Source organism: Polypterus senegalus, chromosome 14, assembly GCF_016835505.1.
Source record: "Polypterus senegalus isolate Bchr_013 chromosome 14, ASM1683550v1, whole genome shotgun sequence".
NCBI lineage: Eukaryota > Metazoa > Chordata > Cladistia > Polypteriformes > Polypteridae > Polypterus > Polypterus senegalus.
In genome coordinates, this window is record NC_053167.1 from 12,590,560 (window position 1) to 12,878,917 (window position 288,358).

The 288,358-nt window shown below is 40.4% G+C and overlaps 3 protein-coding genes across 4 annotated transcripts; 1 reads left to right on the top strand and 2 right to left on the bottom strand.

Annotated features, from left to right (window-relative positions):
- Positions 1-23,927: 23,927 nt before the first annotated feature.
- LOC120515071 lies at positions 23,928-76,294 on the bottom strand. The gene is made up of 7 exons (XM_039735793.1): positions 76,213-76,294; positions 68,006-68,350; positions 55,472-55,798; positions 53,656-53,772; positions 42,327-42,674; positions 38,709-39,017; positions 23,928-25,028 (listed from the first exon to the last, which is right to left on the bottom strand). Exons 1-7 carry the CDS (start codon positions 76,286-76,288, stop codon positions 24,703-24,705), a joined length of 1,848 nt encoding a protein of 615 aa, XP_039591727.1. The 5' UTR covers positions 76,289-76,294; the 3' UTR covers positions 23,928-24,702.
- Positions 76,295-89,708: 13,414 nt separating this feature from the next.
- On the bottom strand, positions 89,709-107,198 carry tp53rk (TP53 regulating kinase). Its single transcript, XM_039735620.1, has 2 exons — positions 106,862-107,198; positions 89,709-90,387 (listed from the first exon to the last, which is right to left on the bottom strand). The coding sequence occupies exons 1-2, from the start codon at positions 107,085-107,087 to the stop codon at positions 89,903-89,905; spliced, it is 711 nt and encodes a 236-aa protein (XP_039591554.1). The 5' UTR covers positions 107,088-107,198; the 3' UTR covers positions 89,709-89,902.
- A 431-nt stretch (positions 107,199-107,629) lies between these two features.
- Positions 107,630-216,519, top strand: slc2a10 (solute carrier family 2 member 10). 2 transcript variants are annotated; one of them, XM_039735326.1, is made up of 7 exons: positions 107,630-107,732; positions 115,832-115,918; positions 152,498-153,814; positions 179,297-179,419; positions 198,333-198,468; positions 206,673-206,900; positions 216,253-216,519. In XM_039735326.1, the coding sequence occupies exons 2-6, from the start codon at positions 115,915-115,917 to the stop codon at positions 206,773-206,775; spliced, it is 1,683 nt and encodes a 560-aa protein (XP_039591260.1). In that variant the 5' UTR covers positions 107,630-107,732; positions 115,832-115,914; the 3' UTR covers positions 206,776-206,900; positions 216,253-216,519. The 2 variants fall into 2 exon arrangements, with proteins under 2 accessions (XP_039591260.1, XP_039591261.1); XM_039735327.1 differs by having other exon boundaries at positions 206,673-206,829.
- Positions 216,520-288,358: the final 71,839 nt, after the last annotated feature.

Here is a 288,358-nt window from a genome sequence, read left to right on the forward strand (position 1 = left end):
TTGAATTAACTACCTTGTCATTGTTCCTGTGAAAGTCACACCACCTTTGTGCATGTTTCCCTCTACATCCCATAGTTGTGTGCATTAGGTTAACGGTTTAAGGTAAATAATATAACATTATTTGGAACACATGCATTTCATGTGTGTTCTGTGTCTACAAAGATCTATGTAAGTGTAGGATGACAGGAAATGCAAGAAATGTTGAACACTTACCTAAAAGACAAACATTTTTCATGTTTTAGTACTAACTACAAAATTTTGACATGAAGTGTATATAGTGTGAAGATTGATGTCCAAATATCAAATAAACATTTTCACAAAAGGTACATGTATAATAAAACAAGTGCACTTTTATTCAAGAATATAACCGATGAAAAAGAAATCAGGTGAGGGTACAAAACTGACATGAGCACTTGGGTGGTGCAGCGCTAAGAACTACTGACTCATAAGCAAGAGGTTGAGGTGATTGAATCCAGGCGTTCTCCAGAATTACCATTTTGAGTAGTGAGCTCCTCTTATTGTGACTATTGTACAATAAAAACATACAGTACATTTGATTTGAGATCTTCTATGTGATCAGGTGAGGGTACATTAGTGAAAACTGACATGAGCACTAAAGGTGGCTAAGAACTACTGACTCATTTGAGGTGATTGAATGCTCTCGTAGTACAGAATTACCATTTTGAGTAGTGAGCTCCTCTTATTGTGACTATTGTACAATAAAAACATACAGTACATTTGATTTGAGTCTGTAATGGCTGGTGTAATTTTATAGTGCTTGTAAAGGTTAATGTTTTTCTTTTTTTATTCAATTTTATTCTCTCAATTGTTTTCACACTCCCCCCAATCCAACAATGCTGTTTTCAAATAAAGACATGCTATAACAGAGGCAGAACCGTAACATCCACAACGCCTGGTTCAGCTGCGTCGTTTTTTTATATGTGAGTGGACGTTTCTTGCTGGGAGGGCTTTCTCTTTCTCCCATGTAGAACCCTCATTCTCATCTGAGTTTACCTCTGTTATAGCACATCTTTATTTGAAAACAACAGTGTTGGATCAGGGGGAGCATGAATGTGACTATAGAGAATAAAACTAAATAAAAAAAAAAAAACGCTAACCTTTATAAGTACCACACATTTACTCTGGCTGTTACAGACTCAAGTCAAATGTATGTTTTTACTGTATAATACTAACAATATGAGTAGCTCACTACTCAAAATGTTAATTCTAGGAAGCAACCAGGATCAAACGCACGACCTGTTGATTATGAGTCAGCAGTTCTTACTGCTGTACTACTAAAGCAGTTGTGCCAACAATGTACACTAAGCCGGTTACTTTTTCTTCGGTTATGTTCTTGAATAAAAGCGCACTTGTTTTATTATACGTGTACCTTTTGTGAAAGTGTTTATTTGGTATTTGGACGTCAGTCTTCACACATTATACACTTCATGTCAAAATTTTGTTGTTAGTACTAAAACATGAAAACGTTTGCCCTTTAGGTATGTGTTTAACATTTCTTGTATTTCCTGTCTTCCTACACTTACATAGATATTTGTAGACATGGAACACACATGAAATGCATGTGTTCCAAACAATGACATATTTTTTAGCCTATACAGCTCCCGGTACCTCACTTCCAGATAAACAAGGCTTCAGCTGGAAGAGCTTTTTGCCCTTTCTGCGGCAGTTTTCAAGGGGGGATGGGATAGCAGGCTGCTTGCTGCTTGTGCTGATCAACACATTTATAACACAAAAGACGTTGAATGGAGAGGTGCGAAGGGATTTAAGGTGGGCCAGGACTATGAGATTTTTTGTAGTCTTCAGGAATTATAGTGACAGTTATGTTACTGAATTTGATGGGAACAGAATAAAACTCTTCAAGAATAGAGGATTCGGCCCTATTGCAATGCCAAGAGGTATGGCCATAAGCAAAGTCCAAAGAGTGACATTTCTGCAGCACTTAAGGGGACAAAAAGAAAGGGAACACAGAAAAACCAGAAGGAAGGCATACCTGTCTGTTTCTTCAGTAGCCCTGCCAACCATGAAGAAATTTAACTGTCTGATTTTACTCCCCACACTGGCACATCATTAAATGTAGTCTTTGTACTGACAACAGGGTGGGGGAAGGGAATCTTAAAGCATCTTAAAACCTTTTGACTGCCAGCAGTAGATGACACACTTTTTCAAAAATGTTAAATAAATGGAAATTCTCCCATCTGCAACCTCAACCCTTAATCTTAGTTTTGCATTAATATTTTTATTAAACCCATTTAAGTTTTTGACAGGCCCAACTAGAGCCCAGACTTGGTTCTAATCTAACATCTTTGGAAAAAGCAGGAGTCAGCTGGGGGGTCTTCATCCAAGACTTGAAAGGATCTCCTGAGAATAATGGCAGAAAATCTCCAAAACCAGGTGTGTAACTCTTGTCCTGTCAAACCCAAGAAGCCTTCAGGCTGTAATCTCTGGCAAAAAGTGCTTGAACTAAGTACTGAGGAAAGGATCAATGAGATATTTTGCTTTTTTTAAATACATTTGCAAAGATTTTTAAAATCCTGTTTTCGCATTGTCATTCTGTGTTATGGAATGTTTGCTTGATGATGAAAAAATGAATTGAAAATAATCTCACATAAGGCTGCAAAATAACAAAACGTGAATAAAGTAAAGGGGTCAAAGGCACTGGTAAGTAAAACATACTACTGCATAATACCAGATGTGCACTTCTGTTTTCCTACAGATGTTATAATAGTTAAATTATAGGCTCTATCCAAGAAAATATAATAACAGGCAGAGCAATACTGGAAGCCATCCTGGAGGCTCACAATGATTCTTCCTCTGAACCCCCGGCCTGTTATGTCCACTCATTGCAGCCTCTGTGCCATATTGTGTTCGGTGTTCAGAAACCATGCAAAAGTCAAAAGAGCACACAATTGCATCCATATAAAAACATTTTTACAAAGTACACATTGAAATATTAGCAATGTGACAATCATTAGCTAGTGCCTTCAAGAATATGACTTAAACGTTACAAGTGCATATTGCCAAACATCTGGACAAGGTGAGCATTTTATGGGTTTGAGCTGTGTGAAAACAGTAATTAAGAGTGTGATACTGCCACTAACTTTAGTTCATTCTGTTTCCTTAGAATGGAGAAGACAAAAAATCCAGAACACTGACATGTTTACTTACTTTTTCATAGAAATGAAAAAATCAAAAAGATCTCCCTACTATGTTTTTGGTTTCTCCTAGTCACCAATGAGATCAGAAAGAAATAAATAGGAGAAAATTTCTTTTGTCTCTTGCTCCTCAGATTTTTCTTCTGAATAAATTATCCAAGTGTTGTCACAAGTGTCTCCTGTTGAATTTCAGCAGAGATCTCAGCAAAGTCACTCAATGGGCTCAGATTTTCCAGGTAGCATCTTGACATTTTTTTTGCAGTTTTAAAGTATTTGCATTGTGTCTTCTTGTTCCTGTTCTTCTTCGTTCGGCTGCTCCTGTTAGGGGTTGCCACAGCGGATCATCTTCTTCCATATCTTTCTGTTCTCTGCATCTTGTTCTGTTACACCCATTGCCTGCATGTCGTCTCTCACCACATCCATAAACCTTCTCTTAGGCCTTCCTCTTTTTTTAGAGCTGCCTGGCAGCTCTATCCTTAATATCCTTTTCCTAATATACTCAGCATCTCTCCTCTGCACATGTCCAAACCAATGCAATCTCGCCTCTCTGACTTTGTCTCCCAACCATCCAACTTGAGCTGACCCTCTAATGTACTGTACTTACAGTATTTCTAATTCGATCCATCCTCATCACACCCAATCCAAATCTTAGCATCTTTAACTCTGCCACATCCAGCTCTGTTTCCTGCTTTCTGGTCAGTGCCACCATCTCCAACCCATATAACATAGCCGGTTTCACTACCATCCTGTAGACCTTCCCTTTCATTCTTGCTGATAACTGTCTGTCACAAATTATTCCTGACACTCTTCTCCACTCTTTCCACCCTGCCTGCACTCTCTTTTTCATGTCTTTTCCACCATCCCCATTACTCTGTACTGTTCATCGCAAGTATTTAAACTCATCCACCTTCGCCAACTCTATTCCTTGCATCCTCACCATTCCACTGACCTCCCTCTAATGTACACACATGTATTATTTCTTCTTCCTACTGACCTTCATTCCTTTCCTCTCTAGAGCATATCTCCACCTCTTTAGGGTCTCCTCAACCTGCTCCTTACTATTGCTACAGATCACAATGTCATCAGCAAACATCATAGTCCACGGGGACTCCTGTCTTATCTCATCTGTTAACCTGTCCATCACCATTGCAAATAAGAAAGGACTCAGAGACGATCCCTGATGTAATCCCACCTCCACGTTGAATGCATCCATCACTCCTACAGCAGACCACACCACTGTCATACTTCCCTCGTACATATCCTGTACAACTCTTGCGTACTTCTCTGCCACTCCCGACTTCCTCATACAATACCAGAGCTCACCCTCTCAAATGCTTTTTCCAGGTCCATAAATAGCCACTGCAACTCCTTCTGGCCTTATCTATACTTCTCCATCAACACTCTCAGGGCAAACATTGCATAGCTTCATGCTATGGCTCATTAATTTTATCCCTCTTTAATTGCTACAGCTCTGCATGTCCCTTTTATTCATAAAAATCAGTACCATTACACTTCTTCTCCATTCCTCAGGCATCCTCTCACTTTCCAAGATTGTCTTTTCAAAGCAGTCTGGTTAAAAACTCCACTGCCATCTCTCCTAAAAACCTCCATGCTTCCTTCATCTGGACCAACAGCCTTTTTATTCTTCATCCTCTTCATAGCTGTCCTTACTTTCTCCTTGCTAATCCATTGCACTTCCTGATTCACTATGTCCACATCATCCAACCTTCTCTTTTCCTCATTCTCTTCATTCATCAGCTTCTCAAAGTACTCTTTCCATCTTCTCAACACACTCTCCTAGCTTGTGAGTACATTTCCATCTTTATCCTTTATTACCTACCCATCACCCCCTCATCTTATCTGTTCCCTTCACCAACATGTCCATTGAAATTCACTCCTATCACCACTTTATGCCCTTTGGGTACACTGTCTATCACTTCATCCAACTCACTCCAGAAATCTTCTTTCTCATCCATCACACACCCAACTTGCGGTGCATATGCACTAACAACATTTTTAATCACACCTCCTATTTCCAGTTTCATAATCATTACTCTGTCTCGCACTCTTTTCACCTCCAAAACACTCTTGACATACTGTTCCTTCAGTATAACCCCTACCCCATTTCTCCTCCCATCCACACCATGATAAACTAATTTGAATCCACCTCTGATACACCTAGCCTTACTCTCCTACAATTTAGCCTTTTGTACGCACAACATATTAATCTTCCTTCACTCCATCATATCGCCTAACTCTCTCCCTTTACCAGTCATACTGCCATCATTGAAAGTTCCTACCCTCAGTTCCACTCTCTTTACCTTCTTTCTCTCCTCCTGCCTCCAGTAGTAGCCCAATTTCCGTCAGCAACCTGTTGGCTAACAGTACTGGTGGCAGTTGTTGTTAACCCGGGCCTCGACCGAGCCAGTATGGAAATTTGTATTGTTGTTAGCAGTGTGATATTTGCCCGGACACCACCAGTAGGAAACCACATCTTTATAAAAGTCACACGTTTATTTTCCATCAAATAATCACAGGAATAAAGTCCTGAACAACACACAATGCACACAGCTATTAAATCACCACAATAATCCTTCTCTTCCTAAGTCCTTGGCAGCCAATCTCCTCCTGGGAGCTTTGTCCTGCTCCCGACTCTAGCTCCCTGAGTGTAAGAGGGCGGCCCCTTTTATTCCTACCCGGATGTGCTCCAGGTGGCTGATGACGGCCTTCCGGCAGCACTTCCTGGTGTGGCGGAAGTGTTGCCCTTTGCCTCGGAAGCACTCCGGGCGTCCCTGACAGGTTCATCTGCCATCTTGTGTAGTGTGGCAGAAGTGACAGTTTTACAAGTCCCACAAGGCTTACATCGCCCCCTGCCGGTGGCCATGGGTGCCAACGGGTTAGAAGCTTTTCTTTCTTCTCCTGTGGTCCTCTCCTACTCCAGGGCGGTTGTCCCCTCATGACCTGGAAGCTATTAATGCCTCCATCCGGTCCTTTCAGGCATCCCAGCTGGGTAAGAACCCCAGACATCTGTGACAGCATATTGATCTGACAACATTTTTACCTGGATGCCATTCCTGATGTAACCCTCGCCATTTATCCGGACTTTGGACCAGTGCAAAGAAACACACTGGTTTGTGCATCCCCTGTGACTGGGTTTAAGTATTTGCATTGTTTGCTCAGTAATATATGCTGAAATGCAGACATAAAAAACTTTACTAGGATTATAATGCTGTAGCCCTTACTTCTGAATAATACTATTAGTTGCTCTAACTTTTATTGTTCACTAATTAAATTATTCTTATTGTAGAAGAAAAGGCAGGCAGTGTGTTGTAGTGGTTAAGAATTTGGATTTCAAAGCCTGAGGTTGTGGTTTCAAATCCCACAACTGCATGACCATGAGTAATCAGCTTGTTTGCCTGTTCTCCAATTGGAAAAACAACAGAAATGTAAATGGTTGTATTTCAAATTTTGTAATTCACCTTTGGTAATGGTGTAAGTCTAATAGTAAGTAAAAAATGTGAAGTCTTGAAAGAGAATAAAACAAGTCTAGAAAGAGGTCTCACTAAATATACTATGCTTTTCAAACCAATTTTAACTCCTTTTACCTCAATTGTATCTCGCATCTCCTTTTTGTCTAAAACTGTTTCTCAAGGAGAAATATCAGTGACAAAGCTGATTCTTAAATAAAACATACATGAGAATCTCTATGAAGTCTCATGAGCCATCAAAGATGAACCTTTTAGTGGTAAACTCTTCCTATGGGTTGTCCATGAATGAAGCCCTGCCCCTTCTGGTCTCAGCCCTGTAGAAATGAAACCCTCACCAGAAGTCAGTGTTCACTTACACTCCAGCTTCTGAGCTGAGCTGAGCCCAGAAACATAGGAGTTTCTTTGTATACTGTGAAACTCAATGCCCTGGAACCAGTGGCATGACCTTAACAATGGAGCTCCTAGTAGTTTATAGCCAAACTGAAACCAGAGTTATTTGAGAAAAAGTCACGTAGACTAACGTTCTTAATTACAGAAAGGTTGTTGTCAGTGCAAAACCATAAAAGTTGAAATTCATTAACAAAATCAAAATTTGTTTCCACACCCAATCTGTTGAGAACTGAAATAAATCTAATAAACACTTGAGGCAGAAAACTGTGATGCTATTTACAATGTATACAAGTTCTACACTAAGAATTCTGCAGCAGCATAAAACATAAAAAGGTTTAATATTTAATCTCAATAAAAGATTACCTTTTTCCCACAGGTGTAAGCAAACAAATAATAATAATAATATTTACAAAGTTTCTTGAAAACTTTGCAAGCATGAACTCCCTGGCTCTTGTCTCTCCACTCTGTATGCAATTGGAGGGTTCTCTCCATGCATCGTCTTGTTATCTGGATTGTCTCAATGCATCTTCGGCCTGAAGACAGTCAACCTGTAGTGTCCTCTTGTCCCTTTCATATGGCCATAGATTCCTAAGCGGCTAATCGTGGGTGACACTCCAGGGTATTACCCTATCCCAATTTACGTATGTATCGTTGGCCTCCCAGAAACTCCTTTAAAGCTTGTTACTTTCGCGCATGTGCTCATACCTATGATACTTTACAGTACTCCCATGTGCTCATAGCACGACGGCTTATTCCTCCAGTGGGTCCCTGCTGTTTTCTACACATCAGCTGGCTTCTCTTTTACACATGTCTTGGCTTCATGGTGGCTACCTTGCTGAGGTAACAGCAACGTGCTTGGCGTCTTGCCTTAAGGTTGGCCACCCTGAAATTCCAAGAGCAGCAGTCGGCAATGCATTTACCGCTGCCCTCAGATGCCGGTGATGCTTTTAGCGCATCTCATGCACTCACCCATGTGCTGCAACAAAAGAAAAAAAAAAAAGATCAGTGCACCATTTTAACTATTTACAAGCGAACATGCTAGATATAAAAAGTTATACTTTTATCGACTGCTTTCACTTTAGTGTAGCACTAAGGAACCATATCATATATACACAGTGCTATGCCATTCCTTTTGATAAGCATGATTGTGCTTTGTCTTAGTCAGCCTCTGGAGAACTGTATTAAACGGGGTATCCACTGGGACCTCAATTCTCATTTCTTTGTTTCCGTTTTCATTTTATAATGTCTAATAAAACCATGATTTAGTGTATCCATGCTATTTATACTATTCATCAGAGCTCACTGAAAACAACAGAAGCCGAGCTCAATACACGACTGGAGGAATTTATATAATCTCTCATAGCTTTCGTCTGCTCATATTAATATTTCTTTTCCATCCATTATATTATCTCTTGAAAAAGGAGTTGCACTAATTAATGACCATTTATTTTGCTTTATCCAGGATGTGTACAGTTGCATGGCATTAGTAGAGTGATTCTTATATGAACATCTGATGGTGGGGTGTAATGGCTGGAGATCTTTTTTTTTCTGTTTGATGTTTGTGACAATTCTCATTTGCCTTTTTCTGTTTTTCTGTAAAAATCAATAAAAATGGTTACCAAAAATGTAAACCTGTAGACTTTACCTGGGAACATCATGGAGAGGTGGAAGGAGGACAGTGAGGAACTCTTGTACACTTTAGACAAGCATCAAACATCAGGTAGAGCTTGTGTGCTTATTACTGACCAAGGACTAAGGCTGGGTTAAGACCCTCACAAGCCACTGGATGACGTGGCTCCTTAGCAGATAGTTGATTGTATATTTAACAATACAGCATGCAGACACTGGGCTGTTTAATGAAGTGTGGTATTTCTCACTTTTGGTTTCAGCATTTCACTTGGTTGTTTCATCACCGCCTTGATCATTTTGACTCATGGATACTCAAACGTTTCATTGAGTGTAGGGGGGCACCCTGATTATTTCGTCTTACAAATAATTAATCGTTTAATTGAGTCAGGGGGGCCCCTTCATCATTTTGGAATGTGGATACTCAATCGTTTCATAGAGCAGTAGGGGCTTAAGGTAAAGGTCCCTTGCTGTCATGGGTCCTTGAGTGTGCACCCAGAATGCCTTGACAATAGATCCTCCGTTGCCAAGTTCACTGCATTGAGAGAAATATTTCTCATCTTCATATGCTTTATGGCCATTACCAAGGCTTTTTCTACTACTTTCCATATCTCTGAACATCCTTTGGAAGACAGTCATACTTTTTTCATTTCAAACAACAACATCTCCCCAGCTTTTTACACATTCATCACCTGCCTTTTCACACCACTCGTCCAAACCACCTCAAGCTAGTGTGGACTATGGCCGGCCATTCATCCCGGCCAATACCTCCAGGCTGCCAGAGGGAGCCATCCCTGCGACATGGAGATGCCCCGAATTCCATCAGGGCATCATGGACTATGGAGTTTTCCTCTAAAGCCCTGCTGGATAACGTCGGGGCCACCAGGGGTCACTGCAGGGAGGCCCAGGGACTGTTATTTTCCCTATAACCCATAAGTACGTTTTAGTCACAGCGACAGGGGAAATGACGTACTTCCGGGATGAAGAAGAGGAGTTTTTACCTGACCCGGAAGTGCTGGAAAATCACGTGGACTGAGGGCTCAGAAGCAATTCCGGGTCATGGACTATAAAGGACTATCGGAAATCCCAGACAGACGAGCTGAGTCGGGAGGAAGGGTGGCAACGCATCTGGGAGAGTGGAGGATTGTTTATTGTAGTGATTATGGAGTATTGTATGAACATAGTGGAGTGGAGGGTGCTTTGTGCACTTTATTGTTCAAATAAATTTAAGATTTGGAGTTTTATCTGGTGTCTGGCGTCTGATCTGAGGGTTCAAGGGGATGACAGCGCCCACTATCTGTCACACTAGAAAGACTACAGCTGATAGTAAAACACTGGGGCCAGGAGGAGCAAAGCAGATTTGATCTTCATTGTGCAGACCTGAATAAATTCTTTGTTTTTGACTCCTATTCAAGGGGTTGTGGGAGTTTCTGAATATTGTCTTACATGAGTTTCATAGGTGAGGAAAAGGATTATGTCCAATTTTTCGTTGCTTTCTAGTGGAAGGAGGTGCATTGCATTCAGTCTCTGTGCTTATAGACTTGGGAAGTATACTGCATTCATACGCTATGGGAGATGAAGACATATGAGATTCAAAGGGAAACATTTCACATGAACTCTCTTCTGAGTGGTAGTTAGCGGTAGAATAGTTTTGGAATTATATCGGCACACAAATCTGCAGTCATGTGACACAGCACTAACATCTCAGTGGATTGTGTAGACGGTGCTTTTCACAGATGACTGATCGGAAGCTCACCGTATCAAACGCAAAGAAGTCTACAATCCTAAAAAATTGATGAAACACAGAATTAATTAATATGTAACCTACAAAACAAAGAATATTCAAGCATGACATCAAGGAAAGAAAACAACCTCCTAGGAACACGCTGTTCTTGTACAAAGACAACACCCTAGCCTTGAAACCCTTCTTTGAGTTTTAAAATAAAAAGCAGAAAAAACAGACAGGAGTGTGGTGTGAAGGAGATGGACCTCTAAGGAACACCCCACTTTTTCTTTCTATAAACTGGTACAAGAGGCTGCTTGGGAAAAGGATGTAGATGTGTCTCAAACTTCAGAGTAGCCAGAATAAAAGCAAGGTAAGCCCCTTCAACCCATAGCAAAAGTGCTTCTGAATGTCAGAAATGTGCTGGGGCTCCTTTATACCAAAAGCAACACATCTGCAAAATACCACACCGTGACTGTCAGTCAGAACTTTTCCTTCTTTTTGATTTTTTTTTTTTTTTTTGCTTTCTGTCATTCTGTGTGTGTTCATGCCAAAGTGTGAGTGTTTATCTATCTATCTATCTATCTATCTATCTATCTATCTATCTATCTATCTATCTATCTATCTATCTATCTATCTATCTAACATAGCATACTGCCCGTGTGGGGAAGCTGCACTGCTTTAGCTTTTAAGCCAGTCAAGTGCCCACTTGTCATTTCCGTCGATCTACAAATGGGCATTGTGATGAGAATGAGGTTCCTGGTGTTTACGTGACTATTCAAGAGGCAAAATTGACATGCAATTTAAACACTCCAAAGACCAACACTTTGCCCCAATCCACAAGCCATGTTATGCATCAAAATTTATTCTCTAAAAAAAGTGCCAACATTTGTGTAATGTGTGATGTTAATCAGCTTTCGTTGGCACCCAGTGCACTTTTTAAAAAAACAGCATAATGCATTAAGTGACCCATTTAATGACTTGACAGTTTTCAGTCCTTTTCAGCCTCTACATATCTTCTGTTGGGCAGCAAGGTGGTGCAGTGGCTAGCACTGCTGTCTTACAGAGTTAGCATTCTGGCTGTGAACCCAAGGCTTGGCTGTTGTCTGTGTGAATTTTGAACATTGTCCATGGTTGAGACATACAAGGTTATTAAAGAATGGAATAGGGTTAGCTCTGAGGGTGCATATAAGGCAAGAGATATCAAATATAAGATATTTATACATTTATTCTGTTACAGGTAACATAACTAATCAATAGGTAAATATGGCATGAGCAGTACATCTGTAAACACATCAACATTTTACAGTACAGTACAACAATGCCACTTTGGCATTTTATTTTCTCTTTTTCTGTTAACTATATAGAAACAGACACTAAGATTACAGACTTTTCTTCAAAAGTAAGGAAATGTGTTTTCATTGTGCAGTAATTCAAATTTCTGCAAACTTGAACCAGGTAGATGAGCTTTTTATTGCGTCATTCTCTTAACTATTGACCACTTCGTTTCTGTCGTCTCATTGCTTAATTAGATTTTCTCATTTAGACACGCTTGCTAGATGTGTTTTGATTTCCTGCGCTTTAGCCTGCAGTGACGGCATTCATTGTCTTCAGTTTTTTGCTGTCTGAAACAAAAGGAGGTCAGGTTTCTGATGCTATCATCCTACAGGGAAGAACAATTCTTATTATAATATTATCATTTCATTGGTTATCTTTTCTGCGTTAGAAGCTGAGTCAACACAGGAAAACAATGTCTTCAAAAAGAAAAGCTCCTCTTTCCTTTGTTCTTTTGAAAATAATTAAATTAGGGTCTAGTGTTGGAGCAATAGTGAAAATTGCTGTTTGGTTGTATGGTCAAGCAATTTAGACAATTGCAGAAAACTCAAATATTCTGTCAAAAACAGATTAGTAGATTTTATTTTTGTGCATGTACTGCATAACATTCACAAATCATCTCAACCTAAGGCTCATGAGTCACTGGGGCCTATGAAATCTGTACTGAGGACAAGGAAGTAACCAGTCCTGAACAGGACACCAGTCCCTCACTGGTCCCATATACACACACACACATACACTCATAAATACACAAGGCCACTCCAAAGTCACCAATGTCTTTGGAAATGTACAAGAAAAGTCTATGTAAATCCTGAAAACTCCACACAGACAACCATCGGGCACAGGATTAATTAAACTAATTAGGCAGCACTGTGCTACCATCTCTCTCAATCTGCTTTAGCACTTTAGAGTAATACCACCTTTTGTGTTCTGTTCCTGTTTTTTGGTGAATTTATGCATAGAAATAAGTAGGTGCTGGCCATTTCTTCTTGTATTGACTGACCACACCTAACAAAGTTGTGAATATATAAAAGTGTAAGAGTCAGCCTTAGGAGTCAGGAGGCCCATATGAACACCAGGCAACATGCCATGGAAGACAAAATTTCAATGCTAACTCAAAGAAAAAAAAAAAAAAAATATATATATATATATATATATATATATATATATATATATATATATACATATATATATTGACAGAGAGGGGGAGCTGTCATCCCCTTGAACCCTCAGATCAGACGCCAGACACCTGATAAAAGTGCAATAATTATTTTTATTTGGACAATAACATACACAAAGCACTCTCCACTCCACAATACTCATATAATAATAAACAAATCAATAATCAAATACATAAATCCTCCTCTCCCAGCCGTGTTGTCCCTCTGCCACCCGACTCAGCTCAACCCTGGGATCTCCCACAGTCCTTTTTATAGTCCTTGACCCGGAAGTGCTTCTGAACCCTCAGTCCATGTGACTTCCTAGCACTTCCAGGTCAGATCACAACTCTTCTTTTTCATCTTAGAAGTACATAATTTCCTCTGTCGCTGTGACTAAAACGTACTTCCGGGTTATAGGTAAAATGGAAGTCTCTGGGCCTCCCTGCAGCGGCCCCGACATTATCCAGCAGGGCTGTACAGGAAAACTCCACTGTTCATGATGCCCTGCTGGAATTCAAGGCATCTACATGTCACATGCATGGCTCCCTCTGGCTGCCTGGGGGTATTGGCCAGGATGAATGGCCGGCCAGAGTCCACTATATATATATATATATATATATATTTTTTTACATCTTCTTCCATCCTCCAATCTCAAATCAGTTTCTCAGACACATTGAATTTTGTTGCAGCAGCAAAGTTGCCCATTTCTTTTGTCATATCAATGACTTTTAATTTAAAGCCAGTTTCATATTTTCTTGTGATCAAGTATCGTTGATAAAGGATGCTTTTATGATAAACGTGTATCAAGGTGTGAGATACAAAAAAACACAAATCAGTGTAGACGTTGCTTCGGAATAGTTTAGGTATAACCGTGTACTGTATTAGGTGTCATCATCAAGTCCTTCCTTGAGAACCCAAAATACAAAGAGGACTGTTTCGTTTATGTGAGGTAGAATGCCCAGAGGGGACTGGGCGGTCTCATGGCCTGGAATCCCTGAAGAATTTATTTTTTTCTCCAGCCGTCTGGAGTTTTTTTTGTTTTTTCTGTTCTCCCTGGCCATTGGACCTTACTCTTATTCTATGTTAATTAATGTTGACTTATTTTATTTTCTTACTGTGTCTTTTATTTTTCTATTCTTCATTATGTAAAGTACTTTGAGCTACATTTTTTGTATGAAAATGTGCTATATAAATAAATGTTGTTGTTGTTGTTGTTGTTGTTGTGTGGTCACGTAGGCACAATAAATAGAAAAAAAGGTTATGTGCTCCAAGGTTACTCTCTCAGGTGGGACTTAGCATATCATAATCTCTTAGACCAATAGCATGAGTTTTCCGCAATCGACTTATATGACCAACATTATAAAATGCCAGAAATTATACTGTAAAACCAAGCCCTTACTTATCCATGGGAGAACATATCCACAAGTATATATGGTATGTTGTATTGCTGAGCACTGTCAGAGCCCTACAAAATGACCTCCAGCAGGCCACTAGTGTGAATGTCTCTGACCAAACAATCATAAACAGACTTCAGGAGGGTGGCCTGAGGGCCAGACTTGCTCTAGTGGGCCCTGTGCTCAATGCCCGGCACCATGGAGGTCGATTGGCATTTGCCATAGAATACCAGAATTGACAGGTCTACCACTGGCATCCTGTGCTTTTCACAGATGAGAGCAGGTTCATCCTGAGCAGATGTGACAGACGTGAAAGGGTCTGGAGAAGCCATGGAGAACGTTATGCTGCCTGTAACATCGTTCAGCATGACCAGTTTGGTGGTGGGTCAGTGATGGTCTTGGGAGGCATATCCATGGAGGGACGCACAGACCTCTGCAGGCTAGACAACAGCATCTTGACTGCCATTAGGTATCGGGATGAAATCCTTGGACCCATTGTCAGACCCTGTGATGGTGCTGTGGGTACTGGGTGTCTCCTGGTGCTCGACAATGCCCGGCCTCATGTGGCAAGACAATACAGGCAGTTCCTGGAGGATGAAGGAATTGATACCATTGACTGGCCCCCATGCTCACTTGCCTGAACTAAATCGAATACAACACCTCTGGGACATCATACAATACAATACAATTTATTTTTGTATAGCGCAAAATCACACAAGAAGTGCTGCAATGGGTTTTAACAGGCCCTGCCTCTTGACAGCCCCCCAGCCTTGACTCTTTAAGAAAACAAGAAAAAAACTCCCAAAAAATCCCTTGTAGGGAAAAAATGGAAGAAACCTCAGGAAAGGCAGTTCAAAGAGAGACCCCTTTCCAGGTAGTTTGGGCATGCAGTGGGTGTCAAAAAGAAGGGCATCAATACAATACAATACAATACACAAAACAGAACAAATCCTCAATACAGTATAAAAATAAAAATTTTAGAAGTACAGAGCAGACTTTAACAGTGGATGATATCACATAATTATCACCCCGATTCCAATGAAGTTGGGACGTTGTGTAAAATGTAAATAAAAACAGAATACAATGATTTGCAAATCCTTTTCAACCTATATTCAATTGAATACACTACGAAGACAAGATATCCAATGTTCAAACTGATAAACTTTATTGTTGTTTTGCAAATCTTCACTCATTTTGAATTTGATGCCTCTAACACGTTCCAAAAAGCTGGGACAGGGGCATGTTTACCACTGTGTTATATCACCTTTCCTTTTAACACTCAATAAGCGTTTGGGAACTAAAGGCATTAATTGTTGAAGCTGTGTAGGTGGAATTCTTTCCCATTCTTGCTTGATGTACAACTTTAGTTGCTCAACAGTACGGGGTCTCCGTTGTCGTATTTTGCACTTCATAATGCGCCACACATTTTCAGTGGGAGACAGGTCTGGATTGCAGGCAGGCCAGTCTAGTACCCGCACTCTTTTACTACGAAGCCACGCTGTTGTAACGCATGCAGAATGTGGCTTCTCATTGTCCTGCTGAAATAAGCAGGGACGTCCCTGAAAAAGACGTTGCTTGGATGGCAGCATATGTTGCTCCAAAAACTGTATTACCTTTCAGCATTAATGGTGCCTTCACAGATGTGCAAGTTACCCATGCCATGGGCACTAACACACCCCCATACCATCACAGATGCTGGCTTTTGAACTTTGTGCTGATAACAATCCGGATGGTCCTTTTCCTTTTTGGCCCGGAGGACATGACGTCCATGATTTCCAAAAACAATTTGAAATGTGGACTTGTCAGACCACAGCACACTTTTCCACTTTGCGTCAGTCCATCCCAGATGAACGGCGGCATTTCTGGGTGTTGTTGATATATGGCTTTCGCTTTGCATGGTAGAGTTTTAACTTGCACTTGTAGATGTAGCGACAAACTGTGTTAACTGACAATGGTTTTCTGAAGTATTCCTGAGCCCACATGGTAATATCCTTTACAGAATGAAGTCGGTTTTTAATGCAGTGCTGCCTTAAGGATCGAAGGTTATGGGCATCCAGTGTTGGTATTCAGCCTTACTGCTTACGTGCAGAGATTTCTCCATTTTCTCTGAATCTTTTGATGATATTATGGACAGAAGATGATGAAATCCCTAGATTCCTTGCAACTGTACGTTGAGAAACGTTGTTCTTAAACTACTGGACTATTTGTCCACGCGGTTGTTCACAAAGTGGTGAACCTCGCCCCATCCTTGCTTGCGAACGACTGAGCCTTTTGGGGATGCTCCTTTTATACCTAATCATGACAAGCACCTGCTTCCAATTAACCTGTTTACCTGTGGAATGTTGAAGACAGGTATTTTTTGAACATTCCTCAACTTTCCCAGTCTTTTGCTGCCCCTGTCCCAGCTTTTTTGGAATGTGCTGCAGGTATCAAATTCAAAATGAGTGATGATTTGCAAAACAACAATAAAGTTTATCAGTTTGAACATTGGATATCTTGTCTTCATAGTGTATTCAGTTGAATATAGGTTGAAAAGGATTTGCAAATCATTGTATTCTGTTTTTATTTACGTTTTACACAACGTCCCAACTTCATTGGAATTGGGGTTGTATGATTTGGATTTGTTTAGTGTCACAGAGACTTCATCCATCAAGCTGCCTCCCCCATTCGGCCATTCCCCAGCTGAAATAGCGCTAATCCAATGAAAGGACCCCTCTTTCTCATGATTCCTGCGATCCTCCATCAGGGATGACTTTAATTTAGGCAGGCAAAACAACTTGGCAGGTGGGCCGTGGCACCTTTGAGTACAGAGAAGAGAAACAGAATAGGTGAGGGTTAGTATCCAATTCTAACTATCATGTTACTTATGTTTTAGTGCTAATGACTAACAACAGACATGCTGTCTGTACAGTTAATCAGCAGCTCTAGTCAGGATATGCTAAACTGAAGTAGTGAGTCTTCAGCCGGGATTTAAAAGCTGAGACCGAAGGGGCATCTCTTGTAAGTCATGATAAGTTCAGACAAGTAAGCCGGATTTAAGAACTGGAGTTATGTATTCGTATTTTCAATTTGCAAGCTTTCGAAGGCAACTCAGGCCTCTTCTTCAAGCAAGATGTAATATTGTTCTTGTAATAATCCTTGCAGCAGCATTTTGGATTAACTGGAGGCTGTATAAAGAACAGTTTGAACATCCAGTGAACACCGCATTGCAGTAGTCAGTCCTACTAGAAATAAATGCATGAATTAATTTCTCAGAATTCTGTTTATTTAGAAAGCTCCTTAATTTCCCAACATTTTTAAGATGGAAGAAACATGATTTGGACAACTTTGTAATATGCGCTTTAAATGACATGCTAGAGTCAAAGATAACTCCTAGATTGCGGGCTGATTCGGTAAAATTTATTATTTGGGATTCCAACTGAGCTAAATGATGAAAAAATATTGTTGTGATCAGCGCCATTCCCTTGAACAATTAACATCTCTGTTTTATCTGTGTTTAAAAACAAGTAGTTCTCATCCATCCAGTCCTTTAATTCACTGACACAACTAATTAAAGAACATCGGAGAAACTTAATTTGATTTAAATGAAAGATATAACTGGATGTTATCTGCATACGAGTGAAAATTGTGAAAATTCCTAATGAGAGATCCCAGTGGAAGAAGGTAAAGTGAAAACAGTAAAGGTCCCAGTACTGAGCCCTGCGGGACACCATATCTCACTTCTGTGTATAATGATGGAGTCCTGTCAGCACATTTCTGTACATATTGGAATCGATTTGATAAATAAGAACTGAACCAAGCGAGCACGGGGCCTGTAAGCCCAACATTGTTTTCTAGCCTGTGCAGTAAAATCGAATGGTCAATGGTGTCAAATGCTTCACTTAAGTCTAACATAATTACAGTGGAGTTTCCTTCATCAGAGGATATCAGAATGTCATTTACAACCCGTGTTAGTCCTGTTTCTGTACTATGACCAGTGCGAAAACCAGACTGGAATTTCTCAAATAAATTGTAATGCGTAAGGTGTGACTGAAGCTGACTGGCGACTACTTTTTCTAGTATTTTAGAGAGAAAGGGTAAATTTGAAATAGGCCTATAAATATTTAGTATGTGTGGGTCTAGGTCTGACTTTTTAAGTAAAGGTTTAATGACTGACACGTTTAGTGCATCAGGTACGGTGCCAAGCAGTAATGAACTATTGATAATGGTTAGAATAGGCGCTGCAAGAACATCCATTGCATTTTTTACTAGTTTTGTTGGCACTGGATCTAGAGAGCAAGTAGTGGGCTTCATTTAGAAATTAAAATTAAGACTTCCTGCTCAGTTACAGGATTAAAATTACTAAAGTGCTGAACGCAATGTGAGACAGGGTCTGCTAAGCTAGTATTTGGTTTGTACAGTGATGCAGAGATCTGGAATCTTATATTTTTAATTTTCTCATTGAAGAAGTTCATAAAGTCTGTACTGCTAATATCTGTTGGTATTTTTCACTGTAGATCTGAATTTCCATTTGTTGATTAAGCCACTGTTCTAAACAGTGCCAGAGGATTTTTATTATTGCTATCTATTATTGTATAATAGTATTCTGACCGAGCTTTAAAGAAGGCTTTTTTATATTTTTTAACACTCTCTGTCCATGCAATTTAAAAGACATGTAGCATTGTTGTTCGTCTCATTAGGAGAATGCCCCCAACCCGACTTTGTCAGGCATGCATACAAGCAAGTGGGGGCCGAACAAACTACTGAGTATGATTTGGATTTGCTGCAATGAAATTTCGTCAAAGTGGATTAGCCTGCCTGCCTGCTGCATCATTTTTTCACTTTGATTTTCAGGGTGTCTTTGAATTCAGTCCTATGTAGGTTGATAATTTTCATTTCCATCAAATGTTGTGGCATCCTTTTGTTCCTAACAAATTACCCAGTCCATATCAGTAGAGATAGCCCATTGAGATGTGATGTGTTTTCAAAGTGTTCCTTTAATGTTTTTGAGCAGTTTATAATGAACAATTTGGAACATCTTGAAAACAAATAAAGCTCTGATACCAAAGACTGGGTCAACAAAGGAAACTGAAGTGGATGATGAAAACTTTATCAGAGCTGTCTCTGATCTTGCTGAAATCAGCCATAAACCATACAGTGCTAGAGTAATGGCATTAAAGTCTAATGTTTGTGGAAGACTTCAAGAGTAACATTTTCAAGATCACACAGCAGGAATTAAATCTCAGCAGCAAGAATAGAAACGCGGGATTAGATTCTGCTAAAAATGTAGAGGAGCCAGCAGAATATGCTTACACACCTTCTCTCCATTTGTTTGGAAGAAGCTGAGAAACATCCTAACAATCTGTGACTGTCTACATTGATCAGGTCATATCAAAAAAGTCTTCACAAAGATAGAGACAAAACGTAAAGGCATTCTTCACTGGTATGCCAAAAATAAGAGGTCAACCGTATGGAGGAGTTATGACAGACTCTGGGACAGGCAAGGAGCAGCCTGATGCACAAGACATTTTATATTGGGAGTTCACCATTTCATCAAGATGGAGGTGGTGTCATGACTTGGGCATGCTGAACCACCTTTAATCTGGCTAAAGCATCTTTAATGTTGATGTAACAAATTATTGAAGTAGTAGAGTGAACGACTTGACGTGTCCAGATAAAGCTTTTCTGCTCCTGCAGCAACATTGTCACACAACAAGACAATGAATCAAACAACCAAGACGCTGGTCAGAGGAGACTGAAAGTGGATGGTCTAATAGTGACATGATATCAATGGGTGACTGGCCTGGCACACTCGGAGCACACAAAGAAGCTGAAACCAAACAATAATTTTACTTGCACTTACCACAAAGACGGGAATGAAACCTACAAGGATTTGTGCTGTTATTCTACAACATCAAAAGCATACAGTATATGTGCAGCAATGCCTAAATATGAAGGTGGCATTTTGTACTTTTTGCCTCACTCAACTTTTCATTTGAAATCTCTACCGCTTCACTAGACAGCGACAACAGTAATTTAGACTTCAATACATTTGGAAGACACAGTAGAAAAACAGGTAATTTCATTCAGTAAGCGTGCTGGGAAGCACAACTTAAATGATTAAATAAAAGGTTGCTGTCAGTCAAAAGTTGTAGCTGCTTGGAGTCAGCCCAGGATAAAATTTTTACACTCTTACTTAGCACCCACTAATTTCATAAACTTAACATTCTCAAACTTCATCCAATTTGGCAAAGCAGAATGTGAGGCAGCAATCAGCCCTGGATGAAGCAGCAGTCCATCTTAAGGGCTATTCATTACAAACTAACCCAGCTACACATCAATGGGGATGGGGAAGAAAAAAAAGAGGGAATTCCACAAAGAAATGAAACTCCACACAGGCAGGATGATGGGATCTATGAGATGCAGTACTAACCACTGTGCCACCATGCTACCTTTCTTTTAGGAATTCAAATTACCACTACACGTTTCTGATTTATAATCAAAAGGTAGCATAGTTCTATCTTGCTGTACAGATCAACATCCATCAAAAGAAAAGTCACTGTAAAAAAATAAAAAAATGCTGCTACTCAAACGCCGAGGTTGATGTACAGTTTAACAGGAGCCACTGACACTGAGCTGCTGCAGGCACTTTAAATATAACTTTGTAACGGCCGCCCCTTACCCGGCCGGCAGCTACACCTCCAAGACCTGTGGCCTGGATTAATTGCTGAGGTTAAATCTTAATCAAGCCGTACCTTTAACAAATTAAACCTTTCCCCCACAATCGACGGTGTAAAAAAACACAAAAGAAAAGCAGATATGTAAACTTAAACTGATAAATTATTTTAAATGAAACAGACAAGCTAAACAAATTATAAATATCCCTCCACCAAAGCAACACCGTGACAGATCCTTAGATGAATATAACTACCCCTCCCTTGCCCTTGTAACATATAACAAACAACACAAATACCAAAAAAGAATGAATGAAATACGGAAATGAACGGTCGTGAACTTGAGTCTGAGTAACAATTGTCCTGAAATGCAGATGACTGGTTAACCAGTATATGAAGTGTTTGTAATTCCCGGAAAAATGGAACAGCCTCACCGTGTATCCTCGGCGGTGGTGGAAAATGATCCGACCCCGGGGGCTCTCGATGATGAGGGTGTTGGAGTGAGTCCGGCGGAATGAAAAACAAACTGGATGGAAATGTGCGATGTGAAATACAACAGGTACAGGTGGTTCATGGTCGTATATCGAAAAATCTCCTTCTCTCTCCCCTCTTCCTCTTCTCTTGATTGTTTTATAGTCCTGTGACGAATGTAATTGATTAATTGAAAACCGGTGTTTTCCAGGTTTGGGGCTGCGATCTCCTTCCATCAGGGGGACGGCATTCACTGACATACACAAACAGTAAACGGGACGATGGAAACAAGACGCACGTGGTACGAACACAAACACTATTACTACTATGTAGCCCCGCTACAACTTTCTTCATCAATGAACCATATTAGTATTAAAACTTTGCTGTATAATCCCTCTTTTTACATCAATTAAATCTACAGCTGATCAATAACAAGCCAATCTCTAAAAAGAATAATGTAAATATTAATCTAAAAGACAAGCTCTTCAAAATGCGCATAAACAAATGAAATATATTTGAACGATCGATATGTCATCGAGAAATGTCAGTGTGAACCATAATTGTAGCTGCCGGAGTGTAAGGTGAGTTCAAGCCCGGGTAAAACGTGTGCCGAAAGAAATCTCTCAGTCCAAAAGTTCATTTTAAATTATTTAGTGAAAATTCAAAGCAAATAATCCACACAAAAGAATAAAGAAAAAGTTGTTACACACATAGAATAAAATGCAAAACAAATAAAAAATGTATCTTCTCTAAACTTAGCTTTTCTTGTAAAACTTTAGTTATTTCTATATTTAAAGATTCTTAACTTCTTCTTCTGTACGCTTTAAACATACTGCGCAGCACTTTCAGTTAAGTACTTTGCCTTACATATTACTTGACACACAAAACACGTACACAAGGTACGCAAGGCTCAAAAAGCTTGTAAGGCACGAACGGCACAGTTTAAAACCATGTGCCCTCAACACCTTACACATGGCAAGGCTGATGACTAACTGAGAATAATGTTTAGTCAGAGCTGTTAGAAATGGCTAGAATATACCAATTCTATTCAACTGATGGGGGTTTTAGGAACCTCCCATAGATTATGTAGTATCATTTAGTAAAAGATTTATGATTTTTATGTAACTAGGAGGGCGGCACAGTGTCGCAGTGGGTAGCGCTGCTGCCTCACAGTTAGGAGACCTGGGTTCACTTCCCGGGTCCTTCCTGTGTGGCATTTGCATGCAGTCCCACCACCGGAGGGGACAAATGGGACTCTGGTCCGGAGCCCTAACGGAAGGAGGCCCTTCACGCTTGATTTTTTTGTTAATTTGGGGACCCGGGGGAAGGCAGAGGGGTCCAAATGTACCCAGTTGTCTGGGGCCCAAATATTTCTGGCGGCGGTCCTATTGCATGTTCTCCCCGTGTCTGCGTGGGTTTCCTCCAGGTGCTCTGGTTTCCTCCAGAAAAACTGCAGTCCAAAGACATGCAGGTTAGGTGCATTGGCGATCCTAAATTGTCTCTAGTGTGTGCTTGGTGTGTGGGTGTGAGTGTGTGCGTATGCCCTGCGGTGGGCTGGCGCCCTGCCCTGGGATTTATTCCTGCCTTGCACCCTGTATTGGCTGGGATTGGCTCCAGCAGACCCCTGTGACCCTGTAGTTAGGATATAGCGGGTTGGATAATGGATGGATGGATGGATCTAACTAGGAAATGGCTCATACAATTATCTATCTATAAAATGTTCATGCAAGAGAGGGGTTCCATAAGAAACCTTAGCCAATGCAGCCTTGAGGTTAAGGTGCTGGAGTATAAATCTCAGGGATCTCCTTTCAGCGGCCAGCTATGATCTGAGCTACACTACCAGGTCAGTTTTATTGTCACCTACATAGAGGACAGAAAAAATCTGACTAGCACCTCACGTCACTCTCCGGTGCCACGATCAGGTGTACAATTACTAGTCAAACGTACCTTGAAACTTCTGCGTATTTCTTTAAACTGTTCCTTTAGATTTCAAATTGATTATTACTAAAAAAAAGTAACTTTATCAAATGAATGAATGAACTGAAAATTTATTGAAGGACAAATTCAATATTTTTCAAGACAAGTTTTTTTTTTTCCAGAATTATGGTATATATTATTTTGCAACTTGAAAAAATGTGTTCTAAAGTGAAGTTTTCTTTTTTATAGATTTAAAAATACTTTCTCTGTTCTTGTAGTTTATAATAGGGCTGTAGTGTACTGGGGTCCAAAGCTAAAAGAAAAGGCCTATTAAAACCAAGCCATCTACTTGAAAGCAGCAAAGGTTTTGTGGTATTGCTTTCGATTAGGCATCCCTGTACTTCTCATGTAATTACCTGTACAGTGACAGATTTACTATGTGTTATTACCTTGTACTTCCTGTGAGATATACAGTGTAAAGCTATCATTAAGTACTCAGTTGTAATTGTTATTCCACAATTTATTTACATATGTACTAATGAATAATGTGGAATAACAATTTCAATTGAGAATTTAATGATAGCTTTACACTGTATATCACACAGGAAGTACAAGGTAATAACACTCTGTAACTATACAGTGTGGCAGCAGGCTTAGGGCCAGACCCAGCCGGGACACCTGGAAGGACCCGAAGGCAATCTATAAGTCCCCCGGGCCATGAGAGGGCAACCACCCTGGATTGTGAGGGGACCACGGGGAAGGAGCAGGGAGGCGCAAATGGCTACTGCAAGGGGGCACCCCAAGCCTCGTAAACCTGGGAGATCTACACTTCCGCCACACCAGGAAGTGCCGCCGGAATAACGTCAGTGAGCACCTAGAGCACGTCCGGGTGATTATAAAAGGGGCTGCTTTCAAAAAGTTGAGGAGCGAGAGTCAGGTGCTGGAGTAGGACGAAGCTCCAGAGACAGAGTGTTTGAGGGTGTTTGTTGCTTCTGCTGGATCGAATCCCAGCCAACACAGGGTGTAAGGCAGGAAACAAACCTCGGGCAGGGCACCAACCCACCGCAGCTTCCCGAGCTTACAATTCCAATTTAGAGGGCAGAACTTCAGATTTGCCATACTTGGAACCATCATTACTTATCAGACACCAAACCAAGCCCATCTCCTGGCTTTAAAGACTCCAGAAATGTAACTCCTTTTTCTCCATTCCATAAGGCGATTCACTCTAAGAGTCTTCAAAAGTCTATTGTGCCTCAAATGTAGAAGCACAGAAAAAAACGGTAATCTTCCCATAAAATAAGCAGCTTGCTTTGAATAAATAAAAAAAAAATATGTAAACACATTTAAGAGTAAATACATCTAATGCAAACATTTATACTGTATCATTCATCTCCAGTTTAAATGATCTTTCTTCAACTCCCTTTAAAGCACAATGCTCTACTACACATTTAAAAATGCTGCCCGAGTCTTTGACTGTAGGTGTGAATTTGTAGAAAGTCCAGAGTGAATAACGCCCATCAATGTTAAGAACAGGCAGGGAGCTGTAAACCCCACTGAGTGCTGGCTGGCCATTCTTAAACCATGTGACAGTTATAGTTTCAGGCAGAAAGTCAGTCACCCGACAGTTTAACGTGCACTCTTGGCCAAGCTTGGGTGGGGAAGGATCCGATGTGATCCATGACACCTCAGGTGCAGCTCCTGTAAGAAGGAAAAGAGGAAAAAATATATACATTAAAAAGGATAATGGCAAGGTGATGGTGCAAGGAAAGCAGTAAGTACTGAAGGAAACCCAGTGATTCTCACTCCAGGCTTTATCTACTCTTATGCCAAGTTGAGCTGCAGAGGTATAAGAACAGTCAGCAAGTTTTCCACCGACTTCTCAGTAAAGTTCAAAAAACAAGAAAAAAAAAGTAAACGAAAGAAGGAGCGGAGGAGCGTGAAGATTTGCAATCTTCGGGCAAAGCAGACATTTCTTTCAGTTTATAGGATAGGTTTGCCATTTATCGATTACCAGCTTTGAAAATTTCCTCAGGTACATGGGAGTTGTAATACTTGTGTCTTTACTTTTTGTTTTCTGTACATTTCCTTTACATGTGAGCCAAAAGCAATTCTCAGATCTTGTGCTTAGTAATTTCCAATTCACTAAACACACTCATGCTATCCTCTCCTCTGCTCTGCATCTCTATATTACACAGACAGCAGGTCAGCTTGTGATTAATCACTCAAAAGGAACACAACGTCAGCAACATGTGCCCATCTCCGGGCCCTTACCTATGTGTACTCTTAGTGCAAACACAACTACAGTGGTGTGAAAAACTATTTGCCCCTTCCTGATTTCTTATTCTTTTGCATGTTTGTCACACAAAATGTTTCTGATCATCAAACACATTTAACCATTAGTCAAATATAACACAAGTAAACACAAAATTCAGTTTTTAAAAGATGGTTTTTATTATTTTGGGAGAAAAAAAATCCAAACCTACATGGCCCTGTGTGAAAAAGTAATTGCCCCCTTGTTAAAAATAACCTAACTGTGGTGTATCACACCTGAGTTCAATTTCCGTAGCCACCCCCAGGCCTGATTACTGCCACACCTGTTTCAATCAAGAAATCACTTAAATATGAGCTGCCTGACACAGAGAAGAAGACCAAAAGCACCTCAAAAGCTAGACATCATGCCAAGATCCAAAGAAATTCAGGAACAAATGAGAACAGAAGTAATTGAGATCTATCAGTCTGGTAAAGGTTATAAAGCCATTTCTAAAGCTTTGGGACTCCAGCGAACCACAGTGAGAGCCATTATCTACAAATGGCAAAAACATGGAACAGTGGTGAACCTTCCCAGGAGTGGCTGGCCAACCAAAATTATCCCAAGAGCGCAGAGATGACTCATCCGAGAGGTCACAAAAGACCCCAGGATAACGTCTAAAGAACTGCAGGCCTCACTTGCCTCAATTAAGGTCAGTGTTCACGACTCCACCATAAGAAAGAGACTGGGCAAAACGGCCTGCATGGCAGATTTCCAAGACGCAAACCACTGTTAAGCAAAAGAACATTAGGGCTCGTCTCAATTTTGCTAAGAAACATCTCAATGATTGCCAAGACTTTTGGGAAAATACCTTGTGGACTGATGAGACAAAAGTTGAACTTTTGGAAGGCAAATGTCCGTTACATCTGTCGTAAAAGGAACACAGCATTTCAGAAAAACAACATCATACCAACAGTAAAATATGGTGGTGGTAGTGTGATGGTCTGGGGTTGTTTTTTCTGCTTCAGGACCTGGAAGGCTTGCTGTGATAGATGGAACCATGAATTCTACTGTCTACCAAAAAATCCTGAAGGAGAATGTCCGGCAACTGTTCATCAACTCAAGCTGAAGCGATCTTGGGTGCTGCAACAGGACAATGACCCAAAACACACCAACAAATCCACCTCTGAATGGCTGAAGAAAAACAAAATGAAGACTTTGGAGTGGCCTAGTCAAAGTCCTGACCTGAATCCAATTGAGATGCTATGGCATGACCTTTAAAAGGCGGTTCATGCTAGAAAACCCTCAAATAAAGCTGAATTACAACAATTCTGCAAAGATGAGTGGGCCAAAATTCCTCCAGAGCGCTGTAAAAGACTCATTGCAAGTTATCGCAAACGCTTGATTGCAGTTATTGCTGCTAAGGGTGGCCCAACCAGTTATTAGGTTCAGGGGGCAATTACTTTTTCACACAGGGCCATGTAGGTTTGGATTTTTTCTCCCTAAATAATAAAAACCATCATTTAAAAACTGCATTTTGTGTTTACTTGTGTTATATTTGACTAATGGTTAAATGTGTTTGATGATCAGAAACATTTTGTGTGACAAACATGCAAAAGAATAAGAAATCAGGAAGGGGGCAAATAGATTTTCACACCACTGTATCTCCATGTTTCATAGGGTACAGAACATGATCTGCCATTGGTGATCTCACCCTTCAGACCGCTTTGTTCATTTTAATGTTGTCTCCATCCATTCCAATCTTTTTCAGCCTTGACTGACTGAGCTGTATAGGTAGAAATTTGTATAATTGTGAGGACTGAGCATTTACATACTGCTAAAAGCCATTCTCGATAGTGGAATCTTGACCTAGTCACTCAGTTTGTATGTTCTTTCTGTGGGTTTTCCTCCAGGTAGTCCAGTTTCTATCCTCATACATGTTAAGTTAACTGGAATTCTAAACTGGTCCAGTGTGGGTGTCTGCATGAATGTGTCCTGTGATGGACTGGTGCTCTGTCTAGAGATGGTTCTTGCATTTTGTCTCATTGCTGCTTGCTTCTGCAACCATAAACTGAAAAAGGTGAATTAAAAAAAACAGATAGATGATAAGTAACCATTCAAAAGACAAAAAAGGCAGTTTTTGTTGGATTGTGTACTTTTGTTAAAACAAGAAAGCAGCCAAAGATTAAAAACTTGGTCTCTGACATCACATTTCTCCTGAAAGTCACAGTCCAAAACTGTAACGGCAATGATATATCACAAGGCTTTTTGCCTTGAACCATCTCACATTTGTCGATCGCAGTCACCAATTTCGTTGCTGCACCATGTCAAATTACATGACTGAAAATCACAGCTTGATGTTTTGATGTTCCAGCACCATGTTTTTTTCTGGCAGCCAATAGTGCGTGGCCTGATATAGCTGCTTTACAAAGTTTACAAAGTGTCAACAGCTGCAGTGGGTTCAGATGCAATCTCTGCCCTTTATTACTTTTTTCCATTCTGTTATGGTATGTAAAATACGAGACATCAGACAGACAAGCTACTCTTCTGTTTGTCAGGTTCACAGCCCTCGTGCCTGATGGAGCCAGTGCTGTACCAGCATGAAGGGTTAATAGATGTGGTGCATTCATCCTCCTCATTGCTGCATTCTACTGTAGTGCCGTCTGAATACTCAGTTGCTTCCAGCCCTTGCACACAAACAGCCCACCCTGTGACCAAAGAATAATCAAACCTGTTTAATTCTATCCTAGCCACTCACAGACTGGTTTAGCTCAATTGTTAGGTATGTCAGATTAGTTGCTTAGCATCACGGGAGCACACCGCCGACTACCTAAGATTATGTTAATGAAAGCTATGACTAAGAATCGCTGGAAAAGTCATCTAATGTGACATAGGCATAATAAATAAACAGCCTAGAAAGACTCCAGAGGCTGTATGCAATGTTTACAGCTAATCGGCTGATAAGAAACTGAGAATTAAGCCATTGCCTAACTGACTTTGCTGTTTACTGTGTTTTTTTTTGCCTTTCAAACACAGGTTTATTTATTCTTTGGAGGTCATTGGTTTGTTTTAAATTGTTTTGGCTGGGAACCAAGCCTGGGTCAAGTGGTTAGCTACAATCATGGCCAAAAGTTTTGAGAATGACACAAATATTCATTTTCACAAAGTTTGCTGCCTCAGTCTTTATGATGGCAATTTTCATATACTCCAGAGTGTTTTCTATTTCTATTGCATTTCGGCCCTGCCGCCAAAGGACCTGCTGACATATTTTCAGTGATCCTCTCGTTAACACAGGGGAGAGTGTTGATGAGGACAAGGCTGGAGATCACTCTGTAATGCTGACTGATTTAGAATAGAGAGATTCAATTGTTGTGAAGAAGGCTTCAGAGTGCTCAAGATAGTCCAGCAAGTGCCAGGACCACCTCCTAAAGTTCATTCAGCTGCAGGCACCACCAGTGCAGATGCTGTTCAGGAATGGCAGCAGACAGATGTGAGTGCATCTGCTCGCACAGTGAGGTGAAGACTTTTGGAGGATGGCCTGGTGTCAAGAAGGGCAGCAAAGAAGCCAAGAAAAACATCATTGACAGACTGATATTCTGCAAATGGTACAGGGATTGGACTGCTGAGGACTGGGGTAATGTCATTTTCGCTGATGAATCCCCTTTCCGATTATTTGGGGCATCTGAAAGAAAGATTGTCCAGAAAAGAAAAGGTGAGCGTTGCCATCAGTCCTGTGTCATGCCAACAGTAAAGCATCCCGAGACCATTCATGTGTGGAGTTACTTCACGGCCAGGAGAGTGGGCTCACTCACAATTTTGACACAGCCATGAATTTTTCACTCATGATTTTGAACACAGCCATGAATAAAGAATGGTAACAAAAAATCCTGCAAGGGCAACTTCTCCCAACCATCCAAGAACAGTTTGGTGATGATAAATGCCTTTACCAGCATGATGGAACACTGGGTCATAAGGAAAAAGTGATAACTAAGTGGGTCAGGGGAAAAAAACATTGAAAGTTTGGCTCCATGGCCAGGAAACTCCCCAGACCTTAATCCCATTGAGAACCTGGGGTCAACCCTCAAAAGGTCCATGGACAAACAAAAACACACACACATTCTGACAAACTCCAAGCATTGATTATGCAGGAATGGGATGCCATCAGTCAGGTATTGGCCCAGAAGTTGATTGACAGCATGCCAGGGTGAATTGCAAAGGTCTTGAAAAAGAAGGACCAACACTGAAAGTATTGATTGTTTGCATAAACTTAATGTAATTGTCAATAAAAGCCTTTGAAACTTATGAAATCCTTGTAATTATACTTCAGTATACCACAGAAACATCTGACAAAAAGATTTAACACTAGAATTACCACAGCCTATGAAAAAACCCATAAACCTGGTCCACCTTAAATCCGTTCGCACCTGTCCATTCAGAATCTTTTGTTTTGTAAATGTGTTGATAAGCGCAAGCAGCCTGCTATCCCATCCTCCCAGCACCGCACAAACGGCAAAAATCGCTCTCCCAGCTTAAGCCTTGTTTATCTGGGAGTGAGGTACCGGGAGCTGTATAGTGTAAATGACATATCGGTATTTGGAACACATGCATTTCATAAGTGTTCATAAGTGTTCCATGTCTACAAAGATCTACAGTATGTAAGTGTAGCATGATGGAAATGTTGAACACATACCTAAAAGAGAACTTTTTTCATGTTTTAGTACTAAGAACAAAATTTTGACATGAAGTGTATAATGTGTGAAGACTGACGTCCAAATACCAAATAAACACTTTCACAAAAGGTACTAGTATAACAAACAACTGTTATAACCAAAGAAAAAGAAATTGGGTTAGTGTAGTTCAGTGACACTACTGCTTTGGTAGTACAGTGGTAAGAGCTGCTAATTCATAATCAACAGGTCACGGGTCCAAGCCTTGCCGCATCACAAAACAAACATTTTGAGTAGTGAGCTGCTCTTATTGTTAATATTATACAATAAAAACATACATTTGACTTGAGTCTGTATCAGTCGGTGTAAATGTATGGTACCTGTAAAGGTTAGCATTTTTTTTTAAATTCAGTTTTATTCTCCCAGTCGTGTTCACGCTCCCCCCGACCTAACACTGCTGTTTTTAAATAAAGATATGCTATAACATGTGCTATACATGTTTAAAACAGAGGTAGCATGGTGACACATTGATTAATGCTGCTACCTCACAGATCTAGTATGCTGGGTTTTAAATCCATAAAGAGTTTACATGTTCTCCCTGTGTGTGTGCATGGGTTTTCCTTTAGGACATCCTATCTTCTGAAACATGCAGTTTTGGTTAACTGGAGATTCTAAACTGACCCCAGGAGTGTAAATTCATGAAATGACACAGTGATGGGCTGGCATCCTTCTCAATCCCTGTTTCCTGTTTCTCTGTCATGTTCTGCCAGAAAAGGCTCTGGTTCCTTATAACCCTGAACCATATTAAGTGTGTTTGAGAATGGAATGGCGTGGCCAGTTTTTGTTTGAATCTGATCACTTTTGTTTGTAAAAGGCTCTTAGTACTAGGGTGTTGTACCATGTTAGCCATTAGGAATATAGTGAGAAGTCAAGCAAAATGACACCTTTTACTGGATAGCTAAGATTACAATATGCAAGCTTTCAGAACTTTTCAAAACTTATCATTCATACTGGCCTCTGCTCATTATCAATTACCTGAATTTCAGAAAGTAAATGATCTAATCATAACTGAAAAGAATAAATACAGCCCCGTGATCTCAAAAGTAAAGCTAGTCAGGGCTGATATTCTGGAGGACTGAAATGATGGAGCTGCTTATCAAAAAGCACTGCTGGTCAAGATAACAACCACTGAATCAGTTTGCCCACCCTTACAGTACAATATGTGCATATTTGCAGTTTATAAAAAGTACACACATGTATGCTGTATATTTTTATGAATTCATTCTCAAACTTGCTTAATCTAATTCAGGGTCACAAGTGCTACAGCTTTCTCAACAGCCCTAGGCACAAGACAGGAAACAGCCATGGACAGGGCAACAGCTCATAACAGGGTCCATATATGCCGTACTCAGTGGCTACTTCATTAAGTCTGTTTATATAATAATTTTTGCCTGAAGAACAGCCTGAATTCTTTCAGGTAGTGTATCAGCAAGGAACTGGAAACATTCTTTTGAAATTTTGCTCCAAGCTAACTCAATAGCATCATGTAGATTCTGTACATTTTCTCCCATACATTCATGCTGTGACTCTGCAGTTCTACTGTAACGCATCCCAATGTACTCAACTGAATTGACATCTGGGGAATGTGCAGACCACTGGAATAAACTGAGATCACTTCTGTGTTTGTGGAATCATCTTGAGACGATAATGTGCTATGTAACATTGAACAATCTATGCCTTTCATTTGGATCAAATGGCAGATTGTGCATAGTTCGTTGTTAAGAATTTTCAGCTATATAAAGAACAGACAGAAATATTTCGAATGTTAAATGCTCAAAATATTTATTTCTTTGTACCTTTGCAGGCACTGGGCACTGTGCCTATAGGGCCTAGGCTATAATCCAGGGTTGTGCTTAAGCACAGACAACATTTGGAATTCTACTTAGCAAAGCTGCCAGTACAGACATTTTCAAAGGCCCATGATCGTAAACAACTGCCACTGACGTAAAAGGGATTTTTCTAGGAAAACAAATTCAAAACAAACCTCAGAGATAGTATCATGTGTGAAGTCAATAGAGAAGTCTATCCTTAAATATCTATCTATCTATTGCTTATAAAATAAACGTGTTTATCTTATAAAAATTAAGCATTGATATTCTTTGAAAAAGCAAAACACTTGAAACTGTTGGAAATACATTTCTGTGCAGAAATGTTTGTAGGAGATTACTGTAACATTTCATTGGTGAATACATGAGAGAGTGAAAGTTTTAGGATGCTATCAAGCCTTTCAAAGACATACAAATTGGTAACAAATTTTAATAGTTAACATGTTCTCTGTGAAAGTACAGTTTTCCTATTATCATACTTTTTTGTGTATTTGTCAGCTGTTACCTCATTCACCCAGGACCATCTTTACTCAGGGGCATGTTGGGCGGTTGCCTGGGGGCCCCACATGCATAAGAGCCCCATGCTAATCTACTATATGTATGATGTGACTTGCTGAGCGATTGTGCAGTAGGGGTCCCAGTGCCCTGCTTTGCCCAGGGGACTATAATGTTGTTAAGATGGCCCTGCAGTCACCTGGGGCCTCATGTATAACGCCGTGCGTAGAACTCGCACTATAACATGGCGTAAGCACAAAAGCCGAAATGTGCTTACGCACAAAAAAATCCAGATGCAGGAATCTGTGCGTACTCCAACTTCCACGTTCTTCCGCTACATAAATCCCGATCAGCGTGAAAACTAACGCCGTGCACGCAAGATTATGTAACGCCCAAATCCTCCCAGAATTACGCCTATTTGAATATGCAAATCAATATAAAACGCCCTTAAGCGCAGCCTTCTGTGAAAAGACAATGGGAAAAGCACGGAGGAAAATATAAGAATTTCAGCGAATACCAAGTGGAGGCAAAGGAAAAACATACTATTTGTTCAAATAAACCGTGGTATAATCAACAAAAGGAAGTTGATCGAGTGACATAGCGTGTTGGAGAAACTTGAAAGCTCACATTCACAAATCGCACAGTGCCGGAAATAAAAAAGAAGTCACATATCAAAGTCGCCGTGGAAAGCTGAGTTGTAGCCCACTGTCTGAGTGTTATATGAAAGCTTATTAGGGTACAAAAAAAAAAGCCACACGGTGGGGAAAAAGCATGAAATGTCCACTTCAATCTCGACATTTCCACTTTAATCACGTAGTTTATTTTGTCATTTAAGTAGAACATCATAAACTTCATCTTAAAATTGTTTAATTAACCAGTTTCTCAAATCACATCATAATTAAAGTAGCACGTTAAATACTTTGTTTTGTATTTGATCTTCTATGTGCTCTATGTGTGTGAATCACTACTTGCTTCTTAAACCGGCTCTCTTCCTCCAACTGGACACAGAATCCATCACATTCGTAATATTACAGCTCTCTGAATAACTAAAATACTGAGATGTATACGTGATGTCATTTTCATGATGATAGGAGTTAAAGCACATTATTAAACATGTGTTTCACTTCGATGAAATAATTTATTGCAGCAGTACAATCAGGGGCGGCTCTAGGCTTGTGGTGGCACTGGGCAGAGGAAGAATTGGTGGCTCCTTAGCCGCCAATGTCATGCACGGTGGATGGCCACGTATGTTGCAGACACTAGCCGCCTCGTGCTCTTCATACAAGCATTTAACTTTTGCCGAAATTTAATCGCTTAATTTTTAGCTGTGTTGTTGTTTTCTCTTTCTGTTTTATATTCAATATATATTGGCGGAGCCGTCACTGCAGTCAGTGCTTTTCTTTCCCCAAGTAACCGATCGCCATACAATCAGCTCTGTAATAGACGTTAAGCCATCTGTAAGCTTAGCGCCGATTCTTCAAAACGTTTAAAGAACATTGAAATATCTTCGTAGTACATGTTTAATTATTCTATCCTTAAAGACACTCCCAGTGAAGAATATAGATTATTTAAATGAAGTTAAAGTTTTATCTGTATAATTTAACAAACATATTTTGCTGCATTTCACCTTAAAAATGATATTGTCATCATATGTAAATACGCGCTTTATAAAGTGGCTCAGGTTGTGCGATATTATAACTGTAGTGCAAGTTTACAGTGGGGTGATTGTACTTATAAGTACAAACAGTTCTACAAGGAGCACTTGATTGGCTGCATTTAAAGTTCTTGGGATTAAACTGTTTTAAACCGCGAGGTCTGTACAGGAAAGGCTTTGAAACGTTTTGCCGTGGCAGAGACAGCGTGTGCTTAATGCCGTATACCGATAATTCTCTTTCCGATCAGCTACTGCTGTGATTCACACTCGGATACAGTGATATAAATACTCCGAGTGGTGCAGTGAGAGAAATATGGAAAAAGATGATCCGCTGTGGCAACTCCTAACGGGAGGAGCTGAAAAGAAGAAGAAGAAGAAGAAGAAGAAGAACATTACCCTGCTGGACATGTTCATTTGAAAAACAAAGTACACTGTGGTCATAAAGGGAAGCATCAGTCAGACACAATGCTTAGATACACTATGACATTCAAATGAAACTCTGTTGGCATTCAGAGGTCTAATGTGTTTCCCATTAAAAACAATCCTTACAGAATGACACAACCAACCACAGGCCTACTATTGACAAGGCAGGCTGGATCCATGGATTATGGTCTGTGCAATATATAGAACTTACGAGCTGCATGTCACAGTCAGAGAGTGAGAATTGTCAGACAGTGTGCCTGATTCTATTGTTTAGTCATAAAGCATTGGTGGTTAGATGCCCACTGCATCCTCGCCTTCATATACTTAGCTAGCAGGAGTTCAATCCACCATTGTCTTCTGCTACTGCAGCACATCCTTGGTAAGGTCAGGTGCACTGTGCATTTCAAGATGTCCTTCTACACTCAACTGTAGTAAAGAGCTGTCATTTAAGTGTTTGTGTCCTTTGTTACCATGAATGACTCAGACTATTCTCCTTTGCCACGTCCAGTTAACAATGCAGTTTCACAAAATGTCAATGCACTGAGAGTGTTTTGCTAATGCCAAAATTTCCTTTGAACCTTAGTGAAGGTAATGTGTGAAAAGGCATCTTCCATATTATCTCAAAAATATAATAACCGATCCCTTTTGAGAACAATCTCTCTGATTTTTTTTTATCAATATCCATCTTAAAAGCAATACTGGCAAGTTCAGATGAAGATATGGGGGATATTGCTAGGTGTTATCAACAAATTTTAAATAATTTAACCTTGTAGCTGCTAGGAAATGATATAAAAAGACCCCTTCTGTTACAAGTTTAGATAAGGAACAGAATTTAGCTATTCAGAAAATACGTTCCTCTTCAAATCATGAAATGCATACCATATTTGAGTTAGAATAAACTTAAAAGAAGTGGTGAGGTGGCCTTCTGCTGTTATGCACCTAAAATCTGGAATAGCTTGGCAATAGGAATTTGCCAGGCTAATACGACGGAGCACTTTAAAACACTGCTGAAAACACATTACTTTAACATGGCTTTCTCATAGCTTCATCTTAGTTTGATACTGATGCTCTGTATATTCAATTAATTATCATTATCATTCATGGTGGCTCCAAAATCCGTGCTAACCGCTACTTTCTCTTCTGTTCTTTTTCCGGTTTCCTATGGTGTCGATCTACGCCACCACCACCTGATCAAAGCACCGTGATGTCCCTACATTGACGAATTAAAGGCCAGACGTCCACATGACTGTCATCATCAAATTCTTCCATATGAACCCTGAATACAATGAGGACTGATTGAGGTCATTTATGTTAGGTAGAATGCCTAGAGGGGGCTGGGTGGTCTCGTGGCCTCAGAACCCCTGCTGATTTTATTTTTTTTTCTGTAGCCGTCTGGGTTTTTTTTTCTGCCCTCCCTGGCCATCGGACCTTACTTTTATTGAATAATTGTATGCTTTGTGCATACAAATACAATTCGAGTGAATTCTGTGCATTACTACCTTCCCCTCTTTTTCTGAGATGTTAAGTGACAGATCCTTTTCCCACTGTAATCTTGGATCTTTGAAAGGGAAGAACTGTAAAATGATTTTATATATTACAGAGATACTGTCTGAGTCCTCAAGACTGATCACAATTTTATTCCGGATTAGAGGTAGGTGGGAGGTGTGGGAATTTGGGCAGGTTCTGCTTAACAAACTTTCCAATATGAAGGTAGTGAAATAAAGTGTTGCTGAAAAGTTAACTTTGGAGTGTAAATGTTCGTAGAATGTGAAGATGTTGTCTATGTACAGATCTCTAATTGATTTAATCCCAAATGTTTTCTAGACATTAAAAACTGCATGCATTTGAGAGGGTGAAAGAAGGTGGTTCTCGTGCAGAGGTGCCACAGATAAAAGCTTTGCTCTCTTAAAATAGTTCCTACATTGGTTCCATATTCTGAGTGAGTGAAGCATAGATGGGTTATTAGTATATTGGGGATAACTTGTACTTATTGGGGAGCAAAGCAAGGAATATAAAGAGGAACTGCAGGATTTCATTTCTATTGCAGACCAAGCCTGTGTATGTTCATCTGTTTGTGTCCATGTCCAGGTTTTTATAGCTTAGTTGCATTTTTTGACAATGAATTCAATTCACTATTTTTGCTTTGACAATGTCATATGTAATTAGATAGATAGATAGATAGATAGATAGATAGATACTTTATTAATCCAAGGGGAAATTCACATAATCCAGCAGCAGTATACTGATACAAAGAATCAATATTAAATTAAATAGTAATAAAAATGAAAAGAATTAAAATAAAATTAATGTTAGCATTTACTCCCCCGGGTGGAATTGAAGAGTCGCATAGTGTGGGGGAGGAACGATCTCCTCAGTCTGTCAGTGGAGCAGGACGGTGACAAAAGTCTGTCACTGAAGCTACTCCTCTGTCTGGAGATGACACTGTTAAGTGGATGCAGTGGATTATTCATGATTGACAGGAGTTTGCTTAATGCCCGTCGCTCTGCCACAGATGATTGACACTCTGTTAGGTTTTTGTCTATTTTTTTTACTTATTTCATAAAGAAAGATATTAGACTGACTAATCAATCAATTTGAACCACTCTGTTCTTTCTAATATAAATACAAAGAAGGAAAACATCAGTATGCAAAAGATCATAAATCATGGAGCAATAAAAAGATACCAGTATGTCAAGATCTTTACTTTGTCATTTAATAGTCTAGATGATAACATTTATAACATAATATCCAGAGTTAAGTTCACAGGTAATAATGGTTGCATAAAGTTTTAATTTTATTAATATAATGACAGAGTTAAGCACAAATCAATAAAAAATATAATTATTCAGTGTGACAGTGAAGCATCAGATTAAAGAGAACAAGCTGTGATTTTTAAGAACTGCAGCCACTTGAGATTTCAATTTCATGCATTCAAAATCTAAACTACAAAGAAATGCCTGCTTTTGCTTACAGCAAATTGCTTTTCATTATTTCTTTTTTGGACTTAGAGTGTGGTGTCAAAGTGAATATGCATTGTGCCATATACCAAAAAAGTACTGCCATTGTGACTTTTCAGTCTTTAAAGGACCGATCATTCTCTTACTTACTTTTGATATGTTGATTCCTGAAAAACCTTCTAAAACCTGTCAATCATTCAATATCAGACATTTCTGAAGAAGGTGGCAAATAAGTAGGATGTAGTAGAGGCTGCTCATCAAATTATTTTTAAAATATGGACAATTGTCAGGAAAGAGGGTATTACTGACTACCTTGGCTCTTAACTGAAGCCAAAAGCAATCGTGATCTGCTTTAATTTGAATATACCATAGGTAAGAAAATATAAAAAACATTTCTTTCAAGAATACTGTAAATCTGGACTTATAAAGTAAAATGTAGCAGGAGCAGTTGCAACCACAACCACAAACTGATTACATAAGCACATACTGAAATATATGAGGGGCGTTCAAATATAAACAGGAATTTATGAGCTATGTTTTATTTATTGAATACAATGAAACGACTTAAACACTATGTTTCTATGTAGTCTCTGGCCACTGCAATACATTTGTTTCAGTGCGTAGTAAGCTTCTGAATCCCCGAGGAGTAAAAGTCTTTTGACTACATGTTGACCGGTTCTTGCACAGCGTCAATAACCTTATTCGGCTTGAATTTCCTCCCTCCTAAAAAGAGAGACACTCATCCCCAAACTGTTTTTTTAAGTCTCAAATAAATCTGAAATGAAATGACTCCTTCATTTGTCAAAAATTGAATAATAATGCACTGTGCAACACTACTGTGCACCTCCTGCTCCAACATGCTGATAACATCTTACAGGAAGGGGTGAAAGAGCAGCTACCACTACTAACGACAAGTTCATATATGTGTGTGTTTGTCCAATGAGTCAGGTCTGCCTTGTACTATTTATAAGAACAGAGCATGAAAATTCCTGCTTATAACTGAACACCTCTCATATATTAGCAGTAATCAAAAAGAGCTGGAACTTACCCTGCAAATTAATCTTGTAGGTAATTTCTCTGAAACCAGTTAAGCTCCCATGGTGTACACGGCAAGTGTATATAGCTCCTTGGTCGTTGCTTGAAACCAGAAACTCTGTCTGACTCCAAACACTATAAAGCTTTCCTCCATCAAGAAAAGGACCAAACTGAGTGACCCCCTTCACTGGAAGTTCATCTTTAAACCATTTGAGAGAAATGACCTTAGGGTAGAACCTCTCAGCCCTGCAGCTAAGGACTAAGTTCTGTTCTGGCATTGGGATCCTAGGCACACTTTCGATTTGAAAATGAGATGGTCGCACTAAGTGAAAATAGAAAACAAATGATTTAACACAATTTAGATTTTAAAACAAAAAAAAAATTCTCTGTACAGTTTTATTTACTTACAATTATATATGTTTTTCTTATTATCTCAGATAGATCCAAAATATCTGTCAGACAGATTAATTTGTTGGTTTCCCATTGAAGGTATTCTCTGCAAAAAAGGAAAGTCTGCACACAAGAATGCTGTAAAAATAAAATGAAATACAACCATTTGCAATTTCATTTTTTTAGCCTGAACAGCAATGAAGCTACAAAAATGAAGAGTAAAATGTAAATAAACACCGGTGCCACCTGCTGCTTATTGAATTATCATTTTTCATTTTGAACTTTAATTTTCCACTTCAAATTTTCATTTTCAAGTTCTCAACATAAAAATAGTGCATGTCAATGGGCTGGGCATTGCACCTTTATTTCCCACAATTCTTTGTCTTTCGTCGCTGTAGCCACTTTGACTGATACAATACCATATATATATATATATTGTGAAAGGTGCTATATAACGCCCGACCCGGCACAGACTACGCAGAGGCACGTGTAAAAGTCACACAGGCTTTTTATTTTTCTTCACCCGTGGGTGCACGTCTTCCCCGTGACCCACAGGCAATACACAGTCCCAAAAGCACTTTGTCATAAACAACAACACCTCTTCACCTTGCACCACCACTCCTCTCAGGCAACCTTGTCCCGCTCCACCTGACTCTGGCCCCTCAGTAGTGGAGGCTGGCTCATTTTATAGCCCACCCGGAAGTGATCCAGGTGCTTGACCACCTGGTCACAATTGCACCTCTGGGTGGGGCTGATGACTCATCTAGCCGGGTTCTCAAGTTTCTGCAGCACCTCCTAGTGGCCACCCCAGCTCCCACCCAGCTTGTGGAGGACTCCATGTCCCATGGAGCCATGCGGGAGACTGGAGAATGAACATCGGCCAGGGAGGCTGCCACCAAGCGTCCCGGGAGGTATTGAGCTGCCAATGGTGGCTTCCACGGAACATATGCAGCAGTGGCGTCCTGGCCGGGCATGGGACCCGGCTGTCCATCATAATATATATATATATATATATATATATATATATATATATATATATATATATATATATATAAACTATCTGTACCCTGTGGCTTCGCTCACATAGTAATGAAACCATACAAACTTTAAAAATCAATAGACGTTGGCACAATATCTGATCGTGTTCAGCTCTGATGGGGGAGTGTTCCCCGCATGGGGAGAAAAGTACAGTACATGGCAGTGATATCTCTGGCAATCAGCAGCTACCCTCTAAAACACATGGAGCTCTGATCTCTCTCAAGAACGTCAAACGTTACTCAACAGTCTGTAGATGGTAATGTCTATTGAACAAACAGGTATCGCTAGCTAAGCGGAGGCAAGGTGTAAGATGTAGACTAACTTGAAGAGAGGCTTGCGAGTGAATGAGGAAGGGCTCGCCCCCCTGTTCTTGGCCCACAGCCACTCTCTTGGATTTGCATAAATACATCGGTACCACAAGCGAACTATGGTACTTAGCGTGATGAGAGAAGTCGCAAAATCAATTGGGACGTTCAAGCAAATTATAGAAAACAACCAGATCTAAATCCATTAAGTAATTCTCTCGTGAAAAGTGGTTTAGACATACAGACAGAACACGCTGGGACCATAAAATTTTTAAAACTGTTTTTTAGCGAGCACCTATGGGCCAATGGTAATCTACATTCCAAATTTCAAGTCCACATGGTTTGGGAGATTTCGTGATGAGACAGATAGATAGATGTTACTCATATATTTCTTAAAGTTGGATTAAAAAAAAATCTTCTAAATGATGGAAAAAGAAACATGAATTAAACGAATATTACGGAATATGGAAGGTCTTCATAGTGAATAAAACTGTACCACCTTATTTTAGAAAGTTATAACAATAAAGAGTCCATCGATTCACTACAAGGGAATGGGACTGAGGAAAAGGTGGTGACAACTACATAGGGGTAAATTATATAATACTACAAAAATACAAAACATCCTGTTTCCACTGCAGTGTAAATAAATGTAAATCATAATGTAATAAAGGATCGTTATTGTTATGTTAAATATTGTAATTAAATAGCACATTAATTACTTTAGAACTACAGTTACGCCTGGTCTTCAGCTTTTTTGAGTCGGTTCCGCTGTGAAGCTTGCAGTACAAAGGTGAAAAGATCAAAATCACGTGAATTAAAGACAGTCGAAGTGAAAGATGTTCTGTCGATCAAAGTGGCTACAACTACGAAGGACAAAGAATAGCAGGAAATTGAGATGCAACTCCCCGCCCATTGACCTGTGCTAGTTGCATGTTGAGAACTTGAAAATGAAAATTCATTGAGCAGCAGGTGGTGCCTGTGCTTACTTCCATTTTAACTTTTCATTTTTACAGCTTCATTGCTGTACCGGCTGAAAATGAAATTGTGCAGCATTCTTGTGCATACACTTTGAAAATGACATTGCGAAAGACATTGCATTTCCTTTTTATAATTTTAATTCTCATTTCCTTTTTTGCCAACAATATCTCCCATAGACGTTTCCTTTTGATAATAATAAAACCTAAACAATCTGCTTATTTTCAGCTTTTGGATACCCCCTCAGCCAGTTCTAGTGTACTATTGAAATGTTTTGGCATAACATATTTCTGTTTAATCCACTACTTAGTTTTAATATCTATAATTTGAAGGGAAGTAGAATTACATATATACAAATTAAGGTTTAACACTATTTAAAACAACTTTTAGAGACAACCCTACCTGAAGTAGGGCTTACTAGGCTTTCAGATTTCTTTCAGGCACATTTCACTTGTTTATTACATAAAAATATGTAGGATTCCTGTTAAATAAACCACAAGTGACACTTTACATTTTGCCTAGGAGGACATATTCACCAAACAATGACCTTATCCAAATCATGATGGTTAAACTTCATGATGTTTATAGCAAGTGTGAATCCTTATGCAATATATGCAGTATTAGACAATGAAGCTGACAGCAAGAGGAAAATCATGCACATGCACGAAAGTCTGCGTGTTATACCAACATTCTGTAGACAGGGGCAGTAAGTGTAACTAACTTTAATATACTACCGTTTTTGAAATTGTGATGCATTAGGGAATTTGTTTCTTAAAAAGCATCTGTCATATGTTTTAATTTTAAAGATAAAACAATATCAGTGCTTTACTGTGAGACAGTTGGTAGTTTCAAGATGCACAGGAAGGAGTCAAAAGCTCTGGCTGAATGGACTTCAAGATTCTGTCAGATATGCTCTTACTTACCCAATATTTTCAGACAAGTCTTTTTAATAATTGGATGTATGTTGAGACAGCACACTTTGCACTGGTATTCCCGATCATCATCTTCAATAGATGGCACAATACTGAGGCAGGACATGAGGCTGTTCTTGAAAGGCTTATTTTCTGTAGAGCTACTCAAGTCTTCAAAGTGTTCCTGAAGTAGAGTGCTTTCTACCTTTGCAGAGGTGGAGACATGCTTGTGCCCGTGACATCGCAGCCACTGAACTTTCACTTGCTTTAGCTGGACGGAGGTGATGTTACATATTAAGGTCACTGCTTCACTTGCATAAATCATTTCAGGAACAATGATCTCCGATACCTTTGGAGGAACTAAAGATTTTATCTACATTAGTGACAAGCCTTTACAGGCCAAAATATAAATCATAATTAGACTATACACACAAAAGAAAACTAACAGTAGATTGGCGCAAGCTAGTCTAAAGAGCAAAAAAAGTGCTTTAGTCTGTATAAATATGAAAGCTAACAGAGGGACAGATTTTAAAAAGTATAACAAGTATCTATTCTTAACTTTCATTATCAGATATACCTTTTAATGCCGACTGCAATGTACTTCATTTCTCGACCCTTGTGAATGAGTTCCTCCAGTTTGCATCACCATATTAAAACATAGCCTAGAGTCAGAGTTGTCGCTGGATTTACATTTCATTCTCTTTTTATTTCATAATTATGTTCTTTTAGATTGTTGCAGAAGGGGGTGGGCTCTCCAGTTATGACTCATTCTTAAGTTCATTGTTACCCAATAACAAACCAAAAGAGAGAATCAGCCACAATTCTTTATGAGGCATTGCCTTGCAAACATTTTTAAAGCTCAAGTTTCTTGGTTGTGTAAGGCTGGCATAATTTGTTCTAGTTTTCCTGGTTTTTAGGGTAATTTAACCTTTGTTGTCTTCTTTTCTCCATTCAGTACTTAGCTTCTTTGTAATCTTTCATTTTCTATGTTATTTCTACAGTAGCTTGTGTGTGTGTGTGTGTGTGTGGGGTATTGTAAATGCATAAATTCAGAAAGGATTACTTCCAAGGTTGTTGTTCTTTTTTTATTAGGTTTTTGTTGCCAAATTTTGTGTTAATTAATTTTTTATTTTATAATTAATCCAAGCTATATTTAATTAGTGGATGTGCACTTTTGGAACTGGGTTTTATGCTCTTGCCCTCCTTATGCATGGTCCCTAGTAAAAATTGCTATTTTATAGAAATGTCTGAGCAAAGCACATACTCATTAGCCCTTGTATTCATGGGACTTTCAGCAAACACTATTACATTCCTAGGGTTTTTAGAGACCCTGCATATATTTAAATATAAAGTCAAGACACAAACAAATGTAACTGTCCAAACTTTTATTGAAGACTCTTCCCTGAACACTTTAACTTAGGGCTTGGTAAAAATATCAGTTTTCTGATTAATCGTTTCTTTTTGTTTAAATGATTCAATGTTGATTCTCATAGTCTCAAGATCGATCTTGTGAATCTCAGTCCTGCTCAATTACTATATGTAAATGTTTGCTTAACTTAGTTTTTGGCATCCGATCCAATATGTGTCACTAATGCGCCTGTTAAGATTTTCTATAGAAAAAGCACTTAACTCTGCAATTGCAATTGGAGCCTTCGACACTTAAATCAGATGTATGGATTTCCTACAGATTCGTATGGTGCATCGGTAAAGAACGACTGGATAAAAACAAAGCCATATATAAGCTATGCAGCTCAGAAGTTAAGCTTTGGTGTAACACAGCAAATATGAGAAATCTTTTATCCTGATGTCCTCCATAAACATAATCTCAGTCGACATCCAAATTAGTAGTGCATAAACAATTCACACTGTAGATGGCAGGTTGTTCCAATATTCCATTTAATTTTCCTCGTGCCCAAACAATAACACAATCTATAGCAGTTTTTATCTATAAAGATATGAGACCCTACACCATTGTTGAAAATGAGTGTTTTCCACAAATACATGTTTTTGAATTGCGGTATGCTATACCAACCAGAAAGCAAACAAGTGAAGTTATTGTTCCTAGGCTTTACAAAGGTCAGTGGAGAAAATATCCCTAAGTTGTGATAGCTGAACATCTAGGCCAGCGGATTCCTACATGATAATTACATATTAGTACATTAAAATGACTGCCTTACAAACAAGCACGCTGCACAGCCGGAGCAACCTCGCTGCCTATACAGTATGCAGAACTGCTCACTTGACTGGCTGTTGTTCCAAAAATGCTTCTAGCATTTTCAACGAATGGTACATTGCATGACTACATAAATTACAAGTTTGTGTTTTGCCAAGTATAATAAGCGTTGCTCCTCTTTAAGGATGTGACTAGCTGCACTGGTATGGTGAAAAAAGTTTGCAATGCACCTCACCTGGCTAAGAAAATGGTCAATTGGAATTTTCAAAGCAGCATGCAATACCAAAGTAAGCTTGTGCGCAAAGCAGCTGATGTGAATATCTCCATAAGCTGCACTGTACGAATCAGTTTAGTAGCGCTGTTAGTCATAATAGGCAGTTCTTTATCTTTAATGTTCCATTCATCCAATGCCGCTGTCAACAAGCATCAGCTCTAGATCCTCATTTTAAAATGCTTACTTTTTGTCAGAGAAGTGTAAAGATACATTTTTGAAAACTGATTAATATGACTGTTACACGTGAGCAAATGAAGATATATATAACTTATTATTACATTAATTTATTATTAAATTATAGAAAAATCTCACTGCATCTTTAATTTTGTGTCATTCAACATTTTAAATGTCCAACAGGGGATTAAATTTGGCTGAAAGTTTAGTTGAAGGGTGTCTACATAGAGAGTCATAACACACAAATAGGGTATTGCATAACATACTTTTTGATTTAAGAAGCAAACGTTTATTATTTGCAAGATGATATACATGTTTTATAAAGTAGATGTCATTGCATTTTGTATTAAAACAAGGAGCCCTCCATAATATGAGTGGACTCTGATGTGCCAAAACACATATTAGTTAAATTTTGGATGAATTTTGAATGAGTGCAGAGATATGAATTTTCTTTTTGTTTAAGAGCAATGATAGTTTGGTGCATATCTTTCAAATACTGATGTTAACTGTTCATTACTCATCAAATATTTCTTCTTAAATGTCACTCTATGCTTATGCATACATTATGAAGTCACTGAACACTGTCACATTATATTATTGTCATCTATGGTTGGTTAAGTAATCTCTAAAAAAAGCCACCACATTGAATATATCAGTGCATGCTAATTCAGTCAAAATAAAATCAATATTGAATTTAATTGAGACATCAATGCTAATACCAAGCCCTACTTTAATTCTTTTTAAAGTATTTGTAATACTTAATTACATTACATTTTTAATGTTCTATGTAATTACAGTACATACTGTAAGCATAGTCTGCTGCTCAGCACAATAATCTCAGATCACAGTTACATTTTTGTGATCACTGCAGTGTGTTTCTTGGCACATTCTGCAGTGATCATTTGTATAGTAGTTCAGTGGAACTGAACAAATGTGTCATCTAATGTGTTTTTGTCCCCATTTGCCTTTGTAAAACACTGCTGAAAACACATTATTTTAACATGGCTTTCTCATAGCTTCATCTTAGTTTGATACTGATGCTCTGTATATTCAATTAATTATCATTATCATTCATGGTGGCTCCAAAATCCGTGCTAACCGCTACTTTTCTGCTGTTCTTTTTCTGTTTTTCTATGGTGTCGATCTGCCACCACAACCATATCAAAGCACCGTGATGTCCCTACATTGACGGATTAAAGGCCAGAAGTCCACATGACCGTCATCATCAAATTCTTCCATGAGAACCCAGAATACAATGAGGACTGATTGAGGTCATTTATGTTAGGTAGAATGCCTAGAGGGGGCTGGGCGGTCTCATGGCCTGGAACCCCTGCAGATTTTATTTTTTTCTTCAGCTGTCTGGAGTTTTTTTTTTTTGTTTTGTTTTTTCTGTCCTCCCTGGCCATTGGACCTTACTTTTTTTCTATTTTAATTAGTGTTCCCTTATTCTAATTTCTATTTACAGTGGAACCTCGGTTCACGACCATAATTCGTTCCAAAACTCTGGTCATAAACTGATTTGGTTGTGAACCGAAGCAATTTCCCCCATAGGATTGTATGTAAATAAAATTAATCCATTCCAGACCATATGAACTGTATGTAAATATATATTTTTTTAAAGATTTTTAAGCACAAATATACAGTGGGATGCAAAAGTTTGGGCAACCTTGTTAATAGTCATTATTTTCCTGTATAAATCGTTGGTTGTTACGATACAAAATGTCAGTTAAATATATCATATAGGAGACACACACAGTGATATTTGAGAAGTGAAATGAAGTTTATTGGATTTACAGAAAGTGTGCAATAATTGTTCAAACAAAATCAGGCAGGTGCATAAATTTGGGCACCGTTGTCATTTTATTGATTCCAAAACTTTTAGAACTAATTATTGGAACTCAAATTGGCTTGGTAAGCTCAGTGACCCCTGACCTGCATACACAGGTGAATCCTATAATGAGAAAGAGTATTTAAGGGGGTCAATTGTAAGTTTCCCTACTCCTTTAATTTTCTCTGAAGAGTAGCAACATGGGGGTCACAAAACAACTCTCAAATGACCTGAAGACAAAGATTGTTCACCATCATGGTTTAAGGGGAGGATACAGAAAGCTGTCCCAGAGATTTAAGCTGTCTGTTTCCACAGTTAGGAACATATTGAAGAAATGGAAGACCACAGGCTCAGTTCAAGTTAAGGCTCAAAGTGGCAGACCAAGAAAGATTTCGGATAGACAGAAGCGACGAATGGTGAGAACAGTCAGAGTCAACCCACAGACCAGCACCAAAGACCTACAACATCATCTTGCAGCAGATGGAGTCACTGTGCATCGTTCAACCATTCGGCGCACTTTACACAAGGAGATGCTGTATGCGAGAGTGATGCGGAGGAAGCACAAACAGAGCCACTTGAGGTCTGCTCAAGCACATTTGGACAAGCCAGCTTCATTTTGGAATAAGGTGCTGTGGACTGATGAAACTAAAATTGAGTTATTTGGGCATAACAAGGGACATTATACATAGAGGAAAAAGAACACAGCATTCCAAGTAAAACACCTGCTACCTACAGTAAAATATGGTGGTGGTTCCATCATGCTGTGTGGGGCTGTGTGGCCAGTGCAGGGACTGGGAATCTTGTCAAAGTTGAGGGACGCATGGATTCCACTCAGTATCAGCAGATTCTGGAGACCAATGTCCAGGAATCAGGATCAGAATCTGGATCTTTCAACAAGACAACGACTCAAAACACTGCTCAAAATCCACTAAGGCAATTATGCAGAGGAACAAGTACAATGTTCTGGAATGGCCATCTCAGTCCCCAGACCTGAATATAATTGAAAATCTGTGGTGTGAGTTAAAGAGAGCTGTCCATGCTCGGAAGCCACCAAACCTGAATGAACTAGAGATGTTTTGTAAAGAGGAATGGTCCAAAATACCTTCAACCACAATCCAGACTCTCATTGGCACCTACAGGAAGCGTTTAGAGGCTGTAATTTCTGCAAAAGGCGGATCTACTAAATATTGATTTCATTTCTTTTTTGTGGTGCCCAAATTTATGCACCTGCCTGATTTTGTTTGAACAATTATTGCACACTTTCTGTAAATCCACTAAACTTCATCTCACTTCTCAAATATCACTGTGTGTGTCTCCTATATGATATACTAGCAAAATACCCGCGCTTCACAGCGGAGAAGTAGTGTGTTAAAGAAGCAATGAAAAGAAAAGGAAACATTTTGAAAATAACGTAACCTGATTGTCAATGTAATTGTTTTGTCACTGTTGTGAGTGATGAGTGTTGTTGTCATATATATATATATATATATATATATATATATATATATATATATATATACACACACATATATATACACACATACATACATACACACACATATATACACACAAATACATATATATATATACATACATACATACACACACACATATATAAACATATATATACATATACATACATATCTACATATATACACACACAGCTATTTCAGATCAGTGCAATACGCTGTTTGTTAAAACGGTTGACTCCGCTCTTACGTGCAATAACAAATCAAATCATTCAGTTGTCTTTGCTCATATGTCATTTTAGAGCTGGACGCCTGGCATCTTTTTGGCCACAAGTTCGTTTCTGTTTGGTGTGAGGTTCTGTGTTGTGGAGATTCTCAGGATGGATTGCAGGTGCTCATCAGTGAGGCGACTCCTGTGTGCTGTTTTGTTAGTCTTTATCACTGAGAAGAGCTTCTCACACAGATATGTGCTACCAAACATGCACAAGGTTCGAGCCGCATGTAGACAGACTTTTTTTGTTCTTCAAAGTCACCAAAGCGCCGTGCAAACTCAGTGCGCAATAACTCTAGCTTCGCAATAACTTGCAGCATCATAAGGTAGACTTGATTAACGCGTAAGTGTTCGCAAGGCAGCTGAAGCGCTGCATTATGGGATCTGTAGTTTATTGTGTTACCAGCGCTTCATATACCCGGCCATTAATAACAATAATACAGTATATAAAATGATCTCGGGGCGGATATAATTACACGCCGGGCGGATGTGGCCCGCGCCCTTGAGTTTGACACATATGGACTAAATAGAACTTGAAAAGATATATTTTTCAAATGTGATCACGCAATTCAGATAGAGTTGACGCGCAAGACTACAGCCTGCATGCCTCAATAAGTCATCCTCCCTTGCCCTTACTTTTTACCGCTCATCTAATGAATACACTGAGTATGGCTTTACCAAAACAATCATTGATGGCTAATAAAGTATCCATTATTCGAGTATGTAGAGCGGGATATATATATATATATATATATATATATACCCGCGATCGCAGGTATATAGTAGTGTGTTAAAAAGGTAGAAAAGAAAAGGGAACATTTTAAAAATAACGTAACATGACTGTCAATATACAGTATTTGTTTTGTGAGTGTTACTGAGTGTTGCTGTCATCAAGGATTTGATTATCATTATTTCTTTCAATCAGGTTCGTATTTGTAGGATGTGTTGTGTTCAAGTTACATTCCGTGTTTGTCAATCGCTGTAAAGATGACAGGTTTCATTCATCGATTCGTTTCTTACTGCATCAATAAACAGCTCGTCTTCTTCTTTATCTGAGACCTGACACACTGCATGCACGGGTTTTTTACACTGTCTTCCTTTAGCGGGACATTGACTTTTTCCACCGTGTGCTTTGTTTCCACAGTAGCTGGATTTATGAATATGCTTATCAGACGCTTCATATTTTTGCTGCCTTTTCAATTGTGTAATTCGGTTTTGTTCAGCTCTTTGGAACTGTTGCTTTTATCTGTGCACTGCATCAGTTCACGTGAGCCACTCGGTGTACTTGCATCGAAGGTTCCCAGCTGTGCTGGTGCCATCTCGTGCTATGTCCATAGCTTTATTTAATGTTACCTTAGTCCTGGCACTTAAAACTTTCTCTCGCAGTTTCGCTGAGTTTGTGTCAAACACCACCCTGACCATCTCATCTTCCTCTCCATAAGCACAGTCCTTCACCCGTGAATATTTACCCGTGGCAGTTTGCTATTGGATTGCCGCTGACGGACGGCCTTATATGGGCAGGCACTAAATTACAAACGCCAGCGGCAGCCTGTCAAGTGTAGGTTTACATCGTGCTTTGTTTCCGAAGTAGCAGAACTCATGAATATGGTTGTATATGTCACTCGCTCGCTTCTTATTGTTTCGCTGCCTTCTCAATTATATAATGCATGTTTTCTTGAGCACTTTTTTGAGGTCTTCCTGGTTTTCTATGTACTGCGTGATTACGTGGGAGGCGTGATGATGTCACACGAAATTCCGCCCCACGGCGTTGAAGCTCATCTCCATTACAGTAAATGGAGAAAAACTGCTTCCAGTTATGACCATTACGCGTAGAATTTCGATATAAAACCTGCCCAACTTTTGTAAGGAAGCTGTAAGGAATGAACCTGCCAAATTTCAGCCTTCCACCCACACGGGAAGTTGGAGAATTAGTGATGAGTCAGTGAGTGAGTGAGTGAGTGAGGGCTTTGCCTTTTATTAGTATAGATTTAACTGACATTTTTTATCGTAACAACCAATAATTTATACAGGCAAATAATGACTATTAACAAAGTTGCCCAAACTTTTGCATCCCACTGTAGTTAATCACAACACAGAATGCACATCGTAATAGTAAACTAAATGTAAAAACATTGAATAACACTGAGAAAACTTAGAACAACAAAGAAAACTAACATTGCAAGAGTTCCGCTATAGCCTTACAACCTAATTGCTGTAAACACTTTTTTAAAATGAGTTTTAAGCAAAGGGAATAAAAAATGAACATCTGAAAAATCCATAACTTAATAAACAACCAAGAAAAGTAACATTGCAACAATTCATGCTATGAACCGAAAAATGAACATCTGAAAAATCCGTAATACAAAAACTAATCATAACCCACCCAGAAAACTAACCTTGCATGAGTCGAGTTCTGGCATGAAGTGATTAGGAACAGGGTGGAGAGGAGGTTACAGTGCCTTGAAGCCATGGTTAACTGCAAAAGCACACGAAATACTGTAGAGCACAAAGAGTTCACAGGTAAAGCATGCATGTCTGACTGAGAACAATGAATAGGGAGAGGCTGAAGACATGCTTAAATACAGTAATCAGCGCGTATGAACCAGAAGGGAAATGAAATAGAGCACAAAGAGTTCACAGCGAAAGCACGCACGTCTGACCGAGAACAATGCAACACGTGCGGAAATCATCGGCGTGCACAAACCGAGAGGATAACTGACTTGTTCGTATACCGAGTGTGTGGTCGTGAACCGAGGCAAAAGTTTGGCAAACTTTTTGGTCATAAACCAGGTTGTACGTGTACCGTGACATTTGTGAACCGAGGTTTGACTGTATTTTGTCTTTTTTCTCTTTTTTCATCATGTAAAGCACTTTGAGCTGCATAATTTGTATGAAAATGTGCTATATAAATAAATGTTGTTGATGTTGTATGAAGCTATTTCAGGTGATGTGATGTGTGCTGTTTCACTCTGTGCACCTGCTACAACCACCTGGCCCCTTTACTTTAAACCTCCTCCTCCTCAACTGAGTTTGCAACTTTACAATTCCCTGTTAAGAACATTCAGGATCTGATGGCATCAGAAGAATCATTCTCCACTGTCTTATATTTTTGTTCATCGTTTGCCTATTGCATGCCTCAGTCCCTATCTGATCATCTGCCATCAATAACTGGGACTCTTTCAAGGGCTTTCTATGCTGATAAATATCAGCGGCACTTCTTTTCTTATTTCTTATCTCTCTAAACTCATAAATACATAAACAATAAGCAGTTAAACAGAAACACAGCTATAGTGACACTGTGTTTTTTGACCACTTTTGCTTCTAAAGGGAGCTGTTTCACTCTGTTCAGCTGCTGCAGCTTCTTGACCTCTTCACCTTCATTCTCCTCCTCCTTGTCTGAGCTCTGCCCCCCTATAATTCCTGGACCACAACTTTCACGACCTGATGGCATCAGAAATATCACTCTGCACTGTATCTCTTTCTGACACTTAATCTGCTATCAATGGCTGGGGCTCTTTCCAGGGCTTGCTGTGCTGATAAGCTTTACAACATTTCTTTTCTTATCTCCTACCTCTATAAACTCATAAATGCTTACATAAAAGGTAACAAGATAGAAACACAGCTTTAATGAACATACAGAATATAGATACAAAGAAATCCTGAAAAAAATATGTTTTAATCAAACATACAAATGCAGCACTTAAAAATGTGCATGTAAAAAAAAACACTTTACTGCATTCAGTGTTGCTAGGAACCCTATACATTTCAGGTAAAAAAATTACAATAAAATAATTATACACTATTTTGCCACATTTTTGATAGTAAACCGTTGCAGACAAAATGAATTAAACATATCTAGGGAACTGCATCCACAATGTATCATAAGACCCCATGAGAGCTATAAATGTTATGTCACAGGTCGCTAATGACCTGAGGTAAGCATACAAGATTAATCAGTAAATATCATTTAGACAACATTACATACCTTGAAGGAATGAATGCAAGCTAGAATGCAATAAAGTGACTATACATCTACAGAATAAGAAATTATAAATGTGTCCCCAGTGAATATCTTTTTTGTGTTTGTACAGAAACAGGAGTAAGAAGTACATGAGGCAACCTGATTTTTGTTTTTTTTTTAATTAAAATAAAGTTATGTATATTCGTACATTCTTGATTATCACCATTATTATTTATAAAAGAGTGGTGACATGTTGGTTGTTGGGCAGACAAGCAAAACGCCAAGCAAAAGTTTCATTGCACTCTACATAAATGACAATATTAATACCATTACTACAATTCTAAATGGCCGAATATCATCTTTGCTAATTTGTCTTTTAACATAGTAAAAAAGTTAGTAAAATTTTAGTAAAACCTAAAATCTGGATTACTTTGCCAACAGATACACACCAAGCTAATATGGACCTTTTATGAAAGTATTTATTTGATATTTGAACTTCAGGCTTCATACATTATATCGTTTATGCCTACATTTTGTCATCTACTACTAGAATATAAAAAAGTTTCTGTTTTAACAATGTGTTTACACAGATAACTGTAGAAACAGAACAGACATGAAATGCGTGTGTTCCAAACAACGATCTATTATTTCCACTCTAGAACTCCACTTCACTCCCAGAAAATCAATCAAGGCATGAGCTGGGAGAAGTTCGTGCACGTTCTAAGTCGGTGGGGGGATGGAATAGCCGGCTGCTTGCAGCCTGAGTTTATCAGCACATTTAGATGACAAAAGACGCTGGTAGAGAGCTGTGAACGATTTTAAGAAGCGATTTAAGGTGGGACGGATTTACGAGTTTTTTCGTAGGCTCTGGTAATTCTAGTGTTAAAGAACATATTGTTGGCCAAAAAAATCTAAGTATTCCATTTACCAGATCATAGTTTATTTTACCATAATGAGTTTTACATTCATTGTAGCAGCTGAAAATTTTTGATGAATACTTGACCATGATTACCTGTTACAAAATGTGAAAAAGTCTCAAAATTAACATTTCTCATAAGGAACATCATTTGCTCTTCCAGGACATATCAATGTTCTTGAGATCTACTGTATAAATCAGTGGTTACCAGTTTTTAGTCGTATTGGTACTGATTAGCTTTATCTAAGTAGATTTCTTAATTGATAGTGGCTTACCTTTCCTTATGTAGTGGACATGAATGAAGACTGCTCCTAGGACGGCTAATGTCAGAAACATGCTGGTCACTGCTGTGCCTGCAATCATACCTACACCATGAGAAGCTGACGTTGCTTCTGTAAAATTAAATTGAAATTCAGAGAAATACATTTTGTCTAGGAAACAATAGTAAGTACTACTGTTTTCAGACAATACAAAGGCTCATCTGAAATATATTCAATTGAGCATTTTCTTGTTTCAATGATTTGACTGGTGAATTGCCAGATAATCTAGACCTTAAGACACACTGACCCATCATGATAATATCCTAGACAGTAGTGTGTCTTTATTTAAAGTTGAAAAGACTAATAATCTGAAATATTAGGCTGAGCATATGCACCAAGATGATCAGAACAAATGTTAAGAGCTCAGGCATAACTGGAATGTAGAAAATCTGATGTGGGTACTCTAAGATCAGGCTTAAAGATGCATTACAAAAAAAAAATACAATATACTTCATACCGTGCAATTCATCCATAGCACTGCTCTTGAAATGAAGTAAAAAGACACTGTATATTATGTGTTCAACTCAGACTGATCTAAAGTCAACAACACCAGGCAAAACATACACTCTTTAGACATACAAATGTCAGTTTAGACTTTATGGTCATTTAAAATGATAAGTTCCACCTCAGTATGATAGTTTGTACAGTAAAAATTTAGATTTTTTTTTTTGGGGGATTTTAGTGTGGAACACATATTAATATGACCCAAAAACTGTGTATGCATACTCGACAAATGGATATCAGGTATCAAAAAATATTGCTCTGTAATTGGGCCTATTGTCATGTGAAAAATTTAAATTCAACGAATTTTAAAGAAATACTGCAAATTCCATTTTAAAAATATAAATGTAATGACTGGTGCAAGTTAAACTGTTTGTACATATTTGGAGACATCTGACTTATCATTTAATTTAATATACAATACCTAAAACTGGGTGCGAGCTAAAAGATAAGCAGACTGAGAAATATAAACACTGATGACTAAACAAAAAAAAAAGTGCATGATTTTTCGTATACCATATATACTCACGTTTAAGTTCTACCGTGGATACGTTTGGGTTTGATTTTACTGTATAATTTCCAGTATTTTATAATGTCGGCCATATAAGTTGAATGCGGAAAACTCACAGTATTGATCCAAGAGATAACGATATGGGAATGCCCACCTGAGAGAGTAACCACGAAGCACACGGCCTTGTTTTCTATGTATTGTGCCTATGTGACCACGCGGTAATACCCAAACTATTCTGAAGTGAATAGTTGTGTGTTTTTTATATCTCACACCCTCATACACCCTTATCGTAAGAGCATCCTTTATCTACGATGGAGCGTTTGATCAGAAGAAAATATGAAGCTAGTTTTGAATTAAAAGTCATTCAAGTGGTGAAAGAAATTGGTAACTGCACTGCTGCAACAAGAAGATGTAAAAGAAAAAAATCTAAGTGTCATATTTTTGAATGGGCATATTAGTCGGGGTCTGATTTTATGATCGATTTTTTGGGTTTCAAGACCCGACTTATAAGTGATTCTATACGGTAACTCAAATTATTATATGTGGAGTTGCCCACACCTACGCAGAGAGCTGTGTCGAGCTGTTTTTGCACTGATGATGCATGAGACCCACTAACCTCAAAACTTAAATTAATGTTTCATTGGCAAAGCATATTCATGATTCCCTACTAAATCTGTTGCACATAAGATAACCCTTTCCAATTCTCTCCAAAAAAAACAACAGTGCATCACTTACAGAAAAAAATAAAATAATTCTTACCTACAACAGTTAGGGTTGTATTTATTCTAAAAGGAGAGCTGTAAGATTGGTGCTTAATTTGACAAGTGTATATTGCCCCATTTGCTTCAGCGGTGGCCCTAATCAGAATTTGACTCTGGACACTTAAAGTCTGGTTCCCATAAGCAACTGGGATTCCAGTGCAGACCCCTTGCGAAACAGGCAGGCTTTCAGGCAAGGCTCCTTTTCGAATGAACCAGGCAATATCAATTTGCATTGGATAAAAGTTCTGAATGTCACAAACCAGCATCTTCTCCTCTCCAATAGTAACAAATGGAAATTCAGGCGACAGTGTTACTGATGGAAGAACTGCAAAAAAACAAAAAACAAAAAAAAAAAAACAGATACATAAATAAATAGGGTGCAATGTGTAAAGTAAGGGAACAATGATGGGAAAGGGAAAAAAGCAAAAGTACTTTTCTTCCTTTGGAACCCTCTGCTTTGGTCAGCTAAGACTCTTTGACTCACTGGATGATCCACCTTTGAATCTTATAACAATCTCATTCATTATGTGCAATACTATTAACTGTTTTTTAATTATATTTGCTCAATTCTTTTCTTGTTCCTTAACTAAATTATTGCATTGGCTTTATTCTTTATCTTGCTAACAGAAATATCCATGCCCATGATAGCCTATAAGGAAAAAGCATAATCATTTTGCTCAATTTACTGTGTCACAAGCTTTTTCTAGCTACGTCATCTGCACTAGAAAAAAATTCAGTTCTTTATTCCATCCGAGGCTGAGACAGGTGAGTACTGATACTGGTGCTGGATAAGGTAAGAAACATTGTTGTTTTACTTATGGACTAGTAAAACTGAGATCTTACAAAAATTCAAATCCTGACTTCCAACAGATACCTGCCTGGTTAAACTAAAGGTTCATCAACATTTTGACTCTGCCAAGCGCATATGAAATTGGTCTCTGGAAATTCCTAGTAGCTGAATGAACACCCTTAGGTTTTACCCAAAGTTGTTGATTATACAGTATCTGTGTGGATACTTCCAACGTTTGGCAATAAATCATGAACCACTGGCAGGCAGCTTAAAAGGCCTGGCTTTCCACAAAAATTATGCAGCATTTTCATAAAAATGAAAATTGTAAACTTGTTTTGCTGCTTGCTCCTTTTGTAGTTAATCCAGTTATTCTGATTAGTTTTCTGCTCAACTAATTGTGATTGTTTTTAGGTCTCTCATGGCTTTTACAGTAAATTGGAGTCTCATTATGACCTTAGCTTCAGGATGACAGGTATGTGTTGGGAGGACATTTGTGTACCTGCAATTCAGTGTTGGTTTCTGATATGATAAACCTGGGCTCTACAACAGCATGAAATAGACACAGAAAAGTCAGAAAATGTGTGAGAGGTACCATTTAAAATGATATACCCTGTGGAGGCCAAGATCAATCACTTTTAATTTTTATTGGCTGAAATGAGTATGTAGATGGTACCTTTCATCACAGCCAACATACCAAAACTGATGTCTCTCTACTGTAGACAACAAGACAATAATCACTCACATTGTTTCACTTCATAAAATGAAGATCATAGGCAGGTCTAAAATGATATCCAATATGGTGTTCCACAAGGCTCTATCCTGGGTCCGCTGCTCTTCTCAATCTACATGCTTCCGTTAGGTCAGATTATCTCAGAGCACAACGTGAGCTACCACAGCTATGCTGATGACACACAGCTGTACTTATCAATAGCACCTGATGACCCTGATTCTATTGATTTACTAACACAATGTCTGACTTGTATCTCAGAATGGATGAATAGTAACTTTCTCAAGTTAAATAAAGAGAAAACTGAAATCTTAGTGATTAGCAATAATGGATACAATAAGGCTATTAGAAATAAACTGGATACATTAGGATTAAAAGTCAAGACGGAGGTAAAAAGCTTAGGGGTAATTGTTGACTGTAATCTGAATTTTAAATCGCATATTCATCAGATCACTAGGACAGCATTTTTTCACTTAAGAAACATAGCTAAAGTTAGACCTCTTATATCACTGAAAGATGCTGAGAAATTAGTTCACGCTTTTGTTTTCAGTCGACTAGATTACTGCAACGCACTCCTCTCAGGACTACCCAAAAAAGACATAAATCACTTGCAATTAGTGCAGAATGCAGCTGCTAGAATCTTAACTAGGAAAAGAAAATCCGAACACATTTCTCCAGTTTTAATGTCACTACACTGGTTACCTGTGTCATTCAGGATTGACTTTAAAATTCTGCTTATGGTTTATAAAGCTGTAAATAATCTCGCCCCATCTTATATATCGGAATGTCTGACACCTTATATTCCAAATCGTAACCTCAGATCCTCAAATGAAGGTCTCCTTAGAATTCCAAGAACAAAACTTAAAAGAAGTGGTGAGGCGGCCTTCTGCTGCTATGCACCTAAAATCTGGAATAGCCTGCCAATAAGAATTCGCCAGGCTGATACAGTAGAGCAGTTTAAAACACTGCTAAAAACACATTACTTTAACATGGCCTTTCTATAACTTCAATTTAATCTTAATTTAACTTAATCCTGATACTCTGTATGTTCAATTTCCTCATAATAACTATTCATGGTGGCTCTAAAATCGGTACTGACCCCTACTCTCTTTTCTGTTTCTTTTTCCGGTTTCTTTGTGGTGGTGGCCTGCGCCACCTCCACCTACTCAAAGCTTCATGATGCTCCAACAATGATGGATGGATTAAAAGGCAGAAGTCTACGTGACCATCATCATCATCAGGCCCTTCCGTGAGAATCCTAAATCCAAAGAGGACTGTTTCATTTATGTTAGGTAGAATGCCCAGAGGGGACTGGGTGGTCTCATGGTCTGGAATCCCTACAGATTTTATTTTTTCTCCAGCCGTCTGGAGTTTTTGTTTTTTCTGCCCCCCCTGGCCATTGAACCTTACTCTTATTCGATGTTAATTAATGTTGATTTATTTTGTTTTCTTATTGTGTCTTTTTTCTATTCTTTATTATGTAAAGCACTTTGAGCTACTGTTTGTATGAAAATGTACTATATAAATAAATGTTGTTGTTGTTGTAAAAAAAACGTACTGACCTTCAAATTATTTCAGTTAAGTAGCATCTCACCAGAAATAGGATCCTAGTGTTTTTCAAACAGACTTGGAGTACAAAGGCAACATGAGAGCAAATCAAGGCAGCAGCCATCAAGAAAGAGCAAAGATGGGAAAAAAGAGACACATGCAACAAAACATAGGGGTGCTGCGTAATTGCCACAGTTTTGTGTACAGGAGTTGTTAATAAAGAACTTTAAAAATTTAAGGAACTGCTGATCCTGTCCATTTTGTATTCAGCCAAAAATGCTGCTTCTCATTAACAAACAAATATCGGAAAAAATGAGAGCATGACTTTACATTTTAAACAATTTACACAGAAAAAAACAATAGTTTCTATTTAATTTATTTTTTACGATCCTTGCAGAGGAAAACGTGTTGCTTTGCTTTTCATAATTACACATTAAAGTAGCCTTACAGGGCCAGGCATGAATCTCAAATAAGAATACATGTGTGGTGGGAACTCGTTAAAAATTTGTGGTAAATAGCGGAAAAGGATAAGGCCCCAGGGTTTGCTCCTAAAAACCCATCCCCGGTTTCTCCAGTCTATGCACTTTAAACAGCAAAATAAACTGAACAAAAGACTTGATGCTAAGAGAAAGTAACAAAGCTAAAATTGTTGTTATCAACTGAGAAGCTCAGTAGCACAAAGTAATTTGTAAATTTGTACATTTTATGAGTGCTGTGAGAGAAGAGACGGACGGATACACACTTAGACATGAACACACATATAGCATGACTACATGGCATAACAACAGTAAACAGAATTTAGATACGCATTGTGGTGTATACAGTATATATACTACATGTTGAAACTCTGCAGGTTTGCACTTCCTTTTAGAAGGTAATGTCAATTTACTTTATTCATTTAGATGTATAGTCAGAAGGTGGATGTTGTGTAGCCTCATCCATACTTTTTCTGCGATCATTAGGCAGATTTATTGATTTGGGTTTTTTAAGTACTGAAATCTGCATCTCCTCAAAAGTACAACAAACACCACTACTGCAATCATTATATCCTACCAGAATAAACTTCATTACTCCCATTAATGATTCCTGTATCTTTTCATTTCTGTCCTTTTTCTCAATGTAATACACATCTGCTCTCATTACATTCAGTACATCCACCACATCATCTGATATCACACTCATTCTGCCAATAGTCCATGTCTCAATCCTTACACTCTTTTTTTTAAACATTTTCTCTTCCTTACTACTTCCACATATCTTTCCATCAAGACAGCCTTTGGCTTTGGCTAGATCATATTTTATGATTTCAATTTGTAGAAAGCAGATATGGAGATAAAGTAGGCTACGTACAATTCATATGTAATCTTTCATTTTAGCAATACTCGAGCAGAGTGTAAGGCCAAATATTCTTCCTGACACCAGCTACAGTTTGCTTTTAATAAGCATCATTGATTATATTTTAAACTCCTATCACAAAATTTAGTTAACAGTTTTTAATGCAGGTGCTGCAGTGGTAGTGCTGCTGCCTCGCAGTTAGGAGACCCAGGTTTGCTTCCCGGGTCCTCCCTGCATGGAGTTTGCATGTTCTCCCCGTGTCTGTGTGGGTTTTCTCTGAGTGCTCCGGTTTCCTCCCACTGTCCAAAGACATGCAGATTAGGTGCACTGGTGATCTTAAATTGTCCCTAGTGTGTGCTTGGGGTGGGTGTGTGTGTGCCCTGCGGTGGGCTGGCGCCCTGCCTAGAGTTTGTTTCCTGCTTTGCGCCCTTTGTTGGCTGGGATTGGCTCCAGCAGACACCTGTGATCCTGTAGTTAGGATATAGCGAGTTGGATAATGGATGGATTTTAATGCATTATTGTATGCTTCAATTTCAACTAACGTCTTTGGAAGTTATTAATTATTTTTTTTTGTATATCATTTAAACTCCTGGGGCCTCATGTATAACGCCGTGCGTAGAACTCGCACTATAACATGGCGTAAGCACAAAAGCCGAAATGTGTTTACGCACAGAAAAATCCAGACGCAGGAATCTGTGCGTACTCCAACTTCCACGTTCTTCCGCTACATAAATCCCGATCAGCGTGAAAACTAACGCGCACGCACGCGCATTATGTAACGCCCCAAATCCTCCCAGAATTACGCCTATTTGAATATGCAAATCAATATAAATCGCCCTTAAGCGCAGCCTTCTGTGAAAAGACAATGAGAAAAGCCCGGGGGAAAATATAAGAATTTCAGCGAATACCAAGTGGAGGCAAATGAAAAACATACTATTTGTTCAAATAAACCGTGGTATAATCAACAAAAGGAAGTTGATCGAGTGACATAGCGTGTTGGAGAAACTTGAAAGCTCACATTCACAAATCGCACAGTGCCGGAAATAAAAAGAAGTCACATATTAAAGTCGCCGTGAAAAGCCGAGTTGTAAGCCCACTGTCTGAGTGTCATATGAAAGCTTATTAGGGTACAGAGAAAAAAGGCACACAGTGAGGAAAAAGCACGAAATGTCAACTTCAATCTCGACATTTCCACTTTAATCACGTAGTTTATTTTGTCATTAAAGTAGTACATCATAAACTTCATCTTAAAATCGTTTAATTAACCAGTTTCTCAAATCACATCGTAATTAAAGTAGCACTTTGCTTTGTTTTGTATTTGATCTTCTATGTGCTCTATGTGTGTGAATCACTACTTGCTTCTTAAACCGGCTCTCTTCCTCCGACTGTACACATAATCCATTACATTCGTGATATTACAGCTCTCTGAATAACTAAAATACTGAGATGTATACGTGATATCATTTTCATGATGATAGGAGTTAAAGCACGTTATTAAACATGTGTTTCACTTCGATGAAATAATTTATTGCAGCAGTACAATCAGGGGCGGCTCTAGGCTTGTGGTGGCACTGGGCAGAGGAAGAATCGGTGACTCCTTCGCACGCCCGTCAGTAAGGTAGCTTGTGCACGGTGGATGGCCATGTCCGTTGCGGACACTGCATAGCCGCCTCGTGCTCATGACAGAAGCATTTAACTTTTGCCGAAATTTGTCACTGCATTTTTAGCTGTGTTGTTATTTTCTCTTTCTGTTTTATATTCAACACCGTAACTGCAGTCAGTGCTTTTCTTTCCCCAAGTAACCGATCGCCATACAGTCAGCTCTGTAATAGAAGTTAAGCCATCTGTAAGCTTAGCGCCGATTCTTCAAAACGTTTAAAGAACATTGAAATATCTTCGTAGTACATGTTTAATTATTCTATCCTTAAAGACACTCCCAGTGAAGAATATAGATTATTTAAATGAAGTTAAAGTTTTATCTGTATAATTTAATAAACATATTTTGCTGAATTTCACCTTATAAATGATATCGTTTCTGTTTCTGAACCGCGAGGTCCGTACAGGAAAGGCTTTAAAACATTTTGCAGTGGCTGAGACAGCGTGTCCTTGAAGCTGTATACCGATAATTCTCTTTCCGATCAGCTGCTGCTGTGATTCACACTCAGATACAGTGATAGAAATACTCTGAGTGGTGCAGTGAGAGAAATATTGAAAAAGATGATCGCTGTGGCTACTCCTAACAAGAGGAGCTGAAAGAAGAAGAAGAAGAAGTGAGAGTAACAACGCTAAAGCAGTTATGGTATTTGGAATACTATGGCTGTTCCCTCTACCATTATATTGTTACAAGTTAATTACAATCAGATGCATTACACTAATAAACAATATGCGGTTAGTTTCGGTGTATTTATAAAGCCGCGTCAGGAAAATAAGGTGTAACCACACAGGAACAGTAGTGCTTTGGCGCTGGGTGCCGTCAGTGTGCAAAACCGAGCGGAGACCTTGCGTACGACAAGGTATGAGGTACCGTGGAAAAGTGCGTGGATTTACGCCAAGTGTAGGTTTTATACATCGCGATTTGAATGTGGAAAAGTTCTTACGCAACGTTTCTGTGCATACGCACCGTTTATACATGAGGCCCCTGATGTTTTTAGCCATTGATAAGCATGTGGTTTCTACATCCTATCTATCTATCTATCTATCTATCTATAAATACATTTTTCGCCCACAGGTGTCTGTGTCTAGCATCTAATACTGTAGCTTAAACATTCAGGGTTTATATAGTAAACAGGAATTTGCGTTTTCACCACCTCAATAGTATGGCAAAATACTAAATGTAATCCAGATGGCCCAGATTTTCAATGAATGAAGACATTGCTAAAAGTTAAAAAAAAGAGGCGGTACACCAGGGGCCTCATGTATGAACGGTGCGTATGCACAGAAATGTTGCGTAAGATCTTTTCCACATTCAAATCACGATGTATAAAACCTACACTTGGCGTAAAGCCACGTACTTTTCCACGGTACCTCATACCTTGTCGTACGCAACTTCTCCGCTCGGTTTTGCAGACTGGCGGCACCCAGCATCAAAGCAATGCTACTGTTCCTGTGTGGTTACTCTTTATTTTCCTGACGCGGCTTTATGAATACACTGAAACTAACCGCATATTGTTTACTAGTGTAATGCATCTGATTGTAATTAACTTGTAACAATATAATGGTCCAGGGAATAGCCATAGTATTCCAAATACCATAACTGCTTTAGCGTTGTTACTCTCACTGCACCTTCTTCTTTTTTCTTTCAGCTGCTCCCTTTAAGGGTTGCCACAGCAGATCATCTTTTTCCATATTACTCTCACTGCACCACTCAGATTATTTATATCACTGTATCTGAGTGGGGAATCACAGCAGCAGCTGATCGGAAAGAGAATTATCGGTATACAGCATCAAGGACACGCTGTCTCAGCCACTGCAAAACGTTTTAAAGCCTTTCCTGTACAGACCTCGCGGTTCAGAAACAGTTTCATCCCAAGAACTTTAAATGCACTCAATCAATTGCTCCTTGTAGAACTGTTTGTACTTATAAGTACAATTACCCCACTCTAAACTTGCAGTACAGTTATAATATTGCACAACCTGTGCCACTTTATAAAGCGCGTATTTACATATGATGACAATATCATTTGTAAGATAAAATGCAGCAAAACATGTTGATTATATTATACAGATAAAACTTTAACTTAATTTAAATAATCTATATTGTTAATAATTAAACATGTGAGGACACAGTGCTGCAGCACTTGCATGTTTCACGTATTAATCCTGCCTCGCGCTGTATATTTGCTGAGACTGGCATGACACTGGAAGGATAGATAGATCGAATAATTAAACACGTACTATGAAGATATTTCAATATTTCTTAAAAGGTTTGAAGAATTGTTGTTGTAAGCTTACAGATGACTTAACGTCTATTACAGAGCTGATTGTGTGGCAATTGGGTATTTGGGGAAAGAAAAGTAAGGACAAGAATTGAAGGTTAGTACGTTTGAAAGAGAGTACTGCTACAATAAATTATTTCATCGAAGGTCGCGCATGGTGCAGCAGCATCTTGTATGAGACATGAACAATCACTGCGCCATCGTTTTCTTAATAGCATGCTTTCATTCCAATCTTCATGAAAATGATATCACGTATACATCTCAGTATTTTAATTATTCAGTGAGCTGTAATATCACAAATGTAATGTAGTCTGTGTCCTGTTGGAGAAAGAGAAAGAACGGAAGCACGTAGTGATTCACACACATACAGCACATTGAAGATAAAATACAAAACAAAGCATTTAACGTGCTACTTTAGTTACGATGGGATTTGAGAAACTAGTAAATTAAACGATTTTAAGATGAAGTTTATGATGTTCTACTTTAATGATAAAATAAACAATGTGATTAAAGTTAATATTTCGAGATTGAAGTTAACATTTCGTGTTTTTTTCCTACTCTGTGCCTTTTTTCTCACTGTACTCTAATAAGCTTCCATATGACACTCAGATGGCGGGCTACGTCTCGCCTTTTCACGGTGACTTTGATATGTGACAACTTCTTTATTATGTCAGGCACTGTGCGACTTTGTGAACTTGAACTTGTTTCTCCAACACGCTATGTTACTCGATCAACTTTCTTTTGTTGATTATACCACTGTATAAACCAACAAATAGTAAGTTTTTGTTTGCCTCAACTTGGTATTTGCTGAAATTCTTATATTTCCCCTCTTGCTTTTGCCATTGCCTTTTCACAGAACGCTGAGCTTAAGGTCTATTTATATTGATTTGCATATTCAAAGAGGCGTAATTCTGGGAGGAGACGGGGCGAGACAGAAGGCGCATGCACGTGCATTAGTTTTCACTCTGATCGGGATTTATGGAGCGGAAGAATGCGTAAGTTGGAGTACGCACAGATTCCTGCATCTGGAATTTTCTGTGCATAAGCACATTTTGGATTTTGTGCTTACGTCATGTTATAGTGTGAATTCTACGCACGGCGTTATACATGAGGCCCCAGGTGTTTTTGCACTATTAACCTAAAGATTCCCTCTCGTGCATATACAAGCTTGATAGGTTTTATGCTTGAATACTTGGATGTGTGAAATTACCAAGAAATTGCCAGATAGCAGCTTTTTCAAAACTCCTTGTACATACTGGATGACTTCAAACACTGTACGGTACACATGGAAAATATAGAAGTGCTGGTATGGAGTTTCACTGAGTACCAGCCTACTTCAAGCCCTGCCTGAAGACACAGTAGTACAGCAGTGATCTTCAAAGAGTTCAACATTGTGAAGTGTGAGCAACCACTCCCACAACAGTGCTGCTCTCTAGTGGCAAACAGAGGAATAATTTTAGAAAATTTAAAATGAAATCTTAAGTTTCTCTCTGTTTAAGAGTGAACAGTCAGAAAAACAACTCTGGATTTTTCATCTAACCACAGACAAAACTCAACATAGTGGCATTTTTAGCATTTTCTTTCAAGATGGACAATGGTGAGCTACAAAGTGTCGTGGAAGAACTAGAATCCTTAGACATGCATATTCATGTTCCGCTCAAACCCTGAGCCAAACCACCTACACAAAAGCTCCTGCTGTAGATGACAATGACAAATTCTGGTAACATTTACAATGAAAGTAGGGGTCCAAGCCCAGGTCAACTCCACTTTCTCCGCTATCATCACCACTCACAACCACTTCATACCTCTTTGTCTTCCAAGACTGTAGATGGTGGTGATGTGGTTATTATGGAAGAATCGATAATGGGTAACCTGAACTTGTGGTTACTTAACTGTAAACGTTTCGTGTCTTGTTTTCCTTGTGCACCTTTTAACATAATTTTAAGCATTAGTGATACATTGTTATTACTTCTCCTAATTATGCAGTTATTTTATGTCTATCCATTTGACAAACTTCAAATACCTTTAGTTTTCTAGTGCCAATCCAACATGTTGAATATTCACAAAAACACAAGAAACTTTTTATTTGATACGAAACAATAGTGTCCCCAAAACACACTTATAGAGTGAACCAAAGAAAATACAAGAATAACTGGCAAACTGCATACACCAGATTAAGCTTAGAATTCTGTAAAGATCAAACGGAAATATTTCATTTCCTTTATCAGACATTAATAGGGATAGGTTGATGATCACATTGCCCAAAATAAAAAGTAAAAAATACAATACAGAAAATATAACACTTTGATTTCACAACAATAAACATTAATTCAATAGTAGAACATAATCTTTTTTATTTCCTATTTTTAAAAAACAACATCAAGAGTCATTAATAGCTATTAAAGTGTATGGGTTCATTAATAAAAAGAAATTGATTAACACTGACCATCAGTTCATCCTTTCCCCACAGTTCAGAAGAGGTTTTAGAGGTTTTAATGAATGTCCACATATAGAAAAAGAACAAATTAGCTCACTCAGGATATTTATGGTTATCTTGATTACTAGGCTAAATAAAAACACATTTTTACCTATTGGTTGAAGTTATACTCCTGCACCCTTAAGATAACAGGAAATCTACTTTATTATTATATTCATTTAAATGTAATTGGTAAGTTATATATATTTAGAATATGGCTGAGAAAAGTATGAACCTGCCATTAACTCCTGAAGGGATAAGCAGCAACACAAAGTAACCAAGGTGCGCTTTGAATTCAGTAACAGTTAAGACAGGTAAACTGAAAATAAGTCTTGGATTTCAAAATATCGTACCTGTTTATATACAGTATGCAGAAAATTTCTTAATTTGTTTTGGAATGAGCAGGAAGTCTCAAAATGTAATACAATTAGTGCAAACAGCAGAAAATGTAAACAAGTGACACAAATAAAACAATAGACGATGCATGCAAAATAGGAGTGGTGTCAGCATTAACATGTGGCATGTGCAAAACAAGTGGGGTGGCACCATTAACAGGTGGGTTGTGCAAAATCGGAGTGGAGTTCATTGAAAAGGTTCAAAGTGAAAAGAATTCTAGTTGGTGGAAAGAACTGTCAAAGTCATTTCTGAGTGAAATTTACATAAAGTATCTATCTATCTGACAGAAGTTGCATGAAGACTGGAAAAGTTCATTCTTTTTCATTTGAAATATGTAGGTATGCTCTCACAATTGAAGTATATTGTATATAGTGTCACACACGTGCGCTTGGGAGACAGTTTACGGGCTGAAATAGATGCAGTTACCCACTGAACTGGAGGTTGGCAGTGCCCTCTAACTCTTCTTTGCTCTCTCCCGGCAGAACTGAATAAACCGCCCAATAACATCACTTAGGGTTCCAACGCTCAAGATGAAGCCTCTTCCTACACATCACTTCCAGTTTCAAGCCTCAAGATTATGCCTCTTCATAACATCACTTCCCGCACACCCACCTATATATGATTACCCTCATTTGCTTTTGTGCCAGTTCCATTTTGAACTGAGTCTGTAAAGACATCATTTCCTTTTTTTCTGTGCGACAGTGTTTTGTGCTTGTTTTACAATAGCTATCAGAGCGTAGGTGAGCAAATAGACTACCTTTTCAAATCTGCTTTCAGCTCTGATGCAGTGGTTGTATTTAATAAAAGTAAAACTAGAAAATCAGTCCTTTTTTACACTGCAAGTAACAACCAATATAAATGAACATAAACATGGGAAAATGTGTGCATACTCATTTCTCTATCTTATGAAGGTGGGGATGAGTCAAAGTAAGGTATAAACTAGCCTTGTACTAAATGGCATCACACATAACACAATATGCACCAAAAATGTGCATTCCACGTATTAATGGTGCAACCTCTATGATTTTGTGTGCACCAATTTTTAATACCAGCACTCCTCAAATTCTGCATGTTTCCCCTCTTATTTTAAGTGTGCCACTTGTTTGAATTTTCTGCCATTTGCCCTTTAGTGCCAATGTAAAAACAACATTTTAAAATATTGAGAAACAATTGCTGATACGGGTAATCATCAGTCACAGTGGTCATTAAGAATTTTGTTATTTCAATATTATTTCAACATAATTAAGAATTATGTTATTTCAATAATTTACATGAGACTTTTTAATGCTGACTGAACCGAGACTGGCATAATGCTCTTAACTCACCAGAAACAGCCAAACGGAACGTAGAGGCCCCCATTTCTGGGGGGATAAACACTGTGCATGTGTAGTGTCCTGCATCTGAAAGGGTCACATTCTTCAGGTGCAGGGTTGCATCGCCTTGAATCAGACGAAGCCTATCCACCGTGCTGTGATTATAAAACTGCCACTCTGAAGTGCCATCAAAAGTATAAAGGGTCCTGTGGTCATTATCCACCGTGCTCACTGTCCACTTGAGTGCAATCCCATGCAGAGGAGTACCAAAAGGCACTGGAAAGGTGCAGCTGAGTGCAATGGCGGAGCCTGCTGTGCAGTGCTGTGGTGTAGGGCTGGTGTGCACAACCAAGGACCCTACAAAGAAAAAAAAATAAAAGAAACTACCTTTGCTTATCAAAAATTCTAATTTTATATAGCAGTAAACGCATTACACAGCGTCTTTTTGACACTTTGTAAGAATTAAAAGAAACAAAAGCAACCACAAAATAGAAAAGCAACAAGCAATAAAATAACAAATATATTTATACAGCTGCAATTTCAGTTTGCTACCTAAAAGTCTGAGGTTGCACAAGATACTCTGCATTAACCAATGTGATTATATGACATCTTTCATAACACAAATAATGAGTAAAATTCAGCCAATGAAAACTATGAGGCTGAATTAAAGTTAAAACAACTTGGAAAATTCTCCATTTTTTACCTTAAGAACCTTCAGTACATGTGAGTAAGACCACACTTAAAACCCCAATTAATTTTCTGAATACTTTCTAAATTGGGCATAACTGATTTAGAATATCACTAAATGCTCCTAGTAACATACTACAAACAGAAAGGTAGCATCCTCTGTATTATGTAGTACTGTAACATAAAACCCAATAAAAATTTGGAATACCAGAACTTACAATGTAAGTTTTGTAATTTTTCAGAATTTCACTAGATTTTGTGCACTATAATGTTTGAATTACTTGAGCCAGGACTTGTTAAGGGCATATGTCATCTGGATGAAATCTAACACAGTCATATTGGTATAGACTCAAACAATATGGCTAGGATAATACTTTAAACTTTCCATTATGCCTAACTCAGGTACCAAAATAAGAAAATGAAGGGCACAAGAAAATCCAGTAGATTTCCAGGCATGTGGCAACATATGACATAAATATTAACTAGTCGCTCTGGCAATGCAACCAGCTAAGATAGCTCCCTGAAAAAAAGCACACTTGTTTAATACGAGGTTTTCTCATAAGTAGTTTTCATAAAGGACAATTTTACTGATTATTTGAGCGCATTACTTATGAATGCATAGCAAACCGCTTCTTTCCATGTTCTCAAGACTAACTGTGGGAATGCCTACAACTTTAATTCTTCATTCACTTTACAAGTGCAGATACAGAGTACAAGTACTTATGTCTGTTTTTCACCCTTTAAAAGCTGGATCAAAGTACCTTGTAACCCTGTAGTTGAAGATTCAGTGCATTAACCACCACACCAAATGAAAATGACACTGAAACACAGAAGGATCCATCATGAGGGGCCACAGTACACTCCACCCAAGAAAATAAAGGAACTGGAGTAGTGGTTCAGTAGTATTTTCATACCAAGATATAAGTTGATGACAAAGCGAAGAATAAATAATAATAATATTCTAACTGTGCTGACAATTAACATCAGGCATGGATGAGTTGCCCATAGTAAAATCTGATGTAAAGAAGCAGTTTCAGAGCCAGCGGTAGGGGTGCCTATAAAAACAGCAAGTCTGCAATGTTATAAACAGAATTCCATGTAGTGTGGCACCAGTGATCAGTCATTTTAGAGATAGTGTGCCACCTAAAAAAAGCCATGTAAAGTGTGAAGGATCCATTCTGGTACTCAGTGTTACATTGTTGTCAGGTGTGGAACGAGGATAACAAATATTTCCCAATTTAGCAAAGCACTTAACGCCACAAAGACCACAGTGGACCTGCTTGACTCTTTGGATGAGCTGCTGAGATACTGAATTGGGAGTGCCGTTTGTTTCATTAGTACAGTAGGTAAAACAGCAGAGAGACTGCTACTTCTGCAGATCCACCAGTGCTTCTCCATCTGCTAAGGTCCATTGCCTTGGGTGTGTGGATGGTGACAGAGCTTCCAGTTCTTGGAGTTGGGAAACAGTGAGGCAGATCAAGTTGAAACTGAACTCAGGTGAGCTGTGTGAAGCAAGCCTGGTGGTAAAACTGTGCAGGCAACAGATGAGACAGACCGCAGACACATTACAGACGAGCAATGGAGGGAATCTCCATTCCATCTGTTGCAGCAACGATGAGCAGTCCTTTTATGTATAGGGCAAAGTATCCATTCTGGCACTCTGTGCTACATTATTATTATTAATAAATACAGTATTAATGAGAGGACCAAGAAATATATATTGTAACAACCCGGCAGCAAGCGCTGGCGGAGTGACGCCTCATGGGTAATTTATGTAAATAGTTTGCGGGAAATTATGGGTAATTTATAAAAAGCTTATTGTATGTCGGAATTTACGTATTGTCATTTGTGTTGTAAATAATGGTGTGTTTGTATTTAATTGGTTGGGTGGGTTTGGGTTATCGCCGTCCGGGGTTATTTATTTTGTAAAAGTACCAATTTATTGAAATGTGTCTTCGTGCTTGACCTTGGCAATGGGCGCAATAATGTTGAGCTTTTGTTTCTGACTATCTTCTGTAATAAAAGATACAACAGGACAGAGCTGTTTATTTGCTAAGATGTTATCTAAGCAAACTACCGAGACACTCGAGTCGTGCGGTGTATGGGGCACGAGTGTTCTCTTTCTTAAAGAGCTGGGTGCAGTGCATGACGCTGGCAAGCCGCTAGCCGACAGCGGAGAGGTGCACGGCAGAGTTCGGCTCGAAATCTTAAAAGACTCCTCCACGGGTCGCTACATTGGTGTCAGAAGTGGGAGACCAGGCTGTTAAGAAGACGCCGTCATGGAACAGAGTCTTGAAGAAATAGCGTGCCATCTCGGAAAATAGCGTTATGTTGGAGCGCCTGATCAGCAGAACTGCACGGAGAAAAAGGACAAACTGGCCTGAGGGTGCCAGTATTCCCCGGACAGTGTTGCGATCTTCTAGGCACGGCCGGAATGAACCTGTAGCTGCCGCGCGACACCCCAAATCACCAGTCGGCCGGTCCTCCCACACGGTCACCCGCTAAGCTGCCACGATACAGCGGGTTGGCGCCCTAGAGCCATACCTTGCACAAGTGGATCTGGCTGCTCTTCACAATGGTTGGAGCTGCGAGGAAGCTGCAACACACTTGGCCCTTGCCTTGGAGGGTCCCGCACTTCAGGTACTCATCGACCTGCCGCCTGAGGAGTGTCGTGATCTTCAGGCCCTCACCGATGCTCTCACCCGTCGTTTGGACAGAGAACCTCAGGAACACAACAGGGAGGAGCTGACAAACCGACATCGGCGTGAAGGTGAGAGTGTGGGAGCATTTGCAGCTGACATCAGGGTCTATACGGAAAGGTTACCCTACTTTCGACAGCAGCAAGGGAAGAACTCAGTGTTCATGCTTTCCTGCGGGCCTTACACCAGAGCGTCTCCGTCAGCACGTCTGTCTGCTGTCGCCCAGACATTTGAGTGAGGCACTACGGGAGGCTGAACGGGCTGAGCAGTTGGCGAGTGGTAGAAAGGGACCAACCTGAGGGTGTGGAGGTCAGTCGCCCAGCCATCATCATCCCTCCGCAATGACTGCCCTAAAGTGGGGCTGTGGGTTTTCAGGTGGACTGTACCTAGACTGCAGTGCCTTAGTGGACACGGGGTCCACTATTTGTCTATTACAGAGAGGAGTGTTGCCCGAAACAGCTGGTCCTCTTCCAAAAGACTGGACTCCTTCTAACATCGAACTGCGCGGTTACGGGTGAACGGACAAAAATGCCGGAAAGAAACTATTGACTGTAGTAGTAGGGACGAGCCAGACCAGCCACGAATTCTGGCTCATGGACATTAAAGACAAATGCATAATTGGGTTAGACTTGCTGGCCCACTGGGGAGCATGTGTTGATGTGTCCAGGGCCATCCTCGCGTAGGTAATGAGACTGTGTCGCTCCAATCGGGCTGGAATCATCCTGGAAGGGCTGTTAGCTTGGATTTGCCTGGACACCACGGCTCACCGGCTCCCCACCGTTGTTCGGAAGATGCAGGGACTGAAGAGACCCCCAGGAGAGTATTGCAGCTCAGACCAGTGCTCCCCAACGGTTTTCCTCACACGACCACCCATCCACTGAGACGGTTGCTGCTGTGGAAGAATTGGGCCATCGAAGTGGTGAACAGCTGAGCACGCCACAGCAGGAGCAACTCCAGAAAGTATTGAACGACTTTGTGGACATTTTGCGGCTCGAGAAGAGGACTGCACCAGAACCTCGTTAGTCAAACACCACATTGACACTGGCCACGCCGCCCCCATTCGGTTGCGCCCCCACAGATTGCCTCTTGCAAAACGCCAAGCTGCCGAAGAATTGATTCGCGAGATGGTAACCAACGACATCATTGAGCCTTCTGACAGTCCCTGGGCCGCACCCATGGTCATGGTGCGGAAGAAAACGGGGTTGGCGCCTTGTGTGGACTTTGTAAATTAAATGCAGTCACTCGAAAAGACTCTTACCCATTGCCTCGCATCGATGATGCATTGGACTATGTGGCTGGATCCCGTTGGTTCAGCACTTTGGACTTGCGCAGTGGATATTGGCAGGTAGAACTGGCAGCAGAGGACCGACCCAAAACTGCATTCACCATCGGACAAGGGCTGTGGCAGTTTAAGGTAATGCCGTTTGGACTTTGTAATGCGCCGCCACGCTTTGAAAGACTAATGGAGCGGGTCCTAAAGACATTCCCCGAACCCGTTGTGTGGTCTATTTAGATGACCTGCTGATTCATGCCAGAGACTTTGACCAGGCGGTGCACAATTTAAGGGAGGTCCTGACCGCCATTCGTAGCGCCGGGTTGCGGTTAAACCCTGAGAAATGCAATCTTCGCCCGACAGACTCAGTTTCTAGGGCACGTAATCAGCGAGTGGGGTGGCTACAGACCCGCGAAGGTGACTGCCGTGAGCAACTGGCCCCCACCAGCCAATATCACTGAACTGCGGAGCTTTTTGGGTTTAGCCTCCTACTACCGAAGATTCGTAAAAAACTTTGCGACCATTGCCAGCCCTTTGCACCGACTAACGAGTAAGGGCCAACAGTTTGGGTGGACGGAGGATTGCACAGCCGCCTTCCAACAGTTAAAGGCTGCCCTCGTCAGCAGCGCCGGTCCTGGCGTACCCTGACCCCAACCAACCTTTTGTGGTGGACACTGGCGCTAGCAATGTGGGGATTGGGGCCGTGCTCTCACAGAAGGGGAGGCTGGAGAAAGAGTGATAGCTTATTACAGCTGCAGCCTCAGTCGACGGAGAGGAATTACTGTGTCACTCGGCGGGAACTGTTGGCAGTGATCCTAGCGTTACGGCACTTTCGGCCCTACCTATTGGGCACTAGGTTCACACTGCGGACTGACCATGCTAGCCTCACCTGGATGTTGAATTTCAGGCAACCAGAGGGCCAGGTGGCAAGGTGGATGGAGATTCTACAAGAATATGACTTTGAGATACAGCACCGACCGGGACGGCAGCATGCCAACGCTGATGCCCTCTCCAGGCGTCCATGCCTCAGCAATGAATGTCGATATTGCCGCCGACAGGAAGAAAGGGGGCTGGGGCCATCGTCCGCATCCGCAAGGATAGATGACACTGTTGGAGTAGGGGAGCCGTACACTATTGACCAATTGAGGCAGTTACAGGCGACGATCAAGCACTAGAAAAGGTAAAGGGCTGGTTGGAGACACAAGAACGTCCCGACTGGCAAACCGTGTCGTCACAGGGGCCTGAACTCAAAATACTCCACTCTCAGTTGGGCAACTTGGAGTTGCACGATGGCGTAATCTACAGGCGGTGGCACGCACCCGGGGGAGGAATTGACCGGCTACAACTACTGGTTCCCCAGGCTTTGCGCGCGAGGTCCTCCGATGGGTCCACGGAGCGGCTGGATCCGGACATTACGGGAACGCTAAGACAGTGCGTCGACTACGGCAGCGGTTTTATTGGCCGGTGTCGGCAAGACGCAGAGCTACACGTCCACTGCTGTGACGTCTGCACTGCACAAAAAGGACCTGGTCAACGTTCTCACGCGCCATTGCAACGATACCTGGTCGGGCACCCATGGAGAGAATTGGCGTGGACATACTGGGTCCTTTTCCTGTAACGGAAGCGGAAATCGCTACGTTTTGGTAGCAATGGACTACTTTACCAAATGGCCAGAGGCGTATGCAGTTCCGGATCAGAGTGCCCCCACAGCTGCCCAAAAACTCGTGGATGAAATGTTCACTCGATTTGGAGTTCCGGACGAGCTCCACAGCGATCAGGGGCGGAACTTTGAGAGCCGTTTGTTCAGAGAGGTGTGTCAGCGACTGGGGTGAAAAGACCGGACCACCCCTTCACCCACAAAGTGATGGATTGGTCGGCGATTTAATCGCACCCTGGCCACTCAACTGGCAATTCTGACCAGTCAACACCAGCGGGACTGGGACCAACATCTGCCTTTGGTCCTATGGGCATATCGGGCGGTGGATTTAGTGTTTGGCTCACCCCCTGAGCCTGAGATTATTGGTGGGCCCGAAATGGATTATTTTAGACGGCTAAAAGAGCGGCTGGACACCGTTCATCGACTGGCCAGGGAGGCCCTGGAGGGAGCTGGAGCACGCCAAAAACGGGCTTATGACTCGCGGGCTCATGGCCCGGCGCTCAGCGGAAGCGGGATTGTCCCCAAAACTAGCCCACCATTGGCAAGGACCGGGAGAAATATTGGACAAAATATCGGAGGTAGTTTTCCGAGTCGAATGCCTGGGCGAGGCAGGCGGGTGGTGCTGCACAAGGACCGTTTAGCACCATACCACCCACTGGCCCCAGAGCAACAACAACTCGAAAATATAAGCGGTTCTCCAACCTCCACCCCGGCACCGAGTCAGACAGTGACAGGACTGAGCCCGACACCAGTGATGGCACCTCCGGCAGGACAAAGCGTGTCCGTCGGCGGCCAGGACATTTACGTGATTTTATCTGTGATGAGTAGGGTTGTGGGGACACTAACCCTCTTAGGAGGGGCTGTGTAACAACCCGGCAGCAGTGGCGCCTCATGGGTAATTTATGTAAATAGTTTGCGGGAAATTATGGGTAATTTATAAAAAGCTTATTGTATGTCGAATTTACGTATTGTCATTTGTGTTGTAAATAATGGTGTGTTTGTATTTAATTGGTTGGGTGGGTTTGGGTTATCGCCGTCCGGGGTTATTTATTTTGTAAAAGTACCAATTTATTGAAATGTGTCTTCGTGCTTGACCTTGGCAATGGCGCGCAATAATGTTGAGCTTTTGTTTCTGACTATCTTCTGTAATAAAAGATACAACAGGACAGAGCTGTTTATTTGCTAAGATGTTATCTAAGCAAACTACCGAGACACTCGGAGTCGTGCGGTGTATGGGGCACGAGTGTTCTCTTTCTTAAAGAGCTGGGTGCAGTTGCGTGCATGGCGCTGGCAAGCCGCTAGCCGACAGCCGGAGAGGTGCACGGCAGAGTTCGCTCGAAATCTTAAAAGACTCCTCCACGGTCGCTACAATATATATATATATATGTGATTAATAAATCTTAGCCTTAAGTCCATCCATTCATCCATGAACTTTCATTAATGGCTTATTCAAATTCTGGGTTGCAGGATGCCAAAGCACATTCCTTCAAGACAGAAGGAGATCCTACCAGGAATAGCAGCGTCCTGAACAGGCATACATACCTATCCTCCCACTCTCCTGGCCAATATAGAGTCACTATTTAAATTAACAAGCATGGCTGATGAAATAAGGAATGGCGTATGCATAACGGCCACATATGTACAATTGCATACAAGAAATATGAAATGAAAAAAGAAAAATCACTTTCTCTACAGACATGAACTTCAAAATCGGGTGTGATAAATCCATCCACCAGCAACTGTGTACAGTGCCTGATAAGAGAAAAGCTAAAGCAAGCCTAGGATCGCCAGGAAGGCCTGTGTTTGTGTCCACAGCAGCACGGCGACCCATTTTTACCTACCCTTATGGGGTTCATCAGGTACACCCTAAATAAACCTCTTTGGAAATGTTCACATAACTCACCTGTACTTAGTGAGAGCAGCGAGCAGACCAGCAAGAACCGAAACCCGTAACTGCGGTGCTGATCAATGGCGGTCATTCCTGAACTGAGAACAGACTGCACTGGATCAATGATTAACTTGCAGGTGTTTTGTCCTAAGCGCCGACACACCCCACAGCGTACGATTGAAAGTCACGTCTCTCGGCAGTAAGAACACTGACAGGCGGGTCGAGGCTGTGAATGGGAGGAGGTTTAGGGTTGCCATACGTCCCTTATATACGGGACATGTCCAATATTTGATCATTTTGGCCCCTGTCCCGTATTGACTTTTCAGGCACACCCAAATGTCCCGTATTTAGTTCATTTTCAAATTTCGTAATAAAATATATATTTTTACTACCTTCTTATGGTACTTAGTTGTAACTTTATAAGTAATTATACTTTCTTTTCTCGGATTCTCTTGATGAAAATAACCCAAATGTAACGAGAAAACTAGCGTTTGCTGCCTGTTTGCAACTTGTTCAGTTGCTATGGTTGGCCGAGGACAATGACACTCGTACCGTTTTGCTCTCCAGCCGCGCTGCTGTGCAGTTCTGGACCAGCATCGCAACATACAGGCTCAACAAAGGGTGTTGGTACTACTTGCCACGGCCCACTTTTTTCTAACTACCAGTATTAAATAATAATAATATTTCTCTTGTCTGTATTATATAAATATTTTCAAATGATTTCACTTTTACAGAATTTTTTTAGCTTGTATTAGATAATTTTCAAATGATTTTACTTTGTTTTCCTCGTAACCCATTAAATCCTTGCTTTATATTTTTAACTTATGTCTCTACTTTTATATAATATATTGGTCTGGGTGTGTAGGGGGCATGTATAAATTTATACAGATATGGTAATATAGAGAGAGATTTTAAGAGTTTCCCATCTTTCTAATTTTCTGGCAACCCTAAGGGGGTTACGTTATCTCGGGGAATGTAACAGCACGGACGTTTTACCGTTTATATATATAAAAAAGGGTTTAAGACTTTCGTCTTTCCAAATTAGACCAATATACAAAGCTTGGTTTAATTTCATTATTAATCAAGAATAACAACATCTACACACTGATGTTTACGAAGAGGAAAAAATGAATAATAATAAGTGGCAAGAGCCAGTGTTTCTGGACCGGTGGAACCGAACTCCTACGACATGAGAAGGGCGGCACTTGATCCATAGTTTCTCTTGCAAGCGTGTAAATACACCGCAGGCACCACGTAGCCTGAGTGTTTGGACAACTTGCTATCCTTAACCAGGATTCGAACCGCAGTACAACCAGGCACGTTTAACACAAGCTGCGCTTAAAACACCATTCATATCCACCAAACCAAACGATACGAACTACCACGCCCACCTCCACTAGACTCTCTATAGAGATTATGTAATGCCGTGATTGGCGCTGGAGAGGTCAAAGGAGAATTGGGCGGGGCCAGATCGCCTGGTAGCAACTGACGCTGCTGACGCTGCTGACGCTGCTGACGCTGCTGCTGCTGCTTAAATGTTAGGCGGTAGAGAAGGTCGTGTTACTTAGCTTTAAAACTTCAGTTCACGAGTACATTGGGCACAGTAGACTATACCCGACGGAAAAGCGAGGTCTGGTGGTTACACTTTCGATCCCAAATAATTTTTATGTTCTACCCGTTTTCGAATAGTTTTATTCCCACTTTTCAAAGTCTCAGATGTGGCCGCGGATTAATTGTTGACTCCAAATCGTCTCGCAGTCTGAGTCCCCAAAGTAAACGACTGATCATTGTGTGTTTGTGTTTTTTGTCAGCGTTATAAAGACATAACGGTTTAAAAAGTGAATGGAGGACTGGCAATATTTTTCAGTGCTATGAAAAAATAGTTATAAAAAATGAAAGGATTGATAATAGTAAATATAGCTAGTGTAAGCAGGAGTTCATATCAGGAAATTCCAATAAAATTAATTGATAGATTGTTTAAGGTAGGAGAAATTTGGTGGGTGGAGTTGGTAGATAGAAAAAAAAAGAGGTGTTATTTTGTGTAGCTCAGTGCGGTATCTCCACAGTTGTATTATTAAAGAAATAAATATAACTGGCAAATAGTCAACAAAACTGGGGTGGCCATCTCTTTGTGCCTTTCCACACATCGAAGACCGAGGTCACCCGCAAGCCAAGAACCACCGACGCCGACTTCTGGTAAGGAACATCAAACATCAAAACAATCCACCGTAAAAATCATAATAAAAAATGATAAGGATCCCGATTTTGTTACTTTGCACCAAATGCCACCGGTTTAGACATCGGGTGTCTGCAAAAGTCCAAAAAAAAAAAAACAGGTTAGAAAATGGACGGGTTATGCACAAACAAGCGGTTCTTGATTTTTTAAATTTGTTTTTCTTTTTAAGTAAACCAATATATGAATATGATTAAATATTTGCATTTGTAAACTTTAATCAGCAATGTCCTGATGTGAACTTGGTTCCCAGGTGGCTGTGGCTGCTGTGATAAACAACACAGTGTTCTCAACTCATCATTAGCTGCAATGTTCCTTTATTTGTAAGAATCTGACTTAATTTTATAGAGTATTATGTCTTTCTTAGTCTACACTAGGACAGTAATCCATAATAAATAAAATATAGTAAGAATCAATTCATACCTCGTAATTCACATACTGTACTGGAAATAACTGCATTTCTATCACTTTTCAAATACCCTGAAACATGTAAATTGTACTGTGTTTTCACATCCATCCATTTTCTAAACCTGCATTATCCTGGCCAGGATTGTGGAGAAACTGGAGATCATCCCAGCAAGCACTGGAAACAAGGCAGGAACAATTCCAGGACAGGGCACCAGTTGCAGGGTGAATTTAGCATCACCATTCCACCTGACTCTTTGGACTGTGGGAGGAAACCGGAGCACGTGGAAGAAATCCAGGCGGACACAGAGAGAACATGTACAGTAAGCTTCCCACAGGGAGGACCCGGGATGCAAGCCTGTCTCCGTACTGCAAGGCAGTAACCGTGCCAACTGTGCCATTCACTGCCTTTTCAGTAATTTAAGAATACTTAAAAAAGTTGTGTGCTACAGGTGCAGTGAGGACAAGTCAATACATTGAAAATATATTTATTTAAATGATCATTCTGTAAAATCACTGAGCTTTAAATATCAAATTGGGCAAGTAAACTTTCAATTTTTGCACAGTTAATGCACCATGTAGTAGTTAAGTGTCATGTCTGAATTTGTCAGAATTTCCAGAAATCTTTTTTTAATCACAATGTATAACAGAAAGTAGTGTTTTGTTAATACTACCAAACATGTAAGACTCATAAGGGCAAAAATTAAGCTTTTATGAACAGAGAAAATGGATGTGCACGGATCATGAATTTTTTCATTATTGTTTTAATTCAAGATAAAGTTGTAAGTTGTAAACGAGTGCCATATTAGTTAACAAGTTACATGGGTGTTTGGAATTATTTGTGCAAGTACAATTTTTTTTTGTTTTCCCAGACTGTGCATTTTACCCTAAAAAGCAAAAACGTTCACTGAAATGTGACCTGACTGTAAACTAAAAAAAGTTCTTTATATTATATATTCAGTCATACTTGGAAACAATGTATACATTGGTGTTAAAATTACAGAAGTTACTGCATTGCAAACACAAGTTCCTGCGCCTCTAGTTTTATAAAAGACATGGTACTTTTAACAGAAAAAAAGCATAACAAGGTCAGTGAAGACTCAAATTTTCCATTCCTTGTCATTTCACCAAACCTTGTAAAAAAATTCATTTCTTGTGATACATAAAATTTTCCATGATACAAAGTTATCTTTACGAAGCATACACTCACCTAAAGGATTATTAGGAACACCTGTTCAATTTCTCAACTAATGCAATTATCTAATCAACCAATCACATGTCAGTTGCTTCAATGCATTTAGGGGTGTGGTCCTGGACAAGACAATCTCCTGAACTCCAAACTGAATGTCAGAATGGGAAAGAAAGGTGATTTAAGCAATTTTGAGTGTGGCATGGTTGTTGGTGCCAGACGGGCCGGTCTGAGTATTTCACAATCTGCTCAGTTACTGGGATTTTCATGCACAACCATTTCTAGGGTTTACAAAGAATGGTGTGAAAAGGGAAAAACATCTAGTAAGCGTCAGTCCTGTGGGCGAAAATGCCTTGTTGATGCTAGAGGTCAGAGGAGAATGGGCCGACTGATTTAAGCTGATAGAAGAGCAACTTTGACTGAAATAACCACTCGTTACAACCGAGGTATGCAGCAAAGCATTTGTGAAGCCACAACACGCACAACCTTGAGGCGGATGGGCTACAACAGCAGAAGACCCCACCGGGTACCACTCATCTCCACTACAAATAGGAAAAAGAGGCTACAATTTGCACGAGCTCACCAAAATTGGACAGTTGAAGACTGGAAAAATGTTGCCTGGTCTGATGAGTCTCGATTTCTGTTGAGACATTCAAATGGTAGAGTCAGAATTTGGCGTAAACAGAATGAGAACATGGATCCATCATGCCTTGTTACCACTGTGCAGGCTGGTGGTGGTGGTGTAATGGTGTGGGGGATGTTTTCTTGGCACACTTTAGGCCCCTTAGTGCCAATTGGGCATCGTTTAAATGCCACGGGCTACCTGAGCATTGTTTCTGACCATGTCCATCCCTTCATGACCACCGTGTACCCATCCTCTGACGGCTACTTCCAGTAGGATAATGCATCATGTCACAAAGCTCGAATCATTTCAAACTGGTTTCTTGAACATGACAATGAGTTCACTGTACTAAAATGGCCCCCACAGCCACCAGATCTCAACCCAATAGAGCATCTTTGGGATGTGGTGGAACGGGAGCTTCGTGCCCTGGATGTGCAATCCCACAAATCTCCATCGACTGCAAGATGCTATCCTATCAATATGGGCCAACATTTCTAAAGAATGCTTTCAGCACCTTGTTGAATCAATGCCACATAGAATTAAGGCAGTTTTGAAGGCGAAAGGGGGTCAAACATCGTATTAGTATGGTGTTCCTAATAATCCTTTAGGTGAGTGTATATTGTGCTACTTCAGACAGATGCTTTTCTGAATCTGCTTTTTCTAGCAGAGGGTCTCAAGTACACTGTGTGTGCTAAGAAGGCACCACCAGCCCAAGACCACACAGCAGTTCATCGTGGGACGCGGTCACTCTCACCGTCTTACTTTAGAGTTACCAATTACAAACAAGCTCATTTTTGTCAGGAAGAATGAAGCCACATTACCTAAAGATAAACCATGCAGAAAACATGAGAAAATGTTTCTTGACAGTCAGTGAGGGGACTGAGAATTATATCTAGTTGCTTGAAGTGAGGAGTCAAAATGTTTACATAAATAGTAGTAATTAAATGAATGGTGAAATTAATTTATATGGTTCTATTCCCAAGCACAAAATAATTTTTGGTAAATGAAATTGCCTAAGCAGCATGGGGGGTTGGCATGTGGGGGTTTATACCTGAAAATAAAAGTCTTTTCTGTCTGTGAGAGTTTGGCCACCGATCACTGCTGTTTTCCATTGTTCAGTTTTCTGAACTTGCTTTTTAAATTAGAAAGAATGATTTGGCAAGGCCAGATTCAAGATGAGGACCAACCATAGCCATGGGTACAAGTTAAAGACCACCTGTAACACACACATTCAGTACAATTTAGAGACACCTGGAGCCTGGAAGCAACGAAGAAAGTCCACACAGACATAGGGAGTATGTGACCAGTTCGAGATATGGAGCAGCAAGGCATTCTATTTCCACCTGTCATCACTGTATTGCGGATTTGGCTTTGTTCTACATATTCAGTCATATGTAAAAGTTTGGGAACCCCTCTTAATTCTTTGGATTTTTGTTTATCATTGGCTGAGTTTTCAAAGTAGCAACTTCCTTTTAATATACGACATGCCTTATGGAAACAGTAGTATTTCAGCAGTGACATTAAGTTTATTGGATTAACAGAAAATATGCATCATAACAAAATTAGACAGGTACATAAATTTGGGCACCCCAACAGAGATATTACATCAACACTTAGTTGAGCCTCCTTCTGCAAATATAACAACCTCTAGACGCCTCCTATAGCCTTTGATGAGTGTCTGGATTCTGGATGGAGGTATTTTTGACCATCCTTCCATATAAAATCTCTCCAGTTCATTTAAATTTGATGGCTGCAGAGCATGGACAGCCTGCTTCAAATCATCCCATAGATTATTGATGATATTCAAGTCAGGGGACTGTGACAGCCATTCCAGAACATTGTACTTCTCCCTCTGCATGAATGCCTTTGTAGATTTCGAACTGTGTTTTGGGTCATTGTCTTGTTGGAATATCCAACTCGTGTAACTTCAACTGTGTGACCGATGCTTGAACATTATCCTGAAGAATTTGTTGATATTGGAAAAAAAAATATTCTGTTTTATTTGAAAATGTTGTTTGCTATAATTACAAATTTTACACCAGTTAAAAGAATGAAACAAAAATATTTTTGGTTTCCTTACTTATTGGTAAAACATTTATAAAGGTGGTCTAAAATACCATGTTCAGCCATTGTCCATCTGGACAAACATTATGAAGTTTTTCTTTACACAAAGAACGATAGACACTTGGATTAAGCTACCAGTAGTGTGGTAGACAGTAAGACTTTAGGGACTTTCCAAACTCGATTTGATGTTTTTTTTTGGGAGAAATATGTGAATAGGACTGGCAAACTTTGTTGGGCTGAATGGCCTGTTCTTGTCTATAGTGTTCTAATGGAGTTCTCCTGGCGTTGATGTGGGTTTTCCTCTGAGTACTCTGGTTTCCCTTCCAAATCCCCACACACTCACACTCAAGTTCATTTGTGATTCTAAATGGGCCACATATGAGTGTTAGTATGTGTGTTTCTGTGCATGGGCTTTGCAATTGGCTAATTTAGGCTAATCTGGCACCAGAGCTGCTTCCTACCTTGAGCTTGCGTTTTCTGAAATAGGTTCTAGTCTCCCACAATAGATTAAAAGGGTCTGAAAATAAATGAAGAATATTTGTATAGAGATGGTGATGCAGTGGTTAGTACTGCTTTCTGGTAGCTTCAGAATCCTTGTTTCAAGTCTCAGGCTGGTCACTGTGGAATATGCAGATTCTCCTTATGTCATTGTGGGGTTTTCTTTGGTATTCTGCTCCCTTCCCATAGCCCACTGAGGTACCTGGTAGGTTTATTACGGTCTCTAAATTGGTCCACTGTGAGTGTTCTCTGTAATCAAATGGCGCCCCGTCCAGAGCTGGCTCCTACTTTGTGCTTAAAACTGCCGAGATTTGCTCTAGCTGATTGTAGCCATAAGGCTAAATGGGATATTGTCATTACCTGGATGGACAGAAGTTTCTTCAATGTAACATTCTCAAATTCACTTAATACAATTCAGGTTTCTGCGGTGGTCTGGTGCCCTGCCCGGGGTTTGTTTCCTACCTTGTGCCCTGTGTTGGCTGGGATTGGCTCCAGCAGACCCCCGTGATCCTGTAGTTAGGATATAGCGGGCTGGATAATCGATGGATGAACAATTCAAGTTCTCTGAGGTTGGAGACTGGCTATAAGGCAGTAGGCACCAGTCAGTTTCAGGGTCCACTCACACGTTGGCCAGTCTGGGAGTTAACCTAAATGGTTTCTCTCTTGGGATATGTGGGAAAGAGCCACAGGGAGTCTATGCAAACTCCACACTGGCAACTTGTAAGTGTAGGATTCTAACCGAGGCTGTTAGATTCATGAGGCAGCATCACAGTCCACTGTGCCACCAAACTGCCCTAAATACGGACATGGAAAAGATAAGGATAACCGTATTATGTCATGGCCAATAGGACAAGGGTAAAAGAATAACTGACTCCAGAGAAATTATAGAGAAAAGGAACAAGAAGGGCAAAAACACAACCACAGGCGAACACCAAGACTGTTGAATGTCATACTTCAGACTTTTGAGTTATCAATAGATTTACAGATGTTTGAGATCCCTACACTCAATCTGACCCCTTTTAGAGTGGTGAGAGACTGTGGACAATATGAATCTCTCAATTCAAATGAATGTTGGGCATGGTTATTAGCATTACAAAATGCCGGAATATTGATTTTTGGGCAAAATTGCTCATATCAATTTTGTCCTTCGATTATAACAGCATAAAGTGCACTTCAGCTCAAATACAGAGAAACTCTTGTGACAGGATCAAAATTTCAAAATCACACCTGTCTATAACGAATAATTCATGTTCTGGCAAATGTTTAAATAACTAATGAATGTTCTAGGGCATTATTAAAACTGGCTAGGTAGAAAAAGAAGACTAGCAGGCTTTGTGTAAGATGGTAGCTGTCATGTCCCAGACACAGATCTATGTTTATCTCTCTTACCCCACCATGGAGAGGCTTTTCTATCAGCAGTGAGAGCAGGCCCAGAAGCATTTCTCAGTAATTCACTGCTATTTATTTTTGCTTATATTGAATTTCATAAATATACTCTTAGAGGTGGTTATTTTTAGTAGTATTTAAAAGTGCTATGACATGAGACCCATCTGAAAGGTGAGGCCGTCATAATGATTTATGTTTTTCTTAATCAATAATTCAGAGAAATTATTGTGTTCATAAGAGCGACTTATGAATGCTTTGAAATCTCTTGAACTATCGCATCCTGATTTGCCTGCACAAGCAAAACCCCACATATGACATCCTTTCGACACGTCCTGGGGGTTTACAAAATGTTAAGCTTTTTGTGCCCCCAAATTTTTGGCCTTCTAGACCCAAAAAAACGCTTTCATTTGTAGATCATTATTGGACCATATTTTGTGCAGAAAATTACAACCTTATGATAAGGGGCCAAAAGGTGTCTTCTGAGAAAATGATCAGGAGGACTTGAATTTCTGCATGCCACATCAACCGAACTCAGGGCTTCACCCCGGAGTGGGATACGTGGGTTCAAAGTTACTCCTTTTCACAAAACTTCAGAAAAAAGTGGGATCTGTAATATAGATATCTGGAGATATCATTTTATGCTATTCCGATGTTGCTGATCACAAATATGACAATATTTTTGATATTTTGATTCTTTACTGATGGTCACATACTATTAAAAATCCTGGTTCTTTACTGACACTTTATGGTCCTTTACAGGGTTGTTTGGTTCCTTGTTGTGAACTTTTGCTTTAAAAGCACCATTTGATTCTGGGTAGCATTGAAAAACTTCCTAATATGTGGAAAAAAATAAAGTCTTTAATGTATGGTAGGCCATCCAGCAGGACACGAACAGATTAAAAAAACCTGGACTTAGGCTGTGTTACTGTATGCAGCGAGAGTCCTTTGAAGGTATGTCACAAATCTGTTACCATCTATTCATGGTTAGTTATGAAGCCTGTTAAATTGAGGTTCTTTCTGGCTTCCTCACATGCCTGGGACTTTTGGGGACCAAAAATGGTTCCCCTATGGCATTGCTCTGAAGTACCACTCTGGCACCTTCATATTCAACACTGCATAACGGTTAGAAATTACAAAATTTCAAACATCAGCATGTGGGGTAACGTTTTAGATTATTTTAAGATCAGTAATCATGAATTTGATGTTATTTCTGATCTTTTACTAGGGACTACTATCAGAGGTTGAAAAATGGCAAACTTCTACTGGCATCAAGAACATTTAGACTTTAAATATTTCAATTTAAAATATCTGACAAAACTACAAGCACTCTTGTCTATTGTGCATTTTTACTTCATGAAGTAAATCATTGCATTCCTTATGTAAGCCATGAATTAGGGCTGCTTACTCTAATCCAGACTCTGTTATTGTTGCAGGGTACTTCAACATAACAAAACACAAGGACTTTTTACCCTAAATTTTATTTGCTTGTCACCTGTCCCACCAGAAATGTGGGTTACTCTCACCCAGCTACCATCAGCTGCTCTACTCTCACCTTGGACAATCAGGCCACCTCTCAGTACTCCTGCTCCCAGCTTGTAAGCAGAGACTGAAGAGAATATAAGAAAAATAGCTAAGTGACTGAGCAAATACTGCAGGATCATTTTGTTTCAGGAATTTGAGACATGTTTAGACTATTCATCAGATCTTGATCCAAAAAATGTGGGGATGACACTGTGCCTACATGAACAATCCACATGTCTTATGATCAGAAACCATGGATCATATGACAGCATTTATGAAGGATAGATGTAACAAATTTCAGCTTTGGCAGCATTAAAAACATACAAGAAATGCTGGTATAGACTCAGAAAAGCAGTAAATGATGCTACTGATGTTAAACATAAGCACCGGGAGAAGATGGAAACTATAAAGCAGCACATGTAAAAACTATAGTGGGGTTACATAAGCTTGCATACTACAATTAAAGCCTAATCCAGCTGCATCCGTTTTTTTCTACAAGATAAACTTAACATTTTCTGTGTTAATAAAGTATCTCCCACACAATTACCTGCAGCACAATGACCCGTCAAGTTTCCTGTCTCCATGTACACTCCATGTACATCACGTACTGTGAGGAAGGTTTTTAAATGAGTCCATTTGCACAAGGCATCTGACAGAGTGAGGTTTCAGGATAATTTTTAAAAACTTGCAGTGGCCATTTAGCTGCTGTTTTAATTCACAAATTTAATAATTCATTGAGGGAATCTGAAGTTCCGGTCTCTTTCAACTGCAAAACAATTATTCTTGTGCCAAAAAAATAAATAAATTGAAAAGTCGCACAGACTATAGTCGAGCAGCACATACTTCAGCTGCAATAGGAGACTTTAAATATTCATATTCCAGATAGACTAGACCAGGGGTGGGCAATGTCGGTCCTGGAGAACCGCAGTGGCTACAGGTTTTCATTCCAACCCAATTGCTTAATTAGAAACCAATCCTTGCCAATCTCAGGCCTTATTTAATTTTATGGCTTTTTAGTCTGAAATGCTAAGGTTCTTATATTGTAGATTTTTTCCTTTCTAAAGATATCATCCAAATGATTTGAAGCCTTAAACAGATCATTTTCAGTCTGTCACATTTTTCTGTTAAGTGTTTTATTAAATCAAACAGTGCAGGATGAACACACACAGAAAACCAGACTTGGTTTGGAAACAAGCTAGATGGAGGACTGCTGGCTGCTTTGTCATTTACATCTTATTGCTAATAAGGAGCCATTAAAATAGTGGATGCAGATTGACATAAGCAGGTAAGGTTAGGGACCCTTAACAAGCAAGACCACTAAAATGAAGCATCAAAATGTCACTTAAGCAATAAGTGCTTCATCAGCAATAATAAGACTTCTCATTAAGAAGGTGGATTGGAACAAAAACCTGCAGCCACTGCGGCTCTCCAGGACTGACATCGCCCACTCCTGGCCTAGACCAATAGTTTTCAAATTTGGGGGCTGTGGGCTACAGCAGTCCTGGCAATTCTTTTAAAAGAAAAAATAAAATCCAACTTTAAGAATTGTCTTTAAATTACCTCATGTAGTTTTTAAATAAAAATAACTTAAAATGTTGTTTATTTCTTCCTTAAAACTAGACCCATGTCTATGTAGTTATTGACAAGAGCTGTGTGGCAGTCGATACACAAGCAGCTGTCAGGTGATATGGAAGGAAGCATATAAAGTACATAATTTTGGAATAAGCATCCCTTAAATGGACTCTTTTTGACACAGCAGCCGAACCTGAGTCAATGTGCTTGGCTGCATTTCAATTCCACTGCTAAGTAACACAGTTCTCATGCTGCACGATCCCCCTATCGTCCATGCCAAGTGGAATTCTCCCACTGCTCACACTTGATCCGATATGGCAGCTCCCTCTCACTCCCAACCTCTTTGAACCAAGCCATGTCAGGATCAAGACCGAACGGGAACAACATGCCAAGACCAACAGATTCTTGCAAAACACAGCATCCTGACAGATGAGTGCTGTCGTTTCACTCACTCATTGACCTGTATTTCTCTCACTTAGCTTCGGCCCAATGATGTTACAGCATCATGTTAAGAGCAGTTTTAGTGTCAGCAAACACATACATACATTGAGGGTTAAAGATGATTAATATAAACAATTATTAATAATAAACATATCGAACATTTACTTTTGGCGTTCACTAATATTAATCAGCAGTGGTAAGTAACCTTTTTCATTCTTTAAAAAGGAAATATATGAACACACATAGAAGCAGAACAGTGCAGCAATGGAGCAGGCTCAGCATTAATGTTGATTCCGAGTTATTTTCCTCTTTCTTGACCTTAAGCTTAACAGTGAGGACAACTTCGATAAATGGTGGGCTTTGCCAGTGAGTATGTGTAGAAGGAAAAAAAGTAAAAGTCATTCCCATGCTGAAAAAAGCACAAGAGATGCAATGTTATGATGCAGACTGCACACCTGAAATGTTGTCTCCAAGCGTCCTAATTTTTATTCAGTGTAAGAATAACCTTTACCATTTCATTTTAAGCTGGGATTAGACTGTCAGCAAGATGAGCAGATACAATAAACTACATGGAAGCAGTGAAAATGAAGGAGTTTACAGAACAAGCCAACTGCCCAACACAGCTGGTGGACTGGAGAAACAAACTGTGCAACAAAGGCTGGCAAGAGTAAACCTCCAGAGTAGGTAGCAACATTTTAAAGACATGGAGTCTGATATATTCTCTACTATATTTGTTTTCAAAATTTTAATTGTTAAATTTGAATCATGGACCTGCAAATAACTTCTAAAACGTTTGTGGGTTTCAGCACACTTGGTGGAAAAACCAAAGTGTCATTTGGTTTCTGTGTCCTATCAGTACAAATGCAGCCAAATTTTTATTCCTTGCTGACAGGGATTATTATTATTTCTACAGCAGGCTTCATAGAGGTAACAAGGTAGTGCTGTCATTTTCTAAAATGATTTGTCTTGAACAGGGTTGCAGCAAGTGCTAGAGGCTATCCCAGCATGCAAGAGAAGAACAAACCCTGGACAGGGTGCCAGTCCATCACAGGTGGTTAATGTTGCTGGGTTCTAAATTCTGCACTTGGCTATGGTCTGTAAATAGTTTGCATACCCTCCTTTTATGTTGCCTGGGCTTCCAGGTTTTCCATTCTTAATCACAAAATGTGTATAATTAGCATAACTGGGGATATCAAATTGGCTCTGTGACAAAAAAGAAGCTAAAGCTGCTAGTTAATCATTTCTATTTCATGGGATGAAACAATATGCAGTTGGGATTTTCATAGCTCATTTAACATTTCTGTATAACTGGGATTCATTAAAAAAAAATAATACTACTGTCTAACAAAAGCCGGTCTTGATTAATTTGGACACTTCTAGCTTCCTCTGGCTTTTAAAGTAGTGGCCTAGCTACAGTCATATTATAATTATTTCCTTACAACTCAACTACTCAGCTATCTGTGCTCATCTCCATTTATTGTTTCAGTTTTCTACAGTATGTTGTTCTAGAAGCTAATGGTGTATGAGCTCAATGTTCTATCATATTTACTTACAAACAAAAATTCAAAAGGTACAATTTGGAAATTAGATATTTGCTTTGACAAATCATCGAATGATTTTTATTATTTTCAGGACAAAAGTTCAATACGATAGGAACATACATGTCCACATAATATGGTTTGACAGAAGATGCAAATGTGCCAGCTTGTTTCTTCTTTTGGTTATTTCCATGTTGAGGCAAAAAGTAATAAGTAGTTTGTCAATTTGTGTTACTTTATCCCACCATTGATCGCTTTCTTCCCCTCAATCTTACTTCATTTAGCTTTTTAATGACAGGTAAAGACTTCTTTGAGGATGTTGTGTAACTTTTAAGCAATGCCTCAAACACGTGTTCAGTGTTTGGATGAGTACTAAGAAAGGCTTTCTCAAGAACATAGAGGTCCACTCCTTTATCTTCTGGTAAAGCAGAAATGTAGCTCAGTCCAAAATCAATGAGTACTAAACTCTGGCACCCAGTTTTGGCAGAATCTCTAAGAAGCATGTTAGATGTTGTGAGATCTCCATGGATCACATCTTCATTATGCATCTTAGAAAGGATTTGTCCAATACAATTGGCCAAATCAATGAGCTTTTCAGCATTTTCTCCAGAACACAGAACACTGTTGATATAATCACGAACTGTAACTGAATCTTCAATTTCCTCAAGAAAGATGGAGTTTGAGGTATAATCAACAAAATATACAACTGGGGCAGAAATACCTGAATAGAGGAGAAAAGAAAGCAAAAGTAAGCATTTAAGTAACTCAGAACATATGAAAATACAGTAAACGTTTAAACTCTTACTACTGTACTTTTTTTTTTTTTTTTTTACTAGTCTTTAGAAGTGGAAATAATGCAAGAAAAACTACTCTAAAATGCATTATCAATATTTCATATTAATAATACAGGTTGAGCATTCCTAATCTGAGATTTCAAAATATGAAATGCGCCAAAATCCAAAACCTAAACTACTATTGGCGTCAATGTAAGGTTAAAAGCAGCTGGCAGCTATGTTTGAGAAAATATGAGTTATAAAATATACACTTAAGTAATCAATGTGTCACAACCCATCAAAATTAATTAAAAAGGACAGCTGTTAGAGAGATTTTAGAATTCAAAACAATGAATCAGTAGATGTGCATAACGGCACCAGTAGAACTAAAGAGGAGGTAGCACTGCATCAGCCTTCAGACTATACAATGAAATGAACTGAAGTTAACATTACTGTCCAATTGGAAATGCAAAAATGCCATTCAAGAATATAGTTGCAATATATTTTAGCCTGCAGTATATACTGTACATAGAACACAATGCTTATCGAAACTCTGCTCTCTGCTCTAACTTGCTGTTAAGTCGTAAAAGGATACAATAGCTAAAACGATAGAAAGATATCATAGCAGACAGAGGCACTTCACAAATGTGTGAAACCAAGCAGCTCCAGTGTTCTATGTATGTATGTCTGTCTGTCTGTTGATTACAATATACAAACTAATAATAAGCTTCAGTTATCTTGTGCTACCAAGATCCTGAAAGGGTAACAGCAACTTCAGCTTTTTAATCTCTCTGGGTCAAGTCTTTCATATAGTTCCTTTTGTTCTCTCCCAAGAAAGCTGGTGGTTTAAAGTATACAGACTGTAGGAAATGAAGGATGCGTTTTTGGAAGATACACACACAGTAATCCCTCGCTATATCGTGCTTCGACTTTCGCGGCTTCACTCTATCGCAGATTTTAAATGTAAGCATATCTAAATATATATCACAGATTTTTCGCTGGTTCGCGGATTTCTGCGGACAATGGGTCTTTAATTTATGGTACATGCTTCCTCAGTTTGTTTGCCCAGTTGATTTCATACAAGGGACGCTATTGGCGGATGGCTTAGAAGCTACCCAATCAGAGCATGTATTACATATTAACAAAAACTCCTCAATGCTATAAGATATGCTTCCCGCGCGGTGCTTGATTGTTTGCTTGTCTCTGCCTCTCTCTCACCCTCTCTGACATTCTCTGCGCCTGACGGAGGGGGTGTGAGCAGAGGTGCTGTTTGCACAGAGGCCGTTTGCCAAGTGGATACGGATGCTCCTCTAAGAAATGCCGCTTTATCGCTGTGCTTCCGCATACTTAAAAGCACAAAAGCACACTTATTGATTTTTTGATTGTTTGCTGTAATCTTGCGCTCGCTCTCTCTCTCTGACGTTCTCTGTGCCTGACGGAGGGGGTGTTTGCACAGAGGCTGTTTGCTTAGAAGATACTGACGCTCCTTTAAAAAATGCCGCTTTATTGCGGTGCTTCCGCAAACTTAAAAGCACGCGTATTGATTTTTTGATTGTTTGCTTTTCTCTGCGAGCGCGCTCTCTCTCTCTGAAATTCTCTGCTCCTAATGCAGACACTCCTTTAATGAGAACATATATTTGCATTCTTTTAATTGTGAGAAAGAACAGTCATCTCTGTCTTGTCATGGAGCACAGTTTAAACTTTTGACTAAAGGGTGTTATTTCATGTCTTGAGGGCTCTAATAATGTTAACAGTGTGGGAGAGTTTATAAGGGCTTAAAATATATAAAAATAACTATACAAACATATGGTTTCTACTTCGCGGATTTTCATTTATCGCGGGGTTCTGGAACGCAACCCCCGCGATCGAGGAGGGATTACTGTATTCCAAATCCAAAAATATCCAAAAATTTGAAATCCCAGGTATTTTGGATTAAGGATGCTCAACCTGCACTGGTTTATAGTCTGATGACTATAGTACTGAGAGTTTAAGTAATTGTGTTACTTCGGACTATTTATCAGTAAATAACAACAACAACAACAATAATAATAATGGTAATAATAATGGATTTTATTTCAAGGCGCCTTTCTAAACACCTAAGGACCCTGTACAAACAATAAAAATCATAAAACCACTAACAAAGCAAAAAATATATAAAACTGAATATAAAGCAAAATAAAAATGCAGTCTAAAGTCATGTAGTTTAAGCCAATTTAAATAAGTGAGTCTTAAGACAAGATTTGAAAATGGGTAGGGAATCTATGTCCTGAATGTTTTATGGTAAAGAGTTCCAGAGACAAGGAGCAGTATGACTAAATGCCCTGGAACCCATTGTGATCAGGTGTGTGGGGAGTGACAATGGGGAGACCAGAGGCCTCATGTATAATGCTGTGCGTAGAATTCACACTAAAACATGGCATACGGACCAAAACAGAAATGTGAGTACGTACAAAAAAATCCAGGTGCAGAAATCTGTGCGTAAACCAACTTCCACGTTCCACGTTGTGCACATGCCAGGCGCCCCACCCTGACTCCTCCCAGAATTATGCCTCTTTGAATATGCAAATCAATATAAATAGACCCTTAAGTTCAATGTTGTGTGAAAATAAAATGGCAAAAGCATGAGGAAAATAGAAGAATTTCAGTGGAGGCAAGGAAAAACGTACTATTAGTTTGTTTAAGCAGTGGTATAAATAACAAAAGGAAGTTGATCGAATGACATAAAAGTGATGGCCCACAGTCCGATTATTAGGGTACAGAGAAAAGTAGAAAAACTAGAGAAATAATGGGGGGGGGAGCGGGGGTTGAATGTCAACTTTAATCTTTAGTTTCTTTTATCATTAAAGTACAATGTCATAAATTTCACCTTCTAATTGTTTAATTTACTAGATTCTCAAATCCCATCGTAACTAAAGTAGCACGTTAAATGCTTTGAATTCTATGTACTCTATGTGTGAATTACGCTGACAAGATACAGAATACATTACATTAATGATATTACAGCTCTCTGAACAATTTAAATACTAAGATGTATACTTAATATCATTTTCATGATGATAGGAATTAAACATGTATTAAACATGGGGGCACAGTGGTGTAGTGGTAACAACATGCTGGTGCCCTGTCCAGAGATTGTTCCTGCCTCACGCAAGATACTTGCTGCGCAACCCTCGATGAAAATTTATTGCAGTAGTACTGTCTCTTTCAAACGTACAATTCCTGTCCTTCCTTTTCTTTCTCCAAGTAACCAATCGACACACAATAAGTTCTTTAATAAATGTAAAACCATCTCTAAATTTAGAATGCTGATTCTTCAAAACTTTTAAGGACCATTGAAATGTCTTTGTAGTACATGTTTAATTATTTCATCCATCTATCCATCCAGGGTCGCACCAGTCCCAACATGCATGCAGCACAAGGCAGGAACAATCCCCGAATGGGGCAGCAGCTCATCGCTACCACTCTGCCACCATGCCCACATGTTTAACATACGTTATTTAAATGAAGTTAAAATGCATGTGTATAACGTAACAAACATACTTTACTGCATTTCATCATAAAATTGATATAATGAGTTCCAAGAAGATAGCACCTGGAAATCTAAATTGACTTAGATGCCATTCATCATCATATGTAAAAAAGACAATGAAAAACATAATATGAAAGCATAAGTACAATATACTATACTTGTACATATACTGCAGATAGTGAAATGGTTCATAAAGTGGCTCAGGTTGTGTAATATTACAAATGTACTGCTAGTTTAAAGTGAGGTAATTGTACTTAAAAGTACAAACATTTCTACCAGAAGCACTTGGACTGATTGTGTGTGTTTAGAGCTCTTGGAATGAAACCGCTTCTGAATCGCAAGGTCCTGACAGGAAAGGCTCTGAAGCGTTTGTCATATGGCTGAGGCAGAGTGTGCTAAATGTTGTATCCTGATAATCCTCTTTCTGATCAACTGCTGTAGAACTGTGATCCCACACTCAAATACAGTGGGGTACAATATCCTTAGTGGTGCACTGACAGTAACAATGTTAAAGCAGTGATAGTATTTGGAATAGTTTGGCCATTCCATGCACCATTATATTGTTACAGGTTGATTACAATCAGGTGCCTTAAACTAATAAACAATATGCGGTTAACTTCAGTGTATTTGATAAAGCAGCGTCTGGGATGTGAATCTAAAAAAATAAAGGGAAACGCCACCAGTTTTTAAAAAAGAGCAGAAAACTTGTGTACGTAATGGTTTGAGCTGGCGTGAGAATGTGTGTGGCTTTACGCCAAGTTTAGTTTTTATACATTGCGATGTAAGCATGGAAATAGGCATACACAACATTTTTGTGCATACACACTATTTATACATGAGGCCCCAAATGTGGAGGACCGAAGAGTGCAGCTGGGGATACAAACATTTATGTGGTCAGAGAGGTATAAAGGAGCAAGGTTATGGAGTACTTTGAAGGTAAGTAAAAGATTTTTAAAATCAATGTGTAATTTTAAAAGGAGCCAATGAAGTTGTTTAAGAGATGGAGTAATGTGTTGTATGGATGGGGTCTGAGTTGCAATACAGGCAGCAGAGTTCTAAACAAGCTGGAACTTATGGGTAAGCTTGTTACTAAAGAAAACAAAATTACAATAATCAATGTGGAAACAACGTGCGAGTAAGGACAGTGGTGCTATTTAGTGTGAGGGAGGGTCACAAGCATGCAAGGCTACGGAGAGAAAAAAAAACATGACCTATAATATTATTGATATGGGATTGAAAAGACAGGGTACTATCACAGATAACCCCCAAACTCTTAACAAGAGGGGAGGGACAGACTGAGGCACCATCAATTTTAAGTGAGAAACTATCAGAGCCAAAGAGGAGAACCTTTGTCTTATGGCTATTAAGTTAGAGGAAAAAAAAGATTTTATTTCAAATAAACAGTCATTTTAGGCAAGAAGGAAGAAGGACAGAGTTGCGCTTTGCAGACATACAGAGCTGAGTATTGTCTGCATAGCAATGGAAATGGATTCCAAACATCTTAAAAATGTTACCTAGATATATTATAAACAGTAATGGGCCAAGCTTCGATCCCTGGGGAACACCACTAGTGATTGGGAGGGATCATGGTTGAGAGTATTTTAGCTGTATAAATTGTGTACAATTAGACATGTGTGAAATAAACCAAATTTTTGGGCGGGAGGGAATCAGTAATGCTGATGGTAGCTAACCAATTTAACAAAGTACTATGTGATACAGTATCAAAGGCTGTACTCTGATCATGTAGGTCAAGGGTTGTTAAAAGCCTATCGTCTGCAGCCATTAATAGGTCATTAGTGACCTTTACCAAGGCCGTTTCTGTACTACGTTTTGGACGGAAACCAGATTGAAACATTTCAAATAGGCTGTTATCAATGAGATGAGCATTGATTTGTGCTGCAACTAGTTTTTCAAGAATTTTTTAAATGAATGGTATATTTGATACAGAATGATAATTACTGGAAGTTATTGAGGTCAGCACTGGGTTTCTTTAAAATTGCAATTATTACAGCTGATTTGAGGAATTAAGGAACAAAACCAAATCTTAGAGAGGGCTGAATAATAGCAGTTGTAAGTGAAGAAAGTGAAGGCAAGCAGGCTTTTGCCAATAGAGTAGGCATGGGATCAAGCTGACAAGTGGCATATCTAGATTTATGAATAAGATAATAAATTTCAGTTTCAGTAGGCAATTCAAAAGTAGGTAAGTAAAAGGAGGCTCAGATTAAATATTTAGAAAAGAATCGTATGGCGTACATATTGAAGATGCTAGCTGTTGATTAATGTTATCAATTTTGGTTTTAAAAAGGTCAAGAATGCAACACATATAAGATGGGATTATATTAGGAGCTGTTAGAATTCTGTTAATATCAGAAAACAAAGCTCTTTAGTTACTTTTAGACAGGATTTGAATTATAAACAGATTTAGCCTCAAATGCATCTTTATACATAAAAAAAGTATTATTATAACATTCATATGTGCACAGCAAGTCCAGTTTCTTTTATAGAAGTGTTGTAAGTGACAGCTGTTTGCTTTAAGCAGTCAAAGCTCAGGAAAGAACCAAGGAGCGAAGTGTGTAAAGAAAACAGTCTAAGTGTTTAGACGTGCAAATATATCCAAAAGGCTATGGAGTCTACAATTGTAGTAAGAAACCAATTTATCTGAAGTAAATGTTCATCCTGGGCAAGATTATCAATTACTGAAGTCAAAGCAGAGATATTTGTTTTTTGTTATGATAACATGTAGAGTGTTGTTTAAATTTTAATAATGACAGACTAACATTAAATGAAACCAACTTATGGTCAGACAAGAAGAAATCAGACGCATTAGAATCAATCCGTGCAATACCAGAGTAGCATACAAGATCAAGAGTGTAGGCTCTGGAGTGAGTTGGAAATTCAACTGATTGTTGTATATTAAAACTATATGCAATACGTAAGCTGTGCAACTCACAAGTATTGTAGCAACACAACAAATTTTAGAAATTACTTATCCTGACATCACCTAGAAATGCTGTCGCAGTGGACATCCAAACGAGTAGAGATTACACATGAGACAGAGTTTGACTAATTTTAATGAATCTCGCACCCCAAAAAAAAACCAATATCAGTTTTTTTTTTATCTGTAAAGACCTTACACTGTTGACAATGGGGGTTTTCAACAAATGATACAAGTTTTAGAACTGGTTTTTACTATACCAACAGGAAAGCAACAGATTCCTACATGACAATCACATCATTATATCAAAAATGACTAGGGGCCTGTAAAAAATGCATTGCAGACAAGAACATTGCATGTCAGTCACACCAGGAGCAACCTCACTGCCTATACTAGTATGCAGAGTAGCTAAGATGCGGGACATTCCTCCAAAAACCTTTCTAGAATCTACAATGCACTGTTCCTTTGCGTGATCGTACAAGTCACAAGTTTGTGTGTTAGCAAGTGCAAAAAACATTGCTTGTCTGTTAGTACAGTAGCTAGTCTGCTAAAAGTGAAAAATGTTTGCAAAGTGTCGCAAGTGGGAAATTTTTGGAATTTTCAGAGCATCCGGTGATACTAAAGTGAGCCTGAGCGTAAAGTAAAAACTGCACAGATCATATAAGCAGATTTGTCTGTCACAGTGCCCGTTTGTCTTTTATATTCCATTCATCCAGTACCGCAGTCAACAAGCAACAGAGCACTAGATTCTCACTTTAGAACGCTTCCTTTTTTCATCTGGGAAATTAAGTGTGAGGGCACATTTTTGAGACTAATTAACACAACTGTTATATGTAAGTAACTGTATGTGTAACTTGTACAATTATAGAAAGGCACAAATCTTACCACTTAATGTTTAAGATTAGTTTAAAATATCCAGTACAGGAATAAATTTGGCTAATAGGTTACTGAATAAAATATTTAAGAAGCAAAATTTTAAAATCATTTGCTAGATGGTATAGGTATTTTATAAAGCAAATGCCACTGCAATGTATTAAAACAAGCAGCCCTGCATAGTAAGTGTGGAATCTGGTGTGGCAATAGATATGCTTGCTAAATTATAGTGAATTGTGAATGAATGCAGTGCTGTGAATTTTTTTTGTTTATTTTTTTTTGTTTGTTCCGCATCTTGCAAATACTGTTGTTAATGGTTCATTACTAATCAAGTATTGATTCAGAGGAGCCGCTTTAAAGTTCTCATTATACAGTATCACAAGATCATCCCCCTTTCCGGAAGGTCGGGGATGCAAGATGAAAACATATCCAGGAGGAGGCAGGCAACACTGATTAAGTTGTATAAAATTATTATATTGCTGCTAGGTCTCAACCAAGCAAAAGAAATCAAAATGTATGATCCTCCACAAGATCACAAATTAAAGGACCTTTGTTATACAGAGAACCGATGTTAAGTAGTCCAATAATTAACCTGTTCTTTCTTGGCCTACAGCTAATCAATCTGGGTAGATAAGCTAGTACACTGTGGTCAATAGTCTGACCAGACTTCGTAAACAGGCAAGAGTACTTGTTTGGTGTCACTGTATTTGAAGGTCTGAGAAGATCCTTGGTGTATGAATTTAGGACGACAATGATACATAATGCTTTGATGGAGTTGCTCAGTGGCTCAGCTGAGCAAGACCACAGTTGGAAAATTCAGCTGTCGTGTACTGAATCTGTGAAGTTAACATATCCATCCATCCGTCCATTATCCAACCCGCTATATCCTAACTGCAGGGTCACGGGGGTCTGCTAACATAGGGCACAAGACAGGAAACAAACCCAGGGCAGGGCGCCAGCCCACCGTAGGGCACACACACACACCAAGCACACACTACAGACAAATTAGGATCACCAATGCACCTATCCTGCATATCTTTGGACTGTGGGAGGAAACCGGAGCACCGGGAGGAAACCCATGCAGACACGGGAAGAACATGCAAACTCCATGCAGGGAGGATCCAAGAAGCGAACCCAGGTCTCCTAACTGCGAGGCAGCAGTGCTACCCACTGTGCCACCGTGCCACCCTAGTTAACATATCCTGACAAAAAAAAAACCCATTACAATAACAACAGAAGTGCTAGAGCTGACCTGCTCCACACTGAGATTTTCGAATTACAATCCACTACAACCTTCCACCCACAAAAAATCCAGCTGAATTAGTTAGGGCCCTATAATTTCTGCGATGCAGAAAACACTGATGGAATCATGGAATTAATGCTTAAAAATAGATTTTAGATTTAAAAAGGTGCAGAATTTAGAGACTGAAGGAGTGACTGTTACAAAACTTCTTAATAAATTAAATTATTAAATAATCTGTAGATCTATCATTCAGATATTATTTTCTAGTTGGATGTTTTTGAAGCAAATGCAATTCTTCGTAGAAATCCAGTGATGCCTCTATCTGTTTGTGTATGCGTTTTCTGTATGTTTTCTCGTTAAAAAGACACGCGAATTAGCTAGATGCACAAGATAGAAATGTAAAAGCGAGCATTATCAGATACCCTAACTACGTCAAAAAAACTAAGTAACACAAGCTTAACTGCAAAATTGAGGGCACAACAATATCCCAGCGACTTTTATGAATCTGGATGACTTTTCTGCAAGTTTTGCCAGCATACTATAGACTGGACATGAAAAGATACTTGCAATGACCACGTCAAATCTAAAACCCATCTCAAAAACAAGGAGAAATAAAGATTACAAAGTGTACCCCTTCAGGTAACAACAGTGGAAACAACTAAATCATCAGATGTAAGACGCCAGTTTGTGTCCATGTAAGCCAGATATACTGCTCAAAAATGCGTCCTCTTTATTAAGCATTGTAAACAAGGAAACACGCGGTCAGCAAATGAGAGAAGCCTTCGTCAAACTCATTTGAACAACATATGGACGCCGTTCTTCGGAAGATTCGTGGCAAGAAAATGTAGTTGATGAAACCACCAATAGGCAAGACTACATACAGTGCATCCGGAAAGTATTCAAAGTGCATCACTTTTTACACATTTTGTTCTGTTACAGCCTTATACCAAAATGGATTAAATTCATTTTTTTCCTCAGAATTCTACACACAACACCCCATAATGACAACGTGAAAAAAGTTTACTTGAGGTTTTTGCAAATTTATTAAAAAAAAAAAAAATTGAGAAAGCACATGTACATAAGTATTCACAGCTTTTGCCATGAAGCTCAAAATTGAGCTCAGGTGCATCCTGTTTCCCCTGATCATCCTTGAGATGTTTCTGCAGCTTAATTGGAGTCCACCTGTGGTAAATTCAGTTGATTGGACATGATTTGGAAAGGCACACACCTGTCTATATAAGGTCCCACAGTTGACAGTTCATGTCAGAGCACAAACCAAGCATGAAGTCAAAGGAATTGTCTGTAGACCTCCGAGACAGGATTGTCTCAAGGCACAAATCTGGGGAAGGTTACAGAAAAATTTCTGCTGCTTTGAAGATCCCAATGAGCACAGTGGCCTCCATCATCCATAAGTGGAAGAAGTTCGAAACCACCAGGACTCTTCCTAGAGCTGGCCGGCCATCTAAACTGAGCGATCGGGGGAGAAGCGCCTTAGTCAGTAAGGTGACCAAGAACTCGATGGTCACTCCGTCACAGCTCCAGAGGTCCTCTGTGGAGAGAGGAGAACCTTCCAGAAGGACAACCATCTCTGCAGCAATCCACCAATCAGGCCTGTATGGTAGAGTGGCCAGACGGAAGCCACTCCTTAGTAAAAGGCACATGGCAGCCCGCCTGGAGTTTGCCAAAAGGCACCTGAAGGACTCTCAGACAATGAGAAACAAAATGCTCTGGTCTGATGAAGCAAATATTGAACCCTATGGTGTGAATGCCAGGCGTCATGTTTGGAGGAAACCAGGCATCGCTCATCACCAGGCCAATACCATCCCTACAGTGAAGCATGGTGGTGGTAGCATCATGCTGTGGGGATGGTTTTCAGCAGCAGGAACTGGGAAGACTAGTCAGGATAAAGGGAAAGATGACTGCAGCAATGTACAGAGACATCCTGAATGAAAACCTGCTCCAGAGCGCTCTTGACCTCAGACTGGGGCGACGGTTCATCTTTCAGCAGGACAACGACCCTAAGCACACAGCCAAGATATCAATGGAGTGGCTTCAGGACAACTTTGTGAATATCCTTGAGTGGCCCGGCCAGAGCCCAGACTTGAATCCAATTGAACATCTCTGGAGAGATCTTAAAATGGCAGTGTACCGATGCTTCCCATCCAACCTGATGGAGCTTGAGAGGTGCTGCAAAGAGGAATGGGAGAAACTGGCCAAGAATAGGTGTGCCAAGCTTGTGGCATCATATTCAAAAAGACTTGAGACTGTAATTGCTGCCAAAGGTGCATCGACAAAGTATTGAGCAAAGGCTGTGAATACTTATGTACATGTGATTTCTCAGTTTTTTTATTTTTAATAAATTTGCAAAAATCTCAAGTAAACTTTTTTCACGATGTCATTATGGGGTGTTGTGTGTAGAATTCTGAGGAAAAAAAAATTCATTTAATCCATTTTGGAATAAGGCTGTAACATAACAAAATGTGGAAAAAGTGATGTGCTGTGAATACTTTCTGGATGTACTGTAGTTCTCAACATAGTGATAAGTGAGTAAACATTTGGCTGTATGGTAATTCTTTTATGTAGGCAGTTATATTTGTATGTGATGTATTTACTGTGAATCATTTAATTGATTAAATTTTACAGGTATTTAACCAGTATTAACAGTCTTTTCCTTAGAAAAATGTCATTAGTGAACAGCACTGATTGCTAATGGGTTCCCTTTTAAAAATTAACAACAATGTTTCAGGATTTAATAAATGTTTTGCCATGTAGTGATGAGGCAAGCATGGTCCACATTTGACTCTTCTGTCATAAACTCAGCACCTACAAACCTGGGCAGAAGAGCAGGCTTTTCCTCAAATGCAACAAACCCTTAAAAGCGGGTCACTCTTTCTTTTTTCTAAAAACTTTTTCTAAAAGTAAAGTTAACCTTCATCTCAGAAGGATGCATCAAACTAGTAACAGCTATTAAAATTCTGGAGGGTACTCACTGCCCTACTTCAGTCTCAGTATACAGCATCATGAAGGATCTGGGCTCCTACCTGATGAATGGAACTGCAAAATAAGGTTCAGTTGTGCTATTGTGCCGTTTCATTAAATGGAATGTAAAGTTTCCATTTCATTATTGGTTGTTTTGTTGTAGCTGTTACTACTTTCTTACAGAAAAAAAAAGTAAAAACCCAAAAATCTGAATCTGAACCGAAAATCAAAAAAAAAAAAAAAAAAAAAGATAACGTGGATTCCACAGGGCCCAGATTACATCTTTCAAATTCCAATGGAATATTCTCAGCAGAACCCAACATGGACTGTGTAGGAGCAATATATTGGATGTTATAAAAAATTCTGCAGACACTGGAAAGGTTTGAACACTGAGTAGGACACACCCAAGAATATCTGTTTTAAATGGTTCAATGAAATTCAAAGCAACAGTAGTTCACAAAAAAAAAAGAAAATGGAAAAAATGTTCAAATGACAACTTGTGTTCAAATGGAATAGGGTTTTTTCGATCTTCTCTGTATTCCACTCTGTCTGCATTTTTAGTATCATGCACCATAATTTCAGGCAAGATCTGGCATAAGTGTTTTCAAATAATGGAATGCAAGCACGAGAGAGGCAAAGGTGGATTTGATTTCATTAAAGTGGTTACTGGAATATAAAATAAACACTTGTGCAAAGGTATAACGAAACAAGTGTGCTTTTATTCAAGGATAAAGCTGAATAACAAAAAAATTCAAGTGACAACAAGATACTAAGAAGACAATTCACCAGCATTTCTGTGTCTGGTTCTACCACCGATATCTTTTACAGGTTGCAAAACTTTTACACCAGCTGTTACAGACTGAAATCAAAGGCTTCTTATTTTTGGGCGCATACAACGTCAGCATGGCGCTGTCAGATCTAAACACTAGTGGAGCAAATTGTTCCCGTACTGAAGTGACTTTAGCTGCAGGTGGAAGTCCCATTTTACTTATTGTACCAAGCAGTGTTGCGTTGTGGTTCAGAGCAGTCTATTAGCTGGCGAAAGCACCAGTCTGATAGCGGTCATGGGACATCATATCATTGATTGCTGGTAAAACAAGAATAGTTCTTAGCAGGCATCAGCCACAGTGTTGCTCTTGTGAAAAGAATGGAGATAAATGCCTTCAACTCAAAGATGGAGAGGCAAGTTTGATGTACCACATGAACACCACCGAGAGAATAAAACAGAATGAAAAAAAAAAAAACAAGTACTAACTTTTACAAGTAGCCAAAATTTATACCAGGTGTTATAGACTCAAATCAAATATATTTTTTTATTATATTGTAGAAAAAATAATAAATAAATAATAATAATAGCAGCTTACTACTCAAAACACGGAGTGGCCAGTCTCAAACCCGGGACCTCCAAGTTATAAGGCTGCAGCTCTTACCGCAGCACTATTTAAGAATACGTATGTGTGAGCTCCCTGTCAACTGACATTGGAGCTTCAGTTTTTAACTCATTGACAGCCACATGTAAATCTAATGTTTTTTTTCCGCTTTTGGTTATATTCTTGAATAAAAGTGCATGTATTTATTTGATATTTGGACTAACACTTCATGTATTTATTAGTATAGCATGGAAAATGTTTCTGCGTTTGGTATGTGTTCAGCATTTCTTGCATTTCCTTTCATCCTAAACTTACCCAGATCTTTGTAGACATTGAACACACATGAAATGCATGTATTCCAAATAACGATATACTTTATTATTTGACCTATACAAACATCGAAGCATGCAGACTGATGCTGTAGGATTTGCAAAGTGGCCTGCGGTCACATGTTGATAGTATACAGAGACTTTGATATCATGTTCCAACTTGAACACACTGCACTCCCCGATTTTTTGCTGGTACTGTAATTCATGCACACGTTGCGCAAATTTCTGAGGAAGTGCACAAGGGATGTGTCAAATGAATGCTGGGAATGCCTAGCAGCCATGATGTGTGCGTGTTCTGAGAGTAAAGTATAAACTGGCCATAAGAGCCGATACTAAATGTACCTGACTGACCATTATAGAAGACAGCTGATGAAACTGTTCAAATTAGGTTAGCACATTGCTGCTGTCTGTAATTTATAAATCTGCAGATATTATAATTTGCAAATAATGCTATTTTGTGTAGCTTGACAGCTTAGTTGGTACTTGGGAGTGTTAGGTTTAGAAAACACACATGTGGTTAGGATGGGGCCTGAAAATGAAACAGGAAAGTTTCTGAAAGGTTCACAAGTCAAGGAACATGAGCAGGTCCTTTATTTGTGGTATAGTAGGAGTAGTAGGCTTTCTGCTACTTGCTAATAAAGTATAAAACCAGTGTGTGGTGGGAGCATCATAAGGTCAGGGGCTAGCTATGCATACCTTGTTAAATTTCATACAGACATTTAAGAAACACCAATCTTCAACGGAATTGGCTGCATTTAATGTGAAATTGATGGTAAAAAGGTACTTTTTAAACCTCACTTATTTTAATGAAATTCAGAGTGATCCTTTATTTGAGGCCACATCTTTTCATAGTGTACAGGGCGAGCGTGGGACATATTGAAGAAGTACAACGTCAAGTGGCAAAGCATAATGAAATTATAAGAAAGAATGGGACTGTTGTCAGGTATCTAGTAGATGCAATATCCCCGCGTTCCTGCCTGCAGTTAGCTTCCTGGGGACATGATACGAGTGGAGAGTCTGTTATTAAGCGCAATTTCAAAGAATATACAAAACTTTTTTTAAAATATCTTGGCAGTTTACTTTGTCATTATTGGCATTTTCTGGAATTCAGGCATATCACACTTTACACCAAATGATGCTAATATTGATGCTACATTTCTATATAAGATCAAGGATGAGGTCAAATTGTCTTAATACTGTACATGTGATGCAAAAACGATAAAAGACTTTTTTTATAAAGAGCAGAGCTGCCAATTATAATAAATTAAATAAACATTGTTGGCTTAATTCAAAAATGCTTTACTTGTTACTTTGATGTAACAGGGTACAAGATTAAAAACTCTGCTAAAACAAGATTATAAAACGTACTTGTTCATATTAAGCAGTAGACTACGGACACTGATGAGGTTTGATGTAACTTGCTATATATTTTGTAGTGTTGTGGCCAGGTGATTTGAAAAGCAGCTGAGGATGTTGAACAGGAAAGATTCTAGTCATCTGACCTGAAATAACAGACGTTTATGTGCTACATTAAGGTTCAGCCCTGAAGACACTTACTCGTTTTATTAACCTACCACCCATGCTACCTGTTAAAAACAAGTAATAGGATAAATGAAAAAAATATTTGGTATCTCTTACCCCGTGTGTACCTTTAACACCCCTGAACCTCTCTTGACCTGTTCTCCATGGGAAGTGATCTCGTAAAGTCTGCTTCTCATACTCGGTCATTTAGAGGCTCCTTGCTTGCCTCCTGCCCACTTTTAAACCACATCTTTGAAATCTTTGAAGATGACCCTCAGTGTGGGTCCTATGCCTTTACCCCTCCTTGTGTACTTCACATTCATACTTCCTCTTTCATTTGTATTAACACCGGTCAGACTGCTCAGAGGAACTGGACAGACACACAGAGTTTAGAGTTTTATTATATAGCAGGCAGGTAGATTTTTATTTACTAGAGCAAGCATTAAGACCTCAAGAAGCCAGCTGACTAAAGATTCCAAGATTATGACAGTAACAGCGTAAGGTCGAGTCTTTAGTTACAGGCCTCTGAAGCTGTGGAATGGAAGAGGTGCCCCTTCAGTCTAGGCTTTTTAAGACTGACTACTTTGGTCTAGCATTCACAGACTAGAGGTGCCAATTAGCTGTGCATATTGCATCTCAGTTTGTTAGTGACTATTACAAAATTAGAATTATATTCATAAGCTGTTAATAAACCTCAACTATTGTTTCTCTTGATAAACTATTTATTTATATTTAAATTATTTATCTTGATAAACTATTGTTTATCTTGATGAGGCACTTAAAATCCTGTCCATGGAAAAGTCATCCGAGATACTGGGAACTTGGGAATCATAAGATGGCAAGGTTTTTCAAGAGGCTGGACTGCCCAGCACAGACTCCACTACAGAATGGCTAGGATAGGGTGAACAACGAGAACTGCCACTGTGTCTGATTTTGTTTTTGATTTTCTTTCTCACACAACAGATTGTGGACCATGTTTACTTTCCCCAGGGACACTGCTGACCGTTTTTACTTTCTTCGCCTCTGTTGTTAAATAGCCATAGTTTCAGCAATTAATTAATGGACAGATGTTGTTGGTTTCCATGAATGTTAATCAGTTTCTACCTTACTTTCCGTGTGTTTTAACAAATCTGTGTTTTTATGTATACTATTTCAATAATTAATAAGTTAATTTGTAAAATGTATACTCGTGTGTTTATCCGAGAACCTGTCAAAGTGCTCCGCGCCTATATTCTGTGAAGAGTATCTAATAATAAAATAAAGTATATCGAACTACATATAGTAAGTGTAAGCATTATGACACTTATTTACAATTATGTAACTCATGGTGCTTCTCTACCCTGCCAAAAAAAAACTTTAGCTACCACTGATTGCAAGTATGCTAAATGTGGTAATGCTGTCAGCACAACAGTACTATTCAATAGTTTTCTGACTTAATCTTTGGATGCACATACAAACACGCATTTCATTCTACCGTAGGACAGAGGTCTTAAACTAAGCTAATTACACTGCTTCAGTCCAAAAACTGAATGGTCGTTAATCTACTAAAAGTCAACAGACAAGTCCAATCACTATTATTCTTCACATATCTTTTTTCCCAGAATACGAAAACGAATTGATTACCGTAAACCTGTATAATGTACCTGCTTTCCTGCAGCGGAGTATGGAGCGAACCTCCTGAGCCGTCCTTCGGTGAGTCAACTTGTCATCAAGAGTCGGGTGTCTGTACCGTTTTGGAAACCTCTCCTTTATAATTGCTGCTTTCCCCAGGAATCTGCCACGATACACACGCGCTTCTGCCCCTTGCTTAATTAGCTGCAGATCTTTGAGAAAGAGTGGCGTATAACTCTTAATACCTTCTTCCGCCATGACACCCCAACTTTACGTGTTTCCTGGAATAGGGATAGTACGCAACCAGAGAACCTGTTAGCCAATCATAACACAGCTTGACTAGACGCTACGGCTTGTCACTTACGTATGCGCAGTAACAGTTGGCTTAGTGCGCTCGTGGTTTGACGACACTTATTTATAGCCATTGTTTAAGTGGAGCATAGTTGTTTGTGGTAAAGCGTTGGTTAGTAAACTCCTAATGGGAGAATTATTGTTACAGAAAGTGTGTGGTTATCCATATCGATTAACAAAATTATCGAAAACGTAAATATTTAGGGCACTTTTTGGAGCATAGGAGATAAGTCGTCGTTTTCGGTTTCAGTGTGCTGTGTGTTGTAGCGTTGCCAATGCTTCTCAAAATATTTAAAATAATGAACATTATGTATGTCACCCAACCGTACTGTTTTACCCTAGGGTGCTGCTATAAGGCATGCTGCTCTGCACATAGCCGCCACGTCACCTCCGATCGCGGCGGAGGGCGGAGCGGGGTTTTGCCCCTAGTGGTTAAGATGAGAGCCGAATCGCAAGTTCAATAGGCATCTTTCTGCACAAGTTAGTTTTGATACGTGATATTCGGAATCGGCTCGGCGTAATTTGGAGCTTTTCGTGTCTCATCAAGACCGGGTATGCCTTGCAATAAGAACAGAGCTTGCTTTTATTCCGTGATTAGGTGTGATTGAGTAAAGATAAACAGGGCGCAGATTTCTTTGGGAATGCTTTGGATATTTGGGATGGGTTTGTAAAAGTTTAGCTTAACTTTACTCTCCCAACTTCGTACACTGTATCTGGGTCCTGAGTCTTAACCAGCATCTAGTTTTAACCCTGTGCTTTTATTAATCTGCTCTCGGGACACACCGGAGGTGTAATCTTCTGTGTGTGTGTGTGGGTTGTTGAAAATTAGAAACAGACACGACTCCGTCTCGGTTTCTCTCATAACATGGCCTGTAGAGCAGGACTGTGGGCAGATACAATGGGTTCGTTTTAGGTTGCACGAGTATAACGCCGAGCACAGTTTTGGACTGTCCCTGGAACACACATTGCTTGCGGTCTTCCCAGATATTCAGAAAGGGTCTGCACTGTAGTAACACGTTTTTCTTTAAAGAACACATGTTAGTGATCCATCCGCTTATTTTTATTCCACCACGATCCATTTCAAGGTAGATGGATTCCCAAGCCTGACCCGAAGAGAATAAAACCTGGGCAGAGCAAAATATCACGGCACCAATTGTGTATGGCATCAATTGGACTGGCATCCCATCGAGGGCTGGTTTGTGTATTGCAGCCAATAGTTTGGGAAATGGCAGCAGCTCCTAATGAACCTTACTAAATAACCTGATTAGAAAATAAATGAAAGATTGAGGGATGGTGTTATAGTTACTGGATTTGTGTCTAGGGCGGCATGGTGGCGCAGTGGAAGCGCTGCTGCCTCGCAGTTAGGAGACCCAGGTTCACTTCCCGGGTCCTCCCTGCGTGGAGTTTGCATGTTCTCCCCGTGTGTGCGTGGGTTTCCTCCGGGTGCTCCGATTTCCTCCCACAGAGACATGCAGGTTAGGTGGATTGGCGATTCTAAATTGGCCCTAGTGTGTGCTTGGTGTGTTTGTGTGTGTCCTGCGGTGGGTTGGCACCTTGCCCAGGATTGGTTCCTGCCTTGTGCCCTGTGTTGGCTGGGATTGGCTCCAGCAGACCCCCCGTGACCCTGTGTTCGGATTCAGCGGGTTAGAAAATGGATGGATGGATGGATGGATTTGTGTCTTCATGCATTACATCATGGACCTAAAATTGTAAAGATCAATCTGTAAGTGTAAACTGTTTTCTTAAAAATAAAGACACTCATGAGAGGTGGCACAGTAATACAGTGGTTAGCATTGGTGCCTTGTTGATCTGACATCCTGGGTTCAGATATCATGACTGGTTGTTGTCCAAGTGAAGTTCAAACTTTTCTGCAATGTTTTTGTGGGGTTTCAGATTTTCCTTTCATACCCCTGAAGACGTTGCAGGTTAGCATTGGTGTGTCAGTGGTTCAGAAATGGCTCTGCACTCTCAGGGCCAGTTTCTGTGAGAACAGACTTCAGAACCCATAATACTGAACTGGATCATACAGGTTTAAGAATTTTATCTTGTGTTATGTTTGTTTTATTTATCTCATATGCAACATAATAGTGATTGGTTTTGGTTTTTTTTTCTTCTTTAAAATAACTAACAGGGGGCCAGGGGTAATATTACTATATGAATTAAAAAAATAGAGGTAATGGAAGCAGTGTCCAAATACTAATTCATGTGTCGCTGTTAGTAAAAAGCCATCCATTTTGCGACTCACTTTATTTTGGGGCTAGAGCCAGAAGGACCAACACTGGATGGTGTGCCAGTCCACTACAGGGCACAACCATGCATACATACATATTTTCTTATATTGGGTCAATTTAGAGTTAACATGCACATGGAATGAACATTAATTTACCATTGGAAGCTGCTTTTAGCAATGCAAGACAGTGTGATTAAGTAAATGTCAATGTCAATAGAAGGAAACAAAATTTCTCATAATTTCTGGTATTAATCAGTTAAAATAAGCATTAGCACATATGAATTCAAAGGGAGTGCAGATGTTCTGTGACAAATCACCAGCCTTTATTAAATAATCCTTACTTAGATATAGAACATAATAGCATTATTGCCCTTTGTCGTATTGCATATTTTTATCCTTTCATTATTAAAATTGATATTAGTATAAAATATTGATGCATAAGAACTGGTACACAGTTATTAAATTGTGCCAAATATTGCTTTAGTGGAACAGAATCAATCAGTTATAAAAATTCTTTCAAATCTGCAATGAAATTCTGATTTAGTAAAATTTGACTTGAAAGTTGCTGAACATAGGTTTTAGAATATGAGCTTATTAGCACAGTATTGGGTGTAAATGGTCACCAGTGGCAAGTGCCTTTCGAAATGTACCTTTTGGAACTGCTGTGTCTTCTCCAGAGGATTTCAAACCTTTGTGTTTTGCTAAGTCTTCACTGGAGCTCATTTAATTACAACATGAAAGTGTTGAACATTAGGGGTTTATAATATTACACCCTTCCTATTATACGCAATCAACTCCAGACTTTAAAAGATATATTTCTCTATGCTTCTTTATCAGTCATTGTAAAATACATACAGTATGTAGTTTCTGCCATTTCAGTCTTAAAATGCTGAGGGTCAAAATATTACTAGATATTTGTCATGAATCTTGGAATACAGTCTCCTTTATCTTTGAAATATTCATATACTATTTACTGTCACTGTGCGTGTTGCACATCATCATGCCCTATCTGTAAAAGATGTCAGTGCACAGCATCAGACATTTGTGCTCTCGGATACACAATAAAAACAAAAGCTTTGTTCACTGAAAGTTATAGTAGGGGCAATTAAAAGAAATTAGTATGATGACCTTCACAAGCATTTCTGCTCTTTCACTTTGATTTCAGCCTGCTCCTATTTAATAAATTCTGATAGTTTTTCTTTGGAGAGCATCCTGTATGCAAGGTGTTCAAAATAAGCATATCCAACCTTAAATGAATCACATACAGCTAAATCATTAAGCAGATGTACTTTTTAAGAGTTTCAATGAAATGAAATGCCAAATTTCTATTAGTTTTATTTTTTTATCTAGGGAGTACTTCTTCACCCAGAATGCTGTGGAAATCATAAACCAACTGCTGAGTCAAAAGTTCCATGTATGCGACAACTTAGCTATTAATTAACCAACAAGTCTAATTGAGTTTGTAATACTTTATTTAGGTATTTCTCATAATATCGCTTTAGTGAAAGAATAGTGAAGAATATTTACACTATTCATGTTTTAAAATATGCAGCATTTATATTCTTCATTTTTTTATAATAGTGGGTGCAGAAAAAGCAACTGGTCTTTCTTTTTGCTCAGTAGGGGTGCATTAAAGAAAGTTGCTTTTTTGACAAATAAGTTTGATATTATTCAAGTTGAAGTTATTTCTTCAAGATCATGATATGTGTTAGTTTGCCACACGAAATTGTGTTCTAAAGTGGAACATATTAAAAAAAAAAAAAAATTAACTAGCCCACTCATGCATTTTCAAATGTGGCCAATGGGTACCAGAGTTGCATTGTAAAGAAAAGAATGCTTTGGCTAATAATTAATCTTCTGAGGATGAAGCTCCTTAACGAACTCATTCCAAAACACACTGTGGCATATGTGAAAATTCAAGTACCAGTCTGCTAGAGTGCTATGTTAGTAACTGTCTGTTGTTGATACTGTGCTCTATGTTGAACACAATATTACTATATGTGAGTTCTTAGTTATTTCATGTGTACTGTAGTTATATTAATATTATTTAGAAAATATTACATTTACTTTTCCCAGTAGGTCATGAAAAATAAAATATAGGGTGAGTCAAAATTATGTTAACATTTGAATGTCAGAAACAATTTATTCGCAAAACATACTTCATAGGTGCAAGAGGATTTACAGGAATGTCTCAACCTGTTCACCATGATATTCAACACATGTACAATATGTGGCACATAAATTGTCTACAAAAACAGTACCATTAGTGTTAACATAATTTTGACTCGCCCTGTAATATCTTTAAAAGCTAAAATGCCCATTCTGAAGAGGATAGAAAAGAAATTCCATTCAGCAGAATCATTACGGGTAGCATGTAAGGAGCTGGTGTAGTGTGTGGAAGAGGAGGCACAAATAGTGAGTACTTATCTGTAAGCACTTAAGAGATGCTTCTCTGATGCTGAAGTCCAATAGTCTGGGTGCATGGTCACTGGCATGTCTCCTTGAGAATCATGGCTTGGATCATTTCACAGGGTATGGGAAAGTGAGGGAGATGGTGCTGTCTCTAAGCACAAGAGATGTGTGAGGTGAAGGCAGCAACATGAATGTGTAAGTATTGTTATAAATACGTGTCCATGTTCCTCCTGTGTTAAATCTACTGTCGATAAAGTTGTTTCTTAGAACGAAGTAAAATCCTGAAATGCATGTAGTTCGTTACCTGAGGTATTACTATTTTTATTTTTTTAATTTATTTCAGCCTGTTTCAAAAGATGAAAAATATCAGTGTCATTTCTGGTGTCAAATATGGCTTTCATTATTTGTTTGCCTAATTTAACTATTTCATACAAAGGTGCAATCCACTCTAAAAGCCAACATACACAAAGATACTTGAATTAGCCAACATACACAAAGATGCACTATTTGTGACATCATCCTTTCTTGGGCAGTACAGGGACATTGTGTCCCACACCCCACATCCATAACAGTGCATAACATGTGACTTTGGTTCTTCTCTCTGTAGGTTTTTTCAGTGGACCATCTTTAAATTTGCCCCAGTTTCATCACAACAGTAATTCTCGTACCTCATCAGTTTTTCATTTTGGGTATTGAGGTTGCATCATCGTAGTTGTGTTATCTATAATATAATAAAAACACCATGGTTTGTGTGTCCAGTGCCTCTAAGTTATCTGACTGGTCAGTTTGTCTCATTCAAAGACAAAGTATAAAACTGGATTGGAGGAGAGAAAGATTCCTAAAAAATAATGAGTCTGAGAAACAGGCTTTATGGGAACGTGCTTGAGAAAGGAAGCGCTGCTGAAGAGAAGTAAAGACACACACAAATACAGAGGCAATGCTCTGTAAGTACACGTAGGGCAAGAGATAGCAAGTATTTATAAATTATTCTATTGCCTGTCTTCTACAGGTACAGTGGCTAGTCTTCCAAAAAGTTATCTAGGTTTGTAAATAATCATTTGCTCCTCTTCTGTTGAACTGATGGTAGGCTTCTAGAAAGGACTACACAAAACAGTTAGAATACTACTATATTCCTCATCTGTCTAGCAGCCTTGCTTCCTGGAGCCAGCCATTGCATCAGATGGTTAATCTGTCACTGGCTTGTTTTAGTTTTGAATGAGTGAAAAATTGAGACTCTATCAAAGATATTTACTTTGAATTCTAAATGCACAGTGGAAAAGGGAATTGTGTAGTGTAGGATAGGGTAGTGTATTTTGAATTGTATTGATCTAATGGTTGCTGCTAGGTTGTTAATGCTGACTTAATAATTGAGATCTCCAATTCACCAGACCTTTGGGGATGTGGAAAGAAAGCCCACTCAAAACACAGGAGAATATGCAAATTCCACATGGACAACAACCAAGCATGAAATTTAAACCTCAGATCCACAATTCAGCAGGACTGACCCAGCAGTGCCCATGTATCCACCCCTTATTATGCCCTCTGATTATTAGTTTTCCTCCTTTAAATGTGCTTACAGCTGCAGCACTGAGAATGTGTTTTGCTTGTTTGTAGGCTTTCTTCATATTCATCCCTGTTGTAAGAAATGATTCAGCTCAACAGACCTAACAGTTGGTGTTCTGACTGAAATTAATTTCTGTGTGTTTGATCTTTTTTGCCTTAGAGGTGACAGCAACAGAGAATAATACCCACCCATTCCCTCTTTATTTACCCTGTGTGCTCTAGTTAGGTTATGTTTTGCTGTGTCTTGAAATTGTCTCATATGCTTGAGAAACAAGCTTACCGTCAGCTTTTGGATTAGGCCTGGAAGAGTTTATTTAAAACTGCTTTTAAGTGTTACTTAAAAAATACAATTTGGAAAAGTTAAATCAAGTAGCCTTGGGAAATTTGTAGAATTATGGCCTACTGTTTTGTGTGAGGTCTTAAAATGTAATTGCCTTTTCGTTGGTTATTAGTGTCTATTTACAAGGCTATGTGCCTGCAGACATGCATATTGAAGGAGAAAATTAAAGTATGCATCTCATGCAAATGTGAAGGCTTGTACCTTCTAGTCTCACTGAGTCATATGTACAATTTATACATATGGAGACAACCATAAGTGAATTTGAATTAAAAACTTTGTAGGGACAATTCAGTGGATTGTTCAATATTACTTTGGTAAACCAATCCAATGCATCATGACGGTGGAGCTCAAAGTGGGGGCAGTGATTTTTGAGCTTTAAAGAGCAATGGTGCCCTTGTTAACTTGGTGTGACAGAGAGCAAGCTTCTGAATATAATAATAACTGCCTACAGCCAAAATGTCTCCTTAAAAGGATCCCTATTAAACATATAAATGTTTGTTATGTGAGAAGAGAGCATACTGAATGTGTTAAAATAATAATAAAAAAAAAAATAGCCTGATGCAGGGGAAAACCTTTCTGTAACATAAAATTATATACTGTCATTCGACGATATCAATAGACTAATGTTAAAAGTGAATAATACATTGACGTAGATGCTGTGTTTCCCATCTGTTGTTCAGTTACAGTGATAGCATCGGAGTCAATGTCAGGTTGAAAGATTTGGCAGCCACGTTTGTTAAAATATGGATTTCAACAAATACACTCGAAGTAAACGGTTCATCATGCCACGTCTGAAGGAGGTGGCTGATATTAACAGAGTTGGAAATGAGCTACAGGAAGATGCAGATTACAGTTTTCAAAACATCCGATTCAGTAGATGTGCCTAATGACACCAGTAGAAGCATGAACAAGCTTGCATAGCTTCCACCTTCTGACTGCACGTCTAAACGAATAACTAAAGAAAATTAACAAAAACTAGCTGATTGGAAATGCAAGCATACTTATCCAGAATATAGCCAATGCGTTTTAACATGTAGTCTATACAGTACATAGACCACAATGCTTATCTAAGCTCTGTTTACTGTTGTTAAGCCATATAGGGATGCAATAGACAGAATCATGAAGATATTGCAGCACACAGAAGCACTTCTGAAAAATGTGGAGCCAAGTAGCTGCAGTAGTCTACATGTGTTTTTCTCTCTTCTGTCGCCATGCTCTTCACAATATACAAATTAATTATTAAGCTTCTGTTACCTTGTGCTACTAAGGTTCTGAGATGATAACAGCAATGTTAACCTTTTATTTTCTTTTTGTGTGAAATCTTTTGTTCAGTTCCTTCTGCTGTCTCCCTGTGTTTTAAGCAACACAGACTGGAGGATTTAAGGGTGGGTGTTCTAGGAAGGATCCCTGTGGGTGTAGCTTTTGCAGCAGTGGATTTCACTGCCATTCACTAAAAACTTTTGAACAAGTTGTCCCCAAGCACATATTCTTATTTGAGACGGTGTACCTTCAAATCTGTTAATGTGCTATTTTAACTTTCACACTTTTCATTTTTCAAACATTGTATTTGAACCATGTGACATGAGCTTAGATGATGTATTTCTATATTTAGGATTGATGTAGCACAGGGAGCTTTTAATTCTTAGCAAATACTGTTAGACCTGATACTGCAACAAATTAAATTTGTGACCATGGGATGGAAAGCTGACTATTTTTTAACAGAACTCAAGTATAAAATGTTGAAATGTATTGTATTTTTCTTATTGTATCAGAAGAAAAATGAAATGTTGAATGTTACACCTAATCAGTACAAGGACCCATAGCAGCTATTGGCAGTCTCTTGCCCCTTTACTGTGAAGTGGGTCCTCTGTCATGTGTGCTTCAGCCTGCAAGTAACCATGGTAACAGAATATACAATCTTCTCCAGTATTATCTGCATCTCTTTATTGAATTTTATTTGCATTCCTTTTAATAAGCAGTTTCTTTGATTTTTTTTTTTTTTTTGGTAATTCAGCATGCAAAAGGGTTTCATTTCACTGTTGCGTAGACTGTTTTTTGGTGTGATGTTAAGCTTTTTATTTTTATTTGTCCACTTCTGAAATTCAGGTAGACCATCTCTTATTTCTGAAGAGTCGTTTAGAATGCTGATATCAGAAGTCGCCTAAGTCCTTTTAGCATTTTGCAGCAGGATGGGTAAGTGTGCTACAGATGTTTAACTCTAGATGTCTAACCTTCTATCACTGCAGTATCACCTAGATCATGTGGACGAAGTGTCTTTATGAGACAGAGTCAATGAGTATAAGATGATCAAGAATGCTGTTTCAGCAAACATTGTGCTGAAAGGGGCCAAAGCACTGGACTGAAACACAAAAGTTGCAAGTCTAGTCATCATCTCCAGCTCACTGTGTGACTTTTAACAAGTAACTTAATCTGTGATCAAGGTGAAAAAAAGTAGATGTTAATCAATTTTACTAAACATCGGAATATGCACATTATAGAAAAGGTACTGTGTAATATAAAGTTGTCTGGTGTGTCATTTGGGATCTTTTTGTATTGAAAATAGTATTGAGTGATAATTTCTAAAGATGGTTGTTAGAGCTGCCTATATGAGTATTTTAAAGTATGCAAACGCACTCATTTATTGGCTTAAATCACTTTTAAACAAACTGCGTTTTATGGCATGAAAAGCACCTTTGTATCTGTGTAATTGCTTATAATGCATTCATTTGGATTGTATGCTTTAGTTTTTCATAGTCTGCTTTAACTCATCAACTGCTTTACATTCATAGCCTTGTTTTTAAACTTAAAGGTACAAAATTTTGGTCCCATATGACAATAGAAATGTGAGAATGCAATTATTTGTTTTAATCATAAATAAAAATGTCAGAATTAAGTTCTTTCTGTTTTAATTGTAAAAAGTCCCAACAGAAAGTTACCTAACTCTGCTTGGGCTACGGGGAGATGTCATAGTGACACTGACCTGGCAAGTATAAATAAATCCATGTGACTTTCCAGTGATTATCAGTCATAGACTTAATTTACATAATCAGTGGGTCAGGGTCAGTTGTGGCACACTCCTCATGTAATGTGAAATGCCCAGCAACTCAGTCCAACTAATCTGGAACAGGTTTGATTTTGTCTTAAGTCGCAGTCTCTGTGTCCATGAGAGCTGACAATCTTAACACTTACCAGAAGTGCAATTAAGAGAAGGTTTATGGATGTGGTGAGAGAGGACATGCAGATGATGGGTGTGACAGAGCAAGATGCAGAGGACAGTAAGGTATGGAAAAATATGATCTGCTGTCGCAACCCTTAATGAGAGTAGCTGAAAGAAGAAGAAGAAGGAGGTGTTAAATTTCATCTGCCACAAATCTGCCCAGGCCTGTTTACTGTTCAAGTCCGTTTGTAATGATTCAACAGATTCCAGATTATCTGCAAATTTAACTCTCTTGATATCACCTGTATACTTAACTAGCTTGTTACTTATATTCCTATCCAAATCACTTATATATGTTAAAAATAGCAGCGGCGCTAGCACTGACCCATGTGGAACGCCACTCTTAACATCAGCCAGGTCTGATAAGGTTCCACGCAACATCACAACTGTAGTTACTGTGTCTGAATCACTTCTGTACCCATTAACAAACATCACCCCGAACTCTCACTTCTTTTAGTTTGATGTCCAAACTCTCATGTGGCACCTTATCACATGCTTTCTGAAAATCAAGATAAATAATATCATATGCTGTGCATTGATCACACCCTTTTGTTGCTTCCTCCTAGAATTCCAACATGCTAGTAAAATATGACCTCCCTCTTCTGAAACCTTGCTAGCTGTTCAGTAAATCTCCTGTTCTTGCCATGTGTTGCTCAATCTTATCCTTAATAATTCCTTCCTTTAATTTTCCAGTGATGCATGTTAAGCTTTCTGGCCTATAGTTGCATGGATCTGCCCAGTCACCCTGTTTTTATAATGGGGTAATATTTGTGATTTTTTCAGTCCTTCTGAATTTCACCAGTGCACTGTGACTTCCTAAAAATATCCAGCAAGGCTTTATATATGTATTCGCTAACCTCCTTAAGAACTCAAGGGTAAATATTATCTTGTTCTGGAGATTTGTTCGGTTTCAGCCTATTTAATCTAAGCAGTACTTCTTCCTCCACAATTTCTAAATCCCTCAGTATCTTGTTGGCAGTCCCTTTTACTGATGGGAGGTTATCTACTTACGCACATAAGAAGACCTTAGAAAAATGCTAGTTTAGAGCATTCACTATTTCACTGTCTGCATTTTTTAATTCCCCTTTTCTATTCCTGATACACTTCACCTCCTCCTTAACTGTTCTTTTTCTGCTGAAATACTGAAAGAATCTCTTTGGGTCATCTTTCACATTATCTGCTATATTCCTTTCTAACTGTCTTTTAGTCTACCTAATATCCTTCTTTCCCTAATACTTTCCAGGTGAAGTCACATGTCCTCACTAAGATGACTTGCATTTAAATTATGCTTGACATAAATTACAATCCCACCTCCTTTTCTGTTTAGTCTACCCTAAATATCACTCTTATGTTATAATAATCCCTATCTTTGTTGTTTAGCCAAATTTCTGTTATTGCTATAATAGCATAATTATGCTATTCTACATCCAACTCCAACTCACATGTTTTATTTTTGATACTTCTAGCATTAAGGCAAGCTATTTTTAATGTGTTACTCGTTTTACTTTTACATTTAAATGTTGGATTAAATTTACATTACTATGCATTTTAATTTTTAAACTATAGTTTGGTCCTTCATGTAAAGTTCTAAACCTGGCCTTTCCTAAACTCCCTTTCCCACATTCCCTAGTTTAAGCAATCCTCGAATAACCTACTCATAAGCCTCCCAAACACACTGGTGCCCCTCTGGTTTAGATGTACCCCATTGACGCAGAACAGTTGCCATCTGTCCCAAAAGGAGTCCCATTGTCCGATAAACCGTTCTAACCTACACAAAGATTTGAGCCATGTGTTAAGCCTTCTAATCTCCTCCATCTTACCTGGTCTGACATGTGCATGATACATTTGACAAAGTATAAGACCTCATTTTGGTATGCATATGTGTGTCTGTAATTGTAGTTATAGCAGTAGCTTATTACGTTTGCACAGAGTACAATATTATTATTATTATTACAATCAAATTCTTAACTTGTATTTTCAAACAACATGCAACATGACACCACTCTCTGATGCCATAATAAATTTACATTTTATAAAGTACATAAGGCACGTATAGTATCTATAAGCTCTCAAACCATGTGTCATTTTATGTTTTCATCTAAACTGTTCAAGATTTTGTTCCTTATTTCTATGAAATAACTCCTAAAAGTTGCAGATTTAGAAGTTGATGATTTTCTGTCTGTTATGGCACACTTGTTGAAAGAATATTTGCGAGCACAAACATAACCAGGAGATAGCAGTGCTTGGCAAAATATTATAGTCAAAAGTGAAAACCAGGTCATGGCTAAAGGGTCATTTGCAGAAGTCAGGAAGATCCCTGTGCTGATCTGGTCTTAGTACATATTTACGGTAACTAGGCTAACAATCTGGTTTAGTGCTCATAGCAGTGTGCCACAGAGCTGCAAACTAACAGTGGGCCACGACTAAATGTGGTTGCAGTGTGCTTCTGAAAAACCGAGACGCAGGTTTAACAGACTTAGTATGGTGGATAATGTTAGAAAGTTAACTCTGCATGCTTCAGACATGAAAAAGCCCAAATATGTCATATTCCAAATATGGAAACCAGATTTTATTATTTTAAAGTTCAGAGGTTTTTACCGTAACATACACTGCAAGACTATAGTGAAATTTTTGTGGCACAGCTGTAGTGATGTATAAGTAAATGCAGTAAATAAATAAGAGTAGCAGAAGATAAATAAATGAATGGCATGAATGAATAAAAACAATAAATAAGGGAAGAGTTAAAAAAAAGTAACATATAGTGCAATTATATATAAACCAGTAGGTGGGTACAGTACAACAACAACATTTATTTATATAGCACATTTTCAGACAAAAAAATGTAGCTCAAAGTGCTTTGCAAAATGAAGAATAGAAAAATAAAAGACACAGTAAGAAAACAAAATAAGTCAACATTAATTAACATAGAATAAGTAAGGTCCGATGGCCAGGGTGGACAGAAAAAACAAAAAAAAAACTCCAGACGGCTGGAGTGCCAGTACACAGTGCAGGGCAGTTAGGATCAGGTTACAGGCAGCTCAGTGACTTTATGGCCTTGGGGAAGAAGCTGCTCTAGTAAGTGACAACAATGAATGGCGAGGCTCCGGTAGCACTCTCAGAAAGAATGATATTCCAGACAGTTGATTCTTTTAGAAGAACTGGTGCCCTGCTATCAGCCCAACACCGGACAACCATAGAAAGTGACCAGGTTTGACTGTGTCACTGTTTTCAAACCCATTTGTGGGCTAAGCTTCAGTCTCAAGAGACACTTACTAGGACTAAATAATTCTGATAGCTCTGGTCAGAGATGTGCTCTGTTGCAATAGGAGAAGAGGTTAACTTGTGTGCTCAAAATCCAAACCAATTATGTAATTATCAACTTAAGAGATTAAAGAAAAGACAAAATGTACCCTACCCAGTGGCAATGCCTTTTGGCATTTAATAAGTGAACTGAGTTGATTTATTAAAAACCAAATGATAACTTTAATTTAATCATCAAACACACATTGATCTGAGACTCTAATTTTGTGCTATTAACAATGAACTTCACCTTATATACACTAATGGAGGGCACTTCATTGTGCTACCCCAAGTCGAAACAAAAAAGTGCCAATACCTTTTGTTTCAAAAAATGATTTATTGAAACATTTAAAACATGAAAAAGGGATAATCAAGAACAGAATACCAAGAAACAACAGCATAAAAAGGAACAAAATCCTGTTGTACCTTGCTTCATTGCTGTACAGGTTTAAAGTTTTGTCCACAAAAGCACATAAAGCTTTGCCACTGCCCTCACAAGTGCCTCATAATTCACTCGCTCTCTGCCCTGTTCCACCCACACTTTCAAGATGTGTCTTTGCCCTAACTTAGTTCCCAACTCCAGATTCAACCAAGTAATGTAGTTGAGGCTGTCTTATACCTTAGCTGTTTCCAAAGCAATCTCCAGAATCACTTTCAGGGATGTGCACACTTCAAAAAGTCTTGAGGCTTTCCTCATGAAGCTCAGTTCTTTCAGTGTCCAAGTTTCTACCTCTATCTCCACATCGATGAACAACCATTTTCATAAAGTCATGCTGTTTGTTTTTAGTGTCTTATGAGTATTTTCAGCGTTTTCTCCAAAGATCTTTCTTTCAGTGCAGCTCTAGATACAGTATTGTCATCATCCTGCTCTGGATGACTCTTTTCTCTGCTGTATCTTCATTGCCCACTCAAGGCCTGCTGCTTTTATTTCTACACCAGTAACATGATCTGCTACACTAAAATGCTATTCAGACTCTTATTCCTTTGCAATCTCTGATGTCTCTCTGATTCTGCTACCTTACTAAAAACTCTATTAAAATCCCACTGCCCACTCAGTCTATCTTGTCACTAATCTACACAGCCCCTCTGGTGTATACTCTTCATCTGACTCCTGTTGAAACTTGGATCCATTAAAGAAGTCTTGTCCTGTCTTGCAGCTCTGTGAAAGGCACTGCCTCACACTACTTCCCATCTGTCTGTATCTCTTAATGCTTGTGTTTGTTATGGCTTGCATATCTGCTGCACCTGTTCTCTCCTGGCCCATTTAAATGGATTCTCAGTATTTTCCAAGTCTATAAACTTTCATGTGTCTGTTGAAGATTCAGAGTTTCACAGATATAGATAGACATGCTTAATCATACTTCTGGGTTTTTTTTTTTTTTGCACTTTTATGTATAAGTTATTATTCATTTCCAGGATGCCCTTGATTCTGTGTGCTCTTCATTGTTTACCTTCTAGCATTTCAATATCTGTTTTGTATGCCATCATGAAGTTGATGATGAAAACACACTTAACAAAACAGATTTCTATTAAAAATAACAAAATACCAAGATAAAGTCAAAATCATTCACTGTCTGAGTTCTTCCAAGGATGATGTAAATAAACATACTGTTACGTCAAACAAGTGTGACTCTGTGAATTGTTAGTACAGTAGAATAGAGACCAGTAGAGTAAATGCATCAATCAATCTCATCATTTCCTAAAAACACTTAAACCAGTTTAGGGTGAAGGAGGGCCATAGTACTAGACATAAGGGAGGATCATTCATAGACAGCAGTGTGCCAGTTGCAGGTCACAGTAAAGAATAAAGTGTAGTTGGTTTGAAAGTAACCAATGGAAGTTAATAGAGTGATCTAGGGAGAGAAAGATCCTAAGAGTATGAGATAGAAAGCTATTGAGTGCTCAGCACACTTTGATTGATAAAGCTTGTAATAACAAAAGTCCTACATTAAAGTTTTTGTCATATTTCACAAAAGTTTGTTGGTCTCTACTAGCTATCATTTGCACTAACTTACCTATGATGGACATTCTAATGTGATTTTTTGAAAGACTTCAGTAATGGGGGGGTTTTGGGGCATTCTTATGACATGTCCAAACCACCTCAACTGGCTCTTCTTGATCTGGAGAAGCAGCAACTGTATTCTGAGGTTTGCTTGAATTGCTGAGCTTCTCACTCTATCATGGAGTGTTAGCCCAGCAAAGGAACCTCATTTCTGCTTCTGTGGTAGTTACTCATGGCCAGTTGAGGACAGGGATGTAGATATAATTTGTCTTCTGATTCAGCTCCTGCTTCCAGGCAGAAAATAATTCACCTTGTTCCACCTATATCTTAGGCTCAATAATTGGAAGGAGTCTCCTGTCAAGCAACCTGGCATAAGCCTTACCAAGTAGGCTGAGGAGTGTGATTCTTCCATAGTTGGAACACACCCTCTGGTCCACTTTATTAAATTCTAGCAAAATGCCCAAGAAAACTTTAAATAAAGAGCTGGGAAGGTGAATAGAAAGAAGCAGCCAGCGGTAAAGCAAGGAAGACTCCGTAATAAGGACGGTTGGGTGCACGTAGAAGGTGTAACAATAGGATTGTTAAGCCTTATGATAATGTTCCCGCACAAAGGAACGTGCGTCACTCTAAACCCTCCGTGCGGGAACATTATCATAAGGCTTAACAATCCTATTGTTACAGAAGGTATTTGTCTTAGGTCAAATCACATCCTCCCAAGTAGCCTTATCACTATTCAGAACTCAGACCATCATAGCAAGTTGCTGGAGGAAGCAGAACAATAGAAAAAAACAGTCTAGATGTTTTTTTTGGATTTGGAAAAAGCTTATGATTTTGTCCCTGCAGGAATATAGTGTGGAGGGGCTGCTTTTACGTGTTGTTCATTCTCTGTATGAAGTTAGTGAGAGTTGTGCCTGAATTCTTGGCATTAAGCTGATGGTGTCCACATCTATCAAGGCTGTGTCATGTCATCATAACTATTTGTGGTTTTCACAGACAGGTTATCGAGGCATAGCTGCAGATGTAAGGGTGTCCAGTTTTGGGCTATTGTCAAGATTATTGCTTTTTACAAATAACGTTGCCTTCTTTGGCATGCACTTGAGCAATCTGCTGCCATGTGTGCAGTGGCAGTGATGTGGATCAGCATCTCCTAGTCTGAGGTTGTGGATAGTTCTCTGTAGGAAATGAAGTATTTTTTTAATAAAATATTTTTTAAAAATCCAACAGAAATGATATCTCTCTCTCTCTTTATATATCTATCATATATATATATATATTACTAGCAAAATACCCGTGCTTCGCAGCGGAGAAGTAGTGTGTTAAAGAAGTAATGAAAAAGAAAAGTAAACATTTTAATAATAACGTAACATGATTGTTAATATAATTGTTTTGTCATTGATATGAGTGTTGTTCTCATATCTATATATATATCTATATCTATATCTATATATATATATATATATATATATATATATATATATATATATATATATATATATATATATATATATATATATATATATATAGTGATAAGAATTAGTCGGAGACATAATAAAGATTTGGGGCAGCCACCCGTATAATTGAATCGGCTGCAAAAGTAGTTGTAAATAGCACGATGTGCTTAGTTCAGAGTCCAGAACAGAACTGCCTGTACTGAGGCAAGATGGCAGTTTTACAGGGCTGGAAGGGAAGTGACATCATCTATGCCGGAACTGGGAGTGGTATCCTTGTGCCCAGAAGTGACGTCATCCTTGGGGCTGGCAACAGGTGGGATTTCCCGGGAAAGGTCTGCAAGGGACTGAGAGAGATAGTCAGTACACTCCGCCACACCCTGGCCTGGCGTAGAATTACTAGTGTTTAGGCCCTTCAGTTGGTTCCCATGCGCACGTGTGTGACAAGGCCCCCCCTTAGCCCAGACCCACCAGGTCAGGTGGACCTGTCCGAAAGGTCGTGGACTCGAGAGAGGGCATCAGCATTGGCATGGAGAGTACCCCTACGATGAACGAGCGAAAACTTGTATGGTTGGAGGTCAAGAGACCACCTAGTGACCTGCGGATTAGACTCCCTGTGAAGGGCCATCCACTGGAGAAGTGCATGGTCCGTCACTAGAGTGAATTCATGGCCCAAGAGGTAGTACCTCAACTGTGTAATCGCCCATTTTATCGCAAGAGCCTTCCGTTCCACTGCCGTATACCTGGTTTCCCGATCCAGCAGTTTCCGGCTCAGGTACATGACGGGGTGTTCAACACCATCAACGCTTTGGCTTAGCACAGCTCCCAGGCCTGTGTCCGAAGCGTCCGTCTGGAGTATGAAAGGAAGTGAAAAGTTGGGTGCTTTCAACACGGGTGCTGACGTAAGGGCCTGTTTTAGGTCACAAAGTGCAGCAGCAGTCTTGTCAGTCCATACCACGTGGTTTGGAGCCCTTTTCTTTGTTAAGTCTGTCAAGGGTGCTGCTCTCTCAGAGAACCGGGGTACAAACCGGCGGTAGTACCCGGCCAAACCGAGGAAAGCCTGCACTTGCCGCTTGGTAATCGGACGGGGCCAGTTTAATATGGCATTAACTTTGGAACACTGTGGCTTCACGGCACCCCGACCCACTAGGTAGCCCAAATACTTAGCCTCTTTTAACCCAAAGAAACACTTCTTGGGATTAATTTGAAGCCCGGCTTCACCCAGCGTCCGCAATATCGTTTCCACCTGCCGCACATGGTTCTTCCATGTGCTGGAATAGATGACAACATCATCCAAATAGGCAGCACTGAACGTGTTATGAGGCCGGAGCACACTATCCACCAGACGCTGGAAGGTTGCTGGCGCCCCATGTAACCCGAATGGGAGGACCCGGTACTGCCAGTGCCCACTGGGAGTGCTAAACGCAGTCTTCTCCTTCGCGGAGTCCGTTAAAGGAACCTGCCAGTACCCCTTCGTCATGTCAAGTGTGGTCAAATATTCTGCCTGTCCCAGCCTCTCGAAGAGGTCGTCCACGCGAGGCATCGGATAGGCGTCAAACTGGGAGACTTGATTCAGCCGACGGAAGTCGTTGCAAAACCTCCAACTCCCGTCGGGCTTACTGACCAAGACAATTGGACTGGACCAGGCACTATAACTTTCCTCAATCACACCTATATCCAGCATGCGCTTGATCTCAAGCTCCACCACTGCCTTCTTTGCTTCGGGAAGCCGATATGGGCGTTCTCGCACAACAACCCCAGGTTCTGTCACTATGTCATGCGCAATCAGAGAGGTCCATCCAGGCTGCTCACTCACTACCTCCGGAACTGATGAGATTGCTAATTCTAGCTCTCGTCTTTGTTTAGCATTCAAGTCGGGTCCGAAGTTAAGGCAGAGCAAAGAAAGAGCGGGGCTGAGCAGAGGAGGGATCGGAATCCCTCTCCTTCCACGGCTTCAGCAAGTTGACATGATACACCCGCTCGCTTGGCCGACGATTGGGTTGTTTCACCAAATAATCGACAAGCCCTTTCCTCTCCTTAATTTCATAGGGGCCTTGCCAGTGGGCAAGCAACTTAGAATGCGAGGTAGGAACCAACACCATGACGCGATCCCCCGGTTGGAACTCCCGGAGAGTCGTGCCACGGTCATAATAGTGGGCCTGTGCTGCTTGCGCCTCTTCCATGTGACTTTTTAACAAAGGTCAGATTTTTCCGAATCGATCGCGTAACTGCGCGATATACTCCAATATATTGCTAGATGGGAGAGCCTCTCCTTCCCATCCCTCTTTTAAGACATCCAATAGCCCTCGGTGTTGTCGGCCATATAACAATTCAAAAGGGGAGAACCCCGTAGAGGCTTGTGGAACTTCCCGATAAGCAAAGAGCACGAGGGGGAGGAGCTGATCCCAGTTCCTCCCGTCCCCACTGACCACCTTGCGTAGCATCTGCTTGAGAGTTTGGTTAAACCTCTCGACAAGACCGTCAGTTTGAGGATGATATACTGCGGTTTTTAGGTGCTTTATTTTAAGTAACTTGGCCGTTTCCTTGAATGTCGCCGAGGTAAAGGGCGTCCCTTGATCCGTGAGGACTTCTTTGGGGATCCCTAGACGCGCGAAGACTCCCACTAGTTCCCGTGCGATCGCTTTACTAGTAGCAGAGCGCAATGGAACTGCCTCTGGATATCACGTAGCATAATCCACGAGGACTAATATATATTTGTGTCCTCGAGCTGAGGGCTCCAGAGTTCCTACTATATCGACCCCAATACGCTCAAAGGGAACATCAATCAGGAGGAGGGGAATGAGAAGAACACGGTCCCTCCTAGGAATTTGCCATAATTGACATTCTGGACAAGATATGCAAAAATGGCGAACCTCCTCATTAATTCCCGGCCAATAAAATCGGAGCTTAATGCGCTCTAATGTCTTTTTGGTGCCTAAATGGCCACCCATGAGGTGGGCGTGTGCCATCTCGCAAACCTGCTGCCGTTAGGTTCGTGGGATTAGCAACAACTTCCACACCCTGCCCTCATGCTCTGCTATTCGATATAACAGATCATTGTCTAATACAAAGTGGGGCACGCGTGGCATGGGCTGATGAGTGTGTTGGCCATTGACAAGCACAACTGCATTTTTTGCAAACTTCAGGGAGTCATCATTCCATTGTTCTCTCCTAAAAGATGCCGGCGTTTGGTTAAATTGAAAGTGCATTTCGGAGGGAGGGTCCAGTCTGACCTCAAGGGGTGGGGAGTCCTCCCGACTCGTCGAGGCCCGGGTTGATGACGTATCTACTGTAAGTGCGACAGCCCAGGAGCCTCCCCATCCTCCTCGCAGTCTTCTATACCCGTCACCGCCGGTTGTGTATATGGCGTGGAATCAGCTTGAGTCGAGTTATCCCCTTCCATGACTAGGCCTACAGGAATAAGGGGAGCAGTTATTCACACTCCGCATTTACTATTAGACCAGTCCCGCCCTAGGATCACAGGAGGTGGGTGTGGGTGGACCGCCATGGGGAACTTTTTTACTAAGCCTTCATAACTTATAATACAGAGGGCGGTTTTGTATGCCCTTGTTTCTCCGTGTATGCAGCGTATACTGGTCTTTTTCCTCATTCACTGTCGCGGTAGTACGTAACGGCAATCAACAACGGAGATGTTGCTGCCGGAGACTAGAAGGGTTTTAACTCGAAATCCATTTAGAATTACTACTCCCGTATGACCAGTAGCCAGGGGGTTCGTAATTGCACATAACCGTCCTCTCCCCTTCCACTCGCATTCCCCCGCGCTCCCGTGTGAGCGACCCACCCCGCGTCCCGGGGACATCGGAGCAGGCTTCGGTTTATGTGGAAGGGACTTATACGGTGGAACGTAATCCCTACGGAGTCCACTAGAGGATCGTTCTGCTCCCACAGATTGTGAGGCTGGCTTAGTTGTTAATTGAGTTATTAACTCATCCATGGAATTAAAGTCTCCCCAGACCGGCTGGGTAAAAGTAGCGGTAAGACCATTAATTAAGATGAAGCAGGCTACCTCCTGCACAATTTGCAGTGTAGTTGATTCGAATGGCTTCAACCATGAAACTACTGTTTCCCAGAGAGCATAAGCTTGCTCCCGGGTTGATCTCTCTGGATCATATTCCCAGCTTTGTAGGTGCTTTACCTGCTGGTCTGGGGACAGCCCGTATGTCTGTGGAACCATGGTCCCAACGGACGGCTCAGTCCTCTCCTCTGAGAGAACATAGTAAGCCCTTTTCGTTTTCCCCACAGGAACCAGTCCACGTCGGTGGGTCTCCTCCACATTCTTCTTGTGTAGGACTAGGGGCTCGTTTTCCCTTGCTGGAAGCGAAGCCTGCACCGTGTCGCTCCGGACCGCCGAGCTGGCCCCCCACCCGGAAAAACGGCCCCGGTACTCTCCTACTTGAGTAAATCCAAGGTTCCTTCCTGGTTTCTTCTGGGAAGGTTTCATCCTGCCGACTACGCCACTGTGATAAGAATGAGTCGGAGACATCATAAAGATTTAGAGCAGCCACCCGCATAATTGAATCGGCTGCAAAAGTAGTTGTAAATAGCACGATGTGCTTAGTTCAGAGTCCAGAACAGAACTGCCTGTACTGAGGCAAGATGGCAGTTTTAAAGGGCTGGAAGGGAAGTGACGTCATCTATGCCATCTATTGTTTCTTTTTCTCTAATAATCCGACTTTTTCGAATGATTGTCCCTGAGATTTGTTAATTGTCATAGCAAAAGCTGTTCTCACGAAAAACTGTAAACATTTTAATACGAATGGCATATCAAGGTCTCCTTTGGTATACAATGTTATTCGCGGAATATGTACTTCACTAGCAAAATACCAGCGCTTCACAGCGGAGAAGTAGTGTGTTAAAGAAGTTATGAAAAAGAAAAGGAAACATTTTAAAAACAATGTAACATGATTGTCAATGTAATTGTTTTGTCACTGTTATGAGTGTTGCTGTCATCAAGGATTTATCATTATTTCTTTCAATCAGGTTCTTATTTGGAGGACGTGTTGTGTTCAAGTTACATTCCGTGTTTGTCAACAATTGTAAAGATAACAGGTTTCATTCATCGAAGTGTTGACTACCCAAATCGCTACTCGTGAATCTAAGAAGTTTAACAGGCATTCCCTATAATAACTTGTGGATTTCCCTGCGAATATTTAGCGGCAGCGTGTCTATGAACTTGTGGAATTGCCTGCGAGTATTTAGCGACAGCGTCTCTATGAACTTGTGGATTTGTCTGCGAGTATTTAGCGGCAGCGTCTCTATTAAATTGTGGATTTTTCTGCGAGTATTTGGCGGCGGCGTCACAAAGTTGTTTCCATCTAGCTGCATCAGAAAATGTACCACGACGTCTGGCACATCTACTTTTTACTGTTTTCTCACAGCTTGGATTGCTGCTGTCATAATCGGTTTGAGTTTCATGGTTTGTTTCAATTACTTTAGTATTTGCAGGACTTGTGTTGAAGTGACATTCGGCATCTGTCAAGCCTTGTAAGCATACAACCGGCTTCATCGATAACTTTGCATCCAGCTTTTGAGAGTTGAAACATTCATAAACATCAAAGTGTCCACTACTGAAATCGTCACCTGTGAATCTAAGATGTTTAAGAGGCATTGGCGGTTGTCCAAAGGTGTAAAATATTTGGCCATTTTGGTACACTTGAAAGCGACAACCGAACAATTCAGCGGCAGCCATCAACTCACATGCAGATGCATAGGTGAAGGGCTTAAGCATTTCACTCTTATAGTGCTCCTGTGTAGTATATTTATCTCATGTACCATCATCAGTGCACACCTTGAACCTGTCCCAGTCATTCAATACATAAGACACAATGTTCCTCCGGATATCAAGAGTGAGACTGATATGGCCGTGCAATATGTAACAAAGAGAATGGAAAAGGCAGATGCCATCTCCGGGCATGGAAACCACTCGGTAAGTGACAGTTCTTTGATTGATGGTGATCGCCTCAATATACATGTTAATGAGGTTACGGTTGGAACGATAAAGGAAATGGGTACCTAAACAGTAAACTAAGTCTAAAATACCTACAAAATAACTATAATCATAATAAACAAACAATAAAACAGTGGAGAAGCTATGGATTAAATAAAAAGGCTGCAGTTATCAGCTGGGAGACGTGAATACCGTGGCGAACCAAGGAAGGGAATGAAGATGCCGGAGCGACTGACGGCCTTATATGGGCAGGCAGTCAATTACGTGGGAGGCGTGGTGATGGGGGATGCAATGCCGCCTCACACGGAGACCGAGCTGCAGACTATGGACATATTTATGTACGTAAGTAGGATTCAGTTATGACCGTTAAGTGTAGAATTTCAAAATGAAACCTGCTTAACTTTTGTAATTAACCTGTACGGAATGAGCCTGCCAAATTTTAGCCTTCTACCTACAAGTGAAGTTGGAGAATTTGTGATGAGTGAGTGAGTGAGTGAGTGAGTGAGTCAGTCAGTGAGGGCTTTGCCTTTTATTAGTATAGATAGCAAAATACCCATGCTTCGCAGCGGCAAAGTACTGCCTTAAAATTTTTATTAAGAAGAAAATTAAACCTTTTTAAACCGAGGGAAAATATACCAATAATTATTTGTTAAGGATCTCTTTGTATACCACATTGTCATTTTGGCCCTCCGGTTGTAATATGACCAAGCTGCGCACTGAGCTTACTCTTGAGCATGCAACGTACAGTTGGACATGTGAAAAGTTATTTTGTTTCAAATCTCACAGCTTGGATTGCTGCTGTCATAATCGGTTTGAGTTTCATGAGTTCATTTGCAGGACTTTGTTGAAATGACATTCGGCATCTGTCAAGCATTGTAAGCATATAACCGGTTTCATCGATAACTTCTCATCCAGCTTTTGAGAGTTTAAACATTCATAAACATCAAAGTGTCTACTACTGAAATCGTCACCTGTGAATCTAAGATGTTTAAGAGGCATTGGCGGTTGTCAAAAGGCGTAAAATAGTTGGCCATTTCGGTACACTTGAAAGCGACAACCGAACAATTCACCGGCAGCCATCAACTCACATGCAGATGTATAGGTGAAGGGCTTAAGCATTTCACTCTTATAGTGCTCCTGTGTAGTATATTTATCTCATGTACCATCATCAGTCCACACCTTGAACCTGTCCCAGTCATTCAATACATAAGACACAATGTTCCTCCGGATATCAAGAGTGAGCCTGATATGGCCGTGCAATATGTAACAAAGAGAATGGAAAAGGTAGGTGCCATCTCCGGGCATGGAAACCACTCGGTAAGTGACAGTTCTTTGATCGATGGTGATCACCTCGATAGACATGTTAATGAGGGTACGGTTGGAATGATAAAGGAAATGGGTACCTGAACAATGTAAAGTAAGTCTAAAATACCTACACAATAACTATAATCATAATTAATGAACAATAAAACAGCGGAGAAGCCGTGGATTAAATAAAAAGGCTGTAGTTATCAGCAGGGAGACGTGAATCCCGTGGCGAAGCAAGGAAGGGAATGTAGAGACTGGAGCGACGGATGGCCTTATATAGGCAGGCAGCCAACAACGTGGGAGGCGTTGGGAGGGGGGACCCAACGGCGCCTCACACAGTGACTGAGCTGCAAGCTATGGACGTATATATGTACGTAAATATGATTCAGTTAGCGTTGGGAACCCGCATACCAAATTTCTTGAAGATGGGCCCATCTTCAGTAACAAAGACCGTTTCTAAAGTTCAATATGGTGGCCGACAGTGGCATCATACCACCGAAATAAGTATCAAATTTCAGCCTTCTACCTACACGGGAAGTTGGAGAATTAGTAACGTTGGAAAGTTCAATATGGCGGCCGACAGTGGCGTCATACCACCGAAATAAGTACGTACATTGGTTTTGGTTAGCACAGGGAAGCCACCTACCAAATTTCGTGAAGATGGGGTCAGCCTTCTACTTACACGGGACTTTGGAAAATTAGTGACGTTGGAAAGTTCAATATGGCGGCCGACAGTGGCGTCATACCATCGAAATAAGTATGTACATCGGTTTCGTTTAGCGCAGGGAAGCCGCCTACCAAATTTCGTGAAGATGGGGACATAAATAAGAAAGTTCAACATGGAGGACGTTGTCGACCGTTATGACCGTTACATGTAGAATTTTGAAATAAAACCTGCTTAACTTTTGTAAGTAAGCTGTAAGAAATAAGCCTGCCAAATTTCAGCCTTCTACCTACACGGGAAGTTGGAGAATTAGTGATGAGTCAGTGAGTCAGTCAGTGAGTGGGTGAGTGAGTGAGTCAGTGAGGGCTTTGCCTTTTATTAGTATAGATTAGCTTTTTTTTTCGCCTATTAAAATTTACATCGCTTCTCCATGATCATAAATATACACCTGACCGAATTGTGGTTTCTTCAAAATTAAACTTGTCGTAGCTTTACTTGTTGCAGGACCACAGATTCTCATAGCATATAGTCTATTATTGTGTAAATCTACGTTTTGAGCACTGAATGATGCAAAGGTGAAAAGATTATTGTAGACACGTATATTGTGCCTGTAGTGTTTATAGATTCTGCAGTGGGATGGTGCCCTGCCCGGGGTTTGTTCCTTACTTACGCCCTGTGCTGGCTAGAATTGTCTCCAGCAGACGCCCGTGACCCTGTAATCGGATATAGCAGGTTGTGTAATGACTGACTGACTGTTTGTGGATTTCACTTTCCCCAAACATCAAATCTTTTAATTCTTGCGTATACGCCTCCTCATTGTGTAGAAACACTACTTTTCCCTGATGGCAACATGAATTAGACGATCTACAAGTCTCTGACTTAAACTTCAAAGCCTTACAATATTTCCATACTTCTGACATATCACCTATGTCCATATATTTGATCTCTATTCGCCTTCCCGTTATTTCACTGACTAATAATTTCTTTTTGTTAGCGCTAATGCAATCTTTACTATCTTTTTTTTTGATACTTTCGATTTTTTATGCTTTTGCATTCTGTAACTTGCTCTGCATGTGTATCACACCTACATTTTTTTTGTGCCTTTTGAATTCCACTGTTTTCATTATCTCTAACCAGCTCTGCATGTGTTTCATACCCTCGTTTTTGAACCTCTTTATGATGTTTTACTTTATTTTGTACTCTTGTTTTCTAATCTTTTATATCTGATCTCGCTTTGTCCTGCTATTTTTTTCAATTACACCTAGTCCTAAGGTATTTTACCTTCTTTCGAGTTTTAATTTCCATTTGTTTTTGCACTAATGCGCTTTTTACTATCATTTTTTTATGATACTTTCGAATTTTACTACTTTCATACAGTATTCTTTAGCTTTCTCTGCATGTGTTTCGAGCCATTGTTTTTTTTTTTTTTAGCCTTTCGAATTCCACTTTCATAATCTCTTATCTGCATTTTTTTCTCTCCAACGCTTTTGGGTCTCTTTTCTCCGTGCTGCTCTTTCTTCTTCACTTAGTCATTGACATTTCATCTAGAATGTATTGTCCTTATACACTTTATATGAGGTGAGAGCAGAGGATCTGTGTCTGCTAAAAACCATTACACGACTGAGAGTTTTGATGACCGTAGTCTTATTTGAAAATGGTTGAAAGTATTGCGTGACTTGCAAGAATCCCACGTTCCACATCCCTGCGAGACAGTCCTGGGACAATCTTTTGGCACCAAGTCCCATGTTTAAGGTTCCCATGAGACGCTCCGTGGCCAATCTCTTTCGTCTTGTGGGTCTTTTAAGTGTCTTCCGAGAAGATCATGTCTCATTTCCATAGTCTCCCCTTCCAATATTTTTTTTATAATAGATATATACAGTATATACAGTAATCCCTCCTCTATCGTGGGGGTTGCGTTCCAGAACCCCCCGCGATAGATGAAAATCCGCGAAGTAGAAACCATATGTTTGTATGTTTATTTTTATATATTTTAAGCCCTTCTAAACTCTCCTGTTAACATTATTAGAGCCCTCACGACATGAAATAACACCCTTTAGTCAAAAGTTTAAACTGTGCTCCATGACAAGACAGAGATGACAGTTCTTTCTCACAATTAAAAGAATGCAAACATATCTTCCTCTTCAAAGAATGTGTGTCAGAAGCAGAGAATGTCAGTGAGCGAGAGTAAAGCAAATAATCAAAAAAATCAATACGTGCATTTGGGCTTTTAAGTATGCCGAAGCACCGCATTAAAGCAGCATTTTTTTACAGGAGCATCTGTATCCTCTAGGCAAACAGCCGCTGTGCAAACAGCCCCTCTGCTCACACCTCCTCCATCAGGCACAGAGAATGTCAGAGACAGTGAGAGAGACAGAGAAAAGCAAACAATCAAGCACCGCGCAGGAAGCATATCTTGTATCATTGAGGTGTTTTATTTAATACGTAATACATGCTCTGATTGGGTAGCTTCTAAGCCATCTGCCAATAGCGTCCCTTCTATGAAATCAACTGGGCAAACAAACTGAGGAAGCATGTATTATAAATTAAAAGACCCATTGTCCACAGAAATCCACGAACCAGCGAAAAATCCGTGATATATATTTAGATATGCTTACATTTAAAATCCACAATGGACTGAAGCCGCGAAAGTCGAAGCGCGATATAGCGAGGGATCACTGTGTGTGTGTGTGTGTATATATATATATATATATATATATATATATATATTTATTGTGACACCAGGGCCTATGCCGGGGCGCCCCTTCACCACATCTGCCAGGGGGACAAGGGTGGGAAGCCCAGTAGCTCCCTTTGGACGGTAGGTGGAAGCCTCCCTGGATTGCAGCGGTGCCTCGGACTCCCCCAGGGCTTCATGGGGGTTGGAGTTCTATGCAGCTCTGTGGGGTTCCGCAACAGGAGCAGCTGGCCCATTTTGGGCACTGGTTTGGTCTTACCCGGAAGTGCAGCCGGATGTCAGCAATCAACCACCTGGAGCACTTCCAGGTGCCTAATAAAAGGGAGCCAGCGACCACCACTCAGTGGCCAGAGTCGGGAGGTGGAGGATGAAGCTAGACGGGAGGAGTGGTGGTGCCAGGAGAAAGAGTGTTGTTGCTTGTGTTTTGTGCTTGGGACTCTGATATGCCTGTGGGGTTCACGGGGAAGAGAAATAAAGTTTTTGTTGTGTTTTACACGTGCCTCAGTGTGAGTCTGTGTCAGGTCGGGTGCTATACTGCGTCCTATATCACTATATATATATATATATATATATATATATAGTGTCAGAGATGTACGGGGACACTGCCCGGCCGGGACGCCTGGACAGTCCCCAACGGGACAATACTTCTCCTCAGCCATGAGAGGGCAGCCGCCGGGTCTATTTGGGGCCACAGAGGCGGAGCTGGGATGCCCGTGTGAGGATGTGGCCACCGCCAGGGCGCCGGTCAGTTGGGGAGTCCTGGAGGGCAACATTTCCGCCATACCAGGAAGTGCTCCCGGAAGCGGTTCTAAGGCGACCGGAGTGCTTCCAGGGGCTTTCCTGACACTTCCGCCACACCAGGAAGTGGCGTCAAGGGAGCACCTGGGACTCATCCGGTCCTGATAAAGGAGCCGCCTCCTTCCAGGCGGAGAGCCAGAGTTGGGAGGAAGGAGGCGAAGCTTGTGAGGAGGAGGAGGAGGTCCAAGAGAAAGAGAGAGAAAGAAAGAGGGAAAGAAGAAAAGAAAGAAGAAGAAGAAAGGAAAGAGTTGGTGAAAGAAGAAGAAAGGAAAGAGTTGATGAGAGAAGGCATTGTGGTGCAGTATAGGAAAAATAAATAGCGTGTTTCATACATCCTGGTGTCGGTCTGTCTGTGTTGGGGGTACGGTTTCCACAATGGCGCCCGAACAGGGACCAACCCCCTGCTAAAAGGGGGACCCGTCTTTATAAATATTTTGTGGAGCCAACCCGCACAACAGGCGGCGACTACGCGCGACACGCAAGCCTGCGCTGACGCCTCTGGAAGCGCCGCTGTAAACCACGCCAGACGGACGCCTCTGTTATGGGGAAGAAAAAGGGCAACCGGGCCCTGAAGGTAGCGATGCCTCTACCGGCGCGTCGTTGCGGCTGCATCGGGCAGCGGGCGGCGGAAGAAGCCGCCGCGACAGCGGATTCGAAGACGGGATTGGGAGGTAAGTCTCACGCCGGAGGGTGATACGCTTGGCGGGACTTACCCTGCGGTCGCCTGGTCATGTTTTTAGCAGGGGACTGCCGAATCGCGTCTGTGGCGAAGCATGCCGACCCGTGGTCTGACAACGAGGCGGCGGAGACGCGAGGAGCCGCTCGACTGCAGAATGGCTGCGGGCGGAAGCTGCCGGAAGTCTCTTCCCAAGACGTCTGCTCATAGGGTGGAGGGCGTTGGAAGACCGGAAGTTCCTCCCCAAAACAAGTACGGATTGGACGGTGTGTGTTGTGTCCCGCCGGTGAGTACAAGAAGGCGGGACCAGCGAACGTCAATCCTGGGACACCAAGACCCAACGGAGCATGCGCAGGAGCTCCACGGCTCCCAGCCGGCAGGTGAGTCAGAGAAATGTACGACTTCAGTGCCGGCTGGCTTAAGTGACTTGTTATTGGCTGTACAGGAGTTAGAGAAAGTCTTTGTCCTGTACAGCCTCTCTTGCAGGTATTACAGAACCTGACGAGTGTGCTCAAGACGCTGGAGGAGACTACGGACGCCCCTGAGAGCCGTACTGGGGTGGTTAGCGCGCGCGACGTGGGATTCTCCAGTAAGTCTGATGCGTCGGTACAGGTAAGTGACACCGGTACCGAAAAGGATTATGGAATCCTTAGTGAAAAGAACCTGGATGTAACGGAAGGGATTCAAGTAGCAAGGGTTCCGACAGTAGATCGGGGGACGAGTACTGAGACCGCAGTACAAGCAGAGTCGGGGGGGCGGTGCCGGCTTGTATGTGTCGGCACCCAGACCACCCGCGCCAAGAAGCGGCGGTGCTCGGAGCCCGATCGAGAGGGTGCAAGCGGCAAGGGGTCCCGCTTTAATTCATAAGGGGATCCAAGCTGTTGCGGCACCCCAGAGCAACGGGAGGCCCGGAGAAAAATGGAGGGTCTCGGACAGGGCAAAAGAGTGAGCAAGAGCTCGTGTGCGGCGAGAGATCTCTCGAGGCAATGGAGAGCTGCCCGAGCCAAGCTGAGCGGATACAGGCACGGGCGTTCCGTCCTGTTTTCAGGCCGGAGAACACCTGAAATACAAGGTGCGCCCGGTGTTACAGGTGCCATGGAGCTGGGCATTTGTGGAGGCGTTGTCCGTATGCCCCGAGCAGAAATGCCATTAGGCGGCGTCGGGACGACGTCTCCGCACCTGTGTCTTCTTTTTCAGGTCCAGACCATGGAAGATGGTGCGCGGGACCCGAAATGGGAAACTGTTCACCCTCGCGGGGACGGGCGCTTTGCGGATGGGCTTCAGCTGGTGAGGGGCAGTGTCAGAGATGTACGGGGACACTGCCCGGCGGGGCGCCTGGACAGTCCCCAACGGGACAATACTTCTCCTCAGCCATGAGAGGGCAGCCGCCCGGGTCTATTTGGGGGCCACAGAGACGGAGCTGGGATGCCCGTGTGAGGATGTGGCCACCGCCAGGGGGTGCCCGGTCAGTTGGGGAGTCCTGGAGGGCAACATTTCCGCCATACCAGGAAGTGCTCCCGGAAACGGTTCTAAGACGACCCGGAGTGCTTCCAGGGGCTTTCCTGACACTTCCGCCACACCAGGAAGTGGCGTCAAGGGGAGCACCTGGGACTCATCCGGTCCTGATAAAGGAGCCTCCTTCCAGACGGAGAGCCAGAGTTGGGAGGAAGGAGACGAAGCTTGTGAGGAGGAGGAGGAGGTCCAAGAGAAAGAGAGAGAAAGAAAGAGGGAAAGAAGGAAAGAAAGAAGAAGAAGAAAGGAAAGAGTTGGTGAAAGAAGAAGAAAGGAAAGAGTTGATGAGAGAAGGCATTGTGGTGCAGTATAGGAAAAATAAATAGCGTGTTTCATACATCCTGGTGTCGGTCTGTCTGTGTTGGGGGTACGGTTTCCACTATATATATATATATATATATATATATATATATATATATATATATATATATATATATATATATATATATATATATATTGTGGAGGACTGCGGCCGTGCTCCAGCCCTCACCCCAGGCTGCCAGGAGGAGCTCTCCTGACAGCAGGATCGTGCCCCGAGTTCCAGATACCTTGGGGGCCTCCAGGAGTCGCTGTGGGGGGGGCTTATGGGCTCTTTTGTGCCTTATGACCCGGGAGTACGTTGCGGTCATGTGACGGGAAGGAACGACGTGCTCCCGGGTTGAAATAAAGGACTGATTGCCCTGACCCGGAAGGAATAAGGAACTGTGACTGTTGGAACAGGAACACCTCCGGGTCAGGGGCTATAAAAGGGCGGTGCCTCAGTCCAGACAACGAGCTGTGCTGGGTGGGAGAGGAGCAAAATGTCTGGGCAAGGAGGAGAGAGAATATTGTGTTTTTTTGTTGGTTTAAATATTTATGAGTAGTGTGGAAGGTGCTTGGTGCACTGTGAACCATAATAAAAAGTCTTGGACTTTTACCTGGTGTCTGGAGTTGTACCTGAGGGTTCAAGGGAGCACTAGCACCCCCTACTGCCGCAATATATATATATATATATATATACTAGCAAAATACCCGCGCTTCGCAGCAGAAGTAGTGTGTTAAAGAAGTTATGAAAAAGAAAAGGAAACATTTTAAAAATAACGTAACCTGATTGTCAATGTAATTGTTTTGTGACTGTTATGAGTGTTGCTGTCATCAAGAATTTGATTATCATTATTTCTTTCAATCAGGTTTGTATTTGGAGGACGTATTGTGTTCAAGTTACATTCCGTGTTTGTCAACTGTTGTAAAGATAACAGGTTTCATTCATCAAAGTGTTCACTACCCAAATCGCTAAAGGCAAGGAGGTGCGTATTTTGAATGAAAAGGGAGAAGACAGCGAAGGAGCTGAAAAGTGAGAAGGAAAACTGTTTGAATAAAGACCTGGGAAGGTGAATGGAAAGAAGCAGCCAGCGGTAAAGCAAGGAAGACTCCGTAATAAGGACGGTTGGGTGTACGTAGAAGGTGTAACAATAGGATTGTTAAGCCTGATGATAATGTTCCCGCACTGAGGGTTTAGAGAGACGCACCGGGAGAAGTATAGAATAGGGAACCCCGTGTGACTGTTCTGCTGTTCTCCTTCGACAGTTCTGTGGCTCTGCATATTTGTATGCACCTCTCCAAACTTGCATCACTGGTTCCACACACAATTCGGTCATGTATAAGGGAACTTTTAATCTCCCCGAAATTGCACGTGCCTGCTAACACTCTCAGGTCTGTGACGTAGTTGTCTATATTTTCTCCCCTTGCCTAATTTCTTGAAAAAAAATCTGTACCTCTCTACAGTTTTGTTTATTTTCGGGTTGTAATGTTCATCAAATGTACGTATCATCAAGCCCATGGTTAACTCATCAGGTCTTACATCACCGGTCAGCGCCTGACACAATTCTCTGCTGCTGAATAACTGAATAATCTGACCTTAGTGTTTTCCTCTGCCTCCAGCATTGCAAGTTCTGTGAATAATCTGAATTTGTCCTTCCATCTTCTCCATGACTTTGCCAGGTCTTTAGCATCGAGGCTTAATGTCAGTGGCGGTCTCAGACCCTCCATTTTCCTTTCGTGTTAGCGTCTCCGCGTCCTGAACTTTTAACAGCAAACTGGCGTGACGTTTGGCACAGTTCCGTCACCTACACTGTCACCATGTTTCTCTCTCAAGATTATTAAAAGGCACAGACTCACGCTTCCAGTTTATGTCTGTTTATTTCACAGTAGTTAAAGCCAGAACAAAGTCAGTTCATGTGAGCCACTCAGAGTACATGCATCGAAGCTTCTCAGCTGTGCTTGTGCTATCTTGTGTGATCTATGTCGTGAATATTGTATTCGTCTTAGGCATGACAAACGCCAGCGGCAGCGTGTCTATGAACCTAATTTAAAGTTAAACTTTACACCCTGCCTTCCTATTCGTTTGCATAAGCACAGTCCTTCACCAGCAATTTTAACTCTGCTATAAAGTGATCAAGTCTCGTTTGTACCCTGCATCTTCTCATTAAACTTGTATCTCGCGAATATCATATTCATCATAGGCATGTCAAATGCCAGCGGCAACCTGTCTATGAACTTAATTTAAACTTAAGGTATACACCGTGCTTTGTTTCCGCAGTAGCTGCACTTATGAATATGCTTGTATGCGTAACTCGCTTCATATTCTTTTGCTGCCTTCTCAATTGTGTAATGTGTTTTTTGAACAGGTTTCATTCATCGAAGTGATCACCACCCAAATCGGTACTCATGAATCTAAGATGTTTAACAGGCATTCCCAGGATTAAGTTGTGGATTTGCCTGCCCAGTCCTGCAAAGTCACTTCACGTGAGCCGCTCGGAGTACATGCATCGAAGGTTCTCAGCTGTGCTTGTGCTATGTCGTGCAATCTTGCGATGTCCACGGCTTTATTTAATGTTAGCTAAGACCCGGCACTTAAAACTTTCTCTCGCACTTTCGCTGAGTTTGTGCCTGACCATCTCGTCTTCGTTTGCATAAGCACAGTCCTTCACCGGCGAATATTTTGCGGCAGTGTGTCTATTGGATAGCTGCTGACGGACGGCCTTATATGGGCAGACACTCAATTACGTGGGAGGCGTGATGATGCGGGACGCAACTCTGCCTCACACGGTGACTGAGCTGCAGGCTATAGCCGTATATATGGATGAACGTAGGTTCCAGTTATGACCGTTACGTGTAGAATTTCGAAATGAAACCTGCCTAACTTTTGTAAGTAAGCTGTACAATGTTCTGGAATGGCCATCTCAGTCCCCAGACCTGAATATAATTGAAAATCTGTGGTGTAAGTTAAAGAGAGCTGTCCATGCTCGGAAGCCATCAAACCTGAATGAACTAGAGATGTTTTGTAAAGAGGAATGGTCCAAAATACCTTCAACCACAATCCAGACTCTCATTGGAACCTGCAGGAAGCATTTAGAGGCTGTAATTTCTGCAAAAGGCGGATCTACTAAATATTGATTTCATTTCTTTTTTGTGGTGCCCAAATTTATGCACCTGCCTGATTTTGTTTGAACAATTATTGCACACTTTCTGTAAATCCAATAAACTTCATTTCACTTCTCAAATATCACTGTGTGTGTCTCCTATATGATATATTTAACTGACATTTTTTATCGTAACAACCAACAATTTATACAGGAAAATAATGACTATTAACAAGGTTGCCCAAACTTTTGCATCCCACTGTATATATGTATGTATATGTATATGTATGTGTGTATATGTATGTGTGTCGATATATATATTGTGGACCCGGCCCGGACACAGACAGGCGGACATGTTGTTTTTCACCACCACACGTTTATTATTTACAATATTTACACGAGTTCAAGTGCACAACAAACCCCCACACAGTCCTGGCCACACAATGCCTTTTCTTCGGGCCGCCTTCACAATCTCTGCTCCCGCCTCGTCCTGCTTCCTCCCGACTCCAGCCTCGAATGAAGGGAAACGGCCCCTTTTATCTGGTCCCGGATGAGCTCCAGGTGCTTCCCGGCATTCCCCCCTGGACACGCCTAAGTGTGGCAGAAATGCCGGCTGTTCTCCGGAAGCTCTCCGGGTGTCCCTCTTCTTCCCCCCAGCACTTCCTGGTGTGGCGGAAGTGCTGAGGTCCAGGGTCCCCAAGGCATTGGGGCGCCCCCCTGGCGGTGACCACGGGTCCCTACAGGGTTGGGCTTCAAAGCAACCAGGATGGTGGCCCCCACGTGATCCCAGTTGGGCGCACGCCCACTTCAGGTCTCTCTGAAGGCGTCCCGGCCGGGTTGTCGCCCCGGCATCCTCGACAATATATATATATGTATATATGTAAATATATATGTGGGTGTGTGTGTGTGTGTGTGTGTGTGTGTGTGTGTATATATATGTATGTGTATATGCATATATATGTTATATGTGTGTGTGTATATATATATATATATATATATATATATATATATATATATAACTAGGGGACTGCGCTTCACGTAGACACTTTGCGTCTCTGCCACTCAGCGTTGTGAAGGGGGCTGAAAGCATGCTAAAGATGGATCAGCTGCCATTCTGCGTGATCTGCATGTCGCGCTGCGCATCAATCATTTAAAAGCCTGTACAGCAGCTGTCCTTTTGTCTCATTTCCTTGTCTCATGGGACGTTAAAGTGTATTTGAGAAACTGTTTGTAAATAGGGCGTGACGTGCAAAAAGTGTCTCTCTGAGATGACCACGTCTCGACCCCAATTTTTTTATATAATAGATAGATATATAATATATGATATATTTATATATATATATATATTATATATATATATATATATATATATATATATATAGTAATCCCTCGCTATATCGCGTTTCGACTTTCGCGGCTTCACTCTATCACTGATTTTAAATGTAAGCACATCTAAATATATATCACAGATTGTTCGCTGGTTCGCCGCTTTCTGCGGACATTGGGTCTTTTAATTTATGGTACATGCTTCCTCAGTTTCTTTGCCCAGTTGATTTCATACAAGGCACGCTATTGGCGGATGGCTTAGAAGCTACCCAATTAGAGCATGTATTACATATTAACTAAAACTCCTCAATGATATAAGATATGTTTCCGGCGCGGTGCTTGATTGTTTGCTTCTCTCTATCTTTCTCACTCTCTCTGCCTCAAAGAGGGGATGTGAGCAGAGGGGCTGTTTGCACAGAGGACACGGACGCTCCTCTACAAAATGCCGCTTTATAGCGGTGCTTCTGTATACTTAAAAGCACGTATTGATTTTTTGATTGTTTGCTTTTCTTAGCGAGCGCTCTCTCTGACATTCTCTGCTCCTGACGGACTTGTAATGGAGCACAGTTTAAACTTTTGACTAAAGGGTGTTATTTCATGTCTAGAGGACTCTAATAATGTTAACAGGTTGGGAGAGTTTATAAGGGCTTAAAATATATAAAAATAACCATACAAACATATGGTTTCTACTTCGCAGATTTTCACCTATGCTGGGGTCTGGAACCCAACCCCCGTGATCGAAGAGGGATTACTGTATATCTATACTAATAAAAGGCAAAGCCCTCACTGACTGACTCACTGACTCATCACTAATTCTCCAACTTCCCGTGTAGGTAGAAGGCTGTAATTTGGCAGCCTCATTCCTTACAGCTTCCTTACAAAAGTTGGGCAGGTTTCATTTCGAAATTCTACGCATAATGGTCATAACTAGAAGCTATTTTTCTCCATTTACTGTAATGGAGTTGAGCTCGAAAGCCGTGGGGGGCGGAGTTTCGTGTGACATCATCACGCCTCTCATGTAATCACGCATTACGTAGAAAACCAGGAAGAAGGCAGCGAAACAATTAGAAGCGAGCGAGTGACATATAAAACCATATTCAGCGGCTCACGTGAACTGGCGAGCGCGCAGACAAAAGCAACATTTCCAAAGAGTGCTGAACAAAAACCGAATTACACTGCTACGCTCAAATAGACAAACCACACGCCGTGGCGCAATAGTAGAGCCTTCGCCTGTAGCGCCGAGGTTCGATTCCCGAGAGGGGATGCACTAAGTATGTACAGCGCGCTTCTCGATTCATTTTAGCCTCGCATCCCCTTGGTTTGAGACGTATGAAAAATATGCGGTTAACGCAGAAAGACAGATCACCAATTGAAGCTTTATGAATAATGGATACTTTATTCGCGATCAATGATTGTTTTGGTAAAGCCATACTCAGTGTATTCATTAGATGAACGGTAAAAAGTAAGAGCGAGGGAGGGTAACTTATTGAGGCACGCAGGCAAAACCACAATAGCACGCTGGCTCGATGTACTGTAGTGCGTCAACTCGATCTGAATTGCAATCACATTCAAAAATATTTCTTTTCAAGTTCTATTTAGTCCATATGTGTCAAACTCAAGGCCCACGGGCCACATCCGGCCCGGCGTGTAATTATATCCGGCCCGAGATCATTTTATATACTGTATTATTGTTATTAATGGCCCGGGGATATGAAGCGCTGGTAACACAATAAACTACAGATCCCATAATGCAGCGCTTCAGCTGCCTTGCTGAACACTTACGCGTTAATCAAGTCTACCTTATGATGCTGCAAGTTATTGCAAAGCTAGCCCACACGATGCCAAAGAAAAGGTGATTCTGAACATAGAGCCTTTAAAACCGATGGGAGGCTGAGTATATGTTTACTGACATTGCCGGTAAACCCGTGTGTCTCATTTGTGGAGCTAATGTGGCTGTAATTACAGAATTTAATCTAAGGCGGCACTATGAGACAAAACATCAAGATAACCTGAAAGACCTGAATGCAATGCACAAGATACAGAAAGCAGAAGAGTTAAAGAAGAATCTGACACTTCAGCAGACGTTTTACCCGTGCAAAATCACAAAGTGATTTCAAGTGAAGCTACTTTTATGGGAGACACAAATGCACCAGTGCAACTTGCCCCACTTTCCCTGTTGCCAAGTAATGTTGAACCAAGTCGGCACAACGGTGTTCCCAAACACGCACTTTGCTGATAAACTGAGCACTGCGCACTGAGTTCGCACGGCGCTTTGGTGACTTTGAAGAACAAAAAAAGAATTTTGAGTTGTTTCGCAACCCATTTGCTGTCGATGTGGAAACTGCACCTGTGCAGATTCAGATGGAGGTGATTGAGCTGCAGTGTAATGGCACACTGAAGGCAAAGTACGATACTGCACGGCCCGCACAGTTTATTCACTCCATTCCCCACAAATGCTCCAGCTCCGTCTACATGCGGCTCGAACCTTGTGCATGTTTGGTAGCACATATCTGTGTGAGAAGCTCTTCTCAGTCATGAAGACTAACAAAACAGCACACAGGAGTCGCCTCACTGATGAGCACCTGCAGTCCATCCTGAGAATCTCCACAACACAGAACCTCACACCAAACAAACGAACTTGTTGCCAAAAAAAGATGCCAGGCGTCCAGCTCTGATAAAATGACATAAGAGCAAAGACAACTGAATGATTTGATTTGTTATTGCTGAAAAGAACACATTTTATTTATATTTCCAGGTTTTGTTATGCACCATGTTCATATTTGAATTTGTATAATTTTGACAGGATATATTTTTATGGAGAGCAAAATCTTTTGGGATATTTAAAATTTAAGTTTATTTTTTATATAAAATTACATAAGAGTAAAGAAATTTGAATGTTTGTTCTTTTAACGTTTACTTTATTTCTAACTTGTATAATTTAGACAGGATATATTTTTATGGAGAGCAAAATATTATAAGTTATTTAAGGTTTGAGTTGATTTATTCGAATAATATTCTGTCGACTAAATAAAAATTCCTTCTATTTAAAATTTAAATAGAACTTGAACAGAAACGATAGTTCATAATATCCAGCAGACTTGCACGTAAGAGCGGAGTCATCCGTTTTAACAAGCAGCGTATTGCACTGATTCGAAATAGCCTGCCCATTTAATTATTTAGGAATGGATAAATAAATAAGATTTTGTACAAATAATGTTTTTCATTTTTCTTCCTTCATGGATTCTGGCACCCCCAGCAACAGTTGCTCGCACCCCAAAGACTGTATATATGTGTGTGTGTGTATATGTATATATGTAGATATGTATGTATATATATATATATATATATATATATATATATATATATATATATATATATATATGTGTTGTATATATATATATATATATGTGTGTGTATGTATATATATATGTATTTGTGTGTATATATGTGTGTGTATGTATATGTATGTGTGTATATGTAGATATGTATATATATATGTATATATATATGTGTATATATTGTGGCCCCCGGCCGGGGCTGGAGCCCGGCCGGGATGCCCAGGAGGACGTGAGGAGGACTTGTGCCTCCTCCAAACCGCGAGGGGGCGTCCGTCCTGGTTCTATTGGGAGCCACCGGTCCAGGGCATGGAAGCCCTACCCTGTAGGGGCCCGTGGTTACCGCCAGGCGGCGCCCGATGCGGTTCATCCCGTGTGGCCTCGGCGGGTGGAGCCCGGCGGGGCATTTAGAGGACCGGAGGAGCGTGTGCCTCCTCCAGACCGAGTGGGGCGTCCGTCCTGGTTAGACAGGGGCCTGGGTACAGGGCTTTGAAGCCCAGCCCTGTAGGGACCCGTGGCCACCGCCAGGCGGCACCCCGGTGCCTAATTATCCGGGAGCCCGGCACTTCCGCCACACCAGGAAGTGCCGGGGGGAAGACTTATTGTGGCGACCGGAGAGCTGCCGGGAGGACAGCCGGCACTTCCGCCACGCTGGGGCGTGGCCAAGAGTGGATGCCGGAAACACCTGGTGCTCATCCGGGAGCACTATATAAGGGGCCGCCTCCCTTCAGTCTGGAGCGAAGTCGGGTGGAAGAGGACGGAGCTAGTGGGAGGACTGGAGGCGGCCAGAAGAGAGAGAGAGGCATTGTAAGGCCTGAGAAGAGAAAGAGAGGCATTGTAAGGCCTGGATTTGGGGAATTGGTGCAAGAGGCACTGCGGACTTGAGCGCGGGACTGTTTGTAAATACTGTAAATAAACGAGTGTGTGGTGCAAACAACGATGTCTGTCTGCCTGTGTCCGGGTTCAAGTTCACAATGGCGCCCAACGTGGGGCCAACCGTCTGGTGCAAGACGGGGGCCCCATAACGATAAATATTTTGTGAATGACCCGGCACAGCAGGGGACTCCACACACTTGTTGCAGGTGTGGCCCGTGCAAAACCCCGCGGGTGCGTTTTGCTCCGGAAACGCCGACCGCTGCATGGATATCCCAGTGCGGAGGAGGAATAGACATCGCCGGGCGCAGCAGGCTCGAAAGTCGCGCTGTCGACACGGACAGCCAGGCCGGCGTGGCGACGCAAAAGGCCACACCGAGGTGGGGGCCTCGGCAAGACGGGATCCGGGAGGTGAGTACCCTGCCCTGCAATAATCGGCCCTTCGGGTCGGTCATACCTTGTTTTCCACAGGGAGGACAGACCGGATCGCGTCCGTGGCAGGAGCGCCCGGGCCACGGGCTGTCGGCAGTCGGCTACGGAGGCAGCAAAGGAGGCTGCGGAATCGGAGCCGCTGCGGCTCGAGGAATCGCCGCAGCTACAGCGGTGAGGAGGCCGTCTCCGTACCCAGCGCAGGGAGACAAGATGGCAGCGGGCGGTGGTCCCGCCCGCTGACAGGCACGGGATTGGCGGTGTGTCTTGCGTACCCGCCGATGATTGGATAGAGCGGGTCCAAGGAATGCCAGTCCCGCGGAGAAGAGACCCGATTGGGCCAGGAGGAGTGGCCCACAGGAGGCAGGCGTCGAGTGCAGCTGATCGACAGGTAAGCTCACCGGCGTCTGTCTCTTTGTTCCCAGCGCTCGGGCGTGTCGGGGAATCCCTCGCCCGCCGAGTCGCCTATGATGCAGATGCTGAGTGCTATCGCCGCTCAGTTGGAGGAGCTGATGGGGAAGGCGGTCGCGTCGGGAGGCGTCGGGTGAGAGCGGAGGATCGGCGCTGGGGCTGGAACCGGAGGCGGCGGAGCACTGCGGGGGTGGTGAGTGTTGCCGTCCCGTAAAGCAAGTAGGGGTTCGCGAACATGGCGTGACCGTTCACGGAAGACCCGGCTCCAAGTAGGCAACTTCCCAACAGCGGACGCTGTGGTGCAGATGGCTGGCGAGGCGAGGAGGTCGTACCCGCAGGGGCTGGTAGGATCAGGGCTGCAAAGTGCCCCGGGTCCTAGCGCCCTGCGCTCCAAGCCCGCGGCTGTTTCCCGTCGCTCTGCAGGGGCGCAGGCGGGCTGGGTTTGAGCTATTGCCATGCTCAGACCCAGACCGTCCAATCGCGTCCAAGAAGAGAGGAGGAACCGAGGGTGAATGCGGTTCCTCGGACAGGGAGGACGCTGCGCTGGGTGCGGCGTCCGGAAAAAACCGTCCTCTGTGCGGGCAGAGGAGATCCCTGGGCGGCTGGGCGAGCCGCCTGCGAGCGTGCCGCGGACAACAGGCGGACGGGCATGGAACCTGCGACGGAGGACTTCGGCAGGCAAGTCAGGGGCTGTCGGAGGGGGCAGGAGCACTGCGGGTGCGGAGACCGGCAGGGCACTCGGGGTGAGTGTCCTGGCAGTGCTTCTGGCCCTCTTTTCCTTTTCCACAGGCCCGAAGCCCGACGAGCGCTGAGGGCGGCGTCGTCAGGGACCTGCCCTCCTGAAGCGGGCGCTCAGCGAGGGCTCCACGCCGAGAGGCCAATAGTGTCCCAGCTGCGGGGAACAGCGGGCGAGGCGGCGCAGACCACAGGGGCGCGTTTGCGCCGGCGGGGGTGCCGAAGACGGATGTCCCAGGGTGCCGTGTTGGACCCTGGGGGCATAGTAGGACCCTCACGGGGCGTGCTGCCCTTCGGGTTGTGCCGTTCGGACCCGTGTCCTCGCTAGCGGTGGGGCACTGTGGCCCCGCGGGCTGGAGCCCGGCGGGATGCCAGGAGGACGTGAGGAGGACTTGTGCCTCCTCCAGACCCGGCGTCCGTCCTGGTTCTATTGGGAGCCCGGGTGAGGGCATGGAAGCCCTACCCTGTAGGGGCCCGTGGTTACCGCCAGCGGCGCCCGATGCGGTTCATCCCGTGTGGCCTCGGCCGGGGTGGAGCCCGGCCGGGCGCTTAGAGGACCGGAGGAGGCGTGTGCCTCCTCCAGACCGAGTGGGGGCGTCCGTCCTGGTTAGACAGGGGGCCTCGGGTACAGGGCTTTGAAGCCCAGCCCTGTAGGGACCCGTGGCCACCGCCAGGCGGCACCCGGTGCCTAATTATCCCGGGAGCCCGGCACTTCCGCCACACCAGGAAGTGCCGGGGGGAAGACTTATTGTGGCGACCGGAGAGCTGCCGGGAGGACAGCCGGCACTTCCGCCACGCTGGGGCGTGGCAAGAGTGGATGCGGAAACACCTGGTGCTCATCCGGGAGCACTATATAGGGCCGCCTCCCTTCAGTCTGGAGCGAAGTCGGGTGGAAGAGGGCGGAGCTAGTGGGAGGACTGGAGGCGGCCAGAAGAGAGAGAGAGAGGCATTGTAAGGCCTGAGAAGAGAAAGAGAGGCATTGTAAGGCCTGGATTTGGGGAATTGGTGCAAGAGGCACTGCGGACTTGAGCGCGGGACTGTTTGTAAATACTGTAAATAAACGAGTGTGTGGTGCAAACAACGATGTCTGTCTGCCTGTGTCCGGGTTCAAGTTCACAATATATATGTATATATGTGTATATATATATATATATGTATATATGTGTATATATGTGTATATATGTATATATATATGTATATATATATATATATATATATGACAGAAACACTCATAACAGTGACAAAACAATTACATTGACAATCATGTTACGTTATTTTCAAAATGTTTCCTTTTCTTTTTCATTACTTCTTTAACACACTACTTCTCCGCTGCGAAGCGCGGGTATTTTGCTAGTATATATGTATAGTGGAAAGACAGCCTCCAGACACAGACAGACAGACACCAGAATGTCCAAAACACACACGTTTATTATTCTCACAGTACCACAATGCCTTATTCTTCAACGGCTCTTTCTCTTTTCTCTCTGACCTCCACTCCCCTCCTCACAAGCTCTGTCTCCTTCCTCCCAACTCTGGATCGTCTACTAGAGGGAGGCAGCCCCTTTTATAATAACCCGGATGGGCTCCAGATGCTCTGTCTGACGACACTTCCTGGTGCGGTGAAAGTGCTGCCATCCAGGGTTCTATGATCGTCCGGGTGCCCCCTGGTGGTGGCCACGTCCTTCCACAGGGATGGGCTTCCCAGCTCTGTTCTGGTGGCCCCCAAGTAGACCAGGGCGGCTGCCCTCTCGTGGCCCAGGAGAGGTATTGCCCTTCTCGTGGACCGCCCAGGCATCCCGGCAGGGTAGGGTCCCTGGTCGTCTGCCACATTTATATATATATATATATATATATATATATATATATATATATATATATATATATATATATATATATATATATATATAAAAATCGAAATTCACTGACTGAGTCACTTACTCACTCAACAACAAAAACACACTTCTACATCTAGGTCAGTAGGTATCCACTAAGAAAAGGCATTTCAATATATCAGTATTTAGTGGTAACGCCCCATTACATTAGAAAAACTATATATCCCAAAATCTCAAAAATTCCTTGATGGATTTGATTGAAATTTGGTGATGTTATAGAAAAAAGAAAATTAGTTGACCTATTTTTTACGTTTCGATACATTTAATATTTTTTTAATATTACTTTAACTTACATGCTCACAACAGCTCTGAAAGCATGCCTTATGCAGAGGAAGGATGCAGCAGAAGCGATTAATGGGCCATGCATATAGCACCATTAACCAACAGGATGCTGTCCTGGACAGGAAAAAAGAGATATGATCACATTGTAGAATGGAAACAGAAAGTAGGGTGAAGCTTGAGAAAGAAGCAAATCTCAATGATTAGCAACTGCTGTTTTTTCTATTGACTAGATCACATATATATATATATATATATATATATATATATATATATATACCAGCTATTATCTTGGTCATGCATTTCACCTTCAGCTACTGACTACGGTACTGAAAAAGGAGCTTCAGCTGCAAGTAGGGCGACTCTCCTGTTGCAAAGCCCAATGGAAGAAGCAAGGGAGCTGCCAAGTAGAAGAAAGAAGATTGCACTGAGCTTTTAAAAAAGACAGTTTCCAGTCTGTTGTTTTTAACCTCGTTTTAATTGGATTTATTTATTTGGATTATTTTTAAACTCCACTTTTATTCACCCTGTTTTTATGGATTATTTATTTGTTGTGGAAGTTTTTGAAGCACTACACTTGGGGCACTGTTTGATTTTTTTAATAAAAGCACTTTTTCACTTTTTGCTGCATTCCCTTGCTCAGTTTGATTTGTCCTCATCAGACCATTTAATCAGGTTACATTACCAACGGTGTTGGCTTCAAGGGCTCCCAAATTTGGAAGAGGGAGCATGAAGCTGGGCCCACATCATCACAATGTTTTTTTCGGGTTCTTCCAGTAGAGGTTTCCTAAGATGATTTTGTTATTGGCCATGTAATTGTATATGTGCTGCTGTATGATATTTAGATTTTTGAAGTAAAAAATGTGAAAATGAGCATGACAATTGCAGTACTCAATATACAATATACTTAGCTCGAAGCAGAATGAAATTTGATAGCACCATTACAAAATCAGCTTGTGAGACTGCTTACACTACAAGACAGCTGGCTGAAATTTCTGACATGGTAGAAATTCTTGCGATTTTATAAAAGCCCAGTCTTCATATGCAGTTGGGAATTGCAGCCCTTCTCATACTGCACATGAAACAGTGAAGCTGAAATTCAAGGCCAACTCAGAAAATCAGTTGGTAACTGTAAATCAGATTTAACATTGTGCCCAGTATTAGATATTGGGGCTTGAATTTGTAAAGGAACAATGTTCCATGCTCCCCGCTCATTACGTTAAATCATCCATGTAATACATAGGGTAATGGTATTTATTTATACCCACTTCAAACACTGCTTTCCATTTTCATTCATATGGGGACTAAAAACAACTAAAGAAAAAAATGAAAAGAAAAACTGTACTTAAGTGAACATTGTAAACAATTAAAAATAGTAAACATCTAACCGAGTCACTACGAAAAGAAGAAAAAAATAGGAATTGATTTAATGCATGTATGATTATTTTGTGGATAATTGTCAATAGAATGTTCAAGAGTAAGCAGAACCAGTAGCCTATTATTATTATTATTATTGCAGATTATTTGACTGATGTCTTTATCCAAGGTGACTTACAACATTTGAGATACAATTGGTTACATTTCTCTTGCTTTTCCAATTCGATCACAAGCAGGTGAAGTGACTTGCTCATGATGACACAGAACCAGCAGTGGGATTTGAACCCATAATCTTAGGGTATGAAGTCCAAAGCCTTAACCGCTACAACGCTACCATGCCAGTAATATTAGCCCTTGGGTAAAAACACTACAAATATTGTATACAGAAAATGTTAGTTATATAGTACTTAGGATACACCCGAATAAACGATGACACTGTAACTGACTGTCTTGCGAAATTTCCCAGTAGAATCCGAGTGAAACAGTTAGTCTTAAATATGTTCACTGACCTAATGATGTACTTTGTAGCTCTGTGTATATGCATGAATAGACTGTGGGGTATGAGTAATGGAAGGGGTCAATTTCAAATTTACCTATGGGTTTCCTAGAAAGGAACTGGGTTTGGATGGCATTGTTATTTCATGAATTCAGTGTTCTGGGTTTGAATTCCACATCCACTTGATGTCTGTGTAGAGTTAGTATGTTCTGTCCATTGGTGTTTTGCCAACATCCCTAATGAAGTAAATATTATGTTAACTAGTGACACTAAACTGGCCCTGTGAGCTCTGGACTAGAGTAGTTCAGGGATAATTGTACCAACTCACTGCAACCCTGAACTAAACTAAGAAAGTTTCAGAATGATAGTATATTTATATATTTTTATTATCTTTTTGATATTAGTATTCTCAGGGTGCAAATGAGATTATTCTTCTTACAGGTTAATATGCTTGTCTCTTCCAAATGTATAGATGGTAAATTTCATACTGCATGACTTCACATGTCTGATTAACTTCTTCAGCTTTTCTTCACGGGTATGCTGCTGTACATATTCAGTGTAAAACAGAATTTTATTGCTGGTTGTATCCTTCACTGAATATCCTTTTTTTGTCTGATTTTTTCATTTTAGGTGTTGCTCATTCCCTTTTGCCCTCTGTGGTATCGACACTAGGAGGACTTGTTTTTGGGTATGAATTGGGAATAATCTCTGGAGCGCTCCTTCAGCTGCAGGTGGAGTTCAAGCTCACCTGTTTCCAACAGGAATTTGTTGTGAGCGCTCTCCTGCTTGGCGCCCTCTTGGCATCTCTAGTGGGTGGAATCCTCATTGATAGTTATGGCAGGAGAAAGGCAGTATTGTTTAGCAACCTGCTTATACTTGGGGGAAGTCTGATGCTTTCCCTTTCTGGATCTCTCATTCCCTTGGTGTTCGGTCGGATTACTGTGGGCTTTGCCATATCCATTTCCTCCATATCCTGCTGCATTTTCATTTCAGAGATGGTTGCTCCCCATCGCCGAGGGATGCTTGTGTCTCTTTATGAAACTGGGATTACTGTTGGCATCTTGGTTGCTTATTCTATGAACTACTGTTTTTCTGACTTCAAAAGAGGTTGGAGGTATATGTTTGGACTCGCCATCATCCCATCTGTGATTCAGTTAATTTGCATCTTATTGCTGCCATCTTCACCAACAGGCTGTAAAAAAGTTGATCTAGAGAGACCAATCCAGTCTGGGCTGGTGGAGTTAAACAGAATGGATGAGCAGGAGAATGGAAATGCTGTCCAGCACTACAGTTTCCTCTATCTCTTTCAGAAGAAAGATAACATGAGAACCAGGATGCTGATTGGTTTAGGGTTGGTGCTTTTTCAACAGTTCACTGGTCAACCAAATGTTCTGTTCTATGCTTCAACCATTTTTCACTCTGTTGGTTTTCACAGTGATGCCTCAGCAGTTCTGGCTTCTGTGGGACTTGGTGTAGTTAAAGTCTTTGCCACCCTGTTTGCTATGAGTTGTGCTGACCGAGTTGGAAGAAGGGTACTACTCCTGTTGGGCTGCACTGTCATGTCACTATCTGTAATTTTCATTGGAATTTTGAGCCACAGTGCTTCACTTCAACAGAACGGAACCAAGTGCACCCAGTTTGGAAACTTGTCTGTGAATGAAACGTCTCGCTTATTTCCAAGCACAAACCAAACATTGGCCTTAAGTAGCGGTCTACATCTTAAAATGCATCGGAATATCAGTATTTCTGCAGTGTCTAATGCATCTGCTTTTGAAATGTCACTGACAACTTCTGAGTTACAATCTGCCTCTCAAGCAATGCCAGTAAAGCCACTGACATTAAAGCCTCAGATTTTTTCACAAACCATTGAACACAATATCTTCAACTGGCTCGTGCTGATCAGCTTGATGGCATTTGTAAGTGCCTTCTCAATCGGCTTTGGACCAAGTAAGTACATTTTAGTTGCTGGGTGATCCAGTTTGTTTGGACCTCATGTTCTGTGAATGCATGTGAGTATGTACAGTTTGTATGTATGTAGTACGTTAGGAGCTCTGAAGAAGTAAATCACTACAACTGACAACATTATCTACCTTACTCTAAATGTATACAATGACCAACTGAACAGCAAAGAGTTATGGGTACATCATTTAATGTTTAATTGACTGTGTGTCTTTAAAGATCTTACTGTGATGTGTTATTCTAGCCCGTCACAAATTTTTTAATTTTGTTTTTATCTTTATTTTCAGTAACTTCATCATAGGGTGTTTGTGCATGTTGCAATTTTGTACTACATTTGAAGACTATGAGCATTTTGTTTGTAACAATGGCATCCCACTGCTACATTATGACTGCCTACAGCATTTCATAGGGTCTTATCGTTCCACTACCATGAATATAGCAGCATGCACGTGTCTGGTATTCTTGTTTTGGACAGATTTTTTTCTTTGCAATTTACATTAGCGATAGAGGAAGCCAAAAGTTGCTTCCAAGGATACTTTAGTGTTAGAATTTGAATTTTCTGACCATCTATGCTTTATATTTTGGTAATAGGTTCTTAGCTTGCATGTATGAAAGATAAACTGTAAGATTTGAAATAATAACTTGAGAAAGTCAGGTTAATGAATGCAATGACCTTTCTTTGAGGATTTAAAAATTAAAAGGCCTGCCAAAAAAGATTAACAAGCATCACATTGCAAGCCTTCATGTTTTTTTTTTCTTTCCATGTGACAAAATACTGAAATTCTTGTCAAATAAGTATCTTTCATTTTAGTGAATACAGAAAACAATAGCAATGAAACAAAAGGCTCAGTTGCCATTGTTGGTGTTGGTTATGGAGTGTGGAATTTTGTCCTGGTCCTTTTGACATATTGCCTGTCAATGAATAATTTCACATCACTTGCATTTCCAGACGACTTCATGTATTTATTTATTTTTTCCTTTATGGATTTATTATCGGGCAGCACGGTGGCGCAGTGGGTAGCACTGCTGCCTTGCAGTTAAGAGACCCGGGTTCGCTTCCCGGGTCCTCCCTGCGTGGAGTTTGCATGTTCTCCCCGTGTTTGCGTGGGTTTCCTCCGGGTACTCCGGTTTCCTCCCACAGTCCAAAGACATGCAGGTTAGGTAGACTGGCGATTCTAAATTGTCCCTAGTGTGTGCTGGGTGTGTGTGTCCTGCGGTGGTTTGGCGCCCCGGGATTGGTTCCTGCCTTGCGCCCTGTGTTGGCTGGGATTGACCCCTGTGACCCTGTGTTTGGATTCAACGGGTTGGAAAATGGATGGATTTATTATCATGTTGGATGGTCAGTAATTCAGATTGCAAAGTTTAATTTAAACCGTCAGGAAAAGCTTTATTAATGTAATAATTTAGAAGTTGCAACCTCAACTAACAACATGGGGTCGATGTTTCATAAAAGCTACAACATTGGCAGTGACTGACTTGTCCAAGAACAAGAAGAAAAACTGTTAAGAAGCCATCCTACAAACTGAAAGCTGATCTAAATGTAACATCATTTATACCAACAGTTTAGCATAGTAGCTAAATATGCTGAAATAATAGTAGTCATCCCTGCAGAGCATTTTCATCATGCATAACTTTTCATATCATCATCATTAAAAAGCACATTACCTTATAAGTTGATCTGTTATCTACAGAGGCACCTACTGTATGTGTGAGCACTGAACCCAAATGAAGACATGGAAGGGCACTGGACATGTATAAGGCGAATCTTAACACAACAGTGAGAACAGAAAGTATAATGCAGATTTAAAAAGACAAAAGATCTTGTGGCCCACAGGGCTTACCTGTTCTCACAGTGGTATGGATGGGCCACTTAACCATACTCCTCCAATGTTCCTTTTTCATCTTTCACACTTGTCTCATCTCCTTCATGCCTTTGCTTTTTGACATCTTTCCAGATGAGCCCAAATTTGTGCTCTTATCTTGACTACAAGCTCAATACCTAAAATAGACTTTAAAGGATAAATCTGGTATTTTTCAAATTAAAGTTATTTCTTCACAAACATAGTATACAGTATATGCATTTGCCAAATGAAATTGTGTTGTAAGGTTAAGCATATTTCTGTAAATTTAAAACACTGTCTTGCCATCTCTGGAGTTTTATAATGAAGTCTTTAAGGCATGGAGCATAATCTTTATATATAATACACTACCGTGGCTGTTCGTTTGTCTGTCCAGGATTTTAAATCACCTGTAGCTCTCAAACCGTTTAAACTATTGACCTGAAATTTGGTACACATATACTAAGTGATGTCTACTGTCTGCTTTCGGGGTGATGGTTGACCTCCAAGGTTAGTCCTCTTTTCATTTTTATTTTATTGTAGAGTCAACGCTCGGCAGCAGGGCAGCCATGCAGCGCATGTGTACGGCCTCCATTCTCATTCCCTAACACCTTCGCCATCACTCCCCCTACCTCTTCATATCTTAAATCATTCTTGAGGCAGATTGAAGACTTAAGTGCCAGCTTAAGTGAAAAATTAAAGAAAACGTAATAAGTCATTGTAACACAAACACTGACTTTTAATGCGAAACGATGCCGATGAAAGAAGAGAAGAAGCGGGCCATTAGGGTGGAGAAAAGAAGAGCTGCTCAGGAAGCAGCAAGCACATCAACCTCTGAGCAAATGAATGCTAAACGTACAGAGAAAGAAAACTATGAATGCTCAAGTCAAGTGTATTCACTGCACATTATTGTGCAGTCTGCCGTTACTGGTAGGAAATAAAATTCTAAAAACCATTCACTTTAAAGCAGGAAAAGTTTCAGTATAAGAAAACATGCCTTCCGTGTTTCCAATGCATGCTTGTGATAACAAAAGGGATCTGGAATTAATCATTTTATCACATATACATGGAAATGTTTTTCTTGTGGCAAGGCTGTATTTTTTATTTGCTTCTGTGACAATAAGTACATAAGTAAATCAGCATGCCAAATTGTGATTTGGACTTTAGAGAGGAAACCAACCTCCCCCTGGAAGGTTATTGTGGAGGACTGTGTGCACTGATAGAGCATGCACAGCCGGTCTGCTTTTAAAATGGCTGAATCTCATAATGATACTGTATTGGTGTTTTTTTGATCGAAATTAACATGTATAAAACTATTTTACTTTAATGATCAATTAACTTTCCTGGCCTGAAAAGTTGATATATTTGGTAAGTTTTCAAGCTTTTATTTTCCAACGATGGTCTTTGCCACCTAGCCTCCATGGTAAATTGCCAGGGTGGGCGAGAATGTTTTGTAATTCATAGAAAATGCTTAACTATAGAACACAATTTTACGTGGCAAATGCATATATGTCATGTTTGTGAAGAAATAACCTTGACTTGAAAGTGCTGAATTTATCCTTGAATGCTGTGTTCACATTGAGTACCTTTTGATGTAAGGGATTCAAAGTTTTCAGAAAATGATACCACTTGATTTAGCTAAGATGTAATCTAATACTGCCCTCCTATTCCCTTCAATAGTGAAAAGAAAAAAAAGGAAAAATAATGTATCAAATGAAAATATTATTTTGTCATCAAATTGTATGTTGTTATGCAGTATACCATATATCAAAGACATGTTTGCTTTTTATTTTCAAAACAAACAAAAAATCTTATCTTTAACTGCTTTTTGTCAGACCAGTAAAACAAATGCAGTTTCTCCAAAAAATGCCAGCCAGAAATTTGCATAAATGAAAAGAAGTGGGAAGGTGAGGTGTGGTAACTCTGAAACAAGGCTATAATCATTAAAGAAAACTGTAACTAAAATGACTAAAAAAAGCATTTTGTTAACCAAAATAAAAAAAGGCAAAACTAAAGGCTATGTGATAAACCAAAACTAAACTGAACTCAAAACTGTATGCACAAACTAACTGAAATAAAATTAAAACACTGTAAAGGCCAGACACAGACAGGAATAGGACACAATTCAAAGCACAGAGGACTTTTATTTTTTCTTTTCCCTTGTGAGAAATGTCTTCCCTGTCTCCCACAAGCACAGCAACACAGCCCCAAACACAAGCACAAATCTTTTCCTTTTTCTACTTCTTTTTCTCCTCCATTCCTCCTCAGCAAGCTTTGTCTCCCTCCTCCCAACTCTGGCTTCCAGAGTGGTAGCTATGGGCGTCTTTTATAGCCCACCCGGAAATGCTCCAGCTGCATCAGAATAGGTGCTTTCCAGGGCTCAGCAGCAGCTGCAGCACCCCCTGGTGGCACCCTGGATCCCATCAGGGCAGCACCAAACTCCAACTCCCATGAAGTCCTGTAGGAGTCCTAGGCACCAATGCAACCCAGGGGGGCTGCCATCTAGCATTCTGGGGAGGTACTGTCCTGACCAAGCTTGCTCCCCCGGTCCATGACAACACGTAGAAAATAAAATGTGTTGAATAGTAACCTACCAATTGCTGATGTTCTCTTCCATCTACAAGCACACAATTTATCCTTGCTCTAGTTTCTCATCCCAATGACATCTTGAGATTTTACAAAGGAGAAGCAGCAAATTGGGACCCCTCCTAGGTAATCAATTACTAAAGTTTGGGTTGTCTGGAAACCCATAGGAGCAATCTTTGAAAGTGTGCCATTAAAGCACCTCAGTTAGTTTGACTCTTGCCCAACCATCATGAACATCGTTTGTACAAAGGTTGGCAGATTCTCCTTTGAAGTATCTTTGGGATAAATTAGGCCCACTATCAAACTGAATAGTTTGCAACAATTAAGATGATATGACATTTTCATTCACAAATTCTATGCAAATTGTAACTAGTTTTGAAAAGAGCATAGTAGTAAATGATGCTATCTTTAAACTGTGCAGCTCATTGGAACAGAATATTGATTTCTGCCTTGTGCCCGATGCTGTCATGTTAGGCTCTAGAAGGTCAGGCCAATTTGATCATGAATGAATAGGCATATGGAAAACATTGTAAAAAATGAAATGCTTTTTGGGCCAGTACCAAGTTCTGGTCCAGATTGTGATGATGTCAGTATTGAGTTATGATATGTAGCAATTTTAAATATATTGTAAATGGTTTTGAATTATCTAGATATATGTAATGCACTATTAATAAACTTGATCTTCGGTCATAAGCAACATACAGTACTGTATATCTTTTTAGCGTAATGAATTTATGAATGAATGAATAAATTAGTTTTGCTTGAATGATTTAGTCAGTGTGCCACATTAATTAATACATTTTCAAGTGTGTTCTAATAGATACAAATTTCAGATTATTATATATTGTAGTGACTAAGAAGCTGGTCAGTAAAAAAAATTCATGAGCGATAACCAGGAGAAAAAGATGTGGTCAGTAACAGGCAGGGTTCAATGCCAAAGTCAGAAAGAAAGTCTACAAAGCCAAATTGATAACCAAAAATCAAAGTAAAAAGTACAGAGCTAAGAATCACAAAAAAAGAAGCAAAACCTATTTTAAGTCAACATTAGATAAGTTGGGAATGCGTGCTGTGACCTTTATACAAACGTGACAATGACATCACCTTCTGCATACTCCCAGTGCATCATGTGAGATGGCCAAGGTAACAACCATGCGATTATACTGAAAATGGCGGGGAAAACAACAGTAGATAATAAACTTTTCAGGGTAACCTCTGATCACAAAATAAGTTGTACCACTGAATTCTATGTATCTGAAAACTTCTTTAAGTCAAATTTAATTTTATCTCAGGCAGAAGATGAAAAAAAATTAACGAAAGGTGTGTTCATAACACAGGTTTTTAATTATATTGCATAGTATTAATTAGCGTTTACAGGATAACATAACTGAAATTTTTACACATAGCAACCCAGAGCAAGAATATCACTGTTGACTGTCCCTACCTTTTCATTAACTGTTTGGCACTATGTGAGCATGTAGCCTAAAAGTTGTTAGCTAATTAGAAAGAACATGCTTTTAATACAAACACCTAGGAAAGTATTGTTTGTAAATGAGATAAAACTCTCTGCTAGTACTGTATTTTGAGTATGACTCTGTAATTGATGTAGATAGTATGATTTGTGAAACGCAATTAAAGGCAAAGAACCTTTAATCTGCTTTTATAGAGAAAGATGTCTATAAAAGGCTTAGAATTATGACACACTGAAAAAGCACAAACTTACCAAAAAAAGTAAAACGACAGCTTATGTTAGTCAGCAAACTTTTGCTTCATGTTTTCTAAAAGCTGCTGGTGTGCAAGTATAGCTATTTATTGAACAAGGAATATCTTGCATGTTGCGTGCTGTGAATATAACTTACTCCTGGTGAACTGAGGAGCACAAAAAATGATCACGCAGGACCAGGAATTGACTATAAATCATATTCGGAAAAATGGTAGTAACTAAGAAAACAAAACGTATGTTTCACCCAAAATCAGAACTGAGAAGGAATTGCCAAAAGTGACACTAAAACAAAAGGTTTTTATTTTATTTATGGAAATCACAAATGATTTGTTGCACTGGTATTTAAAGCATTGCCTAGGTCAGCGGTTCTCAAACTTTTGTATTTCACCCCCCTTCCTTTTCTACTTGGAATAATTCTGCGCCCCCTGCAAAATATAAGATAGATGAGAATAACCCAGGATACAACTAAAAAAGGTATGATACTCGTGCGGTGTCGCGGTGTCCTATCATTTTTACTTCCATAAGATTTGCATGTGTTCGGCTAACTTCGATGAAATATTTGTAATTTATTTTTTTAAAGTACTTTAATAACTTTTAAAATGCCTTGTGTGGTTTTTGGTAGTAATTCTAATCCCAAAAACAAAGAATACATTATTAATTCTTATTTAATTATTCTTTATGTAAAGAAACGATTAAATATGTCTTAATTTTTAAAAATCTCATAAATGAGGACACCGATGAAGTCAATCTGTGCGAGACGAACGTATTTTTGTCCGACAAATATTATACCGCTGTTGTCTCATGAAAATAACCCAATACGCAGTAAATTATTTAACTCAATTTGGCAATATTGGCAATATTGGCTATGCTGCCAATGTGGTGCAGTCATGCCACATTATCACCTGATTGACTGTTTCCCGAATGTTCGTGACAGATACCGATACGTCTCGAACTTTCTGAATTGAAAATATGCGACTATAAAAGCAGCAGCAGCGGCGCTGCTCGTCATAAAAATAAACTTCAAATACAAAAGGAGCTCAGAGTGTCTATCTCAAATATCAAACCAGGACAGGCTGTGTACTTTAAAGCAAGCACATATTAGTCATTAGATCTATGCCTTAGAAATGTTTTATTTTAATTTTAGTTATAATGCATATGTTGTGATTATATGCTTGCAAATTTAAATTTGAAATAAAAATGTAAAAAATGTATTTTGATGTCTTGTTCATTTATTCGACTCCCCCCTTGTACAGGGGAGCGCGCCCCACAGTTTGAGAACCGCTGGCCTAGGTTATGTCAGACGCCGAGACATATAAAACCGTGCTACCCATCAACTACAGTAGGAGCAGCATTCTTGTAATAAAGCCAACAAAATTGTGGCAACCATGAATAAACAAATAGTGTTGAGGTTACTGTAGATGAATGGAAAGTATGCAATTCCAGAAACCAGAATAACAGGAAAACAAAGCGAGATACATTCCAACTAAGAGCTGCATGTATAGAATTCACAAAAAGCATTCATAGTCAAAGGAATTAAATTTTAAAGATGTCAAGCTCAAAACAATAATTACTGTAAAGTGCTTGATATGAAGTTTAGAAGCAGCCAGTTTTTTTAATGAACAGATTGACACTGCTGCGATGCAAGGGGTCTTCTTTAATAACATTTTCTGAAGGTAACCCCACAGATGACAGGAGAAAAAGGGAACTTGGTGCATTTTTCTTGTCATATCTGCATGTTTCTACAATCTGTATTGCATGCATTTTTTAATCTTTCATTGGACCATAGGTGTAAGTACACTACATGGAGCCCATACAAGTTGTACTCCCCAGTGGTGTTCAAGTACTCTGGTCTCTAGCAACTTTGTGGCATCTAATACTTTAATAGATGTCCCCTACTGCTCTGTAGTGTTTTGTCTAGACCAGGGGTGTCCAACTCCAGTCCTGGGGCCTCATATATAAACGGTGCGTACGCACAAAAATGTTGCATACTCCCGTTTCCATGCTCAAATCACGATCTATAAAATCTAAATTTGGAGAAAAGCAATGCACATTTTCATGCTAGCTCAAACCCAGGTGTACACAAGTTCTCTGCTTAGTTTTGCAAACTGGCAGCACCCAGCATCAAAGCAGTGCTTTTGTTCCAGTGTTGTTTCCCTTTCTTTTTTAGATCCACATTCCTGATGCGGCTTTATCATATACACTGAAATTAACCGCATATTGTTTATTAGTTTTAGGCATTTCATTGTAATTAACCTGTAACAATATAATGCTCCACAGAATGGCCAAACTATTCCAAATACCATAGCTGCTTTAGCGTTGTTACTCTCAATGCACCACTCACAGTATTTATGCCACTGCATCTGAGTGTGGAATCACAGCTCTACAGCAGCTGATCGGAAAGAGAATTATTGGTATAGAGCATCTAGCACACGCTGCCTCAGCCATGCGCTATTTGAACTGCTCTCATACAACAAACGCTTCAGAGCCATTCCTATAGGGACCTCGCGGGTCAGAAACAGTTTCATCCCAAGAACTATAAACACACTCAATCAGTCCATCAAGTGCTCCTTGTAGAACTATTTGTACTTATAAGTACAATTACCTCACTGTAAACTTGCAATACAGTTATAATATTGCACAACCTGAGCCACTTCATAAAGTGTGTATTTACATATGATGACAATATAATTTTTAAGATGAAATGCAGCTAAATATGTTTAAAACATTATACAGATAAAATGTTAACATCATTTAAATAATCTATATTGTTAATAATTAAACATGTGAGAACATGATGTCACAGCATTAGCAAGGAACTGGCACCCCTTTCAGGGATTGGTCGTGCCTAGTGCTGTGTTCTTGCTGGGGCTGGCCCAATACTGGTAGGACAGATGAATAGAATAATTAAACATGTACTACGAAGATATTTCAGTGTTCCTTAAATTTTTGAAGAATCTGCGTTCTCAGCTTACAAATGGCTTAACATCTGTTACGGAGCTGATCGTGTGGCCATTGGTTACTTGGAGAAAGAAAAGGAAGGACAGGAATCGGAGGTTAGTATGTTTGAAAGAGACATTACTACTGCAATAAATTATTTCATCGAAAGTCGCACATGGCACAGTAAGCATCTTGCGGTAAGCAGGAACAATCACTGGACAGGGCGCCAGCTCATTACTATCACTGTGCCACCTTGTTCTCATGTTTAATTACATGCTTTAACTCCTACCATCATGAAAATCATATCAAGTATACATCTCAGTATTTTAATTATTCAGAGAGCTGTAATATCATGAATGTAATGGATTCTGTGTCCTGTCGGAGGAAGAGAAAGCCCGTTTAAGAAGCATGCAGTGATTCACATACATAGAGCACATAGAAGAACACATACAGAACAAAGCATTTAATGTGCTACTTTAGTTATAATGGTATTTGAGAAACTAGTAAATTAAACGATTTAAAGATGAAGTTTATGATGTTCTACTTTAATGACAAAATAAACTACATGATTAAAGTGGAAATTTCAAGATTAAAGTTGACATTTCAAGCTTTTTTCCTCTGTGTCCCTATTTTTTTTCTTTTCTCTGTACCCTAATAAGCTTTCATATGACACTCAGACGGTGGGCTATGACTCGCCTTTTCACGGCGACTTTGATATCTGACAACTTCTGTGTGACTTTGTGAACGAGCTTTCGAGGTTCTCCGACACTCTATGTCACTCGATCAACTTCCTTTTGTTTTTTATACCACTGTTTAAACCAACAAATAGTATGTTTTTCGTTGCTTCCACTTGGTATTCGCTGAAATTCTTCTATTTACCCCCGTGCTTTTCCCATTGCCTTTTCACAGAATGCTGAGCTTAAGGCCTATTTATATTGATTTGCATATTCAAAGAGGCGGAATTCTATGAGGAGTTGGGGAGTGGCGGCAGGTGCGTGCATGTGCGTTACTTTTCACGCTGACCGGGATTTATGTACCACAAGATCATGGAAGTTGGCAAACGCACAGATTTATGCATGATTTTAGATTTTTTTGTGTGAATTCTACGCACAACGTTATGCATGAGGCCCCTGGAGAGCTACTGTGGCTGCAGATTTACAAACTAACCATTTTCTTAAGTAGTGACCACATAAACTATTTTCCTTAATTTTAATTGATGCACATCTTAAGATTCAAGCCCCTTAATTTCTTTTTTACTTAGTTATCAACCAAACAATATTAAGATACAAAATGTACCAACACATAAACAACAACCTACGTCCATCACACAATAACTGAAAATAAAGAAAGGTGAAAGCCTCTGTAATGTTGATCTGCTCAGGTCCACAAAACATTTGGAAAGCACTCTTAAAAAAGAAAGTCAACAGTCTTAGAAATGTCTGCCAATCCAGAATGAGCAGCATGGAATTATATGATGGGTTGTGGGAAAACTAGCCCGGACACCAACACAGACAGACACAGTAAGTCCTGAACACACATGTTTATTTACAATAAATTGTCCTGCACCAAACACCTTTCTTAAGTCCAGGCCTCTTAATGGTCCTTCCTTCACTGCCTCTACTCCTCTCTCCCAAGCTTTGTCTTCTTCCTCCTGACTCCGGCTATTGACTTGGGAGGAAGGCGGCCTCTTTTATATCCACCCAGATGTGCTCCAGGTGCCCTCTGATGATCTTCCTGCGGCACTCAATCCCCCTTGTGTTAGCCACAGCCCCAATGGGGTTAAGCTTCCATGCCTGGTTCCAGTGGCCCCCATCCAAACCAAGTCAGCTGCCCTCTTGTGGGCCAGGGGATGTATAATCCCCCTCCCAGTCCTTCCAGGCTTCCCGGCTGGGCATAAGCCCTCAGCCATCTGCCACAGGGTTTAATTAGCAATGAGAATTGGCTTCAACGTAAGAAACTGAATGAAGTGAAGTTGGTTGGAGTTTGAGGCCCCAACGTAGTTGGTCATCTGTTGGCTCATTTCACATCAAATGTATGTTTAGGTGCTTTTTAAGTAAAAAATAATGAATTCGGCGGTCAGAGTCTCAAGGAATGTCAATTAAAATGAAGGGAAATAGTTAATTAGCAGCAAAAACTGGTCACTAATTAAGAAAAGAGTTAGAATGAAAACTTGCAGCCGCAGCAGCTCTCCAGGACTGGAGTTGAAGACCCCTGGTCTAGACCTCCTTAAGACTCCATATTCACCTAGTAGTGTTTTATGCTAGATGTTGTAAAAGAAAGACAAGAAAGGTGTAAGGTTTGGGGGTTCCAACCCATATACTTGACAACAGATCTGCAAAAAAGATAAAGCTTTAGCAAAGCGAGTAATCAACAAGGACTGTGTCCAATAGTAATCTGACTAGGAGAGGAATTTGGTGGGTTTTTATAGGTACAAGAGAGGAAGAGGTGTGTCTTCTGCTGGAAGTGACATCAGAGGAGGTTTGAGATTATGGTCGGAAGTTGAATCTGTAGAGGAACTGGAGGAGTAGTTAGAGTGGTTTTTCCCTTTTGTGGATCTGTAGAGGAAGGAGAAAAAGCTTTAGTGCACCCAATCATGCCCTGTTATGTTGTGTTAGATTGTTAAATGTACTCAGCGTCTCCAATTCATGTCATTCTCAGAAATCAGCAGCAATAGCAGAAATACACAGTGCTCCCAAGAACAAAATTACTTTGTTCTTTTCATATCCTAACTTCTGTAGGGCTTGTTTAGTCCTAGCTGGTGTGTACACTCTCCTCCTACCTTGTGTAGGTTTTATCTTGGGGTACTATATTCCTCTTCTGTCGATTACTTTTCCCTGATCATAGGCGGAAGACTTCTAAAAATCTTTAGCATCACTTGATTTGCATTCTAACTGGCATACACACAAGCAGTCAGATTAGTTTGAATGGAAATGCATAATTTAACACTAGAATTACCAGAGCCTACGAAAAAATCCGTAGATCCTCGCCACCCTAAATCGCTTCGCACCTCTCCATCAGCCTCTTTTGTCCTTTAAATGGGTTGATAAGCAGCAAGAAGCCTGCTATCACACCCCCCACCGGCGCACAGTTTTCTCAGCTCAAGTCTGTTTACCTGCGTGTCAGTTGCTTGGAGTTGTATAGAGTGAGAGCGTGTTTTTATGTGAAAACAGCAGTTTCAGATGGACGGTAGGATTGTGGATGCAACTGAAAGAATAAAACTGAATAAAAAAAAAAACCAAACCTAACCTTTACGAGTATCATACATTTACACTGGCTGTTACAGACTGAAATCAAATGTATGTTTTTATTCTAAACTAGTAAGAATAAGACCAGTTCACTTCTGAAAACGGACTCGTCCGGGATCGAACCCGTGAAGTTTTGATTACCAGTCGACAGTTGATACCATTGCGCCGCCGAAGTGGTCGTAGTAAATGTGTGTCAATGTTGCACCCTAACGTGGGTTTTTTTTCTGCAGTTATATTCTTTAATAGAAGCACACTTGTTCTTTTATATTTGTACCTTTTGTGAAAGTGTTTATTTGATATTTGGAAAACAGGCTTAACACATTATACACTTCATGTCTAGATTTTGTCATTTATTACTAAAACATGAAAAATGTTTCTGTTTTAACAATGTGTTTACAGTACATAGATTGTTGTAGACACAGAACACACATGATATGCATGTGTTCCAAATAACGTAGTATTTATAAAGGGTGTGATTTTGCTTAACTTCTCACTCTACATCTCCAAGCAACTGACATGCACGTAAACAGACTTGAGCCGAGAAAACTGTGGGGGTGTGATAGCAGGATTCTTGCTGCTTATCAACACATTTAAAGGACAAAAGAGGCTGATGGAGAGGTGCGAAGCGATTTAAGGTGGGACGAATCTACGAGTTTTCTGCTGCCAGCAATGAGCACAACAGCCAGTAAGTAGGGATCACACCACAACAGTAAATTCTGGAAGAATCAATGGTTTTTCTATAATAACACCTCCACTACTTCTCAGTATCAAATAAGCATTTCTTTGTGAATGTTTGATTAAGCATTTTCAATTAAATTTTCTACTTTTCATTTGTTAAATGTGACAATATGGTACAGTACATTCAGTTGCTTTCTTTGTATGTCCACCATGTTTTATTTCAATATCATCACTTTCTTAATTTCATTTCCTGTACATAGTAAGTAGTACATAACATGACTGTTTTTATTTGTGGCTTTATGTAGTTTTCATTAAGTTAGATACTGTTGCAAGGGAAACTAGTAGGAAACACTGATTTTTTTTCTCAGAACGTAGTTTATTGGGAAATATTTGATTGATCCCGTAACTATAAGCCAGCAGTAGCTCAGATAGATATAGTTTCAGTACATTTAAAATTGGAGGCCCCTGGGGCAGCCTGCAGAAGGAAGTCCATGTCCTTTGCCCTAAATAATTCTTTGGAATTAATTGCCACCTCTGCAGTTTATGGTTGTAGAATCAGCATGTATTATGCAAAGTGATGGGCTTAACTAGTAAAATGTATTTTAATGTACCAATTACCTGTTTTGTTTTTTGTTTTGCATTATCTGACTCATGGAAACTTTTTAGGTAGATGGGCTTGTCTTGTACTAGGATACAGGGTACTTGAGTTGCATTTTGCTGCATCTGATCAGCAGCCTACTTATCAGCATATCCTGGCTCAAGGGGACTTGGCTCCTTTTCCTCCTTTTATGATTTCTTTTTTAATATGATAGCACCAAGTATGCAGCCCCTTCAAACAGCACCTCCTATGATTTGAATCAGAATTCACTTTATTGGCCAGGTACCCTAATGTGTACTATGAATTTGTCTTGATAGTATTGGTGCAACATATAAGGACAACACAGAAAAAGATAAATCATGATGTGCTGTAGATTGGCCTTAGCTAGAACAGAGGCAGCACCAAACCAAAATGAGGTCAGAATCGACTTGATGATGGTTGTTTGAAATCGGAGCAATATTGTTCGGGGGAGATTGAATTTCTTAAGCTGATGCAAAAAAGAACACTCTCTGGTGGGCTTTCTAAATTATGCATATGATATTATTATGCTTTTTAAGGTATGGTGACAGTACATTGAAACAGAAACTTAGAGGATTCTCTCATCCCAATGGCTGAACCATTTATAGCAAGTGATAGGCAGGGCGGTTTTAACATATACTGCAGACACAATGGGCACTGGCTGATGCCCCCAGGAGCATAGGGGCTCAAAATGTTTCTGATGCCTATGTATATATCAAAACAAATGTTTTTGCTATCAAAACAGGGATCCCAGTGCACTACTTTGTCCCGGGGTGTATGATGCTGGTAAGACAGTCCAGGGATTGGTGAACAGGTGATTGTTTCCAGGAATCTATGATCATCTCCTGAGTTTTTTGAATGTTATCGTCCAAATTATTATTGCTGCACCACTCTGTCAGATGGTCCACCTCTTGTCTATATATGGACTCGTTATTGTTTGAAATGAGCCCTATTAGTGTGATGTCATCTGCAAATTTAAGAAGTCTGACACATTGTCAGAAGTACAGTCAATTGCATATTGTGAGTAGTGGGGAAAGATCCCATCCCTGCGGTGCACCAGTTCTAAGGGTTAATGACATGTGGGTGCCCAACCACACATAGTGTTTCCTGTCTGTAAGAAAGTCTGTGATCCAATGGCTGATTGAACTGGGTCAGCTCTGGGATATTTGTATTGAATGCAGAGCTAGAGTACCTCTTCAGTTGGATGATGAGCCCCATCTTAGTGAGGACATGTGGCTTCGCCTGGAAAATATTAGGGAAACAGGTCTTATTTTAGTGTGTTATAGACCACCCAATTCAGACAATAATTTCAACACACATCTATTTTGTAATATCAAAAAGGAAAGTTTACAGGGAGATATTATAGTCATGGGGGACTTCAATTATCCAAATAGTAACTAGAATAACCTTGCAAATGGAGGAGCACAAGAGCAGGAGTTTTTAGAAGTAATCAGTGACTGTTTTTTAACACGGCATGTTAAAGCACCAACATGGGGTGAAGCCTGTCTGGATGTAGTATTTTGTAATAATCAGGATAGAATTGAGGGTGTAGAGGTGATTGAACCACTAGGGTTAAGTGACCATAATGTAATACAATTCTCAGTATTTTGTAAGAGTGCAGATGCAAAGACTAAAATTGTTAAGTTGAACTTTGGTAGGGCTTATTTTGAGCAGATGCAACAAAGTCTAAGTAGGATAGACTGGGATAAGCTTTTAAATGTGGAGACAGTCGAGGAGCAGTGGAACAGGTTTAAAAATGTTTTACATGTAGTGCAGAACAGATACATACCTAAATTTGGAATCTAATGACTGCAAAGTGAATCAGAGCGTATGAGAACATGAGGGCAACCATTAAAAAGGATATCAGGGAGGCTAAAAGACAGTTGGAGAAGAATATAGCAGATAAGGCGAAAGAAGACCCTAAGAGATTCTTTCAGTATTTTAGTAGTAAAAGAACAGTTAAGGAGGAGGTCAAGTTCATCAGGAATATTAAAGGGGAATTAAAAGGTACAGATAGTGAAATAGTGGATGCCCTAAACTTACATTTTTCTGAGGTGTTTACAAGTGAGCAAGTGGATAACATCCCAGAGGTAAACGTGAATACTAAGGAGGTACTGAGGGATTTGGAAATTATAGAGGGAGAAGTGCTGCTCAGATTAAATAAGCTGAAATCAAACAAATCACCAGGATCAGATAATATTTATCCTCGAGTTCTTAAGGAGGCTACTTAGTACATCTATAAACCCTTGACACATATTTTTAGGAAGGCACACTGGAGAGATTCCGAAGGACTGGAAATGGCAAATATCAACCCGTTATATAAAAAGGGTGACAGGGCAGATCCAAGCAACTATAGGCCAGTAAGCTTAACAAGTGTCACAGGAAAATTAATGGAAGGAATTATTAAGGATAAGATTGAGCAACACATGCCAAGGACAAGAGTTATTCTGAACAGTCAGCAGTGGGTTCAGAAGAAGGAGGTTGTGTTTTACTAACATGCTGGAATTCTGTGAGGAGGCAACAAAAGGATACGATCAAAGTGGAGCTTATGATATTATTTATCTGGACTTTGAGAAAGCATTTGATAAGGTGCCACATGAGAGGTTGGGCATCAAATTAAAAGAAGTGGGAGTTCAGGGTGATGTTTTTAGATGGGTGCAGAATTGGCTGAGACACAGGAAGCAGAAGGTGATGGTGCGAGGAACCTCATCAGAACTGGCCGATGTTAAGAGTGGTGTTCCACAGGGGTCAGTGCTAGGGCCGCTGCTATTTTTAATATATATAAATGATTTAGATAGGAATATAAGTAACAAGCTGGTTAAGTTTGTAGATGATACCAAGATAGGTGTATTAGCAGATAATTTGGAATCCGTTATATCATTACAGAAGGACTTGGTTAGTATACAGGCTTGGGCAGATTTGTGGCAGATGAAATTTTATTTCAGTAAATGTAAAGTATTACACGTAGGAAGTAAAAATGTTAGGTTTAAAAACACAATGGGCGGTCGGAAAATCGAGAGTCCACCTTATGAGAAGGATTTAGGAGTCATAATGGACTCTAAGCTATCGACTTCCCAACAGTGTTCAGAAGCCATTAAGAAGGCTAACAGGTTGTTAGGTTATATAGCACGATGTGTGGAGTACAAGTCACAGGAGGTTATGCTCAACCTTTATAATGCACTGGTGAGGCCTCATCTTGAGTACTGTGTGCAGTTTTGGTCTCTGGGCTACAAAAATGACATAGCAGCGCTAGAAAAGGTCCAGAGAAGAGCGACTAGGCTGATTCCAGGGCTACAGGGGTTGAATTGTAAGAGCCTTTACAGTTTAAGCAAAAGAAGATTAAAAGGTGACCAGATTGAAGTGTTTCAAATTATAAAGGGATTAGTACAGTGGATCAAGACTGTTGTTTTAAAATGAGCTCATCGAGAACACGGGGACACAGTTGGAAACTTGAAAGGGTAAATTTCGCACAAACATTAGGAAGTTTTTCTTTACACAAAGAACAATAGACACTTGAAATAAGCTACCAAGTAGTGTGGTAGACAGTAAGACGTTAGGGACTTTAAAAACTCGATTTGATGTTTTCTTGGAAGAAATAAGTGGATAGGACTGGCGAGCTTTGTTGGGCTGAATGGCTTGTTCTCGTCTAGAGTATTCTAATGTTCTAATGTACACAAACCAGATCCACACATATGCCCCTGGCTTGTCAAGGAGTTGGTAAATAAAGCTCAGACCTAAATTTAATGCATCATCCACAGACTGGCTGACTGGCTGTCTATGAAAAATGAAATGGGTCCAGAAAGTCTTCTGCTAGCATTCTTGAGGTAAATCAAAATAAGGCATTCAAAGGTCTTCATTACCCCAGAGGTTAAATCTACTGGTCTGTATTCATTTAGGCCTGTGAACTTAGATTTTTTTGCTACTGGAATGATGGCAGAGGTCTTAATGCAGGCAGGAGCAGTGCACAAATCTAGAGATTGGTTGAAAATGTCTGCGAATACTGTATATCTCCACAATGCCTAGGTGTGGAAGGGGAAATAAGGTCCAAGCCTGCAGCTTTTTAATATTTTGCTTATTGAATAAACTGCAGACGTCTTTTGCAGTGATGACAGAAGGGGGAAGCTGAGAAGAAGAGGAGGATAGAGTAGTAACAGTGAGATCATCAGGTAGATTTACTTTATGTTCTATTGTCTTTCAAAGCAAACATAAAGAGATTTAACTGATTAGCCAGACTGGGATCAGCAGAACTGTTTGATGTTTGTTTCTTGTAGTTAGTGACCTGTTTAAGGCCCCTCCAGACTGATACCCTGTCATTTTACAGACAATCGTTCCTTCAGCATATCTGAGTACTCTCTTTTGGCACCTTTGATCCCTTTCTCAAAGATATACTTGGCTTTCCTATATTCCTCATGGTTGCCAGATCCTGGCACAGAGCTGTGGGGTGAACCAAGGCTTATCTTTGCTAAACATCACAATTGTTTTTGTTGAAATAGAAACATCTTCACAAAAGCTAATAAATGACAATGTCTTGTCTTGTTTGTGTTTTAATTATAAATTGTAAAATTTTTATTCTATTTTTAATTTACTATTTGCACATCATGTTGTTACACTGTGGACCCTGAGCTTCGCAATTTCGTCTTATCTGTATACTTGTATATGGTTGAGATGACAATAAAGTTCACTTTGACTTTGACTTTTGACTTTGAAGTTGCAACATCAGTGTATTTGTATATGTCAGAAGTGGCAGTTTTGAAGGCACTCCAGCTGGTACAGGCAAAGCAGTCCTGAAGCTCCTCTGTTGCCTGGCTGGTCTAATTTTTAACTGTTCTTTTGACTGACTTTACAGTTTTCAGCTTTTATTTGTAAGTAGAAATAAGGGGAATCATAGAATGTTCAGACTTACCATGGGGGTCATAGGAGAAGGCATGATAGGCATCTTTAATAGCTGCATAGCAGTAATCTAGAATATTTCAATCTCTGGCATTTTATTTGTCGTTGATGTTTAGGAAGGACCTGATTAAAATTGACAAGGTTAAAAATCACCCAAAATAATGATTTGTGAGTTTGTGTTATCTTGTTCAATCTCAGTGATTACATCAGCGAGTCACCACTACACTGCACGAGCATTAATGCAAGGGCAAATGTAAACATTGGCTAGAATTACAGGGGAAAACTCATATGGTAAAATAATAATAATAATTATTTACATTTATATATCGCTTTTCTCACTACTCAAAGTGCTCTCCACTCAGAATAGAGTCATTCAGCCACGTGTCAGTAAAGCACAGAGCAGATATAAAAGAAAAGTCTGTATTATCAGCTTCAGTCCATTGACTTTGTATTGCAATGAGGGCATTAAGTAGACATATTATAGACCATGGGTCCTCAATCACAGTCCTGGAGGGCTGCAGTGGCTGCAGGTTTTTAACATACCTAAAAGTGACAGCTCCTATATCAGATGATTTATAAGGCTACGCCAGATCAGCCAGCTACTTCCTCTTCTCCAAGTTGCAAAGGACAAGACAGTTGTGTTGTCTAGCTATTTAAGGAGAGTCAAGTTGAATATTTAGCCTTCCCATGTACCTTCTGTCTTTGTCTTGCATGAACTGAATTTTTGAAATTACGAGTAACAAGTCATTCTGAAATACAAGTTATTTTTTATCTATGACTCTGAGACTGAATAACTTTTTGCACTCCAGGATTCACTGAGATTAGACGCATTACTTTTTTGTGATTACTTGCTGATTGCTGCATGGAGTTTCATTAACCCAAATGACAGCAATCCTTTATAAGAGGTTTTTGACTGAGCAGCAGATATCCCAGGAGATGCTATAAAGAGTTGAATTGAAATGCTTTTTGCAGAGCTACTTACTCGTACAATAATGACAAAGCCGAAGACGTGGAAATTAATTTCCTTTTTACACTTTTTCACAACCTCTGGCTGAGGTAATGTATTCCATTTTTTTAATTAATAAAACATATATTTCGGTTCATCTTATTAATAACCTTGCAGGTTTTAGCTGATTTTTAAATCAGAAGGGTCATAAGAGATACATTTCAGACATAATTCAGGAGACTCCATATTCCTGCTAAACAGACTCATATTTTGAAAGGCACTGATATTTATGTAAGGGTGATGCCTCCTCACAGAGCCAAGAGACGGGGTTCAAATTGTGCATGGTCACTGCTCCAGTGAAGTGTGCACATTCTTCTTGTGCCTGGCACCCTCAAGACATACATGTTAAGTTAATTGGTGACTTTGCACTGGCCTTTTATGTGTCAGTGAGTGCGTGGACTGTTGGCACATCCAGATAATTTTGCCAGGACAAGCTTTGTGCTCCAGTAACCCTCGGACAGGACTGAAGTGTGCTCAGAAAGTGACCTGATGATTTTTAGATGGAATAGCAATTCTGAATTGGCATCCTTCTTTCTTTGTCGCTCATTTCCAATGCAAATTACAAAATGTACTACAGTAAAGGTCACCATCACTAAACTTATCATGTTAAAAATCTGAGTCAAATCATTGCATACATGACCTTTATAAGAAAAATAAGAAAAAAGGTAATGTAATGTTAAGAAAAGGAATGCAAACTAACATGAATTTATTAAAGTGAGTTACTTAAAAGTACTGTGAATCAGACAGGTCAGAATGGGTTACATTGCAGAAGTGAGTTAACGGTGTGCAGCATGTATCATTCCAGTCATTTGCATTTATTTAATAATGAGGTCTCGGTGCTCAGTTAGTAAGCAGGTCATTGTTCCAGTTAATGCTGTGCAGCCTGAGGTGGGCAAACAGTGGATATTTTCATCACTATGCCAAGTAGCTGGCAGTCCTGAGATGCAGCTTTTTGTTTTTATTTATTACTCATTTCAAAATCTTTACTTTTTAATTCTGTTGATTCATGACAGTTGGAAGATCATGTTTCTACATGCTTCATAACCTGTTTTGTGAAACATACCTATACAGTAATCCCTCCTCGATCGCGGGGGTTTCATTCCAGAACCCCCCGCGATAGGTGAAAATCTGTGAAGTAGAAACCATATGTTTGTATGGTTATTTTTATATATTTTAAGCCCTTATAAACTCTCCCACACTGTTTATAAATATTCCCCACACAATTATACAGCATAAACCCTTTGTATTCTGTTAGATGTTAGGTAAGATTCATTAAAATTATGTATGTAAACACACTGCTTATATACAGTAATACCTAAATATTATTTTAAAGATATCGAGTGTCTCCGATGTCACAGATGTTACATATTATGTTACAACCATTACGATAGACAGGCCATCAGCAATAAATGCGTACAATGCAAGAAAAATTGTATACAGTAAATGTGTGTACAGTGACACTAAACGTATGTACATGTACTAAGTACTGTACGAGAAAATTAATTATGGTTACTCACCAACAATAACACAACGACTTGTCCAATAACGATGAGTTTAGTTTTACTGCACAACAAAGGAGAGCGTTACAGCCCATCTAAAGGAGTCACTTCAGGCGACTGTGTAGCACCGCCATTGTTCTTCTTTTGGCAGTCTTCAATCCAAATCCCTAAAGCAGATTCCATCCAGACTACTGCCTTATTACATCCACTTACAACTCGTTTTGCACCCTGGTTAAAAGGACACTACAGACGTAGATCTTATATTCTTTTCCTCCTTTTTAAATAAAAAGAATCGTGGACTCATTGATACCGTAATGGCGTCCTACACTGGTGTAGCTTTCCCTTCCTTCAACATATCCAAAACTTTTACCTTTTCGGCAATCGTTCGCATCTTCCATTGGCGCATGGGCACGGCCTCTGAAGCAGTAGCAGGAGCAGATCATTTTGGAGCCATAATGAAGGGCTTGACTATGCACAAAGATAAACACAAAAGAACACAAAAGTTAACTCTTTACACAGCAAAACACGTTGATGCTGAATGAGTGAGATGAGACTTCCTGGTTAATGCTGCGGAATCGAATTTGGCGCTCCGTCGCTGAGCCAATCAGCACACAGGACCTTAACTGCGTGATCTGATTGGTTAGCTTTTCAGCCATCCGCCAATAGCGTCCCTTGTATGAAATCAACTAGGCAAACCAACTGAGAAAGCGTGTACAGGAAGTAAAAAGACCCATTGTCCGCAGAAACCCGCGAAGCAGCGAAAAATCCGCGTTATATATTTAGATATGCTTACATATAAAATCCGCGATAGAGTAAAGCCACGAAAGTCGAAGCGCGATATAGCGAGGGATTACTGTATTCACTAAGACTATGCCATTTAACCTTATATCAGCAAAGACAGCTTAGAAGTACTCAATGTGTCCACAGTATGGAAAGGGCAACCAGCACAAAACAGTACACACGGAAAAACTTCTTCCTCTTTTACAGTAACAATGGTCATGTGAAAAAGTAAGTACACCCTCTTCCAGTTTTGTTGTTTTTAAATTACAGAGCATAATTATACAATCATCTACACCATAAATCCTGAAATTAGACAAACACCACAGATTACAAGGATTACCGTGTCAATATTTATTAAAGAATAATTAAGCCAGCATAAACAATGTTAAAAGGTGAGTATACCCTATGGTGCAGTTGCATGTAAAGCCCCCTTTAACAGCAGTAATTGTTTTCTGGATGGATCTATAAGACTATTACATCATCCTGGAGAAATTATGTCCCATTCCCTTAGCACTTCTTCAGTTTATTAATGTTTGCTGGCACTTGTTTCTGTCTTGCTTCTTTGAGGTTCCACCACAGCTTTGACTTAAAAATTCCAAAACCCCAATGTCTTCCTTTTTCAGCCATTCACTTGTAGATTTACTAACATGCTTAGGATCAGATTGCCATGTCCAATTTCAGTCGAGATTTAGCTGTTGGGTAGATGACCGCACATTTTCCACTGCAGTGCTCTTCTACAAAGGTGAGTTCATTACCACTCTTAAAACATGCTTCACTGTTTGCATGAGGTTCTTATGAAGATATGGTGTCTTGTTTTTTCAACAAGCAAGTTGCATTTCACCAGCGGGAATTATTCATATGCAGTTTTGAAAATGCAGGCACTTATATTTGGACAGAATGTGGTTTCTACAAACTATCCATTCATGAAAGCCATGCCTGTTCCATATTTTTCTGCTATTAGAGACGTAAACTGAGGGCATTATTCATATATAGCTTTGCAAACCCAAGTGACTTCTACAGGCTATCCATCCGTTAAGAACATGCCTGTTCATTTTTTCTTGTGTTATCCATTCATCCATTATCCAACCGCTGTATCCTAACTACAGGGGCACGGGGCCAATCCCAGCCAACACAGGGCACAAGGCAGGAAACAAACCCTGGGCACAGCGCCAGCCCACATCAGGGCACGCACACACACACCAAGCACACACTAAGGACAATTTAGGATCATCAATGCACCTAACCTGCGTGTCTTTGGACTGTTGGAGGAAACCCAAGCAGACACAAGGAGAACATGCAAACTCCACGCAGGGAGGACCCGGGAAGCGAACCCAGGTCTCCTAACTGCGAAGCAGCAGAGCTACCACTGCGCCACTGTGCCACTCCTCTTGTGTTATAGCCATGAATTATAAAATGTATTGTGTTGACACAGGGCTATAGTTTTTGGGTTGTTTATGGTTTCTTGGACTATCATACAGTTTGATCTTTGGCTGAAATAGAAGATCAACAGACATCTGGAACAATTCTGGGTGCCCTATAAAAGGAGCCATCTACCACTACTCCGAGAGGCAGAGTTGGGTGGAAAAGGACAAAGCTGAAGGGGGAGAAGAAAAAAGAGAAGAGAAGATAAAAAAGGACTATGTGTTGTAGAAGTGCTGTGTGCTATATTTTTGGGCTGTGCTTGGTGCTGGCGGGAAACGGGTGGAAAATGTTTCCAACTGAATAAAAGCTTTTTATTTTCTTGCACTTGTGTCTGTGTTTGTTTTGTCAGAAGTTTGGGGAGCTTTGCATCACTGCCATGTCACAAAATAAAATTATAATACACTCAGTCTGTCTTCAAGTTTTTCATCTTTGTTTGGTGTTATTTATCCATTTTGCATAATAAAGAGTGCATTTCAACTGTAACATTGCTTCTTGTCTATCAGTTTGTCTGTTTGTGTGTATATATATATATATGTGTGTGTGTGTGTGTGTGTGTATAAATATATGTTTATGCAGTCAAACTTGGTTATAGTGAGTTTGATGGGACCAACACTATTTGCTCAATATAAGCAGAATTCGCTATAACCGGGAAATGCGAATTCGACAAAAACTAACTCAGTCCATTAAAGTAATAGTGATTTATTGAAAAAAAAAACATTTATCCCATAATGAAAACATACATTAAGTACAATATACCATTTTCTAAGAAAGTCCAGAATACTTTTTTGTTTTAAACTTTGTAATCTACAGTCACACAGTTTGCCTCTTTAAACACTTAATGTATCCAACACTTGCTTTTTTGTGTCAGTCCCTTAAAAAATGCCATCAATCTATTGCAGACGTTTTCGTCTTCAAACAATGTTGATAAACTGCATTCTGGTAAATCCAATATGCCAGCTGCGTCTTCCTTCTTGTCATATTCATCGTTGTCTTCTTTTTGAAGCAACGCGTTTATGATTTCGTTTTCGGTAGGAATTCCGCTAGTAAACAATTCGTCATCCACGTGTTGATAGTCGTAATAATTTACATTATTAATTTCAATATTGTTTTGGCGAACCCATGTAGATAACGGCAATTCATCCTCTTCTTCAAAAATATCAGATATTGATTTCCTGAAGCAATTCTGTATGGTAACAGTCATCACATTGTTCCAGGCATCAGATAAGAAATTTATTACATATTGAAATTTATTTCGTTAGTGGCTCGCAAAAGTCCAGGATGAGGTCAAGTGTTGTTCATAATAAATGAGATTTCACTCGTTATAACAGAGCAAATTTACATGCGAATAGCTGGTATATCTTTCAAAAATACATTTTTTCATTATAACCAAGCTCGTTAAAACCGAGTTTGACTATATATATAATATATATATATATATATATATATATATATATATATATATATATATATATAGATATATATATATATATATAGATATATATATATATAGATATATATATATTGTGCTAGACGCCTTGGGTCCATGCTCTATATTCAGGGGGGGAGGCAGCCCTGGATGGTGCAATACCTCCCCCTGGGTTGGAGCGGTGCCTCGGTTTCCCGAAGGGCTCCATGGGAATTGGAGTTGGGTGCAGCCCTGTTGGGTCCTGCAGGCACCACCATGGGGTGCTGCAGCTGGAACTCCTGAGCCCTTATGGGCAACATATTCACCACACCTGGAAATGCAGCCAGAACTCGGCAATCAAGCGCGCTTCATGCTAGCCTCTTCATGTCTCTGCCACTCGCATGCTCTGAAGGGGGGGCTGAACGCACGCTAAGGAGATGCAGACAGATCAGCTGCTGGCTTGCTGATGCTGTTCCCGAGCTGTGTGTTCGGCTTGTTGTGCTGCACATTGATCATTTAAAAGCCTGTACAGCAGTTGTCCTTTAAGCCAGCTGTTGCTTGTGCCATGCTGCGTGATTTGCATGTCACGCTGCACATAAAACATTTAAAAGACAGCTGCTGTACAGGCTTTTAAATGATCGAATTAAAATAAATGATGCTAAAAATAGATAGTATGGTGTAGGTTCGTAACAATAGCCAATTCTCTTGCACCATTCATGTGTTTTTTTTATTTTGCTTCCTTCTAATTTTGTCATAAAATGAATATTTTATTTTATCTGACTGCTTTCCATTGTATTCATTTTGCATTGTAAAAGGTGTACTCTTTTTCTCCCTTTTCTGCTGTTTAGTGACATGGTTAGTGCTGAGTGAGATATTCCCTGCAGCAGTACGAGGACGTGCATTTGCCTTTGCCAACTGCTTCAACTGGACAGCAAATCTTATCGTTACCTTAACATTCCTGGATGTGGTTGGTAAGCCAGTTTTGAATTTGGGCTCAGCAGGATTAGTTTGAGATTAAAATCTGTTTGAAATAAAGTTTCTGAATTATTGGGGATCGGGGATGTTTACCCCAGAGAAGTTGGAACAGAGTGGGGTGATGAAAACTCTTTGGAGGCAATAGTAAACTATCAGATATGTAAAGGAGCCTTACCATTCAGTCGTTTATTTCTATTTTCCCAAGTCAGTAACACAGTAAATTACTACAAATGGCTGACATGAATCATATCTACTTCACCAGTGAATGCTTAACCTTAAGAACATGCAACTTAGTAAAATGAGTTAAAGACTGAGTACTACACATGAAGATAGCTTGAATTTAGGCTATTTCATTGTCTTGTTTTGTTAATGCAGATACAGTAAACATAAGGTAAGATAATGTTGTCAGACCAACTTAGTCAAGCTCAATTTTGAAGCCTGTCTCAGCAGTATTTGGCATAAGGAATGTACAAACCCTGAATGAGGGGATGTCAAAGTGAAAACACATCTCCGCATAGTAGTCTAAATTAATTTCAAATATAAAACAAAATAATTGATTGTAAACTCTAGACTGGTAGACTAAAGTCAGCAGATAGAAGGTCAAAATTGAGTTTTGGGTGTGGACGAAGGTTTCAGACCAGACAGCAGGTGCGGTTATAAAGCAGCTTTATTTTTCAGAGTCACGGTGAGAAGAGTTTCAAAAAAGCAGACAATCAAAAATACATGACAGCGTCAGGGCTCTTCTGAACCCCGTCTGTTGGGTGGGGTCCAGTTTTATACCCCTAGAATGCGTGATTTAATATCATTATAAAATGTAACAGTCATCACGTTTATTATACACAATCCTTGAGCCCCTTCAACAACGCCCCTTATGCAACTTGATTTCTTGGCCCCTTTTGTTATGGCGTTCAGATGTAAGCTAAGGGAAAACGTGATAAGGCAGACTCATGTGTGGAATGCTCAGACCTTGAGTCCTTTGCACAAACATTTTTCTGTTTGCTAAAACAAAGCATGCTGTTACTTGGTTTCGTAAAGCTTACTTCTCAGACATGAATTAGTACAAGGGAGAGAAGAGAACATTCGTCTTCCACATTCCCCCCTTTTTTAGCAAACAAAAAATATTTGATCAGGGAGAGTTGAGTAGGAAAGGGTAGGAGAGGAGGATGGAGTGGAGTGGGGGAGGAGTGTGGGGTGGCTGTGCTGATCTGAAGCATTTTTTCTTTGTGTAAAAAATAAGCCTTTGCCATAGAGGCAGTAAAATACTTGGATACAATGTATCTTATCAAGGGAACAATACAGCAAGCTACAAGCAGGAGAACAATTAAAGCAACCGTAAGAGAGATGAAAACTGATTTAAGCCATTGGCCCCAGGACCCAAAAGTGGACATAAACCATTTGTCCCAAGGATTAGAAATGCCAGAATTAGTAGCTAGTTCATGTCAAATCAGCTAAAGCACGGGTGATTGATCCATCAGGAGCTGTATTATTATCACCAAACATAGCACAAACGCCTCCTTTCTCAGCCAAGAGCATATCTAAAGCCAATCGATTTTGCCAGGTCATGAGGGATGTTTTATCAAGTTGCTCATGGATACCTTCAACAGCTTCTTAGTAAAATTTAAGAATCTTTGTTGATTGTAATAGAGATAATTAATCCAATCTACATTTTTGTTTATAGTAACCTGAGGAAAAATAGACTCAAATTGGCAGCAACTTGGTCCCTTGCCTTGAACTTATCAGGGACTCCACGAGGGACTCGAATGGAATCAAAATACACCCCAGGGCCATGTAGGGAAAACTGGGAAGGGTCCACAGAATGGGGTTGACGATGTCGGCCAAACATGGTGACACATGGAAGGCAGTTAAAGGGAAAAGTCGGAAAGGCATAACAAATTGTATTAAAGCAGAAGTGCCAGTCCAGTCAGGTGGAAGGATGTCAAGCAATTTAGACCTATGGCACATCCACCAAATATCAGTATTCTGAGTAATCAGAAAAATTGATAATTTGGAAGCTAAAGAGGAAGAATTAATCGGAAAAGTTTGGAAACAAAAGAGGATGGGATATTACCAACATTTGTGCCACGAGAGGAAGTGAGGTTTCTAAAAACAGGTATAAATACCTTCATCAGGCTGGAATATCGGGGAGTCATGGGAAGAGTAGGGGAAAAGAAGGAAAGTGTAATGTAATTAGAGTCGATTGGAATAGAGGAAGAGATAAAAAGGGCAAGTAGGCAAGGAAGGCCAGTAGGATCAGATATGTTAGAAAGAGGAAAAGGGACAGTGGCCAAATGTGGCCTAGCTATAGCACATGCATAGCAATCAGATTGATTCACTTGTCTAGCTGAATATAATACCCATTGCAGCCAACGGTTCTGATCCCCATACCCAATTTCAATCGAAAAAGTGGAAGAAGAGGTGGAAATATTCATGACCTTGACAGGGGGCGGGTTTGGACCAGGGGTAGGAGAGAGGTGTGTGTGTGGGGAAATGGGAGGTGTTAGTAACAGGGTTCTCAACCTTAATTTGAAATCTCCCTAGAGGATCTATTCCAGATACACATGCCCCTAAAATACAGGTTCCTGAATCATGTAAAGAAGGGTTCTTCAGAGTAATGATCAAAGGGTTACAATGGTATTGGCACATTCATGAGGGGCATGTCCTTTTATAATAGAAAACAATATTTCAGACCATACTTCTGGGCCTTATAGGGTTGATAAACCCCAGTCATCAGTTCCAGTATTAGCCAAAACCCAGTCCCACATGTCACAGTTACTTCGAATCCAGAGTTTGTAACAGTTACACACACATATTTGTCAGACCAGTTCCACTGGATTTGTCGATCAGTCCCACAGTCAATAATAGAACAGAAATCCACCTGAACTGATGTGGTGATTCCGAAAGGAAAAGTCAAGGTGACCAGAGCAGTCGACAAGGGGATGGAAAGACATAGTAGGACCACAATCAAGGGTGCCATCTTTTGCAATGTGAGATGTGAATCCAAGCAGGCAGTCCCTCAACTTTAACAGCGTGTGGTGTCGACAGCAGAACTTGGAACGGTCCTCTCCACGAGGGTGATGCCAATGTTTCCTTCGAGTATCTCTAGCCAGAATCCAGGTTCCTAATGGAATCGGGGAGTCCTTTGATGGAGGACTAGTTCTCCAGGCCTGATTCACCTGCTCGTGGACTTCCTTCAGAGAAGCTCGGAGACCTGTAAGACTGGAAAGAAGATCATTGTCCACAGTATGCAGTGTAACATTACCTATGACCATGCCGACTGGCATGGGCCGTCCGGTCAGAATTTGAATGGCGACAGCCCTAACTGCCAATGTGTTCTTCCCTTAATCCCATCAAGGCCAGAGGCAGAGCATCAGGCCAAGTTAAATTTGTTTGCTCACAGATTTTAGCCAATTTAGATTGCAAGGTACCATTGCATCGTTCCACAATACCTCCACTCTGGGGGTGGTATTTGCAATAATGATGCACATTTATCTGGAGCCAGGTGGTTAATTCATTTATAACGGAATTTAGTGGGTGCCATTATCAGTTTGTAATTTCTGTGGTATTCCCCATCTAGGAATGATTTCCTTTATCAAAGCTTTTGCCACAGGTTTGGCATCTGCATGTTTGGAAGGGAAAGCTTCCACCCATCAGGAGAACACATCAACAATTACTTAACAGTATCGGTACCCCTTTGATGGTGTTAATTCAATGAAGTCCATTTGAAGGTGTTCAATGGACCCATTAGGTTAGGTGTATGGCGGGACTTACCTGGGTGCCCTTTCCTACATTAAACTTTTGACATAATGCACAGCGCCTGCAGAACTGCGCTGCATATGTAGAGAAACCTACAGCTTCCCAATATTTTTCAACATCTTAAACCATGGCGTCTTTTCCAGCATGGTCTAGGCCATGGGCAATTTTTGCCATACCTGGGAAAGAAGCTTTGGGAGGAAAGGTTTGTTAGTTTGCTTATGGGTCCAGACTCCATCAGAGAGGACCCTTCTTTGGACCATTTTCTCTTCTCTGTGTCCGTGGCTGCATTCTGTAAAGAAATAATTTGATTATCAGTGTCCTGGTCATTTCTCTGTTGGAATAAAAAGATTGGTGTGTTACTATACGCAGCCCGTTTAGCAAAATGATCAGCTAATTTGTTTCCTTTGCTGACAGGATCCTGTTTTCCTGTGTGAGCTTGACATTTAATGATCGCTAGCTTTGATGGTTTCGTTATGGCCTCTAAGAGGGATTCTTTTAGTTTTGATGCTGAATGGGCTTGCCAGTACTGGTCTTGAATCCCTGAGTTTCCATAATGCCCCATGATCATGGCAGACTCCAAAAGCATATCTAGAATCAGTATAGATAGTTACAATTTTTCCCTCTGACAACTGACAAGCTCGGGTGAGAGCTATCAACTCAGCTGCCTGCGCGCTTAAACTTGAAGAAATTTGGTTGTTTCCTGTAGGTCTGGTCTAGGTTTTATAACCTTAGTTATTTTATCATGACAGTTGTGGGGTTCCCCTTTATTTTCAGTTGGAAGCAATGTAGCTGGATTTAAGGTGGAGCACCTTTCTATGGTAACATTGACAACGTACAGAGTACATTTTGATAGTGTATTGCCCTAGCAGTAATGAGATGTGATGTTTTAACCTGTACTAAAATGGAGTGTATGCGTGAGGCACTTTTACCACTAGGGGGCTCATGAGCACATATCTGTACTGGCTAGCACTGCCTCTGTTGTGGCTGCTACAGCTCTGAGACAGGTTGGATGTCCCACAGCCACTGGATCCAATTTTTTCTCGAAAAATAGGCTAAGCCTTTGTTTTTTCTCCATGGAATTGTGTAAGAACTGCATTCATATATCCCAGAATTGAGAGTCGGGGTGCAAAGGAATACAACAATAAGCGTTAGCAAAGTCAATAAGAGAGAAATAACAGGCGGCCGAGGGTATCGTAGAAAGAATAGTGGAAGGATTAGTAACAATAGGTGCCCTAGGAAAAACTGCAGAATTAACTTGTCGAAGATCTTGAACAAAAACGCCATGAACCGTCAGCCTTTTAAACAGGTAAAATGGGGAAGTTGACTGGAGAGTGTTTAATTTGAATGATCGCTCCACGTTTCACGAGATCGGAATGTACGGCGGAGATGCCAGCCTCTGCTGCTGGAGACAGAGGATTCTGGGCGCGATGCGGGCGGAAGCATGATTTTTGGGTAAATCACCAGTGGCTCACAGTGTGCTATCCTTCCATAATCATTTTTCCCCTGGGACCAAAGTGCATCGGGAAGTGAGGAAAGCCAAGAGGGAGAGATGGTTTGCAATGAAAAAGCAGAAAGGGAAGGACGGCACAATGCACGATGTACTAAAAAATCATTTTGAAGCACAAACTTTAGTTATCAAATGATCTGAGGTATCAAAGATACCCGAAGCAACATGTAGCCAGTCCGTCCTATTGAGACATTGTTCCACCCAATCCCCAATTTCAACTCAGTGAACGGTGCTAGAATTGGCTAAAGAAAAACATGGGGAACCAAACCTCCGAAAAACGCTTTGGGAATATGTGAAGTGCACTGACAGCAGCAGCTGTGTTTGCATGAGAAAAAAATGCAAGGGATATGAAGGGTCTCTGGGCTAGTACCTGAGAGAGAAAAGATTCTAACCAAGGTGTGTCCACTTCAGCAGGGAAGTACTGGGCAGTGCAGTGGAGGGTGTTGGGGACTTGCAAGTGGGGAAAAAGACATGAAGGAAAAGAGTGTAGGGCTTTAGAAGAATAGTGTGTGAGGAGATGTTCAGGGTCCAGGCTGCAAAAGAGGGCTTAGTGTGGGGGGAGGTTTGGCACAGGAATTTAGGAATAGAATAGTGAAACCCTCGTTTGGTTAGAGAAATAGAGAGGGAGAGCTTAGTCATCATCCCTTCCTAACAGATTAACAGGGCAGAGCTGATTTAACAAAAACGGTGCATCAAAGTGGAACCACTGAAATGAAGCTGAACCGAAGAGGTTTAGACACCAGCAAAACATGTGGTTGTCCAGAAGCACTAAGCACAGTCACTGTATCGTTCGAGGCAGACCAGAAAAGCAGTTTCAGTGCCATTCACCAGCAAAGTCAATAAAGGATCTGTGTCCGCATGGAGAGTGGCTGGTAGTCCCCGTGAAAGGAACATCCTCAGGTTCAGGTAAGGAAGGCGGGGGAGGAAGCTGATGTGGACAATTGCGGCAGAAGTGTCCCATCGTAACAGGCAAGATGTGTAGGTGCTTGATCTGAGGGTGGAGGCGGCTGAGTAGATGAAGAATTCGGATTAGGGAGTAAAAATCCACGACCTCTCCCCGGCCGCCCCTGTTCTCGGAAAAATCCACGTCTTTCACGTCCTCGCCCCTGCCTGAGGCAGCTCCACCTGCATAATAATTCATTTGTGCCGCGATTAACTTGGTCTGAGTGACTAACTCTTTTTTTTGTTTAGTCTGTCGTTCAGCATGCTCCGCGTGTCTTTTAACTTCATCAAAAGTGGCACTTTCCCATCCAAATACAGGACGCGTACTTTATTTTGAATATCACTTCTGAGTCCTGACAGAAAAGGAGGAACCGCTGCATTGGCACGGTCGTCTGGGCTGTCTAAGCCAGAATGGTTTGTCAACAAGTCCTGAATGCGGTGTGCCCATTCATCTACTGTCTCATCTTTCTTTTGTTTGGCAGCTGAAATAAGGTATCAGTCGGTGCCCTTTTATATTTTGCAGCTATTGCAGTTTTCACGGGTTCCCATTGGGCAAGGAAAGGACCCTCATTATTTTGTCCACGAGGCAATGCCTCATTCCACTGCCACTGTACTCCGTTATGCTGCCCATGATTGACAGTAGCCCAAGTAGTGCCCATCTTTCTGTGCAGCACCTGGGTCCACAGCCGCACTGGGTTATATATGTTGTCTAGTTGCCGCACCTGTTCCACAAACTTCAACCCACCGATTACCTTAAGATCAGGCAATTGGACACTACGTCTTTCAGCTCTTGAATATCTCAGTTACGGTGTATCATTACAGTAGTGGGGTAAGCATTTTCTGGGGCAGTGTGGGATCGTGTGGGGTTAGGAACCTCAATTAAAGGGCATGAAAATGTGGGTGCTAAAGGTTTAGGGGACTTAAACGGGGTAAGGTTTTCAGGGGACTTATCTCTGAGGGTTTTGCTTCTAGTATGTTCTGAAATGGAGGGCTTTTTGTGTAAGTTAGAAGAGCCTCCCATAGCCCCTAACAAGTGGCCGTCAGTCTCATCATCAGGATCTGTAAGTGAGAAGGGGTCGCATTGATATTGTTCATCAAAGAAATCATCAGTAACTGGGGCATCGGTAACCACAGGAGCCGTTGGGGCAATGAGTGAATGTGGCAGTGGAAGGGGTTGTGGGTAAAGTGTTGGGGAAGAGAGCACTGGATATAAAAGTTTTTTTTTTTATCACTCCTTCTCCTCCTTCCTTCAGACTGGGGTCCCACATCAGCCGACACTTTCTGTAAAGCTATAAGCAGCTCTTCTTTTACCTTTCTATTCTTAAGTTCAGCAACTAAAAGCTCATTCCGTTTTGTGCCGCTTCCAACGTACGGTCTTTAATAACCAATTCCCATCTGTCATAAATATCCATCCGATAAGGACCTCCATTACAACAACCCTGTGTATTTCTGCACAGTATTTTTCTAATTCTGTATCTCATTCATATCTCCGGTTCCTTCCACTGGCCATCTACCTGCACTGTCCTTATTCCACTTTCTACATGCCCCCTTTTTAATCTAATCCTGTCTTCTTTTCAATGAGCTTTCTAGGGGACCCGCCTTTCGATCCCGACAGCGCACTAGGAGCCTGGCGATCCCCGAAAATAATCCTTCTAACGTTAGGTTTTTTAGGACTCTTGGGGGACTGTTTGACTGGCTGCTGATTGTTTTTCCCATAGTGAGTGGCAGGATCTCAGCAGAAAATGACTCAGCCCTCGATAAACCCGTTCCACCCGCCGTCCGCTCCTATTCCCGGATTACAGCTTCAGGTGACTTTGTGTCCGTTTATTTGCATCAGCAGAATCCTACATCAATACGCCCGTGGAGTCCAGGATATGGAGGTTTTACCCGATCCCTTCATCAGACGGTTTGTATGCGTCAATCTGCCAGGGTATTGTCTCCGTCACCTTAGCAACCCGTTGAAACAAGAGTATGACCAGACAGCGGATGAAAACTCGACCTCCCGTTTATTTAGACACACATTCTCTAAATACGCCCTTTCACCCCCATTCCTCAAATATTTATAGGAGCGTGCCACTCGCCCCTTTCTAATCCTTTCCACAGGGGTGACTAGCTAATATTCACACTGTGCCGTTTTCCGTAGGGTCCCAAGCCCTCCTATGTATTTTCCATACAGTATGCTTTCTTATTCTTTATTTTGCATATGCTTTTTATTCCTTTTCCTTCTATATTCATATTACTTCCAGCACACCAGTCAAACTAACAGGAATCCCCCAATCTACTCACTGTGACTCCATCCACCTGCCTGGAAATGCCCGTCCAGTCGTGCCTCATTTCGGCTAGGAGGAGGTCAGGGACTCCCCACGCAGGAAACGCCGAAGGCAGGCCAATCCTACATTTACCGATGCTGGACCCGATCCGGCGGAATCGGCTCCACCACGGTCCTCTGGACGATCCTGCACGAGGAGCCGTCTGCCGTCTCCTGCCCCACGTTGGGCGCCAAAACTGTGGACGCAGTTTCAGACCAGACAGCAGGTGCGGTTATAAAGCAGCTTTATTTTCAGAGTCACGGTGAGAAGAGTTTCAAAAAAGCAGACAATCAAAAATACATGACAGCGTCAGGGCTCTTCTGAACCCCGTCTGGTGGGTGGGGTCCAGTTTTATACCCCTAGAATGCGTAATTTAATATCATTATAAAATGTAACAGTCAACACATTTATTATACACAAACCTTTAGCCCCTTCAACGCCCCTTATGCAACTTGATTTCTTGGCCCCTTTTGTTATGGCGTTCAGATGTAAGCTAAGGGAAAACGTGATAAGGCAGACTCATGTGTGGAATGCTCAGACCTTGAGTCCTTTGCACAAACATTTTTCTGTTTGCTAAAACAAAGCATGCTGTTACTTGGTTTCGTAAAGCTTACTTCTCAGACATGAATTAGTACAAGGGAGAGAAGAGAACATTCGTCTTCCACATGAGTCGTTAGACAAAACACTAAATACTGCACATTATCAACAAGAAAGGCTTTAAAACTATGTTAATTGCATGAAGTAGCCCAGTCAGAATTTGGAATTCAATCCAATTGAGAATCTGTGACTGGATTCATGATCATCATCCACCCTAGTAGAGCATGAACAGTAATATAAAGAGGAATGGGGAGAAATGTCAGTGTCCAGATGTGCAAAACTGACAGAAACCTGAGCACACAGACTGAAGGCTGTCATGGCTGCCAAAGGTGACTGACTTGAAGGGCATGAATACTTGTGTGATGAATTAGTTTGTGTTTTATATTTGCCGTTAACATAGATGACTTTGCAGCGATCTGTTTTCTCTTTCAAATTAAAGAGCCTTTTTTCAGTTCATAAATGTCATAAAAGGCAAATTTTAAATCCACTGTGATTAAATGTTGTATAACAAATACGGGATAAGGGATAAATACTTTTTATCGGCACTGTACAGTTTCTGTTAAACAATGATTTATAAATGCATAAATGTTAGAAAGTGTTTTGAAGATAGCTGCCCTTAATATTCCTTTGCAGGAATTCATTGCAGCTCACATTTCATTTTTAACGTTCCTTCCTCAATAAACAGTATATGTTGGCAAATTCATCTTTTTTGTTTTAAAGTGCTACTCTAATTGCCCTTTTTAGCAGACTGGCATTAATTATAATGTGACAACTTTATAATCTGGTGTCCACTACTTTCAGAATTTGAAAAGCTTGTGTCTTTTTCGTGAGCATTTTTTTTGTGAGGTAGCACAAGCCTATGCATTTGTTCACTGAACAAACACAGCTGCTTCACTGATCCCACATTGTCTTGATGGAGTTTATACATTTTCCCCATATCTGTGTGAGTTTTTGTCTGGATATTCTTGTATCCTCCCAAATCCCAAAATCATAGTCGGCTCAGTAAAATTATGAAGCGAAAGAAAAAAAAGCAGCCATGAATGGTAGTCAGGCCATTACAGCAGTCTTAGGAGGAAAACGTAACTGGGATTCTAAAATAGTGTGACATACTGACTGCATTGTAATTCCTGTGGAGGGTAAGTACATTACAATACTTTTGAATGAAAATGAGAAACAGTCATCATACTGCATTTACAAAAAGATGACATTTAAGAGAGCATTTAAACCAATTTTGGTAGACCACACTGTGACAGATGCGCCTTATTATATACACTTACAATTCTGCTCCAGGAAATTGAATAAGATTGCTTTAAAAGAATCCTACATCTAAATGTTAAAAAAGGTTTGTGAAAATTGAACTTTCAGTTAAGAGCAGGTAGAAGGCTGGAGAAAACAAGCAATTTCCCAAGTAAATGCGTTTTGGTATATTAGAGAATTTTATGGTTAAGTAATACGGTTTATGATTTTTTTTTATTGCTTATCTTTGCTTTCTTTTATATTTCCTAAATTATTTGAAGTGTATACTTAAACTTTATGCAAGATTCTAAGGTATGTACAGTATATGTAAGTATGTGCTTTTTTAATCAACACTTGTCCATACTTATCTAAATGAAAGGGTTTTGTATACACACTCACTTTATTTTAAGAGGAATTAATGCATACATGATCAAAAGCAATATTTAAACAGGACTTGAGAGGATGCTTACAAGGTAAGTCTAACCAGACCCCAAAATAACTAACAAGGGAGAGAGAAGGACCGTGTGGCTTTTAGAGATAAGACATTTGGACAATGAATGTCTACTAATTTAGGTTAATCTAGATTTATAGGGTCACTAACTATGTTAATTGGCTTTGCCATGGAAATATCCAAAGACAACGGGCCTCAGTTATAGTGCTATTGGGTAACTGGATATATCAGATGTACAATGTAATTAAATGAGCATTAATATAATAATCCATCCATCCATCCATTCTCTTCCGCTTATCCGAGGTCGGGTCGCGGAGCAGCAAGCAGAGGCCCAGACTTCCCTCTCCCGGCCACTTCTTCCAGCTCTTCGGGAGAATCCCAAAGGCGTTCCCAGGCCAGCCGGAGACATAGTCCCTCCAGCGTGTCCTGGGTCTTCCCCGGGGCCACCTCCCGGTTGGGCGTGCCGGAACACCTCACCAGGGAGCCGTCCAGGAGGCATCCTGATCAGATGCCCGAGCCACCTCATCTGACTCCTCTCGATGCGGAGGAGCAGCGGCTCTACTCTGAGCCCCTCCCGGATGACTGAGCTTCTCACCCTATCTTTAAGGGAAAGCCCAGACACCCTGCGGAGGAAACTCATTTCAGCCGCTTGTATTCGCGATCTCGTTCTTTCGGTCACTACCCATAGCTCATGACCATAGGTGAGGGTAGGAAGGTAGATCGACTGGTAAATTGAGAGCTTTGCCTTACGGCTCAGCTCCTTTTCACCACGACAGACCGATGCAGAGCCGCATCACTGCGGATGCCGCACCGATCCGCCTGTCGATCTCACGCTCCATTCTTCCCTCACTCGTGAACAAGACCCCGAGATACTTGAACTCCTCCACTTGGGGCAGGATCTCTCCCCCAACCCTGAGAGGGCACTCCACCCTTTTCCGGCTGAGGACCATGCTCTCGGATTTGGAGGTGCTGATTCTCATCCCAGCCGCTTCACACTCAGCTGCGAACCGATCCAGAGAGCTGAAGATCACGGCCTGATGAAGCAAACAGGACAACATCATCTGCAAAAGCAGTGACCCAATCCTGAGTCCACCAAACGGACCCCTTCAACACCCTGGCTGCGCCTAGAAATTCTGTCCATAAAAGTTATGAACAGAATGGTGACAAAGGGCAGCCCTGGCGAGTCCAACTCTCACTGGAAGCGGGCTCGACTTACTGCGGCAATGCGGACCAAGCTCTGACACGGTTGTACAGAGACCGAACAGCTCTTATCAGGGGTCCGGTACCCCATACTCCCGGAGCACCCCACAGGATTCCCGAGGGACACGGTGAATGCCTTTTCCAAGTCCACAAAACACATGTAGACCGGTCGGGCAAACTCCCATGCACCCTCAGGACTCTGCTAAGGGTGAAGAGCTGGTCCACTGTTCGCGACCAGGGCGAAAACCACACTGTTCCTCCTGAATCCGAGGTTGACTATCCGGCGGACCCTCCTCTCCAGAACCCCGAATAGACTTTTCCAGGGAGGCTGAGGAGTGTGATCCCTCTATAGTTGGAACACACCCTCCGGTCCCCTTTTAAAGAGGGGACCACCACCCCGGTCTGCCAATCCAGAGGCACTGTCCCGATGTCCATGCGATGTTGCAGAGGCGTGTCAACCAAGACAGTCCTACAACATCCAGAGCCTTAAGGAACTCCGGCGTATCTCATCCACCCCGGGGCCCTGCCACCAAGGAGTTTTGACCACCTCGGTGACTTCAGTCCCAGAGATGGGAGAGCCCACCTCAGAGTCCCCAGGCTCTGCTTCCTCGTGGAAGGCATGTTAGTGGGATTGAGGAGGTCTTGAAGTACTCCTCCCACCGACCCTAGCGTCAGTGAGGTCAGCAGCGCACCATCCCACTATATACGGTGTTGACACTGCACTGCTTCCCCTCCTGAGGCGCGGACGGTGGACCAGAATCTCCTCGAAGCCGTCCGAAAGTGTTCTCCATGGCCTCTCCAAACTCCTCCCATGCCCGAGTTTTGCCTCAGCAACAACCGAAGCAGCGTTCGCTTGGCCTGCGGTACCTATCAGCTGCCTCCAGAGACCCACAGGACAAAAAGTCCTATAGGACTCCTTCTTCAGCTTGACGGCATCCCTCACGCGGTGTCCACCAGCGGGTTGGGGATTGCCGCCACGAAAGGCACCAACCACCTTGCGGCCACAGCTCCGGTCAGCCGCCTCAACAATAGAGGCACGGAACATGGCCCATTCGGACTCAATGTCCCCACCTCCCTCGGGGCGTGGTTGAAGTTCTGCGGAGGTGGGAGTTGAAGCTACTTCTGACAGGGACTCTGCCAGCCGTTCCCAGCAGACCCTCACAACACGTTTGGGCCTACCAGGTCTGACCGGCATCTTCCCCCACCATCGAAGCCAACTCACCACCAGGTGGTGATCAGTTGACAGCTCCGCCCCTCTCTTCACCCGAGTGTCCAAGACATATGGCCGCAAGTCCGACGACACGACCACAAAGTCGATCATCGACCTGAGGCCTAGGGTGTCCTGGTGCCAAGTGCACATATGAACACCCTTATGCTTGAACATGGTGTTCGTTATGGACAATCCGTGGCGAGCACAGAAGTCCAATAACAAAACACCGCTCGGGTTCAGATCGGGGGGGCCATTCCTCCCAATCACGCCCTTCCAGGTCTCACTGTCATTGCCCACGTGAGCATTGAAGTCTCCCAGCAAAGCGAGGGAATCCCAGAAGGTATGCCCTCTAGCAACCCCTCAGAGACTCCAAAAGGGTGGATACTCCAAACTGCTGTTGGCATACGCACAAACAACAGTCAGGACCCTTCCCCACCCGAAGGAGGGAGGCCACCCTCGTCCACGGGGTAAACCCCAATGCACAGGCTCCAGTGGGGGCAATAAGTATGCCCACACCTGCTCGGCCTCTCACGGGGCAACTCCAGAGTGGTAGAGAGTCCAGCCCCTCTCAAGGAGATTGGTTCCAGAGTCCAAGCTGTGCGTCTAATATAATAATAGCAATAATAATTGTAGTTGGTTTTTTTTTTTTACTGGGGATAATATTAGCTTACTGGAGCTCTATATTCCTGAACATGCTACACATGATTGCTCATCAGTTAAACATTCCTGCTGTAGATTGATTACAAAAATCAATTGCAGAGTGTCATCAACTGAGATAAATGCACAAGTCCAATTGAAATGTTGGGGTGTCATCTGGGTCAGCCCATTATGTGAAACAATTAATTCAACCAAAATAACAGGCACACAGTGGCACAAAATGGAACTAAACTGTTTTCTGCTGTTGGCTAAAGTGATAAGGCTCTGAACAGCTGTCAGGTTTTAGGTTGGAGCTCAGCTCAGTAGGTTGCTCATACCCAAATGAGAAACCTCCTTCCCATAGCATTCTACTCTAAAAGTTATTGGATTGGAAGAGGTGGATATCAGCTCCCATCACTGGATGTCTTCTCTGTGCTGTGGTTGGAAAACAGACAAGACGGTCAGTGACAGTGCCCCTTTGTGTCCCGGGATGGTAGTGCTTATCTTTCATGACCATCTGGCGCACATGGCGCAACAGGAAGCTGTATTGCTTTGAATTGAAAACTTATTAGTACAATAATTTGAATTGTACGTATAGATATACAGTCATTTATCCTGTAGCACTTCCAATAAAAAGGGTACCTTCAATCTGATTTAAGTGTAATGCTTTGATCTCGAAGTTGGAGTCTTAATGTCCTGTTATTAGTTGATGAGAACTGTACAGAATTGGTATCCCAGCAAATTGATTGTTTTTTTAGAAACAAATGTATCCTCAGAGGTTTCTGCAGGAATACTCTGGGAAATTCTGAAGGCATTTTTAAGAGGACAGATTATCACATTTTTTCCCACAAAGATAAATCAGAAACCAAGAAGACCTTAGAGTTAATCAGTGACATTACCAGAATAGATCAAAAACACCCCAGGTCTTCAAATGAGGCAGTTTTTCTGAAAATACGGGCTTTGCAATCAGAACTCAACCTTTTAATAACAAAAGAAATAGAAAAATTCACTTTTAAATTGCAACATCATTACTGTGAACACGGAGATAAGGCTAATAAAATCTTAGCTCAAAAAATCCACAAGCAAGTTCGCAATGCAATATCAGAAATCACCAACACGGATGGAGATAGAATCATCTATCCATCCATTATCCACCCGCAATATCCAAACACAGGGTCACGGGGGTCTGCTGGAGCCAATCCCAGCCAACACAGGGAGCAAGGCAGGGAAAAAACCCCAGGCAGGGCGCCATCCCACAGCAGGGCACACACACACACACACACACACACCAAGCACACACTAGGGACAATTAAGGATCGCCAATGCACCTAACCTGCATGTCTTTGGACTGTGGGAAGAAATCGGAGTACCCGGAGGAAACGGATAGAATCATTGCCCATAAAAATATAATATACACATTTAGAGACTACTATAGGTCCTTATATTCTACTCATTCTGAAGAATACAAGACACAATCTAATGCATTTTTGATACATTACGGATACCACACCTAGATACTCTCATCTCAGAAGAATTGGATAAACCTCTGACACTATCAGAATTACCAGCCAATATAAACTCACTTCAGAGTGGGAAAGCAACAGGTCTTGATGGCTACCATGCTGAATTTTGTAAAAAAAATTCAATTAAGTTAGCTTCTCTTTTATTAGCAACATTTATAGAAGCCATATACAATACAATTCTACCTCTAACTTTTTGCCAAGCATTAATTACTGTTTTTCCTAAAAAAAAAAAAAGACTTATTACAATGTGCTTCATACAGAGCAATCTCACTTCTGAATAATGATGTTAAGATACTCTCAAAATATCTAGCTAGAAGGATTAAGAAAGTGCTCCCTTCAGTAATATCACAAGACCAAATCAGATTTCTTAAAGGCAGACATAATGCTTACCAATCTTTAACGCCTATTTAATGTAATATTTTCACCCATAACGTCTAATGCTCTGGAGATCTTATTATCTTTGGATGCAGAAAAAGCATTTGATATGGTTGAATGGGATTACCTATTCACCACTTTGCATAAATTTGGGTTTGGCCCTAAATGTAATTCTTTGATCTATAATTTTGTACCATTTATAAAGTTTTAGAGGGCATAGATGAAAAGCAGTATCCACATTGAAACAGGACTAGTGTATGGAAACAACAGGCTTCTTTCGAAAAAGTAGAAAACAAAAAATTGCAACCAATAAGTACTGAAACAGACTAAATAAATTTATTAAAAATGATATTGTACAACAAGCACAAATCTAACCTTGCAATGTGCACTATGTATGTATCACACAACGGTAACAAGCCAACTGAACTAAAATTGGCTTCAGAGATGGGTTTTTGCTTTATTCATTTAAGAATTTGCTTTTGAGTGTATTGACAGTTGTATATTTATCTGGGGTGTGGAGGATGTGGTATGTAGTATTATCTTTATGATTTTCATTTGTTTGCATTTTTCATTCAAGGAGTTCTTTTCATGTTTTTAATCAGTTGTATTTTTAAGTTTCTTGGGGTTTTTTTTGTAGTTTGTTTTTAAAATTTTATTAATAAAGGTAGAGCATCCCTATTCCAAAATGCCTGGAACCAAAAATATTTCAGATTTCCAATTTTTCAGATTTTGGAATATATGCATATTTTGTATATTTGCATCTTTCTAAAACACCTGGGTGGAGTGGTGGCTCTGACATTAGGGATTTGCTCTGCAATCAGAAGGTTGCTGGTTAGGATCCTGTAAATGCCAGAAGTGACTCTACCCCATTGGGTCCTTAACCTACACTTGCTCCATCCTGGGTATAACGTTAACCTGCACCCAACCCTGCAAGCAGGTCCTCCAACTTAAGGGAAAACTTGGGGGTTTGTGGCAGGATTGGCACTCCAACCACCACAAAAAACCTTACACTGTTCAAGTATGGTGCTGAGGTGTCACCTGCTGCACTCAGGTCCTAATCTAGGTGGTTTGTTGTGTGGTGGGTGCGGCAATGCACTATTAGCTCATGCTTCTTCCAACCTTCACTTCCTTCTAATACACCTGCCTTCAGTTCCTCCAATCAGGGTTTCAGGGAGAGCGTGTCAAAATAAATAAACTGAGCAAAAGATTAGCTTTTTATTTTCTCAAAATGTCAAAAGTAGCTGTCTTCCATTCTGTATCTCAGTCACACAAGGTGACTGAAGCTTATTGATTAATTTGCACATTGTGAACAGGGCTTCAACAGAAGAGACAGACAGATACACACACAGGCTGTAGTTGGCTCCATGCATTTAAGAAGGGTTTCTGTCTGCTGCAATAATGTGTCACACTGACTGTTGCTTCACTATGTGGAATAACAGCAGCAAACAGAGTTTAGATAAGCATTGTGGTCTATGTATGTAAACTACGTAAAAACAGCCAGCCAGCCATTGTCTAACCCGCTGAATCCGAATAGGGTCACGGGGGTCTGCTGGAGCCAATTCCAGCCAACACAGGGCACAAGGCAGGAACCAATTCCAGGCAGGGTGCCAACCCACCGCAGGACACACACAAACACACTACGGCCAATTTAGAATCACCAATCCACCTAACCTGCATGTCTTTGGATTGTGGGAGGAAACCAGAGCGAACCCGGGTCCCCTAACTGCGAGGCAGCATCGCTACCACTGCGCCACCGTGCCGCCCTACGTCAAAACACTGTGGCTGTATTCTGGTGTGGCATATTCGCATTTCCAATTAGACAGTTACAGTATGTTAACTTATTTCAGTAATTTGTTTAGACATGCAGTCAGAATGTAGATGCTGTGCAGCTTTGTCCATGATTGTACTGGCATACTGGTGTCACTAGACACATTTACTAATTTTGGTTTTTTGAGTACTGACAATTGGTTCTCCTGTAGCTCTTTTCTCATAATATTTTTGTTTCTCACTTTATTACATGAAACTTTTCTAGCCAGAGATCCCATTAGGGAGACAGTTTTACTTTCAAAATGTTTTGCATCCCTCCTACCTTCATATTTGAATAGTGTTTCCTCTGCCACTCAGGGGCATACCTTGTAGAAGCAACAAGCTCCTCTGGGACGTATAACAGTGCATAACACTGTAGGGTCCATTTCATCACAACTTCAGCACATGAACAGAATGTTAAGATATAATTCTGGATGCATGGTTTGCTTAGGCTTGGTGAGTCCTTAATGTTAACAGGTATGACAGAAGTCACAAATGGTGACCATAGTTGACAGAAGGGGGGTGAAGGTACTGAGATTGTACACAGGGTTTGATTTCCATTAGATTAGGTTTTAAATTTATTTGGAGGCCAAAATTATCTGCATATCTAGGAAGCATTCATCTAACAATCTGACTGGTCACTCATATGGACTTTTGCAAACTTAGCCCATGCAGTGATATTGTTTTTTGAGAACAAAGGCTTCTTACTGAGGTCTTAAATGTTAAAAATGGTAACATTTAAAATGTTTTGAAGCTGACTTATAGCTCTCACCTGACTTGTCAAGCACTAACAACATCTCAGGTAGCCTGAGATCTGTATAGCTTATGCCATGGAGGGGCAGCAGCACTAACCACTGTACAATAATGCAAAATATTATTATGCAGAATAATTCAGTAAACAAATATGAATGTTTTGAGATTTTTCCAGAAAAGGAAGATATTTTGTGGCAAGGTTGTTAACATTAATCATCACACTATTCAAATATGAATGTATGAGTAAAAAAAATCTTTCTACCAACTAACAGACAGAAACAGCTGAGAAACAAAACATGTTGAAGTTAAAACTGCTCCCTAATTGAATCTCTGGCTGGGAGATTCTAGAAATGTTTCATGCAAAAAAGTGAGAAAGAAAAATATTATGAGAAAAGGAACACAAAATGTGCTGCTACTCCTTCTCAGAACTGGAAAGTTAGAAAATCTGAAAATGAATGAGAGAAAAATTAATATTGTGAAATATGATAGACTTGATCTGTAATAATTTACTTTTATACAATTTCAAGTTTGAAACCTTTTATATTTTAAAATGTTTTTCAGAAGCAAGCTGCCTTGTTCTTAATTTATGTGATTTTTTTTTTTATTTCTAGGTTATGTAGGGTTGTCTTGGATTTTCCTGCTCTATGGATTGATCGGCTTAGTGGCAGTTTTATTTATTTACTTCCTTCTTCCAGAAACTAAGGAAAAATCACTTGAAGAGATAGATATGGAGCTTTCAAGAAAAAAGTAATCCACTCTTTAAATCCATATCTGACTTTTTTCTCTCATTGTTACTGCATGTGGTTCTAATCATTTAAATGTTATTGCACTAACAAGAGTTACTGTGCTGGGAGACATGAGAAAGAGGCATCTTCAGTCCTTTGCACGAGCATTATTTGACATATCTATCTATCTATTTATGTTTGCTGGCCATGACGACTTGTGTATCCAGGAAAATATTTAACAAACAAATGCATGGACAGAAAATTCCTTCTTTGACAGGCAAATACTTGGCTCTTACAGGAAAACTTAACTAACAGATAGTAAACACTTCAAATAACCGAATACTTGGCTAGTTAAATAAAGTGCACAGTCACAACAGGGTCTTCCTGCTAGTGTAGGCTATTTCCCTGATATCAAATATCACATCTCCTTTTGACTTCTCTTTGTGACCTATATGAGAATATGGGGTTTGGTTGGGCTTAAAACTGCAGCCAAAAGAAATTCTATGTTTGTCTATTCTGTTGCCTAATGAACATGTTTCCTTGGGCAGACATGTATACCCTGTGATCATATTGTAAAACGTTAAAGCACCACTAAAACAAATTGGATGAGAGCCTTTATTTTACAGGAAGGTCTTTCATGGTACACAATGTGAGCAGCACAATACATTTTGTAATGTTTTTGTGTACAGAGAATAATCATTATCATGTGTTTTATATAGCACCTTTTATATTTCAGTAATGCTCTATTCAAGTTTTCTTATTAAGCAACTTTTACTTGAAAGCCCAGCTTGGTATATAATAGATAGAAAAAATGTATGGTTTAAAGACGTGCAACAAAACAATGACATATAAAAAGTTTTGAAAAATATACCGTACAAAGAGGCGTACATATATGTTGTGAAGATCAGCCCGACTACAGATAGACACACAGACCAAAAATGTCCCAAAAACACACACGTTTATTTTCTTACCTGCCTTTTCCAGCTTACAATACACAAACCCACAATATAGCTCAGTCCTTTCTTTCTTTCTTTCTTTCTTTGTTCTCTTGCTGCCTCCACTCCTCTCTCACAAGCTCTGTCTTCTGCCTCCCGACTCCGGCTCCCCAATTGGAGTGAGGCGGCCCCTTTTATAATGCACTCGGATGTACTCTGTGATGACCTTCCTGCAGCACTTCCTGGTGTAGCAGAAGTGCTGCAGTCCATGGCTCTGGAACCATCCAGGTGCCCCCTGGCTGTGGCCACAGGCCTCCACAGGGTTGAGCTTCTAAGGTCCGTGGCCCCAAAGCAAACCAGGGTGGTTGCCCTCTCATGTCCCAGGGGAGGTATTGTCTCTCTCCCAGTCCTTCCATCATCCTGGCTGGGCTGGGGCCCCAGCCGTCCACAGAATGTATATACATACGTACATACATACAGTATACTCATTATGGCCACCTGCCTAATATGCTGTTGCTCTTCCATGTGACACCAAAACAGCTTCAATACGATCGCTGAAGATGGCAGAAGGACATTAACAGCAGATCCCCTAACTTATGTTATTTGCTAGGTAAATCCCCTGCAGGACGGATGTTTTGTTCCAACACATCCCACAGATGCAAGCTTTAAAACTCACTGGTGAGGCCTCATCTGGAGTACTGTGTGCAGTTTTGATCTCCAGGCTACAACAAGGGCATAGCAGTGCTAGAAAAAGTCCAAAGAAGAGCAACTATGCTCATTCCAGGGTTAATGGGGATGAATTATAAGGAAAGATTTAAAGAGCTGAGACTTTACAGTTTAAGCAAAAGAAGATTAAGAGGTGACATGATTGAAGTGTTTAAAATTATGAAGGGAATTAGTACAGTGCATCGAGACTGTTATTTTAAAATGAGTTTATCAAGATCCCAGGGATACAGGTGGAAACTTCCATCCATCCATCCATTTTCTAACCCGCTGAATCCGAATACAGGGTCACGGGGATCTGCTGGAGCCAATCCCAGCCAACACAGGGCACAAGGCAGGAACCAATCCTGGGCAGGGTGCCAAGCCACCGCAGGACACACACAAACACACCCACACACCAAGCACACACTAGGGCCAATTTAGAATCGCCAATCCACCTAACCTGCATGTCTTTGGATCGTGGGAGGAAACCGGAGTGCCCGGAGGAAACCCACGCAGACACGGGAGAACATGCAAACTCCGCAGGGAGGACCGGAAGTGAACCGGGTCTCCTAACTGCGAGGCAGCAGCGCTACCACTGTGCCACCGTGCCGCCCAGGTGGAAACTTGTTAACAGTAAATATCGCACAAACAGTAGGAAGTTTTTCTTTACACAAAGAATGATAGACACTTGGAATAAGCTACCAGGTAGTGTGGTAGACAATAAGACTTTTGGGACTTTCAAAACTTGACTTGATGTTTTTTGGAAGAAATAATTGAATAAGATTGGCAAGTTTTGTTGGGCTAAATGGCCTCTTCTCGTCTAAATTATTTCTAATGTTCTAATGCTAGATAGGATTGATCTGGGGGGATATAAAGGCTAGAGTAACACCTTAAACTCTTCATCATGTTCCTCAAACAATTTATGAACCAGTTATGCATTATCCTGCTGACAGATGCAATTTCATCAGGGAATACTATTGCCATGAAAGGTGGGCCTGGTCTGCAGTGATGTTTAGGTAAGTGCCAATGGCCTACTCTGAAGCTTGAATTGTTAATGGGACCCTTCGCAGCCAGCAATAAGGGCCGGTAACCACTGTTATCTTCTTCAATGGAGTTGTTACACTCAGATCATCAGAATTTGTTTTAATGTAACTACTATATCTCAGATTTCAATTAAAATTGATGTACTGGATACTCTTGAATGTCAAAGTCACTGGTGTGAATAATACATTACTATGACTTATAGCTTTCACGTTATGCAGGGATGAAAATTAAAGTCACTCCATTATTAGGAGCTCTGAAGCTTATGCTTCATTAGTTTAATAGAATATCCACCCTGATAGGTGGTACACATTAAATTACCTTCCGCATGAATTCCCGGTCCCATTGTGTCCTAACAGAACATTGCACAAAACATCACACTCCCTATGCCAGCTTGTCTTCTTCCCATCCTGTTCATCCTGGTGCCATCTGTTTACCAGATAAGCATGTGTACCAGCTGTCCACATGATGCAACAGAAAACAGGATGCATTGAACCAGGCAACCTTCTTAACCACTGACCCAAAGTCTAGTTCTAACGCCCCAATGCCCATTGTAGTTGCTTTAGATGGTGAACAGGGGTTGACATGGGCATTCTGACTGGCCTTGTGGTTTTGCAGGCCCATCACAGCAGGGTTTAATGTACTGTGTGTCATGACACAGTACTCCTGTAACCATAATTAAAATTATCTGTGATTTGTGCCAGGGTACGTGTTCTGTTGCTTCATACGAGACAGCATAACCTTTGTTGATCTCTGCCATTGGTTAGTCTTAGCCTCCTAACACCCTGTTAGGGGTTTATGGTTCCTTCCTCCTTAGAAAACTGACAGTAGACAATCATCACAGCTGACCATGAGCAACCCACAGGCCATAGCAGTTAGTCTGACCATAACAATTTGGTCCTTAGCAAAGTCACTGAGGTCTCTGCCCAAATCTTCTGCATTCATCACGCTGGCCAAGCGTACCTAATGTTAGTTTACTGTTTAATATAACTTTGACCTTTACATGTGCCATTGTTTTATAAGATAGACAACATTGTTCGCTTCATATGGGAGTGGTCAGAATGTTTTGGCTCATCGGTGTATTTATACACCTTTGAAATTGTATGTCACTGTTTCAAAATAGGTATTCACTGCACTGTCATTAGGTCTGTATTCTGACATTGCAGGCATAGCTGTGCTTTTTTTCTTATGCTACTATGTTATGAGAAATGTGTTCTGAGATTTTTTAGTAAGTAAGACAGAACTTTCAAGATATGGCTATTACACTCCTTAATCATGGCACAGGAGAGTGGTGATGTGTTGCATGCTGATTAGCACACCCAAATAAGAAGTTCACTGTACTCTTTACTTGTGACACTACCCAATAAGCATATTTTATATATATATATATATATATATTTTTTTATATATATATATTTTTAACTATGTATACAATATATATATATATATATATATATATATATATATATACCTATACTGTACGTATTATACACACACAATATACACAGTGCTAGAAGACAAAATATGTAAAAATACATCCATCATTTATTACAACAAATACAATGAAAAGTATAAGTTAAAACAGTTTATGTGTTGTGGCCAGGTTGAATGCCTGCCTGAAGTTGTATTTCTTCAGATGAAATCTGAGTTGTAAAACTATCACTTTCTCTAAAGAATTTGTCTATTTCATGTTTGGCAAATTCACACACTGCATGCTTTTGTCAAATGAGAAGAATACATTAAAACATCAAAATAAAACCCTCACTTACTAGTAAAGTACATTGTATGGAATAGATACAGCAACAATATATATTCTAACCGTACAAAGTATAGTAAATCTTCACAATTTTGTGGATTGCATTACACAAAAGTGTAACTCTTTTTGTGTCACCTGACAATTTACTCCTGCCTATTCAGAGTGATTCTGAGAGGCCCATTGCGCAACAGCAACACATGAGATTGAATAACAGCAGGCCTGTAATGCCCTTAAATGGCTGGGGCTGCACATGTGCTAAAGTGAATGGATCAAAGTGTGTAAGCCATGGGTAAGAGATTGAACTTCATTTGTGATGGAAATCGGGGCTTGCAGTTGTTCCCTATGAGTGAGGATGTCCTAGTAGTAGTGCAGGTCATAAGCTTGCACTGATTAACTCTCTGCCCTTTGTATTCACTGTCTGTCCCTACTACTGATTGGATGGTTTATTGAAGACCTCAAACTGGCCCTGTTGTGGTCAATTGTGGCTTCTGGCAGAACACCTAGAAGACAGTCAAACTAGACTACAGAGGAATAAAACCCACAACAAAGTTTCCGTAGATAAACCTGTGGAAAAGTCATTACTGAGCCTCAAAGGGAAGAGACTAGAGGGCCCACACACCCACCCAAACCTGTTTCCCACTGCTGATCCTTCTCCTGATCCACCATCCCACCCAGAAACTAACCCCATTTTTTTCTGAGGATTAATAGTTGTGGTTTCCGTATCTTTGGGGTTTTTCAGGAACGTAACTCCCATGGATAGCGAGAATGACCTTACTTATAAAATTGGTTGATATGTATCTGTCTAATCGATAAATGCTGGTAACCACCATAGATATAATGAAGACCAGTAGTTAAAAAATGCATTTGGAACAAGTGACACAATATTGAATAAATGTTAGAGTCTTCTTCTTCTTTCGGCTGCTCCCGTTAGGGGTTACCACAGCAGATCATCTTCTTCCATATCTTTCTGTCCTCTGCATCTTGTTCTGTCACACCCATCACCTACATGTCCTTTCTCACCACATCCATAAACCTTCACTTAGGCCTTCCTCTTTTCCTTTTCCCTGGCAGCTCTATCCTTAGCATCATTCTCCCAGTATATCCAGCATGTCTCCTCTGCACATGTCCAAACCAATGCAATCTTGCCTTTCTGACTTTATTTCCCAACCAATCACTTCCTGATTCACTATCTCCACATCATCCAACCTCTTCTCTCTCTCGTTTTCTTCATTCATCAGCCTCTTTCCATCTGCTCAAAACACTCTCCTCGCTTGTGAGTATGTTTCCATCTTTATCCTTTATCACCCTAACCTGTTGCACATCTTTCCCAGCTCGGTCCCTCTGTCTAGCCAATCAGTACAGGTCCTTTTCTCCCTCCTTAGGGCCCAACCTCTCATACATACGCCTTTTCTTTAGTCTTTGCCACCTCTCTCTTCACCTTGCGCCTTATCTCCTTGTACTCTTGTCTACTTTCTGCACCTCTCTGACTATCCCACTTCTTCTTTGCCATCTTCTTCCTCTGTATACTCTCCTGTATTTCCTCATTCCACCTTTTCCTCCTTCCTATTTCCAGATGTCACGCCAAGCACCCTCTTTGCTGTTACCCTTACTACATCTGCTGTAGTTTCCCAGTTGTCTGGTAACTCTTCACTGCCACCCAGTTCCTGTCTCACCTCCTCCCTAAACTCAACCTTGCAGTCTTCCTTTTTCAACTTCCACCATTTGATCCTTGGCTCTGCCCTCACTCTCTTCCTCTTCTTGGTCTTCAACGTCGTCCTACAGATCATCATCCTATGCTGCTTAACTACACTTTCCCCTGCCACCATCTTGCAGTCTTCAATCTCCTTCAGATCAACTGTTCTGCATAGGATGTAATCTACCTGTGTGCATCTTCCTCCACTCTTGTATGTAACCCTATGTTCCTCCCTCTTCTTAAATTACGTATTCACCACAGCCATGTCCATCCTTTTGGCAAAATCCGCTATCCTCTGACCTTCTTCATTCCTCTCCTTGACACCATACCTACCCATCACCTCCTCGTCTCCACTGTTCCCTTCACCAACATACCCATTAAAATCCGCTCCAATCACCATTTTCTGTCCCTTGGGTACACTGTTCATCACTTTTTCCGACTCACTCCAAGAATCTTCTTTCTCACCCATTACACACCCAGCTTGCAGTGCATATTCACTAACAACATTCATCATCACACCTCTTCTGCCTGACACTCTTTTCACCTCCAAAACACTCTTGACATACTCTTCTTTCAGAATAACTAGGCAGACGCCACACCTGGAAGTGCTGCCGGAGGTTAGTTAGGAAGCACCTGGGGCACTTCCAGGTGCACTATAAAAGGGGCCGCCTCACTCCATCCAGGGAGCCAGAGTCGGGTGGAAGAGGACAGAGCTTGCGGGAGAGGAGTGGCGGCAGCAGAAGAAAAGAGAGGAAAGCAAAGGATTGAGCATAATTGAGGGTTGGTGCACTGTGTGTTGTGTACTAAAAGTACTGTAAATAAATACAGTGTGCTTTTGAACATTGTGTGTCCTTGGTGTTTGTCTGTAGCCGGGCTGGTGGTCTTCGCGAGACCAACCGTGGGCCACTTCGTGCCTCTGCCGCTCACGTTGTAAAGGGGAGAGGAAGTGCTGAATGCATGTTAAGGAGATGAGGATGGATCAGCTGCTGTCTTTCTGCTCCTGCTGCCAAGCTGCATGTTCTGCTTGTCGCGCTGCGCATCAATCATTTAAAAGCCTCTACAGCAGCTGTCCTTTGGTCTCACTGCTTTGTCTTGTGGGACGTTAAAGTGTCTCTCGTGGGACTTCCAGGCTGATTATTACTTTCCTTATTTTTTAAATTTGCACAGATTATTATTGTTCTCTTGTGCATCCTCTTTTGCCTTCTTTTCTCTCCAATGCTTTCATGTCTCTTTTCAATGCGATGCTCTTTCTTCTTCGCTTAGTTGTTCACGTGCCATCTAGAACGTACTGTATAACATTTATAAGAGCTGGGAGCACATGAAGTGTGTCTGCCAAAAGCATTCCAACAACTGTGAGGTTAGATGTCTGTGAACTATTTTTAAATTGTTTGTATGTAGGGCATGACGTGCAAAAGTCACTGTCTCATGTGCCTTGTTTCCTAAGGTTGTAATGTCTAGTCACATGTGACATCAAAGTGTCTCTCCGAGATGATCACGTCTCGACCCAAGATTTTTTATATTATTTATAAGTAAACAATAAAAGGACTTGTGTCTGTGTATCTGTTTGTCAGTCCATTTATTATGTTTCTGTTATATGCCAATTGGAACAGGATTTGTACAAGCAATGCTAATTAATATTTGTGATGTGCCATCTGTTGGAATGAAAAATTAAATGCATTTTATCACTACATGCATACAAAATACCTTCAGTAGATGGTGCTCTTCATACATTTACACCAAATGCTCAGAGGTCCATGTTGATTACTTAGATTTCAACCCATCTTAGACAGGTAGCACAGTTAGTATATATTCATTTTTTATATATAATATGCATTTGTTTCAAAGACTGGTACATTTATTTGTAATTTGCTTTTAAAAGGGTAATTATTCACATTTCCTCAAACTGCACAGCCCTCAGTAAATATTGCTTTGTTACAGCTTTCTAGTTTCCTGTCCCCATTTACATAAGAAATGAAAAATGAATAGCATAGGTAGCTTGAAAGTGTAATGTTTGTACTTGAGAAGTTAATAGTTAACAAAGGGCACCAAAGTGAAATAGTGTAGAGTGTGTTTCTAATTAGTTTTTTTCTTTACAGGTTGTATGGAGGAGAAAGCTTTTTAAGACTTCTGAGCAGAAATAAAGTGTCTACAGAGGGTTATGAAAGAGTACAGCTATCAAGTGCCTTGGACAATGAATGAAGTGAAGAAAGCATCAATAAACACAGTGATACAGATTTGTCCATTATATGGAAGGTACAATTTAAATACAAATGCTGCAACAAAAATTTGACAGAATGGTTCAGCTTTTTGGATTCCTTTTCTAGGTATATATTTTTATTATATATGTGATTTTCATTTTTTTCTGAATAAATAAAAAGAACAATTTTCTATATTCATGTATGGATTTTTACATGCCAATGAGTAAAAAGAGAAGGTAAAATCATCAGGTAAAAAGCTACAAAGCGTGGTGCTGACATAAACTGTTCATTGAGCTAAGAAGAGAGCCATACATTTCTAGAAAAAATCATGAAGAAAATGGTTTCTGCTATTTTTGTAGGAGTTCACTGTCAGATCTTTGAAAACAATATTATCTGATAAATTCCCTAGGCTTTACAAGCTGCTCTCTTTATTATCAGACTAAAACATTGACATATGTCTGCTTCACAGAAAAGTTAATTTGCTCCTTTATTCAGTAAAAGTACCACTGAGTTGTGACGGTTTTGTAGCCGGTAGTCAAATACTTGGTATAAAAATCCATTACCATGAAAAGCTTGCAAATGGATTAAGTATTTCTGCTAAATGAACAGGTAAACAAGCAGGGTATTCACCGGAAAAGGCATTTTGCAAATATTTAGCCTGCATCTAAAGGTAAATTGCAGTCGTCATCCAACATTAATGTACTGTTGCATTTTCTGTTCAAAGTTCTACTGTGAATATGACAAATAGTATAGGCGCTCCTCCATTAATATTTGATGTGAAATTCAAAATCCATTTTGGCAAACTCATGGTTACTAAAGCTAACCCCAAAGGAGTCGGGCACGAGCCAGAACCGAACCCTGGACATGTTGTCAGTCTGTCACACATTCACATTGTGCCAGTTTGGACTCATCAGTTAGCCTAACCTACAGGTCTCTGGGGAAGTAGGAGCAAATCACGCAAAGACACAGGGACCGCCACACACATAATTACTAGGAGGAAGATTTGAACCTGCACCTCTGGATCTGTGAGGGGGTGGCATTAACTGTTGTGCCACTGTGCTGCTTTGCTGTAAGATTTAAAGAATCTTAAATGCCACTGTCTAAATAACATAAGAGGCATCTTTCAGGTCTATCTAAGCTCATTGCTATTCCTTTCGCATGTGGCAAGTCTAACACAGAGTGCTGTTTTGAAAGCTACAACAGACTGCACAGATTTTTAATTTTCCTTCTTTAGTATTTTTCCAATACGGCAGAAACCTAATTAACAAATCTTCTAGAGGTTTAACTACAGACTAACGTAGTACAGGGACAGAATAAACATAATTTGGTGGGCCGGAGTAGATGTGGGTTTCAACCCATTTCCTTTTAACTTGAACATTTAATAGTTTAATCCTGATCCTGAGCCGTGTCATCCTTGTGCTTTGTCAAGTTTCTAGCTTTCTTTGATGTACCTTTTTGGGGAGAAAAGAAAAAGACTCGAGTGAATTAGAATCTCTCAATTTTTCTGTTTTACTTCAAGCTTTTTATTAAATGAGAAGCTTTACAATGAGCACGCATTTCAAATAATTCAGTGTTCACTGCTCTAGTGTTTGCTGCTTTGCTGTTTGGATGTCATTACTAAGTGGCCAGAGATTAATCTCTTAACTATAAAATGAATGGAAATCTAAAGGGTCAACTACATTGACTGCTATGCATAAAAGCTATGTCAACAAGAAGTGTCAGCCACACTTTCAAAGAGAATTAAAAGCCACTTAATTAATACTTAAAACTGCAGAGAAAGAGCAGAGATAAGCAAGTTGCACAAGTGACAATAACGGCCATATGCATTGTGGTATATGGCCGGCCATTCATCCCGGCCAATACCACCAGGCTGCCAGATGGAGCCCTCCCTGCAGCATGGAGGTGCTCCGAATGCCAGCAGGGAATCCTGGACAATGGAGTCTTTATTCACAGCCCTACTGAATACCATGGGGGCCGCCAGAGGATGCCGCAGGGAGGCTCAAGGAATATTTTCCCTACAGCCCAGAAGTACGTCCCAGTCACGTGGACAGAAGAAATGACGTACTTCCGGGTTGAAGAAAAAGAGGAGTTTTCACCTGACCCGGAAGTGCTGAGTAATCACATGGACTGAGGGATCAGAAGCACTTCCGGGTCAAGGACTATAAAGGATTGTGGGAAACCCCAGAGCGTTGAGCTGAGTTTGGAGGAAGGGTGACAACGCGTCTGGGAGTGGAGGATTTGATTATTGTGAATTGTTTATGAGTATAGTGGAGTGGAGGGCACTTTGTGCACATTACCATCTTAATAAAATTACTTATCGGACTTTTATCTGGTGCCTGGTGTCTGGTCTGAGGGTTCAAGGGGACAACGGCGCCCCCCGTCTTTCACAACATCCAAGAAAATCCAGTTGACTATTAGGCTTAATTAATATCAGAGTAAGGAATTACATGGAACAAGAGCTTGTCTTGCACCTGATGCTGCTGAAAGAGACTGCAGCGCTCTGTCACCTGCTATCTGGACTGAACAATCTGGAAGATGGATGAATGAATGGATGGATGGATGGATCGGGTGAAAGAAAATTCTGCAGCCCTGCAACACTGGGGTTGACCAACCATATAACGTCTCACTGTACTCCATGAGAAGGTTAATGTTCAATACAACCTGAATAGTTGACCAATGTAAGGAAAGATCTTCAAACAGACAAGAGTGTGCAGCTGCATAGTTTGTGAGTGATGTGGATTCTGAAAGTGAACATTCTCAATTCTGCCAGCGAAACACCTTTGCAGGAAGCAGTGCTTTATGAAAGAGGACTGAAGTGCTCCTGCCTGTTAGATTTCTCTGACAATCTCTCTCCAAGCAATTCAGTGGGATGCTCATTCCTAAAGGCCGCCTTAATTTCATTGAGGTACACAGTGCTCCTCGGAATAGGCATATGTTTCTGTAGTCAACATATAACTTAAAGTGTTTTAGATATTCCCACAAGTTATGTCCATTTACGCACCCTTTGACTCTGTGCATCTTTTTCACGAATTCTCAGGTTCTCATGCTCCATGTATACCTTTGTGACTGTCTGATTAATGTGAAAAATCTTTGCTGAGAGAATTCTTGTTTTTCCATATACTGCTGTATGTCAAAACCACTTGTCTGCTTACTCGGAGCTGTCTGTCTCACAGGATACACATAAAGTTATGTCTTGGGAAGCTTTTGCTGTCTAACCTTTCCATCAAAGTCTTAAGGCTTGACTAATAATTGATTTCATAAGTTCTTTATCTAGAAGACCACACAAACAGAGATCACAAACTCTTCACACAACTGTTGGCATTGCAGTTGGGGTGTTGTCCACATGAATGCTTTTTCTTTCACATACAGTACAATGCCTGTAAAATGTTTTTACCTCTTTGAGGTTTTCACATTTTATTGTTATACAACATTAAATCACTGTTTATTCAATTTGGCTTTTTTGCCATTGGTCAGTAGAATAAGACTCTTTAGTATCAAAGTGAAAACAGTTCTTTGCTAAGTGGTCTAAATAAATGACAAATATAAAACACAAAATAGTTGATTGTATAAGTTTTGATTCACTTTAATATGACACACCAGTAGGTATTTTTTTCTATAAGCACTTTAGCATTTCTCCTGCAATACAGTGTTTGGTGCCTTTAAATTTGTCTTGCATTACAGTGTGTGCATGACTGAGCCTTTAATGGACTGTCACCGTGACTAAGAAGGGTTCCTGTCTTGTTCCCAATGCGTCCAGGATAGGTTCAAGCTTTCTACAACCCAGGCCCAGATTGAGCAGATTCGAGAATTGACAGAGGGCCTTACAGTATTAATGTCTGCTTACTGTACACTCAGTCAAGAAAGCAGAACAGGAGCCATTCAAAAAACAGTACAGGCACACTCAACAAATGTGACCAATGCACTTCCCACATAAAATCAATATTTTCTTGATCGACAGCATGGGAAAGAAACTGAGAACTTTGCACTAGTCCTTGGTCATGAAAGTATGTCTATAATTTGGTAGATTTTTCCCAATTACTTGCAGCAGTTATAAATTTTGTCCATGTTTCTTAATCATTTCTCTGGTGGATTTTAATCAAAGGGAATGTTAATTTAGTATGTATTCTTCTGGAAACCTGGTCTACACCAACATTACATTTTTGTAAATTCCACATCATCATTTTATGGCCTTTTTTGCCAGGATTGGGTATTACAACTGCCACCGCTGTGCCTCAACAAGCAAAAGTGTGTATAAAAGCCTAAGACATTTATTTGCTTGTTTAAACCCACTTTGCTCCAGCATTAGGCTTTGTATTTTTGTCTAGGATTTTGGCTCTGATTATATAAGGCAGAGTGGTGGCTCTGAGGCTAGGGATCTGCACTGGCAATCAGAAAGTTGCCGGTTTGAATCCCATAAATGCCAAAAGGGACTCTGCTGTGATGGGCCCTTGAGCAAGGCCCTTAACCTGCAATTGCTGAGCGCTTTGAGTAGTGAGAAAAGTGCTATATAAATGCAAAGATTTCTTCTTATTATGTTTTTGTAATTGCCCAGTTTTGCCGTTTTGCTTTATTTATCTCCCATTATTCCACTGCTTGAGGGTAGAGTAATGTAGATATCTTCACTTGCATTTAGGGGAAATATCTCACTGCTAACATTATTCAAAAATGGTAATTGCGGCTGTCATGAATTGAACTGTTAGTCCAGAACATGCATATGCTGACAGTCATATATTGAATGTGCACTTTGTACATCTTGTCCTCATAAAGCTTGAACAACATTTTCCCAAAGCTCCTCTATTTAACTGCTTGTGAGTCACTACCATTAGGTTTTTGATCACTGTAGCCCAGACAGCAAATATGTGAAATGTCTTTTGCATTAATCCATGCTACTTTTTGTTAATGGTAAATATGGACAGCTCCAAATTTTATACAAATATATTTTAAGTATCCATAGAAAAAATTAATTAGAAGCAACAATATTTATAACTGTAAGGGGAGAGTCACACTTGAACATTGTACATTTTCAGCATTTGGTATTTTTTAAGCATTTTAATGTTGTTTTGCAAGCATTTCCTAAGCATGCTTCAGGTGTTTTTCAAGCATTTTTCCAGTGTTTTGCTGGGAAAATATTAATGGCATCATTTCTGTTTTGTCGATTGTGAGGCGTGGTCATGTTGTGAAGTGATTGTTGTGTTTCCAGAGTGTCTGGTATGACTGTAGTGTTTTTAATAGTGGCGATCATTGTACTGAAGAGCAAGTGTTGTCACCCTCATGAGTGAACATACAAGGTGCTACGTTCTGCAGCAAAGGGAGCGGAGAGGACAATTCTGGATTCTCTATGAAGCAAGCAGCCCCTCGAAAAAAATTCCCAAATTACACACGAGTGTTGATAAGCATGTAAGCAGTAATATGTGAAAAGGAAAAAAAAGAAATCATTTTTGTGTTATTTTGCAAAAAAAAATTGCCTGCTCCTGTTGTTGCAACATTATGCAAGCACGTGAACCAGTCGTCTAGTTAACAGCTAGTGAGGAAAGGGTTATCATGCACAGAACTGAATGTATGTTGTATTCATATACATTTAATCCAGTCATTTTCAGGACTATCCAAAACTTGGAGATCATTTGATGGCACCACCAACAATGAAATTGACTATATTTGCATCAACCAGCATTGGCGATTGGCTATAATTAATGACAGAGCATGTAGGGGCACAGATGTGGGCTCAGACCTCCACCTTCTACGAGCCAAAGTGAAGCTCCATTCACCAAACAAGAGAAGATCAAACCCTATGTGAATGATAAGCAGAAGGACTCGGCCACAACACAGCAATACCAGATGATGCTATGGAACAGATTCTACCGGTAACAGGATGCAGGAACTAATTTGGACGACGAGTGGAAAAACGTCATGGAGGCAGTGAAAGAAAGTGCAGAAAGAACAATTGGGAGAAGAAGCGGGTCACAGAGGGAGCAATGGATGCGAGAAACATTATGGAAGTTTATCGATGAAAGGAAAATAGCAAAGAGCAAGAGAAACATTGCAAAAACAGCAGAAGGCAAGATGTGACAGAGAATATCAACACTTGGATCGGCATGTGAAACAGAGCTACCATGCTGATAAGAAAGCCTGGATAGTCAAGAAGAGCACTGAGGCGGAAAAAAACAGCTAGGCACAATGATGCCAAGGCCTTATACCATGTTCTGCGGGAACTAACAGGATCAAAGAGTAACTCAAATGTGCCAGTGAAAGACAAGACAGAAAAGATTCTGGTTACAGCAGACAAGCAAGATCAGCTCTGGATGGAGCATTTCCAAGAATCACTGAATCAATCCACCTCAGCAGCCTTGTACAGCTTCAGTCAGGTGCCTGCTCAGGTAGCCCTGTATGTGAATGAAGAACCAGTCACAGAGAAGGAGTCAACAGCAGCGATCAAGGCGATGAATAATAACAAAGCAGCGGGAATGGATGAAATCATGGCAGAGATGCTTAAATACGGTAGAAAGAATCTAGTAACCAAGCTAACAACAAGAGAACAAAAGGTGCTACAGAACTGGCTGGACAGAACAGTAATGAAGTTTCCAAAAAGGAGACTGTAACAACTGGAGAGGCATCATGCCTCTGTCTATTCCTGGCAAGGCATTCTGCACCGTGCTTCTGAAGAGGGTACAAGCAGCTGTGGACACAGTACTATGGGAAGAACAAGCTAGGTTATATAGCAGTCGCTCCTGCACAGAACAGATCTTTATTCTCAGAAATATGATCGAACAGTGCGTTCAACATCAAAGACAACTACACCTGAATTTTATCGACTTCAAGAAGGCATTTGACAGTGTTCACAAAAAGTCCCTCTGGAATATCACCCGGTCTTACAGCGTTCCAAAGAACTACATCAACATCTTCAGAAGCCTGTATGCAAACTCCCGCTCCTTGGTTAAGGTAGAAACTGGAATAACAGACTTTTTCAACATCATCACTGGTACGCAACAAGGGTGTATCTTGTCCCCTTTTCTCTTCTTGTTAGTGGTCAATTTTGTTCCCAAGGAAATATCAAATGGGCCCTGCCTAGCTACACCATGGAATGACCAAACATGGCTGAAAGACCTTGTCTTTGCCCATGATATCATCCTGCTGGCTGAAAATAATGAAGACCTAGAGAGACTCACATCAGATCTAGAACAGAATGCTGAGAAAATTTGACTGAGAATCAGTATAGTTAAACCAAAAACAATGAAGTTGGGTAGTAGCGGCAATCAAACCACAGTGGCCATCCAGGTTAACCAAATAGGTAACGAAAAGCTGGCCCACTTCATCTATCTAGGTAGCACAGTAAGAAATGATGGTGATATTGAAGCTGATGTTAACTGTAGAATCGGCAAGGCAGCAGCAGTTTTTCAAAGCTTGCACTCCATCTTGTTTGCCACCACCATTACCATTGATGTGAAACTCCCACTCTACAACAGCATTGTTCTACCAACAGCCATCTATGCTGAAGCTGAATTTGTTCCACCAGAAATGCCTGAGGCAGATCTTGAAGATAAGCTGGTGTGACCACATTACTAATGAAGAGGTCTGAAGAAGAGCAAAGGCACGTCCTGTGTGAAATTATTGTGGAACGGCAAATGAGGCTGGTTGGCCACATCTTGCATCTCCCCATATACTGGCATTCAAAGACGGCCATGAAATGGATTCCATTAAAAGGGATGTGGAGACCAGGAAGGCCAAAGCTCACATGGAGCAGAACATTCCATGATGACATGAAACAAATCAACATCACCTGGCAAAACGCTGAAGGAGTAGCAGACAATCGTAAAAGATGGCCCCTACTTGTTGTCCAATGTGCTCAAAGGCACAAGAGGACCTAAGTACTCAGTAAAAAAAGTTAAAACAGGTAACAATAGTTCAATATGCTCAATAATACTGATCAATGCAGAAATACACGAGGACATGAAAATGCAATAGGGCGCTACCACTCTGCATATTTGTTAAAACATCTGTACCGAACTTTAAACTGATTAAAACTACAAGCTACATCTTTAATCTGTGCCTCAATAGCTGCCAGTAGAAGACCAATGTATGTACATGCATAACAGCACCAAAAATGCTTCCAAATCTCTCTTTTCTTTACTTTTACCAGCATTTCATGAGCATTACCATTGATTTAAATGAAACAAGTGTTTGGCTGGAAACGCTCGAAAACTGCTGCTTGCAGTTGTTATGTAAACTGTGCACTAGTAAAACACTTACATGTAAATAGCAACTTTGAAAATAATGAATATAATAACTTCTCAAGCAGTGGTCTAACTAAAACCTTTAGATATGAATGGGTCCTAAGTCAGCTTAGCATGACTGAGTACAAATGAGCTAAAAAAAACAATCATTGTGGCTCATGAGTATATTTATATGAAAACTGATGCTGTATAACAATCTGGCCAATTGTCCTTGAAGACCAAGAATCCATGAGTTTGACTTTGTTGCTGAAGTGAAAATGGCCAGTCAGCTTTGTAAAGAAATTACCTAATAGTCCTTTTCAGAACCACTTAGGGCCTCATCTATAAATGGTGCGTACACACAAAAATGTTGCGTACAAACGGTTCCACAATGTATAAAACCTAAACTTGGCATAAAGCCACGCAGATTTTCACGGTAGCTCCAACCCTGGCGTACGCAAGTTCTCCACTCAGTTTTGCAAACTGGTGCCGCCCAGCATCAAAGCAGTGTTACTGTTCCAGTGTGGTTTCCCTTTCTTTTTTAGATCAACATCCCTGACGCGGCTTTATAAATACACTTAAATTAAACGCATACAGTTTATTAGTTTAATGCATCTGATTGTAATTAACCTGTAACAATATAATGATCCAAGAAAGGTCAAACTATTCTAAATACCATAGCTGCTTTAGCATTGTTACTCTCACTGCACCTTCTTCTTCTTTCTGCTGCTCCCGTTAGGGGTTGCCACAGCAGATCATCTTTTTCCATATTACTGCACCACTCTGAGTGTTTATATCACTGTATCTGAGTGGGCAATCACAGCTCTACAGCAGCTGATTGGAAAGAGAATTATCGGTATACAGCATCTAGCACACGTTGCCTCAGCCATGCTGTCTATTGAACTGCTGTCAAATGCTTCAGAGCCTTTTCTTGCAGTTCAGAAACAGTTTCATCCCAAGAACTATAAATGCACTTAATCAGTCCATCAATTGCTCCTTGTAGAACGCTTTGTACTTATAAGTACAACTACCTCACTGTAAACGTGCGATACAGTTATAATATTGCACAACCTGAGCCACTTTATAAAGCACGTATTTACATATGATGACGATTTAAATATTAAGATGAAATGCAGCAAAATATGTTTATTATATTATACAGTGTCACACACGTGCAAGTAGGAGGCAGCTAAAGGGTCTGAGTAATTATAATAAAACATCCAACCAGGGGGCAACGGAGTGCACTGACTGTCTTTCTGAATTCCTTACAGAACTTTCCTGGGAAATCTTGCAAGGTTCCGGCACCTCAGAACTCTTCCGGAGCCAGCCCCTTTGCTGGCGTCACTTCAGAAGCCGGGTCCTTTGCTGACGTCACTTCTGAAGCCGGCCCCTTTGCTGATGTCACGTCTGGTCTAGACGACATCACTTCTGGTTCCGGCCTTTTTGATTAAGTCATTTCTTCTATGGGCCGTTAAAGCCTCCATCTTTGTCTATTGTAATCAGTTCTGTTGTAGACTCTGTTCTATGCTACTTTAGTTATAAGGGGATTTGAGAAACTAGTAAATTAAACGATTTTAAGATGAAGTTTATGATCTTCTACTTTAATGACAAAATAAACTACGTGATTAAAGTGGAAATTTAGAGATTAAAGTTTACATTTTGTGCTTTTTTCCCACTGTGTGCCTATTTTTTTTCTCTGTATCCTAATAAGCTTTCATGTGACACTCAGACGATGGGCTACGACTTTCCTTTTCACGGTGACTTTCATATCTGACAACTTCTTTTTTATTTCCGGCACTGTGCGACTTTGTGAACTTCAGCTTTCAAGTTTCTCGAACACTCTATGTCACTCGATCAACTTCCTTTTGTTGTTTATACCACTATTTAAACCAACAAATAGTATGTTTTTCCTTGCCTCCACTTCACTCCACTTCAATCTTCTGTTTTCCCCCCGTGCTTTTGCCATTGCCTTTTCACAGAAAGCTGAGCTTAATGGCTATTTATATTGATTTGCATATTCAAAGAGGTGTAATTCTGGGAGGAGACGGGGCGGGACAGCAGGCGTGCACGTGCATTACTTTTCACACTAACCGGGATTTATGTAGAGGAAAAACGTGGAAGCTGGTGTTCGCACAGATTTATGCATCTGGATTTTTTTGTGCGTACGCACATTTCTGCTTTTGTCCATATGCCATGTTTTAGTGTGAATTCTACGCACGGCGTTATGCATGAGGCCCCTGGTGTCCAGAATAACTGAACCCTATCTGAAATGCAGTGGTCATAAAACTAAAACTCTAGAATGCTGAAATTTGTGTACATTATAGAAAGTGTGCTGGCACCAGAAGTGGGGAAAGGAAACTCGAAGACACTACAATTCAATTTTCTATTCTTCATTCAGCTTTGTTGTTCAATGGCTGATACACCCATGGCTGATGCTTCATGGTAGGCAAACAAGCCATTGACAAAGAGCTCATGTATGCCTGCCTTTGCACCACCTGTGGAAATCTTACCATCTTCACCATCTATTGCTAGATAGACAAATACGGGCCACACCATCTCACATGTGCTGCTGCCAATGATTACTTCTCTGCCACACAAAAATCCATAAATACAAATGGTACAACACTGATAGCCACACAAACATGCTCAGTGTATACACTGATTATCACTTCCTGCTAACAAAGGTGGGTATTCAACTATGATGTTGTTATATGGCAGAAACGTCAAACAAACTGTGTTTGCCTTTACTACACTATTGGCACGCAGACTTATTTTGCTAAGCCAGAAAGTGCTGTCGAATCAGGAACTGTGTACGCCTGGAGTGCTTCCGGATGCAAGGACAGCACTTCCGTCACACTAGGAAGTCCTGCTGGAAGACCATTGCCGAGCACACGGAGCACATCTGGGGCATGATAAAAGGGGCCGCCTCACTCACTGCAAGGAGACAGAGTCGGGAGGCGGAAGACGGAGCTTACAAGAGAGAAGTGGAGCAGCTGAAGAGAGGAAAGGACTGAGTTTAGTGTGGTGGTTGTGCACTGTAGTTGTGTGTTGTGTTCCAAAATAAACGTGGGTGTTGTGGACATCAGGTGTTGTGTCTGCCTGTGGCCGGGCTATCTTTTACACCGCATAGAACACTAAAAACAGATAAATACAGGAAATGCAAAGCATTAAACTGAATAAAAGACAAAAATCCTCAGTAAAATACTAAATTCAATACTAGAAAAAAACCTGAATAAGTCACTTAATTAGTGATATAACAAACACAAATTGTCCTAAACATCTGAACAGACAGATAAATTGAAAGAAGGGGCAGAATGTTAGGTTAAGTTAAAAGCTTCCTGAACAGGTGGGGTTTCAGTTGTTTTATAAAAGAACAGATTGAGTCAGCTGCACCCATAAAGTGCAGGTTAGCATAATGCACAACAAGATGGCCACAATCAAAGGACCTTAGTTGGCAAACAGGAACAAAGTGAAGGAGAAGGTCACTGATGTAGTCTGGTGCAAGGCCATTTAAAGCTTTGTAGGTTATTAATAGAATTTTTTATTCAATCCTGTAAGACACAGGGAGCCAGTAAAGGCGAAGCAGTATGGGTGTTATGTGCTTGCTGTTATGGTAATTTGCATAACTGCAGCAGCATTCTGAATCAACTGGACCAGTGATAGATAGATAGATAGATAGATAGATAGATAGATAGATAGATAGATAGATAGATAGATAGATAGATAGATATGACGGAGTGGTGGCTCTGAGGTTAGGGATCTGCACTGGTAATCGGAAGGTTGCCAGTTCGAATCGCGTAAATGCCAATAGGGACTCTGTTCTGTTGGGCCCTTGAGCAAGGCCCTTAACCTGCAATTGCTGAGCCATTTTGAGTAGTGAGAAAAGCACTATATAAATGCAAAGAATTATTAGATAGATACTGTACAAACACCATTTTGGCCAACTGCACAAAGAGTCAGAAGATTCAGATGATGGCTGAATTCAGTTGTCCTGTGCAGCATTATTTGCTGACTATCCACATTTACCAAAGAGCTGAACAGTGGTATAGAAAATTGATTTCAAAGTAAAGGGAGTCACACAACATGGTCATCTCTTCCGCAGGAGTCAGGCAAGTTTATGTCTTGCATGGTCACTATGGAACATCACTCTCATCTGGCTGATTGACAAGCTTGAACAGACAATCGTTGGTGGAACAGAACTAAACACATTCTTGCTTCTGGACCTTTAACAGGCCAATTGTATTGCTCTGCTACCACAGTTGAATGAATCACAGCTTTTGGAGTCCAATCTGATTAATCATGACCAAAGGTCAAAATTTTGGGGGAGCACCTATGGCCAACAGCCACTTATTGCCGTAAAATCTGCATTACAATTATCACTTTGTTTATTCTTCATGTAATCATGTGAAAAATACCATAACAACACATGGTGCAAAAAAGAAGATCTGGTACACAAATTCAAATATTAAGATTGTACATCTGAATCTTTATTGGAAAGCAAGCAACTTAATTTAAGTGCCTGTTTTTCACTCACTGTTATGCCTTTGTCCTAAGAAAGACAACAAAAACTCAATACATATGGAACTCATATAGTTACATTTGCACTGCTCCTCAGTCTCCTTCTATGTTGTAAGTTAATTCTTGTGCTCATACTCCATAAGCTGTCATGCTGACCCCTTTTCTTGGTTTTACTTGAAGGTCTTCATCTCCCACTTGGTGCCCTTGTTGGGCCTGGGTGGTATACACCATTCCTATTTGCATGTCTTACCTACCAGGTGCTCAACCAAGCTCACACCCGGGTTAAGACCCCCCATAAGCCCCTGGGTGACTTATTTAGTAGGTCAAACTTTTAACAATGCACCACGAGGGACTCCCAGTAGTTTAATGGGGCACAGTATTTCAGACATGATTACTCGATCAAGAAAATGAATGAAGATTTGAGTGTTTCATCAAGCTCAACCTTGGTCATTTTGGCTCTTTCATCCTTCATCATTTCTTCCTGGAGGAGGATGGGGGGGTTGAATGGGGGGATCATTTTTCTGATTCCATTTTAGCACACAAAGACTTTCATTTCATCAAAACATGCTGAAGGAATGGATGGGTGAAAAGACCCCTTTCTGTCATGGGTCGAACCCAGAAGGCCCAAATGGTACATGCTCATTTAAAAGGACAGTCTGCATTACAAGGTGAACATTCAGACTTAAAGTTGTCGAGTTTACATTCCAAAGTCCCTGATTTTATCCAATAATTCATAATAAAGCCTTAAAGATTTAGATACTGTATGTCACACAGGCTAAGAACATTAATACATCAGAAGCAGTATGCATCAGAATCCGTCCATAATTTAGGAATTGCTGTTGCCAGGGTTTGGATCTTCAGATAGACATCAAGGTGGATTTTTTTATAAAAGCCTACATTTATTGAAGGGTTAAGTTGGATAGGAAAGAGACTGCAAGTTTAAAGAAATGTCAAAAGAAAGAAAGCAGTCACTACTATCATACAGAATTGTAGCAGAAAGGAGTAATGTAGAAGTAAAAGATGCTATTGTCTGCACATCGTCAGTGTCTTCAGAGCCCACAGATCACCAGTTGTCCTTGGTCCATACTTTTACAACCACAGATCTAGATAAAATACAATTTTTTGCCATACATATGAAGCAAACTTCTACATCAAGTTCTTGCTTTCTTCTTATTATGCTGTTCAGTCAAGAACATCAAACAAGTAGAAACCTTTAAGTATTTACAGTGCATCCAGAAAGTATTCACAGCGCATCACTTTTTCCACATTTTGTTATGTTATAGCCTTATTCCAAAATGGATTAAATTCATTTTTTTTCTTCAGAATTGTACACACAACACCCCATAATGACAATGTGAAAAAAGTTTACTTGAGGTTTTTGCAAATTTATTAAAAATAAAAAAACTGAGAAATCACATGTACATAAGTATTCACAGCCTTTACTCAATACTTTGTCAATGCACCTTTGGCAGCAATTACAGCCTCAAGTCTTTTTGAATATGATGCCACAAGCTTGGCACGCCTATCCTTGGCCAGTTTCGCCCATTCCTCTTTGCAGCACCTCTCAAGCTCCATCAGGTTGGATGGGAAGCGTCGGTGCACAGTCATTTTAAGATCTCTCCAGAGATGTTCAATCAGATTCAAGTCTGGGCTCTGGCTGGGCCACTCAAGAACATTCACAGAGTTGTCCTGAAGCCACTCCTTTGATATCTTAGCTCTGTGCTTAGGGTCGTTGTTCTGCTGAAAGATGAAATGTCGCCCCAGTCTGAGGTCAAGAGCGCTCTGGAGCAGGTTTTCATTCAGGATGTCTCTGTACATTGCTGCAGTCATCTTTCTCTTTATGCTGACTAGTCTCCCAGTTCCTGCCACTGAAAAACATCCCCACAGCATGATGCTGCCACCACCATGCTTCACTGCAGGGATGATATTGGCCTGGTGATGAGCTGTGCCTGGTTTCCTCCAATCGTGACGCCTGGCATTCGCACCAAAGAGTTCAATCTTTGTCTCATCAGACCAGAGAATTTTGTTTCTCATGGTCTGAGAGTCCTTCAGGTGCCTTTTGGCAAACTCCATCTGGGTTTCCATGTGCCTTTTACTAAGGAGTGGCTTCCATCTGGCCACTCTACCATACAGGCCTGATTGATGGATTCCTGCAGAGATGGTTGTCCTTCTGGAAGGTTCTACTCTCTCCACAGAGGATCTCTGGAGCTCTGACAGAGTGACCATCAGGTTCTTGGTCACCTCCTTGACTAAGGCCCTTCTCCGCCGATCGCTCAGTTTAGATGGCCGGCCAGCTCTAGGAAGAGTCCTGGTGGTTTTTGAACTTCTTCCACTTATGGATGATGGAGGCCACTGTGCTCATTGGGACCTTCAAAGCTGCAGAAATTTTTCTGTAACCTTCCCCAGATTTGTGCCTCGAGACAATCCTGTCTCGGAGGTCTACAGACAATTCCTTTGACTTCATGCTTGGTTTGTGTTCTGACATGAACTGTCAACTTTTGCAAAAATCTCAAGTAAACTTTTTTCACGTTGTCATTATGGGGTGTTGTGTGTTGTATTCTGAGGAAAAAAAATTAATTTAATCCATTTTGGAATAAGGCTGTAACATAACAAAATGTGAAAAAAGTGATGCGCTGCGAATACTTTCCGGATGCACTGTAGATGCTGCCTTTTTGTATACCCCCCAGAAGATGCATTGGAGTTGCAAGACTTGAAAGGCATGTATAACAGAGAAGGTGCAATGTTCTGGGTCAGCACCATGCTCTCTATTTTGTCCGGGAGCTTCTTCAACCCAAAACTCTTAATAGTCATAAACTGAGATGAGCTGGGCAAATGAGGACACACACATACAGCAAGGGGTAGATGCAAAATGTGTCAGTGCTTTTATTAAAAACAATCAAAATCGAAGATCAAAGTGCAATTAGTGCAGTGCATCCCATTCATCAATAAATAAATAATCCATAATATCAATGTGCAAGTGGAGGTTAAAATATCCATATAAATATCCATCCATCCATTATCCAACCCACTATATCCTATTACAGGGTCACAGGGGTCTGTTGGATACAATCCCAGGGCGCAAGGCATTGAACAAACCCCGGGCAGGGCACCAGCCCACCACAGGAGGCACACACACTAGGGACAATTTAGAATCGCCAATGCACCTAATCTGCATGCCTTTGCACTGTGGGAGGAAACCGGAGTACCCAGAGGAAATCCACGCAGACACAGGGAGAACATGTAAACTCCATGCTGGGAGGACCCGGGAAGTGAACCCGGGTCTCCTAACTGTGAGGCAGCAGCACTACCACCGTGCCGCCCCTCCATATAAATATTCCCAATAAAACTGGCAGTTAAAATCATATGACAGGAATCTGCTCCATAAAACCTTTAGAAGTGTTTTAGAAGTGTTTCCTTCTAAAACCAATGTCTCCATAATTTTTTTTCATTGGTCTTTTCCTTTTATCCTCTGGTTGTCTTTTCTGTTCTCTTTTTATCCTGATTTTCCTTTCCTTACTCTCTGCCTGTCCCTCTCTTATATTGGCCTAATTGGGCACAGATATGACCCTCTGCCCACTCCGAGGTGATAATGCAGCACATGACTAATCCACTCGCCTTTGCATGTGAGCGCATGATCAGCCAAGCACCACAATCAAGCCTAGAGCAGCACCGCCACCAGTGCAGGATTTACGTATAAGCTACACAAGCTATAGCTTAGGGCCCCCAAAACAAATCATATTTGGCACTTACATAGAATATCTGGACTTATAAAGGTCCCCATGTCTCAAATAGCTTAGGGCCTTATCAAGTCTAAATCCGGCCCTGACCGCCATGCACACATCTGCACCCACTCTAAGCCTGCATGCTCTCAGGACATTGATTTATTTATTTAAAACCTGTCAGGGACCACTTCTCACAAAGGGGGAGATGTAACATCAAATGGCAAAGATTTAATCATTATGGACTATCCTATTTATTTTAACACAAGCACATTAAAAATGTATTCATTGACATTTTCTGTACAGTAACTGAAAAATAAATACTGTTTAAAATCAATACTAAGAATGAAAATGCAAACATTACTACAGTATATAAGGGCCACATGAATTAATGGATACCAATAGAGCTCAAAATATTTTCTTTTACACAAACCTTCTTTGAAATACAATTTATGCCAGGTATGTCAGAAAGTCACTTTGCCAAGCTTGTGACATTTGCTGTTGTACGATTTATGTTTGCATCAGATTATGAAGAAGGCATTATCTGATTAAGATATACTCATGAAGGGTAATACTTATTGGAAAAGTCAAATTAATTTACATTTCAAATGTCACAAACTCCTAATTCTTTCATTTTCCAAATCACTTCCTCCTTTTTCTTAGATTTGTTCCAACTTGAAGGCTACCCTTGTGAACATAAATCTGTCAATTTACAATTAGTTTTTAGTATTTCAGGATTTCTGTGAAAAAAGAATTTCCTTTCATGCTACATCATATAAGTAATTAGACTTTGCTTTTGCTTATGCCAATGCACTAAACTAGAATTAGACAATGAATTCAACTGTAGTTGCAGCAACAGGAGACAGCACCTTATTGATTATCACACCATCTTGATATGTTGTATGTACTTTCACAATGTTAGCTGCATTTTAATGGCGTAAATGCCACATGGGCTGGACGGGCATCCCTAACAGAAGAAGGATGGTTCCTTACCTAGATGGGATGCTCCCAGTAAGCAGACAGGCATGCCGGACAGGGAGGAGAAGAGGATCAGACCCGAACGAGAGAGCCAGAAAAGATGGACAGACAGTCCACTGGAAAGAGATGTTGTCACTGGGTTTTTTTACTCCCCCAGCACTCTAGATGGTAGATGTTCCAAATATCCACGCCCAGGAGGAAGCCAGCAGGGCTGCCCTGCTGGACTACATTTCCTGACATGCCACTGGGGTAACTGGGTGCCACGAAAGGGCGCTGCAGGAAGAGCTTCCATCGGGCAATCGCCCTGACACCGGAAGTACTCCCGGGTCTTTAATAAAAGGGACTGCACTCCTGTATCCAGGCGAGTCGGAGCTGGGAGGAAGAAAGGTAACACTCAACTGGAGGAGGGCAGTGTGGTGGTAAGAATTGGAAGGAGAGAAAGAGAGAAACATGTGTTTTGTTAGTTTGTGGAACTGGAGAAGGAAAGAGTTTAAATAAACCATCCTTTATTTGCACCCGAGACTCTTGGAGTGTTCGTGTTGGGGTTTTGTGCTGTGGATGCCCAGGAATCCTTCACAATGGTTATTGTAACAAACATTTCAGCTACCAAAATCCAGTGAATGGCAGAAATTTTGCATTAGCATATTTGTTTTCATCCCCATTAACTGTGCTTCTGTTAACATGTTACACATTGTATCGCTATCCAATTTACCTTTTACTCCAAACTATCTATCAGTAAGCCTGACAAATGTCTGGGCAATGTGGAAGTTTTGAAATTCTGAATAGTAAATTTTACTTTGAAATGACCCTATGGAACAGCTCATTTTATCATTACCACAGAAAGATGAGCGTGGATGTGTGCAAATGGTGGTGCCCCATCCAAGGCTCAATCCTGTCTTAAATTTCACTGCAGCCAGGAATGGCACCTGTTCCCCGTGACAAAGAACTGCATAAGCAGGTTAGAAAAAAAGATAGAGGGCTGGACAGACAGCAGCAGCCAAATTCATAGCAATTGTAGTGTGAATATTAAGCCTTTGTTTCTTTCTTGGGCTTTGTATGGTGCTTTATTAAAGAGCTACAACTCTTGACATGATTTCAACTCATTTAAATAAATCAAACTGTAAGGTGATTGCATCTGACAGTTGATTGGTCACATCATCACAGTCTTGAAATATTCACACATCATGTGTTTTTACTTTACTGTTTAACTCATTCCATAATGGGATGAAAGTGGTGTCACACACGTGCACTTAGGAGGCAGTCAGCAAGCCCTTAGGTGAGTGATATAATACCACAAGATAAGGGGTTGATTTAGGGTACTGATGTCTCCCTCTATGTCTCTACATAACAAAAGACAATAAACAATGAAAACACTCACTCACCGACAACACTTCCAGTATCAGAAAAAGGCTCTATACAGATCACTCCATCTGTGATGATGTCACCTCCGGCTCCACAGGATGACATCACATTCGGTTCACACTTGATAATGTCACACATGGCTCATCGTGATGACGTCACATCCAGTCCCTCAATGATGGTGTCACATCCGGCTCCTCAAGATGACGTCACTTCCAACTTCCGTTAATGTCACTGCCAACTCATTTTCTGCAGCCATTTTGTATAAAAACGATCATTCAACTTCTGTAATCCGTCAACTGTTTTGGTTTTTTTTCACCAAATATGATCCAATTTTGTGTAATTCCCCATTTCTTTTTTTCAGTTTCTGCGTGCTCTGTTCTTATTACAGTAGTAATAATGAAAGGCATGATTTCAATGTTATAAAATTACTGCTCAATTTTCCCACTTTATTAAGTTCAATCGGTGGTTCTCAAACTCTCCTGGGGATCCCCTGTGGCTGCAGGTTTTTAGCCCAACCAGTTTCATAATCACAGAGTGTTTCTACCTCTAAGTGATCTCATCTCATAAGCTGGCCTTATTTTTCTCTTTTCTCATTCTGCAGTCAGATAAGCACAACGGGGTGATTTTTTCATTTATAACATATTTAGAACTTTTTGTATTTTTCTATAACTTTATGTCCTTAATTCTCTTTTGTTGTTTTGTGATGCCCTGTGTAACCCACCTCTCATGCACTGAGGTCACCTTTAGTACATAACTGAGGATAAACCAGCGTGAGAAACAAACAAAGTAGTAGATGGAAAAAAAGATAAAAGACATTTTTTTTTAAATAAATTGATGGCAAAAATATCAAAAATTGAAGTTCAGTGAAAAACAATCCTGCAAGTCCATTAAATATTATCTCTCATAGTGTTAAAAATGTTAGATGTCAAAAATGATAAAATAAGAAAAATCAAAAATCAGAAGAAAAAGACAATAGCTTAATATGTTCCCTTCTTCACTTACTGTATGTAACAGGCTTTTTTTAAAAAAAACAGAAGGATTTACAAAAAGAAAAATCACATGAACAAAATAACAAGTTGTTCGATAGGTTTGTGAGGCATCATCCTCTGACAACAGACAAGCAGCAAAAAAACAACCGTTAGCATTAATTTTCAATTTATGTATGACTGGTTTTTACTGATTTTACTTCAGCCCCATGCAATGACTGTGTGCTCCCATGCATATTACACTACATGCTTCAATCAGTAAGGTGCTGTATATATCCACAACTTGTGCACGTATGTCCACAGACACCCAAACTTCAGTCCCTCTCTGGTGTTTCTGCTCTGTTCACAGGCCCACTAGCCCTCTCAGTAATGGCTTCATTAACCTTTTCTTTCTACTCGCTTCATAACTCACGCTGAGATGGCCACTCCTGTCCACAGGTGTGTTTGGGACAAATAGCGCTCTATGGTAACCCTCAGTCATAGAGCCTCAGCTATGCATACTGTCACACATGGGTGATTGGGAGGCAGCTAATGGGCCTTAGTAATAGTAATTCCCCACCAGACCAGGGGCTTGCAAGGTGCACCGATATTCTTTCTCAATCTCTTGCAGACCATCCACGGGAAATCCCGCAAGATTCCAGTACCTCCTTTAATGCCTAAGTTTGCTCTGTGGAGCTTTTGCTGTATCCTTTGGATATTTTTCAGATAAATCATAAAGAATCTGTAGTTTGCCTGTCTTTACAGAGGTTTAAAGATATTTAAGATATTTAAGGGTATTTTGGGGCTAATCTCACTTTTAGGCCTACAAATCTTGATGCAGGGCATTTGAGTAGGCATTGGCCCAATAGGGTGAAGTCTATTCCAGGCAGACATTGAATGCCTTGCCTAACAAGCAAAGTCCATGTGGATCATTATTGAGGTACCACCTACAGTATTTGCTTTCATGGAGCTATCAAATGATAACACAATCCCTTACATTTTAATTGCGGCACTTACTTTTACATTTACTTTCCTCTGCTAGCTTGATTGATCTGCTGTACCCAAAACTTCTACAAATGGTAAACCTCTGAAAAATAAAAAGGAAAACAGTTTATTTAAGAAAAGGCAATATATCATTATTCCAACCTACTTTCCTTAGTTTTGTAATTTCTACAATGAGGCCAAAATTTTAAAGGTGGTGATCAACATGAGCTCAAGCGCGTGCAGAAGGAACTCCAAGTCCACCATAGGGCGGCGAAGGAGCAGTACAGGAGAAAGCTGGAGCAGAAGTTGCAAAATAACAGCATGAAGGAAGTGTGGGATGAGATGAAGATCATCACTGGCTGCAGCTCGAAGCGGGGTGCCACCATCGACAGAGACGTGGAGAGAGCAAACCAGATGAACAACTTCTTTAACAGGGTTGACCATTGTAACCCACTCTCACTTCTGAGTACTGTACCCTCCACCCATCCTTCTGCTGATACCAGCATAGGAGAGACATCCCCACCCATAATTACAGCAGCACAGGTGAGCAGAGAGCTGAGGAGACTTCGTGCCAGCAAAGCAGCGGGTCCAGATGGTGTATTGCCACGACTGCTGAAGGCCTGTGTGTTGGAGCTGGGGAGTCCTCTACAGCGCATCTTCAACCTGAGCCTGGAACAAGGGAGAGTCCCGAGGCTTTGGAAAACATCTTGTATCACCCCAGTTCCAAAGGTATCAAGTCCTAGTGAGCTGAATGACTTCCGGCCTGTCGCTCTGACGTCACATGTGATGAAAACCATGGAGCGGCTGCTGCTTCACCACCTGAGGCCACAGGTCCGCCACGCCCTCGACCCTGTGCAGTTTGCATACCAGGAGAAGGTGGGAGCGGAGGATGCCATCATCTACATGCTTCACCGATCCCTCTCCCACTTGAACAGAGACAGTGGTGCTGTAAGAATTATGTTTTTGGACTTCTCTAGTGCCTTCAACACCATCCAACCTCTGCTCCTTATGGACAAGCTGACAGAGATGGGAGTAGATTCATACCTGGTGGCATGGATCGTGGGCTATCTTTTAGACAGACCTCAGTATGTGTGTCTTGGAAATTGCAGGTCTGATATTGTGGTCAGCAACACAGGAGCGCCGCAGGGGACTGTACTTTCTCCGGTCTCGTTCAGTCTATATACATTGGACTTCCAATACAACTCGAGTCCTGCCACGAGTCCTGACACTGCTATCGTGGGCTGCATCAGGAATGGGCAGGAGGAGGAGTATAGTAACCTAATCAAGGACTTTGTTAAATGGTGCGACTCAAACCACCTACAACTGAACACCAGCAAAACAAAGGAGCTGGTGGTGGATTTTAGGAGGACCAGGCGCCTCATGGACCCCGTGATCATCAGAGGTGACTGTGGGCAGAGAGTACAGACCTATAAATACCTGGGAGTGCAGTTGGATGATAAATTGGACTGGACTGCCAATACTGATGCTCTGTGCAAGAAAGGTCAGAGCCGACTATACTTCATTAGAAGGCTGGCATCCTTCAACATCTGCAATAAGATGCTCCAGATTTTCTATCAGACGGTTGTGGCGAACTCCCTCTTCTACGCAGTGGTGTGCTGGGGAGGCAGCATAAAGAAGAGGGATGTCTCACGCCTGGACAAACTGACAAGGAAGGTAGGCTCTATTGTAAGCACGGATCTGGACAGTTTGACATTCGTGGCAGAATGACAGGCACTGAGCAGGCTCCCGTCAATCATGGAGAATCCACTGCATTCACTGAACAGTGTCATCTCCAGACAGAGGGGCAGCTTTAGCGACAGACTGCTGTCACTGTCCTGCTCCACTGACAGACTGAGGAGATCATTCCTCCCCCACACTATGCAACTCTTCAGTTCCACCAGGGGAGGTAAACGTTAACATTATTCAAAGTTATTGTCTGTTATACCTGCATTGTTATCACTCTTTAATTTAATGTTCTTCTTTATCAGTATGCTGCTGCTGGAGTATGTGAATTTCCCCTTGGGATTAATGAAGTATCTATCTATCTATCTATCTATCTATCTATCTATCTATCTATCTATCTATCTATCTATCTATCTATCTATCTATCTATCTATCTATCTATCACACCAGCCACAGAAAATTAACGTACAGTATTTTAAAGTACAGTTATCATACATCAAGAAATAAAGGAAAAAGAAAAAAAAAAACATTAGCATGCTTTCAAGACCGGCTGTCGCCATGTGGAGGGTGTCATTAATTTCCCCCGCTTACCTTAGTTTGTAAATAGAACCTCCAAATTGATGTCCATCTCTGTTGTCTCAGCAGCTGTTGAGGCTGAAAGGACGTTCCTGCTACAGTATAATTTGCTTGATGTCATGAAGTTCAACATGTTATCTGTTGGTGTGAATTTTGAACACCCACCTGCAATCCTCACACATTCTGAAGCCATTAAGTGTATCTGTAATGAGCCTATTTTGTGGCTTTGTTTTAATTAAAGTGAAAGCACACATTCATGTGTTGAATGAGGGAAAATAAGGACATCCAGTACAAAGGCTACCAACTCAGCAGACTGTCCTCTCCCTGTTAAATATTCTGGTGTTGAAGCAGTATACCAGAATGTGTCCATGTCCATTTCATGGTTGATGCAAGGCAGATCCATAAGCAGTAGCTGCCTCCATTGATCATCTATTGCTTGAATGTGATCATTATTATCTTGATCTAGTATCTGTGGTACATGCTGTATTAGTGGAAAGAGGAAACTGCAGTTCACCTATCTGCCAAGTAGAATGTTAGACAATGCTGTGATAATTACACTTCATTTAGCCGTGGAACACCTGGAAAACCCTAACAGCTATGCCTGCATGGTGTTTTTGGATTACTGTTTGGCTCAATAAGCCTGCTGCAAAGCTGGGAGATCTTGGGCTGCCAACAACCATTTGTAACTGATTTTGAGGTTTTCTGATAGAATGATTACATATAGTGAGTTTGGTTAATGCTGTTCCAGCTGAACTAATAAGTAGTACAGGAACTCCCTAGGGCTGTTGCTTCAGTCCCAAACCTTAGTTGCTTTACACATATGCTTGTTTTTCTAATTACAAATATAACTATGCTGTTAAATTTGTGGACTAAATAACCATTTTTGGACTAATAAAGGGCACCAAAGAGTCCCAGTATTGGCAGCTGGTGGCTGATACAATCTGCTATGGAGAAAAGAATGGCTTTGTTTTAAATTTATGCAGTTGAGACTAAAGTGCTTATTATGGACTCTAGAATATGGCACCCCCTCACCCACAGCCTTTGTTTATCAAATGTACTAAGGTGGAGCAAGTAGATGGCTTTGAATTCTTGGGCCTGTATATTTCAAAAGATTTGACTTGGTCAATTATTACTACAGCTATTATCAAGAAAGTCAAGCAGTGTCTTTATATCATTAGGCTGCTAAAAAAAGCTGGCCTGAATCAACAACTTCTTATTCAGGCCTTTAGGGGATTCGTGCTTAGTATTCTCACCAGAGACATTACAGTATGATTTAAGAATACCACCCTAAAGGAGAGGAAGGCCCTACAGAGGATTGTTATGACTGCTGAGAGACTAATAGGATCTCATTTAACTTTTATAGAGAATTAATTCACTCATCGTTGCCAGAATAAACATACTGCAGTCCTTAAAGACTCAGATCATCCTGTTCACTCCCTGTTCGATATGAAGGATCTGAGATTACCACCTCAAATGCCGCAGACTAGAGAGCTCCAAAGTCCACAGAAAGCGCTATTAAAGCAGCCTTTTCCCAGTGGTTACAAGATTGATAGCTGAAGACAATTGGGGTCGGGAAAGATATTTTCTACCCCCAACATATTTCATCAGCCACTTTTTCTTTTTTGTTAGCATGTATATCTCTCTTATTATTCATTATGTACTGTTTAATTATATATATATATATATATATATATATATATATATACTGTTTAATTATATATATATATATATATATATATATATATATATATGCAACGATACACAAAATTTACGGTTCGGTTCGGTACTTTGGTGTCACGGTTCGATATTTTTCGATACAAAAAATTTTCATGCCTTTTTTAATTTGTAATTTATTAAAATTATATATATTTCTTTTAACTCAAAAATACAGTTTTTAAATTAAATGTTGCTGAAAAACAAAATAATAAAAAATAAAAGAGTTTGGAAACGAGTTTATTACAGAGAAAGGTCCCTTTCCAAAATAAAAGCTATGCTATACCCTTCTTATGGGGTATATTCTCAGGAGCATATTGAACATATCATGTCCCCATAAAATGAACCACTCTCTGATGGACCTCCCCTCACACTCATCTTCTGGAGTGCTAGCACTTAGCTGCATATACAACAAAAACAACTTAAATAAAAATATGTATTGCACAGAAAAGCCTTCCTAAATATATTTTGAAACATTTGAAATGTTCTAAAAATAAGATATCGACCACATACAGTTCTGCATTATTTGGGGATCCCTGACTGTATTTTCTATACTTGGTAGAATATAAAACAAACACACCCAATGGTACATGCTTCCTCAGTTTGTTTGCCCAGTTGATTTCATACAAGGGACGCTATTGGCGGATGGCTTAGAAGCTACCCAATCAGAGCACGTATTACATATTAACTAAAACTCCTCAATGCTATAAGATATGCCTCCTGCGCAGTGCTCGATTGTTTGCTTGTCTCTGCCTCTATCTCACCCTCTCTGACATTCTCTGCGCCTGACGGAGAGGGTGTGTGCTGAGGTGTTGTTTGCACAGAAGCTTTTTGCCTAGTGGATACTAACGCTCCTCTAAGAAATGCCGCTTTATCGAGGTGCGTCCAAAAGCTCACTTATTGATTTTTTGATTGTTTGCTTTAATCTCACGCTCTCTCTCTCTCTCTGACGTTCTCTGCGCTTGACGGAGGAGATGTGAGCAGAGGGGCTTTTTGCACAGAGGCTGTTTGCTTAGAAGATAGGGACGCTCCTGTAAAAATGCTGAAAGGCTACCTTTGCATTGATCCTTTCATTGCCGCTGCTTTATCGCGGTGCTTGCATACTTAAAAGCGCAACAGCCCTATTGATTTTTCATTGTTTACTTTACTCTCTCTGACATTCTCCGCTCCTTAGGCGCACTTTGAAGAGGAAGATATGTTTGCATTCTTTTAATTGTGAGAAAGAACTGTCATCTCTGTCTTGTCATGGAGCACAGTTTAAACTTTTGACTAAAGGGTGTTATTTCATGTCTAGAGGGCTCTAATAATGTTAAAAAACGTATTTAGAAGGTCGTAAACAGGTTTTCTATGCTCTAACTGCGAAAATATTAGATTTATAAATAAAGAATCCTACTTCGTGGAAATTCATTTATCTGTCTGGAGCGGATTAACCGCGATAAACAAGAGTTTACTGTATAACTGTGCGGAGAATATTTATAAACAGTGTGGGAGAGTTTCTAAGGGCTTAAAATATATAAAATAATCATACAAACATATGGTTTGTACTTGTGATTTTCACCTATCGCGGGGGTTCTGGAGCATAACCCCGCGATCGAGGAGGGATTACTGTATATAATTTTGTATCGTTCAATACATATGCGTACCGAACCGAAACCACTGTATCGAACGGTTCAATATCGATACATGTATCATTGCACCCTTAATATATATATATATATATATATATATATATATATATATATATATATATATATATATATATATATATATATATATATTCACGCATGCGATTAGAGACCGCGGATGGATCTTAAAACACGTCGAAGGACGTTCGCCGGCGGGGAATGGCGGGGTACTAACCTTGTTTCTTTGTTTTCCAGAACTAAAGACGCTCCGCCATAAAGACCTTGCCCGCAGTACGATCACTTCCGCCCTTCCTCCGCGATCTTCAATGACGTCAGCAGTCCTATCATCCATCACGACTCCTTCCCAGCATTCCTGCACTCCCGGCTCCTACCATATAAAAATGGCATGAATCTTGTTTTGCTTTATGTCTGACCAATTTATTTTTGTTGATAAAGTCTGGAGTGTCGACAATATAAGGGGCTGGAAAACCCCAAACCTTTTTGTTGCCTCCTGTTGCATCTTTTACATTGCCGTAGTTGGCAGGATAGTTGTCCGATAAAAATGTCTGAAGGACAGGACTTGAACTCGGTATTCCAGGGGATGAGTGCCCAAATCACCGCCCTGCAGCAAGCACAGGCCGCGACCAACCGGGAGTTGGAGCAAACGAAGGCCCAGCTGGCCGAGGCCTGGAGAGCAAGATCTGACCCACCGCGCCTCACGCCTCCACCCCTAGTGCCTATGACAGAGGCCGACGATGTCGAATCATACCTCGGCATCTTCGAAAGGACGGCCACCCGGAACGAGTGGCAGCGGTCCGAGTGGGCGCCCATCCTGGCGCCCTACCTGAAGGGACCAGCGCGCGCGCTACTACCACCTCCCAAGGAGGAGGTCGCCAAGTACGACGTCCTGAAACAGGAGATCCTGGCACGCTACGGCATAATGCCGGGCCAGCAGGCGGCTGAATGGAGAACCTGGCAGTTCGACCCGGAGAAGCCGGCCCGAGCACAGGCATTCGATTTCTGGGGAAAGATCGGCGATGGCTACGCCTGAAGGCCCCTGCCAGAAAAGTGGTCGAACGGGTGGCCTGCGAGGGCCTGGTTAATGCCCTGCCTAACTCTCGCCCAGCAGGTCCGTGCCATCCATACACAGACATGTCAGGTCTCCTGGAGGTCTTGGAGCGTCAACCAGCGGCCTACCGAGCCGGGGGGTCTTAACGGCAAGCGTGTGGGAACCGACAGGGACGGGTGGCCCACCCCGAGCCCTCTCGACGCGCTGCGGAAGCGCCACAAAAAACCAAAGAGAAACCGGCCTCTCCGCACTGTTACAAGTGTGGGGAGACCGGCCACCTACTACTGACCTGTCCACTCAACACAGCAACGGAGCCGATGGACTGCACCTGGGCTTCTAGAGAAAGGTACTGTACTCCGTCTCACCCACTGGCAAGTCGAACACGGGAGTGGTGTTGTTAAATGGGCACTCGGTGGTGGCTTTGTTCGACTCTGGCAGTAACATTACCATTGTTGCTCGCCGTTTCGTGTTACCGCGACAGTGGCTTATGCAGCATTTACAAGTCATCTGTGTACATGGGAAGACCAGGTCGTACCGTTCCGCCTGGTGCTACATTACCTGGAAGGGGCAGGTTTCCAGTTTGATGGTCGCGTTGTTGCCTGAACCCCCCTATCCGGTAATCTTGGGACAAGACTGGTCACATATTAACAGCGGTAAGACGAACACCGCTCCTGGAGCCTCCTTAGGTCTAGCAATGAGGGGACGAGGCACCCTTCCCGCGATCTCCACGCCATGCTCAGGGGCAAACCAAGATGGAGCAGGCACGTCAGGAATTGTTTCTCGAGCAACGTCCTCTGACCTGGAAACATCCACCGGGGAAGGGACATGCCGGGGAACACTTCCGCCAAGCCCCTCTCAAGATCCACTGAGCAACTTGGACCATCAGTTTCGTCCACGCCTGCATCATTTAAAAGAGAACAGTGGAATGACGATTCCTTACGGTTTGCCCGGAATGCAGTTGTTCTTCCTGGTAGCACACACGCTGACGGTTCCATGCCACGCGAGCCCTTCTTTGTTTTAGAAAATGATCTGTTGTATCGGGTGGCAACTCACGAGGGTGAGGTGCGGAAGCTGCTGCTAGTACCACGTACCTTCCGGAGGGAGGTGTGTGAACTATCGCACGCTCACCTCCTAGCCCACCTCGAGGCCGAAAAACATTGAGAGAGTCAAACTCGCTTTTATTGGCCCGGGATCAACGAGGAGGTCCAGCATTTCTGTCAGTCCTGTCCGGAATGTCAGATTCGGCAGATTCCTAGGAGGGATCGCGCTTCTCTCGTCCCTATTCCATTAATAGACGTTCCCTTTGACAGAATAGGGGTCGATTTAGTGGGACCCCTTGAACCCTCAAACCGTGGCTACAAATACATACTAGTCATGGTTGATTATGCAACCCGATACCCAGAGGCGGTTCCCCTGTGCTCCGCTAATACAAAAAACATCGCATTATTCACAATAATCTTTCTCTCTTGTTGTCTCTCCTTCTAACTCTTACTACCGCACTGCCCATCTCCAGTTCAGTGTTGCCTTTCTTCCTCCCAGCTCTGACTTACCTGGACAATCCTTTTATCAAGGACCTGGAAGTACTTCCGGTGCCAGGGTCACCGTCCGATAAAGTACTTCCGGGTCATATGGAAGTCCTATTTTAGGTGACGCATCTCCCTGTACCTAGGGGTTCCAGCAGGGCTGTGTTGCCGGACAGCGCTTTCCAACATGCCCCACTGGTTCCATACTAGGTAACACTATCCAAGACTGCTACCATCTAGAGTGCTGAAAGAGTAGACAGTTCCTAGTGACATCTTCCAGTTCCGTTGGGCTGTCTGTCCATCTTATCTGGTCCTCTCTTCCGGGTTTGATCCCTTTCTCTTCCCCGGCCAGGATGCCTGTTTGCCTGTTAGGAGCCTTGAGTTCAGGTAAGGAACTGTAACGGAAGGATTTTTCTCTGTAAAAAGCAAAGGTGAAATAAAGAGAGCAGATGGGCGATGGTCGCTTCAGCGCAGAATCAGCTACAGAGACTAATGTTTTGGGAAAAACAACCGGAAATGTTCTAAAGATACAGCCAAGGCTATGTAAGGAGTTGTTTTTCACTTCGAGAGGCTTTTTTCACATGTAAGCATATTACTGTTTCTTCTGGTATGAGGCACTAGTCTCAAGGCCAAGTAAAAGAAAAATAGCGCCGTGTCCCATGGAAGGAGGGGGTATGCTGAAACTGATCACTTCTGCATGCACTGCTTTCACGTAGGCCGCTTTTGGGCAAGGACACCTTAGTATATAAGGGAAGGTTCCGCCCTCAGTTTCTTTGGAAGCTCAATCGTGGGGAATGTGCACACCTGTTTGGTATTTGGGACCAGGCACGAGTTGATCCTCTGACGAGACTGACATGCGGGCTCCCTCAGTCTACTGGTCTAGGATGATAGCTTTGTTTCTTTTGATATACTGTAAGCATACGTTTGTTTCTTTTGATATACTGTAAGCATGAGTTTGTTCTTATTACTGTAAGCATAAGTTTGTTTTTATTACTGTAAGCATATATTTGTTTCTATAATCTATCGCTGCTGCATTATACTATTCATATGTATTTATATGTTATAATTGAATAAGTAAATGTTATTGAAGTATCGGACCTCTTCTTTCTGATTTTTGCCCACTTACTCTAAAGAACCCCTTGAACCATTTTCCCAAATCAAAACATTTTGCGTGAGTGGCAGGATTTTGGGGAATCTGGTAAAATATTGAACTATTAAGTGAGGCAACGGAAATCAGAGATGTCTAAGAAAAAGGATAAAAAACCCTGGCACGGCTCCTTTACCTCTTCCCGGCTGGGAGGAAACAGTATGGGAAGACTGCGCTAGAGAATTGAGACGTGGGGGGGGATTAGAACAATATTGGCAAAGTTTAGGCCCCCCAACACCAGTGAATGTACTAGCCGCACTTAAGAAAAGTCAGGTGTCTGTAAAAGAACCCATAACGGGCTTGCAGACGCGGGGGTGGGTTTTACTAACGACAGTTAGATGTCTGGACAGCTTGGTAGACGAAAAGGAAAGGGAGATTAAGAAAATGCACAAGGACTTGGCGGGTGCGTTAGGGCGGGCCTCAATGGCTGAATCCCAGGTAGCTGTATTATTGCCGTGGATACAGCGGGCCGAGGGGATGGCGGAGGAGGCAGCCTTATGCATAGCCAAAGTGAATGAGAAAAAGATGATTATAAAGAAGTTAGATGAGGAGGCAAGAGAGATAAATACCTGGCTAAAAATTTGCGAGCAGCTAGCAGTACACGTAGCAATGTATAAAGAGAATGCCATACAGATTAAGCAACGATCGCTCAGTGTTAAAGTGTGTGCTTTGATTTCGGGGTCTTTTGACCCTGAGAAACAGGAGATAAATGCAGGAGAACTTAGTTTGTGGCAGATCGCTGCACTCTCATATCTGCTTGCTGATAAGAGAGCCGCTTTTGTTTTAAGGCAAGGACACGCAGCTCTTATGCTGCATACCGGAGCGCAGTTTATAGCAGAGCAGATTGCAGTTGAGACAGGAGGCAGTCACTCAAGTATGTTGGTTGTTGTGCAGAGTGAATGCGAAAAAGAATAACAAGCGTTGAGAAGAATATCATGCGCGAAAAAGGAAAAGTGCACTGTATTTAACTTCAAAGGTACCTGGCGCTCGCTAATGTCTGTGCATGTGAATATGTCTGTGCTGAACTTATTCAATGTGTGTGCCTGTATATTATGTGTATGCCTGAGCATTAATTGTTCTCTGTGTGTGTGTAAATATGTTTGTGCTAAAAATGTGTGAGTGTACCTGTTATTTGTTCTGTGGGTGCGTGCGTGTGTTTGGGAGTAAGAAAGCAAAAACATGGAGACTTCTGGGTAATGTAGTTCGATTATGATTTGCTAAAGCTGCCGTGTGCATATAAACTTCCAGAGCTCTGAGTAAATATGGGTTAAAATAAATGTGAGTATGAGTAACATTTGATAAAATGAAAAATGCATTCACTTTTAATAATAAGTGATAATAAGTGACAAAACTGAGGTAAAGTTGAATGTGTTAAAACAATGGTTTGGGTGATTTTGTGTATGTTATATAGTGTATTAGTGGGATCCCTATGTGTGTATGTTAAATAGGTTTCAGTGTGCTTAAAAGTATATGTAAAAATATGTGGTGTTGTTTGCAAGAATGAAATAATTGATATTATTATGAGGAATGTGAATGTAAATGTTGAAATTAAAAGAGCTCTTAATTCTAAATTAGAAAAGATATGAACAGATGGTGTAAAAAGGTCTCCAGATTAAGCATATTATATGAGCACCCCTTTTATTTGAGTACTGGCCAGACTCTGATAAAAGGAAGGATTTTAATTAAAATGAGTAAATTTCGATTGAAGGAGACATTCTTTTAGCAAAATGAAGCTGAAGAAAAAACAGGGAATAAGGAGGGTTAACTAAGAGAAAAACAGACTGTGCTTTTTGGAGTCAACATTCTGAAAAAGTGTAATAAAACATCTGGAAGATAACAATGAAAGAATGTGCAAGATCAACTGTCTTTGACAGAAGGTTATGGGAAAAGAAAATCAGTGTATGTAACTGAAGTAGATTTAAAGTATTTTCTTAGTTTGAGATTCTGGGAAAAATTTACCTGATAAAGAAGTGGATTCTTCATTCTAAATATGGAAGGAATGTGCAAATTTCTTAGAGGGCCTTATAGTAAATAAATAAAGGCACATTTTGCATTATAGGGCATTCTAATATATTGATTTCTTTCCTCATTTCCTTTGTGTGTAATATTGACATGTTTGTGTGAAATATAGTGGAATACTGGTATCACAACAAAACTAATGGAAGGTTCACTTTTATATTTTTGATGCATTAATGAAATATTGAATGAGACATTTTATTAAGATCCAAATGGAATGTGGTATTTTAATAATTAGTAATAAAATGAAAGAAAGAAATATTACTTAGGATACATGTATAGAAACTTTAAAAATGAACACCTTGTGTAAAAAGAAAAATGTTTTTAGGACTTTGCATAATTGAACAATGGTTTGTGATTAGATACATGGGGGAAGAAATGTGGAGCCTCTTTTTTGTTATATTTAATGTCACCAAGGAAAAGATTAAGAATTTACCCGTCTAGATTGTGGATTTCTTTCTTGACTCTGCTTGTTATGTTACGATCATATAAGGGAGCTATAAAATTTGGCTTTTAATGGGATCAGTTTTAGTTACCCTCTTGCTCCACATCTCTTCTACTTGTAAGAATGAAAACAGCAATATTGACACAAGTGTCAATAAGGGGGGTAGGGTTGGTATAATAAGTATTGGTATAAGTATGTTTGATTTTGTTTACATTTTAAATTTTGAAACCAGTTTAAATTTTGGAACTTTTTTTAATTATTAGGGAACAGATAACTTGAATATCATGTCAATGTTATTGGGGCCAATTTTTTTAATGATTTATTATTGAGTACATTTCCCTTTGTAATACATTGATTGACTTTATTTTTATAATGACTTGGGACATGTTTTTAATTGAGTGGAAATTGCAACCGCAGCCAAACTGGAAACAGCTATAAAGGAGGATTTGAACATTGTGCTTATCAATTTAAACTTTTACTCTGACTGTTTAAGGACAAATTGACTTAGAGAAGCACAGACTTGATTGAAATGACCGCTTGTTTTACTGTTAGCAATATTTTTAATAGGGGTACCCCCAACGAAACAGATCTGACATCTTATGACATATTGTTTTTTGGATCCATAAGTAGCTACCAATGAAGAATTAATATGCTGACTATTTAAATGAGCATTTTTAAGTCTTTACGTCTGCAGGTGAAAGCTGTTTTTTCCTAGTGCATCGTAGATGACAGCATTTGAAGTTGAACCAGAGATTGGGCTGTGATAAAGGTCTGCAGATAAACTAATCATCTGACTCCAAGGAGAACCCAGCCATACCAAAGAGGGAATCAAGTCATGAATCAGGCCATCGATCAGCTGACTACTGGACAACACACCTTGATTCCAGTTCCAGGCATCATGGATACCTGCAGCCAAGAGCTCAATTATGCTAATGATGTTTGAGCCCAAAAGATCATCGTGGATTCTGAATCATAGATGACATCTGCCTACTTGGGTCCTTTTTGCTTGGGATGTTGGACCCCAACACCTGCTTTGGTCCTTATTAGAGAAGAAAGTCTCTCACACTTTTACTCTGCAGGGCTCAATGTTCTTGCTGGAGCCTGCTTTGACTGTCCACTTGTTTGACAAATGGCAACATCTTTTAAATAAAAATATTTGAACTGTAAAGTTATGAAAGGTATAGAAGGGAAAGCTAATTATTTGTAAACAAAGCAGAATATAGGGATTCCTAAATAATATGTATTTAATGAATGTTTGTATTAATGGGAATACAATATAATTATTATGAATTCATAGTGGTTAAGAATAGATATTTTTAGATAAATGTTTTGATATGCCTTCTGATATTTTGTATGAGATAATAAGTCACCTTTAAGGACCAATGATTTGGTTATTTGTAAAGTTAATCAGAATTGAGTCTAATCTAACATAAGGGATATATTAGAGATTGTTAAGTGGTTGTCATTGAAGGGACAATGCACTATTACTAGTTAGGGTCAGTCCAGTTTAGATATTCTAGGTTATTAATTGTAGTACTATAGCAAATAGAGCTTTACATTTAGGTACATTTAATTAATTGAAAAGAATAATAGTAAGCATATGGGATGACACACATGACTAGTATTTTGGGGATAAGGGACACATACTATAGGTCAGGACATCCATAACTTTTAGAATAGGATAAAACAGTTTAGGCTAGCATGTTGATGGTGATACAGGTCAAATGATTAACATCATGGCTTGATGAGTATATATGTTATGGAAATCAGTGAAATGAAGTAATAATTTGGTCCATAGGAGATGGAGTGTCTTATACATACAGAGGTGAATGTGTGGTATGTGAATTAAAAAGCCCAGATGAAGTCTGAAGATATGAATCCTTAATAAGAAGCTTGGGTATAACCCTTGAAATTGAAATTGAAATTGAAATGGATGTGACCATAAAAAATGACCCAGTGATTTGCATTTTGGAAGGTAGTGCTGACGTCTTCCGAAGGGAGGATTGACACCTACTGTCCACAAAATGGTTGCATTAATGTGATAAAGGTGGCTTAAGATTGAGACCACAGCTGGGTGTATATTTGGGCAATTTTATGAGTGAGTGTGTTAAGATGTAAGCATGGTAAGGTGTGTGAGGACTTTATCTCTGATTACCATTGTGCACAGCGGTGGCAACCTAAAACTGAAAACTTTTGAGTTATTTAAGATAAATATTTATGCCATCTGTATCATCACCAACAATATTAATTAGTATTAGCTTTATTTGAACCTGGGAATCATGGGAGTTCATGTTAGTGAAGTAGAAATTACTCTCTTAATGGTATTGTTATATATTTGAATGGTATGTTGTTGCTTATTACCAGTTTCCTAATTAGTTATTACTAGAGTTGCTGTCAAACAGGTGTGCATCCAACTTCTTGAACCATGGACATCTTCGGTTAAAGATTTTTATTCTTTTCTTGATGACAATGTGGATGATGAAATACCAAATCAGAAGAAACTCCTTGGGTGAAGTGCTAGTAACCGCTCCCCAGGGAGGTGACCCTCTATGGTGCGCAAAGTACCTGGGTTGAAGAGAAAATGTAATTTCACTGGAAAAACATTTCTCCAAGCGAAGAAAAAGAACTTATTATGGACAATTGTTTTATTATTGCTTTAATGACTATATTCAACTGTTATGTATTTTGTGCTTTACGAAAAATTGCAGTCAGAACAAGAAGGGCAAGAGCGCTGGTTTTGCGCTGAGTGAGGGGCCGAATGTAATGGAAGGATTTTTCTCTGTAAAAAGCAAAGGTGAAATAAAGAGAGCAGATGGACGTTGGTCGCTTAAGCGCAGAATCAGCTACAGAGACTAATGTTTTGGGAAAAACAGCCTGGAATGTTCTAAAGATACAGCCAAGGCTATGTAAGGAGTTGTTTTTCACTTCGAGAGGCTTTTTTCACATGTAAACATATTACTGTGTCTTCTGGTATCAGGCACTAGTCTCAAGGCCGAGTAGAAGAAAAATAGCGCCGTGTCCCGTGGAAGGAGGGGGTATGCTGAAACTGATCACTTCTGCATGCACTGCTTTCACGTAGGCCGCTTTTGGGCAAGGACACCTTAGTATATAAGGGAAGGTTCCACCCTCAGTTTCTTTGGAAGCTCAATCGTGGGGAATGTGTACACCTGTTTGGTATTTGGGACCAGGCACGAGTTGATCCTCTGACGAGACTGACATGCGGGCTCCCTCAGTCTACTGGTCTAGGATGATAGCTTTGTTTCTTTTGATATACTGTAAGCATACGTTTGTGTCTTTTGATATACTGTAAGCATGAGTTTGTTTCTTTTGATATACTGTAAGCATGTTTGTTCTTATTACTGTAAGAATAAGTTTGTTTTTATTACTGTAAGCATATATTTGTTTCTATAATCTATCGCTACTGCATTATACTATTCATATGTATTTATATGTTATAATTGAATAAGTAAATTTTATTGAAGTATTGGACCTCTTCTCTCTGATTTTTGCCCACTTACTCTAAAGAACCCCTTGAACCATTTTCCCCAAATCAAAACAGGAACCATCCCATCTTCTGGCCGGGATGCCCGTCTAGCCCCTGTGGCATCTACAGTATATATATACTACCTATCCCCCATGGCTTTTGGTTTTGTTATCAGGAGCGAGAATGTAACTGTGATCTTTTTTGCCAAAATTTAAAAAGTTGGCAAGATATCTCTGGCCAAGTGGAAGGTAAGTATGCTCCAACATCAAATATTGCCATTGTATCTAATCATATTCAGCTCTGATGGGAGAGGATTCCCCTACGTTGGGAGGAGAGCATGTGGAAGTGATATCTCTGCCAATGAGCAGGTACCCTCTTAAACACATGTAGCTATGATCTCTCTGTTAAAAATGTCAAAAAAGTTTTCTTTAACACTAGAATCCCTAAAGCCTACGAAAAATCTCATAATTCTGAGCCACCTTAAATTCCTTTGAACGTGTCCATTGGCGTCTTTTGTTTTGTAAAAGCATCAATCAGCACAAGGAGCAAGTAGCTTGCTGTCCCATCCCCCACCCTGATGGTGCTCAGCTCGGGCAAAAACCTCTCCCAGCTCAACAGTCTTTATTGTGGTGTGAGGTGCTTGGAGTTGAAGGGGAAATTATATATTGTTATTTGGAACACATGCACATGCCCAGAGGGGACTGGGTGGTCTCTTGGTCTGGAATCCCTGCAGATTTTTTTTTTTTTTCTCCATCCGTCTGGAGTTTTTTTTTCTGTCCACCCTGGCCATCGGACCTTACTTATTCTATGTTAATTAATGTTGACTTATTTTTATTTTTTATTGTGTCTTCTATTTTTCTATTCTTCATTTTGTAAAGCACTTTGAGCTACATTTTTTTTGTATGAAAATGTGCTATATAAATAAATGTTGTTTTTTCACGTGTGTTCGTGTCAATGATCTATGTAAATCATAGAAAAGAAACAATCTAAATCCATTAAGCAGTTCTCTTGTGAAAAGCATACAGACATACAGACAGGAGTTGGATTTTATATATAGTGTAATAAATACAAAGCACACGTTTGCAAGGTTTGGAGTTTTTAGCCCTGCATACTGTAAACAAAGGGTCAGTAATTTTCAGCAAAATCATCAGACACATAAGAGCAGGTAGACGGACAACTTAAAGGGTCGGACCGGAAATTAAACAGTGGGATGCTGGGAAAACCGTGGTGATGGATGGGTAGCTGATGTCATCAAATGGGGACCAGAGGGTAAAAAGGGACCCGAAAGTGCTGCGGTTCTTTAGTCGTCCAGGCAAGATTATGGCAGCAGAGCTTCGTCCTTTCTGAGGAAATAAATAGAGAGAGGTTAGTACCCCACTGTTGTAACCTGGCACGACTTGTCGCATTGCATGTCGGGTCCTTAAGCTGCTCCCCATGTGCTCATGCGTGAAATAAACCCCCCTATTCAGCCCAGAATCATCGGGTCAGGCAGCCCGAACCGAGAGGGCGTGAACCCGCGAGAGAGCATCAGCATTGGCTTGGAGGTTATCTCGGCAATAAGTGCCAGTGAACTTGTACGGTTGCAAATCCAAAAGCCACCTAGTGATCCGAGGGTTGGAGTCCCTGTGAAGGGCCATCCATTGGAGAGCGGCATGGTCCGTCATCAGGGTGAACTCCTGGCCCAGGAGGTGGTACCTCACGTGAGTTACCACCTAATGATGGCCAAGGCTTCTCATTCCACCACTGCATACCTTGTCTCCCGGTCCAACAGTTTCCAGCTCAGGTAAATCACGGGGTGTTCGACACCATCAATGCTTTGGCTCAGCACGGCTCTTAGACCTGTGTCCAAACCATCAGCCTGGAGGAGAAAAGGAAGAGAAAAATCAGGAGTTCTCCAAACCACATGCAAATGGGCCCTTTTCTTTGTCAAATCTGTCAAGGGGCAGCCCTCTCAGAAAATCGAGGTAACGTAACTCACTAGTCCTAAGAAGGCTTGCACTTGCTTCTTGACTATTAGACGGGGCCATTCCAGGATGTCTTTTATTTTGGAACACTGTGGCTTCACCATTCTCTCTCCTACCAGGTAGTCCAAGTATTTGGCCTGGTTTTCGCTAGCGTCAAGAGGACAGCGTACACATGCAATATTTGTTCCTCCCAGGTGCCGGAAAAGATGACCACGCCATCTAGATAGGTGGCACAATAGGACTGGTGGGGCCTTAGCACTCTGTCTACCAGACTCTGAAAGGTTGCTGGTGCCCTATGCAGCCTGAATGGAAGGACCTTGTACTGCCAGTGCCCACTAGGTGCTATAGGCCATTTTCTGTCTTATGGATGCCGTAAGGGAATTTGCCAGTATCCCTTTATCATGTCAAGAATAGTCAAATAACGGACCGTCCACAGCCTCTTGAGGAGCACGTTTACTTGGGGCATTGGATACACATCAGATTTGCAGACCTGATTAAGACGTCTAAAGTCATTGCAGAATCTCCACAACCCGTCTGGATTAGATACGGGGACGATAGGACTGGACCAGGGCACCGCTGTAATCCCAGGAAGCTGCCATCTATTGTCTTGGGGGGAGGCAGCGAACTAAAGAAGTTACCTTCACCCATCCTTCCATATCCTGGGCATTCCAGCCGGGTTGGGCTGCCAGCCATCTTTAATAATGTACATTGTAAATTTATCATCATTGATGGTGTAGGTTATGGTTTTAAATGAAATTGGAGGTGGTATAGAGAAGTTACTTTTATATTATTGAATCTGTAATTATTTATTATTATTTGTGTGTTGTCATGTTTATTGCTGTTATTTTTTTCTGGAGAGAACTGTGCAAGTGTGCCAATGCCCAAGTATATCTGTATTTGTGCAAATGGCAAATAAAGGATCTAATGTAATGTAATCCAATTTAATTTTAAACGCCTATAATCTATAGATAGTCACAACAGCTGGAGTAAGGCACTCAGTGTGATTTAGAATTGGATTATCAAAATCAAAGTATTTTTTTAGTTAGAATGCTATAGTGATTGGCTAATGAAATGCACGGTATATACAGTATGTATATAAATTTATATAAAGCTACCCAATGGACGTTACATGCTGCCTTGGCATTAGCTGCCACTTAGTGCTTGAGTTTCTGCACGTTGCTCACTGCCAGTCTAAACAAGTTATGAATGGCCAAACTATTGTACATTTGGGTGTTCTTAATATTACTGATTATACATGTTACAGTAAGGAAAATGATTGTATAAATATGATAATTGTAATTCATAGGACTGTTTTTGAGAACCACTGAGTTAAACCATGAAGAATTATTTTTAAATAAGAGATGCAATACCTGCAATCCCATGTTGAAACTAAAGCCCCGGAGCAATCATGACAGCAAGCTCACCATGAAAGTACAGGTTTGTAGAAACACAGTCTTACCTACTTTCCTATATGGCACCAAAGAAGACAGTATGAGCAAACTGATGTCTTCAGTTCCTGCCATCTCTTTCAGCTCCTAAACACTGATCGATGAATCACGATGAATACATGATAAGTAAAAAGGAGATTAATAGACTAATATAGCACCCATCTCTATTGACACTCAGTTTTGTTGTCAGCTCACCTGGTGTGGATACTTCAGTAAACTGGAAGATCATCACATCCCAAAGTGTGAACTTCATTGAAAGCCAGTTACTGGCCGACAGTTACAGAAAAGCCCAGTGGTGTTAAGAAATAACAAAACACACAGTGCACTGAACCTTCAGTTCCATCAGTTTGAAAATCTAGCCAAATCCATTTGTTGTCAGATGTGCAAGGAGGTGATGCCCCTGTAGATTCTGCCTAAACTAAAAACTGATATTAAGAGGACTCATTTGGATGGAAGAGTAATTTAGAACTTGAAAAACAAAACAAAACTAATCATGAGCCAAGAATAGAGACAGAGAGAGAAGCCAAAACTCAAATTATGCAAATGCCAAAAGAGCGGATTCAAAAAAGCAAAAGTATGCACAGCTAATGCATGCAAATAATGAAAAAGATCAAACAAAAGACTTTCAATGTCATATCCCTGAGAAGCACGGGGGCGTCTTGGTTTTGTTTGTTTAGGAATGTTATCAAATGCATCAGGAGAATGCCGAAAAAATGTGTAGATGAAATGAGACATGAGAAAATGAAAAAACAAAAAAGTTCAGAATGTATTTTTCAACTCTATAGTTCTTTTTGACTTTGCCACTAGAAGATGCAGCATAAATGATTCTGCACTAAACCTTTTAGCATTTCCTACTCCCAGATACTTACTGAATCCTTCTAATGCATTGGTAATGTGCTTGAAACACAATTAAAGCAGTACTCCATATCTCTAAATGTACAATTTTGTGTGGAACAGCCTGAGAGCCCAGTCATTGCAATAGGCCACTTCAGGAGTACACCCCCTGTTAACTCGCTTTCCCCCATCTAGAACAATAACTGCACTTCTAGTGACTCATCTACCACAATGCTGGATGTCACTGATGATAGCAGTCTGATCAGCTTAATGTCACAAAGGGATGAGGTGAAATATCGGTGTATAGGGAAGTGTATGGCAGGCTGGAGCCAAACACTATGAAAACAACTGAAAGGAGTATGGATTTTGGATTTTTTTTTTTTATGGATCCCATGCCCCTAAAAAAAACTATTTATGAACCTATTTACTATCAGGGTGTGTGATCATTAATTCCCTAACAAAACTAAAAATCAGTGTTATCAAACATATCTTTGTAAGCAAATTGCATGAAAACATTTCGGAAAGGAACAGATCAGAGAATGGCTATATATTATTAAAAAACATACACACACACAAATCAGCATAATTAATGGAACATTATAAGGCCATTAAACCAATGTTTATGATGTCTTTAGCCATCAATACCCTGCTTTAATGAGGAAATTGCTCAATAAATCAGTTTGACATGAAGGAAGTCAATACTCAAGAAAGTCAACCCTAACTTTAAGCCAAACTAGAACACAGGACAAAGTAGAATGAAAACTGAAAGAGATAAAGTTAAACAAATCAGTAAGGAAATTAGGCTATTCTTTTCAATTAAACTGAATTTAGGATACAAATTGACACTGTAGTACAGTTACAACTTAAAACCAAAACTTTCTGGCTTCTACAGAAGCAGAGTCATGCATAGCACAGCCAAACAGTGTTGATGTTTCATGAAAATAATTCTACTGGACCACACGACGGTGCTCCACTCCCTACAGCTTGGCAGGCAGCATACACCCCACATTTAACAGCAGAATGAAACAAACTAACTTTAAAACCAGCATTATACAGCATTACACAGTCTTACCAAACTAGATATCATTATCTAGATTAAATATACATTTTTGGAAAGAACTCTTTAAAATGTTGGTAGTTAAAAGTAGAGAAATCCACTGCTTCAAAGGCTACACCAGCAGGGTTTCATTCTAAACAATAACATTTTGAATTTGTTAAGGCAATATTAAAGGTAGCATTTTAAAATGGAGGTCTTAGGAATAAATGATCAATTCAGTACTATGGACTTTCTATTAGGGTCTGTAAATGTGTTGAAATGCTGTAACTACATATATTCTGGTATTGTTATTATGTGTATTCAAAAATATCACTGCTCTTGGTTAAAAAACTAATTCTTCATCCTGGTGGCTGTACCCATCCCCTCTACTTGTTCCCACCTACATTTAAGCAAATTCATTCATGGTTGACTCCAAATAAATATATACATATGTCTCCAGAAGACTAAACAGTGATTAGCTAAAGGCATTTTAATGATTACTCTAAATACCAAAAAGAGTTGTCAAAAATCAGGCTATGATTATATTTGGGCAGGCTTACAGAAATAAGACAAATTCAAATGTGTAAAAATGCAAACCACATCCAAACTTCAGGCATGGAGTAGTTAATTAATAGACAAAAGAATGCTGGGCAAAATAACAACAATCTAAAAATCAAAACAAATGTCAAAAAGTACCAAAAAATCAGTTAAGATTAAAGGTTACTCAGAAAATGGCTTTCACACAAGTAAACGAAACACAATGGTAACGTTGAGGCCTCTCCTATGAGCTACTCATTTTTCCACTGCTGCCATCAAGTGAGTGTTACGTTATAGGAGAAGCTAATTATGTCAAAAAACAGGTCCTTGTGAGACCCCATCTAAATTCTGGCCTAAGCTTTTCCTAATTTATTGCTTTGGTGTCAATACGTGTAACCCTAAGGAGACTGGCAAATTGTGAACAAATCAGGAAACATCAAGAAACTTGTGTCTGCAAAGTTGGTAGAGACCTAACTCAGTAGACTTGGATTGCTTCCACCAAGAGTTAAAATTACATAGAAGAATTTTTCAATTTAATTACATCCCTTAAAAATATTATAAACACAAAAGTATTTAGAATAATAATATGTCTCTCTATTATATAAAAAAATCCTGCAATGAGACAAGACTTTTTTTGAAGATTTTCTCAAGTCCCGTGAGATGAGTCCTTGGTCATGAGATTTTTTCAAGTCACGCCCTCCTCTCAACCATAGAAAACAACACACATGGTAATTTTACCTATCACTTGTGTGAATGCTTTTGACAGACACAGTTCCTGCACTCTCAGCTGTTATAAATTTTAATGTTTTCCTCACTTTAAGTTCCCAAATAAAGAAGACATATCATGTCCAAATCTTATTGAAAAATTTCATCCCGAAGGGTTATCAACAGAAGAAATGAGTATGCGGGAACTCCTAGCACCGAGAAACAATGAAGTCAAACGAAACGAATGCCACAAATGTTGATCAGTTACACAGCAAATTGGTTAAATGTGGATCAATTAGGGAATCCATTCCCGGGAATTTGTGAATCCCGCATGTCATTCCCGAGAATCCCGGGCTCCCGGGGATGACACAGTGCACGGACATCTCACATGTGAACGGTTTTAGAACGACCGACACTTATTTTTAATAAAACTACTGCAATATGTTGACACAAATAAAAGACTAACCTTATCTACAAGCAGTTTATGCTGTTATATAAGTACATGTATCTAGTTCAGGGGTGCCCACACTTTTTCGGCTTGCGAGCTACTTTTAAAATGACCAGGTCAAAATGATCTACCTACATAAAAAATGCTATATATATATATATATATTAAGAAATTGCAGGTTGGATCATGCCCTAGAAACATTTTTGGAGAGTTTTAGGCAAGACAGATGTGCTCGATATATAATTTTGAGTTGAATAATTGCATGCTTTGCGCATATGGAGCTTGAGTGAATTCTCTGCATTGCTATTTTCCACTCCTTTTCTGATATATTAATTGAGAGATCTTTTTCCCAGTATACTCTTGGATATTTGAAAGGGAGGGACTGTAAAATAATGTTATATATTGCAGAGATGGTGTCTGAGTCCTTGAAATTGAGCAATATTGTTTTCAGCATGGATGAGGGTGCAAGATGAGGAAAATTGGGCAGGTTCTGTTTAACAAAGTTCCTAATTTGAAGATAGTGAAAGAAATGTGTAGCTGGAATGTTCTCCATCTTAAAGCTTCTCCATCTTAAAATGCTTTCTAAATTGGTTCCATATTCTGAGTGAGTGAAGCACAATTGGGTTATTAGTATATTGCCGATAAATTGCATTTATTGGGGCGCAGAGCAGGGAATACAAAGAAATACTGCAGGATTTTACTTCTATTGCGGACCAAGCCTGTGTATGTTCATCTATTTGTGTCCAGGTTTTTAAAGGTTGTATTTTTGCTGCCCAGTAATAAAACTGGAAGTTAGGTAGAGCCATGCCACCTTCTGCCTTTAGTCTTTGTAGGGTCGCTCTTTGGATACGTGGATGTTTTGAGTTCCAAATAAATTATGTTATTGTTGAATCTAATTGCTTAAAAAATGATTTATTGATGTATATTGGAATGTTTTGAAATAAAAAGGAGCTTAGGAAAAATATTCATCTTAACAGTGTTAATTCTTCCAGCTAGAGTGAGATGAAGGGTTGACCATCTATGCAAGTCTTGCTTAATTTTTTCCATGCAGGCGGTGAAATTTTGTTGATAAAGAGCTTTATGTTTACTTGTGATGTTTACCCCTAGGTATTTAAACTGTTCTGCAATGATAAAAGGTAGGGTGTCTAATCTAATATTATATGCTTGAGAATTCACTGGAAAGAGTACACTTTTATTCAGATTAATTCTGAGACCAGAGATCTTTTGAAATTCTGTGAGTGCTGTTAAGACTGCAGGCACAGAATTTTGTGGGTCTGATATATACAGTACCATATCATCTGCATATAGAGACATTTCCTGTTCCAGTCCTTCTCTGATAATCCCCTTTATCTGATCAGCATTTCGACAGTGTATTGCCAGTGGTTCAATTGCAAACAGTAGCGGTGACAAGGGGCATTCTTGTCTGGTACCACGTTCTAGTTTAAAGTAGTCTGAACAAATGTTGTTGATACAAACTGAAGCTTCTGGATTGGTATACAGTAGTTTGATCCATGCACAAATGTTCGGGCCAAACCCAAATTTCTCCAATGTAGTAAAAAGGTATTTCCATTCAATCATGTCAAATGCTTTTCTGCATCCAATGATAATAATATTTCTGGGGTGTTTGATTTAGTTGGTGAGTATATTACATTAAACAGGCGTCAAGATTTGAAGATAAGTGTCACCCTTGATAAATCCAGTTTGATCTTGTGATATTACCAAGGGAGCACTTTCTCCATCCTTCAAGCTATGATTATTGAGAGTATTTTAACGTCATTATTCAAAAGTGAAATTGGTCTGTATGATGCACATTGTAATAAGTCCTTATTTTGTTTTGGAAAAACGGTGATTAATGCTTGGCGAAAAGTTTGAGGAAGAGTTTGATTGTCTCTGGCTTCTGTAAATGTTGCTAATAGGAGGGGAGCTAGCTGAGCAGAGAATTTCTTATAAAATTCTACAGGGTAGCCATCAGGGCCTGCTGCTTTTCCGCCTTGAACTGACTTTATAGCATCTAGTAATTCTGATAACCAGAGGTTTATCACGTTCCTCCGCACTAAAAGTGTCTATTTGTGGTATCTGTAATGTATCCAGAAATGCATTAGATTGTGTATTGTCTTCTTTAAACTCAGTAGAATATAAGGATTTATAGTAGTCTCTAAATGTGTGCATTATATTTTTGTGAGCGATGATTTTGTCTCCGTTCGTGTCGGTGATTACTGGAATGCGCTTGACTTCTTGCTTGTGAATTTGTTGAGCTAAAAGCTTATTAGCTTTCTCTCCATGTTCATAGTAATGATGTCTGGATTTATAAATTAGTTGTTCAGTTTCTTTAGTTGTCAAGAGGTTTAGTTCTGAATGCAGAGCCTGCCTTTTCCTATGTAGAGCCTCGCTTGGAAGCCTGGCATGTTCTTCATCTATTCTAGTAATTTCGCTTTTTAGCTCTGCTACTTTCTTGGTTTCTAATTTATTTCTGTGGGAAAGATATGAGATCCTCTTAAGAAGGCCTTAAGAGTTTCCCAGAGTATTCCTGCAGAAATCTCTGAGGATGTATTTGTCTCTAGGAAGAAACTGATTTGTTTGGATATAAATTCTGTACAATTCTCGTCTGCTAATAGAAGCGGTTGAGACGCCATCTGAAAAGTGAGTGTGTGGGGCATAGTAACTTTAGCTCCAAGATCAGAGGTGCATGGTCAGAAATAACAATAGCATCGTATTTGCAAGATTTAATTAGGCAAGAAATTATTATCTATAAAGAAATAATCAATTCTTGAGTAGCAATGATGTACTGGTGAGTAGAAAGAATATGTTCTTGAGTTTGGGTTTAAAAACTCCAGGGTCTGATAAGTTGTGATCAGTTATAAACTTTGTAATTATCTTTGCAGTGTTAGATGTCGTCCCCCCTGTGATAGAAGTCCTATCTAAGAGTGGATTTAAAACACAATTAAAGTCCCCAGCCATTATAATTTTATGAGTGTTCAGATTGGGAATGGATGCAAATAAATTTTGTATAAATTCCTTATCATCAACATTAGGTGCATAAGCATTTATCAAAATCATTTTACAGTTAGATAAGTTCCCATGACCATCACATATCTCCCTTCAGGATCCAATACTACATCTGATGCTACAAATGAGACTGTTCTATGTATGAGAATTCCCACACCTCTAGTTTTCTTTGTAAAGCTAGAATGGAACATTTGGCCAGTCCAGTCCTTTTGCAGCCGGAACTGATCCTTGCTTAGTAAGTGGGTCTCCTGTAAAAATACTATTTTAGTGTAAACCTGTTAGGTGAGAGACTCTTTCTTTCTCTTTAATTCGTGATTCAGGCCTTTAACATTCCAGCTCACAAGTTAACTGTCCCATCATGGAGACATTGATTCTGAATTTTTTATGTCATTTTATAGTCTTAACTGGAACTGAGACAGCTTTAACCTTAATTTCCTATTTCCCCATGCCATGCAGCCTATTATTACATTGGTAGTTATAATTATAAAGGTCAAAAGGATAGATTAGGTATAGATATAGCCTGCTCTCTTTCTCTCCCCCTTAACCCCCCACCCTCCCATTTTGCCTCCCCACGTGAGGCTAGACCCCACTTCACACAGTCCCGGTCCTCTGACATACCCAGAGACAGAGCACGTCCAAAGCAAAACAAGCCCCCACGCAGTGGTGTTTTAGGATTAAAAAATAGAGATATCTATTACCAATATAGTCTAAATACTATATGCCTAAAATATAATCATTAACAAACTATGAACTTAAAATATATATAATCTTCAGCAATCTTAATGTATTAAGATAATAAACCGGATAATAAACCCGGGGAATGGTGTTAGAAAGTGGTCCAGAATAAGCATAGTAAGTCTTAATGCAATAATAGCAATAACAATAAACCAAGGGTATGATGTTAAACAGTCTCGTTTAGGGTAGAGAAAAAATAAATAAGATAAAAAAAAAAAAAAAGAATTAAGCACAAACGTCTATAACTGTAATTAAAACATAAACAGATAGCGTCCGAGTAATAATGAGGATATATAATGATAAAAACCCATATCTTAACAAATAGATCAGACAGTAGGTTATTTATCCTTGCCATATCATGACAGGCTATGACTCACTATTGTGTTTCAGAATAGTGCCAGGATCAGCTTTCTTAATTCCTTTTCAGCTTCTTCCTTGCTAGCAAGACATAGAATTGACCTGCAATTCCACTTTCAGTTTGGCAGGATACAAGAGGCTGTATTTGATATTGGCTTGCCGTAACCACTGTTTAATGTTGTAGAAGGCTGCGTGTTTAGTAGCTGTTGCTGGAGAGAAATCAGGGAAGATACGAATGTGGTTATTTTCATATATAATCTCTTGCTTGTGTCTGAGGAGTGCCATCATCTCTAGCTTAAATAATAATCTCTCAAAGTGAATAATAAAAGATCTAGGTCTACCAGTATTTGATAAGCCGCTGCTATCTCAGAATCTGCGTTAAAGTCCTCTCCAATTATTTTAGAAAATAGGTCAGCTGCGAATTTCACTGGGTTTGGATTTTCTCGATTCTTCTTATTCCTTCTGCTTCCATCTTCCAAAGCAGCAAGTCTGTCTCAAAGTTTTTTGCATTCGGAGCTGGCAGTTGTTGCTTTTTCTTCAGCACTGGCAGCTAGGTTTTTGGCTGATTCAATCCGAGTCATGAATGTCTCCTTAACATCCTCCAGTTGATCAGCAAGTGTGTTCAGTTTAGACGAGGTTTCCTGAATGTGCTCTTCAATTTTACCCACCATATCTTTAAAGACTGCCTCAAAGCAAATACATATGCGTTCCTCCAAGTCTTTATTATCCTGCTGCCGCGTCTGTCGCAGCTTCTCATTTGCTTTTTCTCTTGCCATCTCGCTTTTCTTTATATGTTTCTTTATCTCTTGCTTGAGCTCAGCGATCATCACCTTCAGTTCAGAGAGATCATTTTTGCTTTCATTCACCGTAGATGAGGCTGTGGGCTTTATTGAAGCCGGTATTCCCGGCTCACGTGAAGTAGTTGAAAGCGCGGACTGCAAGGCCTTTTCCAGTTTCAGATAAACTTCTCCAATTAGCGAGCTATCAAGACCTGCGTCACTTGCATTCGTACATTCGCTCCCCATTTCGCTCTCAACCAGAGATGATGCAGCAGAACGTGGTCCCGAGGAATCTGGGCTTTCGCCCATCTGATCCAGTTCAGTCTCTGACAGGCCGTATCTTGAGCTTGGGCTTGCCAATCTGAGCTTGGATGTAGCTTTAGTTTTTGTTTCTTTCGTTTCTTTCTGAACCCCTTTCTTGTTAGCCACGTTTTTATATGCTTGCATATACTATAGTAGTGCCCCTCAGGTTAAATAAATACAGGATATCTCAGGATAATAAGCAGATAATATGAAAAATAACAGTGCTGCTAGCGGAGCTCTGCTTCAGACGGCCATCTTTCGCAACAGGCGAGACTGTTTTAGTTTCTTATGACCGTGCTAAACAGCAACATCATCATAACAATTAAGCAATTGAGTAAAAATATAGTATGCATGAATAAATGACAGAAAAATTAAACTGTAATCATTAACATATACTTGAATTGGCCTTTTGACAAAGATGGTGACATTGTCCAGAGGGACCTATTTGTATATATTTGTTTTTAGCAAGAAAAACTGAGGTGTGTTAGCTGTTATTTCCAAACCTCTCCTTGAGTTGCTCAAGAATTTGTGATTCCCACTAAATACATCCCTTAGTTATTACCATTTTGTTTCTGTGTTTACATTCAAGCCCTGGCATTCTTTGTGGGTAAATTTATTGGCATCATCATTTTGTAATTACAGATGCAGAGCACTGTTAGATTACCAGATGCAAAACACTGCACTAAATGTTGGCATTGCCACACTAAAAATCATGATGGTATGCATGTCTAGGCATCTTAATTCTGACCAAGCAACCAAAACAACAAAAAAGAAAACAGGAAAAGACATTCTGGTTTTAAGTATTGCTTCTTTTTGTGGTACTAACAAGTTGATTAATGCCCTTTAATGTGTTAAAAGATTTCGGCTGTCAGTCATGCATTAGGAAATGGGGTACAATAATATGGTCCAACAGCATGACTTTTCCTCAAGAAAGATGGTGTTGTTTAGCTGTCCTTTGTATGCTTCAGGTTCTCTGGGTGCGGCAAGCGGGCATGTTCCTGATAGTGTTGGCTTTAAGTTGTTGCCTTGCCAGGTTTCTCAGTTCTTTAACATCTTGAAGAGAATAGCAGAATTGACACTGCTAACAACCATGAGAATTCTATAAGGAAGACTTGAATCTCTGTTGCTTGGTAAACTGTTGTTCACTAAAGTTATCAGTGTTTTCTTCTGAGCACATCAGATCACAGACAAATGTGGGTAAATAAAAGTTAAAATGTTTGATCCTGATACATTCTCTATTTTCATTAAGATAAATTATACAGTATGTGATTTTTTTTGTCATGGGGTTGTAACATGAACATAAGTTTAATGTCACTGTGCTCTGTGCAAGAAATTGTTTTATGGATTCATTCACATGTGCAGGCCAAGTTTGGCACAGAAGAGCTAGTTTGCCTGCATTTAGAAAACCACTAGTTTAGCAGTTTGGAGATTGAAGGGGACAACTGCGAAGGCATTGTACTATTTCTGAGATGAAATTGAATCCTTTCCTTTCCTTGTTAGGAGACCAGAGAGGGGTCTGCATGTGGAGCAGACAGTATAAAAAGGCTTGGACAATGGCCAACCCCTTCGAAGCCAATGGATGGATGGATGATGTCATCTGTCCAGAAAATCTTTTCAGCGCAGCGACGGAAAATGTATACATCAAGTTCCCACCTTGGCATTGTCTGCTATGGCTTCCTCCGTGTGTATTGCCGTGTAAATCGCCAGTAAAGAAAGCAAAGTTATTTTCTCTTATGTGTTTTGTACTGCCGTATAACTATGGGAGGGATATCGCTTTTTAATATCATATCTCTATATTTTTCGGTTACTTCAAATGTCGCAATTTAAAAGAACTTATTCCAATTAGGGAGCTTTTGCTTCTAAAGGAAACAGGGGTATGTAAGATTTGCCGGCCGCAGCCATTGATCTCTTCACTGCATTGTGTCAAATCACACAACTGAAAATCTCAGCCCATGTCACATTTGCCAACAGCACTGATCAGCGCAGTCACACTCACTCCTTTTTCTGAGAGCCAATAGTGTGCTGACAGATGGAGCTGACAATGTACATAAGATCACAGCTGCGGTGTGTTCAACAGTGATCTCAGCCCTTTATTTCTTTTTTCCAAATATTACTGTGGTATTTAGAACACAAGGCAGCAGAAAGACAAACCTCACTTCTGTTTGAGAGGTTCAAAACACTTGTGTTCCTCCTTGCTACATTCTATTCATTGTACTCCCCGCTGAGCACTCATTGGTTGTCAGTTCTCCTTTACCGACAGCCCAACTCCACAACTAAAGACAAAGTCAACCCTGTTTGATTTTATCATAATGTGTCAATGACTACTCTGAGAGAGTTGTCAGGAATGCCACATTATGGGAACCACCTCACTGAAGCCCACCACTGACTGCCTCAGACTAAGATTAAGTAGATTAAGGCTAAGAATAACAAACACTGGAAAGCTTTAGATATACACTTTCTCTTGATGGTTATCGGTACACATAAGAAAAATAAACTAGGTTGTTTTCATAATTGTACTCCATCTCAAGCAACTATTTGTCTATTTTCTGCACCTCCTACATGCTGTGGTACAAATTCAGAAAAGTTGGGGAATTGCCCCATATAATATCCAGAGGACTAGCAAAAAAAAAGTGATGATAAATGATCAAAAACAAGAAACATTTGACAAAATACAGCAGTAAGGTTGTGGTTTATATAGAAAATTGCAACCATGAAGGAAGTATGACTTGAAATGATGTCATCAGGATGGGGCTAGAAGTGATGCCATTAGGATGGGCCGGAAGTGATGCCATCTGGATGGATCCGGAATTTAAATCCTTTTTGGGAGTCAGAAGTTTAAGTAATGTCTTGGTCGGAATGCCATTTTGGGAATCCGAAAATGATGGCGGTAAGTGAGGTAGTTCATTATTTTTATTCTGTATGCCTGGTGAAAGAAGGAGAGAGGCATTAATGCTCGACATCAACCCTTCATCTCGCGAGAATTCACTCACCTTGGGACTTGTTGGTTGCCTCCTAAGCGCTCGTGTTTGACAATGAATTACAGGTGATCATCGCCTGTTCTAGGGACTTATGGCATATGGCAGAAAACAGCATTAGATGGGAAGATTATCTATTAGTGGGCACACTGACTCAGTATGCCAATTTAAAGTTGATAAGTAAGCTAATCTGCAATGTTTTGTGTGCAAAGGGAGGAAGAATACATAAAGAAAGATCAATGACAATTTTAAGAACATCCATTTTGCAGGGAATCCAGGCTCTGACGCATCATCATTACTAAATGATACAGTTATCCATACTGGATATATTTTCTCCTTTTTTTAAATTCTTCATTCATTTTTGCAATGATTGTTAAAAGTATAAAGCTTATTAAGGTTACCATGACATCTTAACAAACTGTTTCAAATTCCATAGCAACTGCTGACGTAAATTTTATCTTACTGCTCTGAACTAATAATAAGAAATAATTCAGAGATATAGGCTTAATTTAAAAATAATTCAGTGGCATTGTAATATTTTTAAAGAAGTAGTTTAGTTGAGCCTCAACGGTTGAATCTGAATGCTTGCATTTTACTGTATGTTCAGTAAATTCTCCAGAATAGAAAGGGAATTATTCATTCATCCATTTTGGGTAACCTCTCATTTCATCTGAAGGGAGAACAGAACTGTGTTACAACTCTGCAGTAAAGACAACAAGGTGGCATAGAGCATCAGCAGTCAGTGGAAGTGACCACAATGTTTTATCAAGCACATCTATCTCTCTTAAAATTGTCCAAAATGTTTCCTGGGCACACTGGGCCACATGTTTTGAGTGTGTACCAAATTAACATCATTCGGGGCAAAAAGTTTTAAATGCCTTTCAGAGAGCCTCAGTGTCACTATCTCTCCAAATCCCCTAACAGCTGTGTTTGGTGGACTTCCAGATGGTCTTAAAGTGGAGAAGGACAAACAAACTGTAATTGCCTTTACTACACTATTGGTATGTAGACTAATCTTGCTCAGCTGGAAGAATCCTAACCCACCTCTTTTAAATCAGTGGGTAACTGATGTTATTATATACTATTAGAAATTGGAAAAAATCAGATCTTCACTTTGAGGATCTGTACAAAACTTTTTTTAAAACCTGGCAGGATCTAATTACTTACATTTTAAATTAAGCATTTATATTGGGGGAACAGACTCCTTTCTCTCTTTATTACACTCAATTGTTTAACTCTGGCTGTTGGCTTTCCTCTATTTCTCATGAGTAGGGGTTGATTTGAATTTAGTTTTGTTAAGTTTGACATGATTGTATAGAATGTTACATGTTTTTAATAAATTCAATAAAAGATCAAAAAATGTCCCATTGCACAACAACCAACTGGTCTGGGTGATACTCCCCTTGAAACCAGGACATACATACATACATACATACATACATACATACATACATACATACATACATACATACATAAAACTTTATTTGTCCAAATGGGGAAATAAAAATTTTACAGAAGCTCCAAAAATTAAATACAATCAATTTGTTAAAAACAAAATACAACCCATCTTTACCATAAAACACCTAAAAACTTCTGGCTTGGATGACAAAGCGCAGCTACTGTCAATACAGGCTTGTAGGTGGCAGTAAGATAAGGTCATACCTGCTTGGATTGTGCCACAGGCTTATTTTGAAAGATATTAATATTTGGATAGAGCAGTGTCCACTAAAGGAAGAGGCCTAATAGGCCTTGATTACTTCTTTGAAGTCACCAGCAAGGAGGTGCTATTGCAGTGCTACCAAGTAATTATGAGAATGTTTAATACATCCCACTTTACATTTTTAGAGTTTTATATTCTCTGAAATATGTATGGTAACAACTCAGAGGCCAAATCTTAATATTACTAATTAATAACATTAATTAATTATATTTAAACCATTAGTAATAATTCTAAATGCATTTTTAAAAGACATATAAAAAGTGAAAGAGAGATCAGAAGTTAAATAGATCAAAATTCTATAAATTATAGACTGATATAGACTAGGGAGATCTAAAGACACATAGTGACGAGAAGTTAGTACAAGCAGTGCATTGTGGAAATGTATTTAACAAAAATAGCAATAAAAGTGCAGTACACCTCTTTTAAAAAATAACTAATAAATAATTCATGATAAAGGCAGAGTTTACATTAAAACATTAGTCCAGATAAGAAAATGACATTCAGCCTAGCAAAGCTCACCATTCCTATCCAATTAATTCTTCCAAAATAACATCAAGTCGTTTTGAAAGTCCCTAAAGTCCTACTGTATACCACACTACTTACTGACTTATTCCATTTGTCTACGGTTCTCTGTGGGAAAAGAAACTTCCTAATGTTTGTGCAAAATTTACCCTTAACAAGTTTGCAATGTGTCTCTTTGTTTATGTGAACTCATTTTAAAGCAGCAGTCTTTGTCCACAGTACTAATTCCCCTTATATAATTTTAAACACTTCCATCATGTCATCTCTTAATATCCTTTTGTTTAAACCGAAAAGGCTCCACTCTTTTAATCTTTCCTCTTAACTCCTCAACTATAGCTCTGGAATCAGCCCAGTCACTCTTCTCTGGTCTATGTCTTTTTTATAGGCTGGAGACCAAAAGTGCACACAGTATCCAGATGAGGTCTAACCTTAGCCTTCTTAATGGCTTCTGAACTCTGTTTGGCAGTTGACACTGTCAAGTCCACTATGACTCCTAAATCCTTCTCATATGGTGTGTTTTTTCTTTTCAAAAATCCCTCTGCGTATTGAAACCTAATATTTTTAGTTCCTACGTGTAATACTTTACATTTACTTACAGTACATTTTATCTGCACCAAATCTGTCCAAGTCCCTCTGCAATGATTCAACAGATTCTAGACTATCTGTCAGTCCTTCTAGCTTGGTATCATCTGTGAAACACAACCTGCTTCCAATCCAAATCATTTATGTATATATTAAAAATAGAAACAGCCCTAGTACTGACCCTTGTAGAACACCATTCTTAACATCAGCCAATTTTGATAAGGTCCCTTGCACCATCACCTTCTGCTTCCTGTGTTCAAGCCAGTTTTGCACCCCTCTACACAGTAAACCCTAAATTCCCACTTCTTTTGGTTTGATGTTCTACCTTTAATTTTGGACTTGATGAAATACTTTCTAAAAGTCAACATCAGAGTCATATGTACCACTCTATTCGAATCCTTTTGTTGCTGACAGGACAAAACACCTATGGGACCAGTCTTCCATAGCTCATTCATCAGCTCCTGCTCTATCCTTTAATCTTCTTTCTTCCCCCTCTCTAACTTTCTCTGGATCCTTCATACCCCTGTGGGTATAGGGCTACTCTGCCTTAATTATGACCCATGGAACACCAAGAAGAGAATTGGCTGGGCTGATCACAGCATTACGACCAAATGTGGCCAGCCAATTTCCTCATTAATGAATCCGGGAGCATGCAGCTTCGTAGTTGCACACATCTACACCCACCAAGCCTGAGCAGCAGTGTTTCCATTTTAAAATGGAAAATACTTCCAAGGATCCCTTACTTACTGTTCCACAGTCTGTGTGGTTCACCCCACAAAATGAAACAATTTTGACTTTGCCTCAGTTCTTAGGGGTGGGCTCTGTGTGCATGAGAGCTGAAAATTATTGAGTGCTCACCTAGAGGTACAATGCATATAATAAAGCCAAGATATAAGGAATGTCGCTATTTTGGATCTTGTAAGTAATAGAGTGAATCATCTATCAGATGTCTCATGTCTTAAAGAAAGGGCTGAGATTGCTACTGTAAACACTTCACACGGGCACTGGTTTCATCAGGCAGCATGTTATGAGCTGTCAGATAAATGCTGGTGCTTGTGATGCTTTGTACATGTGAACCCATACTGGAAAGTCATCACACAGTCATCTGCTTTGATATCCTCTCCTGCCTAAAATCATGTAATGGGACATTATCTTTAGGCTTGGTGGCAGACGGCCGGGGCCCTTGCCTGGCTGGGACATCTGTATAATGGATGGGCTGGGAAAGAGAGTGTCTTCAGGGCTTTATCTCCCCCAGAAGGATAGAGGGCCCCCCAGAGTTGCTGTGGCATTATGGATTCCTGCAGGGCATGCTGGGAGCTAGAGTTTGCTACAACCCTGTTGGGGTCCATGGGTGACACCAGAGGGTGCTGCAGAACCTGCACAGCCCAGCTACATTGGGCTTCCACCATGCCCGGAACAGCTGCTGGAAAAGGATCACCGGACCCCTGGAGCACTTCCAGGTACCCTATAAAAGGAGCCAGTCACCACTTAACAGAGAGCCAGAGTCGGGAGGAGGAGGACAAAGCTTGCCAGGAGAGGAGTGAAGAAGGAGAAAAAGATAAGAGAGGACTGTGTACTATATAGTGGTGAGCAAAGGGAAAAGGCATATGGTGTGTGGCAAGACTGGGCTCTGGGTCTGTTGTGACCAGGTTGGGGTGGCTGTATGTACTCCAGGTTTCCACAGCTTATTTCCAGGAACAAAATGCAGTGCTTTCTCTGTGTTGACTCATTTTTTAATTAAGGAGGCATTCAGAAGAGGCAGACTGAAGAAAGCCAGGAAAACAAAAGAAAGGAAGAGAATGCAAGGAATGGAAATCCAAATGTAGCTAATTGGTAAGGTAAACTAGAAGTTTCACACTGCCTTGAGGCAAAGTTGCTGTGATAGACTTCAGCCCCTTTGGCCCCAAAGTAGATTAAGTGGTCTTTTTGACAAAAAGGTAAACCACTGAAATTACTGTCTTAGTCAAGGTTTTCTTTCTAAGCACTTTAACATATAATATGAATGTTGTTTTACCATAACAGACAGGATTATCTGTATGAGCCCACTGGGATTAAGACAAAGGGATCACAGTTCAGTGATAGCTCAGAGAGACTGTGCGTATATTAGGTTTGTAGCCAACAGCCAGCTCCGCCTGCTTTCCTCACCACTGGTTCCTTTTAAAGTCACTCCATTTAGATCTCATGAATGAGAGAGGAAGCCTACTTGTTAAGGAAATATAGTGAAAAAGGCAACACTGGCAATTTCCACACCCTCCATGCTAATATTCTATAACAGCAGTTCAGCTTAAAACTGGGTATCACCCATTCTAGCCCCCAACAATTTTCAGTTCACTTATACGATTGCAAAAAACATTACTGTTTAGCACATAAATATACATTTGAGGAAGATAACTTCTGATAATGTGCCAGATGTTTGTTTGGTCAAATTTCAGGATATGTCAGGAGTAAAAATCATATTAATGTTTGTACTGTACATGCATACTTTACTGTGAAAGCTTGGAAGGGACTCATGAGCTCAGACACATGATGTGTTGAGAAGGAGCTGTAGCTCTAATTATAATTACTGAAGTGGCCTTCAAAACAACGGGCCCTTCTTCTGTTGTGACTCAGAGGCTGAATCACTCAAGTGACCTTCAACTGACTATGCAAATACTTTGCTTTGTCCTTCAAAAGAAAATATGAGTCGACCGTGAGGAAGCCTGAAAGGTGCTTAGAAACTGCAGTCTGAGAATAGATAGTAACTGCATCACGGCTTTTGAAGGTCATTAGAAAAACATCAGGAAGCTTTGAACACTTCAATCAGAATTATAAATTAAGAGAAGATGATAAGGAGAGTGAGATAATGCAAATTATCAATACAGATAAAAATATTTTCAGAAGCCAGTTTGGAAGTGACCATCAATCAATTGGGTGGTGGAAAGAAATTCCACACAAATACAAGTATAAATGCAATATGGACAACAACCAAGCACGATATTATAAGAAATATATAAATGACAAAAACACAGAATTGGCAGTGTACAAAGAAACCATAAAGGGACGTATTTCATCTTACCCTGAACTGTAGGTGGACATCTATTACACCTTATTTGGGTGGTAAGTGATGCCATTAGGTCAAAATTGGCTCCTCAAAGGTGTCATGAATATAACCTTTAGATAGTCACTGTCTGCAGAATTTCATTCAATGGTTCTTGCATTATTCAACAATCATCTTCATTTTCATTCTGTTTAACCTGATGAGAATCACAGTAACAATTTGCTAAGATGGGCTGACAAGCAATCTTCTCTGGCCCTTTCTAGGGAATATCCAGACACACTCAGGACAGTTGAGAAATATGCTCCCTTCATTGTGTCCTGGCCCTTCCTCTCTAGTGTATTTCTAGTGTATCCTAATCCTTCAGGAGGCACCCTCTTTGCATGCCCAAATTGTCTCAACAGTAGCTTCCTGATCTGGAGATGCAGCAGTTCTAATCTGAAGTCCTCCTATACTACCGATCTCCTCAACCTGCCATGGACAGGGACTCATGATCCCTGTATAGGAACCTAATTTTTGCCACTTGTACTTGGGATCTCTTTCCTTCAGTTGCAACCCAAAGCTCACAATCATTGCTAACCAATGGGTATGTGGATGGACCGATAAACTGACCACTTTGACCAATGAATCGGTTAAACAGGAGCTAAATCTGAAGACAATCTCATCATCCTTTTTATTCTCACTCATGAATAAGACTCCAAATCAACTGAAATCCTTTGCTCAGAGCAGCTGCTCACCCATTGATTGGCAGGAAACATGCCACCATTTTCTGGGAAATCTATCCTCTGATATCTAAATACCCCACTTCTACTACATCATTTATCATGTATTAAGAAAAAGCCTCTTTACCATCAAATAAGAGTCTGTTGTTAAAAGACCCAATTTAAAACTGGCATTAACATGCACTTTCACCAATGCAGTCATGATTGGATAGCACTTGACCACATTGGGAGGTGTCCAGAAATAGATAGTAACCATACCTCTCTACTATTAAAGGAAATCCTGGGATGAGACTTTCTCAGAGATAATTTCAACTCCCACGAAAGATAATTTCAGGTCCCGTGAGATGAGACTTTTTTGCCAAGAGATTGACAAGTCCCTCCCTCCTTTCAAACATTTACATCCACACCCACAGTCCACTCACTTCTCATTCGTGTGAATGCTATTGTCAGACACAGTTTCTGTGCTCTCAGCTCCAAGCTGGGTCGTAAATAACAGACAAAGAGTAGGAGGCAAAGTAGCACATCGTAAAGAGTTTCAAAAAACGTTGGCGTGATACACATGCAGAGCAAGTTAGAGATTCTCAAAAAACTGATAGTGAAGATCGCATTAGCGCTAACAAACAAAAATTATTACTCGGTGAAATAACGGAACAGTGAAAAGAAATAGAATATATGGACATAGGTGATATGACAGAAGTATGTAGTTATTGTTCGGATTTAAACTTTAATTTAGAGACTTGTAGATTGCAAATAGGTCAAAAAAAGATAGATCAGACATACGTTACTCTCAATGTATGCTCATTCAGTGTTGTAGGACTAACTCCATTAATTTCTCTTCTTTTCCTGCTCAAGTTGAATATTACATGACTTCTACTAAGAAGGACTATCTGTCTTGATGACTGCATTTACTGATCTCTTCCTGTGAGTATGTCACATTACACAATTAGATATCAAAAGGAATGTCAATTAGATGGCTCCATAATGACTTTTCAGCACAGGTTTCATAGTTCCAAAGTATCACAAGCTCATCTCTCTTTCTGACTGAAAATAATGTGCTGCCTGACAGCACAGCACAGCATTGCTGTATGAATTTATGAATGATTTGAGCTTGGGCTCAAAGCATGCACAAATCCTGTCCCATCACAGAGCTAACCCTGGACACAATGGAAGCTGTTGTGCAAAAGAGGATATTTGCAAAATTGGAGGCCACCTTAAAAACTCCATAGAGGAGCTCTTTTGGAACATTTTTAGCCACAGGACTCATTCCTGCTCAGTGTGCTAAGAAGCACCTCTGGGGATCTTTTTTTTCTGCTGCTTTCAGGAAATTTAATAATATCAAGCGATGTCCCAAACTATAAGCTGAAACTCTTAAGTTAATTTTGAAATTTCTGTGCAATATATATTTATTAGTTATTGTATTGCTTGATTTCATTATTTGTCCTGACAGTCTGTATCTATATTTATATTTCTGGTTCTGAATGCATCTAAATTTCTCCTTGGGATTAATAAAGTTTATCTAATCTATTCCAATTTCCAGGTATGATAAGTTAATCTGCATTCCCAGTCCCTCTTTTTCTTTTCTGTCCCAGAATATAAAACGAGAAACGTCAGGCTTACCAGTTTCTCTTCAATTTTTCCGGTGAAAAACAGCCACATTCCTAATTACTTGTAGCTAAATTATATGAGTTGTACTTCCATCTGAGCTCTCATTGGTTCTCTGCTTCTGCACACACAGAGACTACACCTACAACTTAAGACAATATCAAACCTATCAGCACAAGGTATGTGGCTTAGCTGTGAAAACACATTATAGTCAGGATCTGCAATATTAAAAGGTGCTAAATAAATTGTATGTAGTTGTACAATAGCCTTCAGAGTCAAAGGCACACTTCATTGGGATATGAAACTCTAAAAACAAAAAGGTGCCCTTGACTTCATGTTATGTAAAGAGCTTGTGTGGTGCGTTGTCTTCATCTCGAATGAGAGAACATTATGCACATACTGGATGTGACCTGCTTACACAAGGTTTTATGTTATGTAAATTTCTTCAGCAGTCATGTTGCATGAATGTGGACTCACACGATCCATGTTTCCAGAGTTTTTAGTCTTTGTGGTCCTGCGCACACACTAGGGAACAAACCATGGACAAGTTCGAATAAAAAGGCCAGTTTGCAAGCGTAGAATAATTCTGAATCAACGCAATTTATCGAGGAGCAGAGGATGCCATCATTTATATACTACACCGATCCCTCTCCCACTTGGACAGAGGCAGTGGTGCTGTAAGAATTATGTTTCTGGACTTCTCTAGCGCCTTCAACACCATCCAACCTCTGCTCCTTAGGGACAAGCTGACAGAGATGGGAGTAGATTCACACCTGGTGGCATGGATCATGGACTATCTTACAGACAGACCTCAATATGTGAGTCTTGGGAACTGCAGGTCTGACATTGTGGTCAGCAACACAGAAGCACCGCAGGGGACTGTACTTTCTCCAGTCCTGTTCAGCCTATATACATCAGACTTCCAATACAACTCAGACTCCTGCCACGTGCAAAAGTTCACTGATGACACTGCTATTGTGGGCTGCATCAGGAGTGGGCAGGAGGAAGAGTATAGGAACCTAATCAAGGACTTTGTTAAATGGTGCGACTCCAACCACCTACAACTGAACACCAGCAAAACCAAGGAGCTGGTTGTAGATTTTAGGAGGACCAGGCCCCTCATGGATCCCGTGATCATCAGAGGTGACTGTATGCAGAGGGTGCAGACCTTTAAATACCAGGGAGTGCAGCTGGATAATAAATTGGACTGAACTGCAAATACTGATGCAAGAGAGGACAGAGCCAACTATACTTCCTTAGAAGGCTGGCATCCTTTAACATCTGAAATAAGATGCTGCAGATGTTCTATCAGACAGTTGTGGCGAGCGCCCTCTTCAACACAGTGGTGTGCTGGAGAGGCAGCATAAAGAAGAGGGATGCCTCACACCTGGACAAACTGGTGAGGAAGGCAGGCTCTATTGTAGGCATGGAACTGGACAGTTTGACATCCATGGCAGAGCAACAGGCGCTGAGCAGACTCCTGTCAATCATGGAGAATCCACTGCATTCACTGAACAGGATCATCTTCAGAGAGAGGAGCAGCTTCAGCGACAGACTGCTGTCACCATCCTGCTCCACTGACAGACTGAGGAGACCCCACACTATGCGACACTTCAATTTCACCTTTTAAAGGTTAATATTATACAAAGTTATTGTCTGTGTCCCCTGTAGGGACCCGTGGCCACCGCCAGGCAGCGCCCCGATGCCGGTATATCCCGTGTGGTCCCCAGCCGGGGCTGGAGCCCGGCCGGGACGCCTAGGAGGACCAGAGGAGGGCTTGTGCCTCCTCCAGAACGAGAGGGGGCGTCCGTCCTGGTTATGCTGGAGGCCTCGGGTAGAGGGCTTGGAAGCCCAGCCCTGTAGGGGCCCGTGGCCACTGCCAGGCGGCGCCCCAGTGCCTTATTATCCCGGGAGCCCGGCACTTCCGCCACACCAGGAAGTGCCGGGGGGGAAGACGACAGGGGACACCCGGACGGCTTCCGGGTGCGCAGCTGGCACTTCCGCCACACGGGGGTGTGTCCGTGGGAGATTGCCGGGAAGCAGCTGGAGCCCATCCGGGTTCCTATAAAAGGGACCACCTCCCTCCAGTCAGCAGTGGAAGTCGGGTGGAAGAGGACGGAGCTACAGTGAGGACTGGAGGCGGCCAGGAGAAAGAGAGGCACAGGACAGTGTGGCCTGGACTTGGGGGAATCGGTGCTGGAGGCACTGGGGTTGTGAGTGCACGTGACTTTTTTGTAAATAACTTGTAAATAAACAGTGTGTTGGGTGGAACTATGTTGTCCGTCTGTCTGTGTCCGGGTCCAAGTTCACATCTGATATACTGCACCAAAATTTTTCTCAATCTTTAATTTAATATTGTTTTTTATCAGTATGCTGTTGCTGGAGTATGTGAATTTCCCCTTAGGATTAATAAAGTATCTATCTATCTATCTCTCTAGTGGGTACACCACATGAGACATGATATAATGAAATATATTCCCACACAAGATAGGTGATACAACTGATATATTAAAACTTCCTTTGTAAGTTACCCCTGATAAAGGCATCTGCTAAATAAATAACAGAACAGGCCAATAGTTCATTAAAAAATAGACGGTAGTGTTTGACCTCAATAGGTGGTACACTGCTGTGCAGCCCCACATAGGTTTGCCATGTTGTGATGGCTTGTGCAATACTACTCAACATAGCACACAAACATGGAATTGACTCTGCCGCTTGTCATGGGCCAAGATGAACACAGGGATAATCCAGACACCCTGCCTCAGGCAATTCAAAGACATTTGGATGTTGATAGATATGAGATAGAGATAGAGATATGTATGTATTGCAACAATGACATTTACTTGGCAATTTTTTTTTTCAGTTTAATAACATTGTACTTAATATCTTGCCATTCCATGTATACAGCCTGCATCAAATCCTGGCGATGGTCTGAACGCTGCATGTTGGCACATTGCTATTGCTCTCTCCACTCATCTATTGTCACTTGCTTTTTTTCAACTTGTTTGTAGCTCAGAGAAACCAGCAAAAAAGAATGTTTTTGTGCTTCTCCACTTCAGTCAGCAATACCTCAAGTTCACATTCACTTTTTCCTTCCATGGTTGGTAGTAAAGACGTCACTTAGAAGCATAGCCAAATTTATAAGAACATACAAAAATATAACGTTAATGAAGGTGGAGACGGTAAAGGTTAAAAGCGTGTGCATAAGCGCATAGTTTTAAGTTGTTTTGTTTCCTCTTTGCACAACATCAAAGGGTTGCGGCACTATACTGGTGACCCTGTATAATTCAAAGAAAGATGTAGGAGATAAACATTCATAAAGTCTTTTCAGATAGGAACCCAAAATTGAACTACCTCAAGATGGCTGAACTTCCATCCATATGGGTTCTAGGCAGGAAGGGTTGGGTCCAGAAGGGCAGATAACGGAAGTGACGTCAGTGGCAGAACGGCTGTCAACCTTCCATTTTGCAGAGGGAGGAAGAGAGAAGCCATTAGTAAACAGTGCCAACCCCTGGTTCGATGGGAAATTACTATTACCAGAGCCCTAAAGCTGTCCTCTATGAGCATGCGCATGATAGTTGCCATGGCACACAACATATATCTCTCTATTATATAAAAAAATCCTGCAACGAGACAAGATTTTTTGGAAGATTTTTTCAAGTCCCGTGAGTCGAGACTTTGGCCTTGAGATGTTTTCAAGTCACACACTTCTCTCAACCATAGAAAAGCTTGTACATGGTACTCTCACCTCTCATTCGTGTGAATGCTTTTGACAGACACAGTCCTTGCTCTCTCAGCTCTTATACATTTTAACATTTTCCTCACTTTATGTTCCCAATTAAAGACGACGTATTATGTCCAAATCCTATTGAAACATTTCATCACAAAGGGTAATCAACAGAAAAAATGAGTACACAGACAATCCTAGCACAGAGAAACGATGAAGTCAAACGAATTAACGACAAAAATGTCAATCGGTTACATGGCAAATTGGTTAAATGCGTATCAATAGACTATACTGAAACAGTTGGTTGTGATCGTGCAGAAGATGAAAATATCAACTTACAATATCCTGAAAAATATCTACAACTGTTAACACCATCCAGTCTTCCTCCGCTTGAATTACTGTTGAAAGAAGTATGTATCCAAAAAAGGTACTATAGTATATCTTCAAGGGATAACATTAGACAACAAAGTAGATCTTGATATACCATTCATATTAAAATGTTAACAGTTTCCTGTTAGAATAACTTTTGCATAGACAATTAACTAATCTCAGAGCCAAACATTTGACAAAGTTTTATTTAATATAGAGAAAGAAATGAAATTTAATCATGGGCAGTTATATGTTGCGTTGTCATGGTGAAAGTCCAAAAACAGAATCAAAATTCAATGCAATATTAATGAAAATGTAATTAAAAAAATAGTTTTTACTTAAGTTTTACAGGAAAAGTGTAAGATTAAAAAGTTTTTGCGTTAATTTTATAGCCAAACAGAACAAAATCGTATTGCGCAACGAATAACTCTAACGCAACATGAAACATAATTTACTTTCAAATTATTACATTTTACTATTTTTTAATATGGTTAATTACTTGCTGTAATGTAAAATAGCAAATTGTACATCTGTATCCCTATGTGTGAGCCGCAGAACCACAAAGAGGCTAGTGCGTAGCATAAGCACAGGGGTTGGCGAGCGAACTGAGCTCGAGGCAAAGCCCCCTAGTACTTTTATAAATCAGACTTTTGTGCAAATGCCGTTTTTACCATTCTAGCATAAGAAAAATTTTAGTATAGAACCTGACACGCCTTGTCAGTGTGTTAATAACATCTGCTTTAAGAACACACAAAACTAACAGAACCAATTTAAGCAACTGTAATAATTGGGTCCTTCTATTACTGTAGAAGGGGTCTGTATGGAGAGAAATGTAATACACAGATAATTACTGACCAATGGTGCATTTCCCTAACATGATGAATCATAGCAATTGTGGAATATGTCCGGCAGCTTATCCCGGCCAATACCTCCAAGCCGCCAGATGGAGCCATCCCTGCAACATGGAGGGGCTCTGAATTCCAGCAGGGCATCATGGAACTTGGAGTTTTTCATCACAGCCCTGCTGGATAAAGTGGGGGCTGCCAGGGGACGCTGCAGGGAGGCCCAGAGACTTGTATTTTCCTTATAGCCCGCAAGTACTTCCCAGTTGAGGGGATGGAAAGAATGACGTACTTCCGGGCTGAAGAAAAGGAGTTTTCACCCAACCCGGAAGTGTTATAAAGTCACATGGACTGAGGGACTGAAACACTTCCGGATCAAGGACTTTAAAAGGACTGTGAAAGATCCCAGCATGGAGCCGAGTTGGGAGGAAGGGTGACTGAGCTGCTGGGAGGTGTGGAGGATTTGGATTATTGTTGTTATTATTATTATTGTGATTATATTGATTATTGAAAGTATAGTGGAGGTGAAGGTTCTTTGTGCACTTTATTTTACAAATAAATTCATTATTTGGACTTTTACCTGGTGTCTGACACATAGTCTAAGGGCTTAAGGAGACGACAGCACCCTCTATCTGTCACACAATTCATAAGAAACTTTGTAATGCAAATATGTTACATACTAGCAACTTTTTTATGTCTGTTTAATGAGAATAACTTTGTTAACCTATCCCTGAAGTCACATACAAAAAACAAGTTAATTGAAAATCAAACTATAGACAATTTTATCACAGGGTGATACTTTAGGTCCTTTAAGAGGAATGAAATAAAACTGTGAAATGATATGAAATAAATGGCTTTTTTTCTCTTCTATTCTCTTGCCCTATTTGAGGAAGAAGTTAAGCGACACCCTATGGTATTATGTGACTTTGACATTTCTGATTGATGGTTCTGATTGGGATACTAGTGGATCTCGAATGTTTTAGTTGTGGATTTTATCTTTCATATTTTAGTATTATTTAACAAGTAAAAAAAAAAGTTGTTATATTGGTGTCCTGAAATTACTGCGCAACCATAAATAAAAGTACCTGAACAGTGGAGGTGAATTAGTGTAGAATACCATTTGTGTTCCCCATACCATACAAATTTGGGGTGGGTTAGTCGAAAGTTTGAATATTTAGGAGCAGGCAAGTTGGGAGGGTCTGGGTTTTGATAATTGAATACTTCCTAGCTTTGGGGTATAATTTACCCTGCCACCCCTCATAACATGTTTAACTTCATTTTATCTGTGGACTGATGTTACTTGCCAAAAAGCCCCATTGTTGTCTTATCTGTCCATAGGGCATTCTCCCAGAAGATTGTGGCTTGTCAATATGCATTTTAGCAAATTCCAGTCTGACTTTTTATGTTTTTCTTTCAACAGTGAAGTCTTCCTGGGTCTCATTCCATTGAGCCCACTACTGCTCAAAAAGCAATGGATAGTGTGATCAGACACTGATGAACATTGACCTTGGAGTTCAGCTTCTGTCTCTTCGGAAGCTGTCCTTGGCTTCTTGTCTACCATTCTCACTATTTTTCTGCCCATTCTGGGTTCGATTTTCCTCTTGTAACTGGATCCAGGGAAGTTTGCTACAGTCCCATGGACCTTAACTTCTAAATGTTTGTAACTTTTGTCACATGAGCATCAAGCTGCTTGGAGATGGTCTACTAGCCTTTGCCTTTAACATGCTAGTTTTCTTTCTGATTTTCTCAGACAACAATCTCCTTTACTTTCTCTGCTGCATTTTCAGTGTGGGACACATAACACAATGATCCCAAACACCAGAGTGACTACTTTTCTTTATTTAAACAGGCTGAATGACAAATTTCATGGTTGGAGACCATGTGTGATACCAATTAAAGAAAACAGCTAGTTTGAAAAATCATTCTAATCCAGTTAGTAATGATCTTTTCTAGGGGTACTAACAAATGTTTCTAGACCATTTCAGAATATCTTTTTATAAGAACGGGCACTCACTGGCATATCAAAGGGATGCAGGCATACATGAGACAACTTATTTCCATTTCATCACTTTTCATTAGGCACAGAGAAGTTTTTCAATGAACTGTAAGGGAACCAACACATTTTTCCATGTCTTTTCCATGATAGCTGCATGCATGCTGTATGAGGCACAAGGCATAAACAGGAATGGGATAGTAGTATAAACTTATCCATCATTGCAACAAAGCTGCCATACCCAATACAAAGAGACAGGAGAAAAATAGTGCATGATGTCAAAGAAATTGAAAATAATACTAACATTTGCCGACCTAAATGTCTTTTTTAGGGAAATAGAGTAAGTTATGTTTAAATCCAATGTATGGAGAAACAAAACTGAAAAGAAAAGATGGAACAGGTAAATTTGTTCTGAAACCTAGTCAGAGAAGTAGCCACAAGAATTACAACTGAAAAAGAGGCTCAAGACATTACAATAAAAAACACAAGGACAACTGCGCATTTAAAAAAAACCTTGTGTATTTTACAAAGACAAGCATGTGCGTGCAGAATGCAATAAAATTGAGGATACACCAAAGGTAAAACTGACTTTCTGAAATCTAAAGGAGTGTATTTTCGATGTCTTAAACAGGGTCATCTTAGGAAAAAGTGTAAAGAGAAAGTGACTTGCCAGAAACGTCCTTTATGACACTCGGACATTCTGCACATCAGAAAAAAGGATGAACTTAAACCCTCTGAAGCTACATCTACTAATAAAGAAAATGAGAAGGTAATCTGCACGCTTAGTGGGACTGTTGAAGAATAAGCATTTATAAAGCATGTAGTCCCTGTTAAAGTAAAATCAAAGAAGCACAAAAAGTATGTAGAAATATACGCCTTTATGGATCATTGCAGTACAGAAACAATTTGCACTGAAAAACTCCAGAGACATTCAGGGAAGAAGACCTCAAGTGTTCATCAAAACTGAGTTTTTGAGACGATGATTCAAGAATGCTAACCAAATGTTCTCTCATATCATATTTGCAAGTCTGCGGTCTCAATGACAACTCACATACTGATGCAGTGACCAGGGAGAAAATTATACTTCATAACAGGAGGACATTGCAAAGTGAACATATCTTGAGGAGGCACGTGCACCACTGATTGATTCAGAAGCTGACCTATTAATAGGGATCAACAACACAAAAATGTTTGAGCTGTGGAAAATCATACCCAGCCAACGGGAGGGACCTTATGCTGTTAAAACTGCAGTTGAATGCACGGTTGGTCGGCCATACAAAGAAATAAATGACCTCACATCTCTCAGTGGTATGTTGCCAATACATTCATTTAACCTTCTGTCTATAAAAGAAATAGAAGTTAGGTTTCAGAATGCAGCTGTGAAGAAAAGAAATGTCATCAGAAGACCTCAAGTTCATGCACATAGTCTCAGAGTCTGCAAGACTGGAATGTGGCCACTATTGCATAAACTTATATTTAAAAGATGAAACACTTAAAATACCACTCAATCGCAGTATTGTAGAGCAGCATGCAATTAGCCTTAAAAGGAAATGGAATATATTTTCAGACATCCATGAAGACTATAAAGCTATCGTGAGCGACATAATCAAGAAGGGTTATGCTTTCAAAGTACCAAAAGAAAGCCTAAATCAGCAAAGGAAAGGTGTGGTATATTGATCATCATGATGTGTATCAAAAAATAAAAATTGGATTGGAGTGGTTTTGGATGTTACAGCCACTTTCCAAGGGATGTCTCTTAATGAATGATTACTGAAAGGCCCCAGCCCAACTAACAGGTTTATTGGCGTCCTTTACAAGATTTAGGGAAGAGCCAGTGACAGTAGTGGCGACATTAAATAAATGTTCTACCAAGTAAAAGTCCCAAATAAGAACACTGATTTTTTTTTTGGTGGCCTGAAGGTAGTCTAAGAAAAGAAGTGGAAGATTTTTAAATGACAGGATATCTTTGGTGCTACTTCATTACCCAGTTGTGGTTCTTATGATTTGTGTAGAACTGCTAAAGATGCAGGAGAAGTGGTTTCAGAAGAAGTAGTTAACACTGTACTTTACAATTTCTATGTTGCCTGTTGCCACAGAGGACCAGGCTATGAAGCTGGCAAGGGAACTTCAAGCTCTGTGTTTTTGTGGAGGATTCCATCTGAAGAAGGTAAATGACTACAGTTAATGTCTATTTCTGTTGAAGACAGCTCTTGAATAAAGGGACATACGCCTAAATTCACTTCCAATGGAGAGTACCCAGGTTGTCCATGCACAGAAACAGACAGTTTCAAATTTGAGATAAAGCTACCAGATAAGCCTGTCACAAGACATGGTGTTCTGTCTGTGGTCAACTCTGATTATGACCGTCTTGGACTCTCTGAACCCATTAAACTGCCTGCAAAGCTTACCTTAAGAGACCTGTGCAAAAAAAAATATGGATAGGTCAAACATGTGGAAATAAAGTTTATTTAGAAGTGGAAAAAATTGATGGATAATATGCATGTACTTGTAGACTATAATAAACTCACAAAGTTTGGTAACACAGTCAGCACAAATGCATCAGTTTCAAGACACCAGTGAAGATGGTTTTGGCACAGTTACAAAAATTCTCCTGACTAACAAAAAAGGTGAAAAACATTGTTCACTCTTAATGGGAAGATTAGGAGAGGCACCATTGAAGCATATGACAATTTAGAGCGAACAGCAGCTGTTGAGACAATCAAAAAGGATAAAATGCTAAAAATGCCTCATTGAGAATCTGCTTTTAGGAGTTGTAAAAGAATCAGTCTCAACACACTGGAAAGGTTTGGGGTGGCCATGTATATTGTCCCTGGCTGCAAAAGGGTTTTGAAATAACCATTGATGTACAAGGGTCGAGTTCCAGACTGAAGTGAATTAGTGGTGGAAAAGATGGTGGCTTTAAAGGGTGATACCGGAAGTGATGTCATCTGAGGCCAAAACCAAAAGTGACGTTGTTCTTGGAGCCGGAACCAGAAGTGAGGTTGTTGTTAAATCAGGTAGGTTTTCCCGTATTTGGCCTGCAGAGGAAATAGAAGAAGGTTTAGCGCACCACGCCGCCCCTTGGCCTGGCAGATAATTACCTCCACTTGGTCCACTCAGTTTCCTCCTAATCCCACTTGTGTGACAGATTGAAAGCATGTCAGTGCTAATATACATTTCAAATGAAAATACTCGATTCATGACTTGTTGCCAATCAGAATCACAATCTTCACAATAGAAGTACTGTATGTCACATTTGCCTTAAATCCAGTGATCAAACATCAAGAGGACTAAACATAGGTAGCTTCATCTTTTTGTAGCCAGAACATGAGTGTCCAAAAACAGCAGATCAAATGAATAAATTCTCCCACTGAAAATGATCCTGGGATTAAAATCTGTGAAGTTTATTTGACAAGAGATCGCTGAATTAGCAGCATGGTTTCTCAAGTTTAAAGAAATGCTGTTACTTTTAAAAGATGAAAGGAGGACATTTCAATTTGAAGTCATTCAATCTGGAAGGCACACAGATACACAGAAAATGTCTATCACAGAACATAGACAAAAGTACTAAATGACATTAAAACCAAACCCAGTAAGCAATATGCACACTCTCTTCTGGATTCTGCGTCAGCCAGCTGATGCACTTCTGGCACTGATATCAAAACAGACTAACTATAGTGTTCACTCGAATGCTTCAAGACATATTCAGACTTAACGGAAAATGATGCAAGTCGCATTATTCAAACATTTTGCCAAACACCAGCAGCTAAAAAGGAGTAGGGCTTCAAAGTGTAGGTTTCAAGCTACATCCACCATTACAAAAGTAAGAACCAGACATATTAAAAACTTGTGCCTATAATGAACTTACATCGGACAAATATGTGATTACATTTTCAATAATTAGTTATTAAACTTTATTCAAGGACAGGTGAGTATGCATGTAAGCTTAATACTGCAACAGTGCTGGACAAGTTATATCAGCCAGGGATGGGTCACCAAACAAATGAGCTGGTATTACATTATTAGTGGCAGAAGCATTAATAAAAATGGCAACTCTGCACAGTCGCACGTGCTTTTTTCAATTTGCGCAGCAAAAGGCAAGCAGTCCTCTTAAGGATAGCGAGCCACCTTAAAGAGCAAAGAATCCATCCATGGTGGTGCTCTGAGTCGATGCTACAATACATAAGAGTCTTCTGGACATCTTACTTTGTAAAAAAGCACATCTCTCTGTCTGAGCCACCAAAATGTTGAATGACAAACCATTACTTCATTGTAAGGGTCTCAATTTTTTCCTCAGCTGGATGGTCCCCTCTCTCAAATACACGTTTTCATCAAGTGCTGGGTCAACAACTGCTGGTCGTGGTCTGAGGATTTTATCATTCTCCTCCTCGTCTGGTGTGTCAGCTTCCATCAGTTGCTATCTCCTCTCCTAAAACCCCAGTCTTGAAAGTGGAATGGAGAAGTTATTCCACTCAATAATAATAATTCTTTGCATTTATATAGCGCTTTTCTCACTACTCATACAATGAAGAAATCACTTCTTTCTTTAACAGTCACCGCCCTGTCTCAGACCTTGGCTCACGAAAATCCTCTTTTTTAAATTGCCAGTTACAAACTCAGGTATGGGGATTAACCGTAAAGTTCTCTTTTTTCTTAGATATTATTTCCACTAAACAAAACTGCAGTATGGACAACGGAAGTGACTGAGCTGGCTGAGATTTCACCAGAAGTACGTCAGCACTACTGTGTGCATATAGCCAGTTTCTTCATGGGATTTGGCTAAAGCTGAAGAAGGTTATCCACCTCAGTCGAGAATATCCAGAAGAAACGATGGCTCTAAAGAAAATGCTTGAGTGATAAAGGACAGCCACATCTTCAAATTGGACCCAACTTTGCAAAATGATATACTGAGAGCCAGTAGAAGACTCGATAAAGCTGCTATGCCAGAAGAAGCTAAACACCCTTAAATTCTCCACAAGCATTTCTATATTGCTTCTCTTATGCTGCAGTACATCCATAAGGAAATCGAACATTTCAGGTGCAATTATATTCTTGCACAGATATGTTACAAATATTGAACACCTCCAAACAACTTAGTTATCAGGAAAATTTCAAAGTGCAAAACTAGAAGATACAATGCTAAAACAGAAGAGCATAAAATGTCAGATTTCCCAGAAGATCATTTGCTACTCAACCAACCCCTCTTCACCAGTGCTGGAGTTGATCGATTTGGACCTTTTCAAGTTAAAAAAAAAAGACAAAGTCAAGCGGTATAGAGTAATTTTTACTTGCCTTACAATCAGACTTGTACACACTGAGGTTGCTCGTAGCTTGGACACTGATTCTTATATCAATGCCATACATCGATTTGCTTGTAGAGGAGTGCAAGTTCAAATTATGCACTGTGGTAATATGCCCTACTGGCATTACCATTAATTAAATAAAATTAGTTTAGCGTCCTCTGCTGTGTAAAGAGGGAGGCTTTTGTTTGAGAAAAAAATGTATAAAGAAAGGAAACTTACCTTTTTTCATTTATATGGTGCAGAAAGACGTCTTTGTTGACGATATTAGCGTCTTTTGGGGAGTGTCACAGCGGGTCTCATGTAGACTGGAGAGACAGCCTTGCCTTTGACCGGCCGGGATGGCATTGTCGGTACCCGACTCCTACACGCGTTTCCCGCGACCTCATTAACTCTAAAGGAGTAAAAGAAAGTGCAAAGCGTCGTAGTATTAGTTTACCGCGGTCTAGTAAAGGGATCCCGTATTCGTAGTTGTCTGAGCTGTAGCTCAGGGAAAGGAGAAAAAAATGGAGAAAGTACTTACTTTAACTTAAGGCAGAAGTGCAGTTGGCGTCTCAGAAGCCGGCACAGCTATACGCGCGCGCGCCGGCAGCTCCATTTTTATAGTAATTGTGTGGGAAAGTAGACGCCGCTTTTCGCAAACGTGTTCATGTCATCGCGTACCTCGGGAGGGATGACGTACGGCTGTCTCATTGGTCAGCGTAGGGGCGCCGAATACAAAAGGGAATCGTGGCCTCTAGAGGGGGTTCTTTCTGAATAGATCTTCTTAGAGAAAGGTACCTGGCAGAACAGCATTACGGCTTGTGCTTTGTTTTTGTAAATATTTTTTTCATATAAATATCTCTTGAATAACTTTGGTGGAGGTATTTATTGGGTTGTGGTTAGTGGTGCACTGTTTATTTTTGTATATACACTTTTTCTGTATTTTTGAATATTTTGGGGTGAATACTGTATTATACACTGTTTGGAGGAGCAGCTTCCTGACTTAGATCACTGTGTAGGAAGTCCGCTTCACCTTTTGCTTTGTGTATATAAAACCTCACTTTATTTTTCAAAAACCCCAACCCTTTTTGTGTCTGTGTCTCCCTGTCTTACACCATCATCCTGGTCACGCTCGGTCCCACATACTAGACACCTAGAGTGTAGGCTGGTGATTCCAATTCCCACTACACGGGGTGTCACATGCACTCAGATAATGGAACAAACTTTACAAACGTTTGTTCTCAAGGGGAAATGCTTCTCTATTGTTCCCCCTCAGTAGCACAGTACAAAGCGCAAATACCAATGTCTGTCTGTCTCTCTCATTTTCATCCACCTCCTCCTGACTATGGCTGCTAGGCGACTCCTTTTGAGCTTTACCTAAGAGTACTCCAGGTGGCTCCTTAGGGAGCTCTGGAATCATTCCCAGGTGTGGCGAAAGCCCAAAGTAGGGCTCTGCAGCTCCTCCTGGCGGCTGCCACGGAACCCAAAAGGGCCGTGGCAGATTCCAACTCCAATGGAGCCCTGTGGGGATCTGAAGTGCCGCTGCAGCTCAGGGGGCTGCCATCTAGCTCTCTGGGAGATGCAGTACCCTGTGTCAGGAGTCAGGACTGAGGTGGTGAAGGATAAGAGAAAAGACAAATAACAGAACAGCTGCTTTAAAAATGATATACAGTAGCTTAGTTTAGCAAATAGTCATATTAATTTACAAAACAAAATAATTAACAAAATATAATGTAGTATTAATGAAATTAATTAATTTATATAATATTGTAACAACCAGTGTAATAAGCAAACACAACGCAGAGAGTTTTTAAGTTTTACTTGGAGCCTTCATTCTGTAACAAAATGATGCCCTGTCTTATACTCCATTACCTGGGTAAGGAAGCACACCTCGAAAAACAATAAAATAAACTTTCCATACCAATCAGTTTATTTTGTGCCACTCACATTCTGTCTTTCACTCCTGCTTATTGTCTCCTGACTCCCTACTCAAAACTTCCTTCACTCACCTACTAACAGGTGGGTCAGCTCCTTACAGAGCAGAAACCCCTCACCCAGTCCCATCACTTAGACAGCATTCCACTCTTTTTGCTCCCCCACAGGGCGTCACAAGCTGTATGCATGTCACAATATATTAAGAAAACATATTACAGAAATTAAAAAGAAAATTACAGTACAGAAGAGCTATAACATTAATACCTTAACATTAATACACAATAACATTACCATTACTGGTTTCCATTTTCGACACATTTTTCAATTTTGACAGCGTCACACTTTATGGAATACAAAGAACAACAGTGAATGATATAAACTGAAGCAATACTTGAAGCACTTTTGCTGTTGGGAGAGTTGTCCCAGTCTGCACAGCTCGCAGCATACCACACGACAGTAGTAGTTTGTTTTTTCCTTTGCGATGGGTAATCAAGGTTTAACAGTACTTAATCAACAAAGACATGATAAAAATGTCTGAACTCCTTTTGAAGAAAGATGCCAGCATACATCTGGGACATATTTCTAAAAATGACCAGTATACTCAACGATGCTGAAAGCAAGTTCAACCCATGGATGATTTGCTTTGAAAAACTGGTCCAAAGAGTATTTGTCAATACGTCAAGAACATCAAAAATGCCTTGTATGTAGAAGAAACTTTGAACCAGAAGACATTGTTTTGATAGCAGACGATGCTGCACCTCGTAACTGAAAGGTAATGGGATGAGTCCTCAAGACAATTCCAGACACCAAAGGTGCAGTCCAAAGAGTGTGTGCAGACCAAAAACTGTACACTGGACAGACCCAGGAATAAACTGTGTCTGCTACAAGAAACTGAAAATGATTAAACTGATAAATCTGTATCTGTATTTAGAATTTATAAATAACTTGTGGCTCTTATGAAGAATAATAATTGTCTCTGCTTTCCTACATAAACAATTAGGGGACAGAAATGTAAGAGCCAAATCTCTTAAGTTAATGTTAGTGGTAAATTTACCATAGTTTTTCCTTAACTTGAATAGAATGTACGCTTCACATAAATAATGGAAGAGTCTGTTTACCCCATAAGCTAATGAGTTAATGTAGTTACCTTAATGCTTTGCTGTATTTCTATATTTAGACAATAGAATGCTTTCTGATTGATGATAGCTGCAAAGAAAATTGAACTGCTACACAGAAAGGCATTAAGGGCATATAGTGTTCTGACCATTATTATATGTTATTATTCATATGATCCTCGTGTGTGTGATAACTTAGAAACTTTAAGAAATGTTCCTAGATACTTGAGCCTTAACAGAACATCACATACAACAAGTGTTTCTTTTTCATGTCTATTATCAGCTATCTTCTTTAGTTTTTGTGTGAACTATTTACTTTGAATTTAATTAAAACTTCTAAAATGAAGACACTCGGACTGTGGAGATTTTTTTTTTTTGCGCTTGTCGTATTAACTGCTGGAATACCTTTCTGGTAGCTGCACTTTGAACTAACTGGAAACCATCAGCAAGTGCAGCTACAGTATGTATTTAAGTTTTTTTGGTTCATTAAGTTTATTTGAGCTAAACAGACCTGTTCACTATGCATGCTAACTCCATACTTGCTATTGTTACTGTCAGCAACTCCCACACAATACTTATCCTATTTATAACCAGTTATTTGCTAGGGGTAAATATTCAAAAACTTGTTCTTTCTAGCTTACTGGTACCTGTTAGCATCATTAGGCTACATAGCCATGTAGTGCATACCAGGTAGCTAAAAAAGAAGGAAGAGTCAATTGTATCAGTGTTCCTTCTAAGGATTAAATTTGCATGAAGAAACATTTTTCTTGAAGAACAAAAAGTTTCAGTCACATTAACCTGTGAGCACAACTTACCACTGTGCAATATAATTAGCTTTTAGCTTGTAAGAACATATTTGAAAATGTTTTGATTAAAGTTGTTTGTTACAATAATTTATTCATAAAGCTGAACAGATATGCTGTATATTGGTCAAGCTCAGAATTAAAAAATAAAAGAAGCTTTAACAATCTCCTTTAATATCACATTACATACATCTAAATCAGGCTTGTCAAACTACTTTTTAAAGTGTCCTATTTCAGCAAAATACAAAATATATTACACCAGTAATGGCGGACTGCATCATGACGTGCAGTGAATACACTTGACTTGAGCATTCCTAGTTTTCATACTCTTTCTTTCTCTGTACATTTAACACTCATTTGCTCAGAGGTTGATGCGCTTGGTGCGTCCTGATTAGCTCTTCTTTACTCCACCCTAGAGACCCTCTTCTTCTCTTCTTTCGTTAGCATCTTTTCACATTGAAACTGATTAAGTCAGTGTTTGTGGTGCAATTACTTAGTATGTTTTCCTTAATTTTTCAGTCTGTCTCAAGAATGATTTAAGATATGAAGAGAACGGCACCCGTACACATACGCCACATGAACGCCCTGCAGCCTGCTGCTGAGAGTTGATTCTACAATAAAATAAAATAAAAATAAGAAGAGGAATAACCTTGGAGGTCAATCATCACCCCGAAAGCGAATAGTAGACATCACGTAGTATGTGTACCAAATTTCAGGTCAACAGTTTAAACGGTTTGTAAGCTACAGGTGATTTAAAATCGTGGACAAATGGACAGCCACAGCGGCATATTATATAAGATATGATTCATGATGACTGTTTATTTTCTCAGAGACCCTTTTAATATGTGTTTAATATATCAATGGAAACCAATCGAACAAGCAAAATTGAAGAGGTTGCATGCCTCACTGCTGTAAAGAACTTTCACACACTTTTTAAAGATGCACAAGTGTTTGGGCTGGCCACCCTTCTGCGTCTTATCATGGGGTCTATCCCCCTTGCAGAACTTTAACCAGTCGTCATCCCACAGGGTTTCTGTTGAGAATCTCCACCGTATGTGGAGTGGAGGGCTTCTTGCTTTGAAAAATCACCGACATCGTCATGCAGTGGCTTTGGTTTCCCCTTGCAAGCAACGCCCCATCGCAAGACATTCCACAAACCGTTCAAGACACTTTCATATTTAGTACTATTGTAATTTACAACTGAGCACGACCCATGTACAGACTTTGAGCAACCTATAGTTTAAGAAATACTGCCCTACACAATTCTTCAGTCTTTTCCTCTAAAATGATTGTTGTATGTGGATAGAAAATTATTTTTTTTGCATTTTTACTAATATTAAATATGATCATTATCAGTTTCTGATTAACTGCAAATATGGTCTGTATGAATCATCACTAGAGCGTTTTTAGGTTCAGTTTATTCATGTGTTTTCCATTCATGGCGCACATTAATTCAGGTGTAAACAAATGTACTTTACTTTAACTACAACTTTTCACATCTGTCTGGACTGTTGCTCTCACCCGACTTTACAACAATCCCATGGCTGCTGATAGCTTTTCAAACCCACCACAGTTTCCAAGAAAACAAAGCTGATAAACAGAGATGAGAGTTTCAAGAGAGATGCAAGATAGAAAAGATAATCGTGATGAGAAGAGAGGTACCCATGTGGGCAAAGACAACATAACTGCAGTTGTTTGTTGATATGTTACAACCTATATCAGGTATATTAACTATAATTATTAGCTTTTAATAAAGTTGAGTTCGATGCCCCTACTCTAAAATTATTAAAAATCAAAGTTGATTTACAAAAATCATACCTCTTTATTGGCATCAGCGTCTAAATCAAGAGTTGTGTGACTACAATTTTTAACAAATAGTGTTTTCCACTGTCACACACATGCACTTGGGAGACAGTTTACAGACCTGAATAAGTGTGAATACCAGCCGGGTTAGAGGTTGGCGCTGTCAGCTAACACTTTCTATCTTTCCTCCTCTGAAGACCCACAGAAGGAAATCCTACCTGATGATCTCACTTCCTGTCCTGACTCTATTTAGCCAGCCGTCTTGTTCATTGCAATTCAGTTCTGTATTGAGCTCAGTATGAAAAGACATTTTTCCATTTTCATTTACTAATTTTCAAGTATATGGCGTGGCTACCCCAAACCTTTATCTTCGTGTTTGTCTTAACACCACCCATTCAGCAAGCACAAGGCAGACATTAAACTAAGTCACAGGAAACACAAAAATACAAGAAACTGGAAAAAAAGGAAAATGCTAAACCACCAATCAAAAGAATTTGGGGACCTTAAAAACACACACACACACACACACACACACAATGGTAAGAAATGTTTAGGGCTGACATCAATGAAGTCCGAGGAGGAGGCAAAGGTATTAAAGACAGAGTTGATCTCCATATCTTAATCCAGTCAGACTCACAATTTATGTTAACTGACAAGCTTTGCATGCCATTTGTGGTTGCTCATTTTACAGAAAGCAGAATTTTCTGCTAGGCTGACTTCAAACCAGCTACACTTTCCACTTAATTTAAAAATAGAAATATGGATTTTTAATAAATGACACAACACATTGCAACATTATGTACAATTGTTTCATTTATTAATTGATCACAAAAAGCACCTATTTTTCGCCGTCATGAGGGACCTAATTAATCAAACTGCTGCCTCTGGGGTTCTTACCTGATGCAAATGCTTGAAGTTTCAGCAGAAATTAGGGCTTTTGTCGATTGGTTACACAGCAGATTGGTTAAATACGTATCAATAGACTATGTTGAACAGATGGTGGTGATTGTCCAGAAGATGAAAACATCAACTTACAATATCCTGTAGAATATCTACAGCCATTAACACCGTCTGGTCTTCTGCTGGCCGAATTACTGTCGAAAGGAGGATGTATCATAATGTTATTGCGTAATTTATGCATGAGTGATGTGCTATGCAATAGGACATCTGACATGTAAAATTTTAACAGGCTACAAGACAGGTAATGAAGTACATCTTCATAACCAAATATGAAAAAAGACCATCCTGACTGTTAACAGCAACAAGTCCAAAAGCCAGGGTCTGTCATGGTATGCGGTTGTTTGCCCTTGGCAATGGTAATTTATATGTCTTTGATGGCAGTATTATTGTAGAAAAGTACATTGAGATTTTAGAGCAACATATGCTGTTTTATAGATGACATCTTTTCCAGGGACATCCATGCATTTTTCAACAAGACAATGCAAAACCACATTCTGCACATATGATAAAGGAATGGCAGTGGAAGAAGAGGTTACGTGTACTGGACTGGCCTGTCCCCAATAGGGAATGTGTGGAGAATTTTGAAATGAAAAATGCAACAACGACAACCCCCATACTGTTGCACACCTTACGACGTGTTTGCAGGAAAAATGAGACAAAATAACACCTGAAACACTTCATCTCTTGGTATCCTCAGTGCCAAAACGTCTTAAGTGTTGTTAGAAGGAATGGTGGCATTACAAAAGTGGTGAATGCTTTACCATCCCAACTTTTTTTTTTGGAATGTGCTGCAGGCCTGAAATGCACGAATGGATGTACAATATATTAACAAATGAAATGAAGTTGACCAAATAAAAAATGAAATGTCTTGGGTTCATATGGTCTGCAAAGAAATAAAAGTCAAAGCAAATTTAAGAATAACTGCTTTTTTTTTTTTTTTTAATTTTTCATACTGTCCCAACTTTTTCCGATTTGGGGTTGTACTGTAGAAGAGCATTGTGGTGTAACTGGGATTAGTCATGGAGAATAGTAAACTGGACAGTTGTAAAAATACATAAATGAGAGGTTAGGATCACTACTGCGTTATATGTAGAACTGAGAAAGGAATTTCTGTCCATATTTAGGATCATGAAGATATTGATTCAGAGACACTGGGCAATTCATTTTGCTGTAACTGCCATTACAGACAAAAAAAGTAAAATCCTTTTAAGCGCAATATATGCAAGATCAGTAATGAAATCATTGAAATCTTACTGAAAGGTTAATTTTTTACAAGGAGCTGTTTACAACATACATTAATATCCCACAGATTGACACAGACTATGAGGACTCCATGTCAAGTGTAGCTAACAGTACAGTCACTTAAGAACACAATGTCATGTGGCAAATACTCAACCAGTACAGTAACTTTCACTTGAAAAATACAAAACTTAATCTTTAAACATAACCCGATAGATCCCATTATGTCAGATCTGTTGTATAAAAATATGACTTTACTTCACTCTTTCTAAACTGTTAAGGTACTTTACATTTTAGACGGGGTGAATTGTCTGGCAAACCTGAAATGGAAATTTGAAAGAAAATACTAATAACCCAGTTAAAAGGAAATTGGACGGTGATCATTTGAGATTATTTTTAGTATTATATTGTGATGTGCAGGCAGTCACTTCCTAACCTTGGCCTGAGGGAGTGGGTGGACTGGAAGGAGAGATTTCTAATTGTAAGGGGTGGACAAATCTCCTAGGAGGAGAGTGACAGGGGTAGGGCTAAAGAGGGGGCAGAAGTACTGGGCGAAGGTATTAGGAGTGGAGAGCCTAAAGTGGTGTCAAATGAAGTGGACGAATACAAAAAGCAATTGAAATAAGAATGCTATAGGGCTTTAATAAGTGCTTATAGAGTTGGAGGTGTGCTCCATAATCAAAAATAGCAGAGCCACCGATAGTGCTCCATTTGTACAGAACCAAATTAAGCAAAATTAACATGAAGAGGCCCCAACAGTTGTAAGTCCTCCTGTTCTTATTTACCTGGATTGCTGCAATATTTGTCATTTTATGTCGGGTTTTAGAAGTAGTGTACAATAGTAATTTTCTTTAAAAGGTCTGTTTGAGAAAAGACACAAGATACATGGCCTGTTAAAATCAAAAAGTTAATGTTGCCTTTGTAACAATAAAGAGTCCAAGACATCATAAAGGTTTGGGGAAGCCACCCATATATTGTTTTTCCCGGCTGCAAAAGTCAAAATAAGTAGCACAATGTGCATAGAACATAGAGTCCAAAACAGAACTGATCACAAGAGCCAAAGATGGAGGCTTTAAAGGCCCATATAGAAAGCGTCGTCATCAAAAGGACCGGAATCAAAAGTGATGTCATCTGGACCGGAAGGGACGTCAACAATGGGCCCTGTGCCGGAAGTGATGTCTTCTGAGGCACCAGAACCTTGTAGGATTTTCTGGAAAATGTCTGTAGGGAACTTAGAAAGACAGTCAGCACACTCCACCGCCCCTTGGTTGGATGTTTTATTCCAATTACTCATGCCCTTTAGCTGCCTCCTACTCGCACATGTGTGACACCTTATTCTAGTAAATGAGAGAAACAACTTTCGTTCTTCTTTTTGGATAAATTATACTAGTCTAGACCTCTTCAAACTGATGGAAGTTTAATATATACAGTTTTACCAACCAAAATGTAAAAGCAATAAGCAGAGTTCTGCAAAACCATCATGCCGTCTAGTAATGGAATTGACTCTGCTTTTTAATTTTGTTCTGTATTGTTTGTTATCCTTGTATCAACCAGGAAAAATAATCAAATACATACACACTAAAGAATGAAGCATTCACACTGATCATTAAAGCACAACATTTATGATATTCAATTATTTCACAGTTTCACTTGCCAAACACACAGACTTAAATTCTAACAGTTTACATAAAATGAGACACTAGACATCGCAGTACATCTTCATGCCCCTGGCAGCAGTGAGAACCATGACTGTGAGCTATAAAATCTGATTCATGACTGCATTTACCGACTGAGTTCCAACGTGCATCACACACACACATAGAGACAAATAGCTATAATGGAGTGCAGGCACAGAGCACAGCTTACACATAAAGATACAGGTAAGTGTTCACACAAAGTAAAATTAAGCAATTCTAAACTGAGTAACAAGTAAGGATCCTAACAATGTTTGTCCATTAATTTTATTATTGACATATGGCCACCTGATAACGAAGAAGAAGAAAAATAAACTGCAGTCAGTAGCTTCCCTGGAGGAAATAAACCTTTGAAGTGTCCACAATTATTAGATACATTTAGATGCTTGGAGCCTCAACCACATTCTTGTGACTAGGTAAATATTAGAAAATATTAGAAAGAATTATTTATAATCAATTGGTAGATCACCTTAACTCCAATAATTTATTTAAGATCTAC

Bases quoted from the DNA above. Each gene is read 5' to 3' on its own strand.
- LOC120515071 (XM_039735793.1), bottom strand. From the start codon at position 76,288: ATGACCGCCATTGATCAGCACCGCAGTTACGGGTTTCGGTTCTTGCTG. The intron at 55,799-68,005 runs GTGAGTTAAGAG...GTTTTTTTGCAG, and splicing joins GTTCCGTTTGGCTGTTTCTG to TTCTTCCATCAGTAACACTG. The intron at 53,773-55,471 runs GTAAGAATTATT...TTAATTTTACAG, and splicing joins TACAACCCTAACTGTTGTAG to AAGCAACGTCAGCTTCTCAT.
- tp53rk (XM_039735620.1), bottom strand. From the start codon at position 107,087: ATGGCGGAAGAAGGTATTAAGAGTTATACGCCACTCTTTCTCAAAGAT. The intron at 90,388-106,861 runs GTACATTATACA...TCCTCTATTCAG, and splicing joins ACTCCGCTGCAGGAAAGCAG to GTATTTCTGCCCCAGTTGTA.
- slc2a10 (XM_039735326.1), top strand. The intron at 153,815-179,296 runs GTAAGTACATTT...TCTGCTGTTTAG, and splicing joins CTCAATCGGCTTTGGACCAA to TGACATGGTTAGTGCTGAGT. The intron at 198,469-206,672 runs GTAATCCACTCT...TTTTCTTTACAG, and splicing joins ATGGAGCTTTCAAGAAAAAA to GTTGTATGGAGGAGAAAGCT.